Source organism: Sinohyriopsis cumingii, unplaced genomic scaffold (assembly GCF_028554795.1).
Source record: "Sinohyriopsis cumingii isolate HCF-2022 unplaced genomic scaffold, ASM2855479v2 utg000622l, whole genome shotgun sequence".
Taxonomy (NCBI): domain Eukaryota; kingdom Metazoa; phylum Mollusca; class Bivalvia; order Unionida; family Unionidae; genus Sinohyriopsis; species Sinohyriopsis cumingii.
The window spans coordinates 4,864,262-5,152,619 of NW_028315918.1; the positions used below are offsets into that span (position 1 = coordinate 4,864,262).

Below are 288,358 nucleotides of genomic sequence, written 5' to 3' on the forward strand. Positions count from 1 at the left end.
GCACAGTAATACTGGTGATTTATCACCTGATTAGGGTTATTAAAATGTCCGCCAAACCAAGCCACAATAACGGGATGTACCCCATTAGCAAATTCAAATGACTAAACTAAAGTAAATCCTGTCATGTCGAAATCGGGTAGGGCTCCATTTAGCAATACCCTAGTCATCTCATGTGTAGTATGTCCAAATCGTTTAAAATACGGTGCACACTCACCCATACCAAGAGAACTTCCAAGGTATCATGCAGCCATATCAACGTGGCTGAAATCATATTTGACATTCCACAACCCTCCATGTTCATACTCGACAAACGATCGGTTAATATCCTCGAGAAATTCGTTCGACGTTGGTTCTTCCGAGCAAAATAATCGACCACAGACAGAACAGTAAAACAATTACTCAGTAATCGTTTTATATCTTCGTTGTCGTCGGTATATTTTAGTGCAACTATGAAGAGTTTCCGAAAGATGAAAATCTCAGTATGGGCGCATAAACTGATGAAATCGTATTTGCTAATCATCATTCTGAAACAACCAGACATACGCTGAATCGGTTTTACTGATCTCACGAATATATTCAAATATATTTTCCCTCAGTGTTGCTAAAAGCCTTGTCGGAGACAAGGGGGACATATCAGTAGTATAGTGGGATACCGTAGGGAAAATGGGACTTTAATGTTAAACTGGGGTTCGAGGTTGTACCCTGGGTTACAGTTGAAATTTAACATGGGGAAGTTTAACATGGGTGAGACTATAGCGGGAAATAAAGTACTGGGACTGCCGTGTAGACCACCTTATAGATGCTAATCTAGGGTCCTTCTTTCCAAAGTTGTTTATTGTTATGCTACTTTGTGTAGCGGGCCCTGATGTCCCTCTGTGTTGGACCACCTTATATGCTCTAATTTTGGGGGCCTAGAATTTCTCGTGGTATATATATATATATATATATATATATATATATATATATATATATATATATATATATATATATATATATATTACTGTCACCTTCGGCTAGAGTATTCTCAGAGGTAATAGTGGTATTACGTGTATACTAGGTTAGTCAAGTATCGTTTAGAGAATGGGGAAAAGAAAGGTTAGATTTAATATATAAAGATAAATAAATATAAGAATTTTGTATTATATTTTTAAAAATATTTTTAAAAGAAAAATGAAAACTTCCATTTTTCTCCCTTTTTCCGAAGTAAAAGGGTGGAAAGCAATTCAATTCCCTTTAAATCTTTAATATTTTCCCCCTTTCCTATTTTTCCTAGTTGTATTATTGTCAATGTTATTTTATGTCGTTAGATTTGTTTGGTGTTATTTTTATTTTCAGGCTAAGTCTATTTGATCAAGACATATTTTTACTGATTACTCGGGTCGCAAAGACGTGTCACAGACGTCTCTTATTTTTCCCCTAAGTTTGAGTTTGTTAGCCTGAATAATAGTTATGTGAGGTTTATTTCCAGTCTAAATCTATTTGGATAAGATATATCCTTGCGGATTAATCGGATCGCTAAGGCGTGTCAAAGACATCTGATCTTATTTGTTTCCTATGTTTAAGTGTGTTAGCCTGTACTAGTTGTTGTGAAGTTCTATATGACTCACTGTTATGCGTTGGGGTGGGATGCTCCCAATATTTATTTGAATTACTGAGTAATTCCCACCCTGGCTCGTTTTTGTAGGAAGTGAAATTAGAGATAGAGAGAGGTAAAGCTCCGAGTCCCCAGTCAGCAATACCGACAATTAAATTATTAAGAACACAAAGGTGAAATTCCAAAAGAATAACAATTTAATACAAATTAAACGATATTAATTTCTCAACCAATCTACTTCCTCTCGACCATGTGAGAACCTATTTCATCACGTGATTATAGTGTGAGATGGCTTCCCCTGTACTCGGTTTCTACTCATCTGTGTTTACTACGCCAGTTGCTTTCCTCCTTCTGGCGTTCTCCGATTCTTCCCGTCCTCTTCCCCTTTTGTCCTCTTTTCTGCTCCTCCTTTTCTTTCTCTCTTTCTCCTTCAACGAGGCTTGTTCCCCGCCTACTTCTATCCTGTCTCTCTGAGACTCGGGACTTGACTATTCTGTCCCCAAAAGCTTCCTTTACGAAGCTTTCTGTCCTTAGAATGTACTAAGAGTTTTCCCGCCAAATCACGAGTGGCTCCCTCGGAGTGAGTATATTCTGCTTTACCAGTACGACGGCTTACAAATCACTAATTCGTTATTAGTTCTACTGACTGTTAAGTTCTGGTTCAAATTGATAGCCCCACCCTTCCTCAGTTCTGATTGGATATCAATTCTATCCCCAGTCGGTTGATTTAACAGACGAGCCTCAGGCCATCTGTCAAAGCGGGGAGATTTACAATAGCGTTGAGGGTCCTTTGTTCTTAGAACAAAGTTTCTAACATCTATATGCTAGTGTTAACACCTAACGGGGCGGCTTTTGTACAAACAAAAATCGCCGTAACAGTGCAGGGTCGACATACTTATTGCGCTAACCCATTCCTTTGTTCCTGACTTACGTAATCGTGGGCAGGCAAACGTGACAATCCCCCCACGCTTGAGAATAAAATCGGGATTTTATTCAACAAATTACTTGAAATGCAAATGCGCGTTACTGCGCGTAATAAAATAACAAAATTATAGCGACACTACACGCTGACTACGGACACGAATATACACACAACATACGGTTATTTACAAAGAGATCTATGACATTTCAGCGCTCCTACTCATGAAATCAGCGCCTACATTCTCGGTTCCTTTCACGTATCTAATCTGCATCTGGTACTGCTGTAAGAACAGCGACCATCGCATCAAGCGTCCATTCGACAATTTCGCCTGCGCGAGATAGGCGAGAGGTTGCTGGTCAGTTTCCAATATGAACTTGCGTCCGTACAAGTACCGCTCGAACCGTGATATTCCGAACACGATTCCGATTCATTCTCTCTCCGATACGGAGTAGTTCTTCTCGGCAGCACACAATTTCCGACTGCCGTACGCGACATATACCGATTCCCGTGCGACGACGCGGGTTTTATCTGTCCGATTAAGTCCATCGCGACGCATCGAAATGGTTCATCGATAATGGGTGTACTCCCCAAGGGGACGGGTCGATAATCCGTTTTCGGTGCCATTCTCTGACACTTGTCACAGGAGAGACAGAACCGCTTAACGTCTCCCTAGACTCCTGGCCAGTAGAATTCTTTGACAAGACGGTCACGCGTCTTGGCAATTCCCATGTGTCCACCCATGAGACTCTCGTGCGCGAGTTTCAGCACTTCACCTCTCTTCTCCTTTGGCACGACGACTTGCTTAAAGTGTTCGTTACCATTCCTGGCGTGGCGATACAAGATCCCCTTCTTGTATGCGAACTTCACCACGCCATTCAGAGTTTCCTTCTCCGTTCCTGTTGCAGCGTGTTTGTGCAATTGCGCCAGAGTTGCGTCTTCCTGTTGCAGCTTCCTCAGCTCGGTCGGAAGAACGTTACTCACCGGTGTCGATGTAACTTGCATCGGCTTCGCTTTCGTCTGTCGACTCTTGGACCTGGTTTCCACAGCACTCACCGGCATCGGTGTGCAGGTTTCGGGGTTCGGTTGTGGCAACACATAACGACATCCCAGTATGACGTCATGTGATAAACCATCCAAGCACGCAGCTTCAATTTTCCACTTCACATACGGTGAATCGAGGTCAATGACATCCACTGGCAATGAGTCACGCGCGCTGTTCGCGTACTGAACTTCGATTACCTCCCCTGTGTAATCCTCGGGCTTCACGTATTTCTTGTCGACAAGGGCTGGAACGCTACACCCAGTGTCATACAAGATGGTGGCACCCTCTCCGTTGACAGTAGCAGACGCAAGGTTTGATGGGTTACAGCTTGCCTCCGGCTCGCGCTCCTTCCTAGCGACGGCATTCACCTGGGTCTGCCTGCCCTTGGGACAGTCCCTGGCAATATACCCCAGGCGCTTGCAGTTGTAACACGTCGGCGGCCCTCGCCGACCTGCAAGTCCCGCTTTCGTGGGTGAGGCCTGTCCAGGTCTATGGTTGGCATCCTTACCTGTAGATCCCCCTCCGACCCTCCCGTCGCCCAGCCGGCTCTACTCAACCACACGGCGTGACTCAGTGAGTCGGAGTCGGTCCGCACCCCCGGAATCTCCACTCTTCGAGTGTGCCTGCTCGTATCGCTCCGACATGCTAGCGATCTCTTCGAGCGTCCGGTGTTCTTTCTCTGCTAGAAAGACTGTCAACTCGCGACGGTAAGTACTCAGGACATGTTCCTTGAGTATAACCTCGCGTAGCCTGTCGTACGATCGTTCGACTTCGGCCATCTTCATCCACTTCTCAAATAACCCTCGAACACGGGTGTGGAATTGAGAGTGGGTCTCCGTTGCCTTTTTCGTCGAGTCCCGAAAAAGTTTACGGTACGTTTCGGCGCTCAGCCGATAATGGCAAAGAAGGGCCTTCTTGAGCGCATTATAGTCGTCAGCATCGTCTGCAGCTAAGCCGTGGTAGACTTCACGAGCTGCACCTTGCAATAAAGCTGAGACATTAATCGCCCAATGTTGCTCAGGAATTTTATGAGCGTGAGCGAGTTTCTCAAACTGCACGAGAAAATCGGCGATAGATTCCTCCTTATCGTTGAACCGCGGCATACTTATCTGGACCATTCGGTGGTCGATGAAAGGTCGTCCGGTCTCTCCAGAACTCGTACTGGCGTCGTCCCTATCGGTGTCCCTAACCGCTAACCTGACCTTCTCCATTTCGAGAGTGTGCGCGAGCTCTCGTTCTTTTGTGGCCGCTGATATCGTGGCCAGCTCGAGTTCTTTTTGTGTTTCTCTTTCGGTGGCTATCCGGGCCAGCTCCAGCTCTTTCTGGGTTTCTTTGTCCGCTGTTATCTTGGCCAGCTCTAGCTCTCTGTCCGCTGATATCCTGGCCAGCTCCCGCTCTCTGTCCGTTGCTCTTTCTGCCTTCCATTCTTTTATGCGTTCTTCAACGAACGCCGCCAGGCGATCTCCCTCATAGCCGAGATCTTCATCGCCCATGGCACGGTACTCCTTAATCATCTGTCTTTCTGTAGCCATTTTATTATGATACTAACAGTAAGTGATACCTTGTCTCGAACTTACTAACAATGGACAGATATTACACGTTTCTAACCAAATACTTACCTGTCGACAGCAAATAATTTCGTTCAGGTAAGATATTTGCTCGATATTTGCTTCATAATTACTGCAAGTAATTAAATATCTACCAAACATGCAAATACCAAATATAACAAACACAAGATGAGAAAATCATAAAAATTCAAAATACACAGGATGGAAAATATCTCACAACTATTTCACACTGTTCACTAATGCTCCTAACAAATAACTTTAAGTCGTAAAATAATATTTATGTCTAATTCAAATCCCGGAGGAAGTGCCCACTGTGAAGTTTTATATGACTCACTGTTATGCGTTGGGGTGGGATGCTCCCAATATTTATTTGAACTACTGAGTAATTCCCACCCTGGCTCGTTTTTGTAGGAACTGAAATTAGCGATAGAGAGAGGTAAATCTCCGAGCCCCCAGTCAGCAATACCGACAATTAAATTATTAAGAACACAAAGGTGAAATTCAAAAAAAATAACAATTTAATACAAATTATACGATATTAATTGCTCAACCAATCTACTTCCTCTCGACCATGTGAGAACCTATTTCATCACGTGATTATAGTGTGAGATGGCTTCCCCTGTACTCGGTTTCTACTCATCTGTGTTTACTACGCCAGTTGCTTTCCTCCTTCCGGCGTTCTCCGATTCTTCCCGTCCTCTTCCCCTTTTGTCCTCTTTTCTGCTCCTCCTTTTCTTTCTCTCTTTCTCCTTCAACGAGGCTTGTTCCCCGCCTACTTCTATCCTGTCTCTCTGAGACTCGGGACTTGACTATTCTGTCCCCAAAAGCTTCCTTTACGAAGCTTTCTGTCCTTAGAATGTACTAAGAGTTTTCCCGCCAAATCACGAGTGGCTCCCTCGGAGTGAGTATATTCTGCTTTACCAGTACGACGGCTTACGAATCACTAATTCGTTATTAGTTCTACTGACTGTTAAGTTCTGGTTCGAATTGATGGCCCCACCCTTCCTCAGTTCTGATTGGATATCAATTCTATCCCCAGTCGGTACAGTTTAACAGACGAGCCTCAGGCCATCTGTCAACGGAGAGATTTACAATAGCGTTGAGGGTCCTTTGTTCTTAGAACAAAGCTTCTAACATCTATATGCTAGTGTTAACACCTAACGGGGCGGCTTTTGTACAAACAAAAATCGCCGTAACAGTGCAGGGTCGACATACTCATTGCGCTAACCCATTCCTTTGTTCCTGACTTATGTAATCGCGGGCAGGCAAACGTGACAGTTGTGTGATGTTATTTTCTGCCTAAAACTGTTTGGATATGATAGATTTCTTTGCCGAATACCCGGGTCGCTAAGACATGTCAAAGGCATCTGATCCTATTGGTCCTTACATTTTGTTGTTAGCCATTCTCCTAGTTGATAACAATTGAATTATGTGGTTTTATTTTTATATTTTGTTTTGAAACCTAGATTCATGTATAATGTTAACTATATTTAAAGATGTGAGATTGAGGTTAGGGTTTTTATTCATTAAAAATTTTGAGTATGTCAAGGGGTTCCAATCTTATTTAGGTCTTTTTTTAGTTTAGTTCTTTCTTTCGTTAGTTTGTGGCAGGTGTTGGATATATGTGTTAGGTCTTCTGGAACCCGGCAGGGGTAGCAGTTTGGGTTGTGGGATTGGGGTCCTATGTATTGCCCAAAGCTGCTGGCCAATTTGGTTTTCCCTGTGTAAATTCTGTTTATGATCCTTTGATCGTTATTGTTCACTTTTGGCGGTTTCCTATATCTGGTGACGTTCTGCCTGTAGTATCTCGCTTCCACTTTTCCTGCCATATCCTTTGATATAACTTTTGGTTACACTTATTAATTCACTGACACTGTAATGGAGGTTATTATAAGTTAGGTCATGTAGTTTGCTCCGCTACTTGGTCATCTAATTCATTTCCTTTGATGTCAATGTGGGATGGTATCCACATGAAGTCAACTATTTGATGAAGTCAACTATTTGATGGTTATTATTAAGCTCTTTAATTGACAGATAAGTTTGTTTAAGGAAATTGTCTCCTGAGTCGGTGTTATTGTTGAGGATATATGAAATGACGCTCAGCGGGTCATTTAATATTACTGCTTTTTATATTATTTTCTGTAATCCATCTTAGGGCTTCCATGATGGCCCAGAATTCAGATGTGTATATGGAGCAATGATCCGGTAGTATATTTCCCATTTTAATGTTCAGTTCAGGGATTACTACTGCTGCTGCTGTTATGTGGGGGGGGGGGGGAGGGGCGGGAGTCTACAATTTGGAATCCATCAGTGTAAATTTTGACTGAAAAAGGGTATTCAGTTATTATTTCTATTGTGGAAATTGATTTTATCTTAAGCCCCTGTTCATTATTGTTGCCAAGTGTCGTTAATTGTATGTTGATTGATGGTTTGATATTAGTCCATTGCATTGTGTCATAGTTTTTAGTCATTTCAGCCGGGAATTTGGCTATTGGTAATCGTCAAATTAGTTGATGTACGTGTTTGCCTGCAGGTACGTGGGGTACTAATATTTTGCTGAATGGTTTATTATATGTATTGATGGCTACCCGGGTGGGGTGTGAATTGGGGTGGGTTGATAATCTAGCTGAGTGATGTTGGAATTGGATCAAGTTCACATGACTTTGGTGCACTCATCACGATTGTACGTACTAAATCCATAGAGACAGGTTTAAATGCTGCTAATTGTTGCCGATGAAATTCTGTATCCCAACTGTAAGGTGACGACGAGTCAATTGAAATTGTGTTGTCATGCTTATCGCTAGTGGCTTGTACTTTGTCACAGAAGAAAGTTGGAAACAGGTCCGGAAGGTCGACTAGAGAGAAGGTAGCAGCAGGGAGGGCGAATCCTACAACTTTTAGAAGGTTCCAAATGCCGAAATAAGCCCTTTATAAAACCGCGAATCCTAAGGTTACAAATGCCGAAATAAAACCGCGAGTAAACGCAATTGTCGCCGTCGTTGCTGTCCTTTGTTGTCGTTGCCCTCCCTGCTGCTTCCTGCGTCCCTTTTCGAAAACTAAGGTCTTTATCGATGTACGAAAAATTATCCAAAAATCTTATCTAACCCGATCGTGTTCGAGGAAATAAATTAAAAATTACTATACCAAATAATGGTACACTCAGAATCTTACACATCTAGACTAGCTAGAGAGCGAGAAGAAGCACTTAAGAAATATATCCCTATAAAGGAAAAGTTTAAAAAAAGATGTGCAATCACAACAGAAGCACAAGTTGAGTACGCAGCTGAAGCGGAACAAATATTTAGACCGGTCACTACGGTTACTGGAAAAGTCTTAACTGCTATTAAGGGACCTGAAAAAGAGCCAGGGGAAAAGGAAGAAAGTCTTATTCAAGTATTAATAACAAACCGCTGAAAAAATAGCTGCCGCACAACCTGAAGAGGCTGTTGGTAAAAATATTTTACAAAAAAAATAAAACTCAGAGAAAGATTTACTGAACAGGGTATAAGAGAAATTGAAAAATATAACACGGAATCTGCCCCCAATGCAATTGGCTTTGGTGAATTTGCCGCCGATAGTTATCGTCGCAAAGACCAATTTTTAAAACCCGGATATTCTAAAAAAATAAATAGTAGTACTTGGAGCGATTGGTTGTATAAAATAAATAAAAATGTTTATATATTTGCGGGTGGTAAAACAATATAATGATGATATAAAAACACAACGACAACAGCAACTGGTGGAAAAACAGGAACAGCAAAAAATAATACGAGAACAAAAACAAACAGAGGGATGAAAAAATAAACAACAAAGAAAAAAACATCAGGAAGAACCCTCCCTTTCACTTCTTCCGCCTCTGCAACAAGAAGAAAAAAGAAACTACGAGGAAGAAAACCCAAGGAACCAGTAATAACAGTGCCACACGTAGACCCCTCCTTTTCACCTCCTCCGCCTCAACAACAGGAACCACGCCCTACAGACATCTTTACCGATGATGCTCGTAAACGTTTTACTAACAAGGACGAATTAGTCAATATATCTGCATATGGTTATGAATCAAGAAAAGACTATCTAAAACCTGAAGATGTTGAACACGTGAAAGAAAAGGATTGGATTCCTACATTATATTTTGCCTTCAAAAACGCACCATCTGTTGATTACAATGATTCCAATTATATAAAATTTAAGATACATGTTTTCTCCCGCATTTCAAGTAGGCGTGCTATAAGTAAGATTAATAAAGATTCTGATTCTACTACTACTGGCAGTGGTTTAGGAATTACTTGACCTGATAATATTTTCAATGACGTGTCGCGGTTAGAAGTTCTCATAGGAGGAAAACGTGCTGGAAACAACTCACCAGAAATAATTAATGAAGCCGCTGGTATTTGTCGGCGATTATTTCAAGGTTTTGTTATGGATGCTAATATATACCAAGAACTCGTAGATGAGCTTGTTGATTATTACAGCGATTAGATACATAACAACAAATAACATAATATGGTTATGTACAACAGACACTACACACCCGTGCAGGTCAGAGCAGTAAACTCACGATTACCAGTTTATAGAGCAACTTACGGAGACGGACTTGGCGATGTGGTTCAGGGTTTATTTGCGGGGTTAGCACCAAAAGTGGGTCCTCTTGCAAAACAGTTATCAATGAAAGCCATTAAAGTTGTTGGTGAAAAAGCTCCTGGTGCAATTATTAGTGCTACTGGTAAGGCACTCTCGGCAATCAAAGAAAGACTAGCGCGACTAATGCGTAAACCTCAAAAAGGTTCACCGGTGAAATTACCAAGCACCAAAATTATGTCCGCGGATGTTAGTAAGGTGATAATTCAGGCTGCAAATCAGGAACTAGCAGCATTGATAGATCAGGAATCTGAAGCACAAAGAAATATCACAGCAAGTTTGATAGCAGGAAGTGGACTTCGTGTGCGACGAAGATAATCACCATTTGGAAAAATACGCAATAGTATAAAATGTTCAAACGCATATCCGACCCAGCATTCAATATAGATGAGCCGGTTCAAAAAGATAACTCAGTGCGTGATTATCAATTTTATTCCTATGACGCACGAGAGCCAAATCAACGAGGGCGTATCGAACTTCAAGTTCATGATCCAAGCAGATATTTCTTGCCATCTGAGGCGTTTATTGAAGTAGAAGGTGAACTTGTAAAGGCGGATAATAATGCATGCGATCCTACTATACGAGTTGGTTTTGTCAATAATGGAATTATGGATATGTTTAGTAGCGCCACATACATGATTGATGGAAAAAATATCGAATCGATTCAAAATGATGTCGACGTTGCCACAACAATAGTTGGTCTAGCGAGATATTCTGACGACTTTACAAGATCATCTGGTCCATCAATGATGTTTGCCAAAGATATTACCGACAACGCTGATCATATTCAGTATACTATGAGAATACCGAAAAAAAGCCTCAAACGCTGCTCAAGACGCAGATGTGGAGCCGGTAGTTATGAGTGCTAGCGCGACTTACAACCTGGGATTTACAACACGCCAAGCCATGTTGTCAGGAGAACGAAGAAATGTTTCCTGTCCGATTCCACTCTCTCACATCTTTGGATTTTGCAGAGATGTTAGACAGGTTATCTTTGGAGCTAAACACACATTTATGCTCGTAAGAAAAAAAGATGACAGTGAAGCGATCTGACGATGAGCTGGTGTCGATGCTGGTATGGTAAGAATAACGAAACTTTCACTATGGATGCCGGTATTCAATCCATCGGTCACAGAAGAGCCGCGATTGATCTCTTTTATGAATCAAGGCGGTAAATTACTGTTATCGTGGTTTACAGTAACCACAGACGCCATCCAATGTTCCGTCAGAGATGCATTTACTTGGCATATAGCATCTCAACAAGGGGTTTCTGCTCCACGACATATTTTATTGCGCTGCAGGATAATCGTCGACTGAATAATCAAGGACGTTCGCATATGATATTTGACAAACTCGACGTTACCGGGGTTTCGTTGAGGATAAACGAGCAACAAGAACCGTCTGAGGATATATCGTTAAGTTTTACAAATAATCATGTGACGCACGCATATCATCGCTGGCTGACGTTTTGGTCGCGTAACACAAATATAGATACTGGGACGCAAATATCACAGTTTGATTTTACAAATTTGTACCCGATTTATTACTTCTCGCTGGAGCATCTTGATTTATCCAAATAATCTGTCGTTGATATACACTTTCGAGCTCGCGTAGGTGCCCTACCAAAACTCGCGGATGGTCCGCAAATTGTTTATGGCCCCTATAGAGCAATCGCAGTCATCCTCAGTGACAAAGATATGTTACTCGAAGGTATTAGTGGCCGAATGAGAATCGTTGACGCACCAGTGGAAAACATGTAATGTTTTCAAAAACATGTAGACAATTAGATCAATCTCTATTAAATAAAATATCATACAGTCACGTTAATGTCATTCTGACTCCTGGTCAGGCCAAAAAATTACAATCGAAAAACGTGAGCACATGTGGAGCAACGATAGCACTAAAAAATGATCAAATCGCTAATGGTGGTCCAAATAAGCTATCGTTGATAAAACACAACTTAATCATTTCAATAAAGCAAAACAAGTAAAAACTGGAGCTTAACTTGATTTTGCTCCAAAAGCCGTCAAAAACATTATTAAAACCGGTGGTATATTTCCTCTTCTTGCCGAAATACCAGCACTGATAGCTGCTGCTACCCCAGCTGTCGCTAAGGCCGCCGCGTTAGGAGCTGTTGGAACAGCTGCTACAATGGCACTGAAGAAAGCCACAGGGAAAGGATACAAAAAAGGACGCGGTTTAAGATTTCCAGGAACTCCGCCCTCATGGTACCCAAAACGGTTTTAGACATCACTCCAATGTCAAATTTTGATTTACTCGATGCTGTTAAACAATTAAATATAAAAGATTTCAGAGGCGTTTTTATGAGAGATCAGTTACCAGCACAACCGAATAATCCAGAAACCGGAATTATTAATCTCGATAAGAGTAACGGTCCAGGAACTCATTGGGTTGCTTACGCGATACATCCACGTGGAATTATCTATTTCGATTCGTATGGGTTAGCACCGCCAGTTGAATTTCTAAAATATACAAAAGACATCCCATCGAAAATTTGGTACTCAACGCTGCCAACACAAACACTAACCGATCCTCCGATATGTGGTCGTGAAGTATTAAATGTCCTCGATGCGATATCAGCGTCAACCAAACCACCTCACAAAGTCGTGCACGAGTATACCGCGGGTCAATTTGAACAGTTTCCTATCAAATAATGGTTGATATTTACGGAAGATCTCTTCTCAACAGAAAAGTGAAGCGCACCGATATAGATTTATCAAAATATGCGACCAAAGATGAAATCGATAACCTTTTAAGTCTGACCGGGATAGACCCAGATGAGGTTGTTATTTTTCAGGACCGACACGGAAAACTAAAAACCAGCGATATCAAATGGCATGAAATAATTCGTAGGGTCATTGGAGCTACTCCGGGTAACATCCCTGTGTTCACTGACAGCGGAAAAATCGGAGATTCGCTGATATCGATCGCGGTGTTAAGAGATGATACGCAAAAAGCTGCAGGGGAACGTGTAAAAAAGACCGGTGATACAATGACAGGTGAACTCAGCATGAACGGTAACAAAATAACCGTGTTAAGAGATCCAACATCCCCGGAAGATGCCGCGACGAAAAATTATGTTGACACCGTTGACGGTAAATTATCCACGTTGCGGGCCGAGTATGACGTTCATGTAAACGCGTTCACAAGACTTCAAAGAAACTTTCAAAAACTAATGAAACCGCAGAGGAATTCTTTGGCACTCCGCACACCGTTGACATGAAACTTTCTGATATCAAAACTAACACTGACACGATCAAACATACACAGCAGGATATCGTGAGATTCCTGATATCGTTAACAAAACCAGTCTGATTAAAATACCACCTGGAGTTACCCAAGGGCATACTACCAACATAGTATACACAGTATCATCTGGGTTCGCAACATGGTCTAAACAGAATAATACTATCAAATATACAGCAACACTCACTGGAGTATACAGGCTGTCTGTGTTGGTTGCTGCAAAATTTGAAATTTTCACAACATATCCCTGGAGACATTCCACCGACAAGTTTTCCGGGATTGTGACTATCATATTAAACAAGGAAACCGAAGAAACATCTATAGTGGAAGCAGCCGACAAGAAATTAACCGCAACATCTTACTGGTGGTGTTTATAATTTGTAGCTGAAACACCTCAATTGTTTACTGCGTAATATAATAAATGGCGTCAGAGTCAACAAAGGTGCAGCAATATAGATATGATCAAGTACGCGAATGGCAGTCAGAGTTAAAAAAATACCATTAACGAATGTACAATAAAAGTAAAAAAATACAAGCGGCGTATAATCATCCTAGACACAATAGTGTATTCAGTATCCGCGATAGTTGCATCTACGGGAGTATTATTATCAGCGCTAACACCAGTGACAACTGCAATCGCAATGACAGTTACAGATTCAACATCAACGACAATTGCAGGAGTTGCAAATATTATCGCAAAAAAAATATCTTCATGCGCGCTAACAAAATTGCACGAATATGAAAAGTTAAACAATGCGGCCACGAGCGCCTACTCGAAAATATCGTCGCTGATATCATCAAGTCTCGACGATACAGTAATATCGGATTTCGAATTCGCGCAAATGGTTAAGATATACGAAGACTACATCAGTCATCTGAAGCGACAAAAGATAAAAAACAATGTCGGAATTACTTCAACAGATAGTCGAAAATACAAGCCCAAAACGAACTTGTTCGATAACAGTAATCTCGACTAAACCAGAATTCAGTATTAATTTTCCAACTGCGATTCCAATAAACGAGATCGCGTTAGCACAATTACGAGTATATCACACTTGGCCCAATATCAGATCAAAATCGTTTGGTGGATTGCCAGCGAATAATTCGTTTGTGTTTGCACATAAAAAAAAACAAGATGGCACTCCCGACTAGAACGTCATTGGGCTACCAACCGGGTCTTATCAAATCGAAGAAATCAATGAGGAATTACAACGTCGAATAAAAAATATCACAGGAAAAGAATCTAAGATAACAGTAACTGTTCATGAGCCAACACTGTCTTCTTCCATCGAAATAAGCATCCCAGACTACGCCGTGGATATATATCAGAATTCGATCAGAACAGTGTTAGGATGACCTGAAATTCCGCCACCGATACCACTAATACCACCATCTGACCTAAAAAGTCTGATTATGTCACTGACAATAAGTCATACCTAGGAGTTAAACCAAAATACAAAAATACTGAGTTTTTTTTTTTTTAAAAAAGGGCAACGCTGGGTAGTATGTTTACTTTTCACGATACAACAAAAAATGAGTGGGAGTTTGTTCATACAAGAACTCCTTCTGGAGCCTGGATCGCTTATCTTTTTGATATGAATCAGGTACTTGAAAATTTTAAATTTATTGAAGAAGAACATGAAACACAGCTGCGGCGACTACGGCAACTTTTCCAGGAACATCTTTTTGATACATCGCTACGCAGCGAAATCGTTAAACAAACTGAGATATTAAATCAGCTCGCATATGACATGGAATATTTTAACCAGCGATTAATTCAGGGGGTAGTTGAACATGTCGACACTGACAAAAACAAATCCAAACAAATTTTTTTTAGACTTCTTTAGAATACCAGAGGCAAATCTACCGAATTTTAAACTTCCTTGGTATAATCCCGCGTTGAGAAAATCAGTCAACGACATCATCAATGAGTTCTTTGATGATATACTCGCACAATACAGAAAAACACTACCGGAGCCAAATATTCTCCGGCACAACAATAACTCACAGGTAGAAGGCCGAGATGTATCTCTCGCATCGTAAATATAACCGAAGTAATCGCGGTCAATCTTGTGTGTGATGTCATTGATGGCAGCTACAGCACAGACACGACAGTATCAAATCAAGTCCAGCAGGGATTTATTCTTTATTCATTCACCCAGAAGGAACCACCTGGATTTCTAATCGTGCAAGAGCCAATCAATCTAGTCTATCTACGATGTCATAATGCGTGGCTGACCAGAATAAATTTCAAACTAACAGACCATTCTGGCCACCTTCTTGATTTGCAAAATGAAAAACATCATATTAATTTACTTGTGAAATTGTAAGATTTTCAGCCTTAAGACTTTCAGTCTTAGAAGGATTTGCGTACGAATATTTTATTTATGTATATTTTATGCACACTGTCCAATTTGCTAATTTTGATAGAGTATTTACTAGTCAAAATCGTGCACACTGTCCGATTTGCTAATTTTGATAGGTACTTACTAGTCAAATTTAACGTTTTTCTGTAAAAAGTAAAAAAGAATATTAAAATCTGCAGAAAAATTTATTTTTTACTGACTGACAATTAATCAAGCGAGTATTATATAATGTACCACCGCGTAAAATGTTTCATACATAACAAAGAACTTCTTGATGAAGCTGTCAAAACCGGAAAAGTTACCCCAGAAAAAATAATTGTTGACGAATACGGCACTGACGATTTTATATTGACTGATACGCAACTGAGAAGACTTAAAGAAGATCATATTGTGATCGCGCATTGCAGTATACCTCAAATTTTAGAGTATATACGCGTATTTAGATCTTAGATTTATAAATCTTAAATGTGTACCACCACATAAATGTTTTCGTGTATGACAAACAAGTGCTCGAGCGAGCAGTTAAGGCCGCATTTACCCAAGAAGAAATTAACGTTAAATTCATTATTGACGAATACGGAGACGAAGATTTCTTACTAACACAGCAACAGTTAGAAAGTCTCAGACGCGAGCATATTATTTCAATTGTATGTGACCAAGATCAAATTCTCAATTATGCTCAGTCTTGCATTAAATCCAATCGACTAATGAAATATTATCTAACCAAGTATCAAAGAAGTAAAAAAAAATATCACTTTTTTAACTTTCAATTTCATTTCCAAGTACTTGATTTCATTTCCAAGTATTTGATTTCATCAAGGTGACTTCATTCTAAGTATTTACTTTCTCGTCAAGGGACATGCAATTTTTTAGCTTTCTTACACGAGTATTTATCACCTTCCTTGTTTCATATTCTTGAGCTAATTCCAACAATAAAAGTAATTCCAACCTAATTTTTTCAATTGCACGAGACAACGAAACAAATTCATTTATTTGTACTTCTTCTACTGTAACCAGCGATTTATATAATTTCGTCTGGATCATCTTTATAAATCTGTACTGACCAGGTAAAATATAACGCCCTGCACATTTAGCTTCATGTAGTGTTTCAAAATCAGACATGATTTTTTCAGGATTTAGTTCATCAGATATATTAAATCATTGCTCTTCTAATTTTTAATAGCAACAATCACATCATTGATATTTTCGCAATTCATATATATATATATATATATATATATATATATATATATATATATATATATATATATATATATATATATATATATATATATATATATATATATATATATATATATATATATATATATATTTCAAAAAAAAAAATAAAATAAACAGCAACCATGATGAGCGGTTATCAATCATTGGTATTTACGAGGTATTTATGTGTTTCACGAGGTCCTTTCAGACTTGAGACTTTTGTCTTTGAAATTTTTTATCTTTGAGACTTTTGTCTTTTTTTTCATCTCAGTCTTACAAAGCCTTTCTAATGGCTTCTCGGCATCCTCGTGACATAGGCAATGGCCGCATTCTTTCTGAATGAGACCCATGTGACGTAGAGCTTTCTGCATCCAAGGTTACTGTTTATTTTTGGGGAGCTCCAAAGCGAAAGTGAAACTGTCTGTGTACATATCCCTCTAGACCAAAATCCCAGGGGTGAAAAACACACACCCTTGACGACACTCGAACGGCTGGCATTTGATAAAGTCGGGACGAGAGTCAAACGCTTTACCAGTGTACCACGGTTTCATCTGATAATACAGGGTTTAAAAATTATCATATAGGTAACTACTGACAGACAGTTAACAAGTTCTAAAACATTACTGCTGAATTTCAGAACTAGATTTTAAACACTGGATTTAAATTCAGATTTTAAATTCTGAACTGGATTATAAATATTACTGTGAAAATAACACTTACCTGTACTGACAAACGCGGAAGTGAATAGACTGTGGCGCAGTGTGTATACAATTGGCTGTAAAAAAAATAACTGCATACTGCGCTGGATAATATTACCTGTAAAGGTAATGATATGTGTGTTGGACGAAGTCACCTTGACAAGGGGAGGGAACTAATTGCATGAGATATGCTTAACGGAGTTATCTCCCTTAAATACACTAAAATTTATAGAAAAAATTAAATAAATAATTCTACGTAATTACTTGATAGTTTATCTCCATTATTGATATTGGAAAGTGATTTTCTGTTTATATTTTTTTGATAAGGTAGATTTGGTTATATTATCTGCGACAGAACGTACCACAGCAGTGTTAATATCGAAATGTTTACCAGCCGCGCCCACTGACTGAAAAACTATCTCTTCGCCGGTCTCTCTATTGAAAGCTTTAACTGCCCTAGGCTCTCTTTGCCCCCAGCACACCCACGTGCAACATTTCGGCGTTGTGTGATATATTGCAGGTTAGATACATTATTATTAAGTTTCTCTCCGTCAATATGATCGATCACGAGATCGTCTTGGATCACTCCGTTAAATACCTCGAACACGAAACGATGACAGAGATACTTCTTTTTCCCAAAAGTAAATCTAAGATAACCAAAATTATTAACAACACCAACAGGTTTTTTCAGCCTACAATGCCTAATATTCCCTCGCGATTCGCTTCGTAATTCTTAATGATAGGGTGTGGGACAAATTCTTGATTCATTTTATATATATAATATATTTGTCAAATTTATAATTTGTCTGAAAACTTAGTGATATAATCGCGCTCACATTTTAACGCAAGATTATTATTTTTTTTTTATAATATCTTTTAAGTTCACGGTATCTCTTTCCCCCGCATATTGCACATAACTGTGTTTTACCCCTGACTCCAACACCACATCGGAAACACGGTATTGGTCCTAAACTCCCCCTTCGGATGCTTTGGAATGTTCCCCGCAGAATTCTTTCCTGCAGGATTTGTTACAAACAGTTACGGATCCAACTTTAAACCACTTGCACTAATTCATTATATATATATAATATTTCTTATTTAAATGTTTGTCTTAAATATAATATGGAGGAGCTTGAAAGATTATCTGCAATCAAGCCCTGGAAAGCTTCTAGATTTGATCTTGACAGACTAACCCCTGACTCGCGGAGACGAGCCATGACTGATCTGTTTGATATTATCAGGAATGCCAATAAAGAATTTCGTAATGATGGAGCATCTCACGTATGGTCTACATTTAAAATTATACGCCTTGACAGAGTCAAGGACAAAGTCAATGTCGACGAAGTCATTGATGCTGTAATGAATGATGCACGTGCGAAAACGATTATCGATTACTTTGATAATCAGAAATATTTTTTCAGAATATTTTTTCAGAATAAAATTTATTGTGCAAGCAGATTCCGATACGTATATTATCCGTGATAAAAATGACCCTGTCCTTCCTAATGGAAAAACCGTTCTGTTAAGTAAAGATTCCAAACCAGGAATGTTAACTGGGATTGATAAACCATATTACGCTCGAGCGTATCCTGTGACCGCGGTCATTTATGGAATCTATCCGATAAAAACATCAAAAATCAATAAACTTGCCCCAATGAGATTCTCAAAGCTGAATTGTGTAGCCGAGCGAGTAATGGAACATTTCAAAAATGCGATGCGCGGAAACGGTCTAACTGATCTAAGACGTTCCAGGATAGCAGCGTGGGCTGAAAAAGTCAAGGATACAGGAGCATCAGTAAACGATGTTGCCGAGCTAGAAAAAGCACTAAGATTTCCCATAACCGTAACAACGATAACAGAGGAAGTATTATACCAATCGAAATGTAATCGGAACGGAGCTCCAATAAATATCATTGATCATAACGCTCACGCTTGGACTAACGCTGTTACGATATTTCCGCGGGATCGTGTTGTGAAATATTACCCGCCAGCTGGTAAAAATATGTTTGATTTTATTAAACAGATAAGCAAAAACGACCCTGTGTCGGTGTGGTGGTTTAAAAGTTCCGAAGATGGCGAGTATGTTCAATTTGTAAGATCTAACGGTGAATTATACCGGACGGAATCTCTGCAACAGGAAATGAAAAAACTCGCACAGAGATATTCAAAAAACACTGAGCAGTTATTAACTAATTGTTTTACAGTTCCGAGTGTTGTCGCTCACACCGCCAGAGAGAGAAATTCATGGAGGCCAACCCGAAGTGAGTTTCTTGAAGATATACAATTGAGTTGTGTCGAGTATGGACATGGCGGTTTGTGGGATACCAAGTATAACTGCAGCGAGATGATATCCGTAGACATGATTATCCGGGAAGCTTTCTTGGGATGGGCGAGTGTAGTGGATATTTTAAAAGATTTGGACATCCCACGAACTCGATGACGCGAGTTGCTTTAAATGGTCCTTTACCCGATTTTGACTTGACAGGATTTGCTCGTGTGACGTCGTTTGCGCTAGCTGAAGAGCTTCATCGAATTTGTTATGTTTGGTTTGGCAGTCATTTCTCAGAGAAACGTTGGACACCAATAGTGTTGTTGCGATATATGCTTGACAACCGAATACTGGTATCGTTGACGGTCAGTGAAGCAATCATATCATATCGACCGCAGACTTCGGTTTGGTTACCAACACCTCAGTGTATCAGTCTCGATAATATGCACGAGAACGTCCAAATACTCCTGTTGATGTCATTAACAATAACGCTCCTAATATTCTTAAGATTAAACTCAATAATAGTGAAAAAACAGCAAAAGATCTCGATAGAAGAATAATCGGTAAATTTACTCAGGGTGGCGCATATGATCATAAACGACATCCCTCACGATTGATTATGGATGATGTTGAATTAAATTTTATAATTGCTGATGCCGCTGCGAAAAATATATTTTGTAATCGAGAGGACGCTTTCTTGTCCGACGGAACACGGTTGGGCACAAATGTTAGTTACATTAATGGAGAATCACCTCAGTAAACACATTTAAGATATTCGATGCTGGCTTATGTTTCTATAAATTTGCTATCAATGATAAATAGATTTCCCGACACTGCAGTTAGAGTTGCAACGGATTCATTTTATACAGATAAAAGATATTCAGAATCACTGGCTCGTTTTACAAGCAAGGATGAATCATGGAGTTCGTGAAGAATAAAAAAGGAAATGCTACATAGTTATTGTGAATTCGCTGATGTTGAAATTAAGGATAATTATTGCAAATCAGAATTATCAGAAATGTCTTCTGCACCGTCTGTGAATGATCCAATCACCAGACACAAAACCGTTTATTTGAACGGATCTGGTGGTTCTGGTAAGACAACTCGAGCAATTGAATTATTTCGAAATTCAGATTTAATTGTGCTAACACCAACACACAGACTTACCAGGGAGATGAAACAACGAGGAGTCAATTCTTGTACTTATCACAGCTTTTTCAAACACAGCAGTGGTGTATGGACTCCAGATCGAATGGGAAAGAAATACATTCCGCGGAATATTATTTGGGATGAAGTGTGCACAATGCCGTTAGAAACATTAAAAACATTTCTTGATTGGCTGCTAACAAAAAATACTGCAGTCGTTATGTGCGGAGATCACGGTCAGCCACCACCTTTTGTTGGTCCATCTCCGCATTTGTGGTTAAAAGATTTTGTTGACTACGTTGACGACGTGTCTGATGATTATAGATCTCTTAATGCAACGTTGAAGGAATTTAAAACATTAATCAGATTACAACCAAATAAAATTCAATGTGAAATTATGCGTAAAATAATTTCAGAGACTTCAATGAGTGACATTTGGAAAACGTGGAGACCAAACGATTTGATAGTGGCAAGTAGAAAGATAGTCAGAGACACACTTCAACAGCAGTTATTTCAATTACAACGAGAAAAGTTTCCAATGTTGCCAGTGCCATTGTGTTATAGACCAGCTTATACACGACTACGAAATATAGATGTTGATATTCCTGGGAAAACAGAGAAACAGAATTTAGTATTAAGTGATATTGTCACAGTTGATGTCAATGTTGTTGAAGATGCACTAAAAATGAACAAATCCCCGTGGACGCTAGGATACGCAATGACGATTCATTCATCTCAAGGACTAACTATTTCTGATACAGCTGTTTGGATCGTTGATGATCGTATCGAGTGGTCAAACTTAGTTTACTTGGCAGTGTCCAGAGTCAGAAGAATATCTCAATTGCGAAGAATTGTCTTGGAAGAGTCAATGCTGATGTAATTAATAATGAAAACAACAGTGATATAATAAGAAAATTAGCCGGTTACAAAAAGAGTGACAAAAAAAAAATAATCGCGATTTTGACCTCGACGTCGAATTTATCATGACACTGAAACAACAGCAGAATAATCACTGTGCGAGCTGTAATTGTGTAATGTTGTGGTGTTACACTAATAAAAATCCAAAACAATTTACCGTAGACAGAAAAGCTAATAGTCGCGGTCATACACAACAAAATGTGATGCTGACCTGTCTTGAATGTAATCGAAGTCGTGGTGCTGGCACCCTTGGTGCTAGTTAAGTGATTTGGGCGGTAATTGTGTGTCCTCGGGAATTACTTGTAGTTGTTCACTTGTGAATCCGCGCTGAGGAGCAGTTAAATCCAGCCTGTAGATTGCTGATCTACCGGTGGATCTAGTCATGTTAGATATCTTGTGTGTGGTAATACTTCAGATAGGATCAGTCGCCCTTTTTTACCACCTTCAAGTTCACCTGGTTCATACAAATATCTCACAGTGACATTACCCAGTATTGGTTGTGCTGAAAAATCTCGTCACTGTACGGGTATATTTTTTTGGGTAATTGCATTAATAGGTTTCATGTTGGTTGTTCAAGTAATTTCATTATTTAATGCAGTTATCACGCTTGGTAATCTTACAACCCATTCACGCGATCTCTTGTCCTGAATGAATTCCTTCGCGTACTGATATCCAAATAACCGCTCAGCAAGTGTTCGATTAAATCGCTTAACAATTGCCTGATCACGATGAATCGCGATATGTCCTCGTCTGACGGTGACATTATGTTGCTTCATCAGCGATGATACTGCACCCTGAAATTCTTTGCCAGGATCAACTTGTAAGAGATGTGGCCATCGCAGACCACCTCGTTGATAAATTCGTTCAAAAGCAGAGGCAACTTCAGATGCTGTTTTAGTCGTTAACGGTTCTGCTTCTTTATATCTACTTGCAACTTCAAGGACAGTTAACGCGTACTTGTATGTTCGACGACGAACGGTATCATGTGGCAAAAATAATATATCAGCCAGATGAACTTCATTAGTAACACTAACATTAAAATGTGCAAAATTAATTTTTCTAGGACGCGGTAGATAAATTTGCCATATTGCCTGTTTGGATAACCAGTTCTTAGCAGTATCACGTGTGACTTTTGCTGCACTGGCAAGTTTACTAATTGCTACGCTACCCCTCCAGTATCCTCTTGGGGAATAATAAATCGACTCCATTATAATTAATTACCAGCGCCTAATACAAGCTTAGATTTCATCGCAGATTTTATTAACCAACTAGCTAACCTCTCCTTGAAAGATTTATCAGTAATGGAATTTAGCGCGTGAATTAATTTCACATCCGCGAGATGCCTATCTTGTAGATTTTTACTTTTATAAGCTACATCATGGACATGGCATGCTTTATCGATAGCATTTATCGGATACTCACCTGGGTTTGGTCGATTTTGGTCATCAAGTCTGATATCAAGTCGGGTTCCAGGACCACAATAATTATATCCTGGGAGATGTTTTTCTCCTGGGTATTTAGCCCACGGAACTCCTGGAAGTTTTGCTAACTTGGCTGCGATGTCACCACCTTGCTCTTTTTTTTTAGCCCTTGGCCGCGCTGTCCCAGTCATGGGAATAAATTTAAACTTTTTTGTACCGCATCGTTTACACTTGCCTGTGAGCTGTTTTCGATTATTTTTGGTTGTAGTGGTTGTTATGTCTGCAGTTGGAGTACGTGCTCTGCATTTTACACAATATAAATCCATATTTATTTTATATTATTCTAATGGAAATCACAGACATTTCAGCTACAAAACGACGTGAACCAGTTAAACATCATCGGATGCTACCAAATTATATTCGAATGATAATCACAGGTCCATCCGGATCAGGCAAAACATATTTGTTGTTGAATTTGATAATGAATTGGATGAAGTGGGATAAATTGTATTTGATAGCACCCAGCGTAGACAATCAACGATGTTATAACGTGTTAAAAGATTTTAATGAAAGTGCAAAATCATTAAACGACGGTAAGAACGTTGTGGAATTTATCACTGACATCGATGATTCACCGTCTGTAGAAGATCTTGACGAGAAAATTAACAACCTGGTTGTGTACGATGATGTAATGTTGGATAAACAATCAAATCCTGCCAAAATATTTTCACGAGGCAGACACAAAAACTCAGACGTGATTTATGTTGCTCAAAAATTAACACAAATACCATTAGTGATCAGAGAAAATTGCAGTCTTTTGACGGTGTTTAATGGAGTTGGCAAGTACACGTTACAATATATTTACCAAAACTGGTGTGACGGTGACATGGACTATAATCAGTTCAAACATTTCTTTAGTCGTGCTCAGACAACCACTCATGGATTTGTAACAATAAATTTACACGATCCTCGTACACGATATCAAGTCGGGTTAGATAAGATTTTTGGATAATTTTTCGTACATCGATAAAGACCTTAGTTTTCTAAAAGGGACGCAGGAAGCAGCAGGGAGGGCAACGACAACAAAGGGCAGCAACGACGGCGACAATTGCGTTTACTCGCGGTTTTATTTCGGCATTTGGAACCTTAGGATTCGCGGTTTTATAAAGGGCTTATTTCGGCATTTGGAACCTTCTAAAAGTTGTAGGATTCGCCATCCCTGCTGCTAAGGTAGTTGGAAGAGGTGTAGATTTGTTCCCTGACATCAGCTTGTTAGTAATCTCGAAGAGCTCTTTGCAGCTGCAACTTTCCATGATCTTAGTACTGCAGTGGGCTGATTTTGCTGCATGGACAATATTCGTGACGTTCTTCTTAGCGGCTTCATAGATTTGCTTATGAATAGTGAATCTGGTGGATAGCCAAAGCTTCTCAGCGTTTCGGTGGTTTCTTTAATCAGTGCGACGCTGGTCCCTAACACTGCTATACCATGGAGAACACTTTTGAATTGACACCCTGCACTTGGTGGCTGGGGCATGTTTTGTCGAGCAATGAACGCATGCAGTTATCGAGTTACTTTGCTGTAGGAGGTAGGCAAGTTGTTAGGTTTGCTTGGATGTCATGAATTAGTTTGGTTCTATTTATCATACGGAGAGTTTTCTTAGTAACAAATAAAGGTTGATTGTTAGGGACTGATACGTGAAAATGGCATATAATGCAGAGGTGATCTGATCCAAGTTCGTTGAATACCAGAGGGGAACGTAGAATATTATCATCAGGTATATGAATAATCCAGCCTAAAATGTAACCATGTCTATGGGTGGGATGGTTAACTGACTGTCTGAGGTGGAAAACATTAATGGAATCTAGGAGTTTTGATGTGCTTGGGTTTCCGAGACATTAAAAGCGAAAGTTGAAACCTCCAAGAATAACCAGGTTGCCACCTATCGAATGTCCATCCTCCAGGAGATTCGGAAACTGCTCCTTAAAGAGAGATTCAGTCAACTTGTTTTTTCTGCTAGGAGAATGGCGGTATAGGCAGAAGAAATGGACTGACCTTTGTTCCAGTGTAAGTGTGGCTTGGATTAGTTCAAACGATGTGTGGTAGAAATTGAAAGTTGTGGTGTGGTTAAGATGCTTGATCGTGGAGTTATTTGTGATGACAGCAATTCCACCTCTGCGAGAGTGGCGGTGGAACGACTTGATGGAGTAACCGGTGGGTGTTAGCTCCGCGCACTTGGGCTCATCGCCTGATGTTTTTAGCCATGTTTCCGTCAGGAAAAATACGTCGATATTCTTTTTGTTGATAAAAGTAACTCTTTCTGTGCGCGTTTCCGGTGGTCCTACTGATTGGGCATTGAATAAATTTGACAATTTGACAACACTCTAAATAACTAATACTTTAATTAATTGAGACGTTTTTGCTACAAATTCCAGACACCACCAATGAGCGGCTGCTGTTAATTTTTTTAGGGTCCAGTATAAATGATTTTTCAGTATTTAGGTTGAATGTAATTGACACAGTCTTAGAATAATCATTGGTTGAATGGTGCCATGGATATTAGGTAAATATCCTAAATTTTGCAGTACTCAACACGGACAGCCTATCCACACCAGTAACCTCAGCGGTATGTGTGACGGTGTTATTATTATGTTTTGACTATGTGGCGAGTCCTGACGCTACTGTGTATACAACGTTGATGAGCAGAGTCGTATGTGGAAAACCAATTGCTTTTAATTTGTCTTCGATTACAGCAAGTTTAATGTTGGCCACCATTGAATTTCCAAAGAACTCAACGGCGACTCTATTTATAGTCCTGCAAAACCTTGTAAACGCGGTCACGTGAGTAGTATAATCTGATCTAAAATCAGCTATTCCGTCATTAAGTGCCATCAACGTATTCCTCATCGCAATGTCGTTGTTGTCGACGTATAATTTTGTTGCAGCGGCGTCCACGAGTCTGGTTCTCTGACATTAACAATTTTACTTTTGTTTATGTCGAGTTCACCGGTCTTTGTGTCACCAGTTAATCGCAAGCTAGTAGTAGCAACACCTTTTATAATTGTATTGCTGATAGCTGAGATTAATACAGTAGAATCTTGAATTTTCCCATCATCAGTAAACACTGGAATATTATCAGATGTGGCCCCGAGAACTCGTCGGATAATATCAGCAAGTTTTATATTTGATGTCATTAGTCTGCCGTGCTAGTTCTGAGAAATAACGACTTCATCTCGATCAACCCCAGCAAGATCAGAAAGTTTATCTTTAGTGTCATATTTTGAAAAACCAGTGGCACCAAGACTAAGATTGTTTTACCACCCCCACCCCACTTCTAGTGCTAGAATAAGATCTCACATAAATATCTGCCATATTATAAAACGTTTAACCGGTTTAAAACGACGGACGACTGTAACGTCTGCTTGTATACACGTGCACAGCTTTATGGGGAAAGATGGGGCGATCTTGATACAGCATCAAGTACAGCAAGTACTTCTAGACCAGATACAGACGGATCTATTATAGTTTGTGTTCTACTGCTTTAGTTTAAAACTTCCAGCGGCGAGGTGAGCCCATACAGAAACAAAAAAACAACAATACCACGTAGGTTAATAGCATAGGCAACCCAGTGAGTGCAGGACCGGACCGGACCGGACCGCTAGTCCAGATTAATGATGCCAGTTTCCACACGATTTGGTTTGTCAGGTAATTGATCGCGCATAAAAACTCCTCGAAAGATTTTAATGTTTGATCGACGAGCATCTTCGAGTAAATCAAAATAAGACATAGGACGTTTTACTTATTTCAGCGAAACGTTCCTTACAATCTTAGACCCCGACCATACCAAGAAGCTGTAGGTCCGGGCAATCGTAGACCCCAACCTCACTTGGTTTTGGAAGAAGAAGGTTTTAATCCGCGCCCTATAACTTTCCTTAATTCCATTTTAGCAATTGTGCTTGCAATAACAGGTTATACAGCTATTAGAAAATCAGGGTCTGAAGAGGCTAATGTTTCTGGAAACGATTCAAGATGTGGACGCAGCTCTGAAGATGCAATACGTGGAAATATACTCCCATTTCGTAGACCTCGCCCCTTTTAGGGAAAAACAGTTTTTAATGATTGTCATGTATCTTTCTTTAATGTTATTCCAGCAGCAGTTCCATGCGCACCAAGTGCAGCAATTTTTGCAATAGCAGGGGATTCAGCGGCTATTAATCCTGGTATGAGTGCTAGAAGTGGAATTATACTCTCATATTTGCCGTGTCCTTATAGGCACCAGCAGAAATATCAAGTCGTACACCAGTCGCTGATCGTTTGACGTCATTAAAGTTTTTAGTTGACTTTCTGTCAGTGATAGTTTTTGGGCCGGATTTATATTCCATAATTCTTTATCGCTGACGATTGTAGCTTTGTAATCTGACCAAGGGTCAGAGTAACATTCACGGAATGATATGACATATAAATATCAACGATGACGAGGTAATTAGTGATGCGAAAACACTTACATATGTTCCACTGGGACATCAACCACTCTAATTCTTTCACCTACCCCCTCAAGCAGCATTGTTTTTTTCGGACAATATAACAGCAATGGTCCTGTAACCACCAGGACCAGCATGTAGTTCATTAACAGTTGCTCACACATGAATATCAACGACAGATTGTCTGAGCAACTCCGGATGTTCCAGTGAGAAATAACAGATTGGATACAGCTCTAAGAAATTACGCTGAGATATCTACAGACCAGAATCAAAATTCTCATCACACCCCATAAATCACATCAAACTATTATACGCACGTGCTACGTTGTGTTGCTAGAAATTTAGTATTATGTCTTCGGATGGTTCATGATGTCTATTTATCCTGAACGAAATCATAGACACAGCAAATTTATCAAACATGATCGGATTTCGTTCTTAATTTTCAAATCTTGTGTTGCCTTGAAACTTAACGAATATATGTTGTGGTGCTGAAATTCCCTGTTGAGGCGCTATCTGCCATGCAAATGAATTTGCTGTGCGTGTAGCTGGGTCTGTGGGAATCGTCAACGTTGTCTTTCCGCCGTTATCCATGAACGATAACAATCGAGTTTCTTCTGTGTGCGATGGAGTTATTGCAGGCATCCACATAACAAGTTTGTTTATAATTACTTTACCTATAGCTGCAGAATTATCTCGCTAAATTGCATCGTTGTCACGTGGAATTTCGGACTAAACCAACTGTATGTTTGGCTCCGAACTTTTCTAACATATGCAAAATCCAAAGATATGCGACAACGATATCAAACAGCTTATTCTACGTTGTGCATACATTTGATATCTTCGTGCTAAATATCCCAAGGTATTCCCGGCACTTATTCCGTTATCGACGTCATCACGGCCAGTCACAGTCCTTGTCGCTAGATAGATGAAATGAGTAAAGTCAGTAATATCTTTTGAGAACACCATCAATGGACCAGCAGACCCTTAATAAACATCGGAATATCGTACGAGACCCAATATCGCCGTAGCAACATCGACGTCTTTGTGGCATACATCGATTTATCTACTATTACTAAATAGTAATTATATCACGGATAGCAGCATCAGTGCTGTCAGTACCCTCGGCTTTTTCTTGTGTTTCTTCTTGTGTCTCTGGTTTAGCAGCAGCAGATGTGAAAACTTCTTTGAGAATCATTTTTGTTTTTGTAATTCTCACTGCAATTTTCCCATTTGCTTCAGCGATTTGCTCTAACGATGGCGAAATACTCTTAGTAGCCATTGTGGTCGCTTGGGTGGCTTCTGTAACTGGCTTGAATAATTCTGCTGCACTTTCCGCAAACTCCTCTCTTGGTTGTTGTCTTGCTTGTTATTGTGTTTTGACAGAATCACGGACATGGATATAGTTTTAATCGCGTCTAATCGCTGTTGACATAAATATAGTTGTGCAAGATCCTATAGTCAGTGCAGAGTAGCTCATTATTGTTATTGAGATAATATTGATTTAATTACAGACCATTGTTCACATTTTGTTTGTCGCCCTTTGCTTGACACTTAACAACGATAACAAACGCGGGCGACTGCACTAACTTAAATCTGGCCTGGTTCTCACGGTCAGTGGTGCATCCTATGGAAGTAATCGGCGCGTGGGAAAATATTGTAGCTGTAAACAATGTCAGGGACGGCTCGATTTAGCTCAAGGATTATATTGAATTTGGAGGATTTGGGTTCCCATAGCAGCAGGGATGGCAGGCTAACATCGTGGCTATCTCGAGATAATTAGAAAAAAAACAGTCTATATAGAAATGTGTATATCCAGTAGTGCAGTACAATATCGGACGAATACGCGTAGAAGCAGTGAGTTTACAAAATAAATACCAGAATGAGGCTGTATGGTCTCCCCTCCCTGCTGCTAAAGAATATATGTGCAATCCGACAATTACATCTCATATTAGTTCTCGAATTGACGAAGTGGCTGCGATACATTTCAGTTAATTTATATGTGTGTCTTCTTTTTTGATTGACGAGTCCTTCTGGCCAATGAACTTGCCAGTCGGCTATGACAAGACATGAACCAGTGAACCCGAGACATTAAACACTCATTAGATTTGTTATTATGAACCATAATTTATAATTACCAGCTTATTTTAGTGTCATTCATGAAACAAAATGTATATGTTACATACGTGCTCTTGTAACTGTTTTACTTAACTTCATACGTAAGTTCATTTATGACTTGGATCAATCTATTCGGCGAATTTATTTACATCACAATATAATAATTGCAGTTGCATCAGTTGATAACTGAGAGCATCAAATCAAAGAGTCATTCTTATGCCACACAAAACAAGACATCTTTTGCTTTGAATATTGAACTTTACTTAGATCATAAATGCCAGTTTTAGATAAAAGATTAAGACCCTGCTGCGGAATGTTATAATATTTACCTCCCCTACCAATGGTAGAATTACTTGTTTGATATTGACGTAGCTATTACTTTGCAGATGTAGAACACACTGTTTTATAAATAGCTATGCTACAGACGCGCTCGATAAGAATTCATATGCTTAAATAATGCTCAAACACTGATAGGAAATATCTTTAAAAAATAAAATAAAGATACAAAATAATTAAAATTATCAAGAAATGGTATAAACTGTCAGTTGCCGATTCATACAGCTTACATAAAGGCCCTTCTAACGTTATTTGCTGTGAGTCAGCAACTGATAGCTTATACCACGAATACTATATAAATAAATTAAATTCTTAAAAGTTCGATGACGTGGTTACATGTGTACATCTTGAGTAGACTTTATCAGCAACGTACACCCATCCGGTGCGCCAGCAGAATTAATTTTTTTTTCTTGGGGGGTGGGAGGCTACATTTAGCTTTTAAGTTTTACGGGCGCCCATGATAAAGGCTTGACTACGACGGAAAAATAACGAAACAATATGATATGGATTTATGAACCTAACTGGCAAAGTGGTAAATCAAAAAATGAATGACTAACTTGTCCAATTTCACAGTAAAATCCATGCCTAGAAAAACCTTTAAGAGTTGATATGAAAACTGCTAATGGCGTTTGTATCTCTGGTTAACACTGAAATAAAAGCCGATTTGTACACTGTGACCTCAAATTAACCGCGTTAGCTCTGACAAGTTTACTTTCTAGCAGTTGGTCATTCCTTCCGGTATAATAATTGTAAACAAATGTTTGAATTATGGATATATTTATTTTTTACATGCCATGTATATATTTTTTGTTATCTTTATATTATTTTTGAGGGGATGGGGTGCGAATTGGAGGTTAAATATTAGTGTCACATTTCGTTTTTAAGGGACCGCTCCGGTAGCCTAGTGGTTAGAGCGTCCGCCTCGGATGCGGAAGATCGTGGGTTCGATAATGTGACTGGGTGGGACATCATGCGACATGTCTGCGGCATGATGCCCCAGTGCTAGACATCACTATAAACTGCCACATTGCAGACATCGTAGCGATATGACTGAAAAAGCGTTAAAGCTACTTTAAAAACCCAAAATCCAATGGATAATCTCACCCAGTAAAATTATCCTGACACCAGGTCGACCAGTCCTAACACTGACCTCTTAATGCTGAGTGCCAAGCGAGGCAGCTGTTAGTACCATTTTTGTAAGTCTTTGGTATGACTCGGCCGGGGATCGAACCCACAACCTTCCGCATCCGAGGCGGACGCTCTAACCACTAGGCCACCAGAGCGGTCAACACGGCAGGAAAAGGGGCATCTGACGGATTGAATATCAGTTTTGCTTGGTATATTTCATATTTACGATGTTGCAAATATACTTGATGTGTACCTATATTTTTTAACAAAATAAACGGGTAATGTTTGACAAAAAAGTAATGTAAATATACCTTTTTGGTGAAATGTATAATTACTTCCAGAATTAAGATTAATGATGACAACAGCCTACATGTGCATTACACAAGCGATAAAAATTGAATTCGATAAATAAGTGAATGTGTTTAGTCAAGTGGATGACCAGTGTCAGACACACATAGCTGGCATGCAAGCACATTGCAAACAAGCAACAGAAACAGTTTTCAAAGTGATATATAATCTCTCAAAACACACAAGGGCTGAAAAAGCAAAAGCAAAATATACAGATTTTCGATAAATATTTGCAGAGAGGAAAGCTGAAAAGATGCAGTTTGATGAGGAAAAGATTTTTACAATAGCAGAACAATAATTTTGTTGGAATAGGAGAACGCGATATTTTAACATATTCTGACAAAACAAAATAGCTTTTGCAGTGGAAAGTTTGAACAGATCTTAAAGACTGTATTTTGGCGCATTTCACTCAAACTGAGGACTCAAAAAAAGAGTATAGTTTTGCCCAGGCTAATTGAGGTATGCAATAACACCTCAACAAGAATCAATAGATAATAAGAGCAAAGAGGAAACATCGAAAGTATGAATTGATAGATCTGATTACATGAAAACAATACATTTTGTGGGCACCAGTTTAAAATTGACCAAACAGTCAAAATTTCGAAATACAAATTCTGTGTTTTGAACGATACCTCCCGATCGTTGGAAAAGGAAATATTAGAAATACTTGTAGGTGATGTAGTAGCAGTTGAGAAACTGGAAGACTTGAAGAGTAAGGATATAGAGGTTGCAACTTACAAATAAGATTCCTCTTTATATGACAAACACTATTTATATGAAAAGCTGAAGATTAAAAAAAGAATGAAGGTAAATGGTATGTACTAGTGAACTGGAACGGGTAAGATGTACTACTTGACAGTGGAAAACCAGTTAAACAATACATTATATTAAATGTAGGAAGCACAATTCATAAATAAAAGTATTTAGAAACATGAAAATTTTGCGACATTGATATATTTTTCATATATCATGATTGATGTGAAACAAAATCGTTTGAGCTCTGTATGTGACATTGTTTTGTTTTTTAGCGAGAAAAACAACCCCAGTCACAATGGTCACAGGTAAACAGTAATATATGGCACATAAAGAACGAGATAAAACTGCTACAACAACGTCCAAACAGGGAAACAAATGATATCACGGAAATAACGAAACTAAATATCATTACAAATATTAAGTTGATTGTATATATACCTGCAAAAACAGTACATGGATGAAGTGAACTCAAGTATACCTTTCACCTACTGAAAAACTACAGGTTTATAAGATGCAGTTTTTAAAAAATATTTATTTAATATCTAGTAGTAATTAAATTTATACTTCATAATAAATGCTGAAATAAGTATCCGGGATGCACTATTTTGTACAATGCTGCAAATCCAATGCAAATAAAATGAGGAACTAACACAATGCAACACAAAATACCATAGATCAAATGATTACGTGAAATAAAAAATATTTAAACAGCACTACAGCGGAGGATATGAACAGACTGGAGTCTGTAAAAGACAATAGAGTTACATGTGAATATGTCGAAACAGTAAACAGATTCTCATTGCATTCGTTCAGGAAGATCCAGTTTCAAATACAAAGCGTAAATGTTAAAATTTTCCAACAAATTATTTTTTATTATGTTAATAATGTACTACTCATGCAGTTATATTTTGTATGACATGTAAAAATTGGACAAATTAACTGAATTAGCGTAAGCCAGGTTTCAAAGCTGATAAATAATATTCATTATCCTTGTCCACAATACTGTTTGACTCCCCATATCCAGATATACAATAAATGCTTAATGATGTAACCAACATCTTTCACGAGATATAATTGTGCCAAAAAATTTAGTTTATATTACTATCAAAAGAATGTGTGAGTAATACTCATTAAAATTTGACATTGATGAATCTCTGAGAAAATACAGAGCATTGAGTAATGTGCAAATTTGGCTAAATTAACCGAATTTGACTGTGTAGATGATATTAATCTAGTTGTTGCATACCTTACTAGCGATTAACATGCACAATATTTTCAGATTTAGTATGTCTGTGTGTGATTTGGATTTTTAACGTAGCTTTAACAATTTTTCAGTCATATCGCTACGATGTCTGCAATGTGGCAGTTTATAGTGATGTCTAGCACTGGGGCATCATGCCGCAGACATGTAGCATGATGTCCCACCCAGTCACATTATCCTGACACCGGGCCGACCAGTCCTAACACTAACCTCTTAATGCTGAGCGCCAAGCGAGGCAGCTGTTAGTACCGTTTTTGTAAGTCTTTGGTATGACTCGGCCGGGGATCGAACCCACGACCTCCCGCATCCGAGGAGGACGCTCTAACCACTAGGCCACCTGAGCGGTTCAGATTTAGTAAAATGAGTTAACATATTTCATATTTGAAGTCCCTTTTCAGATTTGAAAATGACTGCTTGATTAAGATGCATCGAATCTTGTCAGTATTGAAATGTATATGAAACAATTTAATTTGATCCGTGACATTTTTAAAATTTCACCGAAAAGCGATTGCGGATGCATAAGGGGAAACATAGTAGTTATCGACCAAATATTAAGCTATATATTTTATGAAAATGAGATAATATAAATGAAGAAATTTTTGCATACGCGTTCAACAATTATGTGAAAGATCTGTTGTATGTAAAAGCAATTCAAGGAAATCAAAAGACTCGTTTAAATTAGGTTGAAATCTTATTTACATGTCGATACTCAACAAATTTATAAGCCAGCTGTGATTACGACAGGAAATGGTAGAGGACAAAAATGAATACAAAGTTAGTAAAAATGTACATAATGAGAACTATGATGATGATGATGTTCCTCAGGAACACATCGCATCAGGCGACCACCAGTACTTGCAGGCACTGTTGCTGCGGTTTGTTATTTGCTGATTCTACCACAAACAAATTATGTTCCATTTTTTATTATGCCGTGTTCATGCCATTTTAATATTGTTCGCGAGCATGTTGTGGTTGCTTTTTAATGGTGCATTAACATAGCTTGCTCCTGAAAGTAATACACACACACACACACACACACACACACACACACATATATATATATATATATATATATATATATATATATATATATATATATATATATATATATATATATATATATATATATATATATATATATATATATATATATATATATATATATATATATATATGATCGGCGAAGCTAGAGCTCGGCTCAGCATTCATAACAATCAACTAAAATAAACTGTGTTCTAGGTATTGTTGAATGTTCCTTACAAAACTTGATGACTTAATGATTTGTGGAGTGACTAATTGTGGAAAGACTATAATTACGTTGGTATGAAGGAAAAAAAGCTGAATAGAGACTCTTTGGATAACATCACTATTTCTATCCGAAATGTCTAATGAACAAGGTGGTCCGAATAGACACAGAGATAGGTACTAAGAGTCACCAAAGAACAAAATACTATGTTTATGATTGATAACTAGTAATTGTGACAATATAGTAAAGGCGGTATCTAGCATAGCCACACTCGATTTCATTGGTCGACATTTGGAGTTAATGCAAAAACGCACCTTTGTAATGAAAAAGTCAGAGATATTATACAACGTTTTGTACAAAAAGGACAAAAGTAGGTAAAACCGAAGACAAAAGTGTTTCTGAGGAAGCCAGGCTATTCAGGAGAAAATGAAAAGGGGCAATTGAGACACGTTAATACGGAGCAAAAGACACAAGTGTTAGGGATCTTGAATGCTTTTCGATGACATGGTTGTGACTTGATTGTAGGGTAATGTATTTATGTTGTCAACCAGGAAAACTTCTTGTCATACATAAAGGAAATTGCTGTTATGAGTAAATTCACCTCTTGGTTATTCTCACTGCACGGAAGAAGCGCTCGGTTTACATATCAAATGTCAAATGCTTCTTGATTGCAATTATCGTCTCTAAAGTCCTTTGCAAACTATCCTTTGGTCTTTGTCAGATCAGAATGAATAAAGGCTTCACCTTGACACACAAAAATCTCCAGTTCGACGTATTCATAAAACGTCGTGGAACGTTCACTTCCCTTTAACAAATAGCAACGATAGTTATAGAATTGTCAAACTTCATGTCACTGCAAAATGTTTCTACCTTTATGTATATACACTTATCTCAGTATAAGTCATAAGAGCTATAATTATATCACTACGGTTGTGTCTACCTTGTGGTTGAACCAACTGAATAAAGGCTTCACCTTGACACACAAAAATCTCTTATTGGAATACAGTTCGGCGTATTCATAAAACGTCGTGGAACGTTCTCTTCCCTTTAACAAATAGCAACGATAGTTATAGAACCGTCAAACTTCATGTCACTGTAAAATGTTTCTACCTTTACGTACATACACTTATCTCAGTATAAGTCAAAAGAGCTATAATTATATCACTACGGTTGTGTCTACCGTGTGGTTGAACCAAATGAATAACTCGAAGACTGTAAATTCATGGTAAATTGATTTTGTCTACTGGATCTTCTTATTCCTCAAACTAGCATTTACTAAGTCTTATCAATTGTTGTTCTTTTGGCAAATGATCGGTATTTATGATGTTTTTCTGTATTATCAGTTTCCTCTGTACATATTAAATTGTTCCTCTTTTTCTGATAGTTGTAATTTGTTTACCAAAGAGATGCCGCTATTTATCCTTAAAAAAATATGGTTCGGATCCTTTTGTTGCCTTTTATGTCAGATTTGTGTTATGGTCACAGTAACATCAAAAACAAAGCTGTTGTTAAAAACGCACACCCTCAAAGAATTAATTTTGTTTTTAGTTTTGAACCTAGCTGTATATAACTCTGTACATTCCTGTACTGAATAGCATATACTTTTTGGGGGTTGGGTGGAGGTCTTTTTTTTTTCTTTTTTTTTTTTTGCATTACAGTTTAGTATAAATTGGATTTAAGCATTTGTAATCATAGACAAACATATCTTTTGCCATTCCTATTAATCATTTTTCGTCTTGAATTCTTTGGCGCTAGCTTGTAGACCTTGAAATGGTTGTTCAAATATATGGAATAACCAGCGCTCCATTCATTGAGCACAATCATTGTAAAAGTCAACTGTTGTTTATATAAAAAACAACAAATTTTCTTCCAATCTAATTTGCTGATTAGTTACTCATTCTGTTTAATTTATGCGCCGGCATGTATTGATTAGTGTCCCACTAATGACGATGTTTTGGATCTACATATATAATAATTGACCTCGACCTGACTTTGTCCGGATCATGTTGTCTTAACCTAATGCGTTGTCTATCCATCTTTGTCCAAGCAGTATTCATGACTGTACGATTTGTTTGCTATGTTTAAATCATCAGAGATGATCATAATATGTTTATTGCGATATAGCTGTTTTGCTAAATATTTAAAAGTTATCTATATTAGTTTTTCAAGGATATTGCTGTAATCATATGTTCAAATACCTTTCCTCAAATGTTTATGTGTCATGTCTACAAAGTTTCAATATTTTGGCAATGTGTTTTAAAATTGTCCAACATAACTCTTTACTGTTCTTATAAGGTTAAACCCTTCGAATTCGAACCTTTGGTACGCCAGAATCTCCTCACGATATATATTTTGGGGTCGGGGACGAATAGTTTTCTTCTTTAACATCAGGCCGCTCCAGTGGCCTAGTGGTTATAGCGTCCGCCTCGGAAGTGGAGTGCCTGTGAATCAAATTTTGGTACAAAATATCACCTACAGTCTATTATGCACAATACAATATTGAAATCCCATATTTAAAGCTAGCTTTCAAACACAGGGGACTGAAATAGGGGCATCCTAACTGGACAGTTAGCTGGGAGTCTAAAAGCAATTAATTTTGACATGAATGAAATTCACACTTGCTAATAACAAGTTGATGACAGATTCATGTTACTTTGATGTTGTATTCTGGCGGCAGCTATGGGCCATCTCATTATAATGAAGTTTCATATAAAGAAGTTTGCACATCATATAAGAAAGAAAGCACAGCATATAATGTAGTTTGCACATCATATAAGTACAAAAGCGCAGCATATAATTAAGTTTGCACATCATATAAGTACAAAAGCAAAGCATATAATGAAGTTTGCACAGCATATAAAGACGTTTGCACATCATATAAGTACAAAAGCACAGCATATAATGAAGTTTGCATATCATATAAGTACAAATGCACAGCATATAATGAAGTTTGCACATCATATAAGTACAAATGCACAGCATATAATGAAGTTTGCACATCATATAAGTACAAATGCACAGCATATAAAGAAGTTTGCACATCATATAAGTACAAAAGCACAGCATATAATAAATATTCTCATCTTAAGACAGCTCTGGCGTTCCATACATTTCCTTTCCCTAATGAACATGCGCGTCAGCTTTTGATCTTATCAGATTTGTTTTTCCCAGTTTCCGGTGCTATCAGACTAATACTGAACTCATTTGACCTCTATTGCAGCCTAGCTTTCTGAAATATTTACAAAGTAAACAGAGATACCTTTCTACAGATTAACCATGCCTCTGAATACAGCTACTGTCCTCACACTAAAACTTCAATGTGTCTTTTATTCTGATAAATGTCTGCTCTTAAGTTATTATAAAAAGATAATTGCTGCAAATGAAGTTCTGTTTTCCCGGATAATTAAGGCCTATGTTACAATTGACGAGTTCTAAACGTATAGCCACGCATTCGGCATCCAGCCGAATATTTCAAACAAGTCACATTTTAATTTAGTGTTCTTCCATTTTAAAATTTCTTTTAATTGGGTATTCTCTTTGGTTTACTCCGGTAAGAAAATGGTAGTTTTTCCGATGCGCTGCTTTTCACAGCGTAATGACATTGTCGATCTTTAAATCCTGAGTGATCTTTGTAATTGTCGTCGTCACCATTATTATGTTTATCGTTAATATCATGATCACATATCGTTATCTCGGCTTTTACGGGGTTTATTCTATCAACTTCAATCACTCTGCCGTTTGACCCTAATCCTACACATTACAATTAATTTTAAATCAATCAGTCATTTAAAAAACCTACAACGGCCTCTTCCAGCATAACAGTAGCTACTACCTTCACATTTCTGTTTTCCTCTGTGGAATGTAGACCCAGACCAATCTACCCGGTCTGAACTGTTCCCATTTCAAGCGAATCTATCCCGTTTCAATCGACTTTTGTAGAGGTTCTTATGGCGCAACTTACTTTGGTTTAATAATGTCCTTGCCTGCCTTTATTTATGTTTTATTTTCGAATCCTCAGATGGACTCCAGTTTTACTATAGTGTGAAAATTCCAGTGTAATCTTCATCAGTTTATAGGGGACAATTCTTTAAAGACGACAAACTGTAGCATCACATTTTTGGTATCTCAGACACCAAAGTCAATTGTGGACTTCATATTGATCAAACCTGGGTAATACATTTCAGACTTCATTTTTTTCGTCTGCTATTTCATTCCAGCATGGTAGTAAACCACTGAGTCTAGCGGTTTTCCATCTGCACAGACCACGTCCTGTAAACTCTTGTAAACGAAGTTGATATTTCTGTGACATCCTATCTTGACTTTTTTTTGGGGGGTCTTTTTTTTTTTTTTGCTGTCATAGTAACCGTAACATATGTGTCTATTTAAAATGAACGTATCCCAGAAGGTACACCCCAGGATCTTGCATCTCTACTTGTTGGTCCAACCCTTAGCCCGTGGAGTTGGTCGCACATAGTTTACGAATAGGAATGTTTGGGTTTATCTTTTGGTGTGATCCTTCTGAAATGCAATATTATTCGGCACTTGTAACAAGATATTCCCTTCCTTCCATTTTCAACCCAGATGATACGTTCACAACTTTTAGTGAATTGGCGAGTTCCTTGATCTCACGTCAGCCTGTAGCAGGCATCATAACCTTTCATACTATCTCCTCCAATATTTTCACCGAAGCTCTACGATATTAAATTCTAACTGCTACGCGCCTGATATGTTCTTAACTTAAAGTGCCACAACAGTGTATCTACATTTATTGGTTCATTTCTTGTTGAAAGAGAATATATATTCAAAATTCGAATGTAAAATATCCGATTGAAAAAAATAGACAACAATTTGGAGAACATCCAGAACAAGGAAATGAGTAAGTAAAATGTCTAAGTAATTTTTCATGTTCTTTTGTTTTCACAAATTTTGCTTTCATGATCTATGCTTGACAGCATAGTATTGGGGTTGTTAATACAGCAAATAAATAAACCACTTTTTCAAGTCATTTGATGACATCGTCTTGGATTGAACCCAAGTTTTGGAGGCCTACCCTGCCTAACCTTTATACCAGTGATACTGATGAATCATGCCAAAAAACAACACATATACATGTACAAATATTGTTTTATTTTATTTTTTGTGTCGAAAAATAAGATGGTTATATATATATATATATATATATATATATATATATATATATATATATATATATATATATGCATGCACAGGTTATACTGGAATCATTTAACTTTACTGATAGACAAAATAATGATAAATCACACTGGGCCACTACTAATACTATCTACTAAAACTTTTTATTTCCAAATTTGATCTAATGCATAAAGCATATTTTATTTCAACTCAATTTTCAAATTATTATTTCAGAAGACATCGGTATACAGCATATAGACAATTTTCTCGGTGGTGTTTTCACTTCTTTGGCAAGGAAGTGAGGGTCATCGTTCCATCATGTGTTGTTCAGAGGATCCGCACTGCCTTTCCTGATCAAAACCTGAACTACACTGGTTTTCATGAGGCTGGCAGCAATTAAACCTGTATGTCAGGCCTCTCATACAGACTACATAATGGTGGTGATACATCTACCATAAGTTTTACTCCTTCATCATTCATGTGAGACACCTGTCCAATTGTGAATGCTGTTTTCATCAGACATTCAACATAATCTGTAAATTAAATTTAATATGTATTGTATTGTACAAGCCAAAAACTGCAACCTTTTGTTGAAATTAATACATGAATTAAAAGTATTTGTCTTTACAATTGTTTGCATATTTGTATTATTTTACCACAGGGAAAATTCATGACCTTTAAAATTAAAGGAGTGTTAACTTGAACAAATATTTTCCTTTACTGTTTGAATTTAATAATTAAAAAAATAATATAGGTACTTAACTTAGTACAACAGTATTTATATCTCTAAGTGATATATGCTTTTATGTTCATTAATTACTAATGTATATTCTTGCTATATGTTGAGTCAACAAGGATTTTCCTGACAGTGTATTCTCCTTTCTTGTACTTTGGATACACTGTTTTGTATCTGGCTATTACATCCTTAGTGCATGCTTTCTCTCTTTGGCTGTTTTCATTAAAATGCAACGCAGCTAGCTAAAGCCTATTTCAAAGTAAATAAAGATGCAAATTACAGTATATAATTTATTTTTATAGATACTTCATTTGCAAACATTCCAAAACACTAAAAACTGTTATACAATTTTACATTGTAGGATATCAAAAGATCAGATCTTGATATCTATGATTTAATTTGAAGATGAATATACTGGACTATAAATAAAACACTGAAAAACCTGAATCTGTATTTTTGTGTGTGCAATAATTTAAGATTTACCTTGAGAGCATTCCATGATAGGAGAAACCAATCATCTTTGGTGCAAAATAATTGATCACAGAGTTGTATCCCTCCAATGCTGAAGCTTGTTGTCCAGATTACAGTATCGGTACATATTTTCTCATTTGTCTGCTGTCACAATCTCTTCAAGCTTTTCAAATACTTTAGATCCTATGTCATAAAATATATTCACCAAAGCTTGGTTTTATGCTATCTTGCATGAAAATTAAAGTGTGCACTAACAAAGATGTATCTAAATTCAATAAATTACTAGACCAATACAGTTAAATCAAAGTCACATACCTATATGACATGTACTCCATAAGATGTTTTTGCATACCAAATATCATTGATCAATAAGAAATAGATCTACTAATTGAACAAACTTGATGGACTTAAACGATTGTTGCCAAGATACGACTGAAACATTGTTGAACATGACAACACCACCACCACTGAAAAAATCATAACACAATATTGTAAAATTTCTACTACATGTTGTGTTATTCAGATTTGTATTAATTGCGGATGGCAATAAACCTCATCATGTCTGTAAATATCTATATGTAATCTGATTCACACATTTGTCCAACAATAAAAAATATATGTAGGCCTTCTAAATCTACCAGCAGAAAGATTTTTTTATTCACATGGTCAAACAAAGTTGAAGGCAACATGAAAATTGTGACAATATTTATCCACTGTTTATATCTCAGTTCTTGATTGATTATATATTTACTGCATTTGTTTTGACAACTATGAAAGAACGTTCTACAGGGTACAAATGGAAATGTTGCAATGACTGATCTGTTGAATATCATAGATATAATATGGTACATGTCATTAAAAACTCACCCAAGCAACTTCTCTCTTTGAATAGCCCCTTCTTCCTTTCTTTGGTGGTGACACTTAACAATTTACTTCCTCTGATGGTGACAACATTTCAAGCCTACACAGCTGATGCTTTGGTGTTGAAATTTCTGATACATTTGCAGTTACCTTGGCTTGGTTGTCAGTTTCCTTCACTCAGTGGAATGACGGGGCAGCATCATCATTGAGTTTGACTTTCTTTGGTGCCCTACCCATATGCTCAACATCAAATCTAAACCCGAATGGGAAGCATTCTGGTGTGAAATGAAAGGAGTAGAGGGCAGAAAACTCAGTCGGACCATCCCAGTTTGCTCTTTTGATTGTTACAAAATCTGTCCACCTGCGACGAAGTGCTTGGTCTTTCCACAGGTGCTCAATGTTAAGAAAAAAAAAAAAACACAATCAAATTAAGGAAAAAAAATCATACAGAGTGACAAAAATATTTTAGATTACCCCGATGCCCCATTCCGTGCTCCTATGATAATAAGTATAACCTTTTGAGCCAATCATATTTCGGCGTTGACGTTAGTGCCGCCTATTTTGAAAATAGAGATGCATGTTTACGATGTGTTGTGCAGTGAACAAGACAATGTATAATTCTTGCATGGAATAGGATTCCTAAAGTTAAATCGAGTTAATGGTAAGTAAACAACTTACTTTTGCATCTACCGCTGTTCTGTAATTCAAGAAGGGATGCACCATAGAGTTGAAAACATTGTCCATATCGCTCTTGTCACCGGTTTTCAGATGAGCACGGAAGTGTCCACAATGATAAACTTCGCGAAAATCGCACGTTTCGGAGCCCGTAACTTCAGTTTGGTACAACGCAGAAAAGTCAATGTGGCTTGATGGATAGAAAAATATCTCAGAAGTAAAACAAGCCATATAGTATGGTCGTGTGCCTTTAAAGACGGAAATAGCAGAAGGAAATCGAGGGTCATGGGTGGAGCGAAGTTTTTGGAAGTTCCGTACCTTCTCTCTTATATATTATGATAGAGAGGGTCCTATGTCAGAACGGGTCATCGGGGTAATCTAAGGTATTTTTGTCACTCTGTATGATTTTTTTTCCTTTAGATGTTTGTTTTTTTTTGGTTTTTTTTAACATCAAGTTCGTGTCGAGCACCTGTGGGTCTTTCGGAAAGGAATGCATGGAAAACCCATCAGCATTTGAATTCCAACAATTTGCTGTAACACACCTGACCCCGCTGCCCTTGCTTGTACCTCCACGATCTCTTCTTGGCATGATTGTGATGATAAAACTTTTCAAACTAGCTAATATGGAACGGAACAAGTGCTTTGTTTATGTTTCGATAGAAACGGAAGTAATGTATGTGTTCAAAATATGACGTCAGGCGATCCACACATTCCGGAAATTACCGAGCGATAAAATTTGTCCGGTTTGTATTAATTTCGAAAACACACCTGAGCGTATTTCCCAGTTATTATGGCGAATTTTTTTTTCTCTGTTTTTTTATACCGCTTCCAGACTTGATTTTCTATTCAAATAATATTAAATTGTATTTACTTTATCTACACTGGTATGGCACTTTAAGTTCGATATCTGTTAAAGAACTGTTAAAATGTTCCTTTGACAGTGTCTCGAGTAAGTTGTCAGCCACCTAATGGTAACTTTGGGGGAAAAGGTGGCGTAACTCTTGTCCCAATTCCAGAAGTGTTTCAGGGTCTCTTCTAAAGGGACGTTTTAGTTGTACACTGTAGATTTATTTTAAAGTTTCTTGTCGCCAACCTTCTTTCTAATGTCTCCATGATCTTCTTATAATATGGAGGTCCGTGTCCGTGTCCCATTAGGCTGGTTCCTGAGACTCACTACCAGATGAACACAGCTCTTGGGTCCAATTGTTTATTCCAGCACATGTATTAAAATACGCTTGAAAGTCAATTGATGAAATATTCAGCTAAAACGCAAGATGAAATCTTTTGCTGATCATTGTCATGTATCTGCATTAATAAGAACATTTGGAGCAGTAGGGGCAGCTTCTGCTTTCTTTTCGGGATTTTGGAGTTGGGACGGGAGGGGGTCTAACTTTTCAAATTTGGACACATTGTAGAAAAATGGGATGGTGGTGGTTGAAAGACACCGAGGGAGGCTCTGAAAACCTGTATGAGGGAATCCATGATGAGTGAATTACTCTAAATTAGTCCTTTTGTACATAATAAACCAAATTACACTTATCTACTTTTTTACATTATCCTACCCACACTCTAGTGAAAACCCTGCTGTTAACTTGCTGTAAATTATTTAATTTCTACACCAAAATAATAAAAACATTTCGTTCCATTTTTATCTATAATGAATAAAAAAATGTATCACTTTAAACATTACTTTAATACAAAATCAATGCAGCACTGATTCTAGCCAGTACACTTTAAAACAGGTTATATCATTAGTGTTGTATGATACAATACCTTGCTATCTGAGATATACCGTCACTGAAAAGAAGATAAACAGTGTTAATACACTCCCAATAAAAGCAAACCTCTGTATTTTGCATTAGGACCGGCCATTTAATCTCTGATGTATAGCAGCAGCAACAATAACAGCAACAATAACAGTAACAACAACAGTAACAACAACAAAAAGGGACATATTTTATACATTATATTAGTTTAAAAATTAAGAGATAAAAATATTACAAAACTATATCCTGGTTCGAAAAGCCCCCATTCCAACCCCACCCCTAAAATGCTGTCAGCCCCTTACATATTGCTCTAAAACTAAATGTAGCCGCCAGAAGCATCCAGTGCACCAGTCCTGCAGTCTAATGCAAACATACGGGAGAGATAAGACCTCTGCACAAATACGAGTCATGTCTGAACTACAGTCTGAACGTACCTCCCCGTTTGTTTATACAACCTACCGATTTAAGACACGAAAAGCATAAACAAGATTTAAACAATGTACATAACTAAGTCAGTTCATTCAATGATTCATAATTTCAAACCTGATTATGACCGGGGGATGGTGGGTGAGGCCCTAACACCGTTATGGTCTGCGCGTTTCATACCAAGAGGAAGTTTTCAGTGTAAAAGACGACCATACTCGCCGCTCATTGCCAGTTCCTGGACAAGTTCCTTTTCAGCGAAGAGGCGAAGAGGAGTGTGTGTGGGGTGGGGTGGGGGGGTGACTTTAGCATTTTTTCAGTCATATCGTTACGACGTCTGCAGTGTTACAGTTTATAGTGATGTCTAGCACTGGGGCGTCATGTCGTAGATATATAGCGTCATCTCCCATCTAATCACATTATCTTGACACCAGGCCGACCAGTCCTAATGCTAATCTCTTAATGCTGGGCGCCTAGCGAGGCTGCTGCGAGTACCACTTTTATGTCTTTGGTCTGACTCGGCCGGAGTTCAAACCCGCGACCACCTGCGTCCCACTCGGACGCTGTAACCACTTGGCCATCGGAGCGGTCGGGTGGATACACACCTACACATTTATGTATATAAAAGGTAAATATTACGTCGTCTGCTTACGATATTTACAATGTTGAATCAAGCAAAGGAAAATAATGTCAACTGCAAATTTGCCTTTCTCTTGGATTTACCAAGCGGTGTAATTTCTATGCACATATGTGGGAAGGGCTATAAGTCTCAGCTCTCAACCTTATCGTTACTTACGGAATTATCCGTCAATTACTGCATAGGATGCTACAGCACTATGTTGTCCAAGAAAAATAGTCTCGTCCATAGTGTACGCAATATGGCTCTGTGTTAGTATGGAAAGGGCGTACAGCATGAAACACGCAAAAGATGCCGTGTTAGGGCTTCCCTGTTCTCGACCAGGTTAGAAATTATAAATCAATGAATGATATCACTAAGCTGTGTGCATTTTTTTTACACGTTAAAGATTTTAGTTACTGAAATCAATAAGGGTACAAACAAACGGTGATTTATGCAAAGCCTATAGCAAACACCAGCATCCGTCAAAGTCTAGCTAGGGGTTACAACCTGAAATTAGTTAAAAACTCCAATTTATTGAAAGCAGATGCGTTATTATAGTTTAAAATCATAGCGCGTGTGGCGGTGAGGGTGGTGCTCGATTAAGGATAGAATAAGTAGTTCTTCAGATATAAATTACTACGCGTTGCTAAGCATTTAAATCTTATTAACTATTAAATGGTCTGGGTGTATCACTTTCTATCAATTTATTACGCAATCCAAAACACCCACTATTTCCTGCCGAGAATAATATCATTAGTTTAAACATTAGTACCGAGTAAATGTCCACTATTTCTAGCCAGTTCAGTTTATTACGTTCTATAATTAGTGTTGTCTATTCTGACAAATATATTCAAAAACTTGAACATACGCACTGCAACAACAAAAGAAACAAAAGCGAAACATATATCCATTAAATGGGTTGAACAAGTTATCTTGAGGAAAAAGATGAAATTATCCCTATTCGTAAGATAGTCACAGCTTTCACCCGTACCACCTAAAATGAAATGGCCTGTCCCATGCATATTGCATTACAAGACTAAATGCGGTTGCTAACATCAGCAGTTTATACACCTCTTGCACTCATTGCAAGCAGATAGGAGAGTTAACCCTGTTCTTAAAGCTGAACAATCTTTAATGGGAACGCTGTAGTGAAAGCCAGAATCCGTCAAAAGGACTTAGAAGGTATGTGGAATTTATGTGAAATTGTCAATTAGGGCATTGATACCTCTGTGCTTGTTATTGATCATAACGGGGATAAAACCATACCCAGGATCGTGTCGGTGGGATCAAAGAACAAATTGGTCAAAACTACAGTTTATGGAAGGTAGAGACGTAAGATTTTGTTTTGAAAGCTTTGCGCAGTTAGGCAGGATGCTGTTAGCTGAAAACTAAGTATTTCTTCTGATAGAACTTACAAAGTGTTACTATGCATTTTAATTTAAGTGTTTAATTAAAAAAGTTGGGGTCCTTGAATTCATGGACGTCATTTCAACTTGATGGGGGGGGGGGGGCAACATTTGACGGGCATGTTCATTTTCCTATATAGGCAGCATCCATTTTACATTTTACAGCAAATGCCCCCCCCCCCCTCCGCCCCATGACGTCCCTGCCCCTGCTTGAATTGTTTAAAATCTAAGAGTTTTAAACAGGGGCGTATTAACTATTAAGCAGACTAAGCACGTGCTTAGGGCACCAGGGCCAAAGGGGGCACCACAAAGTTGAGAAAAGGGTGAAAAGAGAAAAAACGAATGAAGATTTGATTAAAAAAAGGTGATAAAACTAGTGCAAATTGATCATAATGTTCTGTTTCTTGATCATGGTGCACCCTAGGGTTATCTTCCCAGGTGTACGTGGAAAGGAGGGGGGCACCAAGATTTGTCAGTGCTTAGGGCACCAGTGAGCCTTAATCCGCCCCTGGTTTTAAACGAAATCACCCTACATAAGCCAAGGAACGTATACAGTCCCACGATCATTTTGCACCTCATTTTGCATTTCATTAGGTGTGAAATGTACATCCATGAACTAAATGGAAGTTTGTTTATGTGATCATTTAGTTCATTGCTTATATAAATACAAAGTAGTGGTAAGTCATGTGAGTGCAGGAGCGACTCTGTTTATATGGATTTACCCACTATTCATTACACTTTGAGGTCTTTATGCTATGCTTTTTCTACTACAATGGTCAAACTTGCTCAGTATGCAAATAGTTAGAAAATATAACATTGGTCACTAATAAACGATTATTGCAATACGAATGATATGGTGCCAGCTAAATTGAGTGTTTCTGACAATAAAACTATCCTTTGAAGCAAATCCAGTATCAAATCTATCAAATCTCGTAGAGACACATCTGACAGATGATTTTGGAGTATTCTAAATCCGTTAAAATATTACCGTTTGTACCAGTGAGAAACAGAATGACCAGTACTTAGGGACTGGTCATTTAGTTATCGGGTGGGTGGGAAGGCTGGGAAACATGGAAATTTTATTTGGGTGGTACGTTTCCGGCCCGGCATATAGCAATATACTTGTTCTAACCTGTAAAAAAATGAACTTCAAATATAAAAAATATTAAACATTCGGGCCGGAAAAAAGTCACAGCTACTCCCTCACCCCTTATCAGTCTCTTGTGGTCACCCACTCTATGCTAAACGTATGGCAGAAATTACAACTCTATGGCTCCAAGACTATTTTTGTTTGTTGTATAAGAAATATTATTTTAGAAAGCACATCATTTGTGTAACAAGATAGTAGGCAATCTGGCCAGCTAATTAGCAATTAATATGACAATACACCTGGAGCTGACTACTCGCTATACATTGAACGGTCTGTGTAAGGTCGCACCTATATTTAAAATGTACCAGAGTGGCTTTTGTTTATGGAAAACAATAGTAACAGTGGATCTAAATGATTTTACAAGTTGTTTTGTTGTTATGTTTGGAAATATTTGCTACAGAAATAATACAACCATGAAAGATCAGAGCCCATTTGCACATTCATTTATATATATATATATATATATATATATATATATATGTCGCTTTAAAGTACGTTCTGATTGATCAGATGTTCTAAAAATAAATACTCCGTGGTTATTCAAAAAAACTGAAAAATGAACGTGTTGGAATACCTTTAAATCTGTGGCTACTTTGCTCTTTCTTTTCAACTCTATATCTAACATAAATATACCAGAGAGGGACACCATAACGAATCAGATAGGCGGAAACGCGTGCGAAAACACACACACACACACACACACACGCAGACACACACACACACACGTTGATTCTACGATATCCTAAAACATTATTATTTTTCTATTTTACGTTTGATCGAATAATATGCATTAGAAACCATTTAAAAAAGTTTGTGTACATTCAAAGTGTTTAGATTGAAGCAAGTGAAGAGTAGAAATAAGGCGGTACCGTGTCAATCATTTAATTTTCAAAGCGGGCGAGAGGGGGTGCGTGGTTCTGTAATTCGTTTAGTTTTATCCCAAGATATTTCGCCAACTAATACGATGGCATATAATTAGTTAGCCTCTTTAACAAATCATATAAAGAGGGACTATTTGTAGGTGCTGGAGACCAGAAATAGTTTGTTTTAGACGAAAAACCCAGCGCACATCCGTCGCACCCATTAAAGGAAGACATTAAATGGTCAGTTCAAAAAAAGTTTCCCTTTTTCATATCTATGACCGATGCCTATGTACCACTGTATACTAACGAGTGATTTTTTTAAATTTATTCGTCAATGGGTAGTGATTCTTATCAATGTAAGTTACTGTTTTGATTTCTTGTGTATTGCTATAGTAAATCTCATCTGGAATTACTTCATCTTCTTGGTCTGGGATTACTTCAGCTGTCAGATCTGTGATTACATTTAAGAGATGTGTATCGAAGATAATGTAAGTCATTTAGATCTGTTTTAAATATACTTAGTTCTATTTGCAAAAGATCTAATAATGGGTCATCATGCTCACACTTTATTTTCTAAGTATACGTTATACCTGTAATTTGTATCTGTATCACGTGATGTGTGAAAGTATGCATACCATACCTTTGCATGCGTTTAGAAATGAAAAACGAACGTGTGCGTGTGTGTGTGATTTGGATCTTTAACGTAGTTTTAACAATGTGTCAGTCATATCGCTACTATGACTGCAGTGTTGCACCTTTATAGTGATGTCTAGCACTGGGGCATCATGCCGCAGACATGTAGCATCATGTCCCATCCAAGCACATTATCCTGAAGCCAGCCCGACCAGTCCTAACACTAACCTCTTAATGCTGAGCCCCAAGCGAGGTAGCTGTTAGTACCATTTTTGTAAGTCTTTGGTATGACTCGGCCGGGGATCAAATCCACGAGCTCTCGCATCCGAAGCGGACGCACTTACCATTTGGCCACCGTAGCTGTCCAACTCATTAAGAACTCCGCAAATAATTGCTCATAAAATGTATCTAACTATAAATATATATATATATATATATATATATATATATATATATATATATATATATATATATATATATATATATATATATATATATATATATATTCATGTCAGCGCAAATTATATCCCGGATATTTCATTGTTATAGTGGTAATTATAGGCTATTAAGCAAATTTTGAGAATTGTTGAAAAGAAAATGCATCGGCTGTAAAAAGATAATTTTATTTGTGCATGGCTGTCTTTTTCTAGTCTTCTTGGTTGAAACCGCTTGGTTTCACTGTTCTAAGGCGGCGTATCCAGTATGATTCCTTTTCATTCGTGATTTCGGAACTGCAGTTGGGTTTATTGCAATAAGTGTTGTATCACTGAAAGTGTGGCCAGGGGATAAGTGTTCTGCGACCGGGCTTCTGTACAGCTTCTTTGTCAGCCAATCAGATCTTTGAAGGTTGATCCTTTTGTGTAGTTTTTCAGTTTCTCCGACATGCTGAAGACTACATTGCATTCTCTGCTTTGCACGATTTGTTTGAGCCATATATGTTTAGTTTGTCTGTAGTCACTGTGCTAGAAAATGTCGTGGTTTCTATCATATGTTGACAATTTTGCACCTTTTATCGCTACAAAGGCCAGATTGATTAGGGTAGTCTTGATTAGTGATTGGCGTTAGTTTCGTCCTGACTAGGATGTCCTTGAGGGTTTTGGTTTCCGGTAGGCTACTACAGGTTTGTTCGGGAGGATTAACTTTAGTGCCTCACATGATTCCATGATGGGCCAGTGTTTCCTGATGATTTTACCTACTTTGGGGTTGTCTGGATGGTAGGTCAGAATAAATGGTATCATATCAGCCTTTTCCTTCTCTCCATATTTTAGTAGGTCTTCGTGGTTTGATTGTTTAGCCCTTTGGGTTGCCTCCGCAATCCGGTCTTTGTCGTAGCCTCGGTAAATTAAATGTTTAGCTAACTCTTCAGACCTTTTTAGGAAAGTTTAATCGTCGGAGCAAATTCTGCGTATCATCAGTGCCTGGCTATATCGTATGTTCCTCGTGCAGTGTTTTGGATGACAGCTAGTTGCGAGGAGATACTAGTGTTCGTCGGTTGGTTTCGAGTAGATGTCTGTATGAAGTTTGGTTTCTACCAGTCTGGTTGTTGTGTCCAGGTAAACGTGGTTTGAGTTGGAGACTTCTGCCGTGAATTGTATTAAAGGATGGAACTTGTTTGCCTTTGATATGAAATCATCCATATTTTCTCTTCCATGTTGCCACTTCATTTCTATATCATCGATAAAGCGTACCCACTGGTATGGTGTAAGTTCAGCCGATGCTAAAAGCTGACCCTCCAGTTTTGCCATAAAAATATTAGCGTACGAAAGGGTAATTTTTATACCCAATGCGGTTCCATTGATTTGGAGGTAGTTTTCTTCATTAAATTCAAAGTTATTATTTATTCTTCTTATAGTTCTTTATAGATTTACAATCTCATGCCTCATCCAATAATGTTCATGAGTGTTCTTTCCGTACAACATTGTAGCAATGGTATTCGTAATATATTTCTGATCATATTAAATGCTTGCGCTTTACCGTATGCGTGATATTATATGCCCACTAAGTGAGTCTAATACCGTATACTTTACCGTATGCTTGATATTCTATTCCCAAAATGTGAGACCATTGTTCAAAATTCCTGTTAAAATCTTCACATTACACTAAAACACATGCAGTTTACTACTTCACTTTTGTTACCGTACTTAGGCAAATGAACACAAAATCGTAAGCAAAAGTTAATGACGTCAGATTTGGATTTGGATTTTTTTAAACGTAGCTTTAACAATTTTTCAGTCATATCGCTACGATGTATGCAGTGTGGCAGTTTATAGCGATATCAAGCACTGGGGCATCATGTCGCAGACATGTAGCACGATCTCCCACCCAGTCACATTATCCTGACACCAGGCCGACCAGTCCTAACACTAACTTCTTAATGCTGAGCGCCGAGCGAGGCAGCTGTTAGTACCATTTTTGTAAGTCTTTGGTATGACTCGGCCGAGAATAATGACGTCAGAACAGTCCGATATGATGAATTATCGCAGATAGCATGATGTTGTCTTTTAAACAGGAAACCAGTGTCCCATACAAATCAGAGAAAAGTTTCATTATTCTATTTATTATTTACACGATTTTAGTTATTTAAGTTCATATTTGTATCTTATTTGTTGATTTAATACGCTAGCTTATAAACCTCTGGTTACTCATAGGTATATGCATGTCAAACTTCATCGACAGTTGCCTTCTTGCAATATAAACAAAAGAATAACATGAAGTTAGAAGTCATCCTAGAACACAATTACGGGTATTTTCAGTTTGGTTGATACATATATGATATCATGTTATTAGTGGCTATATAGGCTATTGACTGAGTATTTACAAATATTGGACTCGATGTCATGTGACACATTTCTACGTCACTTCCGAATATTTTGAATACTCCTGTCGATGGCATTTATACCATATACATAAAAGCAATCCTATTAATCATTCTATTATGTTATAAGAATTACTTAATTGAAAACAAAACATTATTTGAATGTTTCATGGAATAGCTTTTAAAGGTCATTGAATAAATGAAATTTTAACATCGTGCAGTAATATACGCTACTTTACTGATGTGTAGGAGAGCGTCCATGGGTAATCCTCGTTCAAAATTGAACGAAAAAAAGTTTGTTGAGAGGATGGAATGTCATTTAGCCAAGGAACACAACAAAATCTTAATGTTAGAAAAATGAAACATTGCATCAATGAAAATAAAGATACCATTTGAAAACAGATGGGCCAGAAAAATTCATGTTAATGTTGTATTATCGTTGGTCTCTGTGCTGTTGCCATGGTGGCGGGTACATTATGATTGCTGCTAAAGGAATCCTGGTCCTTTGGTCATGGATGATAACACAAGAAAAAATATATACATTAATGTTAGAGTGATTGTACTTTATTTGGTTCTAAGTGAAGGATAAAATAAAGATATCCGGAGTGGATAAAAGTGCACTGTTGGCGTGAAATGGAAATTGTTGACTGACACACTGAAACATTGTATCGAAGGTTAGTTGACACCCCCACCCCCACTCTCTCTCTCTCTCTCTCTCTCTCTCTCTCTCTCTCTCTCTCTCTCTTATCTGCTCTTTCTAATAGCAGCAACTAATGATCACTCAGCAATCCATTTTTATTTAATTCTTATAAATCATAGTTATTTTCTGTATTTTCTCCTTGGAATATAAGTCTTTGAATGTATTTAGATTTTCCGTGTTTAATTTGCGTCATAGATAACAGTGGTCTTATTTCGAATGAAAGCTGGATCTACTGATTCTCGTGTAGAATAGGGCAGGCGTGTCAAACCCTCAGCCCGCGGGCTGCATGCGACACAATCCTTCACATCGTTCTGCCCGCGGCCATACAGGAAATCCTTTTTGAAAATTTTAGTTTTCGTTATATTTATTCCATTTTTCTGTACTGTATGTGACGATCTTATTTATCTTATTTAACAATATTAATACAACCATGTCATAAGAATGTTATTAGTGTCATGTACTAATTTTGTTGGATTTTCGTATTCAGTTATTAAACGCATCCACACGCGACCCGCTATCTTAAGCATTTTATCTCTTTTGCCCGTACCCTTCCCCGCCCCTGACAGAAATGGATGGTCGCTGCAAGTGGGTTACAGTTTATGTCGGCTGATTTATGACGTGATAAGCGTTCGAAGTTCCATAACCAATTTATAAATAGGTTCTCAGGCTTTGTTCATCGAGTGCAGGCACGTGTTTACCATATAAGGAAGAGGTGAGTAATTGTACCTATTTATGGTCAGCTTCTTTACTCAGTTAATAGTGTAAGTTTTAATTTTCCGCCATGGAATATTCACTTTAGATCTGCGAGTACTGTTTCTTGATGTTAGTTAGTTAGCAGGCTTTACATTGTAGCGACATTTTTATATTATTCCTTTCCAAAAAGGATTTTGAATTATCTTTTGATATTTATTACAATCCAATAAACAAGGATATATGTATACTCCTATCTACCTTTTTTCGGTCAATTATCTGTTAATCAAAGAACCATTCTCGGTATGTCAACACTTGACACAGATGTGTCTCTTAAGTAGTTAGTGCAAGGAATACTTTACCTAAGCATGTACTTAATACGAAGCTTTTCATTATTTTCCTAACCCATTAATCCTCTGGTTCAAAGACAATTACATATATTGAATGTATTACAGACTCCATATGAATTTGGCAGTTTCCGTGTAATAATGTTAAATTCACTCATTGTTGCCCTAAATAGGTTAAGGGTTCCAATACACATACACACAGACATATATATATATATATATATATATATATATATATATATATATATATATATATATATATATATGTGTGTGTGTGTGTGTGTGTGTGTGTGTGTGTGTATGTATGTATATATCTGTGTGTGTGTGTGTGTGTATATACATATATGTTGGTGTGTGGTAGGAACCATATATGTATATAGACACAGTCTTTTTTTAAAAAATATTCCAGTGCAATTTGACCCATGACCAGACTGTACAAACTTGGGAAGTCCCAAAGTTTAACAAAACATGATCAAAGCTCTTACTATGGTTTTACGTTTCATATTCTCCTAAGGAATTCCCCTGAAAATACCGTGAATGCAGCAGCAGAGGGGGCGAATCGGACATTTGGCCCAAACGTCATTTGGGTTAATTAATACCTTCTGCACTCAGCGGATCCGGCGTCGTCAGCGCCTGGTAAAAAAAAAACGACGTCGTCGTCGGGGGGGGGGGGGCAAATCGAACGTCATTTAGTTTAATATACTTTCTGCACTCAGCGATCCAGTGTCGTCAGCGTCGGGTAAAAAAGCGCGACGACCGCGTTGATGTCATTGCCCCCTCTGCTGCTAAGGGGTTACAATGAAAATCTTTATGATCTTACAAACAGAGTGATCACTAACTCCTCCTCTTGTAGATCAATTAGGTTATTTGACTGATCGGTAAGTCTGAAATTAATTCTTGTTAAAAACCGATTATGGCATCGCATATAGACCGGATTAATCGGACTCTCAATAATTAAAAATCCCGGAGGGGCTGTTGGTGAAAATGAATAAAGGATATAGCCTTGTTGAGCCTGATTTGATTGCTTGGTATCCACCTGGTAACTCCCTTCGATAACATCACACACTAGATTGATTGCTATTACCGATGTAATATTTACGTTGTATGGAACAATATGCCTACCACCCTCTCCGTTATCGTGTCTGAGGATAGTTGATGGGCCGAGAAAATCATTAAGAGATTTTCTTAGTTCTGGCGCGTTGTATTTTGGAAACTTGAAATCGGGTAAATCGGCTTCTGTGATATCACTGGACAACAAATTTTTACAAAAGTCATGTTACTGAAATAAAATTAGTCAATTCTTATCAATTTTTATGTGCTGAACACGAATATGACAGTCAAATTGCAAAATTGGCTCTAGTTTTTTTGTAATCTGCAAGAAATTAATGTTGACATAACGAAATGCATTCCAATAGTAAAAGGTCAACTGTAATAGCCTACCTATAAAAAATCAAGTCATTGACTACATCTTAGATTTCTTCGCCTGTCTCTTGTACAGCTGTTCGGGAGCATCTCTGAGGAGTGTCCAGCAGTAGTCAGCCAGCATTGTAGTGGACCATTTTCCCTGGTATCTTTGTTCCATTGTTGCGATATCTTGATGAAAACGTTCGCCGTGTTCATCACTAACAATACCACAGTTGCTAGGAAAGAAATCCAAATGGGAATGAAGGAAGTGAATCTTTAGAGACATATTGCAGCCAAGTTTCTTATACTTCATCAACATGTCTTCTACTAGTTCCTTATAGTTTTCTGCCCTAACATTTCCGAGGAAGTTTGTAGAAACTAGGCGAAAAGCATTCCATGCTTGTTTCGCGTCACCTTCCAGCAAGTTGTTGAACCGGTCATCTTTGAAAAGCTCTCGAATCTGAGGACCCACAAAAACTCCCTCTTTAATCTTTGCTTCGCTGAGTCGAGGGAATTTTTCATGCAGGTATCGGAATGCTGGCAAAGTCCGGTCAATGGCTTTCACGAAGTTCTTCATCAAACCTAGTTTGATGTGAAGGGGTGGTAGCAAGATTTTCTGAGCCTCAACCAGAGCTGGGTGTTGGATATTCTTCTCTCCAATGGCTACATTCTGCCTGTGAGTCCATTCCTTCCTCATGTAGTGCATTTCCCTTGCTCGGCTATCCCACTCGCATAAGAAACACATGTATTTTGTATATCCTTGCTGCAGTCCCATTAAAAGGGCAACTACCTTCAAATCACCACAGAGGTGCCAGCTGTACTTGTTATACTCAATGGAATTCAGTAGCTGCCTTAAGTTATCGTATGTCTCTTTCATGTGGACAGCATACGCTACTGGAATAGATGGAAGAATGTTTCCATTGTGCAAAAGCACAGCCTTGAGACTCAGTTTCGAAGAGTCCACAAATAGTCTCCATTCTTGTGGGTCATGAGTGATTTTTAAAGCATTCATGAGGCCCTCAATATCGGAACAGAATATCAGATTACTTTCCTTTCTGAAGAAAGGCTCCAATTGCTGGTGGCGCTTTCGATATGCAGTAATTGTGACATCTTCTTCTAGAAGATTCCATTGTTGGAGTCTTGATCCTAGCAATTCTGCCTTGTTCTTTGATAAGTCCAAATCACGAATCAGGTCATTTAGTTCTTCCTGTGTTATTCTGTGTGGGGTTGATGATGCACCACAGTGAAAATCTGGATCACTGCATGCTGATGGACCAGGAGAAGAACAGGTCGACTCACCTTTGTCTTCGTCAGATGAATCAAGAGAATATTCTGCTGGAGGTTCTGGAATAGGAAGTCCCTCACCATGTGGAACTGGTCTCAATGCAGACGGAATGTTTGGGTAGACTATTCTCGACTTCTTTCGCTTCGTTATTCCGCCGGAAAGAGGAGGAACCAAGCAGAAGTAACAGTCATTTAGGTGGTTGCTTGGCTCTCTCCACACCATTGGGACTGCAAACGGCATTGATGACCTTTTGCAATTCAACCACTGTGAAAGCTGTGTTGTACATGTAGCACAGCATATATGCGGAGCCCAAGGCTTGTCTTGGTCACCAACCTTGCATCCGAAGTAAAGATGATATGCCTTCTTCACTTGAGAATTGATACTTTTCTTCTGGTTGGCAAATGTCACTTCCCCACAAATATAGCAAAAATTGTCCGCGGTATTAACACACTTTCGAGGCATTACTGTTCTTTATTGTACGTAAATGGATAAAATAATAAGTTTTATGTAACAGTAGCTTGAACTGTCTCGCACAACGTCTAAAATATTTTAAATGCTGAACCTATCTGATTGGGCTTTATATAGTACACTGCTTACGTCAGCTTCAGCAGCCGCCTGGCATTAGTATAATAGGCCTACACATGTATAGTACACTGCTGACGTCAACTTACTTCAGCAGCCGCATGGCATTAGTATTGCATTGCATCAGAAAATGATGCAATCAACTGTGGATGATGTGAGCATGATGGTATTATGCAATGTTACATCATTATTCCGGATGTTGCTGCAGTCCTACTGGAGAAATTTACACAGTGAAACATAGAAAATGAGGTATATGAATATCTTCAAAACGAGAGCCAATACAAATTTTTCACGGTTATATTCGTGTTCGGCACACCAAAATACTACAGATTAGGGCCTTTTCAAGTCAGTAATGATTTCACTGTTGACCAGTGTATTATACTAGGTTAGGAATTTTTGTTTATTATCATCGCTGTTAGCAGATATTGTTTTAACGATTCGTTCATTGATATATTCCATGTCTGATATAAGTTGATTTAACACCTCAACGTGTTTTCGTGTTTTTGTTTTCCGTAGCTGTTCTAGTTGTGATTGGTAATTACGATTAATCTCGGTAAAAGCACCAGTGATATCATTTAAATTAACTGTGACCGTGGCGGACGATTCAGGAGTTTCCTTATACGGAAAATACCATTGCATGGTATTCCTGTCTTGAAATATAAATCTACTGGGTAATAACGTGTTTTTTATAATAGACAAATCATCTCGATACCCGGGATTAATCTCATGATACGATTGCGCATTCGTGTGCAAGTCCGCGGGGATTTCATGAGGTGGATTCTCAGGCCATCCTAGTATGGTTCTTATTGAACTGTTATAAATATCAACCATATACCCCGGTGTGCTTATTTCAATCGTCGACGATAACGTCGGTTCATGAACCGTAATAGCTATTTTTGATTCCTTTGTGGTAATCGATTTTATCCTGCGTTGAAATTCTTTATTGATTTGTTCTATTTGGTATGACCCAGTTGGTATTGAAACAGTTTTCCAGTCTGGGGTCCCATCGGGCTTATTTGTCCATGCAAAAACCAGCGAGTTGTTAGGTTGTTGTCCGTTAAATGCTTCCGCTCGGATATTAGGCCAACTGTGATATACCCGTAATTTTGCCAGCGCGATCTCGTGAACAGGAATCGGAGAAGGGAAGTTTACACTGAATTCGGGTTTCGTTGATGTTATTGATATCATACTTGTTTGTACCGGAGTGGTGTTCTCCGCGATCCGTTGAAGTAATTGAAACCCTTCGGGGTTCAGCGACATTATTATTATTCGCTGTTTCTAGTGTTCAATTTCAACACCGAATATTAACAACTTGCTTGTTTTCAGGAGAATGTTTTAAGCCCATTGAAGTGGTTTCAGCGACGTGGTTTCCAGCTTCCAGTTGAAAATCCTCAATTTTTGACATCGCGGAGTCATACAACTGGACCATCGTGGAGAATTCAACATCGGATATGAACGAATTATCAATCGACAACGAGATCAACCCGGATAATTTCGAGTACGCGTCGGATACTATTTGATGTTTTACTGTATACTCGTTGAGTTTTTGTCTGAGAACACGATGATATCTTTTTAGTGATTGCGTTGGCAACTCCAGCAATTGTTGTCGCCGCGGAGATAGCGATTGGAACAGCGATCGGGGCCATCATGGTCACCGTGGATAAAATGACACCGGTACCAGCTACTATACCGGACACCGAGTACACGGCCACGTCGATGGTGGTTATTTTTCGACGGTATTTTTTTATTTTTACACGGTATTGTTCGGAAAGCGTTTTCAAGTTCGCGGAGAATTCTTTTACGGTATCGAATCGATATTGATGTGACGTCGGTGATACCTCTGATTCAATTACCTTGGTGGTCATTTTTATTTTAAAAGAACTAGTGTTTTCAATTACTTACTTAGATCCACTACAAATTCCACATACCATGTGATGTTTGTCCTGGTTAAATTTCTATCAACGGCATAAATTGTAAACCGTTCAGTTGCATCCTTGTCAATGATTGTTGATATTGTACTGTTAAACCCGGATGAACTCGACGATGATATATTAAACTGCATCATTGAAACCAGTGTCAATCGATAAATGCCCTTAACAGTTGCGGTAATATTTACTATATTATGCGTAGGAGTCCAAGTGAATGATCCATGCCTAATTGTGTATACTGTGTTGATGGCGTTCTCATGAGGGATTTTTATTTTTTCAAATTGCTCTGTCATTCTCGGTAGTTTGTCTTTAATCGCTGCAACATCAGTTTTGATCGTTCCTATTTCCCTTGTATGCGCGTCTACATTTTTTTTGTTCGCTGCAACATTAGTTTTGATCGTTTCTATTTCCCCTGTATGCGCGTCTACATTTTTTTTGTTCGCTGCAACATTAGTTTTGATTGTTTCTATTTCCCGTGTATTCTCGGTCATACTTTTTTTGTTCGCTGCAACATCAAGTTTGATTGTCCCTATTTCATATGTATGCCCGTCTATACTTTTTTTGTTCGCTGCAACATCAGTTTTGATTATTCCTATTCCCCGCCAATACGCGTCTACATTTTTTGTGTTCGCTTCAACATCAGTTTTGATCGTTCCTATTTCCTGTGTATGCGCGTCTATATTATTCTTGTTCGCTGTAACCTTAGTAATGAGTATATTTATTTCCTGTGTAGACGCGTTTACACTCCTTCTGTTCGCTGCAACATCAGTTTTGATCGTTCCTATTTCCCCCCAATACGCGTCTACATTTGTTTTGTTCGCTGCAACATTAGTTTTGATCGTTCCTATTTCCTGTGTATGCGCGTCTACATTCCTTTTGTTCGCTGCAATATCAGTTTTGATCGTTCCTATTTCCTGTGTATGCGCGTCTACATTCCTTTTGTTCGCTGCAATATCAGTTTTGATCGTTCCTATTTCCTGTGTATGCGCGTCTATATTATTCTTGTTCGCTGTAACCTTAGTAATGAGTATATATATTTCCTGTGTATGCGCGTCTACATTATTCTTGTTCGCTGCAACATCAGTTTTGACTGTTTCTATTTCCTGTGTATGCGCGTCTACATTATTCTTGTTCGCTGCAACATCAGTTTTGATTGTTTTTATTTCCTGTCCATACGCAGTGATATCATTTATAGTTGTTGTAATTTCATCCAGCTTGGTATTTTTTTTACCAAAGAATTTATCAACGTTGTCATCGATCCTGTTAACATTTTTTTGTAACGTGTAAAATTGGCCCGACAGCGTTGTAAACTCCAAAATAGTATTTTTTATCCCTGCAAGATTCGGTTCGGTCACCGGGGGGGCTCCAAAAAAACTAGCGGTAGTGAGTTGTATATCGGTGACAGACTTTTGTATCCCCTCGAACTGATTTGCTTGCGCGTTAAATCTATCATAGAAATTTTTTAACGAATTCGACATGGATATATAATTGTCGCCCAATGTATTTATTTTTCCATTTATCGTCAAGATGGATTCACCTGATTTAAGTCGTCCGTCGCTGGAATACAGCGCTATACTGTTTTCAGCGACATCGCTCTTCCGTGTTAAAACGTCATCCAGCGACACATTACTGGATTTCAATTTACCCTGGCGATCTTGAAATACAACTATTTCACCTGGGTCAACACTTGTTAGGTTCAACGTCTCAGCGATTTCATCCGCAATTAGTTTTTTTACATCGGTGGCGGACGTTATGGGTTCTTTCAGCGCCGAAATAGGTCGTCCCCAGATATCAATCATTGTTATCTAATGTAATTGTCTCTAAATTTCCCACTAGTGTATTCGTTTACAACCACATGAGGTGGTTTCCGCGATGATGAAATCGCCGCGAGTACGTTCAATACCTCACGGCCACATATCGGTGGGTCACTTAATTGCTGTGTTGGCAGCGTGGAATAAAAAACCGGGCCTGAACACGCCCGGATATACCGCATGAACTCGTTTGGCGGGGCTAACCCGTATGAATCAAAATAGACGATCGCACGCGGATCAATCGCGTATGCAACCCAATGAGTTCCCGCTCCGGAGGATTTTTCGAGGTTAATTATACCGGTTTCAATATTCCTTGGTTTTGTCGGTAATTGATCCCTCATAAAAACACCTCTGAAGTTTTTTATCCTAACGCGTCGGCGGCATCTATTAAATCAAAATTGGATAACGGAACCATAGACTCTTGCGTTAATAAACGGTTCCCGGTAGTCTTAGACCCTTTCCCGAATACCATGAATACGGGGTTCCCGGTAGTCTTAGACCCTTTCCGGCTACGGATCGTCCTCGTTTCTTTTTTTTATAGCCTCTCCCGGTTGCCTTCTTCAATGCCATTCCCGCCGCGGTACCAACGGCCCCCCAACGCCGCCGCCTTCGCCACTGCTGGGGCCGCCGCGGCAATCAACGCTGGAATCGCAGCTAACAGCGGAAATATCCCACCGGTCTTTTCCATGTTTTTGATTGCTGCGGCTGAAAAATCTATTTGAACACCCTTTTTATTCCTCATTGCATCATTGAAATGTTTTATTTGACGTGTCGTCAATGATATTTTATGCTTGCCACCAGTCATCTGTGACGGCTTTAACGTTATTGTGGTTCCACATTGTTTAGCGGACTTTGTAATTTCTTGACTTGACCATCGGTTAACTCTGCACTGACAACACTATACGACATTTTTATTGTAAAACATTTATGTTTTTAATTACATATTTTCCACTGGTGCATCAACGATTCTCATTCGTCCACCAACACCTTCCAACAGCATTGATTTATCGCTGAGAATGACAGCAACCACTCTATAATTAACACCACCCGGGGCTATACGAGCTCGGAAGTGTATATCAACGACGGATTGTCTCGTTAAATCAAGATGTTCCAACGAAAAATAATAAATCGGATACAGGTTTTTAAAATCAAGTTGTGATATTTGCAAACCAGTGTCGACGTTTTGATCACGACCCATATATGACAATATACGATGGTACACACGTGCGATATGGTTGTTGTCGTAATCAAGCTGTATATCCTCGGATGGTTCCTGTTGTCCGTTTATTCTCAGCGAAACCTCCCTGACTCCTAATCGATCAAATATCATATGGCTGCGTTCTTGATTACCCAATCGATCCCTATTCTGTAGCGCTATAAATATATGACGTGGAGCTGAAACGCCTTGTTTTGATGCCAGGTGCCATGTAAATGTATCAGCGACATTATCCTCTTTAGCATCAGTCGTTGTTGTTAGCCAACTCAATAATGATTTTCCCCCCTGTTCCATAAATGATAACAATCGTGCTTCCGTGGTAACTGATGGAGTCAACACCGGCATCCACAATGCTATTTTAGTTAAAACGACTTTACCGTCGACGACGCCAGCAGCACGCCATATTGCATTGTCATCATCGCCCCTTCGCACGAGTGCTACTGTATGCTTAGCCCCATAGATAACTTTTCTGACATTTCTACAGAATCCAAATATGTGATGGAGTGGAATCGCGCATGAAAAATGTCGGCGTGGTCCTTGCAACATCCCTACTCGTGTTGCAAATCCTAGATTGTAATTACCGTTAATACTTTTTATAATAGTGAAATCAGCGCCTGGTCTTGCTCTGCGGTCTGGATTAGCTGCTTCAGCTTGTGGGTCAACTGCGTTATCTCTTCCCGTCAGCACGTTAATGTACTGAAGATGGTCAGCGTTATCAGTAACGTCCTTTGCGAACATCATAGATGGGCCCGCCGATCTTGTATAATCATCGGAATATCTTGATAGCCCAATTATCGTCGTTGCAACATCAACCTCGCGTTCTATTGATTCAATTTCTCGCCCGTCAATAAGATATCTGGCACTCTCAAATAACGCCATGATACCGTTGTTGACGAAGCCAACTCGAACACGAGGGTCATCTGCGTATGGTGTATTAGCGGCAACATTTGTCACGAGTTCTCCCTCGATTTCGATAAACGCTTCACACGGCAAAAAGTATTTACTGGTATCATGGACGTGAAGTTCAATTCGCCATCGTAGGTTGGCTTGTGGTGGTTGATAGGAATAAAATTGATAATCACGGACAGAATCATCCTTGCGCACTGGGGCATCCATATCAAACGCGGGATCAGCGGTTCGCGCAAACATTTTATTATTTATCATGTTGATGTTTTCAATTGCAAACTAATCTACGATTTTCAGCGTCGTCTTCGTTTCGGTTTAAGACCACTTCCCGCTATCGCGTTCATGATCGCGTTGGTTGTTGCATCAGTGGACGATGACTCCGTCGTTGCCATCAATGGCGAAACCATCAATGGCGAAGCCATCAATGGCGAAGCCATCAATGGCGGAGTCGCCAACGACTGAGTCGCCAATGGCGAAGCCATCGACGCTAGTTTTTTTTTCACCGCGTTATTTATTACCCTGCTGACATTTGCTGGCATCACTGTTGTAGAACGCAGCGGCGTTTGTTTTTTTCTTCTCACCAACGACATTAGTTTGTCCTTTGCTGCAGAAAACGCCTTTCCGGCAACATCTCCAATAGCGCTGATTCCCTTATCACGAATAACATCAATGGCTTTCATAGATAATTGTTTAGCTAACGGCGCCACTTTTGGAGCCATTCTTGTAAATAACCCCGCAATGGTGCTACAGAGACCATCTCCGTACCACGCGCGGTATACAGGCAATCGTGAGTTTACCACGTAGACGCTGACTGGTTTATCATGGTTGTAGTGTATGATCATCTTTATTATAAAAACACCAGTTTTCCAATTAGTGATTGATTGGTCAATCATCCACAAGTTCGTCTATGAACGTTCGATATACATTAATGTCCATGATACCGCCTGCAAATAAACGCCTGCAAATATCAGCGGCCTCATTGATTATTTCCGTAGAGTTATTTCCGGCTCGTTTTCCTCCGATTAGTACTTCCAGCCGTGATATATCACTGAGAACATTACCAGGACAAGTAACACTAGCGTTTGAAAAACCGTAGGATTTTTTTACCAGAAAAGTTTCCAACAGAGTATCCTTTCCCTCTTTTTGGTTTTTTACTTTCAACATTCTCGTGGAATATTACATAATTATCATCACGCGGTGGTAGTACATTTTTATATTTACTTGCTAAATACACTATTCTTGTCCAATCCTTTAAGGACTTTATATTTTTCTCGTAACCGCTTTTGATATATTTCTCTCGTGTACCCTTAGCAAAATTTGTAGCAGTAAAATCAATCAATTCTTCATCGCTGTCGAAGGCTCTAATTTGATCTATTGCGGACTTTGTAAGTACATTACGGGGTATATTCCCCGCCCTTATCTTTTCTTGTTCTTGTATTTCTTCCGGTATTTCTTCTTCTGGTGCTCTTGCAGTAGCGCCTAGTTCTTCTTCATCAGCCATTGTAACATAAGGTTCTTGTGGGTCTGTTATAGCGAGTGGTGGTGGTCTTCGCCGCCGTTGGTATGTTGTAGCGACTGCTATTTCCGCAGGAAGTGTTTCCAGAGACTTTTTTGTTTGTTCGGTCTGAGCTGCTATCTTTTCAAGCGCACCGAGGACGGGCACAGTTGCGCTTTTTACCGGGGCAAAGAGTTGTTCGCTTCCAACAGCAAAATCAGTTTGTAGTTGTTGCCGCGTTTGAAGTTGTTTTCGGACCCTGTCTCGTAACGGTATGAACTTTTTAAGCGCTGCTAGCCGCTCTCTGGCTAGCCGAGTAGTAAGTGATTCACCTACCATTATTGCAAATTGCTCCGCAATTTCTAATTTCCCGCCGAGTCATCAATTTTCAATCCTGTGGCAGGAATATACCCGAACACCTGTCGCGTCAGACGCAATCGTCTTACTATTTTAGTATTACAGGACTATTGTAATTAAAACGTTACCACGACCTATCGGGGGGGGGGGGGAATGTATACAACGTAAAAATTCACTTCCGTACGCTACGTGAACAGGTATGCCATTAAATTGGGGGCTCCACGGAGTTTTCGTCTATAATCTTCCTAATGTTTTTAATCTTAACAGAAATCTCCCGCCGTCGTTCATAAAGCCGCCCGAGTTTTTTTCGTATTGTTTCAACGGCAGTGAATAACCCAATGAATGCATTTACGTCATTGCGGTACAGGTTCTCATTAATCGTATGTTGTAATCGTTTTACAAGAGCGTACTCGCGGGCCAGGGTAAAACGCCCCCGTTTCGATTGTTCGTTAATAATTTCATAATCGGATAATATTCTTTCACTGTTAAGACTATCAGATAATTCAATTCCTTGATTTTTCAATTTTGAAATCTCGGTTAATATATTATTGATGTCTTCGATATTCATATTCTTATAAACATCTTATTTCTAATATAAAAAAAAAATGTTTTTACAAAATGAACTCTAGGCACATAAAGGTGCTGTTAACATCTTTACTGCCTAGAGAAATATGTGCGTGATTGATGGACTCGTATAACATGAAGTTGCCACCGCATCTTCGTGTTAACAGAGAGTGATGTACTTAATTAAGTGATGTACTTAATTAAGGGACGGCACCAATACCGTTTGGCAACCCCGCTGGCGCCTTTTGACGTCAGAGGAGCCCATCGGTTACATATATTGACATATACGACAATATATCTTTGGAACTCCTTGATTGCCACCGCATTCAAGCAAAGCCCGAAGACACCCGAAACATTAGATCCCCATAGGGAAGTCTAACTCGGCAAACACCGTGTTAGGCCTCCCAGAGGATATGCTTTGGAAGGTGACAATACAAGACAGACTTCGGAACTCCTTGGTTACCACCGTATCCAAGTAAGTCCAAAGGGTAATGGGACGGCACAGACGGCATAAACACATAACGACGGGGCCCCCAACCGACCAATCAAAAACAACCTATAAAATTAACCTCGGTTGTATGATTGAAAAAAGACCAACCACACTTCCGTGTTAACGGTATGTGATTGTTTTTGATTGGTCGGTTGGGCTTCGCTTAAAGCCCCAGGCTTTATACAGACGACTTGCTATATAAGGTGACTAATACGACCGCGTCAGTCACAAGGTGTGTTATTGTATTTCGTTAAATTACTTAAAAAACGCTATCAATAGCGTTTAAACAACACTAAATACTTCGATGAAACATAAAACAGAATATTACAGTTGTTTGTAAAGACAATTTATTCCATCAGTTTTCTTTAAAACAGACAATTTATTAATTGTAATAGATTGTAGCGTTCACACTGTCGGTGACATACCATCACGAGTTATTCCCCTTGATGTTACATATGAAAATCGAATTCTGTGTCCGGTCTTTTTTGAGATCGCTGAATTTTGTATTCCTTCTGCAACAAATCGTATTGAGGTTCTACAAATGTCAAAGTATTTACCGGCTTCATTCATTGACTGAAATATTTTTTCTTCGTGCGTTATTGTATCAAACGATTTGACACTCTTTGCTTTTTTTGCGCGTTTCCCTGTTTTACCTTTTTTGTTATTCTGACTTTGAGTAATGGATTGCAGGTTCGTAAGAGAATTATTTAGACAATCAGAATCAATGTGATCAATAACGAAACCATCCTCGATTGGTCCCTTAAATATTTCATATACCACCCTGTGAACAAGATATTTCTTCTTTCCGGCACCAGCTATCAAATACCCCTGATTATTTACAGTACCAACTGGCTTTTTCAGAATACGATGTCTAACAACGCCGTCACGAGATGCTTCATAATTAACGAGCACAGGGTGAGGTAGAAATTCTTGGTTCATTTGTACAATAATACTACTTGTCTAATTCATTATTTGGTTTAATTATAAGCCTTTCAATGTAGTCCTGAGGGGTTTTTATAATCCTGTCGTTGTTGGGGTCAATTACGGAGTTTTTTATTCGCTTGTCGTAATAACGTTTTAACTCTCTGTATCGCTTTCCGCCACAATTGATACACAACTGCGATTTTCCTCTTACACCAAGGTGGCAAACCAAGCACGGGAGGGGGCCAAGAGAACCATTACGAACGCTTTGTAAATGATATCCACAAAATTCACCTCTACATGATTTATTGCACGGGGTTGTCGACCCAATCATCAACCATTTGCAGTGATTCATTATACTATATTCTTTCATTTAAATACTTGTTTTAATTATAATATGGAGGAGTTCAAGAGATTAGCAGCAATTAAGCCCTGGAAAAATATTAAGTTCAATCTCGATAGAGTCCTCAAAGACGCACCAAAAACGGCAATAAACGATAGAACCCTGTTAAATAAAATCCGTGATTGTATCAATGAATTCAAGCGTGATGGTGCATCTCATAGTTGGTCAACATTTCGAATTGATGGCGTTGTTGATGCTACCATGAACGACAAACGCGCAGCAACGATAATATCACAACTTGACGGTAAAAAGTATTTCTTTAGAGTGAAATTCATTGTCCGGATGGAATCAGGAAATTGGATTATACGAGATAAATTCGAACCAATTCTCAGCGACAAGAAAACAGTGATTGTTAGCCGCGACTCCAAGCCGGGGTTGTTAACCGGAATTGACAAACCATACTATGAACGAGCGTATCCTGAAACAGCAGTTGTTTATGGAATATACCCGTTAAATAAGAAACCTGATATCGGAAAACTAGCGCCGATGAAACAGTCAACGGGGGTAAATTGTGTAGCAGAACGAATAATGGAGCATTTTACAAATACGTGTCGAGGAAACAAATTGACTAATTTACGACGTAGCAAAATCAACCAATGGGGGGAGACAGTGCGCGAGCGAGGAGCAACCATCAGCGACATAGCGAGATTAGAAACGTCGTTGAGATTTCCAATAACCGTTACAACAATAACCGGTGAAGTATTATACGAATCAAAGTATAAATCAAAGGGAGCCCCAATCAAAATTATTGATCATAACGAACACGCATGGACGCCCGCGGTCACAATATTTCCACGGGATAGAACAGTAAAGTATATACCTGAAGAATTCCTGGGAGAACAATTCTCCAAGGATGGTTTTCTCGCGGAGAGGAAACTATTTGATGCTATTGCCTACTTGTGTAAAAACGACCCTGTATCAGTGTGGTTACTTCGCAGCGCTGAAAACGATGCGGATACCTTTGATCAGTTTGTAAGACCAAACGGTGAATTATATCGCACTGAAGCGTTTCACAACAAGATGAAAAAAACCGCCATGGAATTTGAAGAGCATGATGAACAACTGCTAACAAATTGTTTTACAATTCCATCGGTTGCGGCTCATGTTGCAGCAAGGAAAAATGCGTGGAGACCAACACGCAAGGAATTTCTACCGGATGTACAATCCAGTTGTTTGGAATACTATCACGGTGGATTATGGAACACTAGATACAACCGCGACGCTATGATTTCCGTTGATATGGTTGCCTGTTATCCAGCGAGTTTTCTTGGGTATGGATCCGCCGCTGAGTATTTCAAACGATTTGGACACCCCAGACATGAAATGACTCGTGTTGCTATTAATGGACCACTGCCTGATTTTGATTTAACCGGATTCGCTCGCATAGTATCATTTGAATTCGCGGCAGGACTTCATCGCTGTTGCTATATTTGGATCGGTAGACACATGTCTGAAAAGAAGTGGCTGCCAATAGCGCTGCTACGGTATATGATTGATTGTAAAATGCTAGTTTCGTTGATTGTCAGCGACGCGATTATATCATATCGGGCGCAGACTGAAGTCTGGTTACCAGAACCCGAGCGTCTAGATAGTATAATTGACGAATCCAGAAAACAGATTGATGCCGACAAGGAATATATCATCGAATGGTCCAAAAAGATATTCAACCAACGAAACCGCGAGGCAAAAGATCTCGGTAGAAGAATAATTGGTAAGTTCACACAAGGTGGAAAAAACTGCGACTACAAACGATATTGCTCACGGCTGATTATAGATGACGCAGAATATGATTTCGTAATCAAGGACGCAGTGGCGAAAAATAGATACGTGAACTGCAAAACAGCTTTCTTGTCCAATGGAACAAGGTTGGGTACAGTTGTTACTTACAGCGATGGAGACAGCCCAGCATACCCGCATTTGAGGGCATCTATGCTGGGTTATGCTTGCATAAATTTATTTTCAATGTTAAATAGATTTCCCGACACCGCAATTAGAGTTGCGATTGATTCATTTTATATTGACGTAAAGTATAAAAGCAACGTAGCTGTGCTTACTAATCCGGACGAGAGTTGGGGTACATGGAGAATGAAAAATGAAATACGACGCGATTATTCACCATCAGCAGATGTCACCGTTGAGAACAACTACTTACGCGGTGATAATCTATCAGAATGGTCTAATGCACCACCGTGTTCTGATCCAATTTGTAGATACAAAACAGTTTATTTAAGCGGCTGTGGCGGGTCAGGAAAGACGACTCGGGCAATTGAATTATTTCGAACGCGGGCAAGTATAATCGTGCTTACACCAACCCATAGACTAGCGCGAGAGATAAAACAACGAAATGTTGACGCCGTTACTTATCACAGCTTTTTTCGATACAGCGGCGGTGAGTGGACTCCTGATCGAATGGGTGAAGAATTTATTCCTGAGGTTATCATTTGGGATGAGATATGTACTGTTTCGTTAGATGTTTTACAAATGTTTCTTGAGTGGTTGCTGCGCGCGAATACAGCGGTGATAATGTGCGGAGATCATGGCCAACCACCACCATTTGTCGGCGAGGGTCCACATGATTGGTTAAAGGGTTTTGTGGACTATTATGAAGAAACCGATACTGATTACCGAGCACTTGATGAACAACTGCGCGAGGTTAAGAAATTAATCAGATTACAGCCGGACAGAATTCAATGTGAAATAATCCGCGAGGTGATTCCGGAAACTCCAATGAATGAATTTTGGAAAACATGGAGACCAAACGATTTGATTGTAGCGAGTAGAAAGATAGTCAGAGACACACTTCAGCAAAAGTTGTTTACGTTGCATAAGGAAAAGTTTCCAACGCGCCCAGTGCCGTTATGTTATAGACCCGCGGATACACGGCGGCAGAACATTGAAGTTGAAATTCCAGGACGGACAGAAAAACAAATTCTTGTGCTGAATGATATCGTGCTCGTTGATATCAGCGTCGTCGAGGACGCGCTACGTGCTGATAAATCCCCGTGGACGCTAGGATATGCAACAACAATACATTCCTCGCAGGGATTGACTATCACGGATACAATTGTTTGGATGGTTGATAATCGCATCGAATGGTCAAATCTAGTCTATCTTGCAATGTCCAGAGTACGGAGGATAAATCAGCTTCGAAGAATTGTTATTGACGAAGCCAGTGACAACGACATCATCGATGCAAGCGTCATTGATAGAAAACTCTCGGGTTACCGCCAACAGGAGAAAAAAAAACAGCGGCGTTTTGATATTGATGCCGAATTAATAATTGCGTTACGACAACAACAGAATAATCACTGCGCGAGTTGTAATTGCATAATGCGCTGGCGTTATTCGGATAAAGACGCTCGCCAATTTACCGTGGACAGGATCGATAACAGTCTCGGTCATGTCAAAAACAATGTGAGGTTGACCTGTCTTGAGTGCAATAGACGCAACGGCGCTAGTTAAGACCACGCGGGGGTAATTGAGTATCGTCAGGTATCACTTGTAGTTGCTTGCGTGTAAACCCCCGCTGTGGGGCAGTTGAATCCAGTCTATAGATCGGTGGTCTATCAGTTGATCGTGTTATCGTTGATATGTTATGTGTGGTAACACTCCAGATAGGATCAGTAGCTCTTTTTTTACCGCCTTCAAGCTCTCCTGGTTCATATAGATATCTAACAGTGACATCGCCGAGAATCGGCTTGGAAACGCTATCTATTTTTGATCTTTTGGGTATATACTTTTTTTTAATCGCGTCGCTGGGCTTCATGTTGATTGCTCGGGTAATCTCGTTATTTAACGCTGCAATTACGCCTGACAACCTTTTGACCCATTCACGAGATCGTTTTTCTTGGATGAATTCTTTTGCGTATTGATATCCAAATAACCGTTCAGCAAGAGTCCGACTGAATCATTCAACAATTGCCTGATCACGATGTAGCGCAGTATGACCTCGTCGTATCGCGACGCTATGATGTTTCAACGCTGATAAAACAGCGCCGCGAAATTCACTACCAGGATCAACTTGTAATAGATTTGGCCAGCGCAGAGGACCTCTTCGATAAATCCGCTCAAACGCATCGGCTACTTCAGTTGCTGACTTTGTTTTTAACAGTTCCGCTTGTTTGTATCGACTCGCAACATCAACTACGGTTAGCGCGTATTTGTAACCGTTGTCATGCGGCAGAAATAGTATATCAGCCTGATGAACTTCATTAGGTACGCTGACATCAAAGCGCGAGAAGTTGATTTGTTTAGGCGGTGGTAGATAAATTTGCCATATAGCCTGTTTGGATAACCAATTAGCCGCAGTGGCCCTCGTTACTTTTGCAGCGCTTGCAAGCTTACCAATTGCGGCCTTCCCCTTCCAGTATCCTCTCGGAGAATAATAGATGGATTCCATGTTGTTATTAATTACCAGCGCCCATCATTAATTTACCTTTCATAGCCGATTTTACCAACCATGAGGCCAATTTTTCTTTGAAGGATTTATCAGGAATAGCATTTAACGCGTGAATTAATTTTACATCCGCGATATGACGCTGTTGCAGATCGCTACTTTTGTAAGCAACATCATGAGCATGACACGCCTTATCGATAGCGTTTATTGGATACTCACCGGGTTTGGGTTGATTTTGATCATCGAGTCTGATATCTAATCGTGTTCCGGGGCCACAGTAGCTATATCCTGGGAGGTGCTTTTCTCCTGGATACTTTGCCCACGGTGTTCCGGGGAGTTTTGATAACTTGGCTGCAATATCACCTCCTCGCTTTTTTTTAAAACATCCCCGGGTCTAATAGAAATAAATCTAAATTTCTTTATACCGCATTGTACACACTTATCAGTAAGTGCCGATCTGTTATTTCTTGTTGTAACGGTTGTCATATCATTTGTGCCAGTACGCACTCTACACTTCACACAATATAGATCCATAATTTATGTATAGAGACATGAATATAATTGATTTTTCGGCGACTAAAACAAGAGAACCAGTTAAGCATGTTGCAGCGTTACCAAACTCGATCCGGATGATTATCATCGGATCATCTGGATCCGGCAAGACGCAATTGTTACTTAATTTAATAATGAGATGGATGAAGTGGGATAAGTTGTATTTAATCGCCCCTAGCGTAGATGATCAACGATGCTACGATGTGTTGAAAGATTTTAACGAGAATGCATCAGCGATCACTGAAAAAAATGTTATTGAGTTTATTACAGATATCAATGATGCACCAGGTATTGATGATATTGATGGCGACGTTAACAATTTAGTCGTGTACGATGATGTTATGTTAGACAATCAAAAAAGCCCAGCTAGGATATTTTCCAGAGGCAGGCATAAAAACACTGACGTGATATATGTCACTCAACGATACACTCAGATTCCAAAAGTAATCAGAGATAACTGTAATATTCTTGCTGTGTTCAACGGCGTTGATACACACACGCTACGAAATATTTGGCAGACATGGTGCGGCGGTGACATGGACTTTAATGTTTTTCGAAACTTTTTTAGTCATGCTCAGTCGACCCCACATGGATTTGTAACGATAAATTTACATGATCCTCGGACACGATATCGTATCGGACTTGACCAAATATTCGGTTAGTTGTAAATAATTTTCATTGTAACTCCTAGCAGCAGAGGGGGCAATGACATCAACGCGGTCGTCGCGCTTTTTTACCCGACGCTGACGACACTGGATCGCTGAGTGCAGAAAGTATATTAAACTAAATGACGTTCGATTTGCCCCCCCCCCCCCCGACGACGACGTCGTTTTTTTTTTTTACCAGGCGCTGACGACGCCGGATCCGCTGAGTGCAGAAGGTATTAATTAACCCAAATGACGTTTGGGCCAAATGTCCGATTCGCCCCCTCTGCTGCTAATGCACACATTTTGGTCAGCCTGTATTGATTGCCTGAACGGGACTTAGGCAAAGGAACGATACAGTTTACCATTATTCTAATAAATACCATTTGACAAGTTTGACAAGATCTAGAGTATTTAGATACAGCACTTTTCATTTTCGGCGATCACACGTGAGTCACGATCTGATAAGTCCTAAATGGCTCGACTAAAATCTTCCTGTCGATATGACTTTGGAACAACAATTCGATAGCTCACTCATCCTTCATCACCAGCAGGTACCTCGGACTTCATGCCATACATTTCGCTTTCTGCCATAACAGTCTTTATCAACGACCCCTATGTTATTTTCTGAAGCTTATATATATTTTTCTCTTTAAAAGTCTGCAAACATATGAACATAAATGCTCATTTTAATTTCGTAATATTAAATCACACTTATAAGGTTTATAAATGATACCTACCTATGAATACGCTGTAAATCTGAGGCTATTTGTATGTATCACATGTACGTTACTTTTTCGTGAAGTTAACTTACTCTCTACCTTCTTAAGCATGCCTGTCATAGAGTATATTTTTAGATTTTCAATTTGACGAGGAAAGAACCATGTACTCAGCAACAAATAAGAGAGATAACTCTGTTGGTTGACTGGGGTAAGAGTTATCCTGTTACAAGAGATATATTTTCAGTAATGTATGTTATTTTGAAGAAAAGGAAATAGAAAGCGTAGTCTAAATATAAACAATATTAACAATGCATGTCATCCATATCACTTAAGTGATACTTGCGCAAAATTTAATAAACAATAAACAAAAGACAACTAAAAATATTTCTAAATAGGATCATCTAAGTTGTAAAACACCACCGGCTCGTGCGTAAATTATTTTGATACACAATATCTGCCCTCATGGACACAACTTACCTGGGGTGGAGAATGTTGCTACAACATTGGGGACTGACCTTTGTTACGCAAGACTGTGGCTTGAATCGACACTGGAGGGAGCAAAGGGGTGGCTATCTTCAAAGGGACGAAGTAACTGGTTAAACCGGAAATGGTTGTTTATTCACACCGAAGCCGTGAGAGAAAGAAATTTGACATGCGCGTGAGAAACTAGGAAGACTGCAGTTCAGAGAGACCCCAGTATTAAATCAGGGCTGAGTTATAGAAATATGGGCGGGGCACCTGTCCGAAACAGACCCTTATTCTACAGGTCATTTTACGATCACTTTAGTACTCGCCAGGATGTTGACCAACGCAGAGGTCTAGTAAGTTAGAGAGTGAATTGTAACAGGCGTATTCCGAATGTTCGTCATTCGTAAAAGGGAGGGCGGGAATTCAGACTTGAAAAGCATCTTAATGGTACGAATTCTTCGCCAGAATTTGTTGAACATCAGTAACGGAATGTTGTACGTTTGTGCGTAGTATGTAGAAATTGATTACTAGAACTATTTTGGTATGTAGAAGTTACCTTTATTAAAGTTAATCTCACCTACGTATTTGAGTTATTTACCTATCGTAATGTTCTGTCGAGAAATTAATAGTTATAGGTTACTGCATTTGTATGGGAAAATATGAACGAGTTTTGGGATGGAATACTGCACGAATACTGTGAGTGCAGTATATCCTTCTGACAAAACGAGTTCATATTTTCCCATACAAATGCAGTAACCTTTTTATTATATGTTCATTTTTTTAATTCTACCTAAGGTTTAATAATATAAACAATATACACTACAAGAAACAATGTAAATGAATGAATGCCGTATTCCAAACTAAATACACAAGCGCAGATTTGTCATTACACAATGACATCATTATTAATGCGCACATAACTCCGCTGATATAAATTTGAACTTAGTCGCGCGCTCGACATAACTTTCGAAAGAAAATGGCGTGTCTATTTAAAATTGAAATTTGCCGTCATATTGTGAATGAATGCGCATTGCAACAACTTTTCCATTTGATCTGGAATGAATATATTTTGGTAATTTGTTTCGATTCGACGAAAGTTTGTGATTTTGGACTGGATTCATCTGTGCAAATTATACATAAAATACATCGGATTGAAGTGGCGCGGGAAAAGCGTGTTTGCGTCTGCAAATGTGTTTTTGTTTCTGTCATTGAATGTTTGAAATCATAACGTGGGAAAAATATGAAGTCTTTCAATTGCAATTATCAAAAAGACGCTATGGAATTTAATGCTTATTTCATTTTGAGTGCAGTAAGGAGGATGCAATTGCACTTATCATCGAAATTACAGCACAATTTCGAAATGTGTAATCCAGATTGAAAACCTATGATATGGCTCATGTAACTCGGATTTTCAGAATTAAGAAAAAACATTTTGAGGAAATTAAGGTTGTAAAACTCTAAGTATGTTTTATTTTGCCATTCTTATCACCAGATAAAGAAGACAGTATATGCCTTGTCACTTGTATGTTATTTGTAAGGACCTAATCTTCCGTCTTTTATATAATGTAGCTCGCCTAAATCCGTAACTTTATGTCAACGCGGAATGTGCCAAACAGCTTGGTTTTTTTTGCAGTCCACGAAACATGTTGTAGTTCATTCAGAAACAAATTTAAACAAACACAACGTAAAGAGCCTCTTACGCGAGTGTCTATGATTTGTTTACAAATCAAAAGTGCGTCTGCGTCATTGTTTGTTTACAATAGAAAGTAGTTCCTTTATTCACGTGAATGCTATATGTGTATAGTCGCGCGCATTCAGTATCGGGGAATATTAAACGATTCTGACAATGTAAAGTTAACGGGGAAAAAATGAGCATATAATAATATACAAGACTGAATCACGTAGATTGTTAGCTTGTGATCGGAATTAATTGTGTAATTTGCTGCTGCGTGCATCGTATTGAACCACTGCATTTATTAATGAGGTATGTTAGAACTTATATTTGTTTTAAGTTTTAATTTGAGTACATAGTTGTGAACTATACAGAGTTAGGCATGTCGGCCTTGTGAACATATCGTGAAGTATCAGCATATTTGTATATGAAGTTTGTGTGTACCTCTTATGATGTGTAAGGTAAGGAATGCGTCTGAGTGTTGAGATGTTGGTAGTTACTATATCGAGAATTAAAAATGTGTACTCGTATCACGGAAGTTGTTGATTTATGTAGCAGGAGTCGTTGATAACGTTGTTGTAGTATTACCCTTATTCTATCGTACAAGCATGTATGGTATATTTCGATGTGAGTGTATGCGTGACCTAATGATTTTAATCGCAATTATGCTGATTAAAGGTTGTATGAGGGTGTGAGATTGTCTAGGTCGAAAGGGAGACTAGACTATACGTCCCTTTTAATTTACAGAGAAGCTTTAGGTGCTGTTTGGAGTTGTTCAGGTTGTACTGAGTGTCACTCAAAGGTGACGAAGTAGGGAGAAGTTGTTATAGAGGTCACGGGACCGGAGAGAATAACGGAGGCAGAAATTTGGAGGCAGACTGGAGAACGGAAGTGAAGGAAGTGGAAGGGTTAAGGACATAGTCGAGGGACGGAAGGGGTACTGGAGTATCAATCAATGAAAAGGAAATAATACAGATGAGTAAAGTAGCAGGGACAGGTGGAAACACTCTCACGTTGCACATCAGATGATGAAATTGGCAGACTAAATAGGTCGACCTAGTGGAGAAATTGTGGAAATTCACTAGTGTTGTATGACTATTTAGATCTGTTATTAAATTGTTATTCCTCACATTTTATTTTTTGTATATTAACCACCTAGACCGTCGGCATTGCTGAATGGGGGGCTAGTAGCTCTATATCCATCTATTTAAAATTTTTAAATTGTACGTCATCCTACGATATTACCAAAAAAACATCCTAGGAGACAACGTTATAATATCCATATTAAATTTATTACTCCCTTCCTATCTCTCTCTTTCACCCCCCCCCCCAACATGCACTAGACTAATTAGAGAATCCATTCAGCAGCGGTCTGGTAATAAACACGCTGTTTACTAGGAGTCAGAACAAATGTTAGCCATTTGAAACAAACGGAATTTGCAATATCCAACTGCCTCAGTAAGTCCGAAATGGATTTTATGAACTTTATGAACAAGTCATAATGTTACGGCTACTACTACAAAGACTACTACTACTACTACTAATAATAATAATAATAATAAGATGATGATGATGATGATGATGATGATGATGATAATGATGATGGAGAAGAAAAAGAAAGATGACGAATTTCATGAACTTTTTTTGTTGTCTTTTCTTGGTTTTTATTCTGTCTTTAAAACTATATGCATATTTATTTACATGTATCAATGACTTTTTAATGTGGACACAGTAATGTGCAAGTCTTTGAAATTTCGAAGTATGCACCTTCTGCATTTCACAAAGAAGATTTAAACTCTTCTCCGTCTACAAATGTCGTAGCAAAGAATGATGTGCTGCAGCAGAGAATGATGTAGCCAAGAGTTCTCTAATGTAGCAAATAATGATGTCGCAAAGAATGATGTAGCCATGAGTTCTCTAATGTAGCAAATAATGATGTCGCAAGAATGATGTAGCCACGAGTTCTCTAATGTAGCAAATAATGATGTCGCAAAGAATGATGTAGCCATGAGTTCTCTAATGTAGCAAATAATGATGTCGCTAGAACGATGTAGCCACGAGTTCTCTAATGTAGGAAATAATGATGTCGCAAAGAATGATGTAGCCATGAGTTCTCTAATGTAGCAAATAATGATGTCGCAAAGAATGATGTAGCCATGAGTTCTCTAATGTGGCAAATAATGATATCGCAAAGAATGATGTAGCCATGAGTTCTCTAATGTAGGAAATAATGATGTCGCAAATAATGATGTAGCCATGAGTTCTCTAATGTAGCAAATAATGATGTCGCAAAGAATGATGTAGCGATGATACTTTTAAAATAGGTTGCATTCAGATATGTCTTTCTTTTGCTATTGTGCGATATTCTTTCTCCTCATTTCGTCTACGAATTTATATCGTATCATACAACTATGCCTTTTTCACGATCTTTAACTATTTCAGATAGAAGTGACTCATGGCAGAACGCATTTTTGTCCTCGCTGTATGTTGCTTGCAGTTGATGTCGGTTTCTTCAAAGAAAGAAACCGCTACACAAACACAACGTAATGGTTTTTTGTTGTTGTTGTTTCTTATAATAGAGTTTGTATGTGTGACTGTATGTTGACGTGTGTGGGGGCTGGGTGGGAGAGAGAGAGAAAACAAAAACGGGGGGAGGGTATAGAGAGTCGTGGGTATTTCAAGCCTCCCAGATCAGGATTTAAATAATACAGCCATTATCACAAAAAATAGAACACTATCTACTAAATTCAGAACACTAAATGTTCAGTTTGAATTCTTGATTTTAGTCATCACACGTTAGTCTATAACAAAAAGAAAATACAATCAAGAAAACACAACTGATATGTTTGCTTGACATTATTACAAAATGTGTGCATGTGTGTGTGGGTGTGTGTGTGTGTGTGTGAGAGAGAGAGAGAGAGAGAGAGATGAAATTACCAAGGTAGGTTTGGTATTAATTTTGTTTAGAGCAACACCTATTTCAACACCATGTGTTCGCATTTTAAAGAAAAATAAAAGACAAGAAGACAGCGATAACAGAAGCAATCCGAGAAACCATTTAATAGTGTGGAAATCCGTGTGTATCTTTCTCTTTAATATTTTCCTACACAAACCACAAAAACTATATTTTATTTTTACAGAACCAAAATTTTTAATTCTTGGGGCAGGAATGGCTGGGATCACTGCAGCCAAAGCTTTACACGACAAAGGGTATATGAATATCATCATTCTGGAGGGGTCAAACCGAGTCGGGGGACGCATGAAGGAATCTAAAATCGGTGGCACCACTGTTGAGGTAGGGGCGGCATGGATTCATGGTGGCGGTAGTAATCCATTACACCTTCTTGCAAACAAATTTAATCTCTCATACGTCACCTCAGACTATGAGGACTACATTGTCCGAGATAGCAAGGGACAGAATGTCACAGACGAATTCGAAAAACGTTATGAAAAATATTTCGACCCAGCTTTGAAGTTTTTCAAGAGTTACACAAAAGAGGCTCGAACCAAAAGTAAACCAGATTTTACTACACGCAGTGCGTTATTAATGGGAGGATGGCATCCAAGATCTGCTGTTGACGATATAATTGAATTCTTTAACATAGATTATACATATGCTTACGTTCCTGAAGCCATATCCGGCTTGCACGCTTACCTTTATGAAATGTATGAAGAATTCAACACAACAGACGACTTAACAGTCAAAGATAGACGAGGATACTCGCATATCGTAAGAAGTTTGCGCACTGAGTTTTTACAAGATGGAGACAAAAGGCTGCGTTTGAATGAGGTAGTTACAGACATTGAACAAAAAGATGGAGGCATCGTTGTACACACCAAAGACAACGTGACTTACTCAGCTGACTACGTTATTGTGACCTTCAGTATAGGTGTCCTGCAACATGATGACGTTCGTTTTTCTCCACCCCTACCTTTTTGGAAACAGGAGGCGATAAATCAGTTTCAACAGGCTCTTCTAATGCACATTTACGTTCAGTTTGCCGAGAAATTTTGGGACGATCACGAGTTTTTATTATACGCCAGTGAAAAGAGGAACTATTTCAATGTATGGCAAAATATCGATAAGACTCTTCCAGGATCCAAAATACTGCAAGTATCTGTGATTGGTGATGAAGTGAGACGGTTAGAGAGGTTGAACGACACTGAGATAATACGTGAATTACTGTCTGTACTTATGGTTATGTACGGTGGCCGCAGAATTCCTCAACCCGTCGCATACGCCATTCCAAGGTGGTACTCGGATCCTCTGTTTCGAGGAGCCTACTCCAATTGGCCACCTGGATATACATTGGATACCTTCAACGGCCTCCAGGCACCTGTTGACAAGATCTACTTTGCCGGGGATTACGGTGACCGCCTTAATTACGGTTACATTCAAGGGTCATATCTCTCAGCTCTCAGGGTTGCGGAAGATATTGATACGTGTATCCGTAACCCGAGTTCATGTGTCGCACCGTTTCGACCAAAGTACGATGCGCGTAGATGTACTTATCACACTGTCAATAATTATGATGTGAAAGCCAAAGACGACGACGGTAACTGTACGTTTGTAGAATGTGTCATTTCTAATTCGGTCTCAATTTACAACGAAAAATACATTTTTATAATATTTATCAGTCTTGAATTATTCTGGTAATATGTTATAATATTCGTCGACTCATTTCGACAGAACAATAACCGACGCGAATTCATTTGAGTATGTTTGTGCAGTATTTTAAAATTTATATGTTAAGATAACCCTGACACAACGTTCGTTTGTTGTTTATAGCCTTTAAAATGAAACTAATCAAACACTTGAATTTATATCTGGATCTGCATCATCTATGTATACTATCAAGCAGACCGTTGTCAAACTTCCCTTTAATACATTTTACTTGCTAGACACAGAGGATCTTACTTTTTATGTACAATCGGATGCTACGAACATTAACGCCTTTGCCTTACCTGACATCATAAACATGAGTCCGCCGTCATGAAATAAACTATGGATGAATTGTAGGACGTTGTGTCCATTTGAAATGAATGTCATAAAATTATATTTTAAAGAATCGTTGTTAATAAGGTATCACGGTACCAATTGTTTTTCCATATACCTCAATGCTAATGTTTTGTGAAATAAATATACTTTCTGTCCTACTTGGGCATGCATGTCACACACTGTGATATAGAACAATGCTAGATTGTCAATTTGACAATGACATAACCAGGTACTCCATTGCATTTAAGAGAGATAACTCTACTGGAACTAGACAGGGGTAAGAGTTATCTAGTCACAGCAAGCACATTTTCAGCCATGTGTACCATATTTTAAAAAAATCATAAAAAATACAAAATATGATCTAGATAGAAATTAACACAAACTCACATGTTGCCAAGAGGCTCAACATTTTTTAAGCCAAACAGAAAGTACAACTCTTACATAATGCACCAATCACAGCTAGTGTTGTTCTTTAATTCTGAATACAATGTTCCATACACCTTAAGCTCCGCCCACCTGGACTTGCGCAATTGGTACCGTTATACCTATAGCAAACCTTAATTTTTCCAATAATCTGTGAAATAGTTCGGGACTGTATAAGTAACAAATATACTTAGTCTCACTTGTGAAAAACAATTTGATGAGGTACTAACCTATGTCTTATATGAATGTGTATAGAAATGTCATTGAGCTGTTTGAACTATTGTTTTCATACTTTTGCTTCACCATCAAAATCATCTTTTGAAATAAAATGAATTCTTTCAACTATGACTTGTATCTTATTCCTATCAGCACTTATTGAACTTCACATAGGTGATATGGGATAAATCACATTATGTCATATTATGTAATAACTAGGTCAAAGGTCAATGTACCAAATAGTATGTACCTGTCCTATTTCAAAATGTACAATTCACCTAAAAGAAAGGAATTTATATTTGTTTGGTAGGTGCAGAACTTAACATCAGAGACAGGTGGACATGACCCAATCTTATTATAAAGTATAAGCTTTGATCACATTACACTATCTGCAGATACAAGAAGTCACTAACCACCAGTCCTCACACAAAGGTCCACCTACCCATCCTCTTTGTAACACAAATAGTAAGCTTTCCTCCTTTGTAATGTGAACAAAATTGTTTCAATAAGCCAATCAGTCACCAAATATAGTAAATCACAGCCTCTAAGTGGTTATGTTGGATTGGGGGGTGAACTTAGGGGAATAAAATACAGAAAAATGCCAAATATAAACACTAAGTATAGCACATCAAATGGAGTTAAAAACAGGAGGAAAGTGTTTATCTAAAAGGGAGAGGTAGCTTATGATAAAGGAATTAAAGGAGGCAAAATCAGCAATGCTGAAAATGAGAAGTGAAAGTTTGATGACCTTACCTTGGACAAATATATGGGGCAGGGCCCAACAGGTCCAAGGACAGCCCAATGGCAACTGTGCTATAACATCCCTTACAGGTACCCAAATTTCAAGTGAAGTTGTGTTCATTTCCATCTAATATGAAAGGGTGAATAATTTAGATAATATAGATACATATAAAGTATATTTCTTCTACATAAGAATTTAATAATAATTGGCATAAGATAGAGAGAAACTTATCTCAGATCCAAACAGAAGATACCTTATCAGTTTTCAAACTTGTAAACTTTACTGTCAGAAATTATTAAATTGCTTCTACTTACATTTGCATCAAGATAGAGGGCTAATATAATACTTCACAAATCTTCTCTTTATTTTCATAACCAGTTACTGAAAATGTGAGATTTTATTTCCTTAAAATGTTATGACTGGTGTAAGGGAGATAACTGAATGATATACATAAGGTGTGGCAACCTCTAATACAGTATCCATGTAATATAGACGAGTTCATCAACAACCTGTATTAACTTCATTGCAATTAAATTATCTCAAAACACATTACTGATAAAGTGAGAACCTAACATTTAGACTCCTATATTTAGTGGAGACCTCAAGAGTCATGTAATTTTAATTTCTAAGATGACGCAGCTCTTTCATATCACATAGTTCATATTTTCTACAATGCCAGCATGTAGAGTGCAGCCTTCCATAACCATGCAGATATCATCTTATGCCAATTTGGATTCTTGCGATGAGATGCAAAGTTTCAAGAACAGTGTGGATTTGAATGGAATGAATACGCACTGTGTGACTAAAATGGTTATCATTCTGTAATGTTGGACCAAACATGGAAATTCCACAAGAGCAGCTTGACACAAAGAAATAGGATTAATTGAAAGTCAATAGTAGATTATAATTGGGCTTATACAAGTGCCAATGGGAAATGCTGACTTAAGGAAACTGTTCTTGTTTGTTGGTATTCACTGCTACTTCAACAAAAGGGAATGCAAGAGAACTGAACTAACTACATGAACAATTTCAAAGCAGGAAAGTGTAAAAAAAAAAAGGACAATTAGAGCAGGACAATTCAAATCAAAGTGGGAAGAAATACCATATCCTTAATAAATTACCTAAAAATTACTCATGCCAGAACATCCCACATGGTACAAGTGATCTATCTACAAGTGTATTTAGAGTGTTCTCTATCCTGGTTTATGCATGCCTTACAAGAACAAGATAGCTGTTTTTGTACACATGATTTTTCATCTTTTGCAGGTAAAATAGCCAATATTTGGCCAAAATCAATTATATTATGTTTACATAACTTATTTTGTTGCATGCATTCCAATCTAGGAGGTAACAGCACATACATAAAGGCATCAGGTAACACAAGCCTATATCTATCATAGCTATAGTTATCAAAAGTCCCCATCCAAAGCCAACTTGTGCTATTTTCTGAAGATTTCATACATTTTATTCTTAAAGAACTTTCAATATTTGACCAAAACTGTTCAGTACACATTTGTTTTCCTACATCAAACTAGTATAGTTCATAAATGCCACCCACATGTGTGCGTTTCTATGGATACACTGTGAGGCTATTCTTTCCTTTAGGTATCACGGTACCAATTGTTTTTCCATATACCTCAATGCTAATGTTTTGTGAAATAAATATACTTTCTGTCCTACTTGGGCATGCATGTCACACACTGTCATATAGAACAATGCTAGATTGTCAATTTGACAATGACATAACCAGGTACTCCATTGCATTTAAGAGAGATAACTCTACTGGAACTAGACAGGGGTAAGAGTTATCTAGTCACAACAAGCACATTTTCAGCCATGTGTACCATATTTTAAAAAAATCATAAAAAATACAAAATATGATCTAGATAGAAATTAACACAAACTCACATGTTGCCAAGAGGCTCAACATTTTTTTAAGCCAAACAGAAAGTACAACTCTTACATAATGCACCAATCACAGCTAGTGTTGTTCTTTAATTCTGAATACAATGTTCCATACACCTTAAGCTCCGCCCACCTGGACTTGCGCAATTGGTACCGTTATACCTATAGCAAACCTTAATTTTTCCAATAATCTGTGAAATAGTTCGGGACTGTATAAGTAACAAATATACTTAGTCTCACTCGTGAAAAACAATTTGATGAGGTACTAACCTATGTCTTATATGAATGTGTATAGAAATGTCATTGAGCTGTTTGAACTATTGTTTTCATACTTTTGCTTCACCATCAAAATCATCTTTTGAAATAAAATGAATTCTTTCAACTATGACTTGTATCTTATTCCTATCAGCACTTATTGAACTTCACATAGGTGATATGGGATAAATCACATTATGTCATATTATGTAATAACTAGGTCAAAGGTCAATGTACCAAATAGTATGTACCTGTCCTATTTCAAAATGTACAATTCACCTAAAAGAAAGGAATTTATATTTGTTTGGTAGGTGCAGAACTTAACATCAGAGACAGGTGGACATGACCCAATCTTATTATAAAGTATAAGCTTTGACCACATTACACTATCTGCAGATACAAGAAGTCACTAACCACCAGTCCTCACACAAAGGTCCACCTACCCATCCTCTTTGTAACACAAATAGTAAGCTTTCCTCCTTTGTAATGTGAACAAAATTGTTTCAATAAGCCAATCAGTCACCAAATATAGTAAATCACAGCCTCTAAGTGGTTATGTTGGATTGGGGGGTGAACTTAGGGGAATAAAATACAGAAAAATGCCAAATATAAACACTAAGTATAGCACATCAAATGGAGTTAAAAACAGGAGGAAAGTGTTTATCTAAAAGGGAGAGGTAGCTTATGATAAAGGAATTAAAGGAGGCAAAATCAGCAATGCTGAAAATGAGAAGTGAAAGTTTGATGACCTTACCTTGGACAAATATATGGGGCAGGGCCCAACAGGTCCAAGGACAGCCCAACGGCAACTGTGCTATAACATCCCTTACAGGTACCCAAATTTCAAGTGAAGTTGTGTTCATTTCCATCTAATATGAAAGGGTGAATAATTTAGATAATATAGATACATATAAAGTATATTTCTTCTACATAAGAATTTAATAATAATTGGCATAAGATAGAGAGAAACTTATCTCAGATCCAAACAGAAGATACCTTATCAGTTTTCAAACTTGTAAACTTTACTGTCAGAAATTATTAAATTGCTTCTACTTACATTTGCATCAAGATAGAGGGCTAATATAATACTTCACAAATCTTCTCTTTATTTTCATAACCAGTTACTGAAAATGTGAGATTTTATTTCCTTAAAATGTTATGACTGGTGTAAGGGAGATAACTGAATGATATACATAAGGTGTGGTAACCTCTAATACAGTATCCATGTAATATAGATGAGTTCATCAACAACCTGTATTAACTTCATTGCAATTAAATTATCTCAAAACACATTACTGATAAAGTGAGAACCTAACATTTAGACTCCTATATTTAGTGGAGACCTCAAGAGTCATGTAATTTTAATTTCTAAGATGACACAGCTCTTTCATATCACATAGTTCATATTTTCTACAATGCCAGCATGTAGAGTGCAGCCTTCCATAACCATGCAGATATCATCTTATGCCAATTTGGATTCTTGCGATGAGATGCAAAGTTTCAAGAACAGTGTGGATTTGAATGGAATGAATACGCACTGTGTGACTAAAATGGTTATCATTCTGTAATGTTGGACCAAACATGGAAATTCCACAAGAGCAGCTTGACACAAAGAAATAGGATTAATTGAAAGTCAATAGTAGATTATAATTGGGCTTATACAAGTGCCAATGGGAAATGCTGACTTAAGGAAACTGTTCTTGTTTGTTGGTATTCACTGCTACTTCAACAAAAGGGAATGCAAGAGAACTGAACTAACTACATGAACAATTTCAAAGCAGGAAAGTGTAAAAAAAAAAGGACAATTAGAGCAGGACAATTCAAATCAAAGTGGGAAGAAATACCATATCCTTAATAAATTACCTAAAAATTACTCATGCCAGAACATCCCACATGGTACAAGTGATCTATCTACAAGTGTACTTAGAGTGTTCTCTATCCTGGTTTATGGCATGCCTTACAAGAACAAGATAGCTGTTTTTGTACACATGATTTTTCATCTTTTGCAGGTAAAATAGCCAATATTTGGCCAAAATCAATTATATTATGTTTACATAACTTATTTTGTTGCATGCATTCCAATCTAGGAGGTAACAGCACATACATAAAGGCATCAGGTAACACAAGCCTATATCTATCATAGCTATAGTTATCAAAAGTCCCCATCCAAAGCCAACTTGTGCTATTTTCTGAAGATTTCATACATTTTATTCTTAAAGAACTTTCAATATTTGACCAAAACTGTTCAGTACACATTTGTTTTCCTACATCAAACTAGTATAGTTCATAAATGCCACCCACATGTATGCGTTTCTATGGATACACTGTGAGGCTATTCTTTCCTTTAGGTATCACGGTACCAATTGTTTTTCCATATACCTCAATGCTAATGTTTTGTGAAATAAATATACTTTCTGTCCTACTTGGGCATGCATGTCACACACTGTCATATAGAACAATGCTAGATTGTCAATTTGACAATGACATAACCAGGTACTCCATTGCATTTAAGAGAGATAACTCTACTGGAACTAGACAGGGGTAAGAGTTATCTAGTCACAACAAGCACATTTTCAGCCATGTGTACCATATTTTAAAAAAATCATAAAAAATACAAAATATGATCTAGATAGAAATTAACACAAACTCACATGTTGCCAAGAGGCTCAACATTTTTTTAAGCCAAACAGAAAGTACAACTCTTACATAATGCACCAATCACAGCTAGTGTTGTTCTTTAATTCTGAATACAATGTTCCATACACCTTAAGCTCCGCCCACCTGGACTTGCGCAATTGGTACCGTTATACCATAAAGGCGGTCTATAGGGACCTATTCTGATTTCGAGGGGATTGATTTTTTGCGGGTAACGTAGTAATCCTGATTTTCTAAGTTAAACGAGGAGTTGTGTTCCCTGCTGGAATTCAGTGGTTTTAAATAGTTTTCCTCATGGAACTAATCAGTCCAAATTTTTCAGCCAAGGGGGAAAGTCTGGGGACCCCATGAAAATTAATACGGACGGAAGGAATTCTCTGATGATAAGTGAGCTACAGCTGGGGAAAGCACAATTTTTGTTTCGATTTCATATGATGTGTTCACTGATATAAGTTTGTAATTATTGTCGAATTTATTCATTTTAAATTCATGCTTACATTTTTGCATTGAGTTCAGAAATAATAGTGTATGTTTTATGATTCATCTGTGAAAGAATCTCATACAATACTTCGTTATATGAATGAAATTTGATTTATTTATTTGTATGTAAAATAAGTCATGTAGTATTATTTCATGCATTTCTTTTGAAATAAATTGGGTAAATATGTAAATTATTTTTCTTAAATGATTTGTGTCATTTATGCTGAGGATTGATTTTTTCCCTATGTCTGGAAATGTATATCAGTGAATCGCTAACTAGCAAAATAACTTAGAAGAGGAGTTAAGTCCATTAGTTTGTGTGCAATTAAGTTGTGAATTCTATCAAATGAATCACGGCGTAGACCTTGTGTCAGCTGATAAGTCAACTGGTAAATGTAATGCGTAGCGGGACAATGATGTCACCAGAGAGGGCTAATTATGTCATGGTACTCAGTTAATATGGCATTGATTTGTGCATTAGGCAAATGATAATGGCTTAGTCTGCTGAATTTCGATAAACGACATTTGACGAAATGGGTGGGAACATTTGTTGATCTCAGGAGAAGAAAATCTTGACATGTATTTAGGTTGGATAAAATATTTTTATATGGAGGAAACATCAAAATAGTTCCACACTTGAAAGAGAGCGCCGTCCGCAGCAAAGATTGGATGACCCGAAGAGGGGGGGGGGATAGGGAAACGTTGACCAATCACCAGCAGTGATTTGTGAAGGACCGGAAGCACCTGGTGGTGATGTCATGTTGGCAATCTGAATTCGACCTGTCACTCGATTATATGATGAAATTTGTTTTATCAATAACAGAACGGCTCAACAAATTTCTCATAATTTTGAAATTTCATTTCTGAGAGAAAGCGAACCATTTAAAAGTCATTTTGTATATGTAATTTATTAGTTGTTGTTTACATATGATGGCTCGTGTTATTCTATTCTATATCTCTGCTCAGTTCTCTGGTATTCCATCCCTTAATTCATATTTTATTTTATTGTTTACTGAACAATAATAACGTGTTGATCATCTCTTAGATTACAATAATCAAACCCTTAAGGAGTGGGGAAGATATCTCACATCAACCACTAACGCCATCATAATAGTTGTATGCGAGCTCAAGAACATTTGTCAGCAAAAGTCATGACGTGCAATCCTATGTTTGTTAAATATATAGGCAAATCGGAAAATCCTCAGCCTTGTCCATGAGGTCGGTCGAGGAAAAATCCCGAGGTATAATTCGTTATCTTTGAAACTACTTTAGGTTATACTGCACAAGATGGCGTCATAAAGGGACACAGTTACAGTCAGAATATTTTGGGCTTTTTCTATCGCAACCAATGAACCCACCAACTGTATATGTATTCCTACAACTTCACCCGCGTTTATTCCTCGACTTGACGGAAATGGCCGAGATATATTTCGAATAATTTTAGGTAATGTTCTTCTTTTTGGACTGACGAGTTGTTTAAGCGGATGAACTTGTCAGTTGCTACGGGAAGAATGAAATAGACAGATGATGATATAATACCCATATCAGAGTATAATATAAATTACTGCTACCATGTACTAGTTATCTTAAGAAAGTTTTATTGAAAAATACATATGGAAAAATATGCCTTTGCAATTGTTCCCATAACTTAATTTTCTTTTATGACCCGCATTGACATTTCAGGCAAACTTAATGTCATCACATTGTAAAGTTTCATGATGTCATTACATCATGACGGAACCTTGACAACGACATATATCGTTTGACAGCGACGTATACGTCTTGAGAACGCTTCTTGACAATGACGTATACGTCTTGAGAACGCTTCTTGACAACGAAGTATACGTCTTGAGAACGCTTCTTGACAACGACGTATACGTCTTGAGAACGCTTCTTGACAACAACGTATACGTCTTGAGAACGCTTCTTGACAACTACGTATACGTCTTGAGAACGCTTCTTGACAACGACGTATACGTCTTGAGAACGCTTCTTGACAACGACGTATACGTTCTATTTCTTTAACTGTCAAGCTTTAATAAGATAACTAAACTAATGTAAGCCAGATCTCAACACTAATAAGTGGCGTTCATTTTCCTTGTCCAAATTTTAGTGTGACACTATACCTAGATTTATACTATATGCTTAATGATGTGTCCAACATATTTAACGGGTTATACATTTACCGAAACAGTTATATTACAAGCAAAGTTCAAAACATTTGTTAGCAGTACCCGTTACGACTTGATAACGATCAATATATGAGCAAATAGAGAGCATTGCATTGCGTGACATTTTGGAAAAACTAAATTTGGCTTCATGGATGGTATTACTCCGGTTGTGGTATTCCTTACTTTAACACGCAACATATTTCCAGATTTAGTCAAACATGTTTGTAGATTTCATATGTAAAGTACCTTCCTTAGAAAATTATTGACTGCGTGTGCAATACGTTTAACAGTCAATATGAATCGAATTTTGTTAGTAGTGGAATGTAAATGGAACGCTCTATTTCGATCCTTGACATTTATCAAATTTCATCGAAGACTGATTATAGATTCATTTCGGGAAAACATACAACATCGCATTAAAGATGCTACTAAAGCATTTATTACGCAGTCTGTTCATTTGTAGTATATACGATAAAAAATTATTTCATCTGTACATTTTATGAGATGAGATAACAGAAATGGCGAAACGTTTGTATAAATGTGTCACAGTTATATATAAAAAAGATCTTTTTCTGCAGTAGCAATTCAAAGAAATAAAAAATTTAAACGTCGTTTAAACTAGGTTCAAATTCTACTATCAATCTCAATGCATCGATTGCTGAGTAAACTATATAAACTTATAAACAAACTCTGGCAGTGCCAGAAATTGTAGAGGACAAAAGTTTAAGACAAAATTAGCATATTTATGTACAGAAGAAGTACTTTGATCCTGATGTTCCTCCATAACATACCGCATCATGCGACGACAGTCCTACAGTCAGATCCCTAAATACGATCCACTGCTCGAAGGTGCTGACGACATGTGAGGACTTAAAAACATCACAGACAACAAGTCATAAATTAAGACTCATTTGTAGCGAGTCTAATAGCTGCAGGTGCTATAGATTTCGTTCTAAACAGTATTATTCACCAACAGTGTTCTTCGAAGAAAGGCGTCAACCACATTCACCAAATTCGATAATTCAATAATACCCAAACAAACTAATAAACATACCTAACGTTACGTGTTCATCCTCCAACAAATAAACATATAAAAAGTTTGTAATGATCATACCAAGTATTAATATAATCACTCCTATCGCTATAGCTAAAATTGCAATTGCTACACCCTTCTCTTGAGAATATTTGTTTTAGTCTCTTACCTAATAGTAATTTTCTAAAATCTTAAATTTAATTTTCTCAATAGTTTCTCTAATATTGCAATAATTCGTTCAATTAAGTTCCAGACTTACAACAGTTCTTTCAATGGGACGTTTTTGTTGTGTTTTCTATAGTGCTTGTTGCTAGTATTGATCTGAAGTTGTCTTACATAGCAATTTGGAACATTTTTACTATCAAGATTTTATATAAATATTAGCGTGTTGATCGTTATTTTTTGTTGTTGTTTTTTGTGTGCCTTTTTTGTTCCTTTTTGTTTCATTTTTTCTTCTTTATTTCAAAGTTATTTCTTTACCACCCATATTGTTAGTCATTTATTTCAACAAGATCTTTCTTTATGTCTTTCTGTCTTTCTTCAACAAGTCGCAGTCTTACCTTGAAACACTACTGCATGCCCAACTTCATGCAAAATAATTTCAAATAAGCTATCACAATCATCCGTTTTTAGTTTCTTGAAATAACCAAGACTTGATAAGTTGAACTTGACTATGTCAATAATTCCATTTCAAACTTTCATGAAAAAAACATTTTCCGATGCTAGAGCTGCTGAAATATTCAAATCGTATTCAAATGTCAGTTATAGTCACTCCACTTATTGCCAGTCGTATTCCAGTCTACAGCGTGACAAATAGTGTTAGATTCTAGACTGGAATTTTTACTTTCAAATTTGGGATTGTTTCTATCTGTCCTGAATGCAAGCTGTATAAGAATCCGATATATTAATTTTACAAAGGCAGCAGCAAATGAGGAAGTCGTGTTAATGTTTGTAAATAAAATGTGTTATTAGAGTTGTCTTGTTGAGGACTTTGTGCTTTTGAACTGCAATTATTACAGTAATTTTCATCACAGGAAATTATTTTAATTGTGCAAAGATGCCATCCAGTGGAAAACGATAAATGAATTATATTCATGATCATGTTTGAATGGATACAGTTAAAGTCGAAATTACCTAAAATATTAACAAGCATGCAAAACATAATGGTAGCATTTAACAGCGTACACAATATTCCGTACTATTTACAGAATTATTACACTGAAAGGCGAAACTGACAGGTACATCACGGAGTGGGAGGAAAAAAATCTAAACTAATAAATTGATGCATATTGCTTTAGGATTTTCGCATTGCACAGAGTAAGGTGTTTCCAGATATTGTTGAATTCATCGCATATGGACAATGGAACCTCAACAGTGTTGAAAAATACAAACATCTCATAGTATTTATATTGACAAGAAAGAAGCGAAACTAAATCGCGTTTGTGGATCTAAACATGCTCCATCAGGATATGCTTGTACACAGACTGAACACAATAGATGTGGTAGAGCAAAAGTTTTATCCTTCTACCAATTTTCTTTACTAACCTGTACAATACAAATAGTAAACATAACTATATACAGATATTTAGACCTACATTACGAATGGAATCAACGTACTACCTATATAATAAATGTACCAAAGGTAAAACGCACGCACACACACACACACACACACATGTGTGTGTGTGTGTGTGTGTACAGAATGGAATACATACTATCACGAACGACTAAGCAAAATACCTAAAGTGTACCAAATGGGCTGACAAATAAGTGATACTTCCTTTTAGATGACAAAATTAATTTATTGTTTCTAAATAAAGACCTGAAGTATATGTTAGTAGTTTTGTTTTGACAGGAAATAAAGTGGCAGGAAATTCATATTTGGCCAGGACATTTATTCATATGACTGAGATGAATGCATACATATGTATCACGAGTCAAGTATTACATTACTTAAACACACTTATTGTCAATACTGTGGAGACGAAAAAAGAGGATCAAGGGAACTGTCTTAATATTCCTGTCTTTAATCATAAACATGTGCGATATAAATTAATGTTTAAGGTTTGATCTTCCATATGGATTGGAAGGTTGTTTTATAAAAGACCCCCAACCCCTGCCTACCCCACCCCAAACAGCGCTTAGTAAGACTATCTGTCTTGAGACCCTTACGGTCCATCCACTATATTCTATGGAATTCATTAAGAAAAGCATTCTTCATTTGTTCGCAACATAGAGATGAAAGCAGGGTATCGGACTTGTGATACATCGGAACGTGATGGATGTACTCAGGGCCGGCGCCAGACTATCTGGCGCCCTAGGCAAGGTTAGATTCTGGCGCCACCCCACCCACCCACCCCGGAAAATATTAATTTCAAAATTTATAAACAATATAACAAATTTAAAACAAATTTCAACATTTGAGCACAGATCTCTTTGCTCAAATGTCTGGACAACCCCCAAAAAGCACTACTTGATACTATTTTATTTGCAAAATTAAGACAAGAATAAACAAACATAAAGATAGACATTAGTGATGAACTAACAGCATAATGGACAGCTGAACAGACACTCAATACTAATACACCTGAAACCAAATTTGGCTGAGGGATAAATGCAGACAGAAAGAAAATTCAAAATCTCACTTTGCGTGCCTTTTCCTCAGCAAAGTTTTTAACCAATTCAGCTCAGTCAAGTGATGAAGTCAATCTGTCAAATTGCCCAGTTCATGAAATGGGCAAATTTGTCTGCCCAATTCTTTCCTTGTTTATACCATTAAAATAAGGAGTTACCCCCCTCAATTTGGTTTCAACTGTCTCTGTATAAACTAGTGATAACATCGGCACATGACGGACATACTTGGTCTTTCCAACTCTCTGTATAAATACTAGTGTTAAAACACATGATTTTTTTTTATCAAAGCCAACAACAACAAAAACAGAATGTTAAAAATACCGATTTCTAGATTGCAACATAAATAACACAGTTTTGGCCATTAGGAATCTGATCACAATCATATCGAATATGAAATCTAGATAAGTCAATAACCCATGTGAAATGCATGCCATAGCTATGATTAGAGAACGGTAACTATTTCTGTGCAGATTTAAAGAAATCTTTGTCGATTGATGAACTGTGTTTGTTTATAACTTAATGATATCTGCGTGATATATATATATATATATATATATATATATATATATATATATATATATATATATATATATATATATATATATATGACATCAACATCATATACATATTCTGTGGATTTCATGGGAAGAAAAAAGTCATGGCATGTACAGCAACTTCGAATTTTTACAAGCACTGACTCGAAAGTAAGAGTTTAAAGTTTTAGAAGTAGCATATATGCCCATTAACGATAAATTTGAAATAGGATTATTTCTACGTGTAACTTAAAACTAATCGTAAGGTAAATGCACTGATGCAAAATTATGTGGTATAAAAAGAGTATTTACAATTCTAGCTTATTGTACCCAACTATATACAATTTCATTTAGAAAAGCGCATGAATAATTTGCAGGGTGAACAGGCTACATTAATTATTGGGGTACAGTATTATTTGAATTGTGTTATTTCCGACTTGGACCCATCGCGCACAATACCATACCATTATAGTGTGTGTGTGTGTGTGTGTGTGTGTGTGTGTGTTAAAGATATCGTTCATACATTAGACTACTTTTGGGATTATTTAAAATCGCTGGTAATATAACTTATAGAATATGCTGGGCTACTGGTTCGCGTATCACCTTAAATAAATTATCGAGTTTCCCGTCAAATATATATATATATATATATATATATATATATATATATATATATATATATATATATATATATATATATATATATATATATATATATATATATATATATATATATAATGTAATAATACTAATAATGAGGACTTTGTATAGCGCCTAATCTTTAGAAGCTCTAAGCGCTTAACAACATTAGACAACACCTATAAGATAAGAAATATAATAATATTATTACAAAAACAAACAACATGAAATTAGAAAAACATTAAAAAATAAAAACCATGCTGAGGATATTTAAGGTAGGAAACATTATTAGGTTTTTAAGTTTGTTCTTGCAGTTGAAATAAGTGAGTTTTGAGAGCCCTCTTGAATGTGATCATTGTGTCTTTGTCTAAATTCAGTGGGCAATTCATTCCACGTTGCTGGGCCCTGGTATGCAAAAGAACGCTGTCCATAATGACTTTGTTTTCATAGTGGGAATAATGAGTATACGATTGTCAGAAGAGGTGCGTAAGTATCTTGCTGGTGTGCACACATGGGTGAGGTCAGATAGGTATGTTGGACTAAAGTCCGACAGTGAAATGTAGCACAGAGAACAAATGTTGTGTTTGATTGTGGATCAAATGGATAGCCAGTGTAGGGTACAGAGCAGCGGGGAGGTGTGCTCTGATCGTGGTACTCTAAGTATGATCCGAGCAGCTGTGTTTTTAACTTTTTGATGTTTCTGGAGTAGATATTGAGATGAACCAGACATAAATGAGTTACAATAGTCAAGTCTTGAAAGTACTAATGAACACACAAGTGTTTTAGTGGCATCAACTGAAAGATATCTGCGAACTGAGCTGATGTGTCTCAGCTCAAGATATGCAGCCTTGCATATGTTCATGACATGTTTGTGCAATGTGAGAGTACTGTCCAGAGTAACACCTAGGTTTCGTACTGATTGTGTGAATTGAATGTTGGCGTTGCTGATATTTATTGTTTGAAGTAAAGGATGTGAATGAGAAAGTCTTTGTGTTGTGATCAGAAAGCAGCAGAGGGGGCGAATCCCACAACTTTTAGAAGCCTCCACACGCCGAAATAAGCCCTTTATAAAACCCACGCTTCATTGTTTGCGTAATTGTCGCCGCGCGCTGTTGTCGTTTCCTCCAGAAGGGGCGCTGCCTACAACTTCAGTGACTTCGTCACCAACGCCGAAATAAAACCGCGAGGGTGCTTTGTTGTAAACGCGATGACGAAGTCATCATTGTCGCCGTTGCTGCTGCGCGTTGTTGTCGTTGCCCCCTCTGCTGCTCTCTAGCTGAAAATTGTATCTAACCCGACTCGAGGATATAAATTAAAAATTACTTATACCAAATAATGGTACACTCAGAATCTTACACAGCCAGGTTGTCTAGGGAGCGAGCAGAAGCACTTAAAAAATATATCCCGGTGAAGGAAAAGTTTAAAAAGGATGTGCAATTACAACAACAAGCACAAGTTGAATACTCAACTGAAGCAAAGGAATTATTTAAGCCTGTTACTGCGGCCACTGAAAAGGTTTTAACTGCTATTAGGTGCCCCGAAGAAGAAAAAAAGAAGTCTTATTCAAGTGCTGCTAGAGCAAACCGGACCTGCCAGGCAAAAAATGGTTGATCTCGAATCAAGATTTACTCCCGCGGGCATAGAAGAAATCGAGGGTTTAAGGCCGACAGATGCCTATAGTAGTGGTCTGTTTGGCAGGTTTGCTGCCGAAAGTTTTCATCGACGAGATCAATATTTAAAACCAGAGTATGCCAAAAATGTGGAAAAAAAGGATTGGGGCGACTGGTTGTACAAAATAGCTACGGATAAATATATCATAGATAAGGCAGATGTTGGCTATCCATTTTATATTAGCGGGATGGAAAGTTATACCGAAGAACAAAAACAATTCACACAAGAGCAAAAAGAACTAAAAAGACAAGAGAAACAAGAACAGCAGGGAATAGCACGAGAACTAAAAAAACAAGAGAAACAAGAACAGAAGAGAATAGCACGAGAGCAAAAAGAACTGGAAAAACAAGAACAGCAGAAAATAACACAAGAAAAAAAAACTGAAAAAACAAAAAACGTCAACCTTCCCCCACGCGACAGCCTGAAGCAGACCTTTCATTTCCTGAGCCGTCGCAACAGAAAAAGGGAAAAAAACGAGGAAGACCCAAGAAAACATCAGATACAATAACAGTGCCACATGTAGATGTGTCTCCGTCGCGGTCGCCAACAGATCCTGAACTGGATGCTGACCGAACGTTTGAAGAGATTCAGGAGTATGAGAAGGAGACGACCGATACTGGTCAATCGTCACCTCTCTGGCAGGTATCTTCGCTGGATCAGCAACCTTTTCCTGAACAGGGTAAAATAAATCTGGGAGGGCCACATTCACCAGTGACTTCAGGGTCTCAACTACCTCCTCAAAAGTTCAGCAAAATGGGTAAACTTCTTCTTTCCAAAAAGAAGCCACCAGAACAACCACCACCTACTGGCAGTGGTTATGGAATTCCTTGCCCTGATAATATCTTCAATGATGTGTCTCGGCTAGAAGTTCTCATCGGAGGGAGACGTGCCGGAAACAACTCCCCGGAAATAATTAATGAGGCCTCTGATATATGCCGAAGATTATCTCAGCATGGTATCATGGATTCTCACATATATCAAGAACTCGTCGACGAACTCACTGATAGTGACTAAGGTCACCGCGACTAGGATCACCGCGATTAGACACATGGCAATAGCATAACATGGTCATATATAACACACACACACAACCGCGCAGATCAGAGCAGTAAACTCACGATTACAAATCTATAGAGCAACTTACGGAGACGGACTTGGCGATACCGCTCAGCGATTATTTGCAGGATTGGCACCAAAGTTGGGTCCACTTGCAAAACAACTATCTAAGAAAGCCATTAATATTGTTAGTGAAAAAGCTCCCCCCCCCCCGCAATTGTTGGCGCTGCTGGCAAAGCACTCTCGGCAATCAGAGAGAGAATAGCGCGACTAATGAGACGTAAACCGATGAAATTACCAACCACCGAAACCATGCCCGCGGATGTTAGTAAAATAATAAATCAAGCCGCAAATCAAAAACTAGCGGAGCTTGAATCCGACGTGCAACGAAATATTACAGCAAATTGATAGCGGGATCGTCCATTTGAAATCACATGTAGTAGTATAAAATGTTCAAACTGATATCCGATCCAGCATTCAATATAGATGAGCCGGTCGAGCGAGACAAATCGGTGCGAGATCATCAGTTTTATTTCTACGATGCACAAGATCCAAATCAACGGGGGTGTATTGAGCTTATTTCTTGCCATCTGAGGCGTTTATTGAAGTAGAAGATAGACTTACAAAGGCGGATTGTACTAACTACGACGCCAATGACCGAGTTGGTTTTGTCAACAATGGAATCATGGCGTTGTTTGATAGCGCCGCGTACATGATTGATGGAAAAAATATCGAAATAATTCAAAATGACCTCGATGTTGCCACAACAATAATTGGTCTGGCGAGATATTCGGACGACTTTACAAGGTCATCTGGTCCATCAATGATGTTTGCCAAGGATATCACCGACAACGCTGATCATGTTCAGTATATGAAGTTACGAACACCACAGAATACTGCATCTGATCCACAGCCAATTGCTGATGGCCCTGAGTACGCAGCCAGACCAGCTGCTGCTTTTGATATTGTACGAGGTGTTAGCGCGACTTACAATTTGGGATTTGCAACACGTCGAGCAACGCTGTCAGGAGATACCAGAAATTTCTCATGCGCGATTTCACTCAATCACATCTTTGGATTTTGCAGAGATTACCGAAAGGTCATCTTTGGAGCCAAACACACAGTTATGCTTCACAGAAAAGGCCACGACAATGATGCGATCTGGCGAGGAGCTGGTGCTGCTGATGCTGGTATGGTAACACTAACAAAACTTTCGCTGTGGATGCCAGTGCTAACTCCATCAGTCACAGAAGAGCCGCGACTGCTTTCTTTTATGAATCAAGGTGGTAAATCATTGATGTCATGGCTTACAGTGACCACAGACGCCGTCTCAAGTCGAGTCAGGGATGTGTTTACTTGGCATATAGCATCACAACAGGGAGTTTCTGCGCCACGACATATCTTTATTGCGCTGCAGGATGTTTCCTGGACAAATAATCAACTAAAGTCCCATATGATATTTGACAAACTTGACGTTACTGAGGTTTCGCTGAGAATAAACGGTCAACAAGAACCATCCGAAGATATATCACTGAGTTATACAAATAACCATGTGGCGCGCGTATATCATCGCTAGTTGACATTTCTGGAGCGTAACCTAAATATAGATACTGGCACACAAATATCACAACTTGATTTCACAAACTTGTATCCGATTTATTACTTTTCGCTGGAGCATCTTGACTTATCCAAGCAGTCCGTTGTTGATATTCACTTTCGAGATCGTGTCGGCGAGTTACCAGTTACCGTGGCTGGTCCGCCAGTTGTTCACGGGGATTACAGAGCAATCGCGGTTATACTTTCCGACAAAGCAATGCTGCTTGAAGGTATTAGCGGCCGAATGAGAGTCGTTGATGCACAGTAGAAAACATGTACCAATTAGATCAATCGCATTTACAATAATGTCATACAGTCACGTTAATGTCACTCTGACTCCTGGTCAGGCCAAGAAACTACAATCGAAGAACGCAAACACATGTAGGACAAAAATAACTTTAAAACATGATCACTTAATGGGTGGTCCAAACAAACTGTCATTAACTAAAACGCAACTTAACCATTTTAATAAGGCGAAGCAAGCGAAAACTGGAACTCAGCTTGATTTTTCTCCAGCCGCGGCGAAGAACATGATTAAAACCGGCGGTATATTTCCTCTTCTCGCGGCAATAACAGCGTTGATAGCCGCTGATGCCCCAGCTGTTGCTAAAGCCGCCGCGTTAGGAACTGTTGGAACCGCTGCTGGAATGGCACTAAAGAAAGCCACAGCGAAAGGATACAAAAAAAGGGACGCGAGCTAAGACTTCCAGGAACTGCACCATCATGGTACCCAAAACGGTTCTAACACCGATGTCCAGTTTTGATTTGCTCGATGCTGTTAAACAATTAAATATAAAAAATTTCAAAGGCGTCTTTATGCGAGACCAACTACCACAACAACCGAATAATCCAGAAACTGGAATCATTAATCTTGATAACAGTGATGGTCCAGGAACTCACTGGGTTGCTTACGCGATACATCCACGTGGAATTATCTATTTTGATTCGTATGGGTTAGCGCCGCCAGTTGAATTTCTCCGATATACAAAAGACGTCCCCGCGAAAGTTTGGTACTCAACACTGCCAACACAAACACTGACCGATCCTCCGATATGTGGCCAGCAAGTATTAAATGTTCTTGATGCGATATCAGCGTCAACCAAACCACCTCACAAAGGCGTGCACGAGTATACCACGGGTCGATTTAAACAGTTTCCTATCAAATAATGGTTGATACTTACGGAAGATCTCTCCTCAACAAAAAAGTAAAACGCGCCGACGTGGATTTATCAAAATATGCAACCAAGGATGAAATCGTTAATCTTTTAAGTCTGACCGGGATAGACCCAGATGAGGTTGTTATTTTTCAGGACCGACACGGAAAACTAAGAACCAGTGATATCAAATGGCATGAAATAATTCGTAGGGTTATTGGAGCCACTCCGGGTAACATCCCTGTGTTCACTGACAGTGGAAAAATCAGAGATTCGCTGATATCAATTGCGGCGCTGGCAGATGATATGCAGAAAGTTGCAGTAAAAAAGACCGGTGATACAATGACAAGCGAACTTAGCATGAACGGCAACAAAATAACCGTTTTGAGAGATCCAACATCCCCGGAAGATGCCGCAAACAAACAATATGTTGACGCCATTGACGGTAAACTAACCACGTTGCGGGCCGAGTATGATGTTCATGTAAACGCGTTTACAAGACTTCGAAGAAACTTTAAAAAAACCGATGATGCCACGGATAAGTTCTTTGGAACTCCTCCCGTCATCGACATAAAACTTTCTGATATCAAGACCAACATTGACACAATCAACAAACACAGCAGGATATCGTAACTGGGATTCCTGAGATTGTTAACAAAACCAGTTTGATTAAAGTCCCCACTGGAGTTACTACCGGGCATATCACCAACATAGTATACACGGTATCATCTGGATTTGCAACATGGTCTCGACAAAATAATACTATCAAATATACAGCAACAGTCACTGGAGCGTATAGACTGTCTGCATTCAGTGCCGCTAAATTTGAAATCTTCACAACATATCCCTGGAGACATTCCACCAACAAGTTTTCCGGGTTGTGACTATCATATTAAACAAGGGAACCGAACATCTTACTGGTGGTGTTTGGAATTTGTAGCTGAAACGCCTCAATTGGTTACTGCGTAAAATAATAAAATGGCATTAATGAAGGCAGCATCAACGACTACACTGGATGCGCAACAATACAGATATGATCAAGTACGCGAATGGCAGTCAGAGTTAAAAAAAATACCATGAGCGAATGCACAGCAAAGGTAAAAAATTAAAGCGGTGTGTAACCATGTTAGACACAATAGTGTATTCAGTGTCAGTGTTAGTTGCATCCACAGGAGTATTATTGTCTGCGTTAACACCAGTGACAACTGCAATCGCGGTCACAATTACAATTTCAACATCAGCGACAATTGCAGGAGTTGCTAATATTATCGCGAAAAAAATATCTTCATGTGCGCTAACAAAATTGCACGAATATGAAAAGTTAAACAGCGCGGCCACGAGCGCCTACTCAAAATTGTCGGCGCTGATATCATCCAGTGTTGACGATACAACAATATCAGATTCCGAATTCCCGCAAATGGCAAAGATGTATGAAGACTACACTGGTCATTTGAAGCGACAAAAGATAAATAATGACGGAATTACTTCAACAGATAGTCGCAAATACAAGCCCAGCGCGAACTTCTTTAATAACAGTAACCTCAACTGAACCAGAATTCAGTATTAATTTTCCAACTGCGATTCCAGTAAACGAGATCGCGTTAGCACAATTACGAGTATATCACAGTTTGCCCAATATCAGATCAAGATCATTTGGTGGATTGCCAGCAAATAATTCGCTTGTTTGCATATAAAAATAAACCCGATGGCACGCCAGACTGGAACGTCATTGGGTTACCAACCGGGTCTTATCAAATCGAAGAAATCAATGAGGAATTACAACGTCGAATAAAAAATATCACAACAAAAGAATCTAAGATAACAACAACTGTTCATGAGCCACCGCTGTCTTCTGCCATCGAAATAAGCACCCCAGACTACGCCGTGGATATATACAATAGTTCAATCAGAAGAGTGTTAGGATGGCCTGAAGTTGCTTCACTGGCACGACCAATACTACCAACGCCGATAAAGTCTGATTATACAACGAACACACAATCATGCCATGAAATTACTCCAAATTACAAACAAGATTTAATTAACATAAAAACTACCATAACGGTGAATAAGACGTTTACATTTGTCGTCAGAAACGATATGAGTTGGAGTTTATATTATAAATTCCCTTCCGCCGGTACCTTCATCTTTCGTTTTAAACTAGATTATATTACCAGATGTTTTGAAGAAGTTAATCAATTACATCAAACACAACTACTGAGGTTACGGCAGCATTTTCAAGAACATCTCTTTGATTCACAAAGTTCACGCGAAGAAATTATCAAACACGTTGAAAAGTTAAATCAGCTTGTATCCGATATGGAATATCTCAATCAGCGAGCAGTTCAGGAAATAATTGATGACAAGAGTAACAATAAGCAAATATTTCTAGCTGCATATTCACTGACAGAAGCCACATTGCCGAATTTTAATTTCCCGGATATAACGCGCCCGAGTTAAGAAAATCTGTCAATGATCTAATCAATGAGTTCTTTGATGACATACTCGCACAATACAGAAAAACACTACCGGAGCCAACTATCCTCAGACACAACAATAGCCCAACCGAAGAAGGCCGGCATGTATCCTCGGGCATCGTAAATATAACTGAAGTGGTCGCTGTCAATCTTGTGTGTGATGTCATTGATGGCAGTTACAGCACGGACATGACAGTATCAAATCAAGTCCAGCAAGGATTTATTCTTTATTCCTTTACTCCGAAAGATGTACCACCTGGATTTCTGATTTTGCAAGAGCCGATCAATCCGGTCTATCTACGATGTCATAATCCGTGGCTGACCAGAATAAATTTCGCGCTGACAGATCAGCGTGGGAATCTTCTTGATTTTCGAGGTGAAACACTACATATTAATCTGCTAGTGAAATCCTAGGGATTTTTCAGTGAAAAATTAATTTTATTTTATATTTTCTGCAACGCTGGCAAATTCACTGAAATTTATAGGGTAATTACTAGCAAAAATCACAGAAATCGACCAATTTCTCAATTTTGATAGGGCGTTTACTAGTAAAAATCATGCGAATTTAGTAAAAAGCAAAAAAAAAAAAATAATATAGTTTTTTACTGACAATTAATCAAGCAAGTATTATATAAATGTATCACTGTGTAAAATGTTTCATACATAATAAAGAACTTCTTGATGAAGCTGTCAGCGGGGGGAAAGTTACCCCGGAAAAAATGAATACGGTAATGACGATTTTATATCAACTGATACGTAACTGGAAGTATTAAAAAAAAGATCATATTGTGATCGCACATTGCAGTATGCATTAAATTTTAGAATATATACGCGTTTTTAGATCTTAGATTAGATTTATATGTACCACAATATAAATGTTTTCGTGTATGACAAACAAGCGCTCGAGCAAGCAGTTAGGGCTGCATTTGCACAAGAAGAAATTAACGTTAAATTCATTATTGACGAATACGGAGACGAAGACTTCTTACTAATACAGCAACAGTTAGATAGTCTCAGACGCGAGCATATTATTTCAATTGTATGCGACAGAGTCAAATTCTGAATTATGCACACTCCTGCATTAAACCCCACCGACTAAGGAAACTACTATCTCCTTGATGAAATCAAGGCTGATGCAAGTAAAAAAAATATACCGTTTTTTTTACTTCCTTGATTTTATCAAGGCAATTTCATTTCCAAGTACTTAACTTATCCTAATCAAAGTGAGATATTTACTTCCTTGATGCTTGACTTTGTCAAGGTGAGGTATTTACTCCCTTGATTTCGTCATCCTTGACTTCGTCCTTGATTTCATCAGCAGACATACACTTTTTTAACTTCCTTACACGAGTATTTATTATTTTTTTATTTCATACGCTTGAGCTAATTCCAACCTAATTTTTTCAATTGCACGAGACAATGAAACAAATTCATTTGTGCTTCTTCTACTGTAGCCAGCGATTTATATAAACTAGTCTGGATACTTTTTATAAATCGATACTGAGCAGGAAGGATATAACGCCCTGCGCATTTAGCTTCATGTAATGATTCAAAATCAGACATAATTGTTTCAGAATTTAGTGATATATTAAATCCGCGCTCTTCTAATTTTTTAATAGCAACAATCACGTAATTCCTATATATAATATTATATATTTTAAAAAAAAATTGACCCACATCTCCTTGGGTCTCTAGCTTATCAAATGCTAGCAGGTTCATATAGGGACAGCACAAAATATAGTATTTACACTATAATACATAATATTTACACTATTATACATAATATTTACATGTATTTATATTTGTAAAGCTTCTAAAATACCACCGCATCTTAGCAAGCTTACAGTAGGACGGCACAACATATAGTATTTGCACTATTTACAGTAGGATATAGTATGGACGACACAACATATAGTATTTAAACTATTTACAGTAGGATATAGTATAGTAACTAAGGACAGCACGACATATAGTATTTACACTATTTACAGTAGGTTATAGTATAGTAACTAAGGACAGCACGACATATAGTATTTCTGTTCATCAAATATCAAAATACTTGCCAGCTGAGTTCATCGATTGAAATATTATTTTTTCATTCGTATCTAAGTTCACGGATACAACTTTCTTGGCGCTCTTATTGCTACGGCCAGTATTACCAGCCCTACAATTTTGGCTTTGTGTGACAACCCTCAAATTGGATAAAGAATTATCTGTTTTGACACCAATGATGTGATCGATCACAAGATTGTCTTGGATCACTCCGTTTAATACCTCAAACACGAAACGATGGCAGAGATACTTCTTTTTTCCAGCAGTAAATCTACGATAACCAGAACTATCAACAGCGCCAACTGGTCTTTTCAACCTGCAATTTCTGACTATTCCATCACGATTCGCTTCATAATTCTCGATAATAGGATGTGAGACAAATTCTTGGCTCATTTATATAATAATGTATTTGTCTAATTTATAATTTGTCTAAAAACTTAGTTATATAATCACGCTCACATTTCAGCGCAACATCGTTATTTATTTTTTATAATATCGTTTGAGCTCACGGTATCTCTTTCCTCCACACCTTGCACATAACTGTGTTTTACCCCTGACCCCAACACCACATCGCAGGCATGGTATTGGCCCTAAACTCCCCCTTCGGACGATTTGGGAATGGTTCCCGCAGAATTCTTTTCTGCAGAATTTATTGCAAGGAATTACGGACCCAACTTGAAGCCACTTGCACCGGTTCATTCTATATATAATATTTTCTTATTTAAATGTTTGTCTTAAATATAATATGGAGGAGTTTGAATGATTATCTGCCATTGGCACCGGGAAAGATTCTAGATTCGATCTTGACAGACTAACACCTGACTCGCGGAGACGAGCCCTGACTGATCTGTTTGATATTATCAGGAATGCCAAAAAAGAATTCCGTGACGACGGTGCATCTCACGTGTGGTCGTCATTTAAAATTATACGCGACACCGAAGGTGTTATCGATGCTACAATGAATGATGCACAAGCAAAGACAATTATTGATTATCTCTTTGATAATCATCAAAGTCAGAAATATTTTTTCAGAATAAAATTTATTGTGCAAGCAGATTCCGATACTTGAATTATCCGTGACAAAAATGACCCTATCCTTGCTAGCGGTAAATTTACTCAAGGTGGCGCATATCATCATAAACTACATCACTCACGATTGATTATCGACGACGCTGAATTAAATTTTATAATTGCTGACGCTGCTGCGAGAAATATATTTTGTAATCGGGAAGACGCGCTCTTATCCGACGGGGGAAAGTTAGGCACAATTGTAAGTTATATTAGCGGAGAGTCACCTCAATACGCACATTTAAGATCTTCGATGCTGGCTTATGTTTCTATAAATTTGCTATCAATGATAAATCGATTTCCCAACGCTGCAGTTAGAGAGTTGCAACGGATTCATTTTACTTAAGTAAAAGATATTCAGAATCACTGGCTCGTTTTACAAGCAATGATGAATCATGGAGCTCGTGGAGAATAAAAATGGAGATGTTACATGGATATTGTGAATCCGCTGATGTTGCTATCAAAGATAATTATTGCAAATCAGAGTTATCAGAAATGTCGAATGCACCATCTGTGTATGATACAATCACCAGACACAAAACCGTTTATTTGAGCGGACTGGGTGGGTCTGGTAAGACAACTCGAGCGATTGAATTATTTCGAAATTCAGATATGATTGTGCTAACACCTACAGACAGGCTCGCCAGGGAGATAAAACAACGAGGAGTCAATTCTTGTACTTATCACAGCTTTTTTAAGTACAGCGGTGGCGTATGGACTCCAGATCGAATGGGAACAAAATATATTCATGGGAAAATAATTTGGGATGAGATATGCACAGTGTCGTTAGATATATTAAAATTGTTCCTGGATTGGCTGCTAACAAAAAATACAGCTGTGATAATGTGCGGCGATCACGGTCAGCCACCACCCTTTGTTGGTCCATCTCCGCATTTATGGTTAAAAGATTTTGTTGATTATTATGAAGAAGTGTTTGATGATCATAGAGCACTTGATGCAACGTTGAAGGAATTTAAAACATTAATCAGATTACAACCGAATATTCCTGAAACTTCAATGAGCGACTTTTGGAAAACGTGGAAACCAGACGATTTGATAGTGGCAAGTAGAAAGATAGTCAGAGACACACTTCAACAGCAGTTATTTCAATTACAACAAGAAAAGTTTCCAATGTTGCCAACGCCGCTGTGTTATAGACCAGCTGATACGCGGTTACAAAATATAGATGTTGATATTCCTGGACAGACCGAGAAACAGAATTTAGTATTGAATGATATTATACTAGTTGATGTCAATGTTGTCAAAGATGCACTGCGCATGAGTAAATCCCCGTGGACGCTAGGATACCCAATGACGATACATTCATCTCAAGGACTAACTATCAGTGATACAACTGTCTGGATCGTTGATGATCGAATCGAATGGTCAAACTTGGTTTACTTATCTGTGTCCAGAGTCAGAAGAATATCTCAACTGCGGAGAATTGTCTTGGATGAGTCAATGGCTGATGAAATTAATAATGAAAACAACAATGATATAATAAGAAAAAAATTATCCGGTTACAAACAGAGTGATAAAAAAAAAAATCACGATTTCGACCTTGATGTTGAATTTATTAACGCGTTGAAACAACAGCAAAATAATCACTGTGCGAGCTGTAATTGTATAATGCTATGGCAGTATTCGAATAAAAATTCAAGACAATTTACCGTAGATAGAAAAGATAACAGTCTCGGTCATACACGTGATAATGTGATGCTGACCTGTCTTGAATGTAATCGAAGTCGTGGTGCTGGCACCCTTGGTGCTAGTTAAGTGATCGGGGCGGTAATTGTGTATCCGTGGGAATTACTTGTAATTGCTCACGTGTGAATCCACGTTGAGGAGCAGTCGAATCCAGCCTGTAGATTGCTGGTCTGCCAGTGGATCTAGTTACGGTGGATACCTTGTGCGCGGTAATACTCCAGATAGGATCAGTCGCTCTTTTTTTACCACCTTCAAGTTCACCTGGTTCATATAAATATCTCACAGTGACATTACCCAGCGCTGGCTGCGCTGAAAAACCACGTCGTTGCACAGGTATATGTTTTTTAGTGACCGCGATGGCAGGTTTCATGTTGGTTGTTCGAGTAATTTCATTATTTAGCGCAGCTATCACGCTTGGTAATCTTGCAACCCATTCGCGTGATCTCTTGTCCTGAATAAATTCCTTCGCGTACTGATATCCAAATAACCGCTCAGCAAGTGTTCGATTAAATCGCTCAACAATTGCCTGATCACGGTGAATTGCAGTATGCCCTCGTCTGATGGTAACGTTATGTTGCTTCATCAACGACGATACTGCGCCCTGAAATTCTTTACCAGGATCAACTTGTAATAGATTTGGCCATCGTAGAGGTCCTCGTTGGTAAATTCGTTCAAACGCAGAAGCAACCTCGGATGCTGTTTTAGTCGCTAACAGTTCCACATCTTTGCATCTACTTGCAACATCAACTACAGTTAACGCGTACTTGTATGTTTGGCGACGAATGGTATCATGCGGCAGAAATAATATATCAGCTTGATGAACTTCATTTGGTGCACTAACATCAAAATGTGCAAAGTGAATTTGTTTAGGCGGCGGTTGGTAAATTTGCCATATTGCCTGTTTGGATAACCAATTTTTAGCAGTATCACGTGTAACCGCTGCTGCGTTGGCAAGCTTGCCGATTGCTGCGCTACCTCTCCAGTATCCTCTTGGGGAATAATAAATCGACTCCATTATAATTAATTACCAGTGCCTAATACAAGCTTAGATTTCATTGCAGATTTTATTAACCAGCTAGCTAACTTTTCTTTGAAAGATTTATCAGTGATGGCATTTAACGCGTGAATTTTAATTTCACATCCGAGATGTTTATGCTGTAGATCCTTACTTCGGTAAGCTACATCATGGACATGGCATGCTTTATCGATAGTATTTATCGGATACTCACCTGGATTGGGCTGATTTAAGGCATCAAGCCTGATATCAAGTCGAGTTCCAGGACCACAGTAATTATATCCTGGAAGATGTTTTTCTCCTGGGTATTTAGCCCACGGAGCTCCTGGTAACTTTCCTAACTTGGCTGCGATATCACCTCCTTTTTTTTTTTACTTGGCGCTGGCTTCGGCACTCCACCTGATGGAATAAAATTTAACTTTTTTGTGCCACACCGCGTGCACTTGCCTGTAAGCGCTTGTCGATTATTTTTTCTTGTAGTGGTTGCTATGTCCGCAGTTGGGGTACGTGCTCTACATTTCACACAATATAAATCCATATTCTTTTATAATATATCTAATGGAGATCACTGACTTTTCTGCTACAAAACGACGAGAGCCAATCAATCATAACTCGGTGCTACCAAATTCAATTCGAATGATAATTATAGGCCCATCTGGGAGTGGTAAGACACAGTTGTTACTTAATTTAATAATGAAGTGGATGAAGTGGGATAAGTTGTATTTGGTGGCTCCATCTGTGGACGATCAACGATGCTACAGCGTGTTAAAAGATTTTAACGAGAATGCAGCGTCGATAAGCGGCGGTGATGATGTTATTGAATTTATCACTGACATCGATGAAGCGCCAAGTATTGATGATATTGACGGGAGCATCAACAATTTAGTCGTATACGATGATGTGATGTTGGATAAACAATCAAACCCTGCCAGGATATTTTCACGCGGCAGACATAAAAACACTGATGTTATTTATGTAACCCAGCGATATACACAAATCCCAGAAGTGATCAGGGACAACTGTAACATTCTTGCACTGTTCAACGGCATTGACACACACACGTTACGAAATATACATCAGACTTGGTGCAGTGGTGATATGGATGTAAATAAGTTTAAACATTTCTTTAGTCGTGTTCAGGCAAAACCACATGGTTTTGTAGCGATAAATTTACATGATCCTCGAACACGGTATCGAGTCGGGTTAGATACAATTTTCAGCTAGAGAACAGCAGAGGGGGCAACGACAACAACGCGCAGCAGCAACGGCGACAATGATGACTTCGTCATCGCGTTTATAACAAAGCACCCTCACGGTTTTATTTCAGCGTTGGTGACGAAGTCACTGAAGTTGTAGGCAGCGCCCCTTCTGGGGGAAACGACAACAGCGCGCGGCGACAATTACGCGAACAACGAAGCGTGGGTTTTATAAAGGGCTTATTTCGGCGTTTGGAGGCTTCTAAAAGTTGTGGGATTCGCCCCCTCTGCTGCTCAGAATGGCCTCAGTTTTATCATCATTCATCTGCAGTTTGTTACAAGTCATCCATGATTTCACATCAGAAATGCACCTCTCTACACCTTGGATGGTAGCATCAACTTCAGGTGGGTGGCTAGATTTGTATATTTGGGTGTCATCAGCGTACAATTGGTGAGACACTGGATGATGATATATGACACTTGAGAGCGACTTAGTGTACAGGATTAAGAGAACAGGTCCAAGAGCAGACCCCTCTGGAACACCACAACATAGATCAACTGGGCTGGAGTGTATTCCATTTGCAGATACAATTTGTGTCCTGTTGACCAAGTAGGACTTGAACCACAGTAAGGCTGTATCATGAATGCCAAATACATGCTGGAGACGGTGAAGTAATATATAATGGTCTATTGTGTCAAATGCTGCAGACAAATCAAGGAGGGTGGGGACTGTAATCTTTCCGCTATCCAACGCAGAGAGAATGTCATTAACTACTTTTAGAAGAGTAGTTTTAGTACTGTGGCAAGGGCGATATGCAGATTGTACATTGCTAAAAAGACTATTTGAATTTAGAAGAGGTACAAGCTGGGATAGAACAACCTTTTCTAAGATTTTTGAAATGAATGGGAGATTAGAAACTGGGCGGTAGTTCTTTAAATCGTTATGGTCTAGTGTTGGTTTCTTCAGCAGAGGCTTTACAATGGCAGTTTTGAAAAGTGATGGGAATTCCCCAGATGAGAGAGAGGTATTAATAACATCAGTTAGTGAAGGCAATACTGGATCTAAGCACTCAAGCAGCAGTGATGTTGGAATTGGATCAAGTTCACATGACTTTGGTGCACTCTTCATCACGATTGTACGTACTAAATCCATAGAGACAGGATTAAATGCTGTTAATGGTTGCCGCGCAAATTCTGTATCCCAACTGTATGGTGACGACGAGTCAATTGAAATTATATATATATATATATATATATATATATATATATATATATATATATATATATATATATATATTCCATTAGTGTGCCTTTTTCTAGCGAAGTTATAACGATGTGAAATTGTACATGCAACTTCTCTCAGTTTGACTCAGCAAAGCTGCACAGATGGTTAGCATTCTGGTTAGTCAGCGGACCATGTGGATCATTGATTATCTGTATTCAGTTGGACGGTTGTCTGAAAGTTAATTACTTGCATGAAATGCTAAAAGGAGATATTCTGTTACCTTAAGTTTCCATTTTAAACAACATTTTTTTTTTTAAACGTATAATTTGAACAGCACGTAATGTCTTATTGGGCTGCCATTTGAGATTCAGGTGCTTTACGCGTGGGGGCGCTTTATAACAGGCAAAACGACATTTAAATTGGAACTGGAAGACCGTCTACACCAACAGTTGTTTTTAGACAGTAACATGATGGACAACTGGTGGAATGTAGATCGTGGACAGTGGAGTCGTGTCACTTGAATGGATTATGGTAGGATTTAAAAACGCATATTTACTAGCATTTGTAACAATAACAAATCTGTACCCTATTTAAAAAGGGGGGGGGGAGGTTGATACAAGAAAGATGATGGTTCAAGGCCAGTCTAGAAACCACTGAAGTTAGGCTTAAAGAAAATTACACGCAAAGACAATAGTTTGAATCCAGGTCCTCCCTAATTCAAGAATAGTGCTGCGACATCTGAGCGAAGCGTGCTTTGCATAGTAACTATGACAGTAAATTTTATGAGAGCAAAGTCCGGAAATCTTAGCTATGAGTTAAAATAAGCCCTATCTTCTGTCGTTTTACAGTGACAAATAGGGAAGTCTGACGTTTTTCATTGAAAGTGGGATCGTATCAAACGTTGTGGCTGAAGTTATTTCCTGGTTAGCAAACATTACAATATTTGTTACATGACAGGTTTAGTTGCTTTAACTGTGCAAGTAACAGGAAATAGCGAAAACCCAGCACGTTTGTAAAATTCAACAAATAATTTATTTCCCTAGAATAAAAAGTGACAATTTTGAAACAACTTACAGTATTATGAATTAAATCTCTAATAGTCCTAAAGGCTTTAGCACAAGCCCAAAACTATAGAGCATTCCGATTGAATTCAAGTAATGTTCCAAATGAAAAATTTAAATAAATAAATCCTATCAAATTAAAACTGAACACAACTAAAAGACTGATTCCACTTCAGATATAAAGACAGGAATGAGTCATTCTAATGCAAGCAGCCTTAATATGCAAATATGAGACTCAACAAGAGGACCAGGATGAGGACAAAAGTTCATGACAAGAGCATTTTAGATTTTCAACAAGACCAGATATATTACTAAGATTTTAATAAAGAACGCGGTAAACATAGGTAGACCAGGAATCTCTGATGGGGAAACAAATATCCTGACCTAAAAGCCAAGCAAACATGTTTACCGAAAAAGATTTTAATAATAATCGTAATATATAATCTGCAAACATAGACAAAAAATAGCTATGCAATAGGTTGTTTACAAAAAAGATATTAGTCGTAATATCCTGTTACCAGATGCCCAACAGTACACATGTATCGTGATCATCATTAATGTTGTTTGGGGTTCTCAGCTCAAGATAGACAATACTTTTCGGCAGGTATAACTGGTGGAGGAAGAACCACCGGTCCTGGTTTTTTAAACATTAATGTAATTGTTTTAGAGAGAAAGAAAAAGCAATAATATTCGTTCATTCTAACTCAGGCGATGTATTTTTCATTTGTTGCGCGAAAAAAATAGTTATAACCGCTAGAATACTCATTTCTATGACCGGTAAGATTTAAAAGTAGACTTGTTTTTAAAAAAAAAAACACCACAAATTATATTTAAATGAGCAACCGATTTCCAAATAAATAGAAAATTGTATACTGACATTTTTCAACATGGGGATGTCCAATGGAAATTCCGTGTGATGTCACCTAGTTTGATTCACATTTGGTTAGACGAGCCATATATAAGTAGTTGTATGGGCCTCTACGAACTCATATGGACTCATCTATGTATTTTGACCTAAAACGTTATGGCCGCAAAAGGGTAATTAACATTGGAGGGTCACATTGGAATGGGGGAGGCACTTGAGACCCAAACAAAAAATTAACATTGGTATTGTACTTGAGGGGCAATGGAGAATTAACATGTGAGTGATACTTGAGGGGCGAAAGACGCGAAGAGGAGGAAATAGGCACGAAAGGCTGTAACAAACCATTCATCGCACAGCCAAGTAAATCCAGCCCCGATACCGATCCTCAACTCCCGTTATCAGCCAAGCGATTCTTCCTATCCCCCCAACCCCAAAAAAAAAAAAAAAAAAAAAAAAAAAACAAAGACCACGGCAGACGTAATTACTAATCGAGGAGTATAAACTGAGGAAGAATCAGTCCCACCAATCGCCCTTGAATCTGACTGCGAATATAAATGAAAATTAGTAGCTGAGGATGAAGAAAGCTAGGTGGAAGAAGACGAAGGCGACCAAGACAAAAGGAACTGATATAGATTGGGCTGGGGGAAGCACTAGAAGATACGAAGAATGCTAGCGACTTTATCTGTGCCGTTATGTACATTGCCTGGCGGTCGCTGAAAATATGGCAGCCACAATCCCGCCAGTGGCAATTTGGAGTACATATACTGTAATCCTACTGTTGGGGTGCATACACGCAGTGCTCCATATCATTACTATTATGATTGGCCGAAAAATTCACAGAGATCCACGACCTGTGCCAGTTTCCAGAAGAAACGTACAACGAAGAAAAATGCGCAGAAGACAGTGAACGAGCATATCCGGAGCAAACGGATATACAGTCTGCCCAAACTAAAAGAGCCCTTGTTAGGGCTACATCTTTAACATCACTTTCCACCTCTTTAGAACTTGATTTTGTGAGACTCGCGCATACCACAATTAGGGCCTGACCGATCATAGGTAATTGGGTGAAATTGGACCTATTGTAGGGTGGCCTAAATAATGGGAGCAATCCTTCCCTAGGGCTTTCATTCGGACAACCGAAATTCTTGTTTAGGCGGAAACTGACACTGAAAAGGTCCCGATTGGCAAGCTGCTGAACAAACTAACAGAGTCGTGATCCCGATGGAGATCACAAAATTTCACGACTACTATAATCCGAACTGGTTAGTTCAATGTTTTTGGAAAATACAAGTACCCATGGTGCACGAAAACAACATAACTGAACAGTAGGGAAATTCATAACTCATAAATATTCGATCCGGATGTGGCTCTCACATGTTTGGCGATAAGTTAGGGACCACCCCGCATAAACTGAAAACTGGACATAGATTTGAACCAAATGCAGTTAGCGAAACGTGAATCAAAAGTGACAGCCTTCTTAAAAGGAAGACGGAAGGGAGCGTTCTTGGCGCCCCTGCTCCATGTAGCTTGTTTTTTGGGGGGGGCATGGTCGTTGTAGCGGTTTTTCGCAAAAACTAAATAGTAGGCAAAATTGTACAATTTTAACGAGTCGTGCATGTCTAAGGGCAATATTCGACAATGATCTAAATAACGAACGAACTAACCATGGTTTAACCTCTCCTCACTAGAAAATGTGGACCTACCATGAATCCTCTACCTTAATGTATAGGGTCTGTTCAGTTCGAACTACCTCGTGTATGTGAAGACATCGTGGGTCATTACCAGAGTCTCCGATAAAAGCTCTAGGGAAGAGAAGAATAAAATGTCGAGAGACCAGGATGGCTGAAGAGTGCGTTGATGTATGGGCCTGTTGATAGACGAAGTTTCAGGAATAGAAGAAGATCGGTGCGATGACTTTTATGTTAACTCGATTCGGTTAACAAACGCCATAAGCCCTTGTCAGGGGTATACACTTGCCTCGAAAAGTTACTCTTTCACTCTTACCAAAAATGTGTGTTTTTATCTCTTTCTCTTTGTGTGTTTGTTTGTGTTTGACTATATTTTCAACTCAAACTCAAAACCCTTATCCTCCCCTTTGACCCTATAAACCCTTTTGACCCCATCAACCATTTTATCCCTCAAGTGTCATTCCCATGTTAATTTCCGACTGTCCCCCAAATACAATTCCCCATTTGGATCTCAAGTGCCTCTCCTATTACTAAGTGACCCTCCCATGTTAATTGCCTGTTTGAGGCCATAATGTTTCGGGTTAAAATACGTGAATCAGGCCACAAGATGCCCATACAACTACTTACATTGATGAGAATGTTTTCAATGTTTCAACATAAAACGTGCCAGCTTCACTACTAAGCATTCCATTCGTTGGATATTCACTTGTGAAGTGATGATTACTGGATGATATAGAACCCTTCAACATGAATGGCTCAAAATTCTCCATAATAAAATCGGACTGGGAGTTTATTAGAACCAACATATGTATTGTTCTCAATACACGACCATGACATTGACCTCTCAGAAATAAGACCATTTGTAGTATATCTCTATTAATGGAGGAAGAACCCTGGAAAACCCAGCGAAGAACCACCGACCCACGAGAAGCTACTGGCAGGCTTCCGTTGCTTACTTTTCAACAGCAATTCAACATCAACAGCAATTTGTAGCAATCAGATATAGCGTGTCCTTTCTTCTTGCAATAGGTACACGTAAGAAGATATAAGGATTTATGATACATTTTATCAGAAACTTGATTTCTAAAAGTTGTGCCAGACTGAGCTTTGGAAGGACTCGTACCTGACTGAAATACTTTTTTACAAGACGACTGCTGAGTGAAAGACTTATTGAAAAAGTTATTTTTCGAGCTAAGGAATACTTGTCAGCAGTACTAGCAGCATATTTTAATGTTTCGACCGTATGCTCGTCAAGAGAAGTCTTAATGTCACAATGCACTCAGTTCTTGAACTCTTTAACTAGTATAAGGTGCCTGAGATTTTCATAATCTTTATTAACCATTTTAGAAGAGTACCACCTATCAAATTGTCGTGCTTTTTCCCATGCAACTTCTACATACGTCTGGTTAGTTGATTTTCTAGAATTCCTAAGTCCTTGTAGATAAGCCTCCGGTACCAACACATAACCCTTCAAGATATATTCCAGGGACGCAGAGTGGCCGAGTGGTCTAAAGCGCTCACCGTTCCGGATCACTGCCATCTCACCTCTGTCTGCATGGGTTCGAGTCCAAGGCTCGGCTAGCGTGGGTACGTGGGAAAGCCTGCCAGTAGCTTCTCGTGGGTCGGTGGTTCTTCCCTGGATTTTCCAGGGTTCTTCTTCCACCAGTTATACTGGCCGCCATGTATAGCCTATCTTGTGCTGAAAAATAGCGTTAAACCCTAGAACAACAGCAACAACAACAAAAATCAAGATATATTCCTTAACCATATCATAATCAGCACCCTGCTGTAGTGACAGTGAAATGTAAATATCACGTGCGTTTCCAGCAAGTACACACTGTTATAATAAAGTCTAGTGCTCTTTTGGCAATTGTTTCAAAATGAACAAAATATTGGGATACTTCTTTTTCCTGAAAAGGGGGTACTAACTTGATATTTTAATAATATCAAAATTTGAATTTGTGTGTAAAGTGCTTTTCACTTGCCACCTCTAATTCCTTGAATATAAATTGATGTTCCCTCTCTTCCATTTCTATTTCTCTCTCCATCTGCATGTGCACTTGCGTCTCTCTTTTCTCTTTCTCCAATTGCATTTGCATTTCCTTTTCTTCGTCCTGTAACTGCAACAGCTTTTGCCTTTCTTGTTTCTGTAACTGTATTTGTCTCTCTCTCTCTCATTTTTCTTGACTCTAATTCCATCTTGTGTTTTAATTTTGATTAATTTACTTTTATGTTAGAGTCTGACACAGACTTACAAAACAAAATCCAAAGCACTTTTATCCCGAACATTCTTTTCCACCAAATATTGGACCAAACTATTTTGTACTTCTTTCTTCGTTAAAGACGCCTTTGCCTCAGAAAGATCATATTTTCTGGCAAGTTGAAGTAATTCATCTTTTTTTCAAAAAGTCTAACTGTTCCTCGGTAGGATTGGAAATACAGATCTCCACTTTAGATGGCATTGTAAAAAGCTCGTTGGTTTGACTAAAGATTTTTAAAATATAAAATAATACCTGGGATTTAGAAAATTTGAAAACAAGGTGACTCAAAGTTTCAAGAACAAAGTGTCTGAAATATTTTAGAGAAACTCGTATGCCAAGGACGAACGCCCAATTTTCTTTCATGAGTTTGTTATCTGAAATGAAGTGACAGAAAAGAGTGAATGACAATAAGCTTAATAAAATTCAACAACTAATTTATTTCCTTAGAAGCGAAGGTGAAAAAAAAAAGAACTTAAGGTATAGCCAATTAAATCCCAAAATAATCCAGTAATTGCATCCACAAGGCCTAATAATTTACAGTCCTGAATCAAATTCAGTAGAAGTCCAGAATAAATCCAAAACCTGGAGGCGATGATGTGTCTTTGGAAGCTAATAGAGAGTTGATGTGTCAACAGTCTTTTGTTGAATCACATTAATATAATTCCAGGTTTGAATTCACTATAAAGTAAAATAAATGTTAATCAAGAATTTTATCAGAACACGTTTGTGAGAGACAATAATCACTTGAATTCAATAGTTGAAATAATTTTCAGCGCAAAATTGAAATACTGGTTACAACACATAATACAAGTGTTAGGTCTTAAAGCACAACTGACATAAATCCTCTCAGTTACAGTATTATATAGTTTTTTATTTTACCTCAGGTCACAATTAGCATTTTCTAAAAGAAAAACCATTACCTGATGGAAAATAACATTCTAATGATCCTAATGTTTACAAAATAAAGACCATAACCTGGATCATGTAAAATACATATAGGAAAGTCAAATCCTAGACTTAAACCCAAATAAACATATTACTTCTAATAATAATAATAATAATAATACTGATTTTAATCCCATACACATAGAGAATAGTTTAGCTGTGTATTAGTTGTTAATACAGAATAAAATAAAAAAATTAATTTGAGTCAATTATGGGCAAGGTCGAGTCCACATACAATGTTACATTACAATAGCATGTAATGAAATAAAACCAATAAAAAAACAACCAACAAACAATGTAAATTAAATATACATAACACTGACATATGACATAATGTAACAGAATGATTATTACTAAGTTCATTAAAGACACACACATATACGCGCGCGCGCGTGCGATTGTATAATCGGCAGGTAAATTAGACGGGAAGGAAAAAGGCAATGAAATAATTAGATAATAAAATAGAGGATTAAACAAACGTACATAATCAATGATCTGAAATAGTGGCTTTCTGGGGAATGCAGAAATTACTGACTTTTTAAAAACTCAAATAAGAAAATTAATGGAAGAATATACGAACACCTTTAATGCAATTTTACGAAATTTGTTTAAGGATGAAGGGGACTCAAACACAGATAAAGATAATAATCGGATTAATGTACATTTTTCTTGTAACAAAGTGATGTTGAAGCTATTACTGAACTCACCGGCTTAAAAGGGAATAAGGTGACATAACCTTTATTTCCAGCAGCAGGAGGGGGTGGACCGACCCCCCAAAAATGGCGGCCGACACATTTTTCTTACCCATCAATAAGCCTTTATTTGTGGAATCAGACGATTTTATGAACAAAAGACAATTTGTTTGCGAATGACCTCAGTTTATACGAGACTCAGAGCCATCATAGTGTAATCTGACCTAAAACAATATATGAAGGGGGGACATAACTAAAAAATATGACGCAAAAATTACATGTAACCGTTGGAATGACCAACGCATTGTAATATAAACTTCATGTGACACATCATGATGTTTTTTATGTGCTATAAAATGTGAATATTTTAATTTGATTTTTTAGTCATAATATCAACAAATCTTGACATAATGCCCTTGTTTCAATAACCAATCGTTGTAAAAAAAAATGAAAAAAAAACTTCTAATAGTTAATTGTTATATTGTTTTAAGCAGAAAAACTAGGCAGTAGAGGCTGAGCTTTTTGTCTGTGCCAGTTACGTTGCCAATTTATTGCAAGTTATTTTTGTTTTTGTTTGTGCCAGTTTATATCCTTTCATGGGGTCCATTCATGGGGTATCCTTCAATGAGGTTTTCTTATTTTTTTCAATTTTTGCCTTCCTGGGGTCCCTTCATGGGAACCTTTGAATGAGGTCTATTTTCACTTTAGGATTTTCCATGTATTTCTGGCTCTATCATTCAAGTATTTCTGGCTATATTCATTTTTGGCTATTTTTGGGCCCTTTACCTCTACGTTCCATTTTTACCATAAAGGGAAAACACCTTCCCTCTCCATTTATGGTCACATGAACATACCCCCCCCCCCGTGAATGCCTAGATACGAAACGAAATTCTAGAAATTCAGAAGGTTGTCCATAACTTTTGCGCACCCCATGGTTCTGCGGGCAACAGGATACACATTGATTTCTGACATATGTTGCATACGCACCCCCGGGCGAACCCGAGGTGGTGCAAAATCGCTGATGGATACGCGCAAATTGTTAGCTATCGATACTTTTTCCGGTTGACTTTCGACCGCTTGGGCTGCAGGCCCCCACTAAATTGTTTCAAGTTTAACCCGCCAGCAGTATGTCGATTACGGGGTTCGGACCCACGAAGTATACCAGTATTGGTCTGGTAATCCAACGAGACTACCACTAGACTACGCAGCTTCGAGAGATATTTTTTAAAACCTATTATAGCTACCTACTGACGATAAATCAATAACGTTTTAGATAATTTATAACTACCCGATGCTGTAGAATATTCAGCTGAAATAAAATATATAAACAGTGTTATTCACAAAAAAATTTATAATATATCTAAATTCGTACTACGTATATTACTGAGAGGGTAGAATAATCCGTACATGTAATACAAATACAGATTATTCTCCCCTCTTGGCAATTTACGTAGTATTTGTAGTACAGTGAGTGATCATTCGACAGAGAAAAAAAAAAGCGCAAACCTAATAGCGGTTAATGGTCTGGCCCATCATAAAAAACTGGCGTTCGACTTGATATTTTTACGAATGCGATCACCGACACAACCAAAACCTGCAATATATTTCCGCTTCTGGCGTTGTTACCAGCGCTAATTTTCATCCGCGGCTACAGATGTCACAAAAGCAGCTGCATTTGGTGCCGTTGGAACAGCTGCCGGTATGGGAATGAAAAAAGCAACAATACACAGAGTGTCCCGACACGGCATAAACACCTCACAAAAAGGGACGGGGCATTGGATCATCAGGAACGCGATATGGTCAAGATTTGAGATAGCCGAGGACGCTTCGTTAAAGCTTCCTATGTCTAGTTTTGATTTCACTGATGATGCACGGCGATTAAACATAAAAAACTTCAGAGGTGTTTTCATGCGTCATCAATTACCGGAAAAACCAAATCGTGTTGAAACATGTATCATTAATCTCGATGGACATTCTGGTCCATGTACTCATTAGGCTGCATACTGGGTAGATCCACGTGGAGTTGTTTATTTCGATATATATGGATTTTCGCCACCAAAACAATTTTTACGGTATAGTGGCTTAGCCGGTGACATACCAATCTGGTATTCAATATTTCCAACACACAATATAACGGATCAACCAATATGCGGTCCAGAAGTACTTGCTTTACTTAATATTGTGTCAATCACATCATCGCCGTCTCAGAAAGCTGTACATGAGTATACCATCAAATGTCATAGCCGTGCAACGTCATTTGTAACAGGTTAATAGTTCGTAATATTAGATATTTACGGAAGATCTGCTAAAGGAAAACCCCAGGGTGACATTGATTTATCCAAATATGCAACACGGGATGGACTTGCTGATCGTCTGCGTCACGCCCATGTTGACACAAATGAGTTTTTTTTCTTCTTCAGGATCAGCAAGGACAGTTAAAGACGAGCAATATCCCGTTAGCAGATATTATTCTGCGATTTCAGGGGTGACCAAAGATAACCTAGTGGTGTTTACTAAAATCGGCAAAACTCAAAACTCGGAGGAATCAATTCTAAAAATCATGGGATAGGTTACTGGACGTATTAGAAGAACTGGAGATATAATGTATGGCGATCTCAACATGAGCAGTAATACAATTATCAATGTGAGAGAACGAAAATCAGCTAATGGCGTGCAACAAAAATATACATGGACAACAATTCCACAATCAGAACTGAGATCCGTAAATATGTTGCTAAAGCCGGTGATACAATGACTGGCGATTTCAACATGAGGGGAACTAGCATGGCTAATTTGAGAGAACCAGAATCAAACGATGACGGTGCAACGAAGAAATAAGTAGACAACAGCAACATCCCGACGATGATCTCGTTAATGATAACCAATGATGGAATGATCAAGTTCAGATCTGAATATACTAATAATGTAACCGCGTTTACAAATGTTCGTAAAAACATAAATAAGACCGTATATAATGTCTTCGGAAATCCAACGGTCACCAGCACTAGGCTCTCTGAAATTAATATACAACTTGTTGATCTAGTCAACGTTAAAACAACACTTGAAATTGTTAACAATGAACTCACCATCATCAACTCAAGAATCAATTCCATATATACCGAACTCGATAAAATCAAAAAGTTTTCTGATAGTGTAATTCACACGGATCCGCTCATTAACATGATATACAGTGGCGACTGAATCATCAACATGGACACCAGAAAACAACTACATCAGATATACGGCTGGGGTTACAGGATTATATAGGCTCTCCGTGCTTGGCCCCGCTAAATTTTAGATAAATACAACAAATTCATTTGGTCCCTTCACGAATAGTTGTTCCGGAACCTCTTTAGTCATGTTAATAGAAAAATATCGAGAAAACTATCACACTGGTTCCATAGGACAAAACCCTGAGCCTAACGAATTATTGGTGGTGTTCCGAATTCGTCTCGAAATAATCACTCAATTGGATTCTAAGCAGATACCATAATGAATTCCACACAATGGTTTCAGTTTAATCAAGCATGTGCGTGGAAGGCATCTCTGAGAGAAATCATCGACAAGCGTATGATAAAACAAAAAATAATATCGCAGACGAATCATCGTCATCGACAATGTTGTATACGCAGTTTTCCCCACTGGTCGCTGAAACAACGACGTTAATCGGCATATTATCAACGAAGCTCCTGATACCGCGGTGGTTGGAACGTGTGTCTCTAGTGTTGTCGGTGTTGCTGGTATACTCAAAATTATTGCGAAAATAATATCTACATGTACCAGTAAAAAATTGCACGAGCACACAGAAATAACTTACGCTGTGACATATGCGTACAATAATATATCATCAATATTATCAGCGGTGTTAAACGATGGTGCAATTCACACATTGAATTTGCTGTGATCAGGGATATTTATTATTGATATCACAAGTACACCAATACACCGTTGCCAACGTTGCCAAAGCCGCATTTAGAATGACCGTAGAAATAACCACAAGACTGGAACAGATCATTGCTAACACAACACCGCCGATGAGCATAGTGATATCAGCGACGTCAACATGGCCGGAATTCGTTAGTGGTTTTCCAACTCCGATAAAAGCTCCTAATGGTCGGTCATTTGAAATCGCACTGACACAATTACGACTTTATTGTAGTTGGCCAAATATCAGAGAAAAATAACTTGGTGGATTAGAGGCCAACAATACACTGGTATTCTCGCATAAAACCAAACCTGATGAGAACGGGCAGCCCATCCCAGATTCGAAAGTCGTCAGCGTACAAGCAGGAACATATAAAATCGAAGAAATCAATGATGAATTTCAGCGTAGAATTAAATCAATAATAGTAAAATAATCAAAGATCGCTATCAAGGTACACGAGCCGACGAGTGCCGCCATTGAAATCAGCGGAGGATTCCGCGGATACAAATTGCGCCGTTGACATTTATAAGGCATCGATCAGAACAGTGCCGGAGTGGCCATTGGTAGCACCAGTTGTTGCTGAATAAACCCAGAACCACAAATATGATTTTATTCCGAAGACAAAAATAATAATTAAAGACATCGACGATTATCTGAGCTATTATTTATGTAGAGTTCCTCTGAGGGAAGGATTTTCTTGTATAAATATTTAAATCAAGTATTTATCATACACGATGGTCGTACCCTGGCGCATTTACCATATACAAGACTTTAATTTGTTAGAAAATTGGTGGAAATACCTTTGCGTGAATCGATTGTTGTTTTTTTAGAGATTACGTATCTGATGTGGAGGTTTTACTTCGAGATATAAACATGACCTAATAATACGAATTGATGAATATATCAGTTATTTCCCTAGAGGAACTGATATTAAACTACTTTACGAACTAAGAAAGAGAATTGTTAGATTAATGTATGAATTATTGGCAGCAAAATACGAATTAAAATCAACACAGACTACTCTAATAGAATTAGTAATTAACATGTAGGGAAACGAGAAAATAAATGGAGTACCACACAAAACTCGTTTTCTTGATTATTTTAAGATCACCAAAGAGCAGCTGCCTACGTTCAAACTACAATGGGTTGACATCGATAAATTACAACAGGAAATCAAGGACATTAATGACGAACATTTTCAAAGGATTTAGACCGCGTGGAGAAACAAGTGAGGCCTTGCCGGTAATTCTCCGACATAATAAGGATCCGGATGGTGGTGGTCGACATGTATCGGCGGGTATTGTCAATGTCACATCTAGATGGGAGCTATACCGTGTCTGGGCAAGCATTACAAGGGCAGGCCCTGCTGAAATATGTTCTTTAAAGCTTTTTTCCAGATGTCCCGCCGGGTCATTTGATTGTGTCGGTGCCAACTAATCCTGTTTATTTACGATGTCATAATCCATCACTGTCACGAATGTTTTCGTCTAACCTACCAAGACGGTAATTTATTGGACACGCATGGTGAAGAATTTACCGTTAGTTTATATGTGCGTGACAGGCCGTGAAACAGATCACAATTACGAAACAAATTAACAAAAAATAAACAAATTTTGTCTTTAATTTTTTTGTCGTTAATTTTGATGTTGTTGTTTGGGCTATTCATGATCATCCATGGAAAATGCTTCTCATTCTCGGGAATCTTAAAAGATTCAAAAACAAGGTTTTGTAGCTGTCTCGCGCTAGCACTTACAGCTGCTCGAGTTTCATATTGTTGAGACAAATCTGATCGTAGTTTCTCAATAGCATTTGCCAATGGAACAAGTTTAGCTATATCAGTTTGTTCGTGTAAATCCGCCAGCGACGATTCCATTTCTCGTTGCTGTAATTTGATAAATCTGTACTCTGCCGCAAGTGTATATCTGCCCTCTTCACGTATCGTCTCAAAATCATCGTTGATTTTTTCAACATCGAGTTGAACAGCGAGACCAGCTTGCTGAAATTGTTCGATCGCAGAGAAAATCTCGTTAATATTTTCTTGGTTCATTTAACAACAAATGCATTTTTTTTTAAACAAAAGATTTTATCAAGACCAATTTGATAACATATTGCTGGATCATGTAAAGTTATCGTGATGAATCCATCCGGGGTTGTCTGAGCATGTGCGAAGCTGTTTTAAACTTACCTTTGCCAATAACACCAGGACACCATGACTAATGAATATTTAGTAGCGTATGTGTATCAACGCCATTAACAATAACCAAGAAACTCAAGATCTTGCAATTTTCTCTAATTACTTGGGGAAGCAATTATACAGCTGAGTAAAGTACTTAACAACTGTGTTTTTATGTCTGCCCCGTGAAACAATTTTGGCTCAGTTTGCTTTTTTGCCTACATAACATCTTCGTAAACAACTAGAGTGTTGATATCCCAGTTATGATCCTCGACGGACGGCGCTTCATCGATATCTGTGGTAAATTCAATAATATCACATTCAGCCCGCAGATTCATTACATTCCTTAAGAACATTATAGCATCATTGGTCATCCACAGATGGCACGACTAAATAACGTTTGTCCCATTTGAGCCAACTAATTATCAGGATATGCAATAACTGAGTTTTACCCGACCCAACGGACCAATTATAATAGCTAGAAATGGAATTTGGTGACACTGGATGATGCTTGAACGGTGCTTGCTCACGTATGCTGAAAAGTCAATCACGTTCATATGTAGAAATATGTTATTTATAATCATGATTTTATATTGTGTTCGATGCAAGACCGTCACTGGTACAAAATTTATGAGAGCATCCACGTTGAAAAATAATATGCCGCCACGTACAGGAAAATGTATAAAATGTGGCACACAAAAGCATTTGTTTGTGAGTATTCCTGTTGCAACAGCGGCGGCGATAGTGCTAAGACACTCGGGAAAACAATTGGAATACCATGGGCTAAGCATTATGGGAAAAAATCTTCCCGGATATAATTAGTGTGGTCCTGGATCTCACCTTGATAATAGCAACAACAAAAAAATCAACCAGAACAATGCTAATTACAAGGTAAGTACGATTGACAACAACGACATATCAAAGATGTCAAGTTAATTCGCAAGCTGAATTCGATAAAGAACAAACACATACGAGAATCACTCGCGAGTTGGTTGATAAGATCTGCGATGAAAAGTAAAATATTGCTGGAAGCTGGCAATTAAACGCCAATAATTACATAATGGAGTCGCTTTATTATTGTCCAACAGGATATTAGAGAGGTACAGCAGCAATTACAAATTCGCCGATGCAGCAGGTGTCACACGTGCTGTAGCCACAGATTGCCTGTCACGACAGGGGATATGGCAAATTAACTTCCACGTCCCAAAACAATTCAACATGGACGGTTTGATGTCAGCACAACCAAAAAACTTCATCAGGAAGGTATCTTGTTTTTACCACATGACGTATATAAACGGCACATGTACAAATACGCGTTGACTGTAGCAGATTTTGCAAGTAGATACAAAATAGGCTGAACCATTATAGTCTAAAACAGAAACTGAAGTCTCAGCAGCGATTAAACGAATTTATTCGCGAGGACCCGAGCTACATGGTGGCCTTCGATGGCTACATTTGCTACAGGTTGATCTTGGCAAAGAATTTATCGGTGCAGTAACGACACTGATGCAACAACAACACGTTAAGATCACACGTGGAAACACCGCGAAACTTCGCAATCAGGCAATCGTTGAACGATTTAATAAAAAAATTGCACAGCGACTCTTTGGACATCAATATATCAATTACAACCACCAGTGTTGTGTAGTAAAGTAACAGTGAGGTATTTATATGAACCCGGTAAACTTGAGAGTGGTGCAGCAAGAGCAACTGGTCCCATGTGGAGTGCAACAAGACATTAAATTTTCAGCGTGGTAAGATCTACTATGCAGCCGCCAATCTATGGATTAGATTCAACAGCTCATCAACGTGGTTTTGTGCGTGAACAATTACAGATAATTCCTGAAAACACCCAGTTACTACTGGATTGGATACGCAAAACAAAAACCTAACAAGAGTCACGCGCTCTGAGGAACAAAGCCCCTCTACGTCTGGTACATTCAAGAGATGTCAGATGGACATTTGTGTGTGTGGACGCGGCTACTATCGGTTCTGTCCACGGTAAATTGTTGTACGTCATTAGGAAAATATTACCACAATATTATTGTGTTACGCCAAGCTCAGTGATAATTTTGTTGTTGTTTTAGCGTCATTACATATTCCACATCCAGATCAAACTGTCACTTTTTTGTCATCTCGCGCATTGCCAGCTATATGTTTCTTCACTACGTTGATAATTCCTTGTGCCGCTGTTATTGTTTGTGACGCTGTTGGCAGTTCGAATACGTAGACAACCCTGTGTAACAGATATTTTTGTTACTCTGGAGACAGCCATATAAATTAAATTTGACCATTCTATACGATTATCGACAATCCAGATATTGTTATTGCATATTCCAAAATTCAGCAAGATGAGTTTGGCTGCTATCGTTGAGCAAATGCCGCTTGCGTCTGCGACACCCACAACGCCTGGTGTACAGCCTCTACTGGAAACCTCGACGATATCATTAAGAACAAGTTTTTGTTTTCATCAAACTCCGTTTGCTGCTGAAATATCAACAAGTATATTTTGTCTGCGTGTATCTTTTGGTCGATAACATAATGAAAGTAGCTGATCACGAAAGTTTCCTTGTGAAACTCAAATAATTTACGCTGAAGCGAATCAGGACGTTTTTCCTGGATATAACTATTATATCATTAGGGCGATATAAATTCCAGAAAGCTGACACTGGGGTCTCTGAAATTACGGTATGCAGTATTTCACACTGAATGTTTTCAGGTTTTAATCTGATTAACGATTTCAGTTTTCGTAGTTGTTCATCCTGTGGTCGATGGTCGTACAAAACGTCTTCATAGTGGCTAACATAGCTGATCAACCATTCGTGTGGTGATTCACCTGTAAACGGCGGAGGGTGTCCATGATCACCACAGATGATAATTGCAGTAGATTTTGTTAACAACCAATCAAGAAACGTTTTTAAACCATCTTTGGATACTGTGCAAATCTCATCCCAGATCATTATTCTCGGGATATATTTGTCACCCATTCGTTTGGGGGTCCATGCATCACCTGGCCGTCGAAACAAACTATGATACGTGCATGCGCTGACATCACGTTGTCTCATTTCTCTGGCAAGCCGCTGAGTTGGCGTCAACAGAAGCATGTCAGTGCTTTTAAATAATTCTATCGCACATGTTGCTTTACCAGAACTACTTGCACTATTCAGATAGACTATTATATGTCTCGTGTTTGGATCGCTTACTGACGGTGATGATGAAATATGTGATAAATTATCGTTGCGATAATAAACATCAGGTGCTTTAACATCAGCTGACCCAAGATAATTGCGTATTTGTTCATGTTTTATTCGCAACGAACCCCAACCGAAATCGCTATTATCGATAAATGGTTTCACAAGATCCATTTTACAACGACTCATATAAAAAGAATCTGTGGCGACTCTAGTAACATCATTAGGAAATCTATTGATCATCGAGAACAAATTTATTGATGAGTATGCCAGCATAGATGATCACAAATGAGTAAATTGATTAGAATTGCCTTCGCAGTAGATCATTATTAGACCGATGTTTTTTTTCCGTGTTGCATGATTGCATTTATCCGTGACACCAACACACATTTTGGCGCTGTGTCTTTGACAACAAAATCTAATTCGGCTGTATCCATGATTAATCTTGTACATCGACATGCATTATCAGATGATGAACCCTGAGTGAACATACCGATCATGTTTCTGCATAAATCTTTGTCGTCTTTTGGTAACCAAATAGATTTTGTGATTTGTGTGAAATTATATCAGAGGTTACAGTCAACGATGTGATAATCTTGGCATCGAGCATGTTTAGTAATAACACTACTGGAGCCCATCCACGCTGATTTTTTTGCGCAACAGTCTTTGAGATTGAAACTGGTATCAGGTTTATTAAAGTGTCTATCAATCCAAATTTGTATCACAGGATGAATACTCGCTGAAAACTCGACAAATCCAGTAAGATCGATTTTTGGTAGGGGCACGTTTATTGCAATGCATGTCATTTCGTGTGTTGGATGCCCGAATCGCTCGAAATATCGATGCCACTCGCCAAGTCCAAGAAAAACCGACGGATAAGCAACGACATTGTCAACAGAAATCACATCGGAGGAATTATATTTTGTGTTCGAAAGACCACCATAGCCAAACCCAACACAAGATTGTGATACATCATCGAGAAATTCTTTTGGAGTTGGATGCCATCTATTTTTTTTATTGTTGGGCTATATGAGCCATAACAAACTTTGTAAAACAGTTAACGAGCAAATCATCGTTGTCGCTGTCATATTATAAAGCGGTCTGTTTCATCGCACGTTGGAATGATTCCTTCCGATAAAGAACGCCAGATGGCAGAAAAAAAACTGATGAAATATTGATTGATCCGACTCAGAATAATCTCTGTGAAATAGCCAGACCAATATAGGGTCACGCTTACGTATGTTGTATATTTACCAGAATTGTACAAAATCTCATTGGTTATTGTCTTTACAATTATTGGAATCTTCAGTGGGTTTTTTTTAAACTAACCACGTCATCCATCTTATCTGGGTTGAGAAGAGAGTTTTCCCATTGTGCTAATTTTTTTATTCTTGATTCTGTAAGTCCATTTCAGCGTTTTGATTTTTAAAAATGCTCTCTGACACGTTGAGCCAAGCAATTTAGTGAGTCTGTTTTGATCGGAGCAAGAGCAGCTATGTCTGGTTCATTTAAACGATAAATTGCGTAAACAACAGCGGACACTGGATATGCGTTATTGTAGTATGGTTTGTCGATTGCGGTGAAAATACCTGGTTTAGAATTCTTATCTATTATGACGACATTGCTATGATGCCTTAACAGGGTCGAGTTTATCACGAATAATCCTAGTCGGACCATCTTCGTTGATATATTCAACGATAACTTTTATTCTCAATATATACTTACTGTCATCATCAAGATTATTAATAATAGTAGATGCTCGTTGTTCATTCATTGTGAAATCAATAAATGTTCCATCGCCATCTATCTTGAATGTTGAAAAAATATGACACGCACCATCATTGATAAATTCGTTCTTCGCCATTTTAATAAAATCATATAACTGTAATTCAAATGGTAATTGTTTCTTATCTCTGGTTAATCTATCTAGATCAAATCTAGTGGTGTGTTGTGCTTCAATCTACGATAATATTTTCGTTCTCATTCAAAAAATGTATCTCTACTCTTCTTTGGTTCTATTTTTTTTTATCTCCCAATTTCACTCGCGGTTAATACTAACGATTTTATCTCATTTCGTAATTTTTCTTGAGCAATTTGTTACCTTGGAAAAAATAGTTTTTTTTATCCCGGTTAGACTTAAATACTGTTCTTGCAGTTGTTTTGCAACAGTAGAATTAGTCATCTATATAATTAGGAAAAGTATTGGACTTTATCCAATAATATAATAGGCATCAGGCAAAAACTAGTTGTCGATGGCTCATGGTCGGATCAGTAAGTCCTTGCGGAACAAATTGTCGCGGAGAATACTCTGGATATCATATGGCCAGTGTTCGCCGTGGCAGTACTGGACTACAACCATGTCTGAAGTGTGGGGTGGGGGTTAAAGGAAAGATCCAGTTATGTGTGTCTTGCGGCGGACGAAACTTTCGTGCGTTTAAACGATATTATGTGGGGAAAAAACGCTTCTGATGATATAAAAATAAAAGACACCAAAAATTATCTCGAGAAATATTCCTCTGCTGTAAAATAATGTTATATTAGAAGAAGAGAAAGTTATATAAATGGAACAAACTGAAGAAAAAAAGATTGATCTTCATGAATTTAGATGTCATCCGATATTTACAGATTACGAAGCTTGCAGAGCTGGGATCATCAGAAAATGTCGTCTCAGAAAAAATCTTGGAAATGTCAGTCAGATGGGGTACCTCACTACAGGTATCGGAATTCCAGAAATCAAAACAAAACAAAAAAATACAAAAAAAAACCCAAAAAAAACCCATATCGCTCAGATACATTTATTTAGGAGTATTTCAATGGTCCTATTAGTGATGGTCTCGTTGGTTATCATGTTAATTCTGATAAACAAGATAATGGGTTAGAAAACTTACAAGCTGTCACACAAAGTGAGATAGTAAACGTGGAAAACCCGGCAAATACAAAAAAAAGAAAAAAGAAAAAAGAAACAAAAACAAAACACCACGACCATTTATGTCAATACATTTAAAGACAAGAGAGATAAAAAGAATTTTCATTTTCATCATTACATTCCGCTGGAAAATATTTCGATGTAAGTCACAAGTCAATACAATTTACAGCAGACAATATATAAAATTCAACCATGTCAAAGAGACTTAACCAGATAATAAAATTTGAGTATATCACACAACAAATATCTCTAATACCGGACCCACATACAAGTCAGTCTATCAGTAATGTACTTTTTGCGTCATTTTTTCACTTGGTCTGGCCGCAATATTTTTCTGTTCTCCCCTTGCTATGTCATGATTTGTTGATATTTTGACTAAAAAAAATTGAATAAAAATATTCACATTTTATAAGACATAAAAAACATCATGATGTGTCAAATATAGTTTATATTACCATGCGTTGGTCATTCCATCGGTTCCATGTATTTCTTTTTGCGTCATATTTTTCACCTATGTCTGCCTGAACCCTGGTCGGTTGATCCCCCCCCCCCCTCCGCTTCTTTTGCTATTTTGTTTTAGGTCAAATTACAGTATGGTGGCTCTGTGAGTCTCCTATACATTTAGGTCATTCGCAATTTTTTTCCCCTCTTGTTCATAAAAAAGTCTGATTCCACAATGGAGGGTTTACTGATGGTAACAAAATTTGTCGGTCGCCATTTTGTTTGGGTCGGTCCACCCCCTCCTGCTGCTTTTCCACTAATTACTACATTACGTCGAGATTGATTTTTGGCAGGTGTACAGTAACACTGTATCTTAAATGATGATGATGATGATGATGATGATGGTGATGATGGTGGTCGTAGTTTATTCTAATGAAGCAGCTTATAAAGGTGGTGCGCGAAGTAATAAGAGAAAAAAGGAGAGCAAATACCATACCAACCTCTTCCAGAGATTTTAATGGATTCATATCAATTCGTATATATGTAATGCAAGATTAAAGCGATGAAATATTTGCAACTTGCCGTCATCCCTCAGCTAGTCTCTAGACATGAATGAAGGATGTGCAATTTCTCGCATTCATCCATAACCACGACAACATTCGGGAAATTGAACGCTATTTTTAGCACATTTGGGATCCCCAAATTTGAATGTATAACTGCCTCTCAAGGAAGGACATGACCAAAATACGGACATGTTTTATGCTGGTTTAGTGATATTCAATAAATAGGTAAGTCATTTGGTATTGCTATTTGTACGACAAACCATGCTAATGTTGTTGTTGCTTAAAACCGACGCTGCAGCTCTATCGCTTGGTGTTGCCGCTGAACCACAGGTGCTCGTATCGTTGCTATTACTTGTCCTAAAAACTCATACATAAATATTGGATTATACAGTACACGTACGATTAGCTGTAAAATTGTAAGCAACGAAATAAGCACATGACATCGCGGGGTTTAATAATGAATCATATTGTTGGTTTCAAATGGAATTATGAATCGTATCTGATGATGCATATAATACTGAATTTAATGTAGACAGTCTAAATGGGCAAGATTTTTTAATTTTCTTTTTTATTTAAATGCCATTTTTCAGCACATAGTAGGCTACACATGGCGGCTGGTATATCCGCTGTAGTTAGGCCCCTGGAAAACTGAGTAAGAACCACCGACCCACGGGAATCTAGTGGCAAGTTTTCTCACATGCGTCCTTAGGCCATAAAGGTTATACAGGTCATGCAGGAGCATTTACTGAAATTGAATTAAATTTTAATTGTTTTAAAATTTGAATACTAAAATAGTTTAAACAAAGCCTATTCAGTCCCAAATGTTGAACGCTTTGCACCTTAAATTCTATAACCCTCCTCCCCCAACCCCAAACAAACTTCCAGATGAAAATACCGATTGTTACCGACTGTTACAGTGGTAGCCAGGTGCTATACTGGGTCAGGAAAGAGAACGCCAGGTCTGTCGTAACAAAGAACTGGATAGCATGCAGGGGCGTACCTAACGTATTTGGCACTCGGGGCGGATCCTTCGTTTGGCACCCCTACAGATAATTTTAAAATGCAAACACACAGAAAAATATATTATGTTTGCAAGTAGATTTGTAAACAGTACAGTGCTGTCATAATCAAATTAGAAATACCTTTTACTTTGGCGAATTTTTCATTAGGTTTGAAAACTTGTACTGGTATTTCAACTCTCCCAATGCCCTCCCCACCCCCCTTTTTTTTCTGGCTGTCACCCGCGGCGGAACGCCCCCTAGCAACCCCTTTAGTACGCCACTGATGGAATGAATTTGTTTTCAACACTCGCTGCTTTCATTGTGGTATGACAGCGCTACATTCAGTCCGTTCGTACTGGATCGCACCTTTAAGTTAGCTTCGTCTAAATATGTCCACATGATTTAGCATATCTTCGCTAGCCAAGGTTCCGATAACCCTATCTACACCTTGGCGTAACGAGCAGACATTTCTATGCATCGGGTCTGTAAATTTCACTGGATGTAGCGGCCATCCAATCAAAATTAAGTTGTTCAAATTTGAACGCTGCTCCTATGTGACCGAGACAAGGTGAGCACACAACTTGAATTTACCAATTAAGCAATTTTCCAGTGCTGGTCCGTGTTTGCGCAAATACCTATCACTCAAATACACCTGTAATTGCTTCCCTCTGGTACATAGCCACACTTTCGACGTTAAACTTACAAAGTATCCTTTTTAGGTCAGTTGCCATCATCGTTTTCGACCGATGTATAATGCATCACGCTAATGGTTAGTTGGCAATACATACTAAGGGAGGCAACTACTGAAATCCAACTGATGTCGCTAGGACAAAGTACCAATATATCTCCTCGATCCGCCAAGGTGTAGATAGTGTTATCGGAACCTTGGCTAGCAACGATGGATTTAGCATTGATCTTGCTGTGTTTCTCTTGGCATTTTTACAATGACATTCCAAAGAATTTGGATGTATGGGGTTCCACATAAAGGAAATACTTGCCATTTAAATGGTATGCGCAACTTTGATAAATGACCCCCATTACTGAATAGTAAGTTCTGGATGCTTACATGACCTGTATCATGACTTACACTAACTTTCATGGACAGCGGTGATATGGCAGTGATCGCTGAAGGCGAACGCTTTAGACCAATCGGCCAGCCATGGACCCCTCTTAAAATTGGTAAAGAAAGTATCTCTTATACGGGCTGTAATAATTCCATACCACACTTCCTCTTAACTCTTAAATCGAACAGTATTCATTCAACGCATCCAACTTATGGGGAGGGGGTGGGGCGTAAATTACTTTGCAAGTAGTTCTGTGGAATGGAATCCCAAGTGGAGACCCAGAGGTCGAAGTCCCCGGAAGCTTCTGCATTTTAAGTGTTTTCAAGGCATAATTGTAACCATCAGATTAAGAAAATTTACTATATAAAACTTTAGGTTGTTTCGCGCTCAAAAGTCTGGGTGTTTTTTCTTCTCTTTTCTGTGTGTGCGTGTGGGGAGGGGGTACATCAACTCCACCCCGTCTGATCCGCCCCATTGCTTGTAATGCTAAAACAGCCATTATGTTGTCCCACGATTACTTCTAAATCAATTTTGTAAACGTTTTATCTGTTTTATATTTTTCAGTTTAAAAAATGGCTTTTTTTAACGAAATATTTTTAAGATTATAGCCAATAACAAACTAGATGATATTATCATACTCACGAGCGACCAACTTTCGAAGGTAATTTGTCCTAATATACTGCTTTTCCTATTCTCGTGGTATTGACAATTTCCGTTCTAGACATATACTTGCTCCATCTGCCGGTCGTTTATAATGGTAGTTTTTTAAATAGAAGTGTTTGATCTTAACTAGTGCAATATTTTCAACAATGTTTCCTTTACTGGAAATAAATAAGAAAATAATCATAACAGGTATCAAAGATCTACAATCCCCAAAATACAGCTCTCCTACAGCGTCTTTGGTTTGCTCCTTTGACGCAATCCAGGAATGTTGCAATTGTGTATGACTAACTATTGGTACAATTGACGATATGCCAAAATATATACATGAAAAATATAATCCATATAAGTTAAATTATGAGAGAACCTGTAATGAATATGTAATAGCTAATTAATTATTATATTTAATAAAGCGGGAACTAAAGGAGTGAAAATGGAAGAGCGATGGTTCCAGAAAAGCATCACAACTGACATTAGAAAGTACAGGATCTAATCCTTTGGATGCATGTCCATAAAAGATGTGCAAGCAACAGAGTTAACCAGATACTAAAATGAAGCGGACAATTTGCAACGGAGTTTTTAAATTTTGGTTCATACCCCTTCCTTCTCCCCATCATCACAATCATCTATAGAACAGTAGGTACCCTTTGACAAACAAAATAGCAGAGTGTTTGAGAGTATCTGTATGAAAAAGTTAAAAGTCATCGATCCAGAGTAGCTTATTAATTGCACAAAGCTGATGATTGTAAATTATACTTATTGTGGTATATTCACTATGCATAACTTTTAGTATTGAGGAGAGAACGTGTTTTCAGATGCCCGCACTACCTCTTCAATGAATAACTGGATATATAAGTGTTTTACACTCGTAACGATTTTAAATATTTAATATTTGAAAACTGTTCATTTTAAGTTGTATGTGGCTGGTATGTTAATACTGACACCATGGTCATTTCATACCCTGTTTGGGCCCAGGTACAGCGATTACATCATTTGGCGCGAAAAATACGAGAATGTTCTTTTGAATATTTGTTTGTTATACAATTTGCATCATTTACAACATTTCCTGTGTACGTGATTGGAGATAGATAATAAACATGTACAGCAACTTTCGTTAGCAGGTAAATTATTATGTTTTTGTTTTATTATCTATGATTCGTTTCTTGTTTAGTTCCGCGAGAATACGTGACTACAGTATATGGTGTCGTCCAGGGATGGGAATGGAAAACCCTATTTAGTGAAAGGCTTTTACTCCCATTCATTGTTTGTGTCTTTTTTCAATGACTAAGATATACGATATTTTTTCGACTCACAATCGAGGGGCTCGGGAGGCCGAGTGGTCTAAAGCGCTCGCCTTTACCCAGTATCGGATTAAGGCCTTCCAGGGCCCTAACAACTAAACATATTTTGGTTTGCCCCCCCCCCCACATGTGAAACTTAAAAAAATAATATTAAAGCTATAAAGGTGGGAAAATACCATTGTTGCCATCATTCTAAATCAAAATACTTGTACGTGCAGATCGAAATGGTCACGTATAATTCATTCAGTTTTAACATCAACAATTAATTTCAATTTTTCTGGTGTCCTTATTGGACTGGTGCCCTAAGCACATGCTAAGTGTGCTTAATGGGTAATCCGTCACTGTCTTTACCGATCACTACCATCTCACATCAGTTCAAGTGGGTTCGAGTCTCGGGCTAGGACAGTGCGGGCATATGAGCAAGCTGTCAGTAGCTTCCTGCACCGGTTATACTGGCCGCCATGTATCTTGCGCTGAAAATGGCGTTAAACCCAAAACAACAAGAAGAGCTCACAATCGGACACCTTTGACCAGTAAGGCAGAATCACGTTTTCATTAGGAAGCAATACGGTACCGGATAATATCACTAGCCTTGCTAAATGCTTAGCGCAATGAAGCTTCTATTAGTCTCCGATATTGTGAATATTTTCAATATGTTTTGTTAAGTGGAAGTTCTGTTTTTTGTAATCGTAGAAATTCACCAGAAAGTGTTTTGCTACAATTGTAATTAATATTATCAAAAATTTAAAACTCGCCTTATCGAAACACGATTAAAAATTGCGTTATCGAAAAACTTGCTTAGTTTTTACGTTGATGATTTCAGACCTTCACTTGAAATCTGAAAATATTGCACATCTCAACATTACAAACTCTATCAGTCAGTCATTGTTAAACAATTCTTTTTAAACCAATAAAGAGTTTTTTTTCTTCTGAAAACTGGAAAATGAATTTATATTCCTATTTATAATTCAGCGGTCAGAAGTGTGTGTGTGTGTGTGTGTGTGTGTGTGTGTGTGTGATTTGGATTTTTAACGTAGCTTTAACAATTTTTCAGTCATATTGCTACGATGTCTGCAGTGTGGCAGTTTATAGTGATGCCTAGCACTGGGACATCATGTTGCAGAGATGTAGCATGATGTCCCACCCAGTTACATTATCCGGACACCATGCTGATCAGTCCTAACACTAACCTGTTAATGCTGAGCGCCAATCATTACCATTTTTGTAAGTCTTTGGTATGACTCGGCCGGGGATCGAACCCACGATGATCTCCCGCATCCCAGGAGGACGCTCTAACCAGTAGGCTACCGGAGCGGTCGGTCACAATTTAAGTCGGCGATTCACAGTATTGTACATAATATTAATTGGAAAATTCTGACCAATATCTATTTTTGTTATGTTACGTATTACTAAATATTTCATTTTATATTGCAATAGGAAATTCCTTTGCCTGTTCATTGAAAAGCTAACACAGCAATCAAGGAAGTAATTTATAAGGGAACGACTATTTAATTGGGGGTGGGTGGGGTGGTATTAATGGTTGGATTTTGTGAGAAAATTTCCGGCTCCTAATAAGCTTGAAAAGAATTATTGCTCTGATTTGTAGATAACAATAACAAATTCTATCCAATTTGTTAGTTTACAAAATTATCATACGATGAAAACAAAATGAAAAATAATAGAAACTAAATTACTACTTGGAAAGAAAATCCCAGGCCCATCCTGCAAAATTAATGGTCAGTCCCTGTGTCTTGGAATTGTTTGACAGCTAATATTCCAGGAAATGTAACGTAAAATTGCATCATGGAAATTTTAGACAACGATTCATATTGAACCAGATGTTTCCGAGTATAAAAAATACATGCTGTTTCGAAAGGATTTTGACAGCTAACACGTAATGTTCTGTTGTATTTTGCCTGAAGAGTGGAAGTATGGAATTTTTGAATTTATGAATGGCCTATTTAATGTGTAAAATTTAGGTATAAGCGTTAAATGTTCTCATACGACAGTGTCTGAGGTTGTGACACATTCGGCACTGTAGTTTCATGTAGATTTCAGTGCTTAGGTTTATATGATGTTGGATGAATCCATGAGGGACTGAGGAAAAATTAGGTAGAGTATTTTTTTATTTATTTAAGATGCCACGTAGGGGTCTAAGAGGCCTTACAATTTACTTTTATAACTGAATGAAGCAAAAATGGTATGTACACATATTGAAATATATGAGAAGAGCAACAAAAATGAATGTGACACCCACAGCTGCAAGAACAGGCAAACAAAAGACAGGTACATCTATACAGTTTTACTTTGTTGTCGTTGTTGTTGTTGTTGTCTGGTTTAACGCCATTTTTCAGCACACGATAGGCTATATATGGCGGCCAGTATTAATGGTGGAGGAAGGACCCGGGAAAACCCCAGAAAGAACCACCGACCCACGAGAAGCTAATCGCCGCAGGCAGAGGTGAGATGGCAGTGATCCGTAACGAAGAGCGCTTTAGACCACTCGGCCACTCGGGGCCCCGTTTTACTTTGTTACAGCTCGACCTAAACTTTTAACTTCTTTAGTATCTTATTTCAAGATAAGAAATATAAAATTTCAAAATAGTTTATATTCATGGTTTTTGTGACTGTTGATAAAAAATTCGTCAATTATGAATATTTTTTTGATGTTCTTTTCACAGTATTGATTTAATCTGAAGAGAGAACGTTAGTTATATAAATTCTTTGCAAATTATTTTCAAACTCACGAGATCTACCTAAGTACAGGACTACGGTCAGCGATCTTTATCCACAGCTAAAATGCTCTACTATTACTATTACTCGTACAAAACACTATTGCAACTACTATCAATATTACTACTACTACTACTACTACTGTACTAACAATACTATTGCTCATGCTATTATTTCTACTACTACAGTTGCAACAAAAACTGATACTACTACTGTTACTAGTACTGATACTACTGTTACTACTACTACTGTTACTACAACTAAGACTACTAGTACTACTACTACTGCTACTACTACTACTGCTACTAATACTACTGTTACTACTATTTTTGTTACTACTAATACTACTACTATTAATATTACTACTACTAATATTAGAGGGGTCACGAGTGGTGTAAAGGGCTCACCGTTACGGATTACTGTCATCTCACCTCTGTCTGCGTGGGATCGAGTCTCGGGTTCGACCATTGTGGATATGTGAGAAAGCTTGCCAGTATCTTCTAGTGGGTCGGTGATTCTTTACTGGGTGTTCTTGGGTTCTTCCTCCACTACTTATACTGGCTGCCATGTATAACCTATCTTGTGCTGAAAAATGGTGTTAAACCCAACAACAACTAATATTGCTACTACTACTACCATTACTACCAGGGCCGGCGCTACCATATAGGCAAACTAGGCAGCCGCCTATGGCGCAGATTTCAGGGGGCGCATTTCTCCAAATCAACAATTTTGAAAAATAAATGAATAAATTTCAGTTTTACTGAGGGCCGTTTTTTATCCTGGTTTATTTCATACAGTGACAAATAATCGCGTCGATTCAGTCTGACCGAAACACCAGTCTGACCGGAACAAGCAAAATGAGTGAGTGAAAATCGCGCGTAAACGAAACTTTCAGGACGTAACTACGTTCGCGTGTTTTTATAGGCCACGAGTTTTTCCGTGTAATCACGCGTATACGAAACCTTCAGTTTGCCGCGGAAACCAAATTGTGGTGGGTAACTCCTTATTTTAATGGTCTAAACAAGGAAAGAATTGGGCAGACAAATTTGCCCATTTCATGAACTGGGCAATTTGACAGATTGACTTCATCACTTGACTGAGCTGAATTGGTTAAAAACTTTGCTGAGGAAAAGGCACGCAAAGTGAGATTTTGAATTTTCTTTCTGTCTGCATTTACCCCTCAGCCAAATTTGGTTTCAGGTGTATTAGTATTGAGTGTCTGTTCAGCTGTCCATTATGCTGTTAGTTCATCACTAATGTCTGTCTTTATGTTTGTTTATTCTTGTCTTAATTTTGCAAATAGTATCAAGTAGTGCTTTGGGGGGTGGGATGTCCGGACATTTGAGCACAGAGGGGTCTGTGCTCAAATGTTGACATTTGTTTTTAATTTGTTTTATTGTTTATAAATTTTGAAATTGATTGGGGGGGGGGGAGGGCCAGAATCTAACCATGCCTAGGGCGCCAGATTGTCTGGCGCCGGCCCTGAATTTTACTACTGCTACTGTTAGTACTACTACTGCTACTTCTATTACTGTTGTTACTGTTACTATAACTACTATTATTACTACTACCACTACTGCTACTGTTAATAATGCTACTACTACTAGTACTGTTAGTACTACAACTACTACTGGTACTGTTACTACTACTGCAGCTACTACTATTACTTTTACTATTTTTGATACTACTAATTCTTCTACTACTAATATTACTACTACTACCTTTACCACTACTACTGTTACTACTACTACTACTACTACTATTACTAATGATACTACTAAGTCTACTACTGCTGTTACCACTACTACTTTTACTACTACTGTTATTACTAGTACCATTTCTACTACTTCTACTACTACTATTTTACTACTACTAAAACTACTGTTACCATTTCTAATACTACTACTACTGTTACTACTACTACAATTACTGTTACTATTTCTAATACCACTACTACTGCTACTACTAGTCCTGTTACTGCTACTACTACTGTTACTACTTTTAATACCCAAAGCCGACAACAGGTGATGGCAAACAGGGATATATCCCCAGGGCCAAGGACCGTAAGGGGGCTCGGGCCGAGCAACACTTTTTAATTTTATAAAAGAAACTTTTTTTTTCGAACAAGAACTAGGAGAGGCCTGGGTGTTTCTTACCCAATTGCCAGTGATCACTCTCTACGGCCCTGCTAATACCACTACTACTGTTACTACTATTAATGTTACTACTTCTAACACCACTACTACTGCTACTGTTAATACTACATTTACTACTTTACTACTACTACTACTACAGTTACTATTGTTACTACTATTGGTCCTACTACTACTATAGCTGTTGCAACTACTACTGCTGCTACTATTACTACTGAGACCACTCCGGTGGCCTAGTGGTTAGAGCGTCCACCTCAGAAGCGGGAGGTTGTGGGTTTGAACCCCAACCGAGTCATACTAAAGACTTACAAAAATGGTACTAACAGCTGCCTCACTAGATGCTCAGCATTAAGAGGTTAGTGTTAGGACTGGTTGTCCTGGTGTCAGGATAATGTGACTGGGTGGGACATCATGCTACATCTCTGCGACATGATGCCCCAAATGCTAGACATCACTATAAACTGCCACATTGCAGACATCGTAGCGATATGACTGAAAAATTGTTAAAGCTACTTTAAAAATTCTAATCACACACACACACACACACACACACACATACTATTACTATTATTACTACCACTGTTACTACTACTACTACTACTACTGCTGCTACTGTTAATATACACTGTATTAATTCTACTACTTCTACTACTAGTGTTACTACTGCTACTACTAATACTGTTACTACTACTACAGCTATTAGTGTTACTACTACTGTTACTACTACTGCTACACTGTTACTATTAATACTACTACTGCTGTTTCTACTACTTCTACTGCTACTAATACTGGTGTTACTATTACTACTAATACTGGTGTTACTATTACTACTAATACTGGTGTTACTATTAATACTAATACTGCTGTTTCTACTACTTCTACTGCTACTAATACTGGTGTTACTATTACTACTAATACTGGTGTTACTATTACTTCTAATACTGATATTACTATTACTACTAATACTGGTGTTACTGTTACTACTAATACTGGTGTTACTATTACTACTAATACTATTACCACTACATTTACGACTACTACAAAGAAGATTGATTATTGACGTACATGGTTGCTCGATTTGATAAGTGTCTTCATTCGAACAAATCGATTAAAAGCAGATCACAAGTTCTAACTTCTATACAGGTCCACTCAGACTGAAAGTAAACCATGCTTGTGAAAGACTCAGGTACTATTAAAGATATGAATGGAAGACTGTTTTTTTAAGATTGTCAAAACAAACGTTATTTTCTTTTTGGAAAAGAAAATAATTGTTAGTTCTACTGGTTATAGACCAGAAGACCTTGTTGGATGATTTGTTGTTAGTTGTCACATGTCTACCTATAAGTTAACACAAGGTTGTTATTACTACTCCAAAAGAAACTACTTTCAGGATCACCTTGAAAGTTAATATACTCATTCATTCCATGGTCTAGTTGGTCTTAAATGAAACCAATGTTGCTCGGACAGCCAATGTGGCCATTACAGTAGCCATCCACAAAATTGTGCTATTCCTCCTCCACATTCATGGATGGAAGATCATCATGGGGTTTTCACGAAAACACTTCTTTTGATATCTAGGTGGTCCTCAATGAATCTGGTGCCAATCTAACTCTTATTCTGGCCGCCATCTTGAAGATCTTGTTATCACTATTCCTCCTGAATGGATGGTCATATCAACATATTTTAACTTCTTGAAGGATTGCCTGGAAATTTAAATACACATTAATCCATTGGTCTAGTTGGTCCTGAATGAAAATAGAGCTGCTCAGACAACCAGTGCCATACTGGCAATATTGGAATCCAGATTGACACTATTTTCATTTCAAACCAACTAAACATAACAAGAATTCTTTTAGTAAAAACCCAGTATGTTTATGTGGCTATCCTTGAGAAGGAGTAACAATAACAAGATTTTCAAGATGGCTGCTATATCAGCCATCTTGAAAATCTTGTTATTGTTACTCCTTCTCAAGGATAGCCATATAAACATACTGGGTTTTTACTAAAAGAATTCTTGTTATGTTTAGTTGGTTTGAAATGAAAATAGTGTCAATCTGGATTCCATTATTGCCACCATGACAGCTATCTTGAAAATCTTACATCTTACTTATAATTGCTACTCCTCCAGAGTGGATGTTCTTATCAACATGAGTTTTCAGTAAAAGACTCTTTAGGATATCTAGTTGGAGATAAATGAATGTGGTGCCAAGTTGATGTCCTTAGATGGCCACCACTACAGCTATTTTGAAAATCTTGTTATTGCTAATGTTCCTGTATGGATGGTTATCTAAACATTCAGTTGTCGCTAAAAGACTTCACATGATTCATACTTAGTCATAAATGGAAATGGATCCGCTCTGATGTCCTATAATCCCACCACAGCAGCCATCTTGATAATATTGTTATCACTACTTCTGAATGGATGGTCCTATCAGCATCTGGTTTTCACTTAAATACTTTGTATGATGTCCAGCTGGTTCTAAATAAAAATGATACCAATCTGATATCCAATATGGCCACCATGGCAGACATCTTGTTATCATAACTCTACTTCAAGAGAAAGTCATAATTATGTGGGGTTCTCGCCAAAAATCTTCTGATGATATCCTGTTGGTTTTAAATGAAAATGGCAAATATATCACGTTTAGTATGAACGCCACAGCAGCCATCATGAAAATATTGTTTTGCTACTCCTGAATGGAAAGTCAGTATTGTTATCTGTACTGCTTTTACAAATGGATGGCTATATTAATATGGAATTTAAGTAATAGATTGTTTAAGACACCTATTTGGTCCTAAATGAAAATGGTTCCAGTCTGACATCCAATATGGCGGCCATGAAGCCTGTCTTCAAATTCTTTTAGTTACTATACCCTCTGAATGGATGAATATTTTGTCATGGAGTTTTCACTAACATACTTATAATTTTATCCACTCTGTCCTATCTAAAAATGGTGCCAAGCAGATATCCAGTATGTTCAGCACAACAGCTAGTTCTTGCTGATAAACTTCAGATTGTTTCAACACTCAGCAGTTAAAAGGAAGAAGTGGTCTTATCTTGAATCCCAGGATATTCTCCTTGCCCTGTAGAGCATTAGTTCCTTCGAGGGACTATTATTTATTTTTGTTTCTAAAGAAAGGGGCATTGTTGTTTTCAGTAGAAGGATCATGTCATTAAAGAAATTTAAAAACAACATTTTAAAAAAAGTTCAAACAGATAAAAATATATATATATATATGTATCCTGAGTAATTATGAAAATCATAGTTTTATAAGCTGGAGATGGGCTCTTAGAAAAGCAGTGCGGAAAGGGGTCATAAAATGGTAGAGGGGATGGAAATGAGGTCAACGATGGTTGATGAATGATTGGAGGCTATTATTTCTATCAAGGCATCACTAAATTGATGATATACAAATTTTATTCATTTATCTCATGTAAGTAGATTAAATTTTTTAAAAATGATTTTGGTTCAGGATAAACAATCAATCAAAGAGGCAAGCAACCAACCAAATGGATAATCAAGCTGGGATGGACCATATAGTGAATAGACATCGTACAGCTGACAGTGTATGGTATATTGCAGGCTTTCGTGAACTGTGTGTTTTGATGCATGGTGTGTCCAGCTCAATCTTGTTTAAATATTTTATTACAGTATGATAGATGCAATTTATGGCTTTATACAAATTTTTTCTCATTCGTAATTGCATATTCCATGGTCTTTACTTACTTGAAAATAAGCAATTTCCTAAATATATGTGTAGATTTTTCATGAAAGATCTTATCCCTTTTTCAGGTTACATCATTACATCGGCATTGAGACATTTTTGTCGTCAGCATTAAAAAGTCACCATCATCATCACTAATAAATAAAGCCACAGCAACAGTTCTTAGCATTGCAAAGTATCAGAATCATACTAATATTCAAATTGGACTTTTTGTGCTGTTTATTATGTTATTTACCCTCATTCACGATTAGATCTTTGTCCAATAATTAAAATGATGCCAATGAATTTTAGACAATACTGCTTTGTGTTGATGATGTTTGTTGACTTGAACACTGTGTCAATCAAGGATAGAAGGACAGCACTGAAACCTGTAATGGATATTGTAGAAAATAACAGTATCATTATCATAGGAAAATGTTTCAAAAGTATAGCTGTCTTGGCTAATGTTACATTTACACTTGCTGCAAGCCTTTTCCACAGGAAAACTCAAACATCCTCTGCAGATATCCTGAAGCTTAGAATGAAGGAGCTAAATATCGTTTATAAAAGAGACAATGGGAATTATCAATGGATTGACCCATACATTTGTCACCAAATGAAAGAACTATTGGTTTCAAAGTTGGAGTTTTGTACCAAGATATTTGCATTCTTAGAGTTTGATTTTTTGAACAATGTTTTGAGGAGAGGTAAAACTGAAACAGTTGGCAAGTTTTGGAAAGAAACATCTACATATGGATTTCTGAATAGATTAACATTTACAGGCCATGAGTTATGGAAAAAGGGAGATTCTTTTTCAGATGTGGATTGTTGTCATACTTTGCCCATTTTCTTTGAGAAAGGGTCAGGTGAAGAAAATGGAGTTACAATAAAGGTGTGTATAGTTTGCAACAAGGATTCAAATTATAAGATGCCTGTTACTCCAAATTATGGTCATGCGTCCCATGACTGTAAGAATCAAATGAGAGAGATGCCAGAAAAGAGGACAGTCTACTCCCAATTCTCACAGTATTTCACAAGACTTGCAACGTTCGTTAATTGTAATTTCTTCACAGATCACCAGCCCTTTGCCCAGCTAGGATTTTTCTACAAAGGTAACGAGCTTTCACAGCAGGTTGTTGATACAATTTGTTTTAAAATTTAAGAGTTTCAATTAAATTCTTATTATACCTGATAGATGCACAAAAGTATCAAAAGTTGTATATATCAGGCCAATATTTCAATAGCAAAATTGGAGCTTTTATGACAGGAACCATTAAGTGTGGGCTACAAAACTCTAGCTCTCCCAACAAGTGAGAAATATGTGTGTGTTTTGTATATGTGTTAGAGGCAAAAGTGAGAAATATGTGTGTGCTTTGTATATGTGTTAGAGGCAAAAGTGAGAAATATGTGTGTACTTTGTATATGTGTTAGAGGCAAAAGTGAGAAATATGTTTGTGCTTTGTATATGTGTTAGAGGCAGAAGTGAGAAATATGTGTGTGCTTTGTATATGTGTTAGAGGCAAAAGTGAGAAATATGTGTGTGCTTTGTATATGTGTTAGAGGCTGTGTTAATCATTATGTTCAACTTAAGAGCTAAAATATCGATTTGAAAATTATAAACATTTCGGGATGATGCAGGTGTGATGTCACTTTATTGTAAATGTGAGGAGAAATTGATTTTGGATTGTAAAAAAAAATTTAAAACATAATATGACAATTATTTCAACTGCAGTAAGATCATTCTTTTGAACAGGGCAGGGTGACAAAGTTTGTTGTTACGAATGTGGGGTTACATTGTCAGACTGGAGAAAAGATGATGATCCCTTGCTGGAACATATCCGTTACTCACCCGAATGTCAACACCTGGCTACAGTAATAGATCCAGCCTTTCTTGCAAGTTGTAAAGTAAGCAGTATCAGTGAATATTACACATTGCCTAAGACAAGTAAGCAGTATCTGTGAATATTACACATAGCTTTAATTAGCCATCTGTGTGCAGCCAATTTTGTTTAAATATTGATTGTGTACTGAAACAACAAGACTTATTTTTGTCTTTATTCTTACTTTCTGAATTTACTCAAGATTCAAATGGTGATGGGCTGCCTTAAGAAAAAAATAAAACACCTCTTGTCTTTGCACAGAAATGAGAAATCATGAAATAATTGAAGCCTTACTAACAGTTTGCATTCATTTTTACAGGATTTAGGCAAAACATGAGTTTGATTAAGGAATCTGGTTAAATTGGAAAAGTAACACGTGGTTGTTAACTGTAAGAAAAAAATGTATATTGTTCAATCATTGCAATAAAAATTACCAGTAATAACCATCATCCTTTTTTTTAGAATTCAAAAATAATCAAACATTTTACAAGTTCATTTAAATCCAGTGAACATGCCTAATAATGCTCCTTGCTAGGAGCCACACTTGCACACAATGTTTTTTTGAACATGACTTTCAGTCTTTACATATTAGCCGATTTTACTAGGGATGATATGATACTGAGTGAAATTTAAAAAAAAACAAAACAATTATTGCAAGTTCAGCTTGTCATATAATTATTGAAATTTAAGTTCTAAACATCTAATATTATAAGCTAAAGAAAACCAATGTCTTCACAGAGGCAAAGTTACGGAATGAAAAGTAATAACATTTTGTCACCTGAAACAAAGACATTTACGATACTGGCACTAAGTATTAGAGTATATCATCATCATACAAACACTGAAAATTCAGTATTCACTGCTTATTGTTTAGGCAAACAACACTAAATATATAACATTCTCTAACAGGCATATTATTTAGTTTTGTGTAATTTATGATTTTATTTTTATGAAGATTTCTTCCTCAGTTTCATTAGGCAATGTGTACCAAATTTTCTTTAATTCTTTAACTAGCTTTAGCTCATCTACATAGTTCTTTTTTCTCTTTCTTTCTCTCTCTCTCTCTCTCTCTCTCTCTCTCTCTCTCTCTCTGTAGTGATGGGAATTGGTCTGAATTTCATAATAATTGGTTTCACTTAACCAACTGATAATTTGTTATAATAGGTTACTAAGAGCAAATTTAATTTTTGTTTCTTATACAGTTATGTCTTTGCTGAAGAGTTCAAAATGTTAATAAATGTCATTTAATGACATGTATACATTAACCTGATAAAAATGTTACTTTTTTCCAATTGTGTTGTATTATTTTTGTTCTACAACTTTGTTAAAGTAAAGCAACTTTTTATATGTTAAGTTTTATGTAACTGAAAAACTTGCAATTGCCCAAAATCCTTTCATTCATGTGTGATGTATCTATCATTTAAAGTATAGAAGGGCATGCTTTTCTTGTTTGTCATTATTTACTAGTACTACAATCAAAGGATTTTACATAAACAAATCATCAGATATTGTTTAAATTTATTAATTCAACAATTAAAGAGCTTAATGATGTAATCATGACAATATTTGTCCAGATTTTAAAGTTAGCACCAGGAGTATGGCATGGTTTTATATTTGTAAGTTGTGAAGGGAATAAAGTATTGAAATTGACTTTAGTGGATTGGAAGTCCTATACAACATACCATTTATTTACCCAGGAGTTTTACTAACATTTGTGCTTTGCATGCAACCAAAATGAAGTAGTCTCCATTTCTGCGCAATGAATTATAGAGTTTCACAATCGATTATCCTATTGGTTCACTCAACCAAATGATTATCAATTATATTCAGTAATCAGAACAAGCTATATATAATCGAGCTAAATGTATTTTTTGTCTAATCAAACAAAAACAGGGAGAGTTCCAGCAAAGACTTGGGAATGATTCCAGCGCCAAAGCAGCAGGAGTTAAACATGGTAAGATATATAAACACTTTTGTTGGCTTCCATCACTTTTGAAGCAACCAGAAATAAAAGTTGATGTTACTGAACCAAAATTTTTGTCACTAGAATATTATGAATAATATGGACAAATAAGACCAGTATAATTTTTGCCATAACAAGCTATAATCAAGAAGAGTATGTCATACATTTCATGTACACATGAGGTAAAATAAATAGTTTAGTAAATAGTTAAAAGGATCGACAAATATGAACATAGCTATGGCAGAGCATGAGAAAATTCTTTACACAATTGCATGAAGAATCTTCATTTTTGTAGATTTGTCACTTGGTTCTGTTATTTATAAATTGAAATAAACTTGGAGACAAGTGTTTACAGAAGGAAAAATTGCAAAAAAAAAGAAAATTTTATAAAATTGAAATATATATTTCCACATGTAGTTTTAGTCTTTATAAGCATTCATTTATTATTTTTATTCCTACAACTGCATTTATTTTCCCCAAATTGAACCTAAAAATAGGAACCATAGAATCATACATTGAATATTACAATGTGAAGTATAACCTTGTTAAAAATTTGCTGCCTTTCACTTTTTTGTATGAACTGTTTATATGCTACTCGGAATATTGGTTCAATACGAATTTATTTGCTTCATCTTTTGAAAAATACAAAAGTCTGCCTATAGTACTTACACTGCAATGTAATTTGGTTCAAAAGTTGGATGCATCTTGTTTCTTTCTTTTTCTTTTAAATGAAATTGTGAAGAAATACACAAAATTTGTGATGACATGTTTCTTTTCATCTTAAATTTGAGAAAAATCTAGTGGGTTCACAGGAAATTGGTTAAAGACATAGACTGTGCCTGTCTGGTCAGCAGATGATAAAACATTCTAGCCAAATTTAGTAATTGTATTGTGGTAACCTAACTGGTTTCATTACATTTTGCACTTGCGATATTAAATGTTATTTATGCAAAGATATTCAGAGGACAAGTCAAACTAGTTATTAATAATGGTTTATGATTTTTCTTCAGAAAAACACACATCTAACTGGGATCACAAGAAGATAAGATCTCCAGAATATTCATCCAATAGCGTGAGACTTTCAACGTTTCCAGGATTCCCTGTCATCCCTGGGTTGAATGTCCATATAATAGCAGCTGCTGGGTTTTACTACACAGGTATTTATCCTTGGAAAGGTGTGGTAAATGCTTTTCGTAAGAGAAACCAGTTTTAAATAATAATAAAAAAATAGGCTTTAGATTATTTTAGAAAGAAGAAAGGGAGGCTAATGAGATAATTCTGTGTGGTTAATGGCAACTAATTTTGGATGATACGGATTTTGGAAATTCATTCCAGCTAGTACATAGAGTAGGTTCTTAGCATTGGTATGGTAAATAGCTGTACACTGTCAGCTTAATGCCTATATATTAAGGCCTTTGTGCATAAGTGACAGAAAAGAGTTTTCAAAAATTGTTGAGGATACTCTTACAGTTTTCACTACAGAGGATGTGGAAAAGGTTGGAAGCTGTTCTGCTTCAGGACATTTATCAAGGTGGCAGATTTATTTTATTATTTGTCCTTGAGTGGATGGATAACTCACATAGTGGTGCACAGATGGGCGATTGGGTAGTGTCCAACAATGTTTGGCAATACTTAGGAGGCATCAAAAATGTCACTTCACTAGCAGAATCAGGTAGAGGTACATAGACAACCTAGCCATTTGCCTTGAAATGTGATGGATATCAAATTTTTCATGACAGTCCGACTACATCAAGTGAGTTGCGATATCTTCTCCAATGGAAACTATACTATTTTCTCTTTTGTCGACTCCAGGAAAATCCATTTGTCATCACCTGTTAAAATGTCATTCATCTCTGGTCACACTTTTCATATTTGGTGATTAGCTGTTGGGTAATTTCAACTCAAGTCTGTTTTTACCGGCCGTCAACACATGCAGGAAAATTTGCACAAACCTCTCTGAGCTTCTAAGTATTATTTAGCATACTAGTACTAAAAACAGCTGATGAATTAATGCTGGTGATATTAAAAAATATATTCCACTGAGTATTGAGCATTTTCATCAATTGCCTTTTACACAGGAGTCACTTCCTTCTCACTAATCGCAGACTACAATCTTCTTGAATGTGGGTCATCTTCCATGGATTGTGACCATCATTAAAATAATGACACCATCTCAGAATTGCAGCATATGACAGAGAATTAGATCTATAAACTTCATCCAAGTCGGCTTTGATATTATTGAGACAGTATTCTAAGTTCACCCAGATTTGATAGCATGCTCTTTGCTCAGTAGAAGAAATGTTCTCCTTCCCCAACATTCATACGTCACTGTAATTTACCAATGTTACATCATACACATATATCTTCAGCTGCATGCTGCACACACATTTTCATATCATTTTGTCGAATGCATTTTGTTTATCCTTTGCCATTACAGTTATTAGTAGATTCAAAGAAACAAAGGCATTATAACAAAATATTCAGAGCTTATCAAATACTGCACATATTAACATGTCAGAGTGGGAGAGAAAAAATGAGATCACTCTGCTACTGTATCTGTCTGTGGCGCAGCATGCTCAAACTTTAAAATTTTAACAGAATTTTTTAAAATATTGTATGACCTGTCTGAAACCTTGAAACTAAATTTGGAACTTAATTAATTGGTGGGGTTGAATTGAAGTATATGTTCTAGTATGAAAACAGAAGAGATTGTTATCATGTTCCCTATTACAAAAACAAACACACTTTCATTTGGATTGCTATTTTTGTAGAATTCTTTGACTTTGTCACAAAGTATTAAACAGTTACTGGTAAAGTTCTATTAACATATCTACCACATGATCTTAAGAATTGGATTGGATCCATGGCAGTTTAATGTGACATCATATTATCTTTCATTTTTCTCTAGGGCACAAGGACACTGTGAGGTGCTATGCATGTGATGGTGGCTTAGAGAAATGGATGCCGGGGGATGATCCGTGGGAGGAACATTATAAATGGTTTCCAGATTGCCCCCACCTTGAGCAGTCCAACTGCAAACGATCAAGGAGGGAGGCAAATCCTGGTGTAAGTGACATGAATGCCCATAAAGTTGTTTGACTGTTTGTAACCAAGTCTTTTTCTTCACAACCAGTAAATGCTGATATAAATTGGTGAAGAAAATGTTTGCAAAACAGAACCTGCTTTCTTGCTGAGCACGTATTTTGAATAATATTATAATGTAATACTTGGTTAGAGAAATAACTTCACATCTTGACACATTTCTTTAAACTTTATATTTATAAAATTTCAGTCTATTTAGTTCAGTACATTTAAAGGCATTGCAAAATATATTTTCTCATTGATGGGCAGTTAACCTTTTTGAGCTTTACTGGTCAAGGTGCAAAGAGCTGATGCAATGTCCTATCATCAGTGCATCCTTTCTTTGTCTGATTTAGTACAAATTTGCATCATAACTCCTAAACTACCCAAAAGTAAGTCACACTACTTTATATTGTTTTGTCCTTATGAATACAATGACCTAAGAATTACAGTGACTTGCATATACAGGAGAATAAATTTTGAATGGATTGTTTCTTTAATCTCGTTCAGTAAACAAATCAATCGTCAGCACTGATATTTTTTTCATGGTGATAGGGTTTTATGTAGGTTTGTAACTGTAAAGGGTTTTGAAAATGATAACATAAACAAGAAGGACACAGATTTATCTCTGAACCAGTCTAAGATTTTATATATCAGAAGATGTTATATGAACCAGTCTATGATTCTATATATCAGAAGATGTTATATGAACCAGTCTATGATTCTATATATCAGAAGATGTTATATGATGCCAGTCTATGATTCTATATATCAGAAGATGTTATATGATGCCAGTCTATGATTCTATATATCAGAAGATGTTATATGATGCCAGTCTATGATTCTATATATCAGAAGATGTTATATGATGCCAGTCTATGATTCTATATATCAGAAGATGTTATATGATGCCAGTTCATTACCTTTAGCCAGTGGAACATTATTCTCCTTGAAGGATTCTTGCTTACAAATGTCACATACAAGCTTGGGAAAAAATTATGGTCTTGACCTACTTAAACCAAATGCACCATGGTCAGGCTGTTACCATTCAGTTCCATTCTGTACCTTTCAATCACCGTATCAGGTAGTTTTTTTTCTTATTTTTGTAGTCAAATGCACACCTGTAATAGCATCCATAAAACTCTATTTTTGGAGACTTACCCACTCAACAAAAAGACATATGACAATTGTTATCAGTTTTACAGCTGCCAGGAGTCAAGGATAGCTCACTTGATGGAGCATCTGACTCTTAATTAAAGGATACTGGGTTCAATACCCACTCAAGACAAACCTGGTCAGTTGCCATGGTGTGTCTATGGGAAAGGTATTTAGTTCCCATTTTCTCTGCACAATATAGCCATTAAAGTGTTTTGAGGGCCATTCTAACAACAAAAGTGTAACAGCAAACAAAAGCAGTTGACAGATTTCATGTCATAAATGACAAAATCATGGAAATGAGGATATATAAACAAGTTATTACTTTAATTATAATATTATTAAAAGAAAAGTTTTACATACCAACTTTGCACCATATGCTGGTGTATTTGCTATTAATTGAGTCAACAAATATTTTACAGCTTAATATTCAACCAGACTTACCCTTCCTATGCCTGTATATCTCAATAAAAATATATGCAAGTAAAAATGTTTGAATTGTTATTTCTGACAGTCAGTCACTCGAAAGATAGCTAACAACTGATAATGTTTTACTTTTAGCCAGTAGAAACAAGATCAACATCAACTGAAAAGACAACTCCTTCAGACGGTCTTGTTGGAAGACTGGATATTAATATGAGCATCAGACAAGAAAGTAAGTTTACACATTTTCTTTATGTACACAGCTATTGGCAGGCTGATTACAGATGAATGACACTTCCTTTGAATTTTACAATTGGTATAGTGCCAAATGTTGATTATGGTAGTTGCTGCAGTGTGGTACGATATATGTTACAAAAGCTTGAAATTTTTAAATTTATAGTAGCTTATTCTGCACATACATAACAACTTTGGTAAGAAAACAAAGAGAATTTTTCACATGGACAATACCTTTTTGATATTAGGAATGGTAAATAAACAAATTTAAATGGTCGCCCCAATACTAAATGAATCTTGTAATTGAAAGCACTAATCATATACTTTATTTATCCTGCAACCTTATTATAAAAATAATCAGAGGCATGTTTCCATTAAAACTATAGTTAGAATCATTCCGACCCCAGCTTGACCGCATCACTGCATAAGACTCACATTATTAACCCTTTCAACACTACAGACCAGGAAAGCAGTCCAGGAACAATAACTCCCACTCAACACTGTAGACCGGTATTCCAGTCTCACATACCTGTCTCATTTTGGCGATAAATTCTCTGATTGGTCAATGTCTGGGGTTCCACTATTGTAAATACTTTAATTCATACATTGATTCATTTGCATACTATTTGGATACATTTGGACTTTAAGGTGTGATGTTCTTTACAAGAAAGGTTTTTTTTCTGATCTATAAATGGAAATCTTCGAAGTCATCTATTTATTATTTAAGTACATCTAAAAAGGTGGACTCGTCTGATGATGAACTGGAATTATCTAGGGACTAAATAATTGAAAATATTGGCAACTTTGATCTTGTAAAGATAAATCAAGAAGAGAGGGAATGTATGCAACAAGAATGGTGTGATAATGATGACGATTAGGAATTTGAAGGTTTTAAACTTGCCAATGTGTACAAGACACCTGAATTTTGTCAGTGGACAAAATCTTTATCAGAACATAATGTTCATGCATTTTCCGAATGTGGGGGTCCAACATGAGTATTTGCTGGATCAGGAACACCTCTTGAATATTTTCAGCTATTTTATAGCGACTGTGTGTTTTCAGAAATGCTACATGAATGTATTTCTTGACAATGCACGAAAAGCTATTTCACTGAACTGTCAAGAAACAAATCTCTTATGACCTCAGTTAACAATATCACAGATAATATAAAAATCAGTTTCACAAATAGTCATTAAATGAAATCAACAAGTAAAAACAAAATAAGTTTAGTACCTTTCCAATGTTTAAGCAGTCTGTCCTCTGGCAAGGCAAAATGTTGATTTGGTTGGATTAGCACTAACATGAGATGATGTGTATATGTTCATATTTTGCACATGGAGTGTTATGCTGAAAAACTAGGAATGTAGTATAGTTGTGAATGTATGCTTTGCAAAGAAAACCCAAGAGACAGCATTAGAAACTAAGACGTGTGACTTGTATTTGCATGAGGATGTTGAATTGTGTGGATGGATCATGGACTATTTTCTTCTGATATTTTAGTGTTTTATGTTGTGTTTCAGTGATAGAGCTGTAGTTTATGATGTACATTGATTTTCACCAATTTTCACTGTTTTTGTTGAAGGGACATTTTCTGTTCATAAGTTTTGAAAGATATTTTTGCGGTCACTGTTTATATGTCTGTAAAGGAAGTCAGTATGCATACCGTTGAAATCATTGTGATATTGTTAGGCATCTGAGGTTGCGTCTGGGTTTTGGAGGTATTGATCTAATAAAACTGAATACATTGTATTGATTGCATGTGACCACAAGTTGCTGAATAATGAGTTGTCCAAAGCACTGTGATACATGCATTTGTACTGTTATGTTGGCTAATTTAAAATCATTTTTTTCTCTTGTTCCTTGCATACTCAATTTGTCTGCAGACCACATTACAGCAGGTTTTTGTGGAAAAGTAAATGATATAAAAGTAGATTATTCGAGTCAATAACTACCAGAACATGAATATCTTAATGTAAATTACACAAGTCAGTACACTATCAGAATATGAATATATTAATGCAAATTACACAAGTCAGTACACAATCAGAATATGAATATATTAATGTAAATTACACAAGTCATTTCACTATCAGAACATGAATATCTTAATGTAAATTACACAAGTCATTTCACTATCAGAATATGAATATATTAATGTAAATTACACAAGTCGGTACACTATCAGAATATGAATATATTAATGTAAATTACACAAGTCAGTACACTATCAGAACAAGAATATATTAATGTAAATTACACAAGTCGGTACACTATTAGAATATGAATATATTAATGTAAATTACACAAGTCGGTACACTATCAGAATATGAATATATTAATGTAAATTACACAAGTCAGTACACAATCAGAATATGAATATATTAATGTAAATTACACAAGTCGGTACACTATCAGAATATGAATATATTAATGTAAATTACACAAGTCAGTACACTATCAGAACAAGAATATATTAATGTAAATTACACAAGTCGGTACACTATTAGAATATGAATATATTAATGTAAATTACACAAGTCGGTACACTATCAGAATATGAATATATTAATGTAAATTACACAAGTCGGTACACTATCAGAATATGAATATATTAATGTAAATTACACAAGTCAGTACACAATCAGAATATGAATATATTAATGTAAATTACACAAGCCGGTTCACTATCAGAATATGAATATATTAATGTAAATTACACAAGTCGGTACACTACCAGAACATGAATATATTAATGTAAATTACACAAGTCGGTACACTATCAGAATATGAATATATTAATGTAAATTTCACAAGTTGGTACACTATCAGAATATGAATATATTAATGTAAATTACACAAGTCCGTACACTATCAGTTACTTTTTTTTAACAGAAATGAATGAATCCAGTCTCTCAAATCAGCTCATACAACTTTTGGATTTTTTGTGCTATTTTGGTCTGATTATAACAGGCAATATATTCGGCACTTGTATTTCTATGATATGCTTTATTCATTTGATAATGTCGCATTTTGTGAATATTTACATTTTATTGCAAGATTTTGCATGTTAAATTGTATGTATGTATGTATGTATCTATGTACGTTTGTATGTATGTAAGTATGTATGTATCTATGTATGTATTTATGTATGTATGTATGTATGTATGTAGCACATTGTATAATAGCTATATGGTGCAAATTAAAAGTAAAGTTTTACAAATTGAAATAAATGCATAAAATGTTTGAGGAAGATATGCCCTTCCAAATAAAGATAAACCTGTAGTACCTCAAGATAAAAGTTAAAATATCAAGAATTAAGATACTATAAAATGTATAAAAAAAATCAACGATAATTCATCAATCGTTGCAGACAGTATTAAGTGGGACTGGTAAGATCTCTGATGTTTTAAAGGGTAGCTTGTTGTATGTATTTATTGGTTGTAATTTAAGATTTCTCAGGTACATGGTTGTTGTTAACTTGATACATTTTTCAGTACTGATCACATCTGTTTAGGAGGCTTATAAAAATGTTACTAACAGTTGCCTCGTCTGGCATTCATCGTTAAGAGGTTAGTGTTAGGACTGATCGGCCTGGTGTCAGGATAATGTGACTGGGTGGGACATCATACTGCATGTCTGTGGCATGATGCCTCAGTGCTAGACATCACTATAAACTGCCTCACTGCAGACATCATAGCAATATGACTGAAAAATGTTAAAAGCTACGTTAAAAATCCTAATCACACACACAATTGAGACATACATCACATTAATCTCAGCAAGTCATCTCAGCAAAATAAAGCAATTAGAACACATATTTGGAATTATTTTGTTAAGATTTTAATACATATGAATGTCAAGTTGTTCAGCATGAGATTAACATCTAGTATTGGTTAATAAATTGCCAACTAGCAGAGTTAGTGGTGATGGTGCAGATTGGACTGTGGACTCGACGTCGGAAATGTTTGATCGATGATATGCAGCAGGTGAATTATAATGAGTCATATTCTTAGCCAACTTTAAGTCTTGTTCAGTCAGATTATTGCATGGCTCTCAGATATCTCAGCATTATTATAATCAGAATATCCTTGGTCTTTTGTATTACATGTTTGTAAATACCTTTATAATAATTTCTTTAAAGATACAACAAATTCTTGATTTGTCATCAACATGAACAATAGTTCAAGGTTCTTGAAAGCAAATAATATCTTCAGTTTTTCTTAGTACAATCATATAATAGTGTAAAAGTGCTGTCAGCTGTTAATAGTTGGAACATGTTTGTATGTTTTCTTTTTATCAACACCTATCCTTTAATAAGGATATATTCTTCAAACATCTAGCTAGAAGTTTGTTTTCTAGAATCTTCCAAATTTCTGAAGTGATCCTATTATTACTGAAGAGTCTTTCTCAGAGTGTCAGTGCTATCTAACTCACATCCAAAAGTCTTTCTCAGAGTGTCAGTGCTATCTAACTCACATCCAAAAGAGTCTTTCTCAGAGTGTCAGTGCTATCTAACTCACATCCAAGAGTCTTTCCCAGAGTGTCAGTGCTATCTAACTCACATCCAAAATAGTCTTTCTCAGAGTGTCAGTGCTATCTAACTCACATCCAAAAGAGTCTTCTCAGAGTGTCAGTGCTATCTAACTCACATCCAAAAGAGTCTTTCCCAGAGTGTCAGTGCTATCTAACTCACATCCAGAATAGTCTTTCTCGGAGTGTCAGTGCTATCTAACTCACATCCAAAAGAGTCTTTCTCAGAGTGTCAGTGCTATTTAACTCACATCCAAAAGAGTCTTTCCCAGAGTGTCAGTGCTATCTAACTCACATCCAAAATAGTCTTTCTCAGAGTGTCAGTGCTATCTAACTCACATCCAAAAGAGTCTTCTCAGAGTGTCAGTGCTATCTAACTCACATCCAAAAGAGTCTTTCCCAGAGTGTCAGTGCTATCTAACTCACATCCAAAAGAGTCTTTCTCAGAGTGTCAGTGCTATTTAACTCACATCCAAAAGAGTCTTTCCCAGAGTGTCAGTGCTATCTAACTCACATCCAAAAGAGTCTTTCTCAGAGTGTCAGTGCTATCTAACTCACATCCAAAAGAGACTAGGATGTTGTGACTGCACTGTCAGATGGATTTATAGAATGCTTCATTGAACTCTGTTACTGATAGATGGCACTTTGATAAAGAAACATAGGACACTAGAAAGACATTTCTCACTCTCTTGATATTGCAAACATTCAAGTCAAAATTGTAAGTTTAAATTAATATCATGAAACAGCAATTTGTATGTAAACACTAATACACTAGGTATGTTTCGATCAACCATGTGTAGCTTACATGAAATATTATGTCATCATATAATCACAGTGACCTGTTACATCATCTCATCCCCTTAGTCAATGAAATCACTTTACCCAATGCAGCAAGGCATCGTTCTTGTGTTACAAGAAAGAAAAAAAACATTTTTTTTACTAAACCTTTTGGTGGAGATAAGGAGCCACATGAGTGGTCTGTTCTGAATGAGACCACAGAGAAAACATATTTGAGAAATCTTTCTAGTCTTTGAAAAGAATATATTTTGAAAGGGACAAAATTCCACATGAACAAAATAAAGACTGAAGAAAAAATTGCTTTTGGATACCTTTGATAAAAAATATTCCCAGAACCATTTCATTTACAATGAACCATGTTACATGTAATAGCAGGATACATGCCACCATGGTACATGTAATAGCAGGATACATGCCACAAGATACCAATATATCAGCACAACTTTTCTCCCAGCAATGACACACAAGAGGATTTTTTTCCTTATGTTAGATGTATCAAATACACATGCTGCTGCTAGACAATTTTGTGGTGTCATATTCATGTTCTTTTAGTTAAGATTGTTCTATTAAAACAGAAATAAGATTAAAATTGTGGATTTACTCTTAAAATTAAAGCAATCACATTGATATTTCAAGTATGTTATCTTGGCACAAAAATATTCATTTTTGTTTTTTAAGGTAAGGACTTTTTAAAATCCTGATGTGACAAAACATAAAGAGACTAATGTGTATTCAGTAACCATAATTTTTTATAAAATATATATTTAGAACAGGAGTAAAGTTCTTTTTAAACCAAATTAATAATAATAATACTTGTAATACTTTATTATTATTATTATTATTATTATTTTGTTATTATTAATATTATTATTATTTTTATTATTATTATTAATATTATAGAAACCTTAAAATATTTTTACTGTTGTATGCAGAGAATTTAATTGTCTTTGCTGACACTGCTTACCAGTTGCAAAGTATGCTCAATAGCAGAGGTGGGCAAACTTTCCAGTGCAAGTGCCGCATACACAGATTTACACCTTGTCGTGGGCCGTATAGTTCATTAAGTAAAATAATTTATATTTGAAATAGCAAAAACAAAAAGTTTTTCTAAATAATATCATAATTAATTTTCAGTTGTTAATATGTTGTTAATATTTGAAAACTTAAACTTCAAAAGAACCACATTTATTTGATAAACAGAGTAAAATAAACAGAGTCAGTGTGAATGATGACTTGTTTCTAGGCCGCATGAAAACTCTTGGCGGGCCGCATGAAAGCCCTTGGTGGGCTGCATGCGGCCTGCAGGCCATAGTTTGCCCACCCCTGCTCAATAGGCTGCATACATATTGCCTAAATCTGAAATGAAAAGTGAATATGGAAAAAATAAGAGTGATTGTATTTGACAGAGGTGCTATCTCAGAAGTTACAAAAAGTGGCACTATGGCCTCACAGAGGTCAAGATTGAATCATATTACAAGTATTTAGGATGCATGTTTGCCTCAAAAAGCTCTGCTATATATGCCAGAAAACTCAATTTTGGCAAGCACTTAAGTCTATGCATATTTTAACACAAAGTCTTTCAAAATTTGGCAAGTTACCTGTTACTGGATTGCTTCATCTGCTTGACTCAATAGCTCCAATTCTTAACTATGGGGCAGAGTTTTTTTTATAATTTTATAATGCCAACGATATTGAAAAAGTTAATTTGTCATTTTGTAAAAATTATCGTTGGTATTTTGGTATATCTAAGACTACTCCAAATGCATTCATGTATAGTGAATTCGTATGCAGAGTATAATATTTACATATTTTCAGATGTTGGCTTAGAAAATCTAAAAATGCCAAAAGACAGTAAAACAATCCTACATTTTAAAGCTAAGATGCGGGGAAAATTGTGATGGCTTGGCTAACGGTGTTAAAAAGCTTGTATTTATGTATGTATTTGCCGATGTTTGGTGCAGCCAGGGACTGAATAATGAAAAATGATGAAAATACATTTCTTAGTTTGTTTAGTCCAAGATACGAAGATATTTTAAGGCAAAAGTTGCCGGACAAGATTAAGTCAGTGGAAAGATGGTGTTTCTATAGGTAATTGAGAATAGAATTCACGTGTCAAAGATATCTAGAATTCTTTGGAGATGGTGATTTCTTTTTATGTAATCACTAGGCTGAGAGTTGGGAAATTGCCAATTAGAGGTAACACAGGAAGATATGAAAATATTTGTTTTGAAGAAATATTGTGTCAGATTTGTAATGATAATATCGAAAATGAATTCCCTTTTATTACTGCTTGTCTGCAATATGGAAAATTATGAAGAAAATATTTGCACACCTTTGTATATAAAAATCCAGCTTTAGAAAAATTTATGTCTTTTATACCAGATGATACTTGAAAAATTCTGATAACTAATTTAGCAATATTTACTATGAAAGCCTTCAAGATCTGAGAAGCCATTCTGTCATCAACTCCTGCTACATAGACACTTTATCAATATCACAAAACATCTGTTTGCTCCATGCAGGTGTTAGGGTTCTCTTTAATCTACTATACTGAGTGATTACAGTCTAAAATGGATTTGTATTTATTTACCCAAATAGAAACAATAGACAATAATGATTACCTGCATATATAACATTTCCAATGGATATGATGGTTTGTTTTTACTCAACCACATTTTGTACCACAGAGGTATGGGTACAAATCCCTGTGTCAGTGGCTTGTATTACAAATAAATACTATTTCTACTATTATTATTATTAACATTATTATTATTATTCTTATTCTTCTTATTATTATTATTAGAGAAAATACAAGAGGATCCAGATCCGGACATGAATACACCAGCAGCTTTAGCTGTACTGGAACATGGCTATTCTAAAGAGGCAGTGAAGAAGGTCATCACTGAACTGCAGAAGAAAGGTTTGCAAATATTAATAATATTGCTTGAATGTTGTATGTGGATACATACACAAACATGGATAATATGTAGGCTAGTAAAATTGGAAAGTTAAGAAATTGCTGCAATATTCTTAAAGTGATTCTGAGATTAGCAACCAAATTTCAGTTATGTGGACATTCTAGTACATTCTGTATCAAGGTAAAATAACAGGATAATATTGTACTCTTTTTGAATAAAGCAGGAATTACAATATTGAACTTGTATATTATTCAGTTGTTGACATTGTTTTAAAGTAACCTTAGAAAAGAGCATCACCTGTTTCATGATACTGAATTACTCACTGCAACTTTCTTCTTTGTTTTAATATTTGTCATCAATGCCCAAGGAAAGTGGTGGAAAGGTTGGAACTTTTCAGCATCCTCTAAAACTTGCTAATGTTTCGTTTATTTCTGACTTGCACTTCTGCCAAAATCTTTCAATAATCATGAAATAAATGCAGTTTTGATTGGAAGATGTGCATGTGTATGTTTGGGATAGTTCATTCTTTGTGCTTGAAGGTAGCATTCTTTTAGCATACTGGGGAAATAATGTTTTATTTCATTCTGTTTTCTGAATATTATAATAGCTTTCAAAATGCTAAATGTGTCCATTTCTGCATGCTATGGGTTTCTCCATTGCCTGCTTTTTTAAAATTCTTTTTCTAATATTTTTTATATTTTTTTATTTTTATTTTATTTTTGTATTTTAATATAAATTATTTTAAGGTACATGGTCATAGCAATATTACATGATGTCCTTACATGATAATATTATTTTGACTTTCATTGACAGGACTTGAGAAGCTTACTGCTCATGGGATACTTGACATTTTGTTATCCCATCAAGACATGAAATTCACAGAGCCTACTACTGAAATTGAAACACCTGCACCTAAAGATGTTGATTTGAAAAGGAAAGAGAACCCATTCAACACTGAATTATCAAAAGAAATGTCTTCATTGAAGACATCAAACAAAAATGTTATAGCTGAAACAAAAAACAAGGGTAAGCATTGATATTCAATGTAAGGCTTGAGATGGAACCACTTTCGGCTTCAAAAAATAAACTCCATACAGAAAAACTTGATGTTTAGAAATTTTAGCCTGGTAAGCTTATATCTTGAATATTTCTCAGAAGGGACATGTGTATTGATTTTCATTTCGCACAAATATTATGCTGAATTTAATAGCTATATACAATTTTGTGGCATTTTGGTTGAATCATGAGCCTCAATATAAGTGTCTTTGTTCTGACTAACAGTCTTATTGCTGAAATAAATTTATGTTTTCTTCTGTTACTGCTTTAATAATTTGTTTCTGCACAACATCTTCTCAACTGTTAAAATGTATTTCTGTCCCTTGGACTTATAATAGGATACTTTGGGTCTTTATAAGGTTCAGATGTATGTGTTAGGACCCAAGAAAAGCTGATATCAACCGAACTACATATTAGCCTAATCAAAATGACATTTTTGTCACATCACACATGATATGAAATTGTAAAATTGCTTAGTGTGGTTCTTATTGACAAAGTATTCTTTTTTCTGCATACAGAAACTTGTTTTGAATGTCTATGCATGTGTATATCCATCACTGTTCATTTGTAAACATTTGAAAAGTTAAGAAAGTTGCCAGATATGGCCATTTAGCTAGGTATTAATCCCTTTTGTCAATATCAATGTATTTTTATTGTTATTAATTATAGTATTCTATAAGCCATGTCGTTAGGGCTACCATGCTTCTTATAGGTTGTTTTTCTATTGTAGCTTCAGAGCTTGGACTTCTGTTGGAAGAGAATGAAATGCTAACTTCCAAGATGATGTGTAAACGGTGCAGAAAAAAGCAGAGAAATATCCTTGTACTTCCTTGTACACATTTTAGTTTGTGTGATCAGTGTTCCCAGGAAATATCTAAATGTCCAGACTGTTGGAAACCAATCAAGGAGAGAGTCAGGACATATATTTCCTGAGTTGAACAGTTCAAGAGAGAGCAGAGCAACAAATCATCCAGTTAATTGACATGGTGAAGTATCTGGAGAAGACATTTAAGAGTAGAGTTATGGGAAAGAACTAATATTGGCAGGAATGGATTTAGACAAACATTGATCATTGCAGAGGGAGAAAGATGCGAAATTGATGATGGCATGTAACACAGAAAGACAAATAGAAATAAATGCAACATAAATAGTTTATGCATTTCCAACCAGACCTGATGGATCACTATTCTAGAATGGTTCAGCCTTTGCTGCTGGTTGTTATTTAACCTCAGGGTTAAAAACAGAACTTGAACAAGAGCTTACTCCTGCTAGATTTTAAAACTGATTCTCACTAAAGAAAATACTTAGCAATAATAATAACCTAACTATGGAAACAATATCATGTTTGAAATTTGCAAAAAACTGGATAATAGCTATGTTTGCAAACATAGCAGTGGCACATAGTACGAAAATTGTTACATGTGAAGAAACACTGACATCAATTTCTCTGGTGCAATCCATTATTTTGTTTTCATATTTTGTGCAGAACTGTAATGTACCATTATACCTGTATAGACCTACAGACCATGATGACGTGATGTAAAACTATAAAGAAGCATACAACAAAATAAATGTACATTGAACACTTTTATTCCAGCACAGCTTGCAATCATGCTTAAGAGAACGAATGGGAAATGGTTCTGCCTTGAATTACTATCTTGACTTGCTTATTAGTCAGATCTTTTAAGTCACGCTTCTAGTAACAGAAATGCATCAGTTAATAATATTTGTTGGAGAAGTATGGCTTGGAACTACTGAAAGCCTGTTTCTTCATTCATATATATATATATATATATATATATATATATATATATATATATATATATATATATATATATATATAGTTCATGGGCCCATTTTGATATTATAAACATTTTTGAGCTGACAGCATCAGAAAAGAGACAAGTAGTTTACCCATTTTAAGATCATTTGTCAATTTATTTTTTTTTTTCATTCTTTCTTGTTTTTGTTTTTGTATAGCTTTGTAGATTTCTGGCTGTCATTCAGTCATGTACAGTAGGTGTCAAGAAGTTCCCTTGTCATTTTCATTTAGTAATTGTTTCATGGACTAAGATGTTTCTTTCAATGATGAATCGCTTGTTGATCTTGGTTGGGAAAATGTTTTGCATTTTCACCATTTCAAGATCTGTGTCGATTTCCAGCAATATATTAGAATCTAGAAGTGTTGTAAAAAAGTTGGATATTCCAGTAAATAATTTCTTAGTTTAGAATCTAGTTTTTGATAATAAATAACACATTCACAATGATTTACATGTTGATAATCCTAAATCAAGTTTTGGTGTCAAAACTAAACAAGGAAATAGATCTTTGTTTCGAAACTGTTTTACTTAAAGTAATAGAAATTGCATTTTAAAAGATTTATGTGTTGAGAAAGAAAAACACAAAGTCTAGCATTTTGAGCACTGAAAGAACTAGATAATCTTTAAATGGAAACATGTAATAATATAATGGAGCAGAAATCTGATAGGAAATTGAAAATATAATTTAGAACATATTAGGAAGGAAACTGTAAGATGTTTTGATGATAAGATTAATAAGTAAATTGATTGATGAGGGAGGTCAATTATTTTTAAAAATTAAGAGAAGCATTCTTACATGAATTAATTGATAACAACATTACAACATAAAACAAAACAAATGATCAGTATATGATACTAGAAGCAACACATATCACTATAAGAAATATTTGTTTCATATAAGACAATCATAAAATCTAATGAATTGAGATGAAACATAGAAAACCTAACAGCACATAAACTGTTAGAAGAATATTCAAAATCTCTTTTTGTGAAGTCTCACAACGTTTAAAAATGTGTATGCTGGCAAATGTTCTGTAATACTTTTGTGTTGTTATTTCCTAATAAAATAAATAATTAATATTTTATCTCTTATTTTTCCTAGAGATTTGCAGACAAGTGATGAATGTTATTTGTATGAAGTACCAAACAGCATTAAAACATAAACAAAAATAAAAGGTTTATTGAGTGCAACCTCTTGCCCATTGCCTACACTGACAAGGAAAACAGGTATGATTTGGCTAATGCCAGAAATGTCAGTATCACTACAAATTCCCAATTGTTCCCAATTCTGGTCATTTCATTCAGCTGTAGTTGGATTAATATATTCTGTGAGCAAACTAGTGCATGACGTAAATAAATAGCCTTGATAATTGTGATCTGAAAACTAATACACTGGATTTCATCAGAAATGTTGGAAAATTAAGGAAATAGATAAGGAACATAATATGTGAATTGATGTCTTCAAAAGATGTATTACAACTTTTGACCATTGAGTTAATCAGGGATTTAGAAAAGTAGAAGTCTCTAAAACACAGAGGAGGGGTACCAATACTCTAATACCAACATAAAATAAACAGTTATGATTTATTAAGGATTGGAAATAAGTTAAGCGTTCCAATAGCTTATATAAAATAGATTCACCCACAAGAGCAAATAGAATGAGAAAAGGATTTGTCAGAGTTGATAGATGAAAATCAAAAGAGTTTTATGACAGTTAGAATCTTAGGAAACTTAGATTGATGAATGATATTATGTATTATACAGATGGGAACAATTTCATTGGTTTTATTTTACAAGCAGAGTTGAAAAGGTTTTCAATACTCTTCCTTATATATTTATACAAGTACTTATGTTCTCTGCAGTATTATCAAGGTACCCCCACCCCCATACGCATCTGTATACATCTGGGTTATACCCCCTTATCCCTTCATGTGTACATACTAAATGGATTGTCCCTTACCTTATTTCTTTTGCTGAAGTGTTAGGCTGAACAAGTCAGCAAAAGAAAGAGATGAAAGGTATTTCTATAAAGTAAAATGAGATATCTTTCCATTCCTTGGAATTTGTACAAGAAGTTCTTACATTCTTCAACTTTGACCCAAGAACTGAATGAGTGGGTACCAGTATTTTATGAAAGTGTTCAAACTGCACATCATACTAGATGGATCTGAACATGTCTAAAAATGAATATTGTTAAACCAAAGCATTACAGTTTAGGATCCAAAACAGTTTGTAAATTCAATTATGTGTTGGTTTAGGATTTTACTGTTTTTCAACCTCCCACTTTATTAGATATATATGTATCAACACATTTGTATTTTTTAAAAATAAGATTCAATCTAAAGAGAATTTTTTAACAGACTCACATATAACTAACGATCTACATAAAGTACTGGTATAACATATCTGTTTCTATCAAAATTAGCGCATTTATCTCTCAAATCTACCAATCCCTGTTTTAAAACAAAATTTAAAATATTTCAAATATTGATGTACATTTATTATGGTTCATAATCATTACCAAGTGCTACAGTTGTTAGTCATGTAAAAATATGGTGGGGTGGCTAGAAATGAGATACTTTCTGTTTGTAATAAAATCACTTCAGTTATCACGAATACAGGGAGATTACTTCTCAGTTCCTTGTAGTAAAGTAACATAAAATTCTCTTCAAAAAGTGCAACGCTGGTCTCAGTTTTTGAACTGAATGCTTTACAAATGAAACATTGGCTAATAATGTAAGAATATTTTCTGGAAAGTTGCATGTATTTCGGCACAGACAATTTATTCTCCATAGTTAATATGGTAATTATGGTAATTTGTCTCAATGTGTGTGTGCGTATATATATAAATATACAGGGTTGAGCAAATTTTTTTTAACCACTAGTCTAGGACAAGTGGTTTCAGAAAATTCACTAGTCTCACTTCTCTCTTCACTAGTCCCACCTTACTCTTCACTAGTCCCACCTTACTTTTCACTGGTCCCAAAATGGTGATCACTTGCCCAGATTTGATGAGACTTATGTACTTAATCCATAGAAAAAGACAAACAAAATAATATACAACATAATTATTTCTTAAAAGAATTTAAGTTTTCAAAATCATTGGTTGTTATACATTTGGCTTCTTCAGGTTCATGTATATATGTTTTAGCTGATGGATTTGAAAATATGTCCATGTATATGTCTGCCACCTGCACCAGCACTAACCCAGCAGTTGATAGCTGTGTCTGGGTTAAAGTCCTCAAGCTCTGGTCCATTTGCAGAAATGTTCATTAGCATTTGTAAACTCTTTTGGTTTAAGGAATTCCTTAAAAAAGCCTTGATTAAGTTCATTGAACTAAATCCTTGTTCACACTCAGTATCCATCTTATGTTTTATCCCTCGATTTTCAAACAAATTTACCTAATTTCGCCGAATCGCCATTATTACCTTCCTTGCGAAAATAATTTAAGCAAACTCATTTTATCCACAGAGTAACTATCAGCTTGCTTGACAACTACTTCTAAAGTGATCATAACATCAATTTTCTCTTTTAAATACGAACTGAAACGGCTCATTAATTAGCGTAATTGTTTCGCTTCAAACACAATATCGCACGTGGAAGTTAATCATCTGTATAATCAATTATTAATTAAAGAATCATTACTGTCATTTAATCAGTTCATAAAGGAAACCAACACTGATGTCGGTAAAGTACCTTTCATTAATTTAATTACACTGACTCGCTGGATTAAAATCAACAAAAGGAACTTGTCCAAAGATATACAAATCAGGAAAATAAATTACTTCACAAAAGGAAATATACCACAGAACAGAGATAAATCAGTTCAGCATGAGGTTATAAGTACTCATTCAAAAGACATAGATATGTGTGATAAATTGATAACACATTGTTACAAGTCTGCAGTTGAAAATTCAAGAGTCCATACAGTCGGATTAAAATTAGATTTCTGCTGTTCTACATGAAGGCCTGAACATGATTCCTAAGTGGTCACTGTCAGATCTTCAACAATGGAGATCTGATTTTAATCAGATTGGAGTCCATATTATGTTACTGAGACCAATCCATAGAAACCGTTTGTGAGGTGGACATTATGGACAAACTGTACAGACATAAAAGAGTATACCAAGGTGTATAAAAAAATTTAAAAGACGTATAAAGACTTGTGTAATCAAGGTATTTACGAAGAATAAAGTTCCAAACTGCAAAATACACTTCATGCTAGGTTTATTCTTAACCAAATAAAGATAAATGACAACAACATCAAAATAAATGCACAGTGCATTGGAATTAATTTCCAGTTACATGCAACAAATTAATTTAGCTTAAATTCCACTTCAGGTATATTAAAAACCGCTTTGGTGGCCTAGTCATTAGAACATACACCTCGGAAGCGGGCATTAAGAAGTTAGTGTTAGGATTGGTCGGCCTGGTGTCAGGATAATGTGACTGGGTGGGACAACATGCTACATGATGCCCCAGTGACTGGGTGGGACATCATGCTACATGTCTGCGGCATGATGCCCCAGTGCTAGACATCACTATAAACTGCCACACTTCATACATCATAGCGATATGACTGAAAAATTGTTAAAGCTACATTAAAAATCCTAATCACACCCTCAGGTATATTCAAGTAAATGTCACTCTATGTAATGACAATAATTCTTCCAGTGACCCAAGGGAGATAATTCAGGTATTTGCAGCTAGCATACTTTGAGTGTGTGATCTGGATTTTTAATGTAGCTTTAGGTGGCGCTATACAGTTTCACATTTTGCATAGGGTTAGGATTTTAAAGAAAAAGAATGTCCCCGGCTTTCCTCACTGTTTATACTGGCTATTTGAAAAAGACCTTGTATATCTTAGGTATAGTGCAAAGAACCTTTAATTCCCTTTATTTTGGTGTATGATTGATGGGTGTACTATGGGTTATAGAGTATACAGCTTGGCCTTACTTCAAATGTGTACCTTTCAAAAAAGTGCTAGCTCTACTTGGTCATTTTCACTTCCTGAACTTCAGAGGTAAATTGTATAAAAAAGAGCTGATAACTTTTTTTACCTTTTATATATTTGGTAATTCATTCATTGCACTTTCAGAAGCTGGTATTGTCTAGTCTGGCAAAATTCATTTTCCCTATTTTAATAGCTGCTATGTATAGTGTACTTTAGACTAATTCAGACTGATTTTTTAACACAAGGGAGCAGTCATTTTAGTTAGCAGTGTGCTTAAAACATGTAAAATTTCCAAAAGTACAATATCCAAAAGAAATATCATCCACATTACATTAATGTAGCATAGAGGTATGCAAACATTCTCTCCACTGTGCATGTTTTAAATGCGAACTACTTCATCTTACGTACGTCACTCTCTCAAAAGTACATATTATCTGGTGAGTGCCACCATAAAGAAGATGTAGGTATTATTTTTGTATGATTTAATTATGTTTATATGGCTGAAACATTTAAGTCGCAAGCATCAAAACAATCCTTATGAATAATTCTCCTGCCTTTTTCCCCACAGAACAGTATTTATGAGTGTCAGAGTCTCTAACAAGTCCAGCCTCCTCTCCCCCATGATAAAAGTGAGCTATTTTAAGAATGCACATTACATTTTGTAAACATAGCAACCAATGTTATGCTGAATGACAGGAACATGAAACTAGCCAGAATTATTTCTGAGATATCAACAATGAATTTTACAATTAGAAAAGGGAGGTAACTCATCAGCTTCATAAAGGTCAAAGGTCAGAGTGGAAAATATTTGCCTATTGTTTAATATGGAAAAAGCGAATTCACTTTCTCTTCATTTGTTTTTTTATTTCATTGCAAATAAATGAAAAGAAACATTTTCACCATATATTTCTGTCACTTATTGCAACAGTTTTAAATTTAAGTTGACTCTATTCCTATATTCTAAGTCTTCTAATTTCCCCATAATTAAGGTCACTACTCACACAAGCATACCTCATGGCAAATTATGTAAGCAAGAGAAAAATGATCATAATTAGCTTATTTTCATGCTTAACATCAATATGAATGTACCATTTTATTCAGAACATCATACATAATTAAATGAAAATTAAAAAAAATAATTGCAAACATTTTTTTATTTTCTTTAAGGTGGCGCTATACAGTTTCGCATTTTGCATAGGGTTAGGATTTTAAAGAAAAAGAATGTCCCCAGCTTTCCTCACTGGTTATACTGGCTATTTAAAAAAGACCTTGCATATCTTAGGTATAGTGCAAAGAACCTTTAATTCCCTTTATTTTGGTGTATGATTGATGGGTGTACTATGGGTTATAGAGTATACAGCTTGGCCTTACTTCAAATGTGCACCTTTCAAAAAAGTGCTAGCTCTACTTGGTCATTTTCACTTCCTGAACTTCAGAGGTAAATTGTATAAAAAGAGCTGATAACTTTTTTTACATTTTATATATTTGGTAATTCATTCATTGCACTTTCAGAAGCTGGTATTGTCTAGTCTGGCAAAATTCATTTTCCCTATTTTAATAGCTGCTATGTATAGTGTACTTTAGACTAATTCAGACTGATTTTTTAACACAAGGGAGCAGTCATTTTAGTTAGCAGTGTGCTTAAATCATGTAAAATTTCCAAAAGTACAATATCCAAAAGAAATATCATCCACATTACATTAATGTAGCATAGAGGTATGCAAACATTCTCTCCACTGTGCAAGTTTTAAATGCGAACTACTTAACCTTACATACGTCACTCTCTCAAAAGTACATATTATCTGGTGAGCGCCACCTTAACAATTTTTCAGTCATATTGCTACGATGTCTGCAGTGTGGCAGTTTATAGTGATGTCTAGCACTGGGGCATCATGCCACAGACATGTAGCATGATGTCCCACCCAGTCACATTATCCTGGCACCAGGCCAACCAGTCCTAACACTAACCTCTTAATGCTGAGCGCCAAGCGAGGCAGCTGTTAGTATCATTTTCATAAGTCTTTAGTATCACTCGGCCAGGAATCGAACCCACAATCTCCCGCATCTGAGGTGGATGCTCTAACCACAAAGCCACCGGAGCAGTACATTAGTACCATTTTTGTAAGTCTTTGGTATGACTTGGCCAGGGATCGAACCCATGACCTCCTGCATACTTTGAAAGATTAGATCTAACTCAACATTTATAGTGGGAACCATTCATGATGAACATAACATTACACTATGAAAACATGTCGCAATTATATAGGATGATGACTGTAGAGCTGTCTGGAATTGATTTAATTGTTTGATATAATTTGATACATATTTTCACGCCTGAACTGGGAAGGAGAGAACATTCTGTACAATGCAAACTGATAAAAATGCCAGAATATGGAATACTGTTTACCAGGAACATACGATAATATCACTAAAAGTGTGAGGAACATTGTTTTGGAAACAAGGAAAGGAAGATATATATAGAAATGGCCTTGTGTTTAAAGTGTCAATATAACATTGTTTAAAGTGTCAATAACATTCAAGTCTCTCAAACACCAGTTATTAACAGGTGTTTATGAAAAAGTTTAAAGAATTTGAACATACCTGTGTCTTTCATGTCTGGTATGCAAAATACTGTCCGTGTTGTTTAGAAGAACATTTTTGTGACTAACCTATCTGGCATGGAGAAAAATCATGATACAGTAGATGGTAAGTACTGAGCCAGTTGTGAGAGCATGATTAAAATGTTATATGCATATAGGTTGATGGACTTGATTCAATTACTTTGTACTCAAGTCTTTCAACAACCCGTTTCTGCCTCAATGTGTTTAGAAGGCAGAGAATCAGAGTCATGTGACATGGTTCAGGATCATATGAAAGCATTCAGGATCATGTGACATCATTCAGGAGTTGACCACAAATAAATGCTGGCCAAAAGGATAATTAAATAGCTCTGACAAAGAGGCCATATAATGTGACTGTTGCTAATATTGTATTACGAATATTGAAAATTAATAATGAGCCAAATTAGGTCCTCAGGAATTTTTTTTTTTAAATTAATCAAACCTTGAAGGTTAAGCTACTACTACTGACTAACACTGCAAGCTACCATTCAGATTAGGTTTGCGTTGTGAAGAGAAAACAAAATGAGTCTGTTAGTCAAATAAATGCAAGAAAATCATATGAAACTTAGTAAACTTTACACCTTGGAATATAAAGTTAGGAAAGTGAAATATAAAAAGTAAATGTATCACAAACCTGAGAAGCAACCATACAGAGTTTTATAGTTCATGCAAAAAAATTCAATGTAATCAGGTAATGTGAAGAAAGGATCCGAAAACATGATTTGTTGTACAATTTATATTGCATCCAGTGCTATAGTAAAGTTTTATCATAAACAGTAAACATTGTTTCTACATGGATAATCTAACTGGGTTGCAAGCAGTACTTGTCTGCCCTCCACATTCACAACTGAAAGGAGGAGCCTATCGAGCCATGGTCTTTCATTGCAGCAAACATAGTGCAATCAGCTGTATAAGAAATAGGTAAGGAGAGTCCTCTGTAGTAGACCGTCATCTTGCCTCTGTCAAATCAATTACTGTTCGACTGAAAGCAGATCAAATTTGTTATCCTAAAGAAAAATTTAATTATTTCCTAATATTTCTACATACATAACAATGTATATTTTCTTTTTATTCATTCGTTTTTCATTCAATTTCCCCAGTAAACTGGCTGGTTGTAGCAGCGCTACTGATAACGTGACAATCTCTCTCCAATTTGCCTTGTTCTCCACGCTTTTGGGGGCTTTGCAAAGTCTATGCCTGCCCACTCTTTGATGTTATCTGCCCATCTATTCAGTCTGTCTGTCTTAATGTTCTCTATCCTGTCACTGTGCCCTATAGGATTGTCTTTTACATGCAAGTTCAGTGAGAAATGTGACCATACCATCTTAGTTTGCATTTTGTTATGGTGGTGAGCAGATCCTCATAAGGTCCATTTAGCACTTTGGATTCTAGTACGCACCTCCTCATTAGAGGTGTGGTTTAAGTATGAGATTTTCGGGATCCTTTGATAACATCTCATCCCTAAGGCATGGATTCTTCTCTCTAGTTCTGTTGTCGGGGTCCATGTCTCGCATGCATACAAGAATACTGACATGACGAAGGAACACATATGCTTGATCTTCCCCTCAAGCGTGACATTGTTGTCCTTCCAAATAGGGTTCAGTCTAGCCAGTGCAGTTGTTTTCCTGCGCAATCCTGGAAAGAACCTCTTTTTTAAGCTCCATCAGAGGCGATATCCATTCACTCTTATTTCTTTTTAGATGCCATTAGCTTGATCTTTTCAGTACTGATTTCTATCCCATACCTTACTGATTCTTGGTTGATACGGTTCATTAAGGTTTCCAGTTCTTGTTCGTCTCCTGCTAAGCCATTGATATCATCAGTGATTGTTCTACCACCAACACTCACATTGCCCTCGTGGTTTTTCTTCCAAGGCATCATGCATGATCCTTTCCAAGTAGATTTTAAAGAGAGTGTATGAGAGAAGTCACCCTTGTCTAACTCCGACTGTGGTTCTGAACCAATTTTATATGTTGCCATTGATGAGAACTGTACTAATCGCCTAGTCATACAGGTCTTATATGGTTCTGATTGGTTTTGTGTTTATGTTGCATATCTGCATGGTGGCCCACACGGCTTCATGCCACACCCTATCGAAAGTCTTCTTGATGTTAACGACACGATGACATGTTCTGTTGACGATGAAGATATTTGCACAGAAGATTCTTTTCATTGCTTATTTTAAAAGCAAAGGCAGTCGATTTACATGGATTTTGCTTTTCATTCTGTGCGAATGCGATTAATGCTGCATTACTAGATAGATAAAATGAAGCTCTTAATTTTAACAAGTTTTGGAGATAATTTTTTTACAAATTTAGCTTGTACGTTTGATGCTTTTTAAATTGTGTAATTTGTCAGTTTAAGAACTTTCCACATGAAAATGAAGATATTTTTATTTTCTTTAACACATTTCTTGCGTGCATTATACAGTGAACATTGTTGAGCGTAGGTACTTGTTAAATAGAGTGAAACATGTTTCGCATCTACAGTATGGCAGCTTTTTGTTCTTGTTGTGGTGGGGTTTAACACCATTTTTCAGCACACAATAGGCTATACATGGCGGCCAGTATTAATGGTGGAGGAAGAACCCGGGAAAACCCCGAAAAGAACCACCGACCCATGAGAAGCTACTGGCAAGCTTTCTCACATACCCACATTGGCTGAATTCGAGACTCGAACCAGTGCAGACAGAGGTGATCCGTAATGGAGAGTGCTTTAGACCACTCAGCCACTCAGGGCCCCACAGTATGGCAGCTGTAAGGTCTCACTGGACAGTTTCATATTTTGACACCCCCCTAATTTTTAAGGTAGAAGGCATGAACCTAATTATCACAAGCCTAGCATTTATAAATTCACACATAAGATAAATCTATAATGTGGTTTAGATTTACTTTGAGCTGGGCTTGGAAATAGGTTGGCTTGTTGGTGACTGCCTGTCACAGTTAGATTTGCATTGGAGATCAAATGCGTAACTTGGGCTGCAAATGAGTTGTCGACCTGGCTTACGTATTTATGTGTGTCTGCTACAGAGGTAAATATCTAAAAATCTAGATGGTTGAGGGGTGATGAAAAGTATGCTGATTTGTTATCATACTAGTGAACTTTATTCATGCATAAGGCACATACTGATTCTTTTAGCTGCCTTGTCACAGAAAAATATTAAACATAGCTATTTTTTGTCAAAAATGAATGTAAAATTTAGGGGTTGGTGGCAGTGTTGGTTCAGTACAAAAACCACCAGTTGCACCAGAAATTAACCTGATTACTGCAGTCAAAATCTCACATGTATGCTTTCTACAAAAATCGTTAGTTTGTTTTTATTTGTATATTCAGTGTAAAATTATTCTCATTTTTCTGTAATTGGTCATTGTCCGATGAAAATTCACCAGATAAATTGTCCAGTGAGACCTAAGGGCTCTTGGTAATTCCGAATTCAATATAGATGGTACTCTAATTGTGAAGAAACTGCTAGAAATTTTAGCAATTGTCATGTCCCTTTTCTTCTTGTTAAGTATCCTGCAACATTTAGGAATGAGTGTGTGAAAGAATATATTATATTTTTTTTAAAAAAAACATACTTTGTTGTTCACAGACTTTCATCCAGTGTACAACAATAAGAAGTCTGTCATCATCATCATCATCATCAGTCTCTTGACCTAGTGTGGTCGTCGAGGCACTGCTGCTGAACATCTGACCAGTTCCCTCCACTTGTCTCGATCATGTGCCAACGTCAGCGTCTCCGCAAAACTTTTCCTGGTCCATTCTCTGATGTTGTCAGTCCACTTTTTTTTCTGTCTACCTCACCTTCTGCCACCCTGGACGCTGCCCTGCAGGACTGTTGTGGTTAGACTGTTGACTCTAGTGACATGGCCGTACCATTTTAGCTTTCTCGTTTTGACGGTGGTGAGGAGGTCCTTATATTGGCCTACTTTGCGCCTGATGGTGTTATGCACTTCTTCATTTGTGATGTGGTAATAGAAGTCTGTATGCAACGAAAAAAATGTAATGTCAGCAGGGGCGCACGCAGAATTATTTTCGGGGTGGGGGAGGGGCAAACACAAACCCACAGCGGTCAGCTATTACATTCTGCTGATGTATGCCAAAAGAATTTTAGGGGTAGAGGAGAGGGGGCAAGTTACAGCTCCTTGCCATATGTGATGACGACCATGACTGGCATTTAAATAATCCATTCAGTGGGAGGGCCATGAGGATTTTACATAACACTTTGTTTTTATTGCACCATCAGTTTGTAAATAAAATAGATTTTGTTCAGTCCTGAACGACCTTGACAGTAGCTCCTATATATATATATATATATATATTGGTTATAATAATAATGACAATGTTTAACCCCAGACATTTTTCATCCCAAAATGAAACATGTGCAGGTTTTCGTAAACATTTTCACATATCACTCTGTACATGCCATATATCTATCTATCCATTCTTCCGCAATTGGTAGTTCCGTATTCTATAATGTATTAATTAATCATTTTATATCTCTCATACCTCAGTTGGTAGAGTGTCTGACTCGTAACCTATGACCTGCAGGTTCGATACTGCCCAAGTCAGCCCAGTCCTGTAACTTGAGGTATCCTTCCTCCGATTACCTTGGTATGATTTAATGTTAATGTTTTCATGTGCAGTAAAACACGCACAACCAAATAGACCTAAACAACAACAACAAAACCAACTACATATCTCTCTGCCCATGGCCGATGTGTATGCAGTGTCGCTGACATCATTAAGAGTGCTCTTTTAAAGCACAGTCATATAACTGGATCACGAACTCATTACGGATAAGGATACGAAACCAAACAGCATTACAGGTCCAATATTTATTCTGTAAAAAATAACAGAACTTGAAAGCGTTCAGGTTCTCAAGCGCTTTACCATGGACTTAAACGTGCATCGGAATCTTACAATTATTTTTCATGTTTTAAATATACTTATGGAAAGGTGGTTGTTGTTTCAAATAGTTATGGAGAGGTGGCTGTTACCTCTTGTATTAGGCACACATATCCACTATTCCAGGGACTTGCATAAGAGGCAACCAATACAAGCAGACTTTTTGACCTGGGATGTGCTACCTTCCAGCCTTGAAGATGTTTAACTTTTAAAAGTAACAAAACTTTAGTATTACTGGAGTCCATTTTAGTATTACTGGAGTCTTCAAAGCCCCAATGCTGTCGTTTTTCATCACCAATTCACCATTCTTCCAATCTAACAGCAGTTTGGAAGAAGGAAATGACTTGCTTTAAAAGCTATCTGACATACACCATTTTAGGTTTAAAGGATGTTCAAATATTCAGTTGAGAATTAAGAGGTACCAGCCTTTAATTCAGCTCGTAATTCCATTTTTCGAGAGTTCTCTAAAAGTAGTGATGTCACACATTCGACAAATTTCATTGGTGACTAATCTATTAACAATATTCGCACGTCGCCCACAAATTGATTCAAGGGGGTAAAAAGGAGAGCAAGACCCGCTTTTCAAAGGATCCGAGAAGAAAATAAATAAAAATAAGAGTCGGGTGATTATTGGTGATCAGCTGGACAGTGGAATTCTTCGTATTCTGTACAAAAGAAGACAGCCTTAATAAATGACGTCATGTAAAGTCAAACACCAACAAAGAACCTATCCGGATCCTGAGGTAAATTCTTTGTGGCCTGAGGAGCTAGAGGTATCTTTGTCACGGTGTGGTGTATTTAGGATAGCCTACCATTTGCTTCTAAATGATATATTTTCGTGACTGTTCTGAGTGCTTTATTGCCTGATACTGTTTAACTGAGTTTTCCTCCATTTTCCAACTAGTTCCAAACTTGTAAGGCAGCATCGGTTTCTTTAACTATTGTAATGAACCTAGGACATGTGCCATTTGTATTTGGTGTCTGTTTATAGCTTTGTTAGATTTTAGTGATTAGTTGTTAATTAAAGGGGCTCTGTGTTAGGAAGATATTTCTCCGTACGAGTAATTAGCCAGTTTCAAGGATCAGAGAGTATTAGTTTCCTTAAGTCTGTTCATTTTGGTCGATTAGAGATACATTGTTTATAGTGTTTGCGCATTTAAGATCCTTTCATCTGAGAACGTCTGTTTTCTGGAGGTCTTGGAAATAAGGGAAAATATAGACTATAAAGCAACCGCTCCTCCGGTGGCCTAAGTTGTTAGGGCGTCGGCCTTGGATGCAAGAGGTCGCATGTTCGAACCTCGGCCCAATCATACCAAATACTATTAAAATTGGTACTAGCAGGTGCCTCGCTTGGCGCTCAGAATTAATAGGTTAGTGTTAGGACCGTTCGGTCTGGTATCAGGATAATGTGACGGGTGTGATGTGATGTCGTATGTCTGCTAGACATCACTATAATCGTAGTGATATGGCTCAAATTATTACGTTGACAATTCAATTCACACACACACACACACACACACACACACACACGGACTATCAAGCCAAACTCACGCAGGTGTTTGATTCGCACGGTATGAGACTCCTTTGCATGTAACAGTGTATTCAAAACGAGTCTCGCTAGAACGTCAAACGATGTTCCCGTTGAAGATGACTTCCGATATATTTAGCTCAGACATGCAACAAAACGTTTATGAATAACTAAATGACGTGGTAATGAATGTAAATGATTAATTTATAAAGTAATCAAAATATTTTCTTTATTCTCTTCCTTATTACATAACGTCTGTTACTGTGAAGGTCACCTACAATTAGTTCATAGTAAGCCTTTCCTCTTGATATTGTAACTGTAAACGTATGTTTCAATTGTAGATATGCTATACTTCTTATTTATCCTGGTATTTAAGTATTACTGGACCGCTCCGGTGTCCTAGTGGTTAGAGCGTCCGCCTCGGATGCGAAAGTCGCGGGTTCGAGTCAAACCAAAGACATAAAAATGGGTACATTTAAGTATCACAGTTCAGAAGAAAATCGTACATAACCGAATATCCAATATTACGATGCCACTGTGTGATAATATTATACTTCGGTTATTAAGAGTATATGGAATTTGTTTTAGCGGTGTTTTATAATAATCAGTTGTGGATGTATGTGTGGATATGTTTGAGTTGAATTTTACTTTGTCGTGAATTATTTGTGTATGTGTGGATATGTTTGACTTGAACTTTACTTTGTCGTGTTTTATTCGTGCTAGCTATTGCAAAAAGGAATTCAGTTAGAGTTGAAATTCTACTTGCAACTCTCATTTTGGAATCAAGCAATTTGCGGTTAAATGCGAGATTTTGCGATTGTTTATTGTCGCCCCTCGCTGTGTAGATAACCGAGTAACTACGCAAGTGATTACTGTCAGTATGACAGTTTATTGAACTCCCAGCGAACCCATATCAAGTGTCAGGCACAGGTTGTTTACCTTAGCTTAGTTAAAGCTATACAAAGTTGACAACACATATTGATACAGGTGACACGGATGTACGTTTCTTACTATGACTGCTTTACTTTCTGTGCTTACATGTTTAATTGTTTTCTTATGTGTGTTCCCGCGCGACTATGCAGTTAAATATGTGATGTAAAATATGAATAATTATTTTTCTGTCACTTTAGATATTGCGCAAAGAAATTATTTACTATAAAACCTACTGAGAAAAATAAAGCTGAGAATTAAACGGTATGGAGTGTATAATTATATTCACCGTTATTCAGTGTATCAAGCAATACTAGTTTCCGTATAATGTAAAATATTCCAGCAGCAATCAGGACATAACGAAAATTTGTTTAAGTTAATGTATTATAAATTAAAAACGAGGTATACCATTTTTAGTTGTGGAATTTAGTTTTAGGTGTAATTGTGATTGAAATTTCCAAATCATGTGACTTAGTCTTCATTCAGTCAAATTATATTCCGCGATCGAATTATCTAACGTTATAGTCATAGTATGTCATGTCCGCTATAAGTTTCTGCTTGATAACCTTCATCAATACTTAGGTCAATCCTTGTCACTTATACAACTCCCACATGAAAGAGTTTATTTTAATCATGTTGTAATTTTTATTTCAAGTCCTGCGTTATCGTTTGAAAGAAAGGCATTCATTTTATTGGTATGTACTGTTTCAGAAAACTTGCCACCTGTTGTTCATACCCATTTATTCACCATGACAAGTTTCTCTTTGAATGATTATCATGAACTATTAAAATATACCTTTTTGTCTCGAGGGATCTGAAACCTGACAAATTCGAATTCTGCAGTGAAAACAGTTCAGAGGGCGTTGTTGTAGATTGCACGTGGTATCCAGGAAATGAACCGAGCGCCATAGGTAATAGCAACTGGGAGGAGACATTTATAGCACAGAAATGTCGATGATCTAAGGCGGCACTAAATAATGATGACTCATTGGACCAAATAAATAACCGTGCCTTGCCCACTTTGGTGGACTTTGGAGTTTGGTGAAACGTTAAATTGAAACAAAAATATCGCACAAGCTGAATTGGGAGGAATATAAGCTGCTTTATGTTCATTACGAAATTTCACCTAGTTTAAAGTTATCAGTGGGAATAAATTTAACTCTAAAGCGGGAATACTGTTGGAAGGTTCTATCCCCACTGATTTCGGTACGTCTAACTACGATGTCGTAGCCTCAGCTTGATTTGTTGTGATTGAGGATACGAACTGATCCCATATCATGTAATGGAGCAAACAAAAAAATCATCACTAAAGTCAGAAAAACAAACAGTGTAGAAATCTACTACATAAGTATAATCATGTTTTGAAAGAAGTTTTGCTTATTTTGAATTTATTAAGCCCTTACACAATAAAATAAATGGGCATGGTTACACTAACCTCACCGTGTCCGCCATGACAGATAACGCAAGACTCTCGCCGTGACCCCTTTTCTACGTAAGGCTTGCCAGACCATTTTTTGGATATTCTACGCTATGTTATTATCAATAAAGTGGCGAATAATGGCTTCTTGGTGGAATTTCAAGGTTGCCGAAAAACCGTATTTACTTTTAATGCGCAGAATTTCTGACTCGAACCGCGCCAAATTTTTAATACGATTTGTTTACGTTTCCAAATAAGGTCTCAATTTCCTTATATGGCAAACAAACAAACGATCATAAGAACGGAAGTAATCATTATTTGAACTAATATAGCGGACGATCTAAACGAAAATATCGGATAAAAATGGTAAACGAGATTTTACAACTATTTCTACAATGATTTTCGATACTTCCGGTATTAAATAAGAGGTCTACTCAGTTTATTGGATTATATGCAAGGAATATGTTCAAATTGTTGATATTAGGCTAAAAAGAGCGCCGGGTGTGAATCACACCCGGCTTGCTCCATTGACACGGATATGCTCATGTTAGTACCATGTCCACGAGGTAGGAGTAAGGGTACTAATATTAGTACTAGGTACGTCGTGACCCTGAACTCAGTTAAAAACATACATTTTATTGGATATTAAAAACTGTTATTACGAAGTATGATAGAAAATAAATATATGGTGCTCATCAGATACCAACTATCAGTTTTTGTTGGGTCAAAAGGTCAGATAGGATTAGAGAAAAGTAGGCATACTTAATACATGACGTTACCTGACGTTAGGCACCAACAAATAACTTACGCAGGAGCTTAGATATGTTCTTTTTGGCCTCAGCAGCTAGTTATCTCTATCGCGCATAAAAGTATGTTGGAAAATGTACGATGTTCTTCTAGTTCGGGTTTGATTCAAATACATTATCATCTAATGTCTTGAGAGGTGCAATATACATCTTACATGCTAATTAAACGTGGATGACTGCATTTTCCACTTTTCAAACGAGTTCCAAACTTTTAAAGCAGGATCAGTGAGACTTAGTACATTCAAGTGATGACCGCTAATTAAGTCCAAAGTTCTTCCAATTGACTGATATTGTCCATATATTTCTTTAGGACAAACCGTTAAACGCTTACGGATTATTAAAATGACGTCTTAATGAATGAAGAAGATTACATTATAAATTATATAAAAATCTCTTATTTTCTTTAAAAGACTTTATGACATGACGCCTGTTCTTATGAAGGTCATCTATTATTGCTTTTATGTTAGATACAAATTACGTTTTAGCAGTTGGGTCATTCCTTCCGGTATAATAATTGTAAACATATGTTTGAATTACGTTTGTTTTTACCTGTCATCTATATATTTTTTGTTATCTTTATATTTATTTTTATGGGGATGGGGTGAGAATGGGAGGTTAAATATTAGTGTCACATTTCGTTTTTAAGGGACTGCTCCAGTGGCCTAGTGGTTAGAGCGTCCGCCTCGGATGCGGCAGATCATGGGTTCGATTCCCCGGCCGAGTCATACCAAAGACTTACAAAAATGATACTAACAGCTGCCTCGCTTGGCGCTCAGCATTAAGAGGTTAGTGTTAGGACTGGTCAGCCTGGTCGTCCTGGTGTCAGGATAATATAACTGGGTGGGGCATGATGCTCCAGAGCTAGACATCACTATAAACTGTCACACTGCAGACATCGTAGTGATATGACTGATTTTTTTTTTAAAGCTATGTTAAAAATCCAAATCACACACACACACACACACACACACACTCGTTTATAAGGAAAGCCGAAAGATGTTACCAAGCATTTCAAAAGCTCCCTTTCACTGTGTGATATAATATATCTCAGTTTTGACAAAATGATTCGCTGGGGGTCGATATATCTGGGGTTAACTAAAATTTGCAGTAGGGGTATTTGTGTACATGTTAATGCTGCATTTTAATTTTTCGTCACTCTTTTATTATACCCACACGAAATAGTACTGAAATGAAGTGTTGTTAAAATTCCACATATTGCATTCTACATGGAATCTACTTATTTCAGGATAGTTGCAGGATTTTATAATTATCTGCTTAACATTCAAAATTGATAGTTAGAATGAAACAAATTGTCCTAATGCCGTTTTAGTGAGCATGAAACAGCACGAGAATAAGCATCACTTTAAGCAATAGGTTTTATATTAAACAAAGAAAATATCGCTTGATGTGTAATTCGTCTCTTGTGTTGTTATTTATATGTAAATGTTTTTTTTTTTCTTCTTCTTCTTTTCATGAAGGCGTATGTAGGTGTATATATATTGATCTTCCATGCATGATTCACGAGTTATCCCATTCGAGCAGGGAAAGTAGGAGCGGTCACTTCTTCCCGCGGCAGCGCCACTAATCAAAGAAAAAATCTAAGTTACCACAGTCCGATCATTAATGTTGTTATCAGCAAGTGACTTTAATGAACTCGCAGCGAACCGTAACAAATATAAGGGTACAAGTAGTTTGTCGTGCCGTAGCTGAAACGTACAGCCAGCTGGTGAAACTCAGATACAGACGACACGCAGGTACGGTATTCTGCTTGCTTACTTTTTGTGACTACTTGTTTAATTGTGTGTACGTGTTTATGTGTCTGCACGCATATGAGCGATTGAGAAGTCGAATATGTCAAGCAATTTTATTTTGTGCTGACAACATGCATACTTATCTTTTGGACACTGTGAAAAGTGCAGGTTTAATAATAATGTGCGGTGAAGAAGCTGAGAAATAAACATTATTATTAAGAGCAGCCCATTTAAGATAAAGTTTATAAGAAACGTTAACTTTTTACAATAGATAGATATTAAATTTATACATACGGTAAATGTCAATTCTGTTAGAAAAAAAGAAATGTAAAGCTCTTGACTTTTAACATGATGTTTATATGAGTCTTCTTTAGGCGCTGAATTATTTTTGAAGTTTCCTAGAGAATACAAACCTTCATGTGGCTCCTTATGTGCACAAACGTTATTATAGATGCAAAGGTGTGGTTCTATTTCTGGATAACAAACAAACTGAATACCTTCTTTCCACATGAGAAAAATTGTCAATGAACTTAAACACTTTTAGATATGTGTTTTGGGGGCAGTGGTGGTGTATTGTATGTGCATTTGACTATGTAGGTCATCGTGTTTGAAAGTTGGTTAATACCTACGCAACCAAATACACTATATATATATATATATATATATATATATATATATATATATATATATATATATATATATATATATATATATATATTTAGACAGTTTACCATATGTTATGTAAATGTGATTTAATTTATATTTGATTTAATTTAATTGTTTGTTTTTTAGTTTTAAAATATTTTTATTCCATTACATGATATTTTAATGTAACTTTATTTACTGCATTTGACATTTTCCAGAATATCAGTTCAGTTTTATTTGACCTGAATATTTTTCATAAACAACTAATAATATAAACTTTGTATCTAATGCTTACCTAGTTCCTGACCTTGATTCAGAATCAGTAAGAGTTGAAGTAAAGTTTTTTATTTGTTTTATTATTTGTTCATAAAATGAAATCGCGGCCATTCTGGGAGTACATTATGTTAAGCATGTAAAAATCTTCTATCTTGTTCTAGAAACAGGATCACGTGACCCTCATACGGGAAACTGTTTTGCGTCTTAAATTTGTGTATGACTATTTTCTATAGAGAATTTGGGAGTCGGACTTTAAATCATTGACACTTAAAGGTGTTTTGTTGTGACCAGTTTGAGTTGAATTTTTTAATTTTTCTTCAAATTATTTGGATTCCCCAGGAAATACTTGTGCTCTAAATTAATTCTTGGACAAAGATAGTTATAGAAATTCATACAGAATTCTAATTGGAATATTATTTTCTATGACACATCAGTACGACGCTGACCACAACATACGTCATCGCCTTCCATTTTGGATTGCATCGGGATTCGAGCTCAGTTTTATTAGGACTTTTTATTACTAGGAATTCTACTTTTTAATTCTTGGATTAGTCTTGAGTTATTTTTGGATTTGATTCATAAAACCGTAAGTTCTTTTTCTCATTTTTACATTGTTTTTCTAGGGAAATAAATTAATTCTTAAATTTTACAAAGCTTGTTGTCTCCACTCTTTTCTTGTTGCATTTTGAAAGAGCCTAAACGTACCACATTTATAGAGTAATTATAGTCACTGATCTCTGATATTTCCAAGCAACATTTTCAAACATTATTCTGAAGATTTGATCACTTAGGTATCTACCAACGTGCGTAATGTTGATGACCCCGCATAATTTTCATTCCGTGACATTTAATTCAATTGATATTTTGGATCTTAATATTTGTATTTTAACTGGTTTATGTCCAACTTAATTTGGCTTGAAATTACGTTTGTTCTGAAGGAATTTTTAGTAATCTATTTTCTAAATCTTATTTTTTAAGCAATATATAAATGCACATAGAGATAGTCATCTTTACCTTTCACTCGTTAATTTGCATAATATGACAAGACTGATACTGTATGTCAAGTTTAAACTGAAGAGAGATAAACGATGATAGCAAACAAGGTAGCTCTCAATTAGATAGATTGATTTTAATATTTTTTTTGTCATCTGAAATGAATATGAAATACTTAAATATTGCCTGCATATCACAATGGCTGATGTTGGTATACATGGATTTTTTATATAATTTAATATTCACTGATGTAATATTTAACAAGAAGAAATATGCACGCTGTTTTCTTATGCGTTCTACTATTATACCCTTAGAACAAAAACTGCTGATATTAACATTTGATTCTTTAAATGCGTAATTGGAAACAAGTTTCAAACACATGTAGAAAAATACATGTTGAGGCTTTTATAGTTTTGTCCACACTAAAGTTTGCATCAGGGATAGGTCTCTACTGAGAAATATAGGTTTGATCATGATCATATAGAAATTTTAATTTTTAATTTTTAATACCATGGCGTTACCATAGGCTTACTATGGTAGCCGAATAAGTACTGCGAGTCCTATATATAGCACTAGACAATCTCTAAATAGTTACTTGCTTCACGATGTCGCTTTGTCGCATACTTTTCACGCAAATACAACGCCGTATATTTGAGATCAATGTTTTTATTGTATAGGTGAACAGCCATGGCACGATATACGTGTAAAGATTCAAAAGTTCTAAACCATTCCTGTATAAACGTCATCCAATACATAATAATCGGTGACGTGTACTTTATTGTTGTGCATTCAGAACTTGTACTTCAGACAGTCATTATGCTCAGGCAAACATACCATCTCTGTATGACAGATGAACCGTCATCACATTCATCAAATCCAAAGTATGATATCGTCTTTACGCAACAGTAGCAAGCACTACACTCCTAATCCAAATTTAATTCCATCTTTTGGCATACGCATTTGTCATCACCTACAGTCAGAAAAAATATATGTTGAAAATATTGCGAAATGTAAAAGTCTTCAAAAAATCCTCGCCATTTTCAGAATAAATTTATTCAAAGTCAGAACGTTACATTGTACCCATGAGTCCCCATATGTACTGCTTGAATAAATTTCATGAAATCAGACCGTCAAATCGTACCCATGACTGTTTGAAATATGGAGACAAAACTGGACCTGCCAAGGCAAAATATCGAGTTAATTAAAAAATTAAGCCTCGGTTTTTGCTACAGAAATTACAGCCATACAACAAGCTTGAACTTTGCTCAGACATCGAAAAATACAAATTTCATTCTCTTTACGTATTCACTTTTCACATAGAAGCTCTTGCAAAACCTTTAATTCTGGCAGGCTTTTATTATCCCATATATCACAGAAATATGAAATGCTCTTGTAATGTGGTTTATAGCATGGGTTACTTTTACCTTTTATTTCATATAAATGTTACAAAATTTGACATATTTACGTTTTATATTTTATTTTTGCTGTAGTTTACGTTGATAGCCATTTTTTGGCTTATACCGTATAACGCTACACCCTGTAACCATTATGGTGCAGAGGCCGTATAACGCTACACTGTATAGCCATTATGGTGTCAAGCCCTATAACGCTACACCCAATAGTCATTATGGTGCCAAGGCCGTGTAACGCTACACCATATATAATCATTATTGTGCCGAGGCCTGTAACACTACCACATACCACTCCATATTTTTGTTCTATTTGATTGTAGGAAAAGATCACTTGCATATCTTGGTCCTAACATTTGCATTAAACTGTTAGCGATAACAGTGCGGAATGCGTTGTTGTTGTTGAGGGGTTTAACGCCATTTTTCAGCACATGATAGGCTATGCATGGCGGCCAGTATTAATGATGGAGGAAGAACCCAGGAAAACCCCGGGAAGAACCACCGACCCACGAGAAGCTACTGGCAAGCTTTCTCACATACACACATTAGCCGAATGCTAGACTCGAACCCACGCAGAGAGGTGAGATGGCAGCGATCCGTAACGGATATCGCTTTAGACCACTCGGCCACTTGGGGCCCCAGCGGAATGCGTGCAGTTGTCATAGTATTTATATATGATAGCGCAAGGTGGACGAATAGCCACTAATGGAATATGTTAGACTCCTGTTATATCAACACTGAGTTCTTTTCTTTTTTTTTTTTTTTTTCTTTTTGACCCTAAAAGTAAGAGACCCCGAAGTGAACCTAAGTATAATAAGATACACATCTGTTTCTTGATCTGTGTCTTTTCAAATTTGACAGTTTTAATTTTTAATTCAAATGACAGAATCCATTTTTGTCTGCATCGGTATAGGATCGAAAAATTAAGCTGGGATATGTTAATGTTCCGAAACTGACTGAATCAAGTTTTGAAAAGGAATAAATGTTGCAATTCTAACTTATCAGCTGTATTTTAATTCTAATATTTGTACGCATCCGGGATTAGCCAAAGTTCAAGTCCCTAACCTATCCTCGGGCAGTTTGGTAGCGCGCCGAGCGTAAAACTTCGTTGATGCACGTCGTCGTCTTTAGGTGCGTAAGGAGTTATTTGTTAATAATATAACTTGCGAGATTTCATTGACTGCTGTGTTTGAAAATAAAATGTGCTCGTCACTAATGATTCACCACCAGGATTTCATTTAAAGCATCATCGATGAACCGAAAATGTAACATATTTAAGAGTGCAATCACTGATAATTGTGTGATTATTTCAGTGATAGACTTGTGTTTACCTTGTCTTCCTCATGGATGCATAATTAAATCTGTATTATCATTCGAGATTTAATTGGAAATATATTGAATTATGTTATGTATGAAAACATGTTTAAATTATTTTTAGCTCTATTATTTGTTGTTTTAATTTCGTTCTTTTCACGTTTGGGACACACACCCAACACACGTTTTTACTCGAATGGTAGTACTGAATACGTTTTGGATTTTCATTCAAATAGTGACACTTAAATTAACAAACTGAACACATAACTCATGGCATCCAGTTGACGACCACAACATATCTTTAGCACGCATGCCCCCCCCCCCCTCGTCTGCCTAATGATCTCTCAAGAGCCCCATTGTTAGTTGCAGACACGTTGGTCCTGAAGCTTGGGTCCCTGGCCATGAGAAATCTACTTTCACCATAAGAGCCAATGTCACAACCGACTGCAGCACATAGGTTATACAAAACCGCGCTGGGTCCTACTAATCTTCATCCAAGATATGAGATCTATAGCCAAAAATCAAACCTCCAAACTCACACCTATATTCACTCCTCCAGATCCAGACAGCTGAAAAAATAACGTCGTAAACGAGACACGGTCACGTACTAATGCAATGATATACTTTACGCACGCGCGCACGTGAAGTCGCTTTTTACAAATTAAATCATTTAATGAAAACTACAGTACAAGATATAAAATTACACCCAAAAAGAATAATCTTAAAATCTACAAGAACTTAAACATTTTCTCGTTCTTTAATTCATGCAGCATTTAAATAATTTATATTCGTCTGTTCAGTTGTAAAACGGATAACTTGACAAATACAATATTGAATTAATAGCGTGGCGTTATATGCAACAAGTCTATCTGTGAAATTTAGAGTAAATACTGAAAAATCAAATATATCCAACAATTCTATAAGATATGACTGATAGCGAAAAGTGAATGGTTCTATAGCATATTACTGATAGCGAAAAGAGAATACAATTTGTATTTCTAATACTGCTATAGCTGAAAATTGCTCGCGTAAAGTGGACAGCTTCCGGACAAAACTTGTGCCGTGTTGTGATGGCTACTGTCTAACTCGATGCAGATCCACGGACATAAAGTATGGGTTTTAGTTTTTCTCACTGCAAGCACTTTGCTTTTGCAGCACGTGGTGAATCTTGTTTTGAAGTATCGTAAGACGTAAATCATATGTAACGCTGTACGCGGAAACGAAACACGACCACATTTTAGTTCAGAATTAATGCATAAATATTAAGTACACAAAACTCCGTTACAACAACATCATGGAAAGGTCTCGTACTATGTACCGATTCAATCGCTATATGCTCGTACAAATCACGAATCACGGACGGAAAACGTGCTGAAAGGCAAGCGATTTCATGATGCTAATACATGCACGTGTCACAGTAAGTCGGCTGGATGAGCGCGTACAGCGTATTATTATTGCACTTTATGACCTGTCGCGAATTAAAACATGCAATACACTTCGCGATGATTCGAGAACTGACAGTAAGGCAGCAATATTCTTCATGCAATATTTCCCTTTAAATACAATATACTGACATCAGGCTACACACTGTTCCGTGACACCATTTATCAACAATTTGTAAGAACATAGACATGTATAAAACGAAATACGGATATAATTGCAATTATAGCAAGAATTCACATAGGCAGATACAGTAGGAAGACGCATACTATATACTCAACGGATTTGCTATAGTAAATTTAGCATTCGGACGGCAAGAGAAAATTAGAAGGAACAGCATTTACTCAAGCAAGAATATCAACAGTAATCGTTAGACTCTGGTGTTGGTGATATCTGGGACATTTAATTAGAGTTCGCATATCATTTTCGAATGAACCGCTCCGGTGGCTTTGTGGTTAGAGCATCCACCTCGGATGCGGGAGATCGTGGGTTCGATCCCTGGCCGAGTGATACTAAAGACTTATGAACATGATACTAACAGCTGCCTCGCTTGGCGCTCAGCATTAAGAGGTTAGTGTTAGGACTGGTCGGCCTGGTGTCAGGATAATGTGACTGGGTGGGACATCAGGCTGCATGTCAGTATAAACTGCCACACTGCAGACATCGTAGCGATATGACTGAAAATTGTTACAGCTACGTTAAAAATCCAAAACACACACACACACACACACACATTCTACTCAATTATAGAAATTAAAAAACTCTTGCATTCTGTGTACGTATTATATATGGGGACATTATCGGAAATTTTGCAAAGTATATAATCTTGCACCTCATTTCCAATGACTTTGAACCTGAAAGATACAGAACAAAATACAACGAGTTTCTAAAAATGCAACCACCGCTCGCCCATGCGCTTCATTTGCCGAGAATACTTCAATGGAAATCTTGACACACTTTGGTAAGCTTGGAAAAATCTCATCGCTATATAAAGAAAGTAGCTGCATGGTTTGTTTGTTGTTTATTTGCTTACCACTACTCAAAACTGTTAAACCACAAAACTCTAAAATTAGATTTTAAAAGCACTACTCCATAGGTTTTTTATTACTAGTTTTCACACAATTCACAAAATCCGTCAAGTGTTTGGTTATTTTCTTCACATATACCAGCACACAGAAGAGTAATTACAGAACATACTCACTAACGACTGTATAAAGGACACGCGTCTTGACGACAAAGTTTTTGGAAGAAAACGATCAGATTAGACCAAAAGTCTTCCTAGAAAAGGAACAAATTTGAGTCTTGGAAAGTAAACGGTATTCATAATGCCCGACTGCTGCAACATGTCAAAAGCGCATAGATAATAATAATATCCATGTTGTATTATGTTTATTTCTCTGTTTCCTCTTCAAAATTGTAATCATAAGTACATTTTTAACTTGGGAAGATATTGTGCAAGTCCTTGACCTCTGGTGCTGAAATCGAGTGGAGGCTAATAAAAGTGATTAATACTTGCACTCGTCGATAAGCACTAGATAAAAATATTTACAATCGAAGCCGTTTTGTTGCCATTGAGCGAGTTTCTTCTTCTCTTCCGGTCTTGGACAAAATGATATCAAATCGTATTTTTGTTACTGCATTGTTTACAATATTTCTTTTTCTTCAGATAAAGCTGACGAATGGCAGGTTCATTTTTCCTAGTTCTCTTTTGCTGGTCTCTGATGACGGTTTCTACACAACAAAGTCAAACTACTTTGCGAAATACCACGTCGGCACAAAGTATTGTATTTCCATTGATCTTTAAACGTGCATGCGCGCGCGCGCGTGTGTGTGTGTGTGTGTGTGTATTTGCCTTTTATGTGACTAAATTTTTTACAGACATATAAAATATGGTGGAGGACAACGAGAACAAGTGTTTTGTTGTAATATATTAATATCATCATTTTGAAATTAGCATGCATGTTCTGTACAACGAAATCTCGTACTATATAAGTATCTACTTTGAAAGACAACGTCGCGCATACAAAACGAGTTCAGATATCACATATGCGTTTGATTTCCTTTGCGTCAAGTAACCAGATCAAATTGTTTCAATGCGTATTTATTATTTGATAGAACTAATGTATTGTACAGGACAATATATAAATATAAGACGCATGTTGATTATATATTAATATTAAAAAACCACGGCAAAAGTAAAAAATATTTAAAGCCGATTGATTAAGTCTTTATCTTCAACATGCCAATATACAATACAAATAACAGTTATGGGATGACTCATATCATGGATTTTACCGTAGTCACTGCATACAAATCTTTTACAGGTGATGCAAGAGTGTTGCACAACGTTGTCAGCAAGCGTCTTAGATTATCTTGTATGGAAAATTCAGGCACACGAATAATTAGAAGCTGAGGAGATCATAATGAAAAAGTAATTGTCACAAACTACCTTGCGGATTAAGAAATGGGCGAACATTTTCAAGGAGAAATTATCTTTATGCTACATTTAAAAGTAACAACATCTACGACTGTAAATTGCCATTACATGCGCATAGCATGGTTCTCTCCTTTTACGTAAGATACGTAATTATTATAGTGGGGAGTGGCCGAGTGGTCTAAAGCGCTGTCCGTTACGGATCACTGCCATCTCGCCTCTGTCTGCGTGGGTTCGAGTCTCGGATTCAGCCAATGTGGGTATGTGAGAAAGCTTGCCAGTAGCTTCTCGTGGGTCGGTGGTTCTTTCTGGGTTCCTCGACCATAAATACTGGCCGCCATGTATAGCCTATCGTGTGCTGAGAAATAGCACTAAACCTAACAACAACAACAACAACAACTTATTATAGTTTACATCAGCTGATAGCGAAACTTGGATTTAGTGAGTTAACATTGGGATAACCAGGCATAATTGGATCTAGATTTTACCTTACATAAATGAATTATTATTTTTTTTTTTGCTTTTTCAGACCCCAAAATTTTGATACTTGGAGCGGGAATGGCTGGAATCACAGCAGCTAAAGCTTTACACGATAAAGGATATCAGAACTTCATCATTCTTGAGGGATCAAATAGAGTCGGTGGTCGCATGAAGGAAACGGTGATTGGCGGGGTCACCGTTGAGGCAGGAGCAGGTTGGATACATCCTGACCCGCAACATATACTACAAAGTCTCGCAGATAGATATAATCTCTCTTACGTTACCTTAGATTCTGATGACCATGTTGTTCGAGATGGCAAAGGGCATGATGTCACCAATGAATTCGACACACGTTATAATACAAGTTTCGGCCCAGCTTTTAAGTTTTTCAACAGTTACGCAAAAGAAGCCCTAGCAAAAGGTAAACCAGATTTTACAATACGCAGTGCATTACTAATGGGAGGTTGGCAGCCAAGGTCTGCTGTTGATGATGTGATAGAAGTCTTTAATATAGATGGTGATTATCCATACGCTCCCGAAGTCCTCTCCGGTTTGAACGCTTATTTTGGCGCTTATGAAGGGGATACAGAATTCAGCACCACAGACGACTTAACAGTCAAAGATAATAGAGGCTTCTCGCATATCGTTAGAAGTTTGCGCGCCGAGTTTTTACCAGATGGAGACCAAAGGCTGCGACTGAATGAGGTTGTTACAGACATTGAAGAAAAAGATGGCGGTATTGTTGTACACACCAAAAACAACGTGACTTACTCAGCAGACTATGTCGTTGTGACTTTTAGTATAGGTGTCCTGCAACATGGCGACGTTCGCTTTTCCCCATACCTACCTATATGGAAAAGAGAGGCCATTCATCAGTTTCAACAGTCTCATCTAATGCATCTTTACCTTCAATTTGCTGAGAAGTTTTGGGACGATAATGAGTTTGTACTATACGCCAGTGAAAGGAGGAACTACTACAATATATGGCAGAATGTCGACAAGACCTTTCCGGGTTCCAACATTTTGCAAGTGTTAGTGCTTGGGGATGAAGTAATCCGGTTGGAGAAAATGAATGACACGGCTATAATAAATGAATTAATCTCGGTGCTCAGGACCATGTACAGTGACCGCAACATTCCTCAATTCATTCATTACTCCATTCCCCGCTGGATTTCAGACCCCCTCTTTCGAGGCGCTTTTTCAAACTGGCCATCAGGATATACGCTGGACACGTTCAACGGTCTCAAGGCACCCGTTGGCAAGATATACTTTGCTGGTGACTATTGTGACCGTTTTCATTACGGAACTATTCAAGCATCCTATCTTTCGGCACTCAGGGTTGTGGAAAATATTGATAAGTGTGTCCTTCGGCCGAGTTCATGTGAAGCTCCTTTCCGACCAAAGTACGATGCACGCGGATGTACTTACCATGAAGCAAAAAATTATAATGCACGCGCCAGAGAAGACGATGGTAGCTGTATCATTTTGAAATGTCCCATTTCATCATCAGGTTCCGTTTATTACGAAAACTATTCATATACGATATTGTTTCTCATTATTCTCTCAATTATTTTTTAATTATCCCGTTAAGATGTTCATATAGTTAAATATCCCTTGAAGTCATCAACAGAGCGATCACTTGACTATTAATTCTGCACATTTATTTCCAGGAAGATGCCTGTAACCTTTGTGTTTTGCTCGTTTCATTTTTATGAAGTATGAATTCAAAACTATAGATATATAATGTTGTATTGATTTTGCATTGCAATGTTTGTGTGCATTACGAACCTGATCCATTTGTGAATTTATTTGTAATAAAATCCCCGAAAAGACTGTACTAGTCGTATCGAATTTTAATTGTTGTGCAGTTTCAGATGTCATATTTTTGTAGACGTTGTAGTAAACGTTTGAAAAATGAATAGGACAATGGAATATGTGACTAAACATGTTCAGAACATAAAGGGGTGTTTTGGAAATTACACGATGAGACGATGCACCGGATTTATTAGCAACATATGACCCACGATATGTCGTCGATACTTTTCGTGCATTTGGATTGTTGACTGTCAATCGTGCAAGAATGGCAAGCTTTCCGCACGAAATCCTTACAAAGGCTTCTCAAAATATCTCAAATGTATCCAGTGAAGAGAGGTCGCATTGTAAAATACTACATCATGATTCATTACAATAAAACACTAAAGGAAAACTACCTCTGGTTACAGTTGCAGCAACTGAACGGCTTAACTCGTTCGGTTTGCTGCCAGTATTAAGCAGACCGTGAAAAATGAAACATACGTACTAGATGCAGTATAAGTAAATTTAATCGTCGGGTGAACATGATTTAGGCAATGGGTAGTCCTATGGCTCCTTCATACGCTTCCCTTTTCAAGGTAAATTAGAAAAAGTTTTTCTTCAAAACGAAAAGTTTAATCCATCTGTTTGGTTCAGATTTTTATATGACATATTTATGATCTGGAACCATTCAAATGAAGAACTGAAAAAATGTATTGATCGCCTAAATCATTTTCACCCGACGATTAAATTTTACTTATACTGCATCTAGTACGCATGTTTCATTTTTAGATGTAAATTTTATAAAAAAAATATTGATAACACTATCTCTACAAATATTCATATCAAGGAAACTAATACCCACCAATATGTGGAATATTCTTAATGTCATCCCATGTCATGTAAAAACGGTATACCATATAGCCATGCCAAAAGATACCGACGCATTAGTTTTCCTCTAATATTTCAACACACTTTAACACAAATAATCACTCTCTACTTGAATGTTCTTTCATGTCAATAGCTATTGTGCATGGTGACATGAATAGACTCATAAAACAAACTTATTGGATTCATAAGTTAGATACTTTGTATCCTAATGGACATAATGCCAATGCACTATATAAAATTGTATAATTTAAATTGATATATTGTATATCCTTTATAACAATATAATTTTAAGTATGACTGTTTGTCTCTATTTTATTTTATTATTTTACTAATTAAAGTTTTATTAGAGACTCGTGTATCTCTTAGATCCTGTCATATATATATATATATATATATATATATATATATATATATATATATATATATATATATATATATATATATATATATATATATATATATATATATATATATAATTGTTATGATGATGCATATCATTTATGACATTACGTAATGACGTAATTGTTGTTTTAAAATAAAAGACGTCATCAGTTACTTTCAAAACATTTCGTGCCTGAAGAAACATAGGTTAAATGCGTAACTAGTTGCACAGAATTTTCGGCCTTTGTGTTTTGTTTTTTTAATCACAATTACAAAGTATACACAAATAGTCAAATACTCATATTAACTAATGTTGCACACTGCGCCCATTATACAAAGTTAGAATTCAATTCAACATCAGCAAATCTAGAATATCACATGAATTTGCACGAGCTTACTACGAATTAACCAAATAGCGAATTACAATATTAATTCTTTACATAAACATTGCTCATATCTCAAAATATGCATGTAAAACACTACAAATGAATCAAACCCTACAAATGGCAATTCTACGTACTAATGATTCTAGTAACGAAGTATACATACTTCACATAATTAAAGATTACCTTGCCGTAATAAATCAACACCACTTCCAACTACCTTCTCTCCAGTCGACCTTCCGGACATGTTTGCAAATTTCTTCCGTGACAAAGTACAAACCATCTGAGATAAGCTTGACACCTCAATTTCAATTGACTCGTCGTCACCATACAGTTGGGATACAGAATTTGAGTGGAAACCATTAACAGCATTTGAACCGGTCTCTATGGATTTCGTACGTACAATCGTGATGAAGAGTGCACCAAAGTCATGTGAACTTGATCCAATTCCAACATCACTGCTGCTTGAGTGCTTAGATCCAGTATTGCCTTCACTAAGTGATGTTATTAATACCTCTCTCTCATCTGGGGAATTCCCATCACTTTTCAAAACTGCCATTGTAAAGCCTCTGCTGAAGAAACCAACACTAGACCATAACGATTTAAAGAACTACCGCCCAGTTTCTAATCTCCCATTCATTTAAAAAATCTTAGAAAAGGTTCTATCCCAGCTTGTATCTCATCTAAATTCAAATAGTCTTTTTAGCAATGTACAATCTGCATATCGCCCTTGCCACAGTACTGAAACTACTCTTCTAAAAGTAGTTAATGACATTCTGTCTGCGTTGGATAGCGGAAAGATTACAGTCCTCACCCTCCTTGATTTGTCTGCAGCATTTGACACAATAGACCAAGATATATTACTTCACCGTCTCCAGCATGTATTTGGCATTCATGATACAGCCTTACTTTGGTTCAAGTCCTACTTGGTCAACAGGACACAAATTGTATCTGCAAATGGAATACACTCCAGCCCAATTGATCTATGTTGTGGTGTTCCACAGGGGTCTGTTCTTGGACCTGTTCTCTTCATTCTGTACGCTCAGTCGCTCTCAAGTGTCATAAATCATCATCCAGTGTCTCACCAGTTGTACGCTGATGACACCCAAATATACAAATCTAGCCACCCAACTGAAGTTGATGCTACCATCCAAGGTGTAGAGAGGTGCATTTTTGATGTGAAATCATAGATGACTGATAACAAGCTGCAGATGAATGATGATAAAACTGAGGCCATTCTGATCACAACACAAAGACTTTCTCATTCACATCCTTTACCTCAAACAATAAATATCAGCAACGCCAACATTCAATTCACACAATCAGTACGAAACCTAGGTGTTACTCTGGACAGTACTCTCACACTGCACCAACATGTCATGAACATATGCAAGGCTGCATATCTTGAGCTGAGACGCATCAGCTCAACTCGCAAATATCTTTCAGTTGATGCCACTAAAACACTTGTGTGTTCATTAGCACTTTCAAGACTGGACTATTGTAACTCAATTCTGTCTGGTTCATCTCAATATCTACTCCAGAAACTTCAAGAAGTTCAAAACACAGTTGCTCGGATCAAATTTAGAGTACCACGATCAGAGCACACCTCCCCGCTGCTCTGTACCCTATACTGGCTATCCATTCGATCCAGAATCGAACACAAAATTTGTTCTCTGTGCTACGTTTCACTGTCGGACTCTAGTCCAAAATACCTATCTGACCTCACCCATGTGTACACACCAGCAAGATACTTATGCTCCTCTTCTGAAAATCGTATACTCATTATTCCCACCATGAAAACAAAGTCATATGGACAGCGTTCTTTTGCATACCAGGGCCCAGCAACGAGGAATGAATTGCCCACTGAACATAGACACACAGACACAGTGATTATGTTCAAGAGGACTCTCAAAACTCACTTATTTCGACTGCAAGAACAAACTTAAAGACCTAATAATGTTTCCTACCTGAAATATGCTCAGCATGTTTTTTTATTTTTTAATGTTTTTCTAATTTCATGTTGTTTGTTTTTGTAATAATATTATTATGTTTCTTATCTTATAGGTGTTGTCTAATGTTGTAAAGCACTAAGAGCTTCTAAAGATTAGGCGCTATACAAAGTCCTCATTGTTATTATTATTATTATTATTATTATTATTATTATTATTATTATTATTGCTATAATCGAGCAAATAAGTCACTAACCTTTCCGAAGCTCCTTTGTAATTCCCAGAATAACAATGTTTCCAGCCAATTTCGAATGATGTCGGAGTAGCTTAGAACTTCCTTATGTAATTTCCGCAAGATGGTTTAGAGACTACTGACGTTTAGTTTCAAGACACTAGATTTAAACTCGCGATACCGATGGTGGCCACGCCTTGCTCAATTCCGAGTGGATGTCGATTCACCCATGGTCTACATAATTAGGATACGTTGCCCCCTCCCCGACAGTTTGTCAAGGGTGGATTTACGACCCCCACTTGATTTCCTTTGAGCCAACACCGGCAATTCCTGCCACTTACCTGTGAATCACATTGAGCAGAATAAGGCGCCAGTCACATGTTCCTATTGCCATGTTATATAAAGCTGGATTCCTCTCCGTCCTTTTGATGTCGGCTTACACTCGCAACATTTATGAAACGAATAATTAGCCTCAAGGTCTAGCATATTCATGTTGCAATCTGGCTATTTTTTCTTACTTATAACGTAACAACCCACCCACCCACCCCCGCTTGAGAATAAAATCGGGATTTTATTCCCCCAAATTTACTCCAAATGCAAATGCGCGTTACACGCGCAATAAAAGAAAAAATCATAGCGACGCTACAAACTGACTACGGACATGAATAGACACACACCATACGGTTATTTATAGAGCTATCTATGCCATTCCAGCGCTGCTACTCATGAAATCAGCTCCTACGTTCTCTGTTCCTTTGACGTATCTGATCTGCATCTGGTACTGCTGTAAGAACAGCGACCATCCCTCCTGACGTAGCCTCTCCAAAACGTCAGCTAGCAGAGTGAGGTGTTCAATCCACATCAGTGTGGCTAGCAAGAGATGATCATCCATGAAGTTGTGGACACCCCTATCGCGCAAGGGGTCCAACAACTTCCGCATCATTCTAGTGAAGATGCTGGGCGCATTCTGGACTCCGAATGGCATGACCAACCATTGGTATGTCCCATCGGGAGTAGCAAAAGAGGGCTTTGCCCTATCCTCCTTTCTAATAGGGATTTGCCAATATCCCTTGGACAAATCCAACTTTGAGAAAATTTCGCCTTCGACACAGAAGCGAAAATATGTTCTGGGTCAGGTAGAGTTTCCACTTGAAATTACGTCACCTGATTCAGCTTCCGGTAGTCGACACAAAACCGATGTGTGCCATCCTTCTTCTGCACTAGGACTACCGGAGAGCTGTACGGAGAGTCAGCGGGCTCGATTACTCCCAGAGAAATCATCTACTCGATCTTCTCTCTTACGATGTGTCGTTTTGTGTGGGGCAAGGGGTAGGGTTTTCGCTGGACTGGCCTGTCGTCTACCAGCTTTAACCCGAACTCAACAAGTGACGTTCTCCCTGGTATTTCCGTAAGCACATCGGAATACCCGGCCAGCAACGTCTCTATCTCTTCGCGCTGTACCGTAGTCAACATGGGGTCGCACTACACGTCCGAGGGGGTCTCAGCCCTCGTTAACGGACAGCTCGGGACAGTATTCGCCCATTCCGTGTCGCCTTCGGCGTCCTCTGTGACCATCGTGGCGACGACAAAATCGCTGACCGTCTCCCTCTCCCGGTATTTCTAAAGGAGATTGGCATGAAATAGCTTCTCCTTAGTCGGTAGTCGTATGCGATAGGTTTGACCTCCGACTTTCCCGGTTACGACGTATGGCCACCTCCAAGAAACTTGCAACTTGTTGTGTTCTTGGGGCAACAGCAACAACACATTGTCGCCTACGTCATACTGGCGTGGTTTCACGCGCTTGTTGTAATACTTCGCTTGATGCGCCTTTGCTCGCTTAAGGTTCTCCTGTGCGAGTGAACAAACTTCCTCTAGTTTGTTTCGCAAATCCGCGACGTACTGATAGGTAGTACGTACCTCTTCTACAGCGTGATCGTCCGTCCACAGTTGTCTCAGTACGACAATTGGGCCACGTACGGTCCTCCAGTACAAGAGTTCAAAGGAAGAAAACTCTAAACTCGCTTGGGGTACTTCCCGATATGCGAAAAGCATTGCAGGAATAATACCGATCTCAATCTTTGGGGCGGCCTTCGCACAGTTTCTTGAGCGTAATCTTTATTGTCCCGTTAAACCGTTCGACCAGTTCGTTACATTGGGGGGTGATACGGTGTAGTTGTGAGGTGTTTAATCGACATCAGTCGGTTTACCTCTGCCATCACGCGACTCATGAATTGTGTCCCTTGATCGGTCAGGATCTCGTTGGGCATTCCGACTCTTGACCAAATCTCAAACAGAGCTTTCACGACAGTTTCCGAATCAATATCACGCAACGCAACTGCCTCGGGATAGCTTGTAGTGTAATCTACGATAATTAGAATTTGCCGATTTCCGTGTGAAGACGCGGGTTTTATCGGTCCGATTAAATCCATCGAGACGCGTCGAAATGGTTCGTCGATAATAGGGGTACTTCCCAAGGGGACGGGTCGATGATCCGTTTTCGGTGCCATTTTCCGACACTTGTCACAGAAGAGACAGAACCGCTTGACATCTCCCTGGACCCCTGGCCAGTAAAAATCTTTGATAAGACTGTCACGCATCTTGGCAATTCCTACGTGTCATCCCACGAGACTTTCGTGCGCGAGTTTTACCACCATGCCTCGCTTATCTTTCTGCACGACGACTTGCGTAAAGTGTTCGCTATCTTTCCAGGCGTGGCGATACAAGATCCCCTTCTCGTACGCAAACTTCACCGCGCCATTCGGAATTTCCTTCTCCGTTTCCTCTGCAGTGTATTTGTGCAACTGCGCCAGAGTTGCGTCCTCCTGCTGAAGCTCCCTCAATTCGGCCGGAAGTACGTTACTGACCGGTGTCGACGTAACTTGCATCGGAGTCGGTTTCGTCTGTCGACTTTTGGACCTGGTTTCGACAGCACTCACCGGCATCGGCGTCCAGGTTTCGGGGTTCGGTTGTGGCACACATAACGACATCCCAGTATGACGTCATGTGACAGTCCAGCCAAGCACGCAGCTTAAATTTGCCCCTTCACGTACGGTGAAACGAGGTCAATGACAACCACTGGCAACGAGTCACGCGTGCTGTTCCCGTACTGGACTTATATTACCTCCCTGTGTAGTCCTCAGGCTTCACGTATTTCTTGTCGACAAGGGCTGAAACGCTACACCCAGTGTCGTGCAAGATGGTGACACCTTCTCCGTTGACAGTTGCAGACGCAAGGTTTGCTGGTTTACAACTTGCCTCCGGGTCGCATTCCTTTCTAGCAACGGCATTCACCTGGGTCTGCCTGCCCTTGGGACAGTTCCTGGCAAAATGCCCCGGGCGCTTGCAGTTGAAACACGTAGGCGGTTTTCGTGGGCCTATGGGTGTCATCCTGACGGTTACAGACAGCCGGCTTTCCATCCCCCACAAGGTGCGAATCAGTGGGTCGGGGTCGGTCCGCGCCCCCGGAACCTCCAGTCTTCGAGTGTGCCTGCTAGTACCTCTCCGCCATACTAGAGATCTCTTCGAGCGTCCGGTGTTCTCTCTCTGCTAGAAAGGCTATCAACTGGCGACGATACGTACTCAAAACATGCTCCTTGAGTATGACCTCACGTAGCCCGTCGTACGATCGTTCGACGTCGGCCATCTTCATCCACTTCTCAAATAACTCTCGAACGCGGATGTGGAATTGAGATTGGGACTCCGTTGTCTTTTTCGTCAAGTCCCAAAAAGGTTTACGGTTAGTTTCGGCAGTCAGACGATAATGACAAAGAAAGACCTTCTTAAGCGCATCGTAGTTATCAATCTCGTCGGTAGGTAAGTTGTGGTAAACTTTGCGAGCTGCACCTTGCAAAAGAGGTGAGACGTTGATCGCCCAATGTTGCGGCGGAATTTTGTGAGCGGCCGTGAGTTTCTCAAATTGCACGAGGAAATCGTCAATGGACTCATTGTCACTGAATCGCGGAATACTTATCTGCACCATTCGGTGGTCGATGAATGGTCGTACGCTTTCCCCAGGGATCTTACGGGAGTCGTCCTTATCGTTAGCCCTAGCTTCTACCCTTACCTTTTCCATTTCGAGAGCGTGAGCTCCAGCTCTTTCTGGGTTTCGCTTTCGGCGGATATCCGGGCCAGCTCTAGTTCTTTCTGTGTCTCTCTTTCGGCGGCTTTTCCAGCCTTCTATTCTTTTATTCGTTCTTCTATGAACTCCGCCAGGCGATCTCCCTCGTAGCCGAGATCTTCCGCGCCTATGGCACGGAATTCCTTAACCATCTGTCTTTCAGTAGCCATGTTATTATTCTATTAACAATAAGTGATACCTTGTCTCAGCTTACTAAACAACTGACAGATTTTAAGCAAATACTTACCTGTCGACCCAGCTAACGTTTTCGCTCAGGTAAGATATTTGCTCGATATTGGCTTCACAATTACTGCAAGTAATCAAAATCTACCAAGCATGCAAATATTAAAATATAACATACACAAGATGAAAAATCGAACGAATTCAAATACATAGGATGTCAAATATCTCACACTGTTCACTACTACTGCCTAACACTGACCGAAGCTAACAAGATATTGCTAGTTTAACATTGTGACAGTTTTACGATTGTAATCAAGTGATATATGATACTAAATTGTTATATTGTGTAATCTGATACACATTGTCATTCAGCATATCTTAAAATCTTGCGTCTTAAACATTACACAAAGACGCTTAATCATTACGAAGTTTGACGTAATCATGAGGAGACAATACATTTTTAAGTAGCTATTTTACGAACCGTTCGGTACGATGAATATACTTTTATGATTAAAGGTGTATTGTAATTGAAGATATATTTATAATTCAAGATATACTGCAATTTACTAGCGAATTACAAAAGATAACATACAAGCTTTAAAATTACACAATGGCTTATTAAAATAAATCATGTAGAGTTTAATAAGTAACCATTGCCAAATATATTCATATTTTTTGTTTTAATATTTAAAATGATCTTAGACCTTGCCCAGTGAAGGCACATAACTCAATTTTAAAGAACACTTTAAATTGTTTTGAAATTAATACACTCGTCAAAACCGACACCTATAATAGTATTTGAGTAAGCAAGGCACAGTTTCATAAAGTTATCAAAGTAATTGTTTATGTTGGATTTAATTTTAAAGCTCTTAAATGCCATTGTTCCATCGATCGATTGACTAAGCGAGCGAGCTGGAGAGTGAGTGCGAAAGGGACAGCTACATATATTTATATATAATTAGAAATACACATACAACGTTGTGTTATCCTCTTTGGTACATTAACGTTGTTGTTGTTGTTATGGGTTTATCGCCATATTCAGTACAACATGGTCTATTCATGCTGGCTAGTATAACCTGTGGAGGAAGAACCCGGGAAAAACCACCAACCCACGGGAAGCTACTAGCAAGTTCTTTTTTCTTCACATAACCTCATTGCCGAGTCCAGGAGTAGAACCCATACAGACAGCGTCGAGATGGCAGTGTTCCGTAACTGGGCACTTTAGACCACTCGGCCACTGGGAGCCCCATATAAACATTAAATATGACATCAAACCTCAAACAAGATAATTTTAGTATGTTTCGGTCACTATACCGTTTGTGCAAATTACGGTGATCTCGAAATACATGTATGAAAATGGGAAAAAACATGTCAAATACAGTTAAGTATCTTTCTATATATTTTGAGCTAAAAGAGTTATAACCCACAAAATATGTACGAAGTTATGATCCGACATTTTAGTTTTTATATTCCAAAATTCTGCTAGTACTCCAGATGTGAAACATCAATTCGTACAATAAAGTAAGAAATCTGATTCGGTTAGGACCCTTTGGTCACACCCTCGTCAGGATTCTAACCTAATGTAATGTCGCTCTCTTAGTAAGAGGGGTGGTTAATTGGATTTGGCTGGCATTATCTATAGGATGACCTCCCTTGATACTATAGCCCAGCGGGAGTGAAAGAAGAATGGACTTTCAACAGAGAACTGAGCGAGATTACTGGAAAGAAATAAAGCAATTCGAGTCCACGTTGAAAAGAAAATAACAAATGTAATTAGAACAAATTAATAACGGCAATTCCAATTCAAGTTAGATTATATCAATAGAATGTAACAGGTGTTTCCAATTTGGATTTATTTCATCATCATAAAGAGAAGTGAAAAGAGCGCAATGTCCACGACCGATTTGCATCACCTTCCTGTCTGGACCGTATATCAACGTCTCCTAGTTCATCCTTCCTAAGCTCTATGATTTGCCCCTTCATGGACTTCCTGATTCTTTTATTTTGACCTCGACCTTCTTTTCCCCGGACTTCTGTCTTCAGATTGTCTCGTCTTTCTCTCAAAAAGCTGTTCCTTAAAGGACAAATTTACCCCATAATTATGTATACCCCGATCTCTAGAGGTACATACAATTCACTTACGTTACTCAGAGCATGTTGGCTCCATACACTGCGTAAATTCTTGCTTAGTGCGGTTGGACATTGACCTCGCTTCCAGCGGCAGGTCTTAAATTACCACGTAAGCATCCATCGAATATTACCGTATCATTTTACGTATGCTGCTACATGTTCGATTACTATTGCATGAAATTCACAAATTGTAACTAACAGCAATTCTTAATCTATAAGATTACTCAAACATTACAAAATCAGATATACTTAGGTAAGTATCGTTAACTCACGATATCTGTATCATCCTAACAAACAAAGGAAGTTTTTTCATATAACCCTTTGAATTCCTACACATATGAACATTTGGATCGCATGAAATCAGTTCTACCAATAAACTAATAACTGTAAAATTAAAAGGTAAATTGCATAACAATCCTAGGATCAAAACTTGAAATTGAATAAAATAAATGAACGATACATACTATATGAATCTAGTCGTAGCAATTTCATTTGCATAAAACAAACAATCAAATAATATAATAGTACGTGAAACTAAAATTGCGTACCTTATTGCTGTTGTCTTTCAGATCTTGTGCGTCCTAGCACTTTACCCTGTCTTTCAATTTACAAGACGGCCACCTGGTCCCTATCTTGTTTAACGAGGAAAGTACTAATCGCCTTATGCCTCCCCGGAGTCGACTCCACTTCCTCATTCCAGGAAATTTTCAGACTAAAGAATTTTGACTAAGGTCGTCACTATAAAGTCTGATTGCTCTAAAGTGTACGCCCTAATTTATTCTGCCCAATCGTGGGCAGCGGTCCCTAATTTTTCCCAAAGAAATAATTACTTTCATCAGGTTTAGACAGCTCAGAATCTGTGAATGACAGTGCGTAACAGTTTCATTTTTTGAATAATGATAAGTGGACATATGTTTCTACCAAACGGTTAGGGTTGGTAACTCAGATGTTTGCTTTCTATAGACTGTGTTAAGATACACCGGTCAATTTCACTGAGTTGGAATGCTGCCCTTTGAAGTTTATACTGACATGGGGGAAGATGAACGAAGAAAGGTCGAAGTGACCCTTCACAAAGACTTTTCTGGCTTAAATGCGATAATATTTAATGCTAAATGCATTCAGTATTCGACACATCGCACTTAATGACAATATTTATTGTTCATATCGTATTACTTCCGCCGCAAACATATTACTTTTGAATCACCAACTTTTCCATACCTTGTAGGGTATATTTTACTCTGAACCGATTCAATGTTCTGACAACCACTGCGAATATGGAATATTTCATACCTTTGTCATGAATGCTAATTTAAAAATGAATACTCTCATTTACTGCGTGTCACACAACATAAATTTCATTCTGACATTTTTCCTACATTGCATTGCAACATTTGTCTTAGAAATATATACTTTTCCGTTTAAAGAATAATACGATTGCAATTAACAATTTTGTATTAAAAATGACAATAATCCGCATCGCTTACGTAGGATGGTACTAAGGAAAATATATACTATTTTCTATGGATAAAAATGTATTAATTCTGTCCAGTGTTTATAAACCGCTTTATGCAGTTTAACAAATATCCATACTATTTATTGGTTAATAACTTCAATAGCGTAAAAGTCTTACCGGCAACATAAAAGTATTGTAATAAATTTAGAACATGCGCATTTGGTTATAGCATCCTGTTTTAAGGAATTCTTAGATTTGTATGATTACTTGTTTGATTATTGGAAATTGGTCCAATGGAAATTTTCCTTAGCCCGAAATAATTAGCGAATTACTAGGAGCAAACGTCACGAAGTGAAAGTGACATTCCATGATGCCATTGTTTACTTTTAGTGAATTCAGGTTGGAGCCGCATGAGTGTCCCTGTCGTTCCATAGCCCCTATTAAAATATTCTGGTGTATTTGGTGATGTGGCTGTAGGTGCAGTGTTTACGGTAAGAGACTGGTAAATTGCAAAATGAAATAAACAAGAATGGAGTCAGCGTTACTACTTAAATCTTATTTAATCTCATATTTATTTTTGTTTTATTGCTTGTTTGTCATTATTAAAAATTTATTCTTATTGTGCATGCTTTTATAATATAATCTTGTTTACATGATTTGGAAATGTTTTCAAAAATTTGTTTGACCTTGACTGGATCAATTGTAAGCACATAAAGCTGACCTAGTTCTCGACCTTAATTCAAAATTAGTAACGGTCACGTGAACAAGTTATTTTAAAAAGATTATTTTATTGTTGAATAATAAGGCTGAGATCGAGGCTGCGTTAAATACCTGACCCTCGAATTGTAAATAGTTTTAGTGAAGTAAACAACTTTAAAATTTTATTCTCGGAGTAAAATGATTGGTTCTTATCAATGACATACAGGGGCTACGTGATTCTTTTATATGTCAACATGATCACGTGACCCTTATCCGGGGCGTAAAATTCATGTTTTAGACCATTGTTTTAGAGAAATAATTTCAGTTTAGCTTTAACATTGGAAAGTGTCTGTTGTGTCGTGTGGAGTTATTTCGAATTATTTGGATTCAAAGTGATTAATTCTTTTTTTCATGGATATATACGTGTATTCATACGAAATTCTTGAACAAAGTCATCTCTTATAAATAATTTATTCAGACTTCCAAAACGGAGTGATATTTCTTGTTTCTACAAGGAACTATAGACTTTAACACTGTACAGGTTACAACATACGTCTTCGCCTTCCATCTTGGATTCTTTGTCGAGAATCGATCTTGAATTTATTAGAACATTTTATTATTAGGACTTCTAAAATTTTATTCGTGGATTATTCTGGGATTATTTTGGATTTGATTCTTAAAACCGTAAGTTTATATTTTTTCATTTTTATAGTATTTTTCCGGGGAAATAAATTATTATATTTTTCAAAGCTTGTTGTTGTCATTCTTTCTTGTGTTACTGTTTATTCGAGCCTAAACACGTAACATAAGACTCGGCAGATACCATTATGTCGACATGGTGGCAAATGAGATGCAATTTTACTGGCGAAATGCAGCCTAAAACCATGTTTCGACTAGCCTAAGGTGGCGTAGTAAAAATAGTTCCCTGTGTTAATGGATAGTTGTATCATTTCTACGGCGTGAACTGCTGACGTAACGGAAAGTAGATGAAGAGAAACTGTGCACATGTTCGGTTGATAGACAATAGGAAAGTTGTAAGATCTGTGGTCTTGCATTGATTAGAGTAAAATTTATGTATAGAATGGTAACGTTGGGCTTTCTAATTTACAACTGAAGTTGTATGGAAGCCTTTGGAAGTTTGGGGTAAACTTATACTTCTAGAGGAATGGAGCCAGGGTTTGACACCGCTCGGTCAAACAAATACCCCTGGCTTGTAACAGTAAATTATTTGATTTTTGTGTTACTTTTGTCCGTGAGCGATTTTTGATGAATTAAACAAGAACCTCTTGATAACTGTGCTCAGAAATAATGTTATGTTCTTGGAGCTTATATTTAAACTTATGTGACATCTCTGAATGGAAAATCCCCATAAAGAAAGTGTCTATACTACAATATCTTGCCATGATATATGAACGAAAATATTGTGTTTTATTGCCAAGTACAACATTATTGGGGGTGATTAGTCTCAGCTTTAACTATTTCAAAACGCCAAGTTTGGTTCCCCCACTAATGCATGTACAAAGCATAGCTGTCAGAAACCATGGTATCCATAGTTATCTGGCAACCAGGTTCAGCACAACTAGTAGCCAACATTTTCTGTATCGTCACAATATAGACAAGTTCTTTCAAGAAGTCCTTCACTTTAAGGAATCAATCTTCACCATTGCTTCACTCTGAGGATTTGTATAGCCCGGATGCTTAGGTCGATGGTGATGATGGTTCGAAGGACTGGTATGGTTTTCTTAGTACGAAAGGCTAAAGGCTCTGTACCAGTTGGTCTGCGTGATAAAGAGGTTCTCCGGAAATAATTCGGTAGGCCAGGATGAGCGGACTACACGAAGCTGTATCGTCACGTTTGGGCGGGAGCTGTGGAATAGAAAACATCTCTTGTTCGTCTACTGGATGCTACGAGATAATGTCATACGTTCATTACATTTTTGAATCAGTTTAATTAAATATCATTATATAGCTTGTTAAAACCTTACTTCCAAATGCCGTGCTCACATGAGGTCCCACGTGTAAATCCAGGGGGCCCAGCCAAAATGATCCAAATCGGGTACCGCGTTTGCTAAGGCCGTTACTGTTCACCGTCTCATTTCAAACACCTTTCTGGACTCATGCTTTGAGTGAGCTAGGAACATGCCGTTTGCATACCAAGCACCCTGGAATGTAAATTCCAAAGGCTGGGCACAAGCAGTGTGCCTCTAGTATGTTCTGGAATTTAAATTCCAAAGGCTGGGCACAAGCAATTTGCCTCTAGTATGTTCTGCTCTGTCAGGTATATACTTACCATCTGCCTTCTTTTGACGGCCTGGGACTAGATTTCTGAGGGAATGTATAGAGGCTTTGATCCCTTCATTCTGTCGTTAAAAATAATTTATGGAACTTCGTTCTTACGCATATGCTGTAGATTGGTCACGCGGGTGAGGGACCAGTGTCTTGATTGATTATGTGTTACGATTCTGTGCTTTTAAAATAAGTAACATAAAAGGGTGTAAAGCAAGAAGCATTGTAAAAGATCTTTGTTTCCTTTCCTCGTTTCCATATTGTTTCTTTCCAGCACCGTTGATCGACTCTCTACCTTTCTGCACTGATTTTCAAGATCCAAAATGCAACCATCATACTATTCCGCCTCGTTTCTACATGAATCTTATTTTCATCTTGAATAGATTACCTCAGTTCAACATGACAGAGATAGAAAGCATCAGTACGTTAAGTTTTTCATGCCGCGAATACTGTTGGTTATCTTGCAAGATTTTCAAAACAACTTTGATTGGCAATTTTTAAGCAGACTCTTCACCTTCTCTATCATTTACGATATTCTGGATCTTGGCTTTTGCCGGCTCATTTTCACAAGAAGCTCCTAGGTATCGTCTCAGCACTATAGTTAATGACCAGTGCAGCGGGTCGGGCGTACAAGTCACACTATTCTCCGCGCATCAATGCGTGTAATTAACAAATTAAAAGAAATAAAAACATGAAAGTAAAAGAGACTGCGGACTTCATATAGTGTACCGTTTGTTATCCTTAGTATTCAAATTGCTAAAAATCACGATCCTGTACCTCTTATACTTTCCTATACGTGCATTATGCCTATTTCCCCACTTTGGACCTATTAACCTGTAAGTATCCCCACTTTTTATGATCAGAGTAGCTTGTCATCAATATAGCTCTCAAAGCCTTAACAGTGTTAGTACTGTGAGTTCTCTTATCAAATCATTCACGGGAAATATCCCTTGGTGCATAAAGGTAAATTTGCCACAGTCCTTTTTTAACCAGCTATGCACAAGCAATCCCATGCTTGAGTTGTTGCGCTTTCTAACGTCTCAACATCACTTCCACCTGTCCAATAACCGCAAGGACTGTAGTATATTTCGATTAAGCCATCTAAGCCACTACGTTCTTTTCATTCATATTTATTTGTTTCTTTGTTTATTGCCTCCAGTGAGTGGACTATATCCACCTAATGGCCCCAGTGACAATCTTAAACTTCCTACCTGTTTTGACGATCCGTCTGATGATTCGTTCTCGTGTAAGATTAATCGTGGTCGAGTCATGGATGAGACCTGCGTCAGCTGGTTGACTTGGTATTGCTTGATACCTTATCAGCAAGTTATGTCTGTAATACCCAGCATAAACACTAAATGTATGTGCTTCTTCAGGGTTTGACTAGTTGTTAGAATAAAGTCGAATATCCAACCGTATTCAAGGCCCAAAGTATCTGTATCCAGGAATTTGCTTTTCCACAAGGGTATCATCTCCATCGTATGCCAGGTAGCTTGAATAATGGCGCAGCAACATCGCCTTCAATGACGTTTCTAAGGAAAGTGAACCTTTTGCTCCGAATCGAACACAAGTTCCAGTGTTCGCAGCTTTACTCTTGCCTTTGAACCCGCGTTGAATTTGAAATAATAGTTTGCATGCGGAATTACACACAATATGAAGACATAGTGATTTTATATACAACAATTGTGTTATACAACAAGTGGCATTCAACATGGCAGCACGAGAAAAGATCAATTCTGCTTAATACCGTCATTGACTTTTCTGCACAGGCAAGCCCCAAATTACCCAAACATGGTGACATGTGTTCAAGCTTAGTTCGCCTGGTGACTACTGGTCTGGCTAAAACACAAAAAACCAACAGTTGCTGAATACGACTTTGAGATGGTTATCGTGAGATCGGTTGTATATAATTCTGACGGCAAGGGACAAATAACCGTCTTATGATGTACGTTGAGACTTTTGTGTAGTGCTTCAGTCGTCAGCAAGAAGTAAATCGTGCAATAGTTTATATTTTTTCCATAATCGATGATGCTAGCACCGTGGACGACTTGGGTTCGAGTGACGATAAGCTTGGATTAAAAAAAGTTAACAACGAAAATATACATATACAATGACGAAATGTTTCAGCAATGCTCTAGTCGATGCTTCTGACCGACGCAGTGAAGACGCGCGCGATCAGCTAGAACTTTTACACGAGTACATGGTTGCACGCGAACGTGTCAAAGATATCTTACAATTGAAACAAACTGAACAAGAGGACCTCACAGCGCTACCGACACAGGTTTGCACCGCTGATTAAACCAACAAAAGAGATTGCAGGGAAGACCTCTGAAACTGTGGATCCAACAAAGAAAGTCGTGGACACAATCGCCAAGATCATGGGAACACAGCAACGACTTGGTTTTATCAAGCATTAGCTAAAACAATTAGCACACATTCAAAACATGTTGGAGGACATGCAAGAGAACAAGAGCAACAACCATTCGAATACAAATCAAAAGTACTCACACCAATTCAAAACTTTTAAGGACCGGCACGGCAAGAGATTTTATACGAACTATATGTTGCGATGCAGTGTATTGTTGTAAATACAACCCACAACCTCAAATCAATGATGACAGTATCATAAACGAAGCCAGAACTCTATGAAACTTTCTCTACACCAGTTATTACAGGGGCGTCACACACACACACACACACACACACACACACACACACACACACACACTTGATATTACACTAGCTAATTTTCGCCTGTACGGCCTAATATCTAAACATAATCGTTTGGTGGTCTTCCTGTCAAAAACTCCTTTGCGTCTTTAATAGATAATGGTACCGTCTGGAAAGAAGTTGAACTTACCACTAGCACGTACATTGAATTGATCATTGACGAGATTCAAAGACGAATTCTATTACAGACTGGTGAAAACTCTACAACTGCCATTCGGAAACATGAACCCAGACTCATCTATGCTATATCAATTAAATGCACGCATTATGAAGTTGAAACTGCGCGTTCGTCAAATACAAGTGTCAGTTGGCCTGAAAACGTTAATGATATTTCCGAAGAAACAAATCTTAGTCCAAAGCAGGTACGGAAGACTGCAAGGTCGCAGTGAGGCGTTTTCTGACACAGTTAACTGGAAATGACTACTTGTATTTGACCAAAACATAACTTAATCAATTTAATGCAACCAAACCAAATATCACCTAGGTGACATTAATTTATCAAAGTATGACGTAACGCAAATTAAACATCCGGTTGGGTATTGCCATTCCAGCATAGCTAGCTACAGCAGCGGTGGATTCCGCGCTTGCTTAGGCGGATGCACTAAGGGCAATCGGAATGGCATACGGGATATCGTAGAAAATAAAGACTGAAGACCATATAGTGTCTCCTAGACGAATACAGTGAAAAAAGCCATAAAAAGTGTCGATTCATGGGATGAATCGCAGAAACTCCTCGGACACAGGTTTTTTACTACCCGGTACAATTCACAAAAGGCCACGGATCTATTAACAGGAGGTATGTGGTATTACCGGTATACCGGTTTACTGCGGTACATTTTCCGGTGGTACGAAGAATGTACTCTTACACTGCAACGGTACTTCGGTAGTTTTCGCAAGCAATTAATATATGGAATTTCCCGAGTAATCTTGTTGCGAATCACATCATAGTAAATCAGGTTTTCATTTTTCATGATAAAATATTCAAACGTTTATTATTATTTTCACGAAATAATTTTATTTGGCATAAATTAATTTTGAATAGCGTAAATATAATTATCTTAATGGTCCTTTAATCACGTGTTTGACACGTGTCATTTCAACATGGTAGCCAAATAGGATATTCTAAATTATATTTGGACAAAAAGCCAAATTACGGGCCCATTTATAATTTTATTTTAAAATCATATTTACTAAGCTATTTACTAGCGTATGCTAGTATGTTAAGTACTCGAACCCTTTGATATTCAGGAGAAAGTTATTTTCTGTTTGATTTTACAGAATTCCCCAAGTCGACTAAATATTTTCTCTTTGTTGAATATGAATGTTTTTATTTTTACTGGCCCTCTCTGACAAATATGTTGCCCAGGTGTTCCCTGCCTACTATAAAGATTGTATAGTGTAGTAAATACATTGTAAGCTACTGTGTCCACACTTTTATCTACAAGGTCTCTAATGTCATCACTATTAACTAATATTGATTTCCTTGCTATAACAAAGTCAGTTAAACATTTACAGAACACTCAATTGCAACATATTTCAATATATGATATCGGTAAACAATGTTTATTCCTGTTTAAGCTCAGTTTTGGGGATATAAGTTCATAGTTTAAAGTTGTGTTCTGATATGATTTGAGAGGAATTAGTTTTTAAAATTATTCTTGGGAATTACAAAGTGCTCAATGATAGTTTGGACTAATACAATAATTTTGGATTGTTGAAACTCATCAAAAGACATTCTAGATTATAGCATTGTAGTTCATCAGGACATTTAAGACTGTACGAATTCATTCTCTGTTATTTTGGACTTGTAAGAGGAAATTAAGGATTATTTGGAAATTGATTCATACTATTGTGTCTTTTGAATTTTCATTTTGTATTATATATAAAAATTATTTGTTGAATGTTATTTACAGTGAGTTGTTTATTTTTTTCACTTCTTTTCTGTTACATTCGTAACAATGCGGATTTAACTTGATTCAGTGATCCCGCACAAGAAACGGACATCATTCACCTGAATTTATCCACAGGATCTGGGAATCACTGGGTGGCATACATGGTTGCACCCAATCATTTATTGCATCTTGACTCGTACGGGCTTGCAAAGCCACCTGAAGTTGTTGGTTATTTAACCCGAGGCGGACAAAGTCGTTTATCGCTCTTATATTCAACGCTGCCGTCAAAACCTCGACTGAACGGGCTAATATGTGGACATATTCTTATTGTAGCATCGCGACCCCGCAAACTCTTATTGGTTGTACCTTATCACTTAGAAACTGCATTTGATAGTATATAGAATATCTATTAATATCTACGGACATCACTCAACCCGACGAGGCACTGATGTGGGTCTGAGCATATTGCCATGAAAGAGGATTTGACTGCGTTTACTAGCCTTGCTGTTTTTGACGTTGCCCGGGCGAACTTGTCATTTTTCAAGATGAAACTGGAAAGCTGCGAACATCCAACGCTGACATTCAATATAATGTTACAAAAGTGCGAAGCACTGTTGAAAGAACTTGCCAAAATCAACAAAATGAAAATAAATAAGAGGAAGGCTTAATCGGCATTGGCTAAAGGTTATATTTCATAGACTTCCTGATCATGCTAATCGTTTGCATTTTTGGAATTATTTTTCATCAGTTTTACTGTAAAATATTACTTATCTAATCACATAAGCTTTTCATTGGACATGGCTGATTGAGATAGTTGCTGGTGTCAGAATCAACACGTGGGAAATAATCATCTCTCACACTAACAAAGGTGAGTCAGTAACTTAATGTCGGACGGTCACGTGATACGCAGCGCCCATGGAAACAAAAATAGAAAGACCTATATGATCTTTTGTGTTAGGGTCCCAGAATGCACAATATCTAGAGCTGTAAATATTCCTCGATTAGAGGTTTTCTATAATTGATAGTTATGTTAGTGAAAAAGAATAATTGGTCAAAAGTGTATATGTGAGCGTTTCGCTTAGACGTCATGCAATTACATTATTAATAGAAAACCTGTGAATAAAATATCTGTAATCAACGTAAGAAATACTTGAAGCGGAACCAAACTGCGAGATGAAACCACCAAGACAACGACGTTTCTTATGAAAGACAAACTGATGTGTGAGGTTTCAAATGCTAGTTGCGGAATCACCGCGGCAACCACCGTCAGTCTGTGTGTCGCGAATCAAGACTTCAGCAACAATTATGGGTACACCAATCTGAATTTTTGTCTGGGCCATATCAGTAGTAATCGGTGTGACTTGTGGCAATACTACTATTATTTTGATACGATTACATTCATGAATACGTGACGATTCAGAACTTAATGGAATCACATAGTAATCTGATCACGATTAATAAACTCTACTCAATGAGTATCCATGATAAAACATTATCATCGGTGAGTTCGAAACAGTCCTGGTGGAAATGGAAATCCACCGATTGATGCGCTCACAGATGGGAAACCTAGGCGCCAGTGACCAACCCGAGATGATTGATTTACAGACAGTGACTATTGAGCAAACGTTGTCTGCGACGTCCAGGTCATCTCTGGACAAGTCTCATTGGCATGCCATGGATAGTTTTACTTAGCAAAAACTCATCAAAGTAAACATTGCGGTTGATATTAATCACACCTGTAAGAATTGTATTTTTTACTTCGTAGAAAAATTAAAGTAAACAGATGCAGTTCAACTTTGACCCACATTAACCAACCATCAACCACATTAACTAGCCATAATTCGATGTTACGAAAGTGGCAACATGTTGATGTGTATGGGTTGATTTGTTGCTGGCGTAGTTATCTTTACTGTAGATTTTCTCATAGCGCGTGTACTCACATGTGACAATAAGGGTAAAAGAAGTAGAATCACTGTGTATATAAGAAGCTGGTCAATATGACCTATCAAAATCTAAACCCCCTACTACAATATAATCTTTTATTTGTTTAAAAATATTTCTACACAGAAAGTAGCATCTTAAATCTTAGAAGATCTAGTTATATTATTTAAATTTAAAGGACGTTTTATACGAACTTAAATGTGTAATAAAGACAATTATGGAAAAAATAATTTTAATATTTTTCGTTCCTATATTTTCATGTGAAAATATGTTCTTATGTCTTACATGTGGAAATACCAGATTTTCCATAACGTTATGCAACGCTTGATTGGGTGTTCCTACAGAAGTTATAACTGTTCCAGAAGAAAAACTCAATTTGTGAATTGGAAGAAATGAATGGAAACTGTATTTCGAGCGAAGAAATGTATTGCTGAAGAGGATTAACTCTCCGGCGCTCGAATCTATATGAAGTTATATCCCCTTCACCATAGTGACACCAATGATCAACCCACTACATTACTAAATATGACTGGTTTTGTTGTTGTTGTTGGGTTGTGGAGTTGAACGCAATTTTTCAGCGTGGGCAGCGAATACTACACGACAGTTTTTATATCTGAATATTTTGGAGGGATCAAACGTTGTATCTAGGACACAAAAAATAATCACAAAACAAAAAGTCGCATTTTGTCAATTTAAGGACTTTCCACATGAAAATGAAGATTTTTTTTTATTTTGTTTAACACATTTCTTGCGTGCATTATACAGTGAACATTGTTGAGTGTAGGTATTTGTTAAATAGAGTGAAACATGTTTCGCATCTACAGTATGGCAGCTTTTTGTTCTTGTTGTTGTAGGGTTTAACGCCATTTTTCAGCACACGATAGGCTGTACATGGCGGCCAGTATTAATGGTGGAGGAAGAACCGGGGAAAACCCCGGAAAGAACCACCGACCCACGAGAAGCTACTGGCAAGCTTTCTCACATACATACACTGGCCGAACCCGAGACTCGAATCCACGCAGACAGAGGTGAGATGGCAGTGATCCGTAATGGTGAGCGCTTTAGACCACTCGGCCACTCGGGGCCCCGACTGTTTTGTGGTCATATAAGGTTAAATAGCTTACAAAGTGTCAAACATGTAATTAAATGGAAATGATTGGGTCATACCTATCCTACTGCTATCTTAAGCCAATGATATTTAGATGACCAGCTTATGAACACAGTTGAAAGTGGGGTGAATCTACGAGAAGAGAAGGGGAGTGGGGGGGGGTGATGTACGGAAGAGTGAGTTTAAGCTTCTAGACTCGATTCGATTCAGGAATAAAATCGGGATGATAAAAACAAACTCTTCATTTTCTGCTTTAATATAATTCATCTCGTGGTACAAAAATAAGATATTTAAAATAGTGGCTTTGTCACTTGTTCAATATCACATGTGTTTGTACCACACGATTACATAATTCCTGTATTAATGCCGAAAAAGAAGATATCATCTGTATCAAAATTGTTTAATATTAATCATATTGAGTTCGTTCTTTATTATTTTAAGAATATGATATTGCATTCTTCGGATATACACATAGGAAGGAATGTGCAAAAGGAATTGATTTAACGCTTGCATGACGTCATGTTAATCAACCAATTGGAAAGTGTCTCGTGCTTAACGAAAACAACATGGCGACTCCCACGAAAGACTAGACTTGTACACCCATTGAGCGATGTGTAGTAGTACTAATATGAGTGGATATAATTGGGTAAGTAACGAAAAGATGAAACCTTTCGAGGTATCTGCAACTGTGGGATTATCGCAGCTTAAAAAGGCATGTGTAAAAAATGTCAGTCTTTATATTCAAAATCCTATATATAACCAGTACATAGTGATAAACATTACTTACACGGGATTTTAAGATTTTTAGTTTCATTTTTGCATCACTGCATTACTCAAAATTCGAATCTTCACGCCCTCTTGGTCAAAGATAAGATTATTACCATATTTTTTAACAGTTATTGTGCAATATAACTGAGATATGGCACAATATCTTTAATGATTACTATCTTTGTAAGTTTCTCCATAATTGTTTTCTACACATATAATTGCATTTATTTTAAAAACACATTATATTAAGACTGTCAACATGGTATATGTTTAAACCCGAATAAAATATTCATTATACTTCAATAGTAATTCATTGTATATGGTAAGAATGATTTATGTGTGTGGGCACTTCCAGATTAATATATATGATTAACAGCCACGTAATTGAGGTAAGTTACTCTTCCCAGTTTCGTCCGAATGTGAAATTGCTTTAAATCGGCCCCCCCCCCCTCCTTTTTCCTATGAATGTGGAAAAAGTCACAAATTAAATTTTCACTACTATGAGAAACATGTATGAAACAAAGTCACACGACATAATGTCACGCATTAAAAATTGTAATATTAAAGGTTTCTTAATAACAAAACTAAATTAATTGCAACTTTTTAGTGAGATACTAATATATTAAAGAAATTATAATCCTTATGATTTTTAAAAATATTTTCAAGATATTTTAAAACAATTTGCAAGAAAATAAAATAAGACTAAATATAGTTTTAATGCGATAATCATGTTGTTGCAACGGCCATTCCTTATATAAAGTTTATTTTAATGTAATTTAAATGGTTAATAAAGTTTTAACAGCGTTTCATTTCAAGTACATACTTGTTAAAAAGTAATTTGAGACTGAAGCCAAACTTTTGCCAGTATATTTATATAAAAACTACCTTTCCTGTCAAACAGAAGACTTACATGAAACTCACTGATCTCAGCGTCATGCTGTTTTTAATAATCCCCCTTAAGACTTCCTTTATTAAACATTGTCCCTTTCCTGTGATGTCATCTATGCATTTTAATCTTTAATAGTAATAATTTTAGAACGTGGCTTGATATCTTACATGTCCACTATTTCTATTACGAATCAAATTGTGACTTTTTGTCCTGTGACATTCAGTCCTGTGTGTATTTGTGACGTTGTGTCCGTGAACTTTTGTCCTCTGATATTCTGTCCTAAGTGTATTTGTGACGTTGTGTTCCTGAACTTTTGTCCTGTGACATTCTGTCCTTGTGACGCTTTGTCCGTGAATGTATGTCCTGTGACTTCTTGTTCTATGTGCATTTGTGACATTTTGTCTTCGAACTTTTGTCGTGTGACTTTCTGTCCATTTATCATCTGTTCTATGGGTACTATCAATAAAAAAAAACAAAAAAAAAAACGTATCCAGCAATTAGAAAAGGAGATATTTGTGCGTGGACTTCGTCTTTTCATTTGGATCGTGGTGTACTTGTTTAGTTGTCCGTTGCCAGGTCTCCATTCGTTTAGTACGGAGTTCGGGCTAATTGTTTTGGATACCTTTATATACTTGATGAGTGGAAGAACACTTCTTTTACTCCGTGGGCGTTATGATTGTATGGTATTATCAGGCATTCAATGAACTGAAGAAATAGGTCTATTAACTATGAATGGGAAGTGGCAGCTCATTCTTTACTGCATACATCTTTCTCAAGATTATTTCTTAACTTATGACAGTAACGGGCTGAAATTTTTACCGATATAACCGATTTGAAAGGCAAAGTTACTGATCTCGGATTACCGTTGATTTCGAGACCCACAATACCTTATTAAATATTTTGTTGTGTACACTCTTCGTATATGTCTGTTCTAATTTCATATCTGCATGTTATCTAAGTATTTACTATTTGCTACAGCCAGATTCTACACAGCTCTCTCTCTCTCTCTCTCTCTCTCTCTCTCTCCAGATCACTGACGTTTCGCCTCTGTTCGCAGGGGCTCGAGTTTCTGGCCAACGTGTGTTTATGAGAAAGTTTCCAACTAGTTTCCCGTGGGTCGGTGAGACTTCCAGGGTTCTTCCTCCAACAAATAGACTGGCCACCGCATATACCCAACCATGTGCTGAAACATTGGGTTAAACCCACAACATCATCAGCACTTCATAATATCGGTGTATTCTTTTAATATATTTTTATCTCTGTCCTTTTATAAATTTATTTATTTATTTGTTTATTTTATTTATTTGTGCGCATATTTAGAGTTATTGTTTGCATCCTTTATGCTTACTTTAAAATTATGCTTCATCTCATCCTTCAGTTCCTATATGTCTTGTTTGACTTCCATAATTACCTCTACAACAAAATACTGCTAAATTTATTCCTTTTAATATGTGCTTTACTTGGATTTTTTTAAAAAATATCATCTTCCAGGATATCATTTTAAAAATGTCACGTTCCCAGTCCACAAGTTGGTCTTTCATATATTACAATTGTTAGATTTGGCGGAAAATGGTCCGCAATTGTAATTTTATCAACTTTTTATTCTTTGATATATCTTTCACAATCTATGGTTGCCTAAAATGTTGCTTTACAAATGACTGTTTCTGATATACATAATTCTGTATTGCTGGGTGTGGTACTTTGATAATATGGAAATGGTTACAAATTATGGTAATAGTTATGCCCGATTTCTCTCAGTCAAATATCCTGCAACATTTAGCAGCGAATGTACGAAATAATAACTTTTAATTTAAAAACACCCATACATTTTTTCCGCATAATTTGATGCAGTGCATATCATTATTGAATCTATATGTAGTCAAAATGAAATGCCGCTGATACTCATGAATAACACATTTTTTTGGCAAGAAGTGGATTTTCTATAAAACTTGGAGAACTGTACATCAGCTTTTGTGCACATACGTTTGCAAATTAAACATTATATAGTTGTCCTGGACCGCCTTAACAGTAATTTTAAAAAAAAATGTTAGGAAGGCATGTATTTGCCGTAAACAGAATTTTATAATAGAAACAATAACACATTTATCCATGTATTTTAATAATAATGATAATAATAATAATAATAATAACAATAATAATAATAATAATAATAACAATAATAATAATAACGACACAATTTTAGTCCTTAACATTATGATGATTCACAAAATGAATAGTCTAGAATATTTCCATATTCTCTGCTCACGTGTTTATCTATCTATCTATCTATCTTTATGTCTGTCTGTATGTCTGTCTATCTATCCACACATATATCTGTCTGTCTGTCTATCTATTTATATATATGTCTGTCTGTCCGTCTATATATCTATCTATCTATATATATCTATCTATCTGTCTATCTATCTATCTATCTATCTATCTATCTATCTATATATATATATATATATATATATATATATATATATATATATATATATATATATATATATATATATATATATATATATATCTATATATCTGTCTGTCTGTCTTTCTGTTTATTTATCTATCTATCTATCTGTCTGTCTGTCTGACTGTCTGTCTATCTATTTATATATCTGTCTGTCGGTCCGTCTATATATATATATATATATATATATATATATATATATATATATATATATATATATATATATATATCACAAGGATGACAATTAATGTGTAGGTAGGTTACCTAACGTGGTCGAAACGACCTCCTGTGGTAGTCAAGGTCGCTCGTGCTGAACATCTATAAGTGAAAAGTCAAAAGAAAAAATCATCGGTTAAAATTTGATCGATTGTAATAATCCATTCTAGGAATGGCTAGTGCATAATTATCACCTTTTCCGAAAATCTTCCGTACGTAACAACAGCTTTCGGAAATTTGGTCCCTCTAAAACTAACCTGGCAATAAAAAAAAAAAAAGAAGTGCCGACTTAATTTTATTCCTCCTTACAGATAAATGATTTAGTTAGATATCGGTGTCAAATTTGAAATGGTATTTAGTGACCTTTTCTTTATTTTAATACTTGTGCCTCCCCACTTCCCTCCCAAATATAAACACGAAACAACCGATATGCTTTTTTAGAGTAAGTTTAGTTTGTCTTTACAGTTAGACGGTTAAAGTGCGTGGTACCAAACTCCCTCTGCAAAGATGGTCAAAGACAGCGCAAACAAGGTATAGGACAGCAGTTTTCTGAGTTGCTATTTTAAACATGGACATGTTATTTGAAACATAGACATATGGCAAACACGTAATTGTGTGTATATTTGTGATGTGTGTATATTTGTGTAAAAAAGCGAATCCTAAACAGTAAGTTCATCATTCAGTTTGCTTCAGTTATAAGTTTAGTATAGTTCTGCAATAAAGTAGATTTTACACACACACACACACACACACACACACACACACACACACACATATATATATATATATATATATATATATATATATATATATATATATATATATATATATATATATATATATATATATATATATATATATATATCTGATTTATTCGTTAATTGTTATTGTTTGCGTGCGTGTGATTTAATTCTTTTTCTTTCTTGCCGTATATAAAGCGTATGTCAAGACTATGTTGATGACATCAAATTCAATATAGCAACGTTTAGTGCAGATCTCAGAATTAACAGATATATTGAAAAATAATAAACGTTTAGTGCAGGTCTCAACAGTATCAAATGAATTTTATATTAAAATATTTTTTTATTTTTCATCCATATTAAAAATTTTAATGATTTATTTTATTTGCAAATCCGTCTCGCTTAATGATCAATAATACAAGGTAAGAGAAAACAAGTACCGAGATTTAGAATTCTTCAAGATAAATTCGCTTTGCCCGTCTATGTGTATCTTTACAGTTCTTACTAGTAGAACCGGTTAAACTTATTCACTGGGTACGCGTGAAAGTGACAGCAATCAACCAATTTTTAAAGTTTTGTTTCAACAGGAAATATGTACATCAATGGATAGGCTCACTTTGTTTGAAAACATTTTGACAAAAAATGTCGATATTACTTAATTTAAAATTCCTTATAAAGATCCATGGCAGGTAATATTTAGTGTGACTGATACAGTTGTGATAAATTTAAAAAAAATTAATTAAATTTTAAAATCTTTGGTCATGAAAGAACTAATTGGTTATTATTTGTTATTTGTACCATAAAAAAGTTAAAAGGCATTAATAACGTATACGGAAGATTACTCACTTTTATTATAAATATACACACACACACACTCCATGCAAGCATGAGAGTCTAAGACAGGCTTTGTTATTTATCGTGAAGGATCATTTGTTGTCAAAGAACATATATTGCTTGTGTCGTTTACCTTTTAGCGTTATTTGTACTTCTGTGCTGGTCAGTAGGACGTATTTCACTGTTCGTACTTTATCCTTTGCCCCCGCTCTGGATGATTCAGTGCGTATTAAGGCTTGTTTGTGTTCTAATTCTTGGTAAGTGTTATCATATTATAGCAGACGAATATACATGTACTTAACTCCCGCAGCGAACCATGATAACTGATAGGGTACAAGCCGTGTGTCTCTCATAGACTATTATATTAAACGTAGGACACAATCAACGATCTACTGGATACAGGTGATACAAAGGTATGTATCATATTAGTTCTAATTACTTACAATATATATGTACTTGTTTGACTGTACGAATATGAACTTGTGAACTGGTGTAACATCCGTCACTTCCTAGTTCAGACGAGATATAAAAACTTATATTTGCTTGTACGGCAAACACTGATACTCATATGTTCCTGTTATTGCAAATGGTAAAACGTACTAACATTCAGGAAGACAATAATAAGTACTAACGAAACGTTAAGCATCTTTCTCTCTCTCTCTCTCTCTCTCTCTCTCTCTCTCTCACACACAGAACAATAGTCCCGTGTGATAGATAGAGCTTCATATATGAGTGTTTCTCTACATATTTGATTATAGAGACCGTTGACGAGCAGCTGGTGAGGATGAAATAACTAGTACTGGTCGGCACCCCAACATATATTGTGTATATTACTAAACAGTTGAAAGCGTATGCGCTATAACATCGCAAATCTTGCAATACACATATGTGCGTTACTACTGATACACTAGTTTGCTCTTCACACAGGCTGAAATAGTATGTTTACACTGCAGGCGTTGACCGCCGTATTTCACAATAAGTTGTAAAGAACCTTTTGATATACGACACAAGTTCATGCATATCGTATTAACTTATTGATCGCTGTTTAATGGAACGCAGTCCATTCGACCTGTTTAAATGGAATACGTTCTTAAAGTTTGTTGTATTTTTTTTTACAAGTCTATACATGCAAAACAAAAGTTAGCGCAGGACCTGAAAACAAGACTGATGGCCTTTTTGGTTTTGTTATTGTCAGTGCTTGTTCTTTTTATTCTGGCTACCTGAACCTGAAAGTAAAAAGGTTAAAAACGATATTATGGGATAATCTTAAAATTTTATGACTAATTGATTTCTTAAACATAATCATGCAATGCAGTTTAGATTGATGCGCAGCTCAGAGGTCGCAGGTATGAGCAGTCGAATTCGGAAAGGGTATGTGGTCACCCAAACAAGCTCAGTTACTTCACTTCGATTTTTATTGTTGCAAGCGGGCAACTAATTTCGTTCAATCAAGGGTTTATAATATAAAGGCCATAATTCAACTTCCAGTTGTTACGTATATACTGGATCCATATTCTTTCACTGGTCAATTACTCACATAGATTGCATGCACACACAAAAAAACAACCCCCACCCCAACCACCCAACCACCAAACAAAACAACGAAACAAATAACAAAGCAAAACAAACAAACCAGTTTTATTTCCTATAACTTCACAACTCCTGTCAGTTCTACTACAGCTACACTAGTTCACCCTTTCAACAGAGTAAACTATGCACACGAAGTGAAACTACAGGTACACTGCAGACGGTAACCACCGTTTTCCACGCTGTATTAATAGAAAATTATAATATTTGACATACGTTTACGCACATCAGATTTTTAAATGAAGACATCCGACGAATTGATGATTATTTGCTTTGTAAACCACACCAGTCGTCAGACAGTAGGCCTGTAGAAAACCGAATACAATCAACCGATAACAACCCCCATCTCTCTCTCTCTCTCTCTCTCTCTCTCTCTCTCTCTCTCTCTATATATATATATATATGATCAATCAGCTGAAGGGAAATCAATGAAAATGTGTTACAATTTATCAGACATGTTTATCGGCTGTTGAATGCGTTCCAGAAATATGCAAAGCAGCTTAAATATATGTTAGCCTAAGGAAAATGAATTATATAATGAAGCTGAATTGTGTTTTACCTCAATTCAATTGTAATATTGCTTAAGCTATACTTTTTTTAAATCTAAAAGTTTGTTTGATTAAGTTAAATTTAAACTTCGGATATGAAATTGTTCCTGCTGAAAAGTAATTATTTCTGAACCAGAAATAAATAAATTTGATATAAATACCACACCGTACGCTTGCAATCGATTGTGTATGTACCGCCGAATAGGTCATATTGCGGTATGCAAATATAGGCCAGAAGGAACAGAAACAAATACCTTTCAAAGAAATGAGTGCAATATAATTAGTCAATACAGGGAAATGACTTCGACGTTTCATTTCTTATAATTGTTTAAACTTTGTGTTTTCAGTGAGATTAGATATTTACAATCGCACTCTTATCAAGTTACGTGCCCTTAATGTATGTGCTGTTTACGAACCAGGTCCCATTTGCACTAATATGCTCAAAATTTCTCCTCAGAATGAAATTTGTGACTTAAGACATCATTACCTTTTCTCGAAAGTAAAGACAGTAAAAGGGATGCGGAATAACTTTCTGGTATTTTAAAACCAACTTTAATTCCTGGAAATCATATTATTCTTTGGGAAAAAAAGAGTTGAAGAATCAGCATGATGTACTATATATGAACTCTTTAGTGGAATTACGGAGAGAAGTCCGACACAAGTGATTCATAATTACATGATGCACTATACTTTATCTGTTTAATGGAATTAAGGACAGAGGCCTGACACAAGTGATTCATAATTACATGATGCTCTATACTTAAACTGTTTAGTGGGATTACGGAGAGAGGCCTGACACATGTGCTTCATAATTACATGATGCACTATACTTGAACTGCTTAGAAGAGTTACGGAGATAGGCCCGACATAACTGATTCATATTTACATGACGCAGTACATTTGAATTGTTTAGTGGGGATGCGGAGATAGGCCTGATATAAGCATTCATATTTTACATGATGTCGTTGTCGTTGTTTTGCCAGCCCGTTTTGTACAAAAATGACAGAAAAATTTGATAATCTACGTCTGTATGTCAGTTTGTCTGTCTGAAATTCCTTTCGTCCTAAACCGTTCGATTCACTGTATTAGATAGATTCGTCTTTTATTGTAACCAAATAGTAAACATATGTAAGAAATGTAACATTTGGGGGTTTCACACCTAGTATCTAAGACATGGACATAAAAGTCAGTGTGTTGCATTTTAATTACACTGAAACTTTCCCGTGTAACACAACTTTAAATAGCATGATGGAATAAATAATATTTGTAAAAGATTTCTATTTACTGCAAATGTGTCACGGTTTTGAAGGACTGTAGGTGGCGTAATTATCATACGATGATAATTAGCGCTCTAAAATAGTATTGTTTAACATTGTTGTTTTAAATCTTGTAAAATTACTCTAGGATTTACGAATGCGGTCACCAGGGTTACTGACGTTGTTGTGATTCATCTCCATTTTTTTCATGTTCGTATCATCAATAGATGGTTTTATCCATGAGGACTTTAGACTATCACGAAGACATGAAGTCTAGAAGAAAAATGATGTAAATATAAGAAATGAAAGTATATATAATGCACCTAGTTATCGAGGATCGGATGTAGCATCTTTGTCAATTTAGCGTAAGCAAAACAAGGAAAATAATATAAGAAAATGAGTCACATTCTCTTGCAAAACTGTCAGCTAGTGTTGTAATATTTTGAGACGCAGGCCATTATAGTGTTACTATTGGAGTTTGTATTCTATTTAATAACAACTTTGAGTATGATATAAAAGAATGTAAAAAGGATACTGTTTGTAATTTGATTGCATTATATATTATAATTGGTGAAAGGGACTTCACATTAATTAATGTGTATGGGCCAAATAATGATTGCCCAGAATTTTACAATAATATAAATGTTATTATATATGAATGTGAAAATGAGCCTGTTGTTACATGTGGGGACTTTAACTTGGTTCAAACTCCAGAATTAGATTCATATAATTATAGAAACATAAATAACCCTAATGCTAGAAATGCATTATTAAATATAAAAGAAACTTTTGGTCTCTTGGATCCATTTAGAGTATTAAATCCAGGTTTAAATAGATATACACCGAGAAGAAAAAGTCCTCTAAAAAAGCAAGATTGGATTTCTTTCTTTTGACAGAATCTCTTATGCCAAATGTAGGAAAAGTGACAATTTGAATCAATTTATAGGTCCGACCACTCCATGGTGACACTGTATTTGAATTCAAATAATTGTATCAGAGGTAAAGGTTTGTGTAAACTTAATAACAGTTTACTATTTGATATAAACTATACTAATGAAATGAAACATAATTGCATAAAAAGAATAAAATCACAATATGCTGCAGCTGATTATAATGGAAATATTGACAATGCATTGGATTCAGATCTAAGACTGGCTATATAAGACTCGTTATTTATAGATACATTGCTGATGGAAATCCGTGGAAAAACTATTTTATATGCTTCATATAAAAACTATTTCATGTGTTTCAAATAAAAAGAAATGTAAATTAAAACAGGAAATCAAATTTATGTAGCAAATACAACCCATAGAGGATAGTTCCATAGGGACTTATATTAAGAAATATTTGAGTCTAAACAGAAGCAGCTTGAAAGTTTGAGAAAAGAAATGCTTCAAGGAAGTATTATTAGATCCAGAGTAAAATGGATAGAAAAGGTTGAAAAACCAACCAGATACTTTTGCCATCTAAAAACAGAAACAATGTAAATAGAACAATCACCAAATTATTTAAAGATGACAATGAAATTATTAGTAGTCAACTTGATATTCACGGGGAAGTAAAAGAGTATTATAATAACTTGTATAATGAGGAAAAAAAAAGTAGAGGATAAAGACTAAGAGGACCATCTAAATAACTATCAAATTCCTGACTTTACCAAGAGCAATCTGTAAGATTAGAAGGCAAAGTTACCCAAACAGAAGTATAGGGTTGTTTAAAAAGTATGAAAAATAGCAAAAGCCCGGGATCGGATGGTTTCAGAGCTGAATATTTATAAGTCTCCTGGATTGACATTGGGAAATTTATAATTAGAACAATCAATGATGCATTCTAAGCTGGATCATTTTCAACTGCTTTGAGACAAGGTATTATAACTTGCATACCCAAAGAGGAAAAACATAAGCAGTACCCGAGGAAATGGCGTCCATTTTCTCTCATTAATGTTGCATACAAACTATCATCAGGATGTATTGCCAAAAGGATTAGTCAGTACTGAATAAAATAATATCTGAGGATTAAACTGTTTTGTAAACGGAAGATACATTGGTGAAAATATAAGGATTGTATTATGATAGTGTCCACATTACAGAAGAGTTACTAATACCAGGTGTGTTACTATTTATTGATTTTGAAAAGACATTTTACTTTATTTCATGGAGATTCTTGTTTTAATTTTAGACCTAGTATAAGACACTGGTCTAACACGTTTTATTACAATATCTCATCGGCAGTTCACAAAATTGCTTTCTTTCAGAATTGTTAAAATGTCTACAGGTTGTCGACAGGGTGATCCAATATTCCCATATCTCTTCTTGTTATGTGCAGAAATATTAATTATACTATTAAAGCATGATAAAAAAACAAAACATTAAAGCTATCAAGTTAAGGGAAACAGTATCTTTACTGTCACAATTTTTAGATGACAGAACTTTAATTCTTGATGGCTCTTTTGAATCGTTGGAATCCTCTGTTGAAGTATTGAGCTTCTTTGCAAAGATTTCAGGACTGAAACTGAACATTGCCAAAACAAAAGCACTCTGGATAGGAAGCATGAAATACAGTGCAGAAACATTTCATCACAGGTTAAAGTTACAGTGGATGACTGAATGTACATTACTGGGCATAAAGTTTCAAATGTATTTGGATAAAATACTAAAAATGGATTTTAAAAATAAAACAAAAATGATTAAAACTTATGTAAAACATTAGGAAAAACGATCCATAACACAAATTGGTAAAATAACAGTTCTGAGAACCTTAATTATTCCAAAACTTAATAATTTGTTCATCTCATTATCAAATCCTTCGCAAAATTCTATCAGAGAATTAAATGAATTATTGTTCACCTTTGTATTTAAATCAAAAGTGAACAAAGTTAAAAGAGAGGTTATGATTCAGGCTTTTTCTAAGGGTGGCTTAGCGACGACAGATATTGATAAATTTATATTTTCTTTGAACATGACATGGAATCGTAGAACTCGTCTACCTTACAGAAAGTTGGTCAATTTATTTAAATATGAAATATGCGAGATTAGAAACATGTTTCAACTAGGAGATAAAAATGTGATTACTTTATCCCAAAACATAACAAATGCTTTTTGACGTTATGTTTTACTGGCATAGAAGCCGTTACTATGGAAATATATACCCCTGACAGGGGAAGATGTTATGAAAACAAGTGTATTGATGAACTCCCTTATAAGGGTAAATAAGGTACTCGTTTTCTATAGGAAATGGTTTAAACATAATGTAATATATATTGGTGATATGCTTACAGATCAGGGAACTATGATCGACTTTGAAAGCTTTAAAGCTAGATATGGTCTTAGTACTAATTTCCTTGCCTTTAAAGAGATAATTAAGTTGTAAAGTCCTTGTGTAAAAAGTTAAGTAAGGTACATCAACACTGGTCAGACCATTTATCCCCTTCCATTTACAAATTGCATTTCATAACGATAAAGGACGTAAAGACTATTACAATTTACATTTTAAAAAGAGTGATAAACCAACTAGTGAAAAAAATGGAATGAAATTTTCAGTCTGGATATGGATAATGGCTTGCCGTTGATACTAAAGTTTTTAAAATAACAAGAAATTCAAAATTTCACTGGTTTCGTTTTCGTAATGCTCATAGAATTTTACCAATGAATTATTTTCTGTATAAAATAAAATTGTCCAACACTGATAAATGTACTTTTTGTACCAATGTCCCAGAAACAATACGGCATTTACTTTTGGGAATGGGATGTGATATTCAAGCTGTGGAATGACGTGATTCTTTGGATTCAGAATAAAGTGACTAAAGATACTGTGCCAAGTGAAAAAAAACTTATATTAGGATATAAAAATAGAGATGCAATTTATGAACAACGTTTTTAATTTTTCTTTCTGTTAGCCAAATACTACATCTATATTTGTAAAATGAGAGGGAATATACCTAGATTGAATGGTTTAAAAGTTTGTGTTAAAGAACATTATAATCTGGAAAAAAACATATTGATACAATCTGATAGGAAAGACGCAGTAATGTTGATTTTGGTAACAGTGGTAACCATTATTCCACAGTACATAGAATGATGTGTTTAACTAAAATACATATTTAATAGCGTCATGTTTTTATAGTGAACAGTTTATGATGTATATTTATAATTGTCAAATAAGAGATTATGTAATACATGAACGTGTGCACATGAGCTTGCACGAGTGTGAACGTTTATTATTTTTCTCTTACACTATATTTATTGCCTTAGGCTATATCATTTGTAAGGTGACCCTGGGACGGTTCCCCAACCCAATGGTCAACCTATTACAGAGAAAATAAAAAAAATAATGAAAAAGATTTTAAAATATAAAAAAAATAATTATAGCGTTACTTTTGTGTTTCTGATTACGTTGCATGTCTCTGATCAATTTTTATGTTTAAGACAATTCCAAAATGCTGCCTTACCATGCATCTATCTTCTGTGGAGAGTTAGACCGTAACAAAAAATTTGTTTTATGTGGAGAGTCAAACGTATCGAAAATCGCTGAAGTCTAAAGTCGTATATATCCGTTCAAACGCCTTTCATTGTAAATCATGCATGAGATAAGATAAGAGAGGAGTAGCTAATATATACAGTTTCTGACATTCATTCTTGTATATAGTATTGCATACGTTGTGGTAAAGCCTCGGATAAATCTGATCACGTCTGCGTGGGAAAAGCTTATTGACTGCCGGATTCACAACCGTACCAAGGCAAGTAGAACAAGGATACATACCGAGGGACACGCAACAAAGGTAATCCGAGCTGATCCGATGGCAAGATTTTATGGAACTACTTCAGCATTAGTTTTTGTGTGCCTCCCCCCCCCCCCCCGCCACACTGTCACCACCAATGGCTATATACAGAGCATTGGTTCGTAACACATGGGTCATAACTTAAAACTGGGTCAACATGCTGTTTTGAGTGGGTCGCTGAGATCAACCAGCATAATTTGAAATTTCCTACCCAAGTGTTGTTTTTCTACCATTTGATGGGCCTCGAACCACAAACCTAATCTGTGTCCCCGCCCAAATAGTTAAGAATCGCTGCTATAGAGGATAAAGTTAGTACGGTTAACTTGGCCGTATAGAAGCTGAGGTAGCTCAATTATTAGAGAGTCGGATTCATCATCCATGGGTCGCAGGTTCAGTATCAGCCAAGGCCAACCCGGGTCGGCTTCCTCGGTGTGTTCTTGTGACAAGTATTTCGTTAGCATATCCTTGGCGTGATATTTCCTTTGATTTATTTATAAAGGGCCGTTAAACCAACAAAACAAAAACGTGTGACACATAGTATTAAAGTTTATACTGGTTCATACTGATAATACTTAAGAACTTGTTGACTAAAATCTTGCAATATTGTTTCTTTTCATGTACGCAGTAATCGTCCAAGCTTTCAATGAATTCATCAAGTAGTTCTCGAGTTTTTGTTTTGTTAACTCACAACTAAATATACAGTCAGACAGAATGATTACAAACCTCTTGGGGCCTTGAGTGGTCTAAAGCGCTCGCCGTTACGGATCACTGCCATCTCACCTCTGTTTGCGTGGGTACATGAGAAAGCTTGCCAGTAGCTTCTCGTGGATCGATGGTTCTTCCCGGGCATTTTACCGGGTTCTTCCTCCACCATTAATACTGTCCGCCATGTATAGCCTATATTGTGCTGAAAAATGGCGTTTAAACCTACAACAATCACAAAACCCCTTCGCCAGTTAACGTGCTTTTCATGGATGGATACAGTAAAACACGCATGTCCAAGTTTATCAGAAACGGAAGATACCTGGGTCTTTGGAAGCGGATGAAATCTGTAATATGTGGCTGAGAGATACAATTCGCACGCGCCCACACATTTTGAATAACGATACAGTTGTTACTTTATTAACCTTTACAAACTGTTATTCTTTATTATTCTGGTAATGTCTCACGTATTTCAGGGGCTTTTGACGAGGATAGCATCGTGTGCGTCCTTGACATTTGCCCAGGGCTCAGCATCGTGTAAGTCTTTGACATTTTGATCAGGACACAACATCGTGTAAGTCCTTGACATTTTGATCAGGAAACAGCATCGTGTAAGTCCTTGACATTTTTATCAGGACACATCATCGTGTTAGTCCTTGACATTTTGATATGGGCTAAGTATCGTGTAAGTCCTTGCCATTTTGATCAGGACACAACATCGTGTAAGCCCTGGACATTTCGATCAGGACACAGCATCGTGTAAGTCCTTGCCATTTGAAGAGGATACAACGTCGTGTGAGTCCTTGACATTTTTTTTTATCACAACACAGCATCGTGTAAGTCCTTGACAGGATACAGTATAGTGTAAGTCCTTGAAATTTCTAGGTATGCACTAGCTACTTTCTAAAAGGACTGATTACAATTTGTACTAGTCATTCAACACAATACTGAACAGTGAATACTGTTGCAGTGAATATTATGGCAAAAATATGCACTTGTAAAATCGTTTGCAATCAAATCCGACGTGGAGCTATTGTGCGGTCTGCGTTTTCTTCCTATCTTTTCGAAATCATGAATGATACTGCCTTGAAGGCATTTTTCACTACCTCAAATTATTTTCAGATAAAACAGACGTATGGCAGGACCCATTTTTGTTATAGCTGTGCTTTGTTGGTCGCTGATCTCCTTCTCTTCACAACACCAGAATACTTCACAAAATGGTACTACTACACAACAAGGTATGATATAATGTTAGATTTGTTGTGTGATGTCAGTGGTGGGTTACAAGTCATTGGATCAGCTAGCAGCATCATAAAATTAAGTACAACGTGTACTGTCAATATGAAATGACATACCTTTTGCTGGAATTCTTGACAAATTCAAAGAAGTTTGCTCAGGAAAAAGGGAAATGACGCGAAAATAAAAGAATAACTCCTTTAACGGTGTGTCTATGAGAGAGAGAGAGAGAGAGAGAGAGAGATCAACTTTTGATTTAAAAAAAAAACAAAAACTAACAAATACATGCGTAGGGTTGCTGAAGTTTCTTGGAGCCTCATTTCTGAAGGGAAATCGAGGAACATATGCTTAATTTTGTGTTTTATTATGCATTTTGTACAGTGTAACTTGTACGTACACGCAATCCCCATTTATAACGAGGATGTTGCGGAGCTAATATCTACTCAAGATTTAGCCCCAATCGCCTAAATTTGCAGTAAGAAGTATAATTTAAATTCAGTTATCATTATGCAATTATCGCGTTTGTTCTTAGGCGGTATGGCGAACTGAGGGTAACAGGAATATTCATCGTTGGACATTACAAAAGGGCTACTATTGTTTTGTATTTTGTACTGAAGTAAATGACATTATCATGGTAACAATGACGTTTGTTCAACAGCTTCTGAGTAGAGAAACATTCCTTGAACTATTTTAACCAAAATTTGGCGCAAAGGGAAACACGAGAGTTGGATCAGTCTGAATATTTGATAAAAATGATGTTAATATCATGGTCCACATATAGGTACCTGATGCTAATATGACATTATTTTAAAGGTAACAGAAGATCATCTAAAGAGACATTTTGCTGTTGCTGTTGAGAATTACTTGATCAGCGGGATCTTAAAACTGAAGCATAAACATCATGATTGCTTTCAGAGTACCTGTGTATAGTACACGACATCATATATATATATATATATATATATATATATATATATATATATATATATATATATATATATATATATATATATATATATATATATATATATATATATATATATATATATATATATATATATATATATATATATATATATATATATATATATATATATATATATATATATCACCATGCTAAGAATAGGTAACACTTAAAAACCCCAGAGATTTTAAAGACTGACAGGTAGAGTTAGGCGAAACTAATTACATTTACAGAAGCTGGAATCGCTGTAATGTAGCTGTATGAAATGTAGCATATAGCTTAGGAGATGCTTCATTGACTCGTTTGTGAATATAGGAGTGTGTGCTGTGTGAAAACTATTGCCAAAACACGACGTATGAGACATAAGGAGAAACCATAGGGTTTAAATTTGTTTCCGATTATTCCTGGTATCATTTGCATGCGTCATAATGATCAGTACCTATGTCCATAGATATAGTATCAACACTTACAGAGCATACTTTATTTACTAGGAAACCATATACTCAAGCAGCACTTGATATACATGTCTGAGTAAAATCTGCAGATTATACATAGCACGTTTGGACAAGGAACGAGACTAATGCGACCCACCCGTCCTATTGACAATTAATAAGGACTCATAAATTACTTTCGCTAAGACTGACACTCATACCTCTCTCACGGAAAGTCTTCTTATACAAATTACAGGTTTATAAATCAAGTTGCCCTTAATAATTTGTATTACTTTCTGAGAGGACTTGTAAATTGTATCGATTTATTGGCCTCAAAACGAGACTATAGTTATATGATGTCTCTCGCCCATGGCGAGTATGACGCTGTAGATAGGGAACTATTGGTGGTAGTATTCTGTTTTCTGTTATCAGGCTTTCCCATACGTATGTTTTTTTTGTACTGCTGGACGTGTATATCTAGAACAAGTAAAGACATGATTGGGATACATCTGATCACGTAATATATATATATATATATATATATATATATATATATATATATATATATATATATATATATATATATATATATATATATATATATATATATATATATATATGTCTCTGACTGATGTATAGGGTCTGCCTGCTTCTCCGGATACTGACACGAGTACATGGGACGACACAATAGAGCATGGCGCCAAACCGTACTGGAAACAGGAAGATTATGTAGAATACAAAGCAATATTAATGTTAAACTGACGAAGGCTAGAGTAAGTTTACGTATCCAATTTTGAATTAGGTACATTTAGCTGCGCTTTAAACAATCCCGATAATGTCGCACTTTACACACGGACATTGCTCTCTGGTGCCCACACGGACATTGCCCTCTGGTGCCCACACGGACATTGCCTTCTGGTGCCCACACGGACATTGCCGTCTGGTGCCCACACGGACATTGCCCTCTGGTGCCCACACGGACATTTCCCTCTGGTGCCAACACGGACATTTCCCTCTGGTGCCCACACGGACATTGCCCTCTGGTGCCCACACGGACATTTCCCTCTGGTGCCCACACGGACATTTCCCTCTGGTGCCCACACGAACATTGCCCTCTGGTGCAACATAGCGACAAGGATGCTCATGTGATTATCAGTAAAATAAACAATTGACAACGAGAATAGATACTGATTTCGGTATACACTTAGAAGACGGGCTGGAATTTCAGTAAACTGCAAACCATGATGATGTTCTCGCCTAAGCATTATTTCAAAGCAAACAAAACATAAACATAAAAATAGGGTTTATGATCTAGCCCTGTTATCAAACGTACGAGCGAGCGAGCGAGCGTGCGAGAGAGAGAGAGAGAGAGAGAATTCTTCATCTGAACGCTTTCGAAAGACTAAAAGAATCATTACAATGAAATATGAAATGGGACTTGCAACTTCATTACCTATCGACTTCATTGAAATCAAGTTCTTTTTTTTGCAACTAAATCGGAGAAAAGTAAGTAAAGCACTATGTAAATAATTTAACTAAGTACACTTTAAATGAATTTGCGCCCCACACTGCGTGACATAAAAACAGCCCGAACCAGCCAGATATTGAAAATAGCTGAAAAATGCATTGCCACTCATAATAAGATACGCACAGGAAACATAACTGTGAGTTGATGGGGGTATAAGTTCCTCTTGACCATGTACAAATCAATGAAAGAGGTTTGGTACCTAGTATGGACGACTTGTAGAAAGGAGAATGTGTTACGAGCATTAGCATACTATACTAAGTTATTATCTTAGTAATAGTCAAAGATAAACAACAGTTATAAATTCCATTCTTGTTGTGGATTTAAACGATCCCACCCCTAAAAAAGCAATGCCCGAGGTTTACACTTCAACTTGCTTTTCAATGTGGCACGAGTCAAGTCCTCCTTCTTATTTCATTATCTTTTAATATTTAATATTCTCGATCACTTTACATATCATAACGCCAGATGAACATAAAGCTGGAAATGGGCAGCCTTTATTTTGCATCTTTGAGTGATACTCAGATGTATAATGTGAGACGAAACGCCATCTTTTCTGATAATACATGTAAATTACGCTTGTAACAATATTTAATACCAATTAAATTTGCTTTTATGATGCACATAACACGGTCCCTTCTGGCCCCTTATTTAAGACAAAGAGGATATTTATTTCAAGCGATTGAAAAAGGATATGTTTCATCGAGAGGTAAATAACCCAATTATTTTCACAAGCGCTGAATCAATGAAAATACTCAAGTTCTTCATCTACGAGATGAAATATATCCGTTGTTCAATCGCAGGAAACAAATTTTATTTTATTTTATGATCCAGCGTATTGTCTATCAATATGCACAACAGACTGATAGCACATTTATTACAACATCCCGCACGGTAATCTCATATGCTTACTGTTTAATTTCTGCTCTGTGTATTCGCCCAGAAAATATCAGTAGTAAAATAATTATCCTTCCTAATTCAAGACAAAACAGCGCATTATAAAATATGAAGAAGAAAAAAAATGCACTTTATTTTATTGCCATTAGTTTGTCAGTTTGCTAGGTGGTCATGACTACCACTACACCTTGAAGCTCTTAACGTTCTTAGGTATAAAATTATCGACGCGGCTGTGAAAATATTTATCGTGTTTTACTCCAACGAATTATCGCAAATATTTCACTTGGAAAATCCAGAAATTCAAGGCCTATCAGAAAAGAAATAAGCATATGTTATAATAATTTGATAGTATTGGAATCTTACCTTGTAATGGTCCTGCTTTCTTCGTATTCCATGTTTACACTCTGCATTAAAAATCTGTATACATTTCATTTTAGATGCAAAGATTTTGATACTGGGAGCGGGAATGACCGGAATCACCGCAGCAAAAACTTTACACGATAAAGGATATCGGAACTTTATCATTTTGGAGGGATCGAACAGAATTGGGGGACGCATCAAGGAGACAAAGATCGGGAGTTTCATCGTTGAGGGAGGAGCGGCTTGGATCCATGGCAGCGGAACTAATCCCCTTTTAACCCTTGCAAAAAGATATAATCTCTCCTATGTCACCACACACTACGAGGACTACAGTGTTCGCGATGGCAGTGGACATGATGTCACTGACGAATTTGCCATACGTTATAACAAAAGCTTCGGCCCAGCTTTTAAATTTTTCAAGAGCTACACAAAAGAGAGTCGTGCCAGAGATAAAACGGATTTTACAATACGCAGTGCTTTGCTAATGGGAGGATGGCGTCCAAGATCTGCAGTTGATGACGTAATTGAATTCTTTAACATAGATTTTTCATATGCTTATCCTGCTGACGTCGTATCCGGGTTGCATGCTTATATTTATGACGCATATGAAGCATTCAACACAACAGACGACTTAACAGTGAATGATGTCAGAGGATATTCGCATATTGTTAGAAGTCTACACGCTGAATTCATATCAGATGGAGACCAACGGCTGCGTTTGAATCAAGTCGTTACAGATATTGAACAAACCGACGAAGGTATCGTTGTACGCACCAAAGACAATGTGACTTATTCGGCTGATTACGTCATTGTGACCTTCAGCATAGGTGTTCTGCAACATAATGACGTTCGTTTTTCTCCACCCTTACCTGTTTGGAAACGAGAGGCGATAAATCAGTTTCAGCAGGCTCTTCTAATGCACGTTTACGTTCAGTTTGCCGAGAAATTTTGGGACGATCGTGAGTTCGTGCTATACGCAAGTGAAAGGAGGAACTACTTCAACATATGGCATAATATCGATAAAACTTTTCCAGGATCCAAAATTTTACAAGTGTCAGTGGTTGGTGATGAGGTGAAACGGTTAGAGAGGTTGAAAGACACTGAGATAATAAGTGAATTAATGTCTGTGCTCAGGACTATGTACAGTGGCCGCGATGTTTCTGAACCCATCGCTTATGCCATTCCACGCTGGTACTCTAATCCCCTCTTTCGAGGCGCCTTCTCCAACTGGCCACCCGGATATACACTTAACACATTCAGTAATCTCCAGGCACCAGTTGGCAATATCTTTTTCGCTGGAGAATACAGTGACCGCCTTAATTACGGGTATATTCAGGCATCATACCTCTCAGCACTCAGGGTTGTAGAAAAAATTGATGAATGTTTATGTAAGCCGGGTGCTTGCGACGCAACGATCCGACCGAAGGACAATGAACATGAATGTACTTAACACACTAGGCAAATGTACAGTGCAACAACCGAAGAGGAGCATGGTAGCTGTTCATTTAATGAATGTCCCCTTTCATCATCTAGCTCGTATCATTCTCCAGATTTTGATTTAGTTATATCCAAATTAATTATAGCATTTATTTTAGGATTTTTTTATACTGTAATATACTATTTTTTGTTGACGTTGTAAAAAGGAATCTGACAATAGTCTAATCATTTGCCGCAGTGAACATGATTATTACTGTTATTTATAATTATTTTAAATAATATGTGTTGATTAGCTAATCAAATTGTCAATGACTGTTTTTTTCTCTGCCGGTCATTAACATTTATATTTTACAAAATTGTTTATGATAGTAAATCAGGGAATTGCAAATCCGTTAGACCGACTCCCGGGATAAGCTCAAATTCAGCTCGGGAAGTTTAAGTGTGCAAAGTATTTTGTCGTCAGAAGTGTGCAAACACAAAGAGGAGAGAGAGAGAGAGAGAGAGAGAGAGAGAGGTCGTTATGCCTTATGTTCTGCAAACTTTACTTACTTTACATTTATGAGAACTTTTATTGAGTGTTTATATGTACCGTATTATTTCATGACACAACTGGCTAGTTTCTTTCATCTATCGATCTTTCACTCAAGCGATATGTACTGCCAAAATCTGTCATTTCCATCTTGTAGTCGGTGTCAAGTTCAGTGTCGCATTTTTTCGTACAAACGTGATAATGTGGATATTTACTATCTGAAAACCGCTCCGGTGGCCTAGTAGTTAGAGCGTCCACCTCGGATGTGGGAGGTCGTGGGTTCTATTCCCGGCCGAGTCATACCAAAGACTTACAAAAATAGTAATATCTGCCTCGCTTGGCGTTCGGCATTCAGAGGTTAGTGTTAGGACTGGTCAGCCTAGTGTCAGGACAACGTGACTGGGCGGGACATCATGCTACATGTCTGCCGCATGATGCCCATGTGCTAGCCATCACTATAAGCTGCCACAATGCAGGCATCTTAGTGATATGACCTAAAAAGTGTTAAAGCTACTTTAAAAATCCAAATCACACACACACACACACACACACACACACACACACTATCTTAAGAAAGTTTGCGTACAAATAAGAAATGCACATTTACATTTTAACGTAGCAGTTACATTTTAATCGTAATTATCGTATGTATCTGTAATTAGCCAGGCAGGAGCTTGTCATGCTTGAATTAATCGGTTTGTTAAAGACTGTGTTGATACATGTCGTTAATTTCAGCGCGAGTAGGCGATGATAGCTAACAATATAAATAGCGAGAATTCTTTGATAGATTTGTTTGGAAATAAAAGGCACTGCTCTCTAAAATAAACCTTAAATATTGTGTTTAAAAATGATTGAAATGCTGAATATTTAGCACCGATAATCGTTTGTTAAGTGATACTTTCCATGTGCAGAAAACCGGCACATGCTTACTGTTTGGCATAATAACGATATGGGTAAGGGTTCTAAAACCATTTTCAAAAGTCGGCTTGTCGACGACTTTGATGCATGTCGCCCAATTCAAAGTGACTAGATTATGATTGTGAAGTAAATGGATAAAATAAGTATTCATAAATCATTCCGTTGTGAGTATAAATACACCATTACAAACATAGCAGTCTGGCTTTCATTATTGTTGATGCAGTTGTAGAAATGAATCTAGTATCGTATCTAGGTGGAAAAGGAAAATTTACGAGGTTTCAACGAGAACAAATATTAAAGGACATGAGAAAAAATAACCAGTAGGATGTCACGCAACCTGCAAGTCCCAGTCATTATGATAATGAGTATCCTTGGCTAGAGTAAGGTTCATAGAATCATGTAGTGTTCTGTTCTGCGGTCACCGCAGAAATATCCCCAAATTTCGCAATGCGAAAACGGGATATGATATCCATTTTCCAGAAGCATAGCCAATTTTACATTTTGATAGATGACATTAATGAAATCTATGTTGGGGTTTGGACCGAGACTCGGAAATCACAGTAAAGGGGTTAGACTATCTCCCACGATGCTATGCAGTGTGGGAAGACAAAATAATGTAACTCCGCGGCTGTGAATCGCTTGTCTGGGTACAAACGGATACATACATTATTTTTCTCACCCAATTTTGTCCAGTGAAAATAACCCTGCACCCTTGCAATTTATTTGGCAGATTCAAAACACAGTATTCACCAGGTAATATTATTGCTTCTCACTCTATAAAAAGGTTAAAAGGTTTTGTACTCTTTTATGAAAATCTGAATATTTATCTAAGTAGAATCTAGCTATATATGCCCTTCTTAGAAAAGGAAAGAACAATCAAGAAGAAGTTAAGTGTTGGAAGTATTGAGCAAGGAGCATCTCGAACCTCGTGCCATTGTTGTTAAAAATATAGTACGGAGCATTTATACGAATATGTTAACGAGGGCTATGGGATGACCTGTCGGCCCTAAGATAACAAGTCCTAAGCATGAGAAAACAAATATATAAAATCATTTGCTATTGTTACCGTATTATTATTTTTGATCGATGGATGCCATATGAAAATAACAGTAAGTAATTAATATCTTTAAATCAGGATAACTTGCAACGTTCATCAGTTCTAAATTGAAATAGTTATATTTTAGGCAACGTTATCGGCTACAGGCTGCCGTACAGTTTCTAAGTGTGCAGTGACGGAGAATAGCTCAAATTCATGACATTTTTGAATTTATATTTTCTTTGGTGGAATTTTGACAAGTGTTGCTATTGCTAGTGCAATGATACACTACATGAAAACCTTCATGAAAAATAGCGTGTGACTTGATGAATGAACCATTCTGATTGGTATGTACAGGAAGTTTCATTTGTTTAAAATTTTCGATTTAGCTGGGCTATTTGGGGCAGTTTGACAAAGATTGAAGAATACAGGTCAAAAGGAACGCATTTTTAGTTGTAAAGTCTTTATCGTAGCTCCTACGAGAGTTTGCATCTTCCATTTTGTAGTCAGTCATGTGTATTCTCTGTGTACATGGGTTGGTGGTTTCTGTTATAGTTCGTTCCACATGGCATCGAAAATTTTATCATATCTGTAGCTCAGTACATTTTCAGGTCAGCGTCATTGAATGTATCTAACAGTATATAATTAGTTTCACACAAAGTATTAAAAACTAGTTAGGTATTTTAGCTACATTTAATGACGCTGACCTGAACATGTACTGAGTTAGGCCTGCATATAGGATAAAACTGACAGTGCTGTGTGGAACGAACTTTACTTTCTAGCATAATACCATATAGTTTGACTTAGCGCGCGCGCGCGCGCGCGTGTGTGTGTGTGTGTGTGTGTGTGTGTGTCAAAATGTTTTGTATGCTTTGTTTGCATAGATAGAGAGACTTAAAGTTGCTGTATCTGTTTTTTGTGGTATATATCTGTTATTGTTGTTGTTTGATTTTAGAACAACTACGTTAGGCACAGCAGAAGACAACAAGGATTTATTTTTTAAATGTAGTTCCTATCGCGTTGACGCCTTGACTGAGACGACCTTTCTAAGACAACCAGATTGGGATAAGAAAAGTAAGGCTGGCAAAACATATTTTTCTATCGCATGAATGAGATAGACCAATGCTTTCTATATCCCATGACGTTTCAACTGTTACCATGATCATCTCATACGATTAAATATGATATGAGGTAATAAACAATAATTTTAACGCCAGAATGAACGATTCCCAAAATCAAAGAACCAGATTAAAATAAACCCTTACAGACAATTGTGTTGCAAGGAAATTTGGATACTTGTAGTGGTTGATATTGTTAAGTTGGTTTGACGGTGAATTGCAGTCGTTTGCTTGAATGAATTTTACGAAGTAAACATTTATGGATTACTAGTGTGCTTATGTGTTTGTTTACTTGAATATTTTTAGAAAATAAAAGTTCATGGCTTACTAGTGCGCTTACAAGTTTTCATTTTAATAAGTTTTACAAAGCAAACTCTAAAGGATCAGGTGTCTACAAATATATGTGGTTATTTTAATTATTTCTTCATGTGCGCATTTGCCACATAAAAAAGAAAACAAACTGCTCGCAGTTAGGCGTATGCACTGGCAGATGTGCTGAAAGGCTGATCAGTATACACTTAAGCACAAACGCCAAAGACGGTTAAATGCGCGATATCCACAATATTTAACCTATCTGTATTATTTCGTCCTTATTGGTCAACCAACCATCACCGATTTATACATCGAGGTATTGTTTTTTATCTGTATTGGCAGTACCTAAGTAGTCTTTGATAAATGTAACCGACACTCCATGGTCTCTGAAACGACATCGTTAATGTCTACATTGGATGTTTGTGGGTTTTAAAGTCTGACCTTGGAAAATCACAAGCTCGACTGGGTCAACGTCAACAATAAACCAGCGTATAAACTCTGTCTATTCCACTCTGGTGGCAAACCTGCTCAGATCCACCTAAACGCCTTATTGGGGTGAGAAGTGTCCGTAAATGTTAAATAGGCATTCAATATGCTCTCAAGTGTGGTTTCTACGTGATAAGGTAAAATTAACAAGGGCGCCTGGCGTTCGTACACGGAGCGCTTCAGTAACAAGATGTCCACATCTTTGCTCGTCCAATCGTGTCTGAACAGATTAAGACAGCGGAGACGACTTTATCTGCCATACGTTAAGCAATCAGCAATCAGCAGTGTCAAGTAAAACTGCAAACCCGTACGGGTCAAAATACAATAGATTATTGTGCCATTGTTTATACAGTTTCGTCTTATACCATTTTTGTGGCTTCTTCCGTCTTGTTCAGGCTCAGTCTGCAACATGATCTGCTTTCCATTATGAAATTGGCAATTGCGGAATCGGTTAGACGTTGTTGAGCGGATTTATTCATAATTTTACTGACTAGCGTGGGTAATGTTTCTGTTGATGGAAGTTTAATCTCTTTGGTTCCACCCACGGTACCTCAGGATCAAAAATCAATCATGATAAAACTGAAATTTTGAAAATAGGAAACTGGAGAGGTAATCACCCGGGATTACCATCCCATCTCATAAAAGACAAGGTTAAAGCATTGGGAATCAATTTTGGGAAAAACGAAGAAGAAGAAAACTGCAAAACAATAATGACGAAAATCAAAGAAATCATCCAAATCTGGGCACTTACGCCACTATGCATTATGGAGCGAGTACAAGTCTCAAGTACCTAGGAAATTTTAGATTTATAAAAGAACGGATATGTAAATATAGGGATCAAGAAAAATTATGGGAAATAGAGATAAACCAAACATATGATTGGCTTAGAGATGAAACAGCAAAGAAAATAAAAAATAAAGTAGAGGAAGAAATAATCTGTGTTAATTGGGATAGAGTTTGGAGGCATTGGACCAACATCGGATCCCCTAGAATCCAGATTATGATATTCAAATACCTCCACGACGCGTAGTTAACGGGAGAAGTCGCTGTAAGAAGAAAAATTATAAGAACATTAGTAAAATGCCCAATGTGCAAAACAGCGAATTTTACGAAATACCACGCAACCACGCAATGTGAAATAAGGAAAAACGACAGAATTAAATTAATTATGGAAATTTGTAAAAGAGAGAAATATCAGAGGAAACAAATTTTATATTTGGATGGAAATTGTGACAAATATACAATAAATAAAATAACCGATTATATTATAAAAACAATGATGGTCTGTGGACAGGTAATAGCAATTAAGAAATAGAAGACATAGGCCATCATAAACCACAAACCGTAGAGATAAATAATTTATTTGAAATTCAAAGTTAAAAATCAATTTAAAAAAAATCCTTTGATGATTCTTAACATAAACAAGAGCAATCTGCCAACCAAGGAACGGAGGTGGGAAAGGGGCCTTGGTAAAACGCTCATCAGGGTCATTAACGCAAGAGCGGTCTAAGACCTCAGTCCCACATCTGCTTTCCTTGGGAGGAGATAATACGATAAAACAAATAAATTTAATATACATTTAAGTAAGTGGTGTTGCTAAATATGAATCATTTACCAACAGAAACCCTATATACAAATAAATTAAATGCAACGTCAAACATTTAACCATCCACATATTTAAAAGCATTATACAAAGACGTTGCTATGAAGTTTAAATTATTCACTTTCCTTACCTAAGGGGGATGGGACAGGGTATCTGTATGGGGAAAGTAAGAGGTAATGACGTCATGGGGCTATATCACAATGCGCCACGCGAAGTGGGCAGGCCCATAAAAGAGCCTAAGAAAACACCCCATATGAACATTAGCACATACGAAACACAAGCACAGCACAGGACTAGGAAATAGCTAATATTCCTTTCAATCTTCTCTCCAACAACTGTACAGCCTCCGTACTGTACAGTAAATTTAAAACAGATTAGAGAATTTTGGCCAAAACATAAATAATAAAAAAGAGGGTGCCAAACTCGAGTCGGGAGAAGTACAAAAAATAAATAAAGTATGGACCCTCATTCGAGTACAGCCCACCTCACTCTAAGTAAATCATGCCAGGAGCGACACACATAAACACGCACATAAAACACTAGGATTTCTTTTTTCGTCATAGTGCACCGCTCAGTCGCCAAATTCAAAATTATTGAAAATTAACGAAAAAAATTAAATCAGTGGTATCAAGAAAATCAAGAAAACTGGGAAAATAGATCTGACTGAATTGCTGTCCCAACACAAAAACTATATATAGCACTCACACAATATAGCAAATACACATATAGCAAACACGGGACGTAGGAGAACTTTAGCAAAGGTCACAAAAAAGCCCAGGGGAGGGAATTCGAGCAAGGTGAAGGAAACCTGGCTAGGATGAACAACCCTAAAGATAACACTAGGGAACTATAAATACTCTATCAAAAACTTTATAAAATAAAATTTTGAGCAAAATTCTTTTAATAAAAAGAATCAAACAACACACCTTCGGGGGACACACATACATATAAAACACTTTTCTTTTTTTCGACAATTGGGTGGGGGGCATCTGTCTTGTGCCCCCCCCCCCCAAAAAAAAAGTTTTACCCACGGTACACGAGTGATCAATCATGGAAAGTCGATTCCGAATCGAGTGAACCACTTCCAATAAATTTAATATACATTTAAGTAAGTGGTGTTGCTAAATATGAATCATTTACCAACAGAAACCCTATATACAAATAAATTAAATGTAACGTCAACGTTTAACCATCCACATATTAAAAATCATTATACAAAGATCTATTTTCCCAGTTTTCTTGATTTTCTTGATACCACTGATTTTGCATCATTTCGCCAGCAGTGTTCAAGACGTTATCAGAGGATCGCATCCCAGCGTGTTTAGCCATAGGTGCTGAGCGTGATATCAAGGCTGGGAGCATCTATGTTGCACTTGTATATAATTCCTGAACAAGATCGCCAAGGCCTGTTCGGTAATGTGTCATGAAAACGGATTTTTTCGAGTTAATATCACTCACTTGCATCATAAATAAACGAACGTTTGTCATTGCATTAAATATCAGATCTACTTTGTGACCGTCGTGGTCCACAAGTGTAAAATAAAATTATGCCAACCGGGATTTGTGGAGTAGAAGAAAGATAATCAAGACGATGTCTGGCGCGATATGATATTTTGGTTCTAGTCCTCAAGGTCCTGCACGTAGCATTTATTTATGTCCGGGAATAATTTCAGGTCAACCGCGAACTGTTCTCAACGAGAACAGTCTAATATAAACCATATATTTATAAGATTCAATTGAGCTGAGACGAGTGTGGACTCGTGTTTACGTTTAAAAGTTTGTCTTTGCCGGTTATTGACTAAATGCTTCTTCATACGTCATCATTCATACAAGAAATGTCAAGTTGATACATCGTCTGGCAAGAACACAATCATCTAATTCGCGTCAAAATCTTTCTAAGGCTTGCCTTATTAAATGTTCTAAACGTTTTCCCCGCCTCGGATGGCTGTTGTTCAAGGTATGTAATTCTTATTTTCGTGTCTGCAATCTGCTCCGGAAAGCGCTTGGTGACTTCCGCGATCTCAACAACTGGACGCGGCTCATCTTCTGTTCCCATCATTCTTCAGTTGTTATGAGGTTTCCTTTATTGGTTAATCAACGATACAAACGTTCGTTTGAGGCCATATGTGAGGTCTTCTCTTGCGTATTGTCACGACTATAACAAATCGTTGAGACTTTTGAGTACATCTTGAAATCATGAAGAAGTTAATGTTAATGCCGTGTGCGGGTTTGCGGTGTCAGTCATCATCCTCTGCTATGGCATCGCTGGGGGATTTCGTCAATTTATAAGTTTATTTTTGTTGTTTAATTGTTTCATACAAACTGGTTCCATATTTTCCCCCGACGGAAAACTCTCGCAGGTTTGTCGTGATGTTCAAGCATTACGTTGTCCTACACGGTAAGATTATTCTCAATCGGATCAAGGTTGTCAGTAGCAGGAGCTTTGATGACTGTAGAAAAATATATCAACAGTAGAAGATTTCCTTTCGTTTTTCGACTGAAACTCTAGATTTAAAAAAAAACTGAGTACATCATAACACGGTTGATCACACGTCAGTACAACATTTGTTGTCAACTGGAAGTACCCATAACACGCAGACTACGCACACTTTCATCTAAGTAATAAATGATCACAACTACGCAACTATAATTTCACAACTAAATGGTTTTTCCTTGTTTTACATTCGCAGGCTTCTCCCTGTTTCCCGTTTCGCCGAATATTAATAATTCGTTTCCAAGTCAGAGTAAGTCAATATCCCATGTGCCCTTCTATCACCTTCTTTCACATCCTCAGTGAAAGTCATCTCAAAATAAAAGACTTGCTTTCTCCTAATCATTCAATTGTAAGAATGTCTCTCGCCATCATCCATGTCTCTGGCTGAAAGGTATAGCCAGACTACAGGTCTTACTTAAGATACGAACTACTTTACTCAGTCTGAAGAGTTAGCCAGACATCAGGTCTTACTTAAGATAGGAACTACTTTACTCAGACTGAAAGGTATAGCCAGACATCAGGTCTTAATTAAGATAGGAACTACTTTGTCCCATGCCAACCGGAAACGTTTGATTCTGCTCTGAACACATCTCAAGCTACAAAACACGTATACCATTTTACGAAACTAACCCATGCTAATCCATCCATGAATACTGTACATTATGACATCTGTTGCTAGAAATTGGCTCATTATTCGGGTTGATAAATATCTCGCCGACACCGGCAAACGATAATCAAACAACTAATCAATAAAATGTAATAAAGCTATAAACGAAGATGTAAATAACAATGACACATACCCTAGATTTATTACAGTATGTCTGTGTATGTGTGAGCATTGCCACTCTTTTTGTGGATGATAAAATAATAATAGTCTTTTTGTGTGAAGGTGTGAGCACCCATTATTTTGTCTCTTCGTACACTCCACTTGGAGATCGTATATATATATATATATATATATATATATATATATATATATATATATATATATATACATTTAGGTGCGAGCGTGAAATGTGTTTTTGTCTACTCCAGGTGATACTCTTCCGTAGTCTACCTCCTATTTCACATCCCCTTTCACAGTTACTACTGGTGTGTAAGACGATGTGTTAGTAAGGAGGTGTAGGTTTTGGCCAGCAGATTTAGTTTTAACAATACATTTCCCGTCACACCCATATTCCATGACCCCCACCTCCATGTTTAAAAGAGACACTCACAGGTTATATTTTTAATTTCCAGTTGGCCCCCAGATGCCGCTTTAGACCTTATCCAAACAATCATATTACTCTATTACCAGCTGAACAATGCTGGTTTAACACTGGCTCCCCAAGTTCCGTTTTGACCCTATACTAACGGCCCATATTACTTAGAGGGCTTCAAAGTAGTGCTTTCATTCAACAGTACAATGCGTTGACTCATACGCTGGCATCAAAATATATATGATAAATTACCAATATTCCAATTGTAATTGACCGAGACTGAAATTTATAACCGCCGTAAATTATGCGAATTAGTTTATATTACAATGGAAAAACGACAATGAAGTAGAAAGAGATATATAAATAGTCTTCATACATTTCTTAGATCTATGGAAATAGGCTGAAGATATTAGCATCAATGAAACAACATAATTAAGTCTGAAATCCGCGTAGGTATCAGACGGTGAACCAATACACACTCATAATCTGAAAACAAAACAACAACATATGTCAGTTTATAAGAACCACAGTTACTTTCGTGCATGTAATTAACGTAACACCAAATCTTTTTGCACGATTAAATGCAAGATCAACAACAGATATAACACAAAAAGAATAGAAACACACACACACATACACACACACACATACACACACACATGAATAAATATGATGTAACTCTGGAAAACATCAACACAAAAAGCTGATTTTTCCCTTGATGTACAGCAAATCCGCTGATGAAAATACCTTCAAAGCTAACCGTTTTCATCACACGTATGAGAAGACATAAAACGTCTTATAACGTAGACGTAATACCTTGTCTCGCTCTCGTAGAATTACCCAACTAAATAATGTTTTTAGTGACGATATATAATCGTTCGTTTTTTTTTTTTGTAGAAATAAATGCATGTACAGTCTTGTCTGGCACGTGTTACATAAACATGTGCAAACAGATAATCCCAAAAAACCTTCATGAGTCATCAATGCCAAACAAGTCAAGAGTGACACTTTAAATAGTTTGTGACTGCATGTGATATTTTTTTAGATAAAAATAAGGACGTTACATATGTCTTGGTTTCGGGAACACACATTTGTTGAAGACATTTAAGTCACACCGAAGGCAGGTAAGTTCTGCTATACACACACACACACACACACACACACACACACACACACATATAGTGAGAGAGAGAGCGTGAGAGAGAGATTTGAGGAAAAATGAGGATACAAATATAAGAGAGAGAGAGAGAGAGTGTGTGTGTGTGAGAGAGAGAGGGATATTTGCGAAAAAATGAGGAAACAAATATATATATATATATATATATATATATATATATATATATATATATATATATATATATATATATATCGTTGAGTCACCCTCAGTATAGGAATGCTTAATTATTCATTTACACACTCTGTACACAATGTTGGTACTGTTATTACCTGTGACGCTGCAACCGCTACTAGTACTATTTTCAGCTCCAATGATACTTACTTCTAACACCACAGCTACGACCTCCGCATCTATCACCAGATAATAACATAAGCAGTCTCCGTTCTTCCTACTACTTTTCAATAGTCCTGCAAATAGAACAAGGAAATCAAAGAAAGATAGAACCCAAAGTTTCAAATGATGTGAAAAATGAGGAAACAAATGAGAAGAAAAAACCGAAAGATGATAACACGATAAAAGACAATGTAAACAAGAAGAAGAAAATTAGACTAATTTAACATCAACATACAAGAAAATAAAATATACAAAATAAAGAAAGTGCAAGGAAGAAGAAAGGGCCATTCATTCTGACTCGAACTCAGACATAGACTCGAAATCAGATATCCATGAAGGTATGGAAGAGATGATGAGAACAGGTAGCAACATAACAAAACCACATAGGACAATTAAACTATAAATAATTAAAACATTAGATTATAAAAATATAAATAAGCAAAAAAGTAAATCTATTTTTGGCAATCAAATTTTAAATCTAAATACACACATAAACAATGGTTACAAAGTAATGCCACTTCGAGGGGAAGAGAACTTTTATCCGTTATATCTATCTCCCAAGGAGATAGGTGCTTTTACTGAACTGTGATCTCACTACCACCACCACTCTTTTTCGGCCCATCTCCCCGAAAGCCTCAAATAACTCTTCCAAAAACTATTTTAAGGAAAAAGAAACGACAAGAACGAAAAAATATGGAAGAAAAAAAACAACAGAAATAATACCAAAGATTATGTATGCATATGCGCAAACATGAAGTCACAACAAATTACAACACAAATATATACTTTATTTTCCATGAGATGAAAATGAGTATGAATAAGATTGGACATATATATGACCATCCATAAACACAGAGACGGGATGAAATGTAAAAAACATATTACACATAAAAATGCACCCCAAGGAAAAGAGAGTACGATCTGTAAAACTTAATAGACCTTATGGGCAAAGGATACTAATGATTTCAAAACGCAGAAAAAAGACATTGATACAAACTAGTAATAGTAGCAGCAATTTGGTTTTGGTTTAGTCTAGTGTTTGACAGAACAGTTAATTTTCAACGTTATGAAATAGTAGTAGTAGAATAGAACGTTTTTGTTTTTCCTCATTCCATCGGAAATTCTCATGCCAAGACAGCTGCACCAGTCAACTCTGATATCCAAGATCCAATTGGTATATATATATATATATATATATATATATATATATATATATATATATAATAGTTAACCTTTATAGCAATAAATTGTTAGCATTTAGTCACGTATATTTACGTATATTTACATACAGCCATACAATGTGGTACATATTAGGTACGATATATATTGATCATGATGATGTCGCAGATATATGTCGCCGCATATTGATATATAGAATATATGCTGGGGTTTGGACCGAGACAAGGAAATCCCAGTCAAGGGGTTATATTATTTGTCTCCCCACGAGGCTTGTTCGAGTGGGTAGACATATAATGTAACCATGCGACTGCGATTTCCTTATCTTGGTCCAAACCCCAACGTAGATTATTTTTCTCACCCAATATTTTCCTTTAAAGTAACAAGAATTCTTCACTAGTGTTCACGTCCAATGTTTACATGCGGTGCATGAATATAAATATGTTAATGAGGGCTATGGTTTTACCGTTGCGTCCGAAGTACACAGTTTACAAGCGTGAACAAAGAAAAATAACAACATAAAACGTCGCATAGTAATGAGGTATTATCACATTTAATATATGGATGTTATATGAAATTGACGATAAATAATTATTATTTAAGACGAGAAACTCTTTTGTTTTCGTCAGTTCCAATTTTAAAAAGTTCTATTGTAAATAATAAAACGATATTGGCTGCTCAGCTCTACTGTAGTTATACGTAGTACAAGCTGTAACGAAGAGTAACATCTTCCTTTAGATTATTCATGGGTAATTAGAGACCTGTGTCACTATCGTATATAACGTTTCTTTTCTTTGGAGGAGGTGAAACTGTTTGTGACATACTTGTATTGTCCTAATATTGATTGTAAAATTACCCCCGTGTATAATAGACCCTCCAAAAACGGACCGTGTGCTAAACTTTCAAGTACACGGATTCTTTGAACATTTATTTTTCTGTCCTGGAAATATGGCAAGTGCTACAGTGAAATTTGCTTATGGAATAATATGCTGACGGATAAATGATTCCTTCTGGCTGGTAAGTGCATTATTTGTCATTAAATATTGTAGATATACTTTTGATTCAACCGGGACACAGTGGAGATGCTTAAGAAAATTAGAATAAAGCATGTTTTATATAACACTTATCTGGCTGTTACTAAGTTTTCCATAGTTGTTAAGAGAGTTGGGAGGCTATGAAGTGTATAGGTCTATAGTCTATGTGCATGGATGAGTGTTTTCTGTTATTGTTCATTTCACACAGCATTGAGAATTTTATTCTTTCTGTAGCTCAATCATTTTTCAGGTCAGCGTCATTAAATGTAGCTAACAGTATATAATTTGTTTTACATGAAGTATTTAAAACTAGTTAGGAAGCATTAGCTATTTAATGACGCTGACCTGAAAAATGTACTGAGATATGCCTGCATATAGGATAAAATTGACCATGCTGTTTGGAACGAACTAGCATAATAACAAAAAGCTCGACATTGAATACGTTTGTGTCTTTGTCTCTCTCTCTCTAAATGTTTTTCTATGGTGTGTTCTCAAAGATGGATTTACCTTAAGTTACTAAGTTTTTGTTATATATTTGTTGTTGTTGTTTGATTTTAGTACAACTACGTCAGACACAGAAACAGACAACAAGGGTTTCTTTTTCTGAAGTAGTTCTGAGCGCGTGGACACCTTGACTGAGACGATTGGTCTGAGATGACTAGACTGAGATAAGAAAAGTAAGTTAAGCAAAACAGCTAGATTTCTGCGTCGCATGGGTGAGAAATGACGGTTTCCTTAAGGGACATGATGACCCTGATTCAGCATAACTCTTTTACAAACTGTGTCCTGTACTGAATACCGTACTGAATGACGTAAATATGAACAACGGTATCACCTAATAAAAGTTGAACGACTTAATAGGTCCTGACTTGTATTACGTAGGAAACTCATTGTACTTGTTTGCTGATAGTACTCACGTAGTATACCTATATAATCACAGACAACGTGCGGTGATCGCATTTACTCGCAGGTCTAAAACTAGGCCTAGGGTGTATTCCTCACGTATTCCTCATGTATGTGTACTAAAGACAATGGTGAGGAATTATAGCCAAATAGCCTCTCATGGGATATGTTGTGGACATTTTAAGGGAACGTTTTTGAAATCGAATGAAAAGTAAAAATAATAGTAAAGGCCCTGTGGATAAATACAGCAAAATAGTATGTCCTTTAAACCACCACTGGGCCAACAACTAGAGCAAGTGAGAAGCGTATACTGCATATGACGCACACGTCAGCTGGTGTTTACACAGTTAAATTACCCGTAATTACCTTTCAGGGTTGATGAATCCATCTGACATCATAGTTAATTATCGATCAATGTGACGTTTCATCAGCTGTTTAATTTGTTATCAACGAGGGCGCGGAGATATCGTTCAAGAAAAACCAACTGTGTCTGTGTTAGAAATATATATCTTCCATAAATTCGTCACGGAGCATACATGAACTAGTGTGGAGTCAAACAAGGGTCAGATAACTAAAATTGTTTGACAAAAAAAAAAGGGGGGGGGGGCCTTAAGAAAACCTGAACAATACCAATCAATCATACTGTGTTTTGACTGTCAATATTATGTTTGGACTACAGTGTTGAAGCACCTTTCCTCTTGTTTGGTTTTAGATGTATATTAATTATTAGGTAACATTTGCGGCGTAGACTCTAACTGTATATCCTTAATTAAAATGAAAGTTTATTCTGAAATTAAATAAATCAAAAATCAAACACGATACCCTAGTGACCACTCCCATTAAAGGGATGATCATCTCAAGTTTAATGCACTTTTATATGCCAATATATAATATTTCACCGTGTTGAGGTGTCCCTCTCCTATCAGACTGTAGCCATGCTTCAAGCAGTTACCTTCGTTCTTCATATTCACTCATGCTACGGGAGGCGATACTTGGTCGTGTTTGAGAAAGCTCTGGTCACTTTGAGATGTTAAGTCTTTCTAACTAAACGACCTGTACAATCCTTCCATCTATCCCATTTTGCTTCATTATTTGGATTTTAGAACTGAAGCACAACCGTGAGGTTGTAATAATAATAGTAATAATAATAATAGCAGAAGGAAAAACATAAATAATCATCATCTACAGTGTGTGATTTATAACAAAAGTAATTTGTTGCTGCTCCTTAATACATGAAATGTTTATTTCATATATTCCATAGAAGATCTGTATGAAATACACAGAGGTCGGATTATAACACGATGATAACAATATACACGAGAATCAATAACTATATCATCTAGATAAATTGGTGCAAGTTGTTGTAATAACTTTACTTTCTGATTACCATTCAGATTCAAATAGCTTGCAAACGCGGCTGTATCCATGTGCAAATAACAATCAAAACCAACTGACACAGTCTCATAGCTTGCAAACGCGGCTGTATCCATGTGAAATAACAATCAAAACTGACACAGTCTCATAGCTTGCAAACGTGGCTGTATCCATGTGCAAACAACAATCCTGACACAGTCTCATATCTTGCAAACGCGGCTGTACCCATGTGCAAATAACAATCAAAACCAACTGACACAGTCTCATAGATTGCAAACGCGACTGTACCCATGTGCAAATAACAATCACAACCAACTGACTAAGTCTCATAGCTTGCAAACGCGGCTGTATCCATGTGCAAATAACAATCAAAACCAACTGACACAGTCTCATAGCTTGCAGACGTGGCTGTATCCATGTGCAAATAACAATCAAAACCAAATGACACAGTCTCATAGCTTGCAAACGTGGCTGTATCCATGTGCAAATAACAATCAAAACCAAATGACTAAGTCTGGAAAAGTTTCTTGGCAAATGTATTATCTTATGCATTGAGGAATTTGGTCTTAGAAAGGTGTCCCCAAGGAACAGTTGAGATCAAGCAGTGTTTTATTCCTCCATTAATGTATTGATTAATTACATTTGCAAATAGTTGTTACTTAGGGCATATATGTTTCTTTTGTATTAATTAAAATCAATAACTGGAAAGAGTTACGTTTAGAGCTATTGGGTTCATTACATCCCATTAAATTAGTTGGCAAACAACACGTTTATACGTATGTATGGTCCTCTTTTGAAAGAATCCAACACCTAACAATACTGAGGGTTTTATTGGAGTACATAGTATAATACGAAATGCAAAAAATCGGCATACAAATATAGTTTCCAAACCATTTTTTAAGTAGATATAGATAAGCACTATAAAATAGTACTATCTGACTACAGTAGCTGTTGACTCTCATTCAAAGGTTTTTAAATTACTCAAAAAATTTCTGGATTTCCACTCTGATTTTATTTCCTACATTATACCCACTAGATCAAATTGTGTCATTCAAATTAATGTACACTGTACATGTTAAATGACCAAAATGTTTTTTCTGTATTTGTATAAGTTATTCACTTCTGATCAGGGCTGGCGCCAGACTATCTGGCGCCCTAGGCAAGGTTAGATTCTGGCGCCCCCGCCCCTCCCCCCCCCAGAGGAAATAACAATTTCAAAATTTATAAACAATAAAACAAATTTAAAACAAATTTCAACATTTGAGCACAGACCATTTTTAAAAAATTACCCCTCTGCGCTCAAATGTCCGGACACCCCCCAAAAAGCACTACTTGATAATATTTTATTTGCAAAATTAAGACAAGAATAAACAAACATAAAGATAGGCATTAGTGATGAACTAACAGCATAATGGACAGCTGAACAGACACTCAATACTAATACACCTGAAACCAAATTTGGCTGAGGGGTAAATGCAGACAGAAAGACAATTCAAAATCTCACTTTGCGTGCCTTTTCCTCAGCAAAGTTTTTAACCAATTCAGCTCAATCAAGTGATGAAGTCAATCTGTCAAATTGCCCAGTTCATGAAATGGGCAAATTTGACCGCCCAATTCTTTCCTTGTTTAGACCATTAAAATAAGGAGTTACCCCCCTCAATTTGGTTTCCGCGGCATACTGAAGGTTTCGTATACGCGTGATTCCACGGAAAAACTCGTGGCCTATAAAAACACGCGAACGTAATTACGTCCTGAAAGTTTCGTATACGCGCGATTTTCACTCACTCATTTTGCTTGTTCCGGTCAGCCTGGTGTTTCGGTCAGACTGAATCTACCCGATTATTTGTCCCTGTATGAAATAAACCAGGATAAAAAACGACCTTCAATAAAACTGAAATTTATTTATTTTTCAAAACTGTTGTTGATTTGGAGAAATGCGCCCCCTGAAATCTGCGCCCTAGGCGGCTGCCAAGTTTGCCTATACGGATGCGCCGGCCCTGCTTCTGATTAGTAAAACGATTTTATTCAGTGAGTAATGTTTGTTCTATCCTGCAATTTGTACACTGTTCACCGTATGTACCCTCCTATAAGTCGAGTTCAACTGCAGAAAAATAGGTCATGATTTACTGACGCATAATGCGTAGACAAGTCAGGATCTATGTCGTTGGTTCAACTGATTACTATTACCAAAATGCGTAGACCCAGATTTGCTAGAACATAATGTTACGGCTGATCCGGGTCTGTGCTATCAGCAGTTGGATTCGACTTGTACTTCGTATTAACCAGTGGCGAATCACATTAGGAAAACAAAAGTTTACGAGATCGTAAGACTGTTAAGCCTAATATTGTTTATCAATCAATCATAAAATACTTCATTTTTGGAAGCGTTAACTTCGATTGGCTAAGATGCAAAGTCAGCATTAACCTCATGGCCAGAGTTACATGATTTCCTGGCTAAATGTCAGCATTCTGAGTTTGAATGAGAATTAATTATAAATAAATAGAGAAGTAATTATAATTAAATAGAGAATTAATTATAATTAAACAGAGAATTAATTATAATTAATTAGATAATTAATTATAATTAAACAGAGAATTACTTATAATTAAATAGATAATTAATTATAATTGAATAAAGAATTAATTATAATTAAATAAGGAATTAATTATAATGGTCCACACATTTATCTTAGTAACATATTCTCACACGACATCTATATAACTCCACAAAACAGCAAGAGTTTGTATATAATACCCAGTCTGTATTACTGCTTTACATCCTCCAATAGAATAGGAAACTAATTTGAATCACCAGGTTTTGCGAATAACTCTTGCAAGCTACCCAATGAATGTCTTTTCTTCAGCATTTTTCAAATATTATAGTTTCGTTAATATTTTCTTTTTTTGGTTATGTTTCATATTTTTTTTCATACCGCTCAGATGCCCTAAAGGTTATAGCGTTCACCTCGGATGCTGGGAGGTCGCTGGTTCGAACCGCGGCCGAGTCATACCAATGACTTTTCAAAATAGTACTAACAGTTACCATGCTAGGCGCTCAGCATCAAAAGGTTAGTCGGCCTGGTCTCAGGACAAAAAATGCGACTGGGTGGGACATGATGCTTTATGTGTGCGGCATGATGCCGTAGCGATATAACTGAAAAATTGTTAAAGCTACGTTAAAATCCAATTCAGACACACACACATATACTTATTTTTTCTCATGTCTGATTGTGAGTTGACTAGCGCCTTGCCACTAGACTATATATATATATATATATATATATATATATATATATATATATATATATATATACACCGTTTTCGATGGTATTTTCTATTATGAGGTGGGAGTCCTTTTTGTTCTTTACTCATAAACATTTTCATTTGCATGGTAATGTAAATAGTATATTGCTTCTAGCTGTTTATATCTAGCTGTTTTCTTGATTGCGATCTTTATTTTCAAAGCTTTTTTCGATTTATGAAGATAGGAATTTTACTGCAAAAATAGCTTCTTTTAAATTTTGTACTGACTGTTTTATTTTACACAGAAATTAAAACTTTATCTCGTCAAGTAAGCAAATAATGAATATTATCGAATTGTACATGTATCCAGATCATTGCTTTGCATCATTAACTGTACTGTAATATTGATTAGTATATGCTCATTTTGTTCTTCGCTAATTTTACATTGTCAGAATCGTGCAATAGAACCGATACTGAACTCGCATACAAATACACATATTGCATTCACGTGCATAAAGGAACGGCTTTCTATTGTAAACAAACAATGGATGCAGACGACAGTACTTTTGATTTGTAAACAAATCATGTACAATAGCGTAGTAGGCACTTAACGTTGTGGTTGTTTAAATTTGTTTCTGAATGAACTGAAGCAGATGTTTCGTGGACTGCCACATACCAGCTGTTTTGGCACATTCCGCGTTAACGTTGTTGATACAATATTTCGATTTAGGCTAGCTATACAACAGACGCATGAAAGGGTCCTTACAAATAACATCCAAGTGACGAGTCATGTACTGTTTTCTTTAGCTAGTGATAAGAATGGCAAAAAATATACCCTACAGTTTTACATTCTGAATTTCCTCAAAATGCACTTTCTTAATTATGCAAATCCGAATTACATGAGCCATGTCATAGGTTCTCAATCTTGATTACACATTTCGAAATTGTACTGTAATTTCGAACATAAGTGCAATTACATCCTTCTTACTGCACTCAAAATAAAATAAGCATTAAATTCCATAGCGTCTTTTTGATAATTGCAATTGAAAGACTTCATATTTTTCCCACATTATGATTTCAAAAATTCAATGACACAAAACAGAAACACATTTGCAGATGTCAACACGCTTCTCCCTCGCTTCTTCAATCCGATGTATTTCATCTGGAAGTGGCACATATAAATCAAGTCCATAATCACAACATTTCGTAGAATCGAAAACAAATACCAAAATCTATTCAGTCCAGATCAAATGGAAAAGTTGTTGCAATGCGCATTCATTCACAATATGACTCCAAATTTCAATTATAACTAGCGCCATGTTATTTCGACTTAGTTTAAATTTATCTGGGCGGAGTTATGTGCGCAGTAATAATGTTGTTGTTGTGTAATGATGAATATGCGCTGCGTATTTAGTTTGGAATACGGCATAAATTCAGTTACTTTGTTTCTTGTAGTGTATGTTGTTAATATAATTAGGTAGAATAATAAATTTAGCATATAATAAAAAGGTTACTGCATTTGTATGGGAAAATATGAACTCGTTTTATCGGATGGATATACTGCACTCCAAAGGTCGTGCAGTATTTCCATTCGAAAAACTCGTTCATATTTTCCCATACAAATGCAGTAACCTATAATACTAAGTTAGTCACTTACGATCGTTTGGAGATTGTGAAACGAAAATATCCTATTAAACTTTCTTTTATTTTTTTATGTGAAAATGTATGAATCTTTTGCTATAGTGTGGTATACATACTGATTTGATTATTATTAAAAACAACTAATAGAACTGTGAAAGTGGTCATTGGCAGCGGTTTTTCCTGTGTGAGATATGTAGGTGCAGTTTCATCTCTGCGGTGTGTTCTTGATCCGCTCCTGTGTTGTTTGTTTTAAACTAACGGTATACTGCGCGGTTTAAAATTTCGCACGTGCTTATTTGAAAGAATTTCCCCCTTCAGACTAGTTCTCCTGATAATTATTCATCCAAAGAGTTTTTAAATGATGATCTTCAAAATCTGTTATAAAGGCAATTCAATGGGTATCAGATTTTAATATACTTAAAACAAAATGCATCTCGTTAACATACCAGAGATTAAGTTTCCTAATTTTGATTTCACTGTAGGTACTTTCATTGTTTGTTTAATTTATCATAGAGACACTTTGGACTTATCACGATTTAAAAAGACTGGTCTTGCTATCAGAAGCCCATATCTCCTGCTATTTGTCAATATTATTGGGAAGGTTGGGACGGTAGAAAGTGATATACCCCCAGTTCCAATAATATTCCACGAGACTAAATCGTTCACTGACTGTCAGTTCTGTATTGAGCTCCAGACATTTGCTTGTAGGAGTTATGCACAAAGGTAACACTCTCGTGACACATTGTAAATGTGTTTTTGTCTGATATCACACGTACGTACTTAATAAAATACAAGGGAACTCATCAGGTAAAAGCTTGTGTGTAATTCTTTGCTTGGAAATACAATCCAAGAATACATCATCTTTACTGGAATAAAATCGTTCACATCCCTTTTTCCGAGTTTTTAACATGATCATATAATGCAGGGTCCAAAGTAAGCAGCTCGTTAAAATTGAAGGTTGAATCTTATTATCCAGTTGTAATTTACAAACAATCTGCATCGAACGTTTGACCTGAGTCTACTGGAAATCGTGACGTTTCATAAATGATTCACATTCAATCGAAACCTATCAAAATGGCAAAAATCTTCAGATATGAGTAATATGTTTACCGTGATATTTTTCAAAACCTCCTTTAAGGTTGCCACGAGTTTATATATATTTATTGAGTAACTGAGTTTATAGCATGAGCCTGGGTCTATCTTTAAAGTATTAGGAATTCTAACTCTGTTCTTTATGGACAGTCAGTGTCTCGTTTTTTCACTGAAGCACCTAAAACTGCACAAAAAAAACAAAAACAAGAACAATATTTTAGCCATTTTAGTTTCTGAGATTCGATTTGTGATTTTATTGTAACGTTCTCAATTCTCATGTAACATGATACCAAAATATATTTATGGACCGTAATATACCATATATGTCATACACATAACTTACAATCAGCGCTCAAGATGAGAAAAAAACTATATGTATAAAAGTAAGTAGGTAAATTAAGTAATATTGTATAGTAGAGACATGTGCACGGCAACCAAATATCAATGACAATGGTGTTTATTAAAATGAATAACCATATTCACTTGTTATGCTATTTGCCGTTTTCTCTTTTCAAAACAAAATGGTTCGTGAGATTTCTTCCTACTGATAAATGACAACATGTTGAAATTTCCAGTATAATGACTATTTACTTCCATGTTTTTAGTTATTTCATCGTCTGAGCGCATATTTAACGCCTGCATGAATCCTTTATAATATTATTAAATTTGAGACACATGTATTATTTCAGCATAGGTTTGTTAAGCAATGGAAAGATTAGTCGACATCTATGATTAATAATGTCGAAAAATTTTAACAGGTCAGACGGACTGATTACTTTTTTGCTTCGCTTATAAAGAAGTTTTATGACCACGGGTAAGAACCAATCTAGTTCAAATCTTCTTCGCTTGAGAAATAATTAAAAGCAATTGACAGAAAGTGGAATAATTCTTAAAACGATGATAATGTCATTTCACAAGAGGTTGTCATGATTTTGAAATAAATATGACATAACCCTTTTTGTCGTTTTCAGAGAAAGGAATCAAAGGTTTGGTAAATTCAAACTAGCTTTCAAAATAAATTAGACAAGTCTTTAGAAAATAACTTTCAGGAAATCTTACGATATATGTACAATGTATTCCTACATTGAACTAAAACTTGAAAGATGTGACCAACAATGAAACGTACAAGAAAAGCACATAAAAGGTCATGCAAATATCTCCAGATGAACTTACGCAACAGCTTTATTTCTTTTGTGTGTTATTATCATTATTTGGATTGACTTCATATGTTACAGTTGTATTAGAGGTTCCTGGTGGCCGAGTGGTCTAAAGCACTAGCCTTTACCGATCACTGTCATCTTACTCTGTCCGCGTGGGTTCTAGTCTAGGGCTAGGTCAATGTGGGTATGTGAGAAAGCGTGCCAGTAGCTTCACGTGGGTCGATGGTTTTCATCGGAGTTTTCCTGGGTTCTTCCTTCAACAGTCATACTATCCACTATGTATATCCTATCATGCACTGAAAAAAATGTCGTTTCACGCAAACCAACAGACAAAGGAACCACAACAATATTATTTACCGCAAAGCTGATTCTACAAACTTACCTGACAAAAGACCATGGGAAATCAAATACAACCTTCTTTTAAAATGTGCTATACCGCTCCTACTTACATTATGAACTGTTTAGATATTTATATAAAAAAAGTGATGACTCACATATTTGCTACATCTTTTGAAAAAAAATTCGTATTACGATAGCATTTATTGCACAGTGTATTTTGATAGAATAATAAGATGTAACGTTGTGTTTAAGTGATTCGTGGTTTTTCAAAACTAAAACAAGAAAGAAAAAAAATCGCCGCACCTTTCTGATTCGTTGTGCTCCAAGACTTTGAGCGAAATATAGGAATTGCGATAAGACAACACAACTGTTTCATTAACTATGGAACACGTAACGTCTAATCCTAATTATGACACAACAGTTTACACAGACTATGGTTGTTTGTGGGTTTAACGGTATTTTCAGCACGTGATATAACATGACGGCCAGTGTATTTGGTGGAGGATGAATCCGGGATAGCACGCGAAGAACCATTGACCCACGGGAAGAAAATGCCATGCTTTCTAACATACCCACGTTGGCTAACTCTACGACTAGAACCCATACGGACAGAGGTGATCTTAAAAGGCGAGCGCCTTAGACCATTTTCTCACCCGGGGTCCCTTGCCAAGAAAAGCTAATGTAGAATAATAGTATCAGTAATTTCTATGAAATGTTTTAAGAGAAAAGTTCATAAAAGGTTGAGATAAAGAGAATACTATCTTCAGAATATTCATCCTATCAGGTACGTCTGTCAACTTTTGGAAGATTTCCTCTTATCTCCGGTGTGAATGTCAAAACAATTGCTGCTGCCGGATTCTACTACACAGGTATGCAGATTTATATATTAATCGATGTAACTCTGTTGCAAAATATTTCGATAAGGTCAATCCATTCTTAGATGAGAACCAATGAAAACGAAAATATAGTTAAAAATCAAAATTGTATTATTTATTGCGTCTCGTCCAAATATGAACAATTTTCAAATCAGAATTTTCTTATATTTAGTGCATCATTACTTAACTTCTCTTAATGTTCGTAAAAGGTTAGTTATTGCCATATAAATATGCTATTTATCATATTAATGTCATCGAATATAAAAGATGAAATTCGTGTACTCTCATCCGACTTGCAAACATTCTCTCGTTTCAACTGTTTAATGTGTTCATTTCCTCACATCGTACCATGGGAATAGCGTCATAAATTACACTGCAAGAAAAAGGAGAGTGATTATATACATTTGCGTGTTAAATGTCTCAGTCTCTCAAGGAAACTGAAAAAATGCATATCAGGCCAGATTATTCTTATCGAAATATATTTTCGATTGTGTCTACAAACATGTTTTAGATCTGTTTATGAAAGTTTACCAATGCTTTATTGAATCCATTTGGCATGGCGTGATACACTTACTGCCATAAACACGAATATGTTTTGAAATTTTCAAACTGTGAAAAAAACCCAGTAAAAATTATATTGTAGTGAGCTAAATGATTATTCTCCATATCGATGCATTCATATTGTATACATATTTAGATGGTTTACAACTTGTAACATCTTTACAACCAAGATCTTTAAAAGCATGTTTCTTCCTCTGTCTTAGATGCACAGCTTGGATTTCTGTTGGAGGAGAATGTGATGCTATTATCAAGGATGATATGTTAGCGCTGCCATAAAAGGAATAAAGCTATCCTTGTACTGCCTTGCACACATTTTTGTTTGTGTGACCAATGTTCCATGGAAGTATCTCTCTGTCCAGAATGCTGGAAACCAATCCATGGAAAGAGTCAAGACGTATATTTCTTCAGATATATTGTATATTGAGAGAGAGAGAGAGAGAGAGAGAGAGAGAGAGAGAGAGAGAGAGAGAGAGAGAACAAATCAGGTACATCATATTCCTGCTGTATTTGTTGAATGGATTGAGAGCAGTTTTATTGTAAGTGGTCAGATGTAGATAATATTATGGATATGTGAACAAAAATTAAAGTCACACTGTCTGTGACTGGAGAAGGTAGACGCGAACAAGGGCATAACTGTGTACTGACGGGCAAGTAGTGCTATATAGAGTGATGAATGGAGATAGTGCGGAAGTACTAAATATATCCATGGCAACGCTTTTAACTGGCCTTTTAAAATGCCTAGTTAATTTTCTTGTTAGATATTGAATCAGTCACCTGTTGTAGCTCTGCATTTAGGAGCACGTAATCGTCTATCCTAGAAAATAATAAAAAGACGCTTCATTAATATATATATATATATATATATATATATATATATATATATATATATATATATATATATATATATATATATATATATACAAAGAGTTTCATAATTTTATCGTGCAGCTTTGTGCACTTGTTCCGACGCAGTGTATTATATTGTACGAACCGTTGCTTAATTTTGTTGCTCAGTAAAGAAAAGCGACACCAAAAACATTTATTGTGGCGACAGTTATGTCGTCTTAACATGAAATAACCTTTCAAAATAACAAATTAAAATATAACGACCTCGTATACTATGTATTTTACATATACACGTTAAGAAATAAGAACTGTATCGTGGCTCATCTGTCAATAAATACTGAAGGTCTTTTGTATAAGTGAGATAGTAATTGACAGAAGTGCCCTATTAACCATAGATCTTCAATGCATGATCTGTTTGGTCGAAAATAATAGGCCTATTCGGCAATCCTTTCGCCCGTTACTGCGACTGTGCATCCATCCCAAACTATATCGTTTGTAATGGATGCATGAAACGCATGATGTCGGCAAATTGGAATTGGGTCTAGGTATTTCTGTCCATAAGAGGATGACCTTGGCTAGAGTTTCACGTCATTGCAAACAGTTTATGTATGTTTCTTATATTATATTATGCATTTTACAAAATGTTAATATCTATACCTCATTAATATCTATTGGCTACAATAGTCATCACTAGTTAGTTAAGCTATATAGCATTGTTTAAAATAGATACTTGATATGGTATGACTATACATTAGTTTTACGCTCTCTCGTTTAAAAAGCAATATGATATCTATATTATTTGCCACTTTAACTGCTCATAGTCTCAGAACTACAAACTCATTATTTATAAGATTAATCATATCGAAAATATTCATCAGAAATATTGCTATTTATATGAACAGGGATCGTTATACGTTTGACAATGGATACATGTCAGATGGTATGTGCTAAGCTAAATATTACAGTTATATTACTTTGAATCCACACACATCAAACATCTATTTTTAAATTTAATATTAAACTTGTTTTGAATTCAAACATATCAAGCATATATGTTTAATCTATAATATAAACTATGTTTCTGATTTTATAGAACTCTGGTTGCTATTTGTCTTTTTGTAAATTAAATTATTGTTGTTTTAGACTTATTTAATATCTTTGATATGGATCAGTTATGCAGTGATACAGGTATGAATAAATTCAGTAGTATCTATCGGTTGATTCGTTTTCATCTTTATTACAGTGCCAATAACAAGAATAAAAGCATGTAGCTTTTGCATGGTAAAATTCATATACTACATTCTAGCAATTGTTAAAATGAAGTAAATGTTTCATTCAAATTTAGAATCTATTTACATATGGAAATGAAATATAGAATCAATAGTTTTCACTCACAGTTTTCTTGTTTTATTAAACAAAATGTTGAATTTACTCACAAATCGTGATCTTATATCATATGTCCATATGTTAATAGTTGTTAACATTACTTATTTCACATTTAGCTACAACAGAAAACTTCACATGAAGCCACATAAAAAGTGATAGTTTTGTTTTTGTTTTTATAGTTTTTGCACAGTTTTTGCATATTAGCTTCCATATCATGCACAGGAAATGAGACCAATATACCTCTCCTAATGATACAGCGAAGAATCTTACCCAAATTGTTCACGGTATGTATCGAATCCACGGCATTTTGGAGTACATGTCCGGCGCTTTTGTTATGTATATTTACTTTGCATTGTTTGTTGGTTAATTGTTTTGTATTGTTTCATTATAAGCTGTGGTTAATTGTATTTTGGACTTCCCTTGTCAAAAACCAAGTTCAATCGTACTTGACCTGAATCATTGCTTTTCTAAAATCTGTAAACAACTAAGATATAGCTAAAAAATTATGAGTATCGGTCAAATATTATGATTCTTATCTTTGCCTGAGTCAAGTAATTTGTGTTTACCTAGTTCTTTGTTATAATTTTAGTAATAGACGTTTGATTAAAACTACGAATTTATCTCGCAAAAATTTGGAACCTTCTAGAATGAAATCTTCCATTAGGTAATATATTTGTTTTATAGACAATGTTAATTGTGATCTCAGTTCAGGTAGAGGATTATATAATCTTTTTCTGGACAATTTAATTATTCGTGCTTTAAGATCTGAGTAGAATCAGTTGTATTTTTTGTGTCCAGTATTTTATATGGACTGGAAGTAAGTTATTGAAATTATTTAATTTAAGTGATTCTTCTCTGGAAATACAAAGTGCCCCAAAATATCACTATTGGAAATATATACTTGGTTTCATAGTGAGATTCAAATAAGGATATATTCTTGGATTGTGAATCAGCAAAAGACTATTGACACACCACTACAACACAGGCCACAAAAAGCACATCAATACTGCCAGCGTTGTGATTTATTTTGGGATATTACTAAAGTTTATTCAGAAATTTAATTACTAGGACGTGTTTTAGAAATTCAAGAATTATTTGTAATTTTTAAGTAATACTATACGTTCTTTCCATTTTTTATATATTGTATTCAGGGGAAAATATTTGTTTGTTTGTTGACTTTTACAAAGCTTGTTGCTTCTCACTCTGGTCTAGTACTTATTTTAGGACCATGGCAATACCTTGTCAGCTGAGCTACTGCTCCCCCCCCCATTACATAGACTTAAATGAGTGACTGGATGATTGCAGTTGCTACTGAAAAATGCTATATCATTGTCACTATGTGCCTAGTACGGGTAGTTCGCTGGGTAATGGCTTAATTTCACCCACACAGAGATTATTTAGTGGGCAGGTATCACACATTTAAATTAAAGAGAATGGTTTGCATGCATAAACGCTTTCTGGAGTGTGCCCGTCTTTCCCTCAGTAGTATTGGAAATTGGAGTTCTTGCGCACTTGTTCCTAATGAATTTTTATGTATTGCACAAAAACCCTCCTTAGAAAAATGGTTGTTTTGACTCACTTTGCTCACTGAGTGATGAATGGGTGAGCGAGCGATCTCCATGGAACTACTCTACTGTGGATCACTCTGGTGATTGATGTGGGTTCTGGCTCATCTTGTGATAGGGGTTCTGTCTCACTTTGTTTTTCTTATTGGAGAAACGATTGTAGTATAGTGAAGATATCTCTTCAGTGTTATCCCTGGCATGTGGACAAGTTGGGTCTGAGTGAGAGGAGTCCTCAACCCGAGTGGAGTGAGGAGGAGTCTCAGGAATGGTTAAAGCGTACGAACGAGTTGATAGCATATACAAATAATGATCTGAGTTATGTGCCATAGATGATTTATTGTGAGAAGAGTGAAGAGGAGGAAGAGGAGTGGGTGAGGTGTATTCACCCTCATCAGCGTCCTGTGCAGAGGTACAATCAGAAGTGTTATATCAGGAATAAGTTGAAGCGTTTTAATTTCTCGGATCCCCAGCGAATTGAGTTTGATTACTGGTTGAATAAGGTAACACAAGTGCAGTTGATATATCGTGAAAAATTTATAAAATTTTGTATGTATTTAAGCTTGTTTTGAGAAGATGGGTCCTTACGAGCATGCATCGAAATGTAGAACAGCTTCTGAAAAGAGTTTGATGGAGCATTACGATAAGATCATTTCGGAGGCGTTATCTTAGTGAGGGAAGCAGTGGGAATCCACGAGTTGAATTGTTCAGGATAGCCAAACCACTTGACAAGTGATTTTTTCCCTTTTTCTAGAGGTAACGTTTTCAAATCTGAAGATGTCCTGGATCTTTTTTTGTAATTCTTGTTAGTAAAGGACCCTTGGATGGGTTCTCCTGAAGAATACTCTAAGATGTATGTGAGTGGAATGGTTTGTGAATGGTATCGACGACAAAGACTTCTGTTCAGTTAGGACTGTTTCCTTTCTCGAAGGTGGATGTTTGTCTGCTAATTCTAACGCGATCCCCTACTTTGAATATGGATCTAAAATTAAGGTCTCTGTGACCTGTTGTTTTGTGTTTCGAGGAGGTTTCTCTGGGTACCATTCGAATGCATCGATGCCAGGTGTGATTGTAGTGGTCGATGAGGTCTGAAAGGAAATCTAAGTATCGGTTAGTATTATCGCTGCTGAATTTGTTCTACGTGCGATTTTTGAGAGTTCCGTTAAATCGTTCGATACAGAGGCATTGAGAGGATCATGAGTGCTGTACAGAGTGATGCTATTTTTTGAAGCCCGGCTGAGACTTTTTTTTATATATAAAATTCGCTTCCATGATCTGCCCAGAGTTTGTGTTATTTTCTGAAATGCCTCGACGATAGAAGCTCCAGTTATTGTTCTGAAGGGTTACATGGCCCTGTGTATTTATATCCTGGTAACGTCCATCGTCGTTGCGGTCTTGGAAGTTTTCAGATGAGGGCTTGGACATCCATAGTTCCTCCGAGATTCGTCTATGACCACATCCTTTACAGTTTCCCACGCACAGATTTCTTTCCACACATGCAGATATGCATGTTTATTATAGATTCCTTTACATTTATGATGAAATTTCCTTTTTTTATAGCCACAGACAGCAAACCTGGATTTGATCATGAGGCGTTGATTTTGGTTGACCACTTCCATAAGGTCCACACTCTTCGTTCTATCTTTACACTTGAGAATCCACGAGTCCATGATGGTTATATGATATTATTTTACAAAAAGCGATAATACTGTGTTGACGGGGGATTTTCCTTGACGTTTGCCATGAACGTAGTCGACACAGTACCATCCACATGTGCTATCATTGACGTCTTGAAGCTGTAAGGTGTTATTGACTGCTCCTTTATGGGCTGACTGGAGATAGCGTGTGACCTCATTCGGGTGGAGATAAGCCAAACGAATCTATATACTAGACATTGTTAGAATGAGGATCATTGACGATAGCAACCCAGTTTATTCCCTAACTCTCGTAATAATTATGGAGGTTCACGACTCAGCTCACGTGGGTTTAATCTATTTTGGAAGTTGATCTTTGGAAACGACCACTCGAAAAGAGGGAGACGCTAATAGACGTGCGAGATGAAAGTTACTTAATACTCTTTTTCCTCCTTCCCTTGCCAAGTGTGGTGCCTGGCAGTTGAAGTCCTTTACCGATGCCAAGCACTCCTGGCAGTAAGTTTCCAGCGATATCGGTGAGCAAAGGACCGATAAATCCTACATGCTTGGGCAGTTGATCCGCGTTTAAGTTCAAAACAAGACTTTTTCAAGCTGTCGAATATTTAGAGACTGAAGTGACTTGACGCTGGGTCGGTTTGAGTCGATCGAGTCCGACGAGGGCAGACGCCTTTAATCGTATGGAGGCAGGTCTTTTATGAGTAGCATCCGCAGTAATACTCTTTTCTGCTGTGGCGACAGCGTGACATCCGCTGCAATGTACGACATGATGACGCAATATGAAATGCTTTATGTTTTTCGTTTTTCTTGCGGTTAGACTAGGTCACGTGAGATCGTTTGCGCAGACCATTCCCCATGAGTAGTTTTTGAGTAGCTCCTCTGATGGCGTCTGTTTTGCTTCTCTGGAGACAGAAATCTCTGCCACGGGAGTCTGAGCTGGCGGAGTCGATTGTGGCATGCCTTTGCTCGCATTTTTGTCCTACGGCCGTCCAAGCTGCAGAGGCTGCTCTGGTGGCTCCTGCTTCAATGGCTTTGACAGCGAGGCTCCTGCTTCAATGGCTTTGACAGCGATTGGGGCAGCTTTGGCAGCAATGCCTGGAATGGCTGTTCGTACGGAAGAAAACAGCGTGAATAAGAATTCACCCACGATTTTACGTCGATGTGCAGGTGAAGATCTCATCGTTGCTTTATTTTAACCACGAACATTTTAGTCATCTTTTGCTACGTCACGCGGTGTTCCGCTACTACGTCTTACGACCCTATGCGGCATCTTGTCGCACGTGCGGTTAATCGGTGATTCTTTCGTTGTTGTTATCGACAGCATTGGGAGACTGATCGGTTATCCACATGGTGATTTCCAAGATTGCCTACCTGTTTGTGACGGGATAGTGACTGAAAGGATTGGGTCAAAGTTGCATGAGCGAGCCTCGTGGGACTTTAATCGTGGTGAAATAAGTGATGTTAGTGACTGAGCCTACGGAAGACAAGGATCCATGTGCGATCGAGCAGTTGATGAAGAGGCAGATATGCTTCGTACACTCCATTTTGTAAAAGGGCTGTTTCAGCGCTAAATACAAGGAGAGAACCGATGAAGTTAGCGAGGTCGAATAACACGATGTAATTTCCAGAGAGAGTGATGCGAGTTCGCAACGTAGAATATATAGGTTTGATTTTGATTTTGGCTGAGGTGTCTCCATTTTCGGTGATCAGTCTGGAGATTTCCGTGGCGATACCCTTTTCCTTCTCGTACTGACGCATTTGTCTTTCTCTTCTGATAATACCTTTCGCTTGTTCTCGACCTCTTCGTCTCATCTCCAGTATATCTTCTCTCCAGCTTTTTGTCTTCTTGCTTAAGTTTCCACGTTTTGGCTTTTTTAAAAGTCTTTTCTTTGATTGCAGCGTCTGCCTGAGCGATCATCACGGGAATGCAGTTTCGGGAGAAGGATGAACTAATTCCGCTATTAAGTTTTTAGCTGTTTTTGAGTCGTTTAGCGTATGACCAGGAACTATCTTTCTTCACATTGTAAGTTGTTTTGGCCTCGTCGAGTTTAGTCAGAATGGGCGTGAAAAATTATCCAGCCACATCACGCTGAAATGAAATTGTCTTCGAGAACGTGGTCGAAGGGCTGTCCTCTTGATCGATAAACTTTTTTAGGACATCCTCACGCTGGCGACGTGTAGTGACTTTTTTGAACGCCATGGTTGAAAGCATTGTTTTATCTGACGAAGAAGTGGTTAACATGTACTGAATAGGAATATAAACGTCGTCAAAACCTTTTCGATAACGTTCCGGAAGCAGCATTCTACATCGGGTTGGTGTCGATCGAGGAAGATATTTTATTCTTCGTCATGATATCGCTCGTCGACTCAAAGACATCGCTCAGTCGATATCAGGTTCTCCTATTCCCTATCCTAGATTCAATATCGCTCTGCATGAGATCATCGAACGAGTCCAAAGAGACATCACAGCGATGATCAGAAGCAATGCTTTAGGAGACGGAGTCTCTCGGAATGATCCGCCACGTCGAAAACTCATCAATGAGTACAAGGTCATAGCAGGACGAAAGATATTCACTACACAGCAGTACATGAAGCAGCTGCGACACAAATACAAAGTACTCACCGGAAAAACCGCTTAGCGTTCCAAGCTCATTTGACGTCAGCATGAAAATCTAAGTCGATCACGTCGAGCTGATATCGAGAAAAAAAACCTACTCAAAATCGATACATAACCTCTTCAACGTCAGCGCGATCAGGTAACACGTCTTCTACCCCCTATATGCGTTGAAAAAGCAGACGAAGGCACCAACAAATGTTTCTTTTACCATTATGCACATATCCTTCAGCGCGGAACCGACATAGAACTCCTGCAGATCATTCTACACGCAACTGTCCAAGCAGAACTACGTACCCACATAGCCATCAAACTCGGAGTTTCCTTCAACATTCATCTGGTCAAGGAAAACAAAAACATCGATGTGTGGATCAGATCCAAATCCTTGATCGTTTATGGCAGTGTTGATTTTAGCAACACCGTCGACATCGCATCGTCTTTTATCCTACGTCGCAATGAAGATTATCAGGAGTTAGGATTGACTTGGATCTTTGCTGGAGTCAATTATATTTCGTTTCCGACATCCAAATTTACACCGTTGCGTGAAAGTAAGTATTACCACTTCCCAAGCAAATCCTAGCCACTAAAGCCTGCATCAACGTCAAATGCAATGATAACTACTGCCTCTTATGTGCCATCCTCTCCGCGCTATATCCTGCAGAGGTGAATTCCGATCGCGTCCCCAAATACAAGACGCATTTTGACAAACTCCAAACCACTGGAATCACCTTTTTCAGCATCCATCAAGGATGTCCCTAAGCTTGAGGTGATCAACGAAGTTCTATCCACTAACGTGTTCCTAGTTTATCTGATGATGGTCTCCCAAATAGCCTCACAGCACAACATCAGTTTACTGCATTGCCAAAAACACCTCGTATACATCTAAGACTTCAGCCAATTATGCCAATCTCAATACACACAGCACAAAAATCAGAGATATTTCTTTTATCGATGCTTGCGGTGCTTTCCTCAACACCCACGACTACATGAACACATCTCGAGATACTGTCGAGAATTACAAACAGCTCAGATGCTACGCGATGAGACGCTCACGTTCGAACGTAATTACTAGAAATATTCTCATGCTTTTTATACCCTCTTTGACTCTGAGGCTATCCTGCAAAAAAGTGGAAGAACCCTCGCCAGATCCTAGCCATTCTTTCACTCAGGTAGAACACAAACACGTTCCTTGCTCGATTGGGTTTACTGTATACTGTTCCGTCGATGAATCCTTATCGTCAGAATATCAGCAGTACCATGGTGAGGACTGCATTCCATGGTTCTTTGGACAACTCGCTGAAGAGCTGAAATGCATCCATGAGATCCAAAAAAAAAATCCAGTCCCTATCCTCTCACTTATCCCACAACAAATGCGGCAACATAAGTCAGCTCAGCGGTGCGACATCTGCGAACATTACGTTTAACCCCATGACCACAAAGTGAGATACCACTGTCACATCACCGGAGACCATCGAGGAGCTGCACACACTGACTGCAACTTACGCTTCAAGGATCCATATTTCCTTCCAGTCATTGCTCATAATCTACGAGGATAGTATGCACATTTTATCGTAGCAGCTCGCAATCATCCATACATCAGGCAGATTCTCGCTGAAGTGGAAAATAAGATCAAATGTATCCCCATCAATTTCGAAACGTACATGTCAAACACCATTGGAGTTCTCCGATTCATCGATTAATTCCAGTTAACGTCCAAGTCGCTGCAAGAACACGTTAAAAATTGTTCAAAATTTATCCACCTCGACAAGACATTTGGACACTAGGCTTGCCTTCTCAAGCAAAAAATAGTTAATGACACCGATAACATGGATTCATCGTCACGCTTCAACGAAAAGTGGCTACCCCCTCAAAAAGACTTATTCTCATATTAGCCTGACAGGAGTCACGGACGAGGAAAATCAGTACGCGTGCAAGATATGGAACGAATTCAACTGCAAAACGCTCGGAGATTACCACGATGTTTATCTCAACACGGACGTGCTCTTAGTGGCAGATGTGTTTGCAAATTTAAGACGCACATGATTAAGCCGTTACCAAGTCGATCCAGTCTCGTATTTCTCATCACCGGGACTCTCATAGGATGCTTTACTCAAGCATACCAGTGTGACCTTAGAATTCTTCACCAACCCAGATAAGTTCATGTTCATCGAAAAAAAAATACGAGGAGGTATCTCTGTCGTCAGCAAAAAGCACGCTGTTGCCAACAATAAATACATGGAAAACTACGATCCCACTAAACCACCAGTGTATAGTTTCTACCTGGATTCTAACAATCTCTATGAATTGCCCATGTCATAAGCACTTCCTGATGGAGATTTTCACTGGATAAGCAAAGAACAATTCTTCCACGAAAGACTGGCAGAATACCTCAATGGCTATAAATATTTCGTCGAAGCAGATCATACCCATACAGAACACCTCCACGAACATCACAACAACTATCCCTTCTGCGATGAAAGAATTTTCGTCGACAACTCAGTCTTTCTCAAAAACAACTCAAACAAAAGAAGCAGTTATGACTAGGAGAGGTTACGGTCAAAAGACTTGTACCCAATCTTGACCACGAAACCCATTACAAAATGCGTTTTTCACCACACGCACAAGCTCTTAAAAATGGGCTAGTTCTTGAAAAGGTGCATCAGGTCCTCAAGTTTCGTCAATCTCCATGGATGAAATCCTACTATATCGATCTCAACACAATACAACTCTCCAAAGCTACCAGAAACTTTGAGAAAGACTTCTATAAACTCATGAATAATAGTGTTTTCGGAAAAACTGTAAAACATCAGACATAGTAAGAAGATCGAGATAGTTAATAACCAGCGTCGAAGAGATAAGCTCGTGGTCATCCATGCCTTTGTCACCATGAAAATCTTTGATGAAGAACTCGTCGTGATCGAATCCAGAAAAAACTAATCTCTTGCTGGACAAACATATCTACGTCGGAGCAGCTGTTCTAGGTCTCTCCAAAATGCTCATGCTGGAGTTTCACTATGACTTCATCAGGCATAAGTACGGAAACAAAGCCACACTACTGATGACCGATAGCGAATCGCTCGTGTACAAAATTAATACCGACGACATCTACGCAGACCTTTATCAACATCAGGAACTCTTCGACCTCAGCGATTATCCATCAAACCATCCGTTCCACTGCAACGACAATAAAAACGTGATATGAAAATTCAGCGATAAAACTTGTGGAGTACACATCAAGAAATTAATAGGACTTGATCCAAAATGTACTGCATTACACGCGACGATGGTATCCTCATGAAAAAAGCCAAAAGGTGTCAAAAATCATGTCACAGTCCAAACAGCAACCCATCACCATTATACACAATCACTACAGGGTAATCTTCAGTACTTCTCCATGAGAACTTTCAGATCACAACAACACCAAAACTCCACCACACTCATCAACAAAAACGGATTATGCCGTTTTGATGATAAAGGGTACTCCACCGATGGCATTCACACACTCGCTCATGGACACAAAGACATAAGAAAAACAAAGTGAGACAGAACCCCCAACATGACAAGATGAGCCAGAACTCCCATCAATCACCAGAGTGATCCACAGTAGTATAGTTCCATGGAGATCACTGGCTCACCCATTCATCATTCAGTGATCAAAGTGAGCCAGAACCCCCATTTGTCTATATTACTTCCCTCCCGTAAGATAAAGCAAGAAACCAACGATGCTGGTATTAATGCCTGGCAGAAGAGCTAATGACCATAAGTGATGATAATTCATGTTCTTCCGGTCAGTTTTATCGTCCATAGCCATATTATTTACAGGGCTTAAAATAGTACGTTCATTCAACATTATAATATGTCTTATACACTGGCATATAAATAAATATATATACCGAAAATGAAAATCCATGTGAATGATGTGAAACAACTTTATAAGTTTATGTTACAAAAGCAAACGACTATGAAAGATAAAGAGATATATAAATAGTCTTCACAATTGGTTTAGACCTATGGACATAGGCGTAATATATTATTGTAATTAAGCCTGAAATCCGCATATATAGCAGACTTTGAACAAACATATATTCATACTCGGAATACTAAACAGCAACATATGCTTACTTATCAAGAACTACAGATAATTCGGTGCATATAATTAACACAACACTAAAGGTAAACACGTCTAAATGCAAAATCAGCAACAGTTTGTAACACAAAAAAGAAAAGAAACACGCACACTTACATGTGTAAATGAAATTCAACTCAAGAAATCAGCATAAAAAGTTGCAACTCATTTTCCAGTGAAGTACTTCAAATATGCACATGAGGATAATTTCACTGTCGCTTGTTTCATATTGCCTTCAAATTTTACTGTTTCCATCACACGTAGGAGAAATGTAGAGTCACAAGACCGACGGGGGTGGGGGGGTGGGGGTGAGGTGGGCAACCACAGATATATCCCCGTAGCCCTAGCCCATAAGGCGGCCCCGCTTAAAAACACTTTTAAATGTTATAAAACAAACATTTTGTTTGAATAAGAACTAGGAGAGGCCCGGGTGTTTCTTACCCCAGGGCTCATGATCGCTCTCTACGCCCCTGTACATTCATAAAACGTTCCATAACGTGGAGGTGCTACCTTGTTTTGCTCACTTCAGATTATCCAATTAAATCATATGTCTTACTGATGATAAATATTCCTCTTTCTTGCCTTTCTTCTTTTCTTGTCTGAAATAAAATTAATATATGCTCATATCTGGCATGTGATTCATAATCACGTGCAATCGTCTGGAAACTACCATGAGTAATCAACATATCTGGCATGTGATTCATAATCACGTGCAATCGTCTGGAATCTACCTGAGTAATCAACAAGGAATTCAATGAGCGAATCAAGTCATATACTATTTATATCGGGAAGTTATATTTGGAATATTCAATACCATATAAATAGCGACGTAATATTAAGTAGGGGCACATTAGCTGAGTACATTTGAAACACAACGAAGACAGGCAAGTGCTCGTTATAACTGTAAAGTGTGTGTGTGTGTGTGTGTGTGTGTGTGTGTGACTTGGATTTTTAACGTAGCTTTAACAATTCTTCGGTCATATCGCTACGATGTCTGCAGTGTGGCAGCTTATAGTAATGTCTAGCACCGGGGAATCATGCTGCAGACATTATCCTGACACCAGGCCGACCAGTCCAACCACTAAACTCCTAATGCTGCGCGCCAAGCGAGGCATCTGTTAGTACCATTTTAGTAAGTCTTTGGTATGACTCGGCCGGGGATCCAACCCACGACCTCCCACATCCGATGCGGACGCTCTAGCCACTAGGCCACCGGAGCGGTTGATAACTGTAAAGGGGTATATATATATATATATATATATATATATATATATATATATATATATATATATATATATATCGCTACGTATTGATGACTGTTTTTGTTGGGGAAATAACCTTGATTCAATTTACAATACGTTCCTAGTACTGAATTACCTCAAACATGTACTGAAATTACGCAAATATCAATGGTATGACCAAACAAGAGTTGAACGACTTAACATGTCCTGACGTGTATCATGTAGAAAACGCCACGTACACAGTGTGTATATATAATCATCGATAACGTTTGGTTCTCGCTTTAATTTGCAGGTCGAAAGCTTGGCTTATGGTTTATTCCTCCTGTATGTGTGCTAAACATAATGCATATTGTTGCATTGTACAAAGATCCCTATCAATGTTTTTTATCATTTACTTTACTGTAATATTAACTGTAATTATAATCACATACGTTCTTTTGTAGTATGTAGAAACCAAATATTGTAATGATCTTTCAATTATCATTTTATGATAAAATTTATAAATCCTTTGATATAGTGTGGTATAAAAAAAGTCTTATTGAAATCAAAGACCGGAGGAAATCCTACTCATTTAATTAATATTATAAACAACTATTGCAACTCTAAAAGTCACCGGCAACGGATTTTCATGTGTGGGACATGTAAATGTATTTTATGTCACTGATGTGTTATTGATCCACTCCTATATTTGCTTACATTGATGATATTACGTAGTTTAAACTTTCTCAAACGCATATTGAAGAGAATTTCCTGCTCAGACCAGTTGTTCTGACCCATTATTAATCGAAGTATTTTCAAATGATGGCCTTCAAAAACTATGAAAATAAGCTATTCATTGGGTATCAAATTTTAATCCATCTAAAACGAAGTGCATTTCGTTTAGAAACCAAGAGATGAATTTACCTGAATTTTTAATTATCTATAGAGACTAAGTATTTGTTCTTTTATTTTTGTTTTATCAGAGAGACACTTTGGACTTATCACGATCTATAAATATCGATCTTGCTACCAGAATCTCCAGCCTTAGATCAAAATTGTTTGGAAGGTAATGAAGGTCGAAAGCGAGATATTTTACGAGATTTGCAGTGTATATTCTCATTTGTTTAGCAAGCTTCATAAATTTGCTCGTATAATTTTTACACAAAGGCATAACTATAATGGCATGTTATAATAGCTATATATTCTGATATCACATGTACATTCTTAATAAAATACAAGGGAACTAGTCAGGTAAAGGTTAGTGCCTAATTCTTTGCTGAGTTCGCAACATGATTATATTAATGTTCACATATCCAGAAAACAAATTGTTCTACACGAAACAGAAAATATCGAAATTCGTGCACGCTTCTAATTTATTATGTACAAGCTGGTTAAAAGAAGTAGGCTCGGATGCATCTCCGAATGACAGGGACATGAACCAGCAGTAATTCAAAACCAGATGCATCTTTAGGCGACACCCATATGATGTTTTCCCCTCGTCTGCACCTTAGCAAATCACGAAGACTATCGACTTTCAGTACGTACTCAAATCAAAATGCCGCCGCTCAGTAAAAGTTGAATAGATTCAAAATTAAGGCCAGCATTTCATTGCTATGCCCCAAAGTAAGCACTCGTTGAAAGTGAAGAGTGAATTAAAATATTAAATTGTAGTTTACAAACAAAATACCTCGAAAGTTTGAAATTGAAGTTAGGATTCACAAAAGTTTGAGACAGGATTTACTTGAAACTGCGAAATAGCTTTATCAAAACCTAATTGCAAGAAATATTCAGACATGAACAATCTGTCAATGTGATATGTCTCCAGACCTTCTAAAATGTTCGCACGGATTTAATCCTGATTTTCAGTGACTGAATTTGTAATATAAATCTAAGTCTAACTTCAAAGTTTTAGGAATTTTAACCGTGTCATTTATGGCCAATGTTGCATCATTTCATTGGAGTACCTACAAATATAAAATAAAACTATATTTTAAACAATAGTTGTTCTTTTCCCAAAGATTTGATTTGTGTTTTAATAGTAATTTTCTTCACTCTCATGTTACGCAATGCCAGCAGAAATACATGTATGGAACGAAATATCCAATGTATTTAATCCACATAAATTACAACCAGCACTCAAGATTAAACAAAACTATAAAAGTAAGCAGGTCAGTAGGTAAATATTTTATAATACTGACATGACATGCGCCTGGTAAACAAATATAAATGACAATAATATATATACCTAAAGCACTCTGCTTATTGGGCCTATAAATCACATTCAGTTGTAAATTAATGTATATATTCACATATAATATTCATACAATGACTTCAAATTTGAGAACGTGTTGTATCAACCATTTACACATAGAGGAAGCACCGATGTCTACTTAAATGCACTATAAGCAAAGTTATGAAATACAATACACGTACACTTTTATAAAGCCATGTATTAATACAATGCAAGATATTTGAATAATTAAATGATGTCTCTGAGTGATATTTTATATTATTGTCAGGGTAATGTGTATTACAGAATTACAGATATCACACATACCCGTGCGCACATAAACACGTAACTAATACGGATATACATGCCTTGCATATATAACATGCACAGGTATTTATAAAAAGAACGTACGTTGTTCTTATTTAATGCCTATTTACCATTTTTTCATTTTCAAAACAGAATGACTCATGAGATTTATTCCACCAGAATAATGGAAATATGTTGATATTTTCATTGTAATGAACTTTAACTTTTATATTTTTCTTTGCTTCATCTTTTTAAAGCATTATCAATGTATGCATTAATCCTTTTTAATATTATTAAACTGAGATAAATATATGATTTTAGCATAGGTTTTTTAAAGCAATGGAAAGATTTGTAAACATCTATAAGTTTGTCAGATTCTCTCAAGTACATTATATACAAGATTCTCTGTTATTATTCACTATTATATCAATTTTCTTTTAACAGGTCAAGGGGATAGTAGTATATTTTCTTTGTTCGCCTGTAAAGTCGTTTGATGACCACGGGTAAGAACCAGTTTCATTCAAGTATTCGTCGCTTGAGTAATACATTTAAAAAATTGACAGAAACTAAAATATTTCTTAACAAAATGATAAAATCATTTCGGAAGAGCGCGTCATATTTTTGAAATAAACATTACATGATTTTTGTATCGTTTTCAGAGAAAGGAATCAAAGGATTGAGACATCCAATTTTTTTAAATAAAATAAACTGAGGCAATTCTTTACAAAATAGCTTTCAGGAAATGTTTCTTAATATATATATATATATATATATATATATATATATATATATATATATATATATATATATATATAAAATCTGCATATTATTCGTATATTGAGCTGAACATTGAAAGATCCGACAAACAAAAGAGGAAATGTAGAAGAAGAACATATAAAAGTCATGTGACTGTCTCCAGATGAACTTAGAAAAATAGTTGTATTTCTTTTGTGTATTATTATCATTATTTGAATTAACTTTATCTGCTACAGCTATATTTTTGCTGCAAAGCTGATTTTCTTCACAAATACATGCCAATAGTTTTTGGGAAGTCAAAGATAGTTTTCTATTCAAATATGCAATACCACTATTGCTTACATTATGAAATGTTTAGATATTACTGATAATATTTCTTATACACGTATTTGCTACATCTTTCGAAAAGTTTAATTTGATACAGCTGTACGGTCAAACGTTCTTTTAAGCGATTCGCGATTCTTCAAAACTCAAAAAAGAGACAAAAACCAAAACAGCCTCCCCATCGCCTGTTTGATTTGTTGTGCATAAGCAAAATATAGGAAATGCAATACAGAAACAACATAGTTGATTCATTAACTGTGGAATACGTAACGGCCAATGCTTTTATGACATAATAATAATATTGTACCCATATAATGTTTGTTGGTGGGTTTAACGCCATTTTCAGCACATGATATTACATGGCGGCCAGTATATCTGGTGTAGGATGAACTCGGGATAAACTTCGGGAAGAACCATCGAACCACGGTAACCTAGTTGCAAGCTTTCTCTCACACCCACGTTGGCAGCGTCTTGGACTCGAACCAATGCGGACAAATTTCAGATGTCTGTGTTCTCTAAAAGCAAATACCTTTGACCATTTGGCCACGTGGGGGCCCTTACCAAGAAAAGCTAATGTAGAATAATATTATCAATTTTATGTATGAACTTTTTTCAGAGAAAAGTTAATCAAAGTTTGAGATAAAGAAAATTCTATTTCCAGAATATTCATCCTATCACGTACGACTGTCAACTTTTGGAAGATTCCCTCTTATCTCTGGTGTGAATGTCAAAACAATTGCTGCTGCCGGATTCTACTACACAGGTATGGGGATTTATATATTACAAAGTAACTCCGTTGCAAACGATTTCGATAAGGTCAACCCTCTCTTAAATGAACACCAACAAAAATGAAATTATAGTTGAAAATCAAAATTGTATTATTTATTGCGTCTCATCCAAATATGTTTGAACAATTTTCAAAATCAGAATTTTCTAATATTTAGTGCATCATTACTTAACTTCTCTTAATGTTCGTACAATGTTAGTCACTGCCATATAGCTATGCTATTTTTCATATTAATGTCATCGAATATAAAAGATGAAATACATGTACTCTCATCCGAATTGCAAGCCTTCTCTAGTTTCAGTTGCTTAGCGTGTTCATTTTCCTCACATTCTACCATGCGAATAACGTCATAAATTACACAGCAAGAAAAACGAGAGTAATTAGATAAACATGCGTGATAAATGTCTCAATCTCAAGGAAACTGAAAAAAATGCATATCAGGTCCAGGCCTTAACATCAGCATGAAACACATCTATAAACGCTGCTGATCTGATATAAATATTGTATAGCTTCTTGTATACCATAACTTGCAAAGAAATTGAACCATTTTATACGAAAACAATATCAAGTATCTTTTTCTCCTGCAAGTAATAGTCTCAAGGGTTCTATCTCTCTAAAATATTATCACTTCACCACCAATATATATATATATATATATATATATATATATATATATATATATATATATATATATATATATATATATATATATATATATATATATATATATATATATATATATATATATATATATATATAATACTGCTCTGGTGGCCTAGTGGTTAGAGCGTCCGTCTTGGATGCGGGAGGTCGCAGGTTCGAACCCCGACTTACCAAAGACTTTAAATATGGTACTAACAGCTGCCTTGCTAGCACTCCGAATGAAGAGGTTAGTGTTGGGACTGGTCGGCCTGGTGTCAGGATTATGTGACTGCGTGGGTCATGATGCTACATGTCTACGGCATAATGCCACAGTGCTAGACATCACTTTAAACTGTCAAAATGCAGACATCGTAGCGATATGTCCGAAAAATTGTTGAAGCTAGGTTAAAAATCCGAATCACACACACACACACACATGACTGAGAAATACGCAACTACGTACTGAATTTATTCCCTGTGAATAAATTAATTATTCACTGTGAATAAATTAATGACAATGAAAATTAATACATATTATTGGAGATATATATGAGAGAGAGAGAGAGAGAGAGAGAAATGTCTTTCTTCTACTTTATTCTTTTAATCTAAAACGTCTTTCATTACTTGTCTGAAAACATAAAACTAAATATTACAACTCAAAAGATTCTGACATTAGATTTGTTGGTGTTCGTTCGTTACAGTTATATGTTTGAAATCCTTTAAAAATGAAGACGTTATAATCATTGGGTTTGTGACGTTCTGAATCTTTCCAATCTGCCACGCGAGACTGCGCAAATCGAGGACTAACTCCGTTAACGCGTTACATGTAAAAACGTAGGAATCGATTCCGATTCATATGAATTTAAGTTCATATGAATTATTTGTCTCAACATCTTACCTTTCTTTCTTTGACACGATTAGGGCATGGTGACGTTGTCAGGTGCTATGCATGTGACGGTGGCTTAAAAAATTGGGTGCCGAGGGATGATCCGTGGGAAGAACATTACAAATGGTTTCCAGATTGTCCACACCTTGAACAGTCCAACTATAAACCTTTGAGTGGGGAGGTGAATGCAGCTGAAAATAACAAGGTTTGTAAAATTATTTTACTGTGTTCTTAATTGTGTCTTTTCCCATCTCTCGCATGAAACATGGGTTCAGTGAAGAAAATTAAAATAATGCACACATCCGTATTATTGTCAAGCACATTCCAGAATCACCCTTCTTTGTACTTGGTTTGCTTGATAGCATATATTTTGAAAACATTCGAAATAAAAACAAATGTTTTGCACATCAGTTCACTCCTTGGCGTATTTTATTTATTTGAAACAGTGTTCACGACAGCAATAATTATAACCTTTCAGTATATGAAGTTCAATTTTTTTATTTGGCAATACACATTTCATTACAGTAAGGCATTGGACTTTTTATTCTCGTAGAAGTGTCACCTGAAAGCTATTCAAACAGTCTCGTTATCTTCATGCCTTTGGTATAATTAAAGAAGTTAGCAACTTTTATGATTTTTAAAAAAAATAATCAAATTTATACTTGCAGTTGTGCTGATGTTTCTGAAAATTTACTTGCTTATAAATTTAGCGACGGTACATGTTGGTCTATATCCCATCATCCAGTCTTATAGCTCAAATGTTGTTTATTAATAAAGTCATTATTAGTAAACGATGGAATGTTAAAATACAATATTAATAAACTCATCGAAAGTCATCAAATTTAACTACATGACGCGATACATCATTGAGTCTTGACTCTGAAGTCCAACATCAATATGTATCTGAATCTTCGGGTTCAACCAGATTACGACTTTTTGTGCACATATATTCTCTATAAGATTATATGCAAAGCATATTTGAGGAATTATTATTCCGGAACATCTGCTGCAAACGTAGACACTTACCACCCCAAAATTAATGCATTTTAGCCCAAGAAAACAGCATCAGCGTCAACGGAAACGACAGCTCCTTCAGAAGGTCTTATCAGAAGACTAGATAAGATGACCATCGATGAAGAAAGTAAATTTATATATTTTCTTTACGCATATAGCATTAGTTGAACTAATTACGTCTGATCAGAAATGACACTGCTTCTGGCATGTAAGGTTATAGTGATATTCTGGTAGAATACTATCTTCGTGATAATATTACATATATCATAGTACAATATTTCCATGATAATATTACTGATACCATAGTTCAATAATATATTCGTGATGATATTAATGATACCATGGTTCAATAATATCTTCGTGATAATATTACATATATCATGGTACAATATCTCCATGATAATAATACTGATACCATGGTTCAATAATATCTTCATGATAATATTACTGATACCATGGTTCAATAATATCTTCATGATAATATTACATATATTATGATACAGTATCTCCATGATAATATTAATGATACCTTGGTACAATAATGTCTTCACTGTAATAGTATTTTATGTAGAAACCACGAGACATAAGAAGAAGAAAAAAATCTGTCTTGTGTAAATTAGATTTATTAGTAGCGATGTATTAGCTTTTGGTTGTGCTATGACAGTCGTATGCTATAATCAGTTTTAAAAAATAATATTTTGTTTTGAGATAAAAGCTTTGAATAGATTTCGGTCGCTACAGAATGAAAATGACTGAAATGAGATAATTGATAGGAAGTTGATTAGTACGTAATCTGACAAGAAGATTAAACTTTGCATTAATTTATGACTAATGCGGTAAAATCAGCAGCAACAACAACAACGACAATAATAATAATAATAATAATAATAATAATAATAATAATTATTATCATTATTATTATTATTACTGCAGAAACAAAACAGCAAGAATGGGAACTGGACATGAATATTCCAGCGGTTTTGGCAGTCCTGGATCACGGATATTCCAAACAGGCGGTGAAAATGGCCATTACTGAACTAAGGAAGAAAGGTTTGCTACAGTTAACAAATACATATATTTTGATTATAATAAAGATCATTTGCTTGTCAAACAAAATCATTTGAGTAGATAAGATGCAAGCTTGGAAAAACTGCAAAACAGAAACGTTAAGGCAATTTCATTATTGTGCTGTCGATATTTGATGTTTTGCTTCTGGTTGACAGGACATGATTCGCTTACTGCTATGAGCATACTGGATGTTTTGTTGTCATACGAAGACATGCAAATCAACATACCTACAGATGACATAGAAAATCCTGACCAGAAAAATCAAAATTTAGAAAGAAAGAAAGAAACGACTGAAGAAATTTCTTCCACGAAGATTTCGAATAATAATGAAATTGCTCAAGAAGAACACAAAGGTACGCATTTTAGAAACGATAAAGAGCGTAATAAACTGTTTTCAAAATCAAAGAGAAAACATGTAAAACAATATTGAAAAGGTAATTCAGACCCTCACCATTCGAAGCAATGCGTCTTCTGAGGCTTATAGTGAGAAGATTTTAAGTATTAATCAATATAGAAACGTTTAATTTCACACCACAAAACTGTAATGCGAAATTTAATAGTTGTCGAATATATTAGCTGCATCATTTGTGTTAAATCACGTAAATGAAACCAACAAATAATATGCGTCATTTGAATGTTGCCGTCATAGTTATTACCCATATACCCTCTGGTTATTTACTGGTAACCTTGTAGTCTTTTGTTTCTACAAAACTACTTCCGACTTGTAAGAAAGGTGTTCCTGACGTTTCGACGTCTCAGACGACAACTGTTTTATGTATCGGGTCACGATGTAATAATTTGATAGAGCAAAAGTTAATTATATTGACCGAATAAACGCGTGTCAAAGTTTTTAAAATTCAAGATTTTTTATATCGCGCATACGACAGTTTCATAAACTGCCGTCCGTGAGTATTCTTATCGAAATATATTTCCGATTGTGTCTACAAATATGTTTTGGATCTGTTTATATAAGTTTACCAACGATTTCTTACATCTATTTGACATAGTTTGAAACACTTACTGCCATAGAAACGAATGTTTTATGAAATTTTCAAACTGTGAAAAAAACCCAGTAAAAAGCGTATTGTAGTGAGCTAAATGATTATTCTCCATATCGATGTATTCATATTGTATAAATATTTAGATGGTTTACAATTTGTAACATCTTTACAACCAAGATCTTTAAAGCATGTTTCTTCCTCTGTCTTAGATGCACAGCTTGGATTTCTGTTGGAGGAGAATGTGATGCTATTATCCAGGATGATGTGTAAGCGCTGCCATAAAAGGAATAAAGCTATCCTTGTACTGCCTTGCACACATTTTTGTTTGTGTGACCAATGTTCCATGGAAGTATCTCTCTGTCCAGAATGCTGGAAACCAATCCAGGAAAGAGTCAAGACGTATATTTCTTGAGATATATTGTGGGGGGGGGGGAGGAGAGGGAGGGGGGAGACGGAGATAGAGAGAGAACGAAAAATATCAGGTACATCATATTCCTGCTGTATTGTTGAATGGATTGGGAGTAGATTTGTTGTAAGTGGTTGGATATAAGGGAAATTATGGATTTGTACGAACAAAATTTAAATTGACACTACATATTACTGGAGAAGACAGATTCGAACAAGGGACATAGCTGTATACTGACAGGCAAGTAGTACTTTATAGAGTGATATATTTTGAGATAGTGCGGAAGTACCAAATATATCCATGGCAACGCTTTTAATTCACGTTTTAAAATGCCATGCTAATTTTCTTTTTAGATGTTGATCAGTGACCTGTTGTAGCTAATCATTAGGAGCACGTAATCGTCTATCCTACAAAAAAGTAAAAAGACGATACATTAATATTCTATTGAATTCATCGGTACGTAAGACGGACATTGGGTTACTAAGGTTAATTTATGCCTCGCAAAATATTTTATAGCATTCAAGCACCGATGTATTATATATCTGACCATCTGAGTGACATTTGATTTAATTTTATTGGATATAAACTATATGCATGTATGTTTCAATCAAAAGAAGTGTGTCTGCCGTTTGGAGTTATGTATGTATGTATGTATGTATGTATGTATGTATGTATCAATGTATGTATGTATGTATGTATGTATGTATCAATGTATGTATGTATGTATGTATGTATGTATGTATGTATACTATTTCTTTTTTATTAGTTTTCATCTCAGATTAAGTTTTTAAACTTGATTACATTACAGTTACAAATAAGTATACAATATAATAAATATTTATACATAATTTAGGAAAAGAGTTCCATAATTTTATCGTGCAGATTTGTGCAAATGTTATGACGCGGTATATTATATTTTATGAACTGTTGCTTAATTTTGTTGTTCAGTAAAGAAAGGTGACACCAAAAGCATTTAATGTGGCAACTGCAGATCATTTTAACAAGAAATAACCTTTGAAAGTAACAAATTAAAATATCTCGACCTCGTACACTATGTATTTTACGTATACACGTTTACCTATAAGAACTGTATCGTGGTTCGTCGGTCAAAACATACTGAAGGTCTCTTGTGGAAGTGAGATATAATAGAAAGTGCCATTTTAAACATACACCTCCAATGTATCTGTTTGGTTGAAAATAATAAGTCTTTACTGCTGTCCTTCCGCCCCTTAGTGCGAACGTGCATCCATCCCAAACTAGATCGTTTGTAATGGATGCAAAATACGCCTGATGTCGACATATTGGAATTTGGTCTATGTACTTCTATACATAAGAGGATGACCTTGGCTAGAGTTTCACGTTTTTTTAAACAGTTTATGTATATTTCTTATATTTTATATGCATTTTACAAAATGTTAATATCTATATCGTTTTACTTGTGTCTCCTACCTCATGAATAAGATTTTATTGGTAGTGTTTAATCTTTTTGATGATTTGTAGAAAAAGAAATTATTTTACATTTTGCTTCTAAAGTAATGAATATATATATATATATATATATATATATATATATATATATATATATATATATATATATATATATATATATGTATATTATATTTACATAGATAAAGAAGCATAATTTGTACATTTAACGTGGATAAAGGCATTATGTGATACAAATGGCTAACATATGTGCATTAGTTCATCTGTATGTTATTGATTGAAAATTGATCTGTGATATAATTACCTGAATAGGTTCGCAGAGCCTCGTTGCATTAGGTCTCACCCCTATTCCCGTCTTCTCTTTTTTCGTCTACCTCTTTAGTATCTCTTGGCTTTAATAGTCATTATTATTGCCTCATAAGTTAGGTAAGCTGTATATCATAGATTAATATAGATCCTTAATATAGTTTGACCACAACTTAGTTTTACGCTCTTTCTCTCCATCAATAAGCAATATGCTATTTATATTACTGCCTCTTTAACTGCTCAGTCTTAGAACTATGAACTCATTATCTGCAAGATGAGTCATATCGAAAATATTCATCACCAATATTGCTATTTATAGGAATATTGGATCATTTTACATTTGACAATATTACACTTATATAACTTTAAATTCATACATATCAAGCATATACTTTTAAATTTAATATCAAACTTGTATATAGCTTTGAATTCATGCATACTAAGCATATAGTTTTAATCTATGATATACAGTATGTTTCTGATTATATAGAATTCTGGTTGTTATTTTGTCGTTTTTGTTAATTAATCATTGCTGTTTTTGATTTATTTAATATTTTTTAATGGTTCAGTTATACAATGATATAGGTATCAATAAATTCAGTATTTTATATCCGTTGATTCTTTTTCATCTTTATTACAGTGCCAATAACAAGAATAAAAGCATGTAGCTTTTGCATGGTAAAATTAAGTTACCACATGCTAACAATTGTTAAACTGTATTACATTTTTCGTTCAAATTTAGAATTTGTTTACATATGGAAATGAAACATAGAATCATTAGTTTTCACTGACAGTTGTCTTGTTTTATTAAAATAATGTTGAATTTACTCACAATTCGTGATTTTATTTCATATGTTCATATGTTAATATTTGTTAACATTCTTAGTATTGCGTATTTCAGATTTAGCTACAAAAGAAAACTTCCTATGATACAACATTACAAGTGATATTTTGTTTGTTTTTGTTTTTATGGTTTTAACACAGTTTTTACATATTAGTGTCCATATCATGCTCAGGAAATGAGAACAAAATACCTTTTCTAAGGATACGATGAAGAATCGTACCCAAATTGTTCAGGGCAGGTATCGAGCCAACAGCATTTGGAATACCTGTGCTTTTGTTATGTACATTTACTTTGCATTTTTTGTTAGTTACTTTTTTGTTTTTTATTTCATTATATGTTGTGGATAATTGTATCTTGGATTTGCCTTGTCAAAAATCAAATTTATGTTCTACCTGATCTGAATCATTGATTTTTGTTATTCTGTAAACAACTAATACATAGCTAATTTTTTCTCTATGCCTGAGTCAAGGAATTTGTGTTTATCTGGTTCTTTATTATAAATTTAGTAATAGACGTCTAATTATAACTACGACTGTATCTTGTAAAACATTTGGAACCTTCCAGAATGAAATTTTCCATGAAGTAATATTTTTTATAGGCATTGCTAATTGTGATCTGAGGTCAGGTAGATGATTATATAAGCTTGTTACTGGAAAAATT

At 36.8% G+C, this 288,358-nt stretch overlaps 5 protein-coding genes and 3 long non-coding RNA genes across 19 annotated transcripts; 6 read left to right on the forward strand and 2 right to left on the reverse strand.

Moving 5' to 3' along the window:
• Nucleotides 1-40,299: 40,299 nt before the first annotated feature.
• On the reverse strand, nt 40,300-42,644 carry LOC149773708 (uncharacterized). Its single transcript, XR_016417328.1, has 3 exons — nt 41,962-42,644; nt 41,107-41,277; nt 40,300-40,420 (listed from the first exon to the last, which is right to left on the reverse strand). It is a non-coding gene; the product is annotated as an uncharacterized LOC149773708 (long non-coding RNA).
• A 3,860-nt stretch (nt 42,645-46,504) lies between these two features.
• LOC149773709 (baculoviral IAP repeat-containing protein 7-like) lies at nt 46,505-165,043 on the forward strand. Of its 4 annotated transcripts, XM_089946168.1 has the most exons (11): nt 131,294-131,713; nt 134,627-134,849; nt 144,195-145,217; nt 145,859-146,010; nt 147,879-147,939; nt 148,959-149,105; nt 150,857-151,014; nt 152,746-152,839; nt 160,973-161,089; nt 161,901-162,113; nt 162,874-165,043. In XM_089946168.1, exons 3-11 carry the CDS (start codon nt 144,398-144,400, stop codon nt 163,074-163,076), a joined length of 1,965 nt encoding a protein of 654 aa, XP_089802294.1. In that variant the 5' UTR covers nt 131,294-131,713; nt 134,627-134,849; nt 144,195-144,397; the 3' UTR covers nt 163,077-165,043. The 4 variants fall into 4 exon arrangements, with proteins under 4 accessions (XP_089802295.1, XP_089802294.1, XP_089802293.1 ...); XM_089946169.1 differs by lacking the exons at nt 131,294-131,713; nt 134,627-134,849 and adding an exon at nt 46,505-46,620; XM_089946167.1 differs by lacking the exon at nt 134,627-134,849.
• On the forward strand, nt 53,702-87,724 carry LOC149773710 (uncharacterized). Its single transcript, XM_089946171.1, has 3 exons — nt 53,702-53,717; nt 78,301-78,401; nt 78,999-87,724. The coding sequence occupies exons 2-3, from the start codon at nt 78,314-78,316 to the stop codon at nt 80,513-80,515; spliced, it is 1,605 nt and encodes a 534-aa protein (XP_089802297.1). The 5' UTR covers nt 53,702-53,717; nt 78,301-78,313; the 3' UTR covers nt 80,516-87,724.
• Nucleotides 165,044-191,636: 26,593 nt separating the features above from the next.
• Nucleotides 191,637-193,448, forward strand: LOC149773711 (uncharacterized). Its single transcript, XM_089946255.1, has one exon. The coding sequence runs from the start codon at nt 191,949-191,951 to the stop codon at nt 193,446-193,448; it is 1,500 nt and encodes a 499-aa protein (XP_089802381.1). The 5' UTR covers nt 191,637-191,948.
• Nucleotides 193,449-222,128: 28,680 nt separating this feature from the next.
• On the forward strand, nt 222,129-241,601 carry LOC149773712 (uncharacterized). 4 transcript variants are annotated; one of them, XM_089946189.1, is made up of 3 exons: nt 222,132-222,366; nt 231,946-232,061; nt 236,314-241,601. In XM_089946189.1, exons 2-3 carry the CDS (start codon nt 231,959-231,961, stop codon nt 237,684-237,686), a joined length of 1,476 nt encoding a protein of 491 aa, XP_089802315.1. In that variant the 5' UTR covers nt 222,132-222,366; nt 231,946-231,958; the 3' UTR covers nt 237,687-241,601. The 4 variants fall into 4 exon arrangements, with proteins under 4 accessions (XP_089802318.1, XP_089802315.1, XP_089802316.1 ...); XM_089946190.1 differs by lacking the exon at nt 222,132-222,366 and adding an exon at nt 229,983-230,121; XM_089946191.1 differs by lacking the exon at nt 222,132-222,366 and adding an exon at nt 229,990-230,079.
• Nucleotides 241,602-248,404: 6,803 nt separating this feature from the next.
• On the forward strand, nt 248,405-262,613 carry LOC149773713 (uncharacterized). Of its 4 annotated transcripts, XR_016417298.1 has the most exons (5): nt 248,424-248,492; nt 251,647-251,765; nt 260,100-260,155; nt 261,625-261,709; nt 262,480-262,613. It is a non-coding gene; the product is annotated as an uncharacterized LOC149773713 (long non-coding RNA). The 4 variants fall into 4 exon arrangements; XR_016417300.1 differs by lacking the exon at nt 260,100-260,155; XR_016417301.1 differs by lacking the exons at nt 251,647-251,765; nt 260,100-260,155 and having other exon boundaries at nt 248,405-248,492.
• LOC149773714 (uncharacterized) lies at nt 261,809-275,067 on the reverse strand. Of its 3 annotated transcripts, XR_016417304.1 has the most exons (4): nt 274,580-275,067; nt 266,088-267,158; nt 263,003-263,090; nt 261,809-262,088 (listed from the first exon to the last, which is right to left on the reverse strand). It is a non-coding gene; the product is annotated as an uncharacterized LOC149773714 (long non-coding RNA). The 3 variants fall into 3 exon arrangements; XR_016417303.1 differs by lacking the exon at nt 266,088-267,158; XR_016417302.1 differs by lacking the exon at nt 266,088-267,158 and having other exon boundaries at nt 261,809-263,090.
• A 486-nt stretch (nt 275,068-275,553) lies between these two features.
• On the forward strand, nt 275,554-286,151 carry LOC149773715 (baculoviral IAP repeat-containing protein 8-like). The gene is made up of 9 exons (XM_089946090.1): nt 275,554-275,579; nt 276,666-276,748; nt 278,663-278,721; nt 279,960-280,061; nt 281,649-281,818; nt 282,664-282,754; nt 283,561-283,677; nt 283,851-284,048; nt 284,906-286,151. Exons 3-9 carry the CDS (start codon nt 278,712-278,714, stop codon nt 285,106-285,108), a joined length of 891 nt encoding a protein of 296 aa, XP_089802216.1. The 5' UTR covers nt 275,554-275,579; nt 276,666-276,748; nt 278,663-278,711; the 3' UTR covers nt 285,109-286,151.
• Nucleotides 286,152-288,358: the final 2,207 nt, after the last annotated feature.

What these genes read in the sequence shown, in the direction of transcription:
- LOC149773710 (XM_089946171.1), top strand. Translation starts at nt 78,314, where the DNA reads ATGGCAGAACGCATTTTTGTCCTCGCTGTATGTTGCTTGCAGTTGATG. An exon ending in AACCGCTACACAAACACAAC is followed by an intron (nt 78,402 to 78,998) that starts GTAATGGTTTTT and finishes TTATTTTTACAG; the next exon opens with AACCAAAATTTTTAATTCTT.
- LOC149773709 (XM_089946169.1), top strand. Translation starts at nt 144,398, where the DNA reads ATGATGCCAATGAATTTTAGACAATACTGCTTTGTGTTGATGATGTTT. An exon ending in TGCTGGGTTTTACTACACAG is followed by an intron (nt 149,106 to 150,856) that starts GTATTTATCCTT and finishes ATTTTTCTCTAG; the next exon opens with GGCACAAGGACACTGTGAGG. An exon ending in GGAGGGAGGCAAATCCTGGT is followed by an intron (nt 151,015 to 152,745) that starts GTAAGTGACATG and finishes TTTTACTTTTAG; the next exon opens with CCAGTAGAAACAAGATCAAC.
- LOC149773711 (XM_089946255.1), top strand. Translation starts at nt 191,949, where the DNA reads ATGGCTGGAATCACAGCAGCTAAAGCTTTACACGATAAAGGATATCAG.
- LOC149773712 (XM_089946189.1), top strand. Translation starts at nt 231,959, where the DNA reads ATGGCAGGACCCATTTTTGTTATAGCTGTGCTTTGTTGGTCGCTGATC. An exon ending in TGGTACTACTACACAACAAG is followed by an intron (nt 232,062 to 236,313) that starts GTATGATATAAT and finishes ATTTCATTTTAG; the next exon opens with ATGCAAAGATTTTGATACTG.
- LOC149773715 (XM_089946090.1), top strand. An exon ending in ATGCAGCTGAAAATAACAAG is followed by an intron (nt 281,819 to 282,663) that starts GTTTGTAAAATT and finishes AATGCATTTTAG; the next exon opens with CCCAAGAAAACAGCATCAGC. An exon ending in TGCTCAAGAAGAACACAAAG is followed by an intron (nt 284,049 to 284,905) that starts GTACGCATTTTA and finishes CCTCTGTCTTAG; the next exon opens with ATGCACAGCTTGGATTTCTG.